Here is a 234457-nt window from a genome sequence, read left to right as displayed (position 1 = left end):
GGTGGTAATGTGTCCATTGCACCTTAGACCAGGGAACTGTGATGAGGTTGTATTACTTGTAGAAACAAGAAGTCTACTGCTACTGTTGATACTATAATGAATCGTGTAGAGCTACCAGATGTATACAGTACTGTGCAAATAAAAATACACAAGACAGTCACGAGCTTACAGTCAGGTCAAGATAAACAAATAAGAGGTTATAGCTTAAAATCAGTTCAGGGCTGACGAGGAGAACCAGAACCTTACCCTCCCCCCCTTTTCTATCAAGCTGTGTTAGGGTTTTTTTTATTGCAGACCGTTGCGGTAAAAGCTCCGACGCTCAGATAATTCTTATGAGCATCAGAGCTTTTCCTGCAGCAGTTTGCAATAAAAATCCCTAACACATCTTGATAAAAGGAGGCATTAGTTACCTAAATCAAGCAACAGTACCAGCTACCTTACTCAAAAGAGCAACATGCTGGTTTCACGACTTTCTGTTGTAGTTTTATTCCGTAATCTCTTGTCAATTTTGTCCAAAAACATATAATGTTTCCCTTTTGGTGAGAATAGAAACTAAGGCACCATTTATTACTGGTATAGCTGCACCCACTGGAAAATAAACCCCAACATTTTTCCCCAAAGGCCCCTCTTTAGCTGTTCATGTTGTGTTCAGCCGAAAAACAAAAGAAAAAACTGCAGGAATGGTGTCCAAGACGCCAAGTCGTTAATAAATGAACAGTTTGTATCCAAAAGGGTTGGTGAACCTGGACCCCACCCGGTCCGTGTTTCGAAGAAACCCTCCTTCCTCCGGGGTCCAAGAGTGTAGCAATTACTAGGAAACCTTGTGGATAACAACTGGAAACAAGAGTGTGCTGACCAAAGATGCATCATTAAGGAGCTTCTTAAGTTGGTCAGCACACTCTTGTTTCCAGTTGTTATCCACAAGGTTTCCTAGTAATTGCTACACTCTTGGACCCCGGAGGAAGGAGGGTTTCTTCGAAACACGGACCGGGTCGGGTCGGGTCCGGGTTCACCAACCCTTTTGGATACAAACTGTTCATTTATTAACGACTTGGCGTCTTGGACACCATTCCTGCAGTTTTTTCTTTTATTCTTCGAATCGACATATCGCTGCAGTTCTGTTGGATTCTTTGCTCACATTGTCTTCAGCTATATGAAGTTTTGCTCAGGCTTAGCAACCTCTGTTTTATGAGTTAACTCATAGTGAGGATAGTGGATAAGCTAAGCGACCATTTCTTAGAAGTGAAATCATTGTTCTTTACAGGTTTGATACTTTCAGTGAACCAACAGTGAAACATAATTTTGCAGGATCACATCGGTTCCTGCTAGTACAGAAGTAAACGAAAAATTAGGGGAATTTTTGTCATTTAGGGCTCCTTTTACTAAGGTGCGCTAACTAACCCCGTGCTACGCGCCAAAAACTAACACCAGCTCAATGGCATTGCCGTGCGTGTTAAAATCTCTAGCACAGCTTAGTAAAAGGAGCCCTTAGTTTCTTTAACTGACAGTTGAAATGCTTTTAAATTTTGTTTTGTCTGTTCTGTTAGTCTAAGTCAGTGGTTCCCAACCCTATCCCAGGCCATTCGGGTTTTCAGGCTAGCCCTAATGAATATGCATGGAGCAGATTTGCATGCCTGTCACTTCCAGGAACTTATCTAACTTTGTCTTGAATCCCGGGAAGGTGTTTTCCCCTATGACAGACTTCGGAAGAGCGTTCCAGTTTTCTACCACTCTGGGTGAAGAAGAACTTCCTTATGTTCATACGGAATCTATCCCCTTTCAATTTTAGAGAGTGCCCTCTCGCTTTCCCTACCTTGGAGAGGGTGAACAACCTGTCATTGTCTACTAAGTCTATTCCCTTCATTATCTTGAATGTTTCAATCATGTCCCCTCTCAATCTCCTCTTTTCAAGGGAGAAGATGCCCAGTTTCTCTTAATTGCTCACTGTAAGTCAACTCCTCCAGCCCCTTAACCATTTTAGTCACTCTTCTCTGGACCCTTTAGAGTAGTACTTGTTGGGTCCATTGTTACTGTTAAAACTGGAGAACAGCTGATTGATTTCTATATGCTGTTAACAAAATTGTGAGTTTTATGGAACTATGGAAAATTTCTTCATTAAAGCAGTTAATAAATCCCAATAAATAAATCAATCATCCCACTGTTTTGGAAGAAATTTGTGAGGAAATGAAGCACAACTTAGACTGGTATGTGGTTATTTGGAAGAAGAGTGAAATGCATGAAAATATAAGGAAAAACACTTTTTGTTCTTATACTCATGTAATTAGCAAGGGTCGGTATGGTTGTGTGATGTCACTCTGGGAAAACAAAAGGCCAGAAGTAAATAGGAATTAGAAATGCTCTGCCTATGTAGGTGTGCAGGAGCCTTCAGCAGTTACAAAAGCCACCCATGGAGTGATTTCCATGACATGTTATTGATGCATTGCTTTTTTAGATGATGGTAAAAACAGATGGATAGACGGACAAGAGAGGTGAGAGTGAACAATGCATTTTCGGGATGAACTAAGATATGGCCGGAGGGAGCATAATACTTGCTGTACATTCAGTCTAACGAGAAGATTTTCCAATATTGTCGGAACAATGTGTGAAAGTGATCTTGTGCATTTTAGACTGAAGTGAGGTGGGGCAGGAGAGGAGTATAACACCCACTACAGCTGAAGTCTGACGGGAAGATTTCCTGAACAAGGCTTGTCATCTTTGATACAGTTTCATAGGGGAGCAGAATAGAAGTGACTTTAAACATGAGTAAAGTGGCTCTTCCGGAATATGCAGTGCTGTAAACATTATGTGCAGCTGCTGACTGCACTAGCTATTGGGTTCCTCTTCTACTCGTGGTATGCTGCCTTTGAGACCCAGATTCCAGTGAAGGTTCCAAGCTGTAACAAAGCTGATATGTTTGAGCCAGATACAACATATTTCCTCTATATTACCAAAATCCGACCCTTCCTCTCTGAGCACAGTACCAAAACACTTATCCACACCATCATCACCTTGCTCTTAGACTACTGCAACTCGCCACTCCAGCCTTCCACTTGGCCATCTCGATCCCCTCCAATCTGTCCAGGATTTTGCTGCATGATTCATATTCCAGGAGAGCCACTTTACTCCTTTCAGAATACAATTCAAACTCCTCTTTCTGGACCTACAAATAAGAACTTAAGAATAGCCTTACTGGGTCAGACCAACGGTCCATCAAGCCCAATAGCCCGTTCTCACGGTAGCCAATCCAGGTCACTATTACCTGGCCAAAACCCAAAGTAGCAACATTCCATGCCCCTCACTATCTCTCTTCACTTATCTCCCCCTATGATCCCCACCCACCATGAGCTCTGCTCAGCTGGTAAGTCCCTTCTATCTGTGCCCTTCTCTTCATCTGCCAACTCCAGACTCTGTCCCTTTTGCCTTGCTGCACTATATGCCTGGAACAAACTGCCCGAATCCCTACGGCGGGCTCCGTCTCTGGCAGTGTTCAAGGCCCGTTTAAAAGCCCACCTCTTTGAGAGTGCTTTCAATTCCTGACACCTCTCACATTGGGTTCTACATGTCTGTGTATCCAAGTTAGATTGTAAGCTCTTCAGAGCAGGAACCATCTGTGTCAAAATGTACAGCGCTGTGTACACCTTTCAGCACTATATAAATGATAAGTAGTAGTAGCCATAGAAAGATGACAAGCAGTCTTTGAAAAATTTATGCACTGGACCTCCAGTTCCTTTCTAACCACTTAACTGGCACTCCAGCTGTATTACTTTCTGAAATTTGTGGGGCTAGCACCTTCCAAAAGACTATGGGACTGGCTGAATGGCACAGGCAGCCTGAGTGTTTCCATGCAGATTAGTGGGAACATTGATTATCCCAGGACAAGCAGGCAGCCTATTCTCAACAGTGGGTGACGTCACTGACGGAGCCCCGCAGCGGACAGCCTCAAAAGCAGACTTGCTTGAAGATCTTTGTAAGAGCTTCCGAGTGCTGCACTGCGCATGCGCGAGTGCCTTCCCGCTCGAGTTAGGGCGCGCATCTCCTGTGAGGAACCTCAGTTTAACGTTTTCCGTGGAGCCGAGAAGTCCTCTTCTTTTCAGCTCTGCAGCCTTCGTTGCCTTCTCTCACTGCGGCTTTTTATTATTTTTATTATTAAGTCGCTGTGCTCGTGTTTCCATTTGTCTCTTTTATAAAAAAAAAAGAACCAAAAACTTTTATTTGATTTTTCGTTCTTTCTTTCCGGTCAGTGGCCTTTCGGCCTAGGCCTGGCCGCTCACCTCGTTCGATACATCGGACTTTGTTTTTTCTATGTTCCGGCCTCTTACTGGGTTCAAAAAGTGTAGCCATGTGTAGGTTGACGAGTCTGTTGTGAGAATCTTCTAATGAGGGAGATTGTGGAACAGCAAACCTCTGGAAAGATTGGAAGAGAGCATCCACCAGTGGAGAGACTGCTTCAACAAAGGAGTTATTGTAATTTGTTGAGAAAGCAAGTCGGTAGCTTGTTGCCACTGAGATGCCAGGGTCCACAGAGGTATGCGAAGGTGAAGTCTGGCAAAAGGTGTCACGTGAACTGTAGAAGCCATGTGACTGAGCAGAACCATCATTTGTCTTGCTGAAATTGATGTGAGATGAGACACTTGATGGCAAAGGCGAATGAGGGTATCCCGACGTGGTGGAGGTAGAAATGCTCTGAGCTGGACAGTGTCTAGAGTGGCCCCAACGAATTGGAGAGACTTAGATGGGGTCAGCTGGGATTTTGGAAAGTTGACTTTGAACCCCAGACTTTGGAGGAACATAATAGTCTGTTGGGTCGCTGCAATAACCCCTTGTTGAGAGGGAGCTTTGATGAGCCAGTCATCCAGGTACAGAAAAACTTGAAGACTTTGGGTACATAGGGCTGCAGCCACCACCACCAGACACTTCGTGAAGACTCTGGGGAATGAGGCGAGTCCAAAAGGAACTCTGTATTGTAGATGAAGATTCCCCACCCGAAATCTTAAATACTTGCGAGAGGCTGGATGAATTGGGATATGAGTGTAAGCCTCTTTGAGATCCAGAGAGCATAGCCAATCTCCCTGATTCATCAGGGAATACAGAGTGGGTAAAATACACTTGTTCCTAAAGCATCTAGACAACTGATCCTCTCTTCTCTCTCCCCTCTATAGCGATTAACTTGTCCTTTTGATCTCTCTCTCCTCAACAATGAATTTCCTGTCCTATTAATTCTCTTTCTTCCTCCCCTCTTAAAGTCAATTCAATTTGTTACCTTTGCTTAATCTTCTGTAAACCGCATAGAACTTCACGGTATTGCGGTATATAAGCTGTTGTTATTATTATTATTATTCATGCTTTAAAGGCGAGGCTTACTATTGCCCATACGAGAAACAGGATTCTATGTGAGATCTTGATGCCATCTATTTTACCTGGCTCAGACACTCAGCTACCTGCACACACTGGCCAACGAGCCTGCGGTTGCTGCTTTGTCTGCAAACATGTGGTATGCATTGATTCCTTCACAGATCCACATACTAATAAAGGTTTCAATATACATCATTCATCCGATTGCAATGCCTATTACATCATAATTTGTCCATGTGATAAACTATTCTATCCAAACTGCTATCACAGTTTTTAGCACGGGAGCCAGTCCATTCATTCCCTTTTTTTATATTGTTTCCACTAAATGGAGCCATTGTATTTGAAATACTGTATCTTTTACTTTGCAGCCCATTCACATTCATTGTCTTTTTTTACTGTGTCCACCAGATGGCGATATTACTATTTCCTATCTGTTATACATAACATTTTTTTTCAGCAGTATTAGTTTATTTTAATTTTTTACTTTCTCGCCCACAAGCTGAATTTTTTTTTTTTTTTTTTGCTATGTATATGTGGGTGTTTACTGTATTGACTTGCGCTCACTATATATCCACATCACATTTTAGCATCTCCTGTTCATCATATGATTTGTTCTTTTCGGTTTTCGATATTTACTCCTCTTTTGGCATACGTTGTATTTTCTGGCCCTTCATTTGTGATAGACGTCACTTTGGGCACCTTTTATCAATCTGCGTTACAGGTTTTTAGCATGGACCAGCACAGTAAATGCTCCAGCGCTCATAGAATTCATGTGAGCAATGGAGCACTTACATCGCTGGTCCACACTAAAAAGCTCTGCACTGCTTACACATCACCGTCGCCTCCATGGGGATCTTCTCGCAGAGCTAGCACTTGAGCGCCACTGCCTTGATGTGCTGGTAGCGGTCCGCACAGCCCCCCGCTCGTCCAGGATCAGGCTGCTGTGGTACCGCGGGCAGGTGATGCACGAGTTGCGGGGCATGGGCAGCAGGGAGGTTGAGCGCGTGCAGCATGACCGCCGGGAAGACGCTGAGAGAGAAGCGTTTTAAAGGTGAGACACTGACTAGGGGGGAAGCGTGTCATTTGAGGAAGACAGCCGGGCACTCACCTAAATTAGCCGGGCAGAGCGCCCGGCTAAAAGACTCTAGGGAGAACACTGCATATGGCTTCTAGTTTCTGTGACTTCTGCTGCAATCAAGAAGCTCAGAAAGACAACAGGACCAGTTCTGATGTGGAATAGGAAGGGTGGAGATGAAAGGCCCCTATGGAATGCTGGTTTTGCACAGTGATCATTTGAAGTACTATTGTTAATGTCTCCAAATGGGCTAATACTGCCCCTGCTGAGAGAAATGAACCTCACTCCTAGGCCAGAGTATGTTGGAGATGATCTTTCATAAGTCCTGTTTCAATGAGGCAGTGCACTTGTATGTGATTTTTTTTTTTCCCCTGCAAACAAAGCAGATGTAGGAAAGATCTCCAGTAACAGTCAACGTATAGGCTTTAAGAAAGACAGGAGTCAGATTTGGAGTGGAGGCTTGTATACAAGAAAATTGAAGACTACCTGAGTGGGATAAAGACGAGCGAGCTGCAAGTGGCTGACCACTGCTGTGTATCACCTTGGCAGTGTGGACAAGAGTAAGCAGGCTGCATGGTCTATTGATCTATATCTGCCATTATAATTTAGTTAAATTATATTCTATATTGCTAAGATTAACAAAAGCAGAAACAGAAAGTCTAAAATTAAATAAGTTGCATGCAGATGATTATAGGTCAGCAATAAGCAGCTCATTTGCTAAGGTTTAAGGTATACTGATTTACCAAAACAGAGGAAGCTTTTAGAGTTAATGCTTTTTAATGAAACTGACGGCCTCTTTTACAAAGCCGTGCTAGCAGCTGCCGCACGGCAACAGTCCCGAAGCCCTTTAAATCTCTAGCGCAGCTTTGTAAAAGAGGCCGTGAGTGTTTGATTTAGATTATATGTTTAAAGAAATTTCTTTTGACTATGCGCAAAAAAAAAAAAAAAAAAGCAAGGGTTTTAGCGATCTGAAAAAACAGATAGATCTGGTAACTGTGTTATCGACAGATCTGCCTGCTTCAATTTTTTTGAAACAGCATAGATATTTTGTGTGTCACACACGCAAAATACCTGTTCAATAAAAAATGGAGAAACCCCCCTTCTGATGATGGGTCCTCCCTGATGACCCCTGATGAGCGTGGCACTGGAACCCCCCCCCCCCCACACACACACACACACACTAGTAAAAATCAGCAGGAGGGATGCCCATTCCCTCATGCCATGCTTCCCCCCCCCACATGAGAAAAAATGGCAGGAGGGATGCCCACTCCCTCCTGCCACCAAAGACCCATACCCACACCAGGCACTCCCCCCAAATATCCCCTTGCCTCCCCCTTCCCTTCTGCCACTAGAGGTCCCCTGAAACCACCACTCCCTCTGTACCTTTCAAGGAAGTTGAGAGTAGGAGGGGTGCTCTGTAACTCCTCTTTTGAGGCCCACCTGTCCAAAATGGCGGGCCTTCCCCTTTCATGGGATACAGAGAGAGGAGCCTAAGGCCCAAGGAGAAGGGCCTTTGGCATCTCAGCCAATCAGGGACTTGGGCCCCTTCCCATGCATTACATGATGCACCAGATAGGGGAAGGCCCGCCATTTTGGACAGGCGGGCCTCGGAGGAGGAGTGACAGAGCACCCCCTCCTGCTCCCAACTTCCTTGAAAAGTACGGAGGAGGGGTTTTTGGGGACCCCCTGTAGCAGGAGACAGTGGGCTTGATGTGGGCATTTTGAACTTGGATGTTTTTCTATTTGAAAATGGTCAAAAGAATTAGTCGTCCTAAGGGCCAAAACATCTAAATAGGTCTTTTTTTTTTTTTTTAAGTTTGGACATCTAACAGTTTTGAAAATGGACATTTTGCGGGATACATTCAAAGTCAGACTTAGACATACTTTTGAAAATGCCCCTCCACAACTTTTTTGAGATGCAGCGACCAGAACTGCACACAGTATTCGAGGTATGGCTGCACGATAGAGCAATACAAAGGTATAATAACATTTCCATCTTTGCTTTCCATTTTTTTCCTCATAATTCCTAGTATTCTATTTGCTTTCTTAGCCACCGCTGCACGCTGAGCTGATGACTACAATGCATCCTCAAAGATCTTTTTCTTGGGCGGTAACTCCTAATGTGGAACCCTGCATCACATAGCTATAGCCTATAATTTGGGTCCCTCTTTCCCACGTGCACTAATTCACACATTAAACGGCATCTGCCATTTTGACTCCCAGCCTCACAAGGTCCTCTTGTAATTTTTCACAATCCTCTTGTGATTGAACAACTTTGTGTCATCAGCAAATTTAATTATCTAACTAATTAGTCCTATCTCTAGATCATTGATGAATATATTACAAAGCAGAGGTCCCAGCACAGACCCCTTGGGGAACCTCACTATTTACCCTTCTCCAGGAGGCCTAACAGGCCCCAGGGCCGGGGTAAGTTTTAAAATCTCCCTTTGAAAAACATCCGCTTTGGCAGCTCTGCCTCCCTGACCTGAGACACAGAAGCAAGTCAGTTATCAAGAACATAACATAAATCTTTATATATATATATATATATATAGTGCATTTGCCTTTCGGTTCAAGGCGGTGTACAGGATAGTAAAACACATCAAGGAACAGGAATTCTCAACAAATTAGAATAATACAGTTTTACAAACGCATAAAAAACAATAAATGAAAAATTGAGGTTAGTGATGGAGTAAGATGATGAGTGAAAGTTGACTAGTCTAGGGTCATCAGGTTTGGGGAAGTGGTGAATTTTCAGAAGCTTTCTAAAATGCACGTATGATGTAGATCAGTGTTTTTCAACCTTTTTACACCTATGGACCGGCAGAAATAAAAAAATTATTCTGTGGACCGGCATCGGTCCGTGGACCGGCGGTTGAAGAACACTGGGCTAAGTCGTAGGCCAGACCGCGCCCTCCTCTACCCAATGTCCACACCAGACCCTGCCCCCATAATAGTATTAATTGCACCTTGCACATCCCTTGCCTCATCTGGAAGTCTTCCCTCTGACCTTGCAATGTCAGAGAGAAGGCTTCCGGTTCAGGCGCAGGACGCACGTAGGAGCCACTGCCCGTGGCTTTGTGCACTGAATCAGTTAGGAAGAGGGAGCTGGCTCGAAGATAACGCCGCATCGATCGCACCGTGGACCGGCGGTTGAAGAACACTGTTTTGGGCCTGATGCACGTGCTGGCCCTGTGGACCGGCAGGAAATTTCTGTGGACCGGCACTGGTCCATGGACCGGTGGTTGAAGAACATTGATGTAGATGACTCTATTCTGGATCTTCAGAAGGTGCTTGGTAGGATAAGAATTTGTAAGAACTATAGAGCATCAGGCTTCTGCCATTCTCAGATTGCTGCTGTGGATGAGGTTGAGGACAGAATGACATGGGGACAAATTTTTCCCCATCCCTGCGAGTTCTGTCCTCATCTGCACAAGCCTCAAAGGAAAAGATGTTGCCATTTTCTACCCGCCTTGCATTGGACTTTTCCTATTGTGACTCGCTTGCTGAGGGATGTGTGAAAGTAGTGGTCAGTGGGATCGCACAGGCAAGTGTACACTGTTGGCAGTCAGTACAGTCCCTTTGGGGCATATGCACTTCTCTTGTCCTTCTTTTGTTTTTTTTTCTGCTGTAATGACAGTCCCTTGTTCTTGCAGTTATGTCTTCTTTCTCATCTCTGTATTTTACCTCTTGAAAGCCATAAAGGCAGTTTTTCTGTCTGTGTTTCCTGCAAAATGTGTACTGGACAACGGCCACAATTTTTTGTCAGTAAAGGAGATTAAAGAGGTCTCCAACAGAAGATACTACTCCTCATAGTGCCAGACAAAAGCTTGGGCTCCGTAAGTATATGAATCAGATATCACACTTGCAAACTTACTCTGGGTTTCCACATGTGCTGAAGAGATTCTTACACTTCTTGAGAGTTTCAGCTGTAAAACATCCCCATGCCAGAGAACTTTGGGCTAGATTCACTAAGCAAACCAATCATGTACCGATCGGTTTGCGACCCTGACCCGATTCACTAACCTTTTGGCCGATCCTGTCCACACCCGATTCGATCCGTGCATGCAAATGAGGGAAATGTCATGCAAATCTAGGAAGGCAGCGATTCACCAACATTTTTCAGGCACACCGACTGGGCTGGCCGATCCTAAACCAAGCGACTGATGAGGACCAGTCACTCACTCCTTTCCTGCTCTCTCCTGCGCTGAAATACCAGCCCTGCAGCCCAGAAAAAACCCTACTCTCTGCCTCCCTCCCTGTTTCTCTGTGGGGAAAAGTGCCGCCCTGACTCTCCTGCTCTCTGCCGCCCTTCCCTTTAAAACCACGGGCTCACACTGCGGGAAAGAGCAGCAGAGAGCAGGAGAGTCAGGGCAGGTTTTGTGTTCTGGCTAGGGCATCTGCATGGGTCTGCTCCTTGCTAGCCCCGCCTTGCATTCAAGTTGCCTTGCTCTATCTTCTTCCCTTTTCTCCCCAGTCCACACTGAAGGCCAGCTCTCCGACCTGGGAACTAAGAGCCTCCTGTCCCGGAAACCTTCACGTCCTATACTGACAGCCTTGGATCTATCCTCCTCGATATCCCCCTTCCCCTCCCCCTCCCACGCATGTGCTGAGAGCCAATGCATGCACAGACCATCTACAGGAAAATAACATGGTCCGCACATGCGTCCCGATCGCTCTGCAGTGATTGTGGGGCGTGCCTCCGATTGCATTAATTTGCATGAGGAGGCTTGCTGAATCGATTGCCCAAGAAGACTTGGCCACGGATCGCCCAGGCTTTGTGAATCTAGCCCAAAGTGACATGATGAGCCTGGAGTGCCAGCTGGTTCATAAATATGATACTACCGAGGGACTAGACACTGGTGTCACCTCTTCCCCTCTCCTCACCCTATCTTGTGGTCTAGTTCAAAGCCCAGCCCAACTCATTAATAACTCTAGTGATTAAGGCCCAGATTCAGTAAAGATAGCGACTCAATCGCTATTGGCCGATTCTCTGGCCAATAGTCAAACAGCGATTGATTCACTATTAAGTTTGCATGCAAACTCACTGACTCAATCGCTCCGTGATTGGACACCGGACAGCAGTTTTGTGAATCGGTCAAACCGGTTGTGCGACAATCGTTACAGGATCGGTAAGTTTAGTGGATCTGGGCCTAAATCTTTTGCTAGCTTTGGAAAGGTAAATTAGTGGCCTGTGTAAAAAGTTGTGTTCACTAATACAGGAAAAGGATTTGTATGCTGCCTTTTTGCAGTTTACATACAGGTTACTTCAAACATTATCCCTGTCTGTCCCAATGGGCTCACAATCTTTCTAATGTACCTGGGCCAGTGGAGGATTAAGTGACTTGCCCAGGGTCGCAAGGAGCAGCGTGGGGTTTGAACCCACAATCTTAGGGTGGTGAGACTGGGCTGGCCGATCACAAACAAGCAACTGCTGAGGATGTTCACTGCTTTCCGACTGCCATCTCCTGCTCTTCCTGCTGTCTTTCCAGCTCTCTGCCCCCGACTCTCCTGCTCTCTGCTCCAAGCGCTGCTTTGGCCTTCCTCCGCAGAAAAAAGCCCCAACAACTGAGTGGCCCCCACTCAATTGTTCAGGGTTCCACAAACTGGCCCTGCACATGTGTGAGAGCCGGTTTCTAAGCGAGCGATCAGATGGGATTACAACTGCCCTCCCCCCAAAATCATTTGCATGGGCAATTGTTTGACCATCGATCACTGTTTAGAAATCAGCCCACAGCGACCATGTTTTGTGCATCTGGCCCTAAATTTGTTTTGCCATTGGGAAAGAGAATGACTGTTTTAATTGTAACAGCTCAATAATGATCACTCATAAAGGCTGCTAAGGGGTCTGGGCTTCCAATTTGGATGCTCCATGCAAGGTTTGGCATTGGAGAGTCCCTTGCTCCATCATGTACAAGATGTATCACCAAAGCTAAATGGTGACACTCCAGTACAGTAATGCTATTCCAAAAATAAATTCTTTATTGAATAAATGCTGCTTCAACACAAATATATGTGTGCTCTTTAAATACACAGTGCAGAACAAAGGTGAATCCCTTCTTCCGTCACTCTGGAGTTGAGCTCCCTCTGAACCTTTTCTGGGTTCCATGACTCCCAAGCCCCCCTACCTTCCCCAGCAAGGTTTTAGTGCAGGGGGAGCAACCACAGTCCTCAAGAGCCACAACTCAGTTAGGTTTTCATGATTTCCACAATGAACATGCATGAGATTGATTTGCATATATTGCTTCCATTGTATGCAACTAGATCTCATGCGTATTCATTGTGGAAATCCTGAAAACCTGACTTGAGGACCATGGGTGCCCTCCTGTGATTTAATATCTCCTTTGCACTCCTTTAGGAATCTACCTGATCAAGGACTGGGTGGGCGACCTTTTCCCTTTTCTCCACACAGCAGGCTTCCTCCGCTCTCTAGTCTTCCTGCTTACTAGAATCTTCCTCTGCTTTGCTCGGCAGAGTCTTCTGTACTGGACACTAGAGAAAGACAATGCCTTGTGTCTTCTCCAGCTCCAGCTTCATACAGGGGCAACGGATGGGGCTTCTCTTTCCCCTCTCTAGGGATCCATGGAGATTTCCCCGAGTCAAGAGCCCCCTGTTCCTTCCCTGCTTCCTCTATAAGGCATTGTTCCCTTGCCTCTGTCTGGTGTCCTCATTCTTGGCACCCTTTGACGTACTTCCCCCACAAGAGTGACCACAGTGATGCAGTCACAAGGAGGAGACTATCAGTGTAACTGGTAGAGGCCTTCCCTGCTCTCACTCCACTTTATTCTTATACTATCCATTGGGAGGTACATAGACTTGTTGTCTCTCATATAAACCATGCTTGTCACATGAGTCAATATATCTTACAGTTGGGTCCTTGAGCTAAGCCTCAAGTTACAATGAAGATGATTACCAACATGGAGATAATTATTGTCGTTTCTGGGATACACAGACTTAATAAACTTGAAACTTGAAATAGATTGGGGGGAAAAAAAGTTGTAACATGTATCATGATATAACAGGATGGGATGACGGTATGGTACAATTTGTTCAGTCTCTTTGTTTCATTCTTTCTCTGGTTTCATCCAAGGTGCAAGATGATCTCCAGTGATTCAGCTCACCTGAAGTCCAAGGACAGAAACCGAGAACAACACATTCATTTCCAAGCCAAAAGGAATGTATTCATATTGCTGTCCTTAATGAGCTCACCATAATAAACACAAGAAGAACAAAATGAACAGTTTTTGTTTTCAGAGGAATGAGGCAGGGGTATAGGAATGAAGCAGCAAGAAACAATGACAACATATAAAAGCATGTGATGAAATAAGGCAGAATTGGAGAAAGGATCCCCACTAAGCTATTGAAAATAAGGTGCCAGACTCCACCTGGGGTTTCCTTGTCACTAAACTCACTTGCAACTCATTCTGAGCAGAAGAGTCAAAATGACTCTAAATACAAAAGTTCCACAAAATATTCTTCTCTCATTATCTAGTATACCTTTTTATTCTTTCCAATTCAGCGCTTGCTAGAAATTATAGATAAGGGGTTGAAAATATCTGTCTTTCAAATTTAACAAGTAAATATTGTTTCATTCAATGTTAGAGGAATGACCTCACCTATTAATAATAATCTTTGAGCAAAGTAGCAAATCGTGCTTTGTACTGTTGAAACACTAGCCCCTGACGAAGCCTATTGAGGTGAAACGGAGGCCCCGTTACTTTTCAGCGGCGTTTACAAAGATAAGTGCTTTTTTTTAAAGTATAGGAAGTATCTTTGAATGATTAACTATGCAAGTTTAAATATTTAAAAACATATATTTATACAAAAAATTTTAAAATGCTAAAAATTTTAAAAAATGATATATATTGACTTGGTTTTGAGATATTGACCTGCAAGTATATCTAGCAGTCTACTGCCTGATATTCAGATCTCTGAGGCCCATTCCTAGTGTCAAATTGATCTTTTTGGTGCAGATCTCATAGGGTGTGTTTTGATTTTGGACTATTTATTTGAACTCCCTACATTGTATTTGTATTTTTGGATTTTCTACTAATATGATACACCCAATGGGCCTCATTCTATAAACAGTCCCTAACCACTAGACACTTAAGGCTAGATTCACTCACCTTCCCGATCATGTCCGATCCGTGGCAGGCTGACGAATTCTCAACGCGTCCTCATGCAAATGGGGGCGATCGTAGGCACTCTCCCCACCGACCGCACGGATCACTCTCCAGCGATCCTTACGCAAGCGCTGACCATCTCCTTTGCCTGAAGATAGTCTGTGCGAAGATAGAGTTTGAAACTTTTGTTGTTGTTATCACAGAACTGGAAACGTTCACGAGCCTGTGGTTTTAACCCGTGGGTTGAAAGCGGGGCTGCACCGCGGGTTAAACCATGGAGTCGGGGCAGAGAGCAGGAGAATCAGAATTGGGGTAGAGAGCAGGGGTTTTTAAACAAGCAACTGGTCCTCAACAGTCGCTTGTGTTTTTAATCGGGCAGCCCAGTCGGTGTTGCTGAAATTGTTTTGTGAACCGCGTCCTTCCTCCTCTGCATGCCATTCCCCCTATTTGCATGCACGGATCGGATCGGATTGGAGGATAATCGGCACAGAGGTTAGTGAATCGGGATGGAGGAAAATCGGGTCGGTACACCATCACAAACACGATCGGTGGGCTTAGTGAATCTAGCCCTTAGGTGACTATAACACAATCCTTCACTAAGCGTAAGGTTTTCCTTAGAAGTAAGATCATCACATGTGCCAGACTGTGCAGATGCTTCATTGCTTTTCAATTAATCATAGGTGATTCAACTATTTGGGGAGGCTAAAGTGGGTGGGGTTAGGTACATCCTGATTTTTTATACTTGCTGCTTAAGACTCATGAAGATCCCTTTGGATGGCCAATTGTGTCAGCCAGGGACTCATTGGAAAGAGTTTGTACATTTACCGAGACATGTTTGCAACCTTGTTTGAGGGAGGTAGAATGGTACGTTAAAGATACCACACACAAGAGCCTGTATTGCAATCAACTGATCACTTTTCATGTTTGCTTATTGTACACGAGCATTCCTCAGACAGAGGCGCTTGAGGTTCTGGTTCCATTTTGGGCAGATGTAACTTTGAGGCTACCTTTTTTTTACTTTGTTATCCATGGAAATAGATTATCAAGTATATGGTGGTGAAATATTTGTTGGGGGTTTTTTTTCTTTTCAGATCCCAGAATTACATTTTTTTTCTGGATTTTAAGAGGTTGAGTGTGCGGAATTCAGAAAGAAAAACTGAAATAAAGCTAAAGAAAGCTGAATATCATTTTGTTTTGCTACTTTCACTGGCAAAAACAATACAGTATTTGGATCTTTCTAGATTTATACCTGTATATACTGAACAAAATTTCATTTTTTGGGACAGGCCACATCTCTGCCCAGGTAAGCCTCTCTCCTTGTGCAGGCCGATTCTCCAGGGCCGGACACCAATTCCCAGCCTTTTCACGACCTGCCCCATCTGCTTCCCCACTTCATATAGAGCAGTGGTCTCAAACTCAAACCCTTTGCAGGGCCACATTTTCGATTTGTAGGTATTTGGAGGGCCGCATAAAAAATAGTTAATGTCTTATTAAAGAAATGAGGTAAAACTCTTTATAATTTATAAATCTTTCCTTTTGGCTAAGTCGTAATAATAATATTGTAATTTATAGCTAAAGAGACATATGATCAAAAAACTGTTTTATTTTACTTTTGTGATTATCATAAACATACCGAGGGCCTCAAAATAGTACCTGGCGGGCCGCATGTGGCCCCTGGGCCGCGAGTTTGAGACCACTAATATAGAGGGAGGGAGGGAGAGTGGAAGTCAGCTACTTTGGATGGCCATCTGGGATTGTGTGAATTTTGAAGTGTTAAAATGGAGTCATATTAGAGATAGGTTTGGTTTGGGAAGCAGTGTTGTGAATAATTCTGAAAGCACCTTTGGCTATTTGAGACCAGGCTCCTCTTTTCTCTGTAAAGCTTAGAACTGATACACCCAAACAGAAAAAGAGATCAGAGAAGCACGATTTTATAGCAATTTCCATTTCAAGAGTTCAGTGATCCTGTTATATAGTCATCTGAAGAATGTCACAGAAACAAAGAACATGACAGCAAATAAAGACTTTACAGGACATCCATGAAAATGAGGTGATGTAGAGCAGTGTTTTTCAACCTTTTTACACCTATGGACCGGCAGAAATAAAAGAATTATTCTGTGGACCGGCATCGGTCCATGGACCGGCAGTTGAAGAACACGGGGCTATGTCGTGGGCCAGACCCCGCCCAGCTCCACCCAATCTCCACCCCAGACCCCGCCCCCATAATAGTATTAATTGCACCTTGCACGTCCCGTGCCTCATCTGGAAGCCTTCCCTCTGACGTTGCAACGTCAGAGAGAAGGCTTCTGGTTCAGGCGCAGGATGCCCGTAGGAGCCACTGCCCGTGGCTTTGTGCACTGAATCAGTTAGGAAGAGGGAGCTGGCTCGAAGATAACGCCGCATCGATCGCACCGTGGACCGACGGTTGAAGAACACTGGGTTAAGTCGCCAGAAGCAGAGTCAGACGCTGCTACAGCTACCCACTTGGACAGGAATAAATATTACACCTCACTCCCTATCACTGTACAGTGCTGTGAACAATTACACACAATCCAAAACACTGCACTCGGACTGATCTACTCGCTAAGAACATTTGACCACGTCACCACGGCCTACCTAGACTCACACTGGTCACCAATACAAGAGCGAATTCAATTAAAATTATTCAAAGCGATAAATGGCTCAGCCCCCAATTACCTAAACAACCGCCTGAACCAAAATCTCGCCGCTAGACAAAGAAGATCTAAGATAGAGAATGACACGGTGAAAAAATTGGTCCCCGTCACCGCCCCGTCCCCGTCTCACCATCCTCTGCACCGCCCCGTCACCGTCATTCCCTTCACCGCCCCGTCACCGCCACTGCCACCCCATTCACCGCCCCGTCACCGCCACTGCAACCCCATTCACCGCCCCGTCACTGTCACCGCTGCATACATAAAAGCCTCAAACGGGTACGATTTTATATACTTTTCTAATATCTCCCCTATGTATCTGCCATTGCCCCCCCCCTGTGTCCATATACCATCCCCATGGCATGTCCCCTTTTTGTCTCTGTCCCTATGCCCCATGCACATAATTTCCCCTCTTTCTGTTACCTTCCTGTGTCCAGATTTCCCCTATCTTCCTCTTCCATACCAGTGTGTCTCTTCTTTTCAACCCCATCTAGCTTTTTTCCCTCTTTCTTCCCCCCCCCCCCCCCTGCTTCTAGCATCTGGCTCACCTGCCTGTCCTTCCCTTTCTTTCCTGCTGTGGGTTTTTCTTTCCGTTTTCATCACCTTGGCCCAGAATCCTTTTCCCTTTCACTCCCTCCTTACAGTCTGAGCCGGGAACACGGGTGATCGCACGGTCCTCGCAGCCCCCACCTGCCTGCCCAATCGATCCTAGTGTTTAGCCAGTTCTCTCCCTTCTCCTCACCTTAATTTGCAGGCTTTCTTTTTCAGCGACCTGCATGCTTTCCCAAAGAGCCGCACACGCGCGGCTGCTCAGTGTTCAATCTTCTGCTCTGCTGCAACTTCCTGTTTCCGGTTGCGTCAGAGCAGAAGATCGAAACTGAGCAGCAGCGGCTCTCTGATAGCGTGCGGGTCGCCGAAAAAGAAAATCTACACACTAAGGTGAGGAGAAGGGAGAGAGCTGGCTAAACACTAGAATCGATTGGGCAGGCGGGTGTGAGCTGCGGGGACCGCGCGATCCTTCATGCCTCACTGCGGGGACAAGACCCATTCACCGCCCCGCGGGCGGTGAATGGCCTTGTCCTCGTCGCCGCAGCGACTGCTAGTTTTCTTCCCCGTTTTCGGCGGTGACCCGCGGCTAAAATGCGGTGGCCGCGGGTAAACCACCACCGTGTCATTCTCTAATCTAAGACTCCATCTACCTACCCCCCACTCAAAGGCACCCAGCGTAAGAAGATGTTTGACCGTCTGCTAGCGACGCAAGCAGCGACATTGGACCACGCCATCTCCGACCTGCTGATGACAACAAGCGATTTCAAATCTTTTCGCAAAGAAATCAAAACCCATCTATTCAAAAAATTTATACAGATGTCATAACTCCAACCTGGATTCCCCTCAGTGTGACTCCCCCAGTTACCCTTCCCCTCAAAGCCCAAGCTTGTCAACTGCTTCCCTAACTGCATATATACTGAAACTGCACTATATCCTATCTGTACAGCATCCCGAATTGTATATCCACTGGAACAACCCAATCCTCCTTGCTGTATCCCATTCCCTAAACTATACTACACCATTCTTCTTGTAACTCCTCTGGAAATGTTCTTCTTGTAACTCTTCTGGAAAAGTCCAGAAGTCTCTTTTGTAATCCGCCCAGAACTGCAAGGTTGAGACGGAATAGAAATCAGGAATGTAATATAATGTAATGTAACACCTAGTTCAGCTCTATAAGTGATGAAGAGTATTATACAGCAGCATTTACAGAATATTTGTTACAATGTAAAAAGGAAGCAACTGTTGCAGGGCTACGAAAGTGTCTCAGAGGAATAAATTTCAGTTGTCTTAAATGCCTGTAGAACAGTGGTTCTTAACCTTGTTGGAGGTACTGAACCCCACCAGTTTCATATGCGTGTTCACCGAACCCTTCTTTATTGGAAAAATAAAATATGATTTTTACAAATTCAAAACATAGGTATACAGTGAGGGAAAAAATAATACCAATTTTGAAAACAAAAACTTCTCCTATATTTCGAATAATAATAACATAATAATGAAATTTACTGCAAATCAGTGTGACTTCTGCTGTTGATTGATAGATCAAGAAACCAAGTACACGATCAGTCTTGATCAAAATCACTGAATAACTGATAGATGATTGAACGTGACCAAAGCGCTATATGAGTCGGAGGTGTGTTTTGATCTCCGCCGAACCCGCAAGACTGACTCACCGAACCCCTGGGGTTCGGTCGAACCCAGGTTAAGAACCACTGCTGTAGAAAATGTACCATGCCCCTTTAACTGTCTTCTTGCCTCTGTTTTTTCACCTATATTTAGAATACGTTATTAAAAGTTGGCTTTCAAGAACTAAGTACTTTACACAATTGACTTTATTGAAGGTTTTTTGCACAAAGTACATAAGAGTTACATCGGAGAATTACATTCACGTCCCCGTGGGCAAGGTGCCGAGAAGAGGTCTTCAAAGCCCAAGCCTTCCACGGTGCACTATGGTTCACTAGGACTAATCACAGTCCAAACATTGGGGCAAACGCTAGTTCCTGGCCTTTGCAGTGCTCTCCAGCAGGGTAAGAGAAGGTCAGCGATATAGCCTTCTCCTCTGTTCTCTGTGCAGTTCAGGAATGGCACATAGCACAGGCTGCCTTGCGGCATTCAAGAAATCCAATTGTTTCATTTACAGGCAAAGGGAGGCCAATGAAAAATCCAGGGACAATTTCGATATGAAATTAAGAAGGTGGGACGCTATAGCCCTAACTGTAGCAATTGGATTGCCGAGTTCTCATCTTTGCAGCGTCACTGATTATGGACCGCTGCACATCACCCTGTCTGCCGTGGGAGTTGCAAGACATTTTCGCTGATGTCTGCGCTCCCTACGGTACCCTGAGCCAATCTGGGTTAGTGGCTTTTTTTTTCCAGAGTGCTCCCAGCACCCAAGGCTACCCCAGCCATGCATGAGATAGAAGCAGTGCACCAGTCACTGCGAGCCCATTCCATTCCTATCCACGCCCAACACTAGCTCTGCATCTTTGCTATGACAAGAGTCCCTTCCTGCACCACAGTTCTCCATATAAATTCTGGCACAAAAGACCCTCGTGTCTTATTAGTGCTTATGGACCACTTTGGAGCACTGGAGCAAAGTCAAGTTGTAGGAAAACAAACAATCACAACCAAAACACCTCTCAACACAAATACAGAAGACTTTCCACAACAGGACAGTATAAGCATGCTTTAGGTTGTGACAAAGCTCATGGCAGGGCTGGGGCAGGCTGGCAAGGTCGTCAGTTCTCCGAGCGGAATACACAGCTCCGGATCAGTGGCAGCAGTTTGCCTTCCTGATGAAGTTTGCGCGTGTCCGTTCCACCACCAATGCACCTCCCGTTCACAAAGACTCTCGGGACCTGTTAAGCAGGCAGAAATTGCAGCTGTTATTTCTTTGCACTTTGGGTTGAAGCAGAATTTATGTCCTCAAATGTGAATTGCAGGCCTAAGCACATGAGGAGCTACAGCCATCAATCACAGATCCACATGCTGAGCTTTCTGCTCTAGTTCGACTCGTACTGAACTCTTAGAATACAGGGTAAATATCTGGCATTCTAAAGTATGTATAGAATTCCTATGAGCATTGAAGCATTTACCTCGCCGGCCTGGCTAAGAACTCTAGTGCCATTTAGTAAAACCCAGCGTTTGTTGTTGGTTTTTTAATGTATAAATGAACAAACATATATAAATGTATGAAGAACAGAACTATCAGTAAGAAAAACAACAGTGTAAAGTGTCTCATTACTTATAAAACAGCAAATTTAAAGCACATTGATGCTCCATAAGTTCACTAACTAAAATAAAATGCATTTTTATTTACTTTAAACTTCTATCCTTGTGACTTAGGGGGGGGGGGGGGGCTCTTCCTAGTTCAAGAAACTATCGTGGAATAAAAATGATAATTCAAAAAGTGTTCTGTGCAGGTCAATGACATTCAAATGTCAGGCCCCAAAGCAAAGGTTTTATGAAGAGCCAATGGAGTGGGGAAGGGAAGGTTTTATCTCTCTCTCTCAAGATCTACAAGGATGGATGAAGGAAGGGAGGGAAGAAACCATTCCAAAGAGGGAGCAACAGTGCTGCTAGGAAACTGCCAGTGACCCATGACCCCTTCTTAGTTCCTCTTTCTCCTACCCTCCCTGCCATGGTTTGTTGTTTTTGCTTTTTTTTTTCAACTGCCTGCTAACTTCCCTTCCCAGATCCTTTCTCCCTTCCCTCCCTGGACCTTACAGAAACATAGGATATGCCAGCACATGAAGACCACACACCATATCCAGGAGCTGATGCACAAAGCCACGGGGAGCCCACATGACTTTCTGAGCAATGCAGAGAGGGGTTGAGTGTGGGTACTAGCTCATCCTGAAGACATGGGCACACACCACAAGGAGCTGCGGAAAAGTTCTCAGCCCAACCAACAAAGTTGGGACAGTCTCCATCGAGGGCTCTACGCTTAGTCCAGTGATTTTCCACTTTTTTCATTCCGTATTTTTCCAATGGAATGAAAAAAGTGGAAAATCATTGGACTAAGTGTATAGCTCTCGAAGGAGACTGCCCCAACTTTGTTGGTTGGGCTGAGAACTTTTCGTATATTAAACTACATGATAAAGAGACCATTAAACATTCCGCTGCAATTTATGGAAATGAATAGTGGCTGTAGACACAGATACAATCTAAAAAATTTTAAATTTTGTGCTGGATAGAAGGGTTGGTGAGTGGCACCCTTCCCTCCCTGACCCTCGTTCCTTACCCCCAGTAGCTTTCTGCACTGGTGGTGCCCAGTGGCCCTCTACCATTGACTGTAGAATGAAATTCCCTGGTGTCTAGGGCACCCTCTGACCTCATCCCTTTACCACTACTTGAAATAAATCAGGTCCCGGATGTCTAGTAGCACTTTCCACCTGATATGACCCCCCATTCCTTTGCCTCCAACTCAAAATAAAGCATTCCCTGATGCCTAGTGGACTCCCCACCTAGCTGGCCCCTCCTCCAGGTCAGACCTTAAAAAAGGCAGGAGCAATGCCCATCTTGTTGGTGGAGATTACCACATAAAGAAAAAAGTCAATTATATGGCAGACTAATCCCACAAGGTACAGCCTAGGATGCACTGTATGGAGTCAGTTGCTGCCATTTTCCAAGATGGCGGTGCTGAAGGGAGAAGCAAATGGGCATTACTCTATACAACCTGGAGAGGGTCAGGAACTCCTGGAACAGAGGTGGAGGTTGCCACTAGACACCAGGGAATAATCTGTTTTGCTGGGGGTAGGGAAAGGTGGGGTTGCCACTAGCCACCAAGGATTTCTTTTAAGTGGTGGATAGGAGGCCATGCAAGAGTGTACCATGAACATCAGGAGTTGCCACCAGACAATAGAAATCTGCCTGGAAGCGGTGAGTCGGGGCTACAGCAGCTGGAAAGCCTGAGCTGATATCTGTCCCGTCTGGACTTTTGCTGTTGGGATTATTTAAAATATGCTGAGGCAACAGAGCTGCTTCAAGAAATTGGACTTCGGTCAGACTTATTTGATTTTTTTTTCCAGTTTAAGAATTATTTTAAATTATATTCCATTGCTTTACCCCTATTGGTTTTATTTCATTAACTGAATTCCCTTCTATTCCTTTTTAACATATTACTTTAATTCATTTCAATATCATTTACATGGATGGTGCTCCTATCTATGAAATATTCTTCATGCTTCTCTCCTCTCCACTCCTTCCTGCCCTTCATAGTCTTCCCTACCCTCTTTTAACCCCTTCCTCTGTAATGTCGCCTAGAGCTTGTATAGGTATATGCAAAGCACAAATGGAAGAAATTAAATAAATAAATAAAAAAAATAAACTGGGGGTTCAAATTCAGGGAGGAAGGGAAGGAGGCTTTTTTTTTTTTTAATGTCACCCTTCCTGTCAGTGCATGAGCCAATCGCTACTCATACAATGATAGGTAGGGTGACATTTCACAATGAGTTACACAGTACTGCCGCAATTATAACACAGCAGTAATTTGCATGCTGGCTGATTACTGCATCCAGCAGTTTGTTGAGGGGAACCTTGCATTAGAAGCTGAGGGGTCAGCAGCTTAACCCTCTAATTGGCAGATGGTGAAAATGGCTGCTTTATGTAACTTGATGTTGAATGCAAGCAACAGTGCCAAGGAACTGGCATTTGGAGATGCAGATCTCCCATAAGAGCCATAGAAACTCATGTTGTTTCTGAGCAACAATGCCAAACAAAGGGTTAAGACATGCCTTTCTGCATCAACTCCCCAGCTGCCCATTCTTATCTTTCACTTCCTCAAAGAAGCTCAGTGCTTGCCCCATGCCTTCCTGAACTCCAAAGTTGTTTTCATGTCCTTCAGAAGAATTCTCTTCCAGGCACTCTCACCCTTTCTTTGAAAAAATATTTCCTTAGATTTCTCCCAAGTCTATTTACTTTTACCCTCACCCTATGATCCCTCATTTCAGAGCTTAAGCTCCAATGAAAGAGGCCCATCTCTTGTGCAGTTATACTTCGGAGGTATTTAAAGCTGCTGGTATTATGTAACATTTAATGAGTCAAAATGTTGTGTGATTGTGGCCCCGAGGTTCAAACCCAGCATGCACCCAAAAAGAGGGAGAAAAAGCCTCAGACTAATGTAGCAGTAGAGAACCGAAAGGTACAAATCAAAACTGCTTTTGATACTTTCACTCCCTCAAAGTCATCCGGAGGCACGTTCAAGGACTTAGCTGACCAAAAGACGACTTGAGCTCCAATGCTGTCACGTCTTGTCCAATCTTGCGCTGGAGCTCAAGTCGTCTTTTTGTCAGCTAAGTCCTTGAACGTGCCTCCGGAAGACTTTGTCCTTTTCGAAACCTGAGCTGTTCTGTGAGGGAGTGAAAGTATCAAAAGCAGTTTTGATTTGTACCTTTCGGTTCTCTACTGCTACGTTAGTCTGAGGCTTTTTCTCCCTCTTTTTGGGTGCATGCTGGGTTTGAACCTCGGGGCCACAATCACACAACATTTTGACTCATTAAATGTTACATAATACCAGCAGATAAGGCTCAGCTGAACTATACAGACAACTTCTAGCTTAGTACATCACAGCTGTCAGTGGTTCACGCTGCTCCAAGTCCCTTTCCATGTTTAAAATTAGATTATGACATGGACAATGGTAGGGGAGGGACATTAAGGTGGGCAGACTAGATGGGCCGTGGGCCCTTATCTGCCGTCTATTTCTATGTTTCTATGTTCAATGTGCTCAATCCCTGCTGCTCAGCCATTTTTACACTGGAGTTTAGTTTCTGAACACACAGTGGCCAGGAAGACTGTGCCATCTGACAGCAGCACTGCAGGAATAAATGCGATCACAGAGCCAGGTCTAGCATCCAGGTGACAGTTTTGCCCTCTACCTTCTTTCACTAAAGTTCCTAGTTTTTTGCTATTACAAGGTTCGCATGGCTTCAGTCTCAAGCATCAGGCAGAAAGACTACCAGTCTGCTTTCTTGCACAGTTTGGAAATGGCACTGTTTTTGTCCACAGACTGTACTGCCTGTGGCTCCTGGAAGGAAAAATAGTTCAAAGAAAGAACTGTGCAAGCAGTAACTCCTGCCAAATGTGCTGCAGGACTCCTGCCCACAAGATCTCTATTTAAGGAACAGGCCAGGTTCCTCAGTGCTTTTTGCAAGATTTTATCCACCGTGTTGGAGAGGCTGAAATGAAATACTTGGATGAAAGAAAGGCTATTTCCAAACTGTGCAGCCAACTGCCTAGTGGGCTTTGTGTCCCCTTTTTTTGCTATTCTTATCCCCAATCTCTACAGGTGGCACAGAGCTGGGACAGCCGCTCTATACTTACCGTGCCAGCTCCTGTCATGTGATGCAGGACAGCCTGCAGCTGCCTCCCATTCGCCTGGAGGTCCAACTCGACTGCAGTATAGTTCACATTTATGTCGTTAAACACATTCTTTGCCATAACGCAGAAGGGACAGGATGTCTTGGAGAAAATCACCACGCAGTTGTCAGAAATCGTTTCCTGTGTGTGCAGAACATAAGTTCACACTTCACAGTCAAGTTTATACTTGATATTCCACATTTATTTTAAAAAAATATATATATACCGCTTACAATTCTAAGCAGTTTGTGGTCAATACATCTTATCAGAGTTGTTCAAATTCAAATGAAACCCCTCTGCACTGTTCTATAGGAGCTGATCCCTGTGGGGTGTCCCAGAGTGGGAATCAGAAGAAAACCTGGTGAGGGAGGGGAGAGGAATGGAATGAATCAGCTACTTGGATTACACAATGAGGAACACATGGAAGGATAATTAACTGGTGTTTACACAGTTCCAGCTCTGTGCTAACAACCCATTACACCGACGGAGATAGCACCTTCTCCCCCACTCTTTCAGCATCATTACCACCATATCTTTTAAAAAAATGCAACACTTATAATCAGTTTAACACTTCATGCATCAAAAAGAATCACAGTAAGCGCCCTTTTTAATTCCTATGGATGAAATAGCTACTCTCACCACTGTCAGCTGGAATACCAGTAAGCCTTGGCAGAACACAATGACATAGCAGAGACAGACAAACTGACCGCATCCATTCTGTTAGCCCTGAAATGTGACCACATGTGAACTGAAGCTTGCTCTAAAGTCCATGTTAAAATCCTATGGGCCAGTAGTGCTGGTAAAATTTCCGATTTATAAAAGACGAGTGATGTTCTAAAAAGTTCCCATGCAAATGAGGTTCGTGGAAATCGCAGATCAGTTATTGGAGTAAGCGAGAAGTGCTGCATAGGGGGATGGGAGGGAGAGATGGAAAACTACTGCACAGGGGAATGGGAGGGAGGAATGGAATTCCCTTTTCCTGTGCAGAATCTCCCTACGCTAACCATCAGTATCAAATCTCGCCGTGTCACAGTATCAACAGCAATTCCCACAAGTTGCCTGCTGCTGACCCAGAAGTCTCTCAGCAGCAGAGGGGAAGACTTCTGGGTTAGCAGTAGGCAGCATGTGAGAGTCACTACTGATACCTTGACCCAAAGAAGCAAACCTTGGCGTACAGGGGGAAGGAAAGCTGGTGGCACAGAGGGAGGAGAGAGAGACATGCATGGTGATGGGAGAGGATGAAATTGCACATAATGGAGGGGAGGAAGGGAGTGATGGTGCATGGACAGGGATAGAGAGATTTGACTTAGGGCACAAGGAAGGGAGAGAGAGAGGTGTTGGACATGGGGGGTAGATGAGAGGGGGGAGAGAGAGATACACGGGAAGGGGAGATGGAGGGAGATGTTGGATCCAGGAGCAGAATGGAGTGTTGGAGAGATGCCTGGAAATGAGAGTGAGGGAAGATAGCAGAAGTGCTGGACTACGGGGGAGAGTGCAGCAGGGAAGAGATCCTGAAAATCTGGGGTGGATGGAACACCAAATATAACAGTTATCATGGGGGGTACATAAACCTTCTTCAGAAAGCAGGCAAAAATGGGGAGTGATTACAATATGTTATCATTTAAAAGGACTTTGGATTTGTGGATTAAAAAGTCTTAAATAAATTTTATCTGAACAAAAGAGGATTAAACCAAGTATGATGAGAAAGCCAAGCCAAGACATGGCTTACCTTGTGAGAAGGAAGGTGGAACAACAGAGACCTGGTAATCAAGAACGAATACCGATTGTATCCCAGACTGAAGTGATGCCATTCATGTACTAACCCATCGCCTGCCCATCTTCTAATGCTGCTCATGTCCAGCTCAGTGTAACTGGCAGCGAGGCTGAGGTGAATTTTTATCTTGTATGTATTTCTGATGATTTGTATTGTATTTTTTCTCTGATTTGTCCAGTACCTCTCATTGTAAACCACCTCAAACTTATGGCTTTGGTGGTATACAAGAATAAATTATTATTATTATTATTATTATTAATTGGCTCAGTCAACCGGCTCCTGATCTCCAAAAGTAGACATGGCATGTGCTTTGTGACAGCTCTCAAAAGCTTCCACTAACTAGGAGGCAAACATGTGCAGAACTATTCAACTTATACCCCACTTCTATCCCTTTCAACACAAAATACTTCCTTTTATATTGCACCCTGGTTGAACTAGTTATTTATTTTTATTTTTTTAATTGATGAATCGCTTAAATCTACATTCACAATTTCATCCATCATTTCAAACACAAACATTGTAAAATACAGCAAACAAACAAGTCAGTCTCCCCCACATAAATTTCCTTAATACAGAATTTTTAGTTCAAATCCTTCACTTACCTCAATAAGCTTCACCGCTGCAGGGTCTAACTGTTCTGAAGGGCTGGATGAGCTGCCTCCCATTCTGGACAAACAGAAAATAGATGCAACTGTTTAGGGGGTACAGTGTAGCTAGCAGATACAGGTGGGCTCTTGACAGAAATAAAAAGGGGGTGCGAAAGAGAAAAAAGTGCTAAATCTTGCAAATCTAGCTGGTGCAATGAAAATGGAGTGGCATGTTAAAAACAACACCAACACATATTTTGCAGGTAGGAGGAATCAATTTAAAATATAGGCTAAATTATCTCCCCCCCCCCCCTTTCAACAGCTCCAGTTTCAAACAATATCAACCATACAGAGAAAACGAAATTGGCTGCGTTCAACTGCGGGCTCCCTCTTGTGGTGAGAGGCCATACCTACAGCTGAGAAAACAGCTCAGGCCAGGACATCCCCAAATTTGTATCCAATATGATCCCATTTTAATGTTTAACGATTTACATGACTCCACCAAACAGCAAACCTTCACTACCCTCCCTTACATCCACTTCTGCAAAGCATGAAGGCAGCAGCAGCAGCAGGAGCCTTCCTGTTTGTGGCCTTAGCTCTCTGCATGGGTTTACAGCCTAACACAGGGATTAGTTTGAAACACAACCAAGCTAATTTTTCAAGATATCCACACTGAATTTGCATCCAATGGAGGCAGTGCATGCATATTCACTGTGGGTGTCCTGAAAACCTGACTGGCTTGGTCTGTCCCCAGGACCCTGTTTCTGTGACCCCCATCCACTGATCCCACTTCACCTGAAGGCAGATTAAATATCTTCTTTCTCTCCTCAGTGCCTCCTACTTGCAGTCTGAGCATAAAACCATTTAAAATCTGCTGGGATTTCTTCCTTGCACCCTGCTTTCTGGTCCTGGACTTTTGGCTGTATGGCACAGTTGAAATTATATTTTTTTTTGTACAGGACTCATGTTTTTCAGGTTTTTATTGGTCCACCCAGTCTGCCTAATAGGTTTTTCTTGATATTTCTGGCCCATCTGGTCCTTTTAAACTCGAATAAATCCAAAACCACGAAGCCAGTCTCACAAATAACTGCAAAACCAGAGTCATGATCAGCAGCACCAATGTTCTCCCTTCTGTCCTTCATCTCATACCATTCATAGAGGAGCACCTCATTCTCTCCCCAATAGCAGAACCCCTGGAGACCCGAAGCCTCCCCCCCCCCCCCCGAAGCCTCTCCCCAGCCCCGTTTCTTTCCCTCCCGGCCTCGCGTTACCTCCACGTCCGGAACCCGCCGACTCTTCTCCGAGCCCCGGATCGGCAGCTGAGCGCTGGCGCCGCCCTCGGGGGCAGGGACGTGAAGAGCTTCACACGCCTCCAGAGGAGGTTCTTAGGAGCGCTGGATCCGATCTGCTGGAACCTGCCCTGGTCCTAAAGCACCCACTATAGCCCTCCTTGTCACCCTGGCCAGGTCACTTGGCATGCCATTGCCCCAGGTACAAAATAGAGAATGACAGGGGGACACTGCCCCACTCCTGCAAGCTCTGTCTTCATCTGCACAAGCCTCAAACACTTTAAAATCATAAGGCTGAGCTTAAGCCAGGGGGTCTCAAAGGCCCTCCTTGAGGGCCGCAATCCAGTCGGGTTTTCAGGATTTCCATTTAAAGCAGTGCATGCACATAGATCTCATGCAGATTCATTGGGGGAATCCTGAAAACCCGACTGGATTGCGGCCCTCAAGGAGGGACTTTGAGACCCCTGGCTTAAACACGTATGATTTTAAAGTGTTTGAGGCTTGTGCAGATGAGGACGGAGTTTGCAGGAATGGGGCGGGGACAGGAAAAGAATTCACTGTGAAAATAAAGAAAGTAACACAGCGATTCACGACTAAAAAAAAACACAAACCGCGGTGAGAGAAGGCACGAAGCGACGAAGTTCAACACAGAGTGTCAAATACACTCTTCTCGGCTCCGCAGAAAACTGAGGACTGGGCGGGAAGGCACTCGCACATGTGCGGTGCGGCTGACTCGAAACTTCTACGTTTCTACAAGCAAGTCTGCTTGCGAGGCTGTCCGCGTCCAGGCTCCGTGGATGACGTCACCCATATGTTGAGAATAGACTGCCTGCTTGTCCTGGGATAACAGTTATTGCAGAAACTTGTATTGATGGCAAATGTGGCATTATCCAATTCATAAAAGTATTGAATATAAAAGATGGTTCATACGTGGTTGCTGGTGCTTGGAAATTAGTTAAAAATCAAACCCTAAAAATAATGTGTGCAACATTATTCTAAACAAATCAGAAAGACATGGAGAAGATGACGATACTTAGAAACATTGCAAAACATCACAAGTTTCGGGCGGCTCTGATTGTGATGTAGAGAATTTCAGGAAATGGATATGCAGTGACGCTAATGATCCAGGATATCAGATCTTAACAGATGATGAAATTGTGGGATCAGGAAGAAGAGGACTCAGAAAGTGATGATGATCAGCGGGTTCCTGCTGATGTGGGACCAACACATGCAGAAGCCTTTGAATGTTTTAAATACAGCAATGACTTGGCTAGAAAAGCAGGAAGAGATCAGTGTGACTCAGCTCCTTTGTCTCAAAAACCTACAGGATATTGCAGCAAAGAAATAAAAATCAGCACTGAAGCAATTAATATTTACATAGAAATAGAGTAGTATAATACTGCATTGTAGTTTGGTGTTTTCCCCTTTGTTGAAAATAAAAAATAATGCTCATAATTTAACAATCAGACTATATTCTCTGTTCAGTCAGTAGTATACGTACTACAAATACAGCACTGTACTGTAGTTTGGTACTTTTTCCCTTGTTTAAAATATTGTTGACAATAAAAAAATAATGTTCAACGCTCAGAACGTGTGCTCTGTTCAAAAAGGTACATCCAATCATCCGGATTTCCCTTTATCCTGACTACCCTCTGCCGAGGTTAGTCCAGCACATGCCGCTGTATTACTGCAAACTTTTTGATGCCGCAGCACATTAAACTCGGTGTCACGGCTGGAAGGCACCCGAGGGTGCGTGGATATTGAAGCGATGATGCCACGTGCGTGCATGATGTCATCATATTGACTGCCACGTATACGCTGCGGCCCTGAGCTTCTTTCTACGCCGGTAGGGTTACTGACAGAGGAGAGGTGTGGGGAGAGCAGGAGAGACGTCAGCGAGGAGCCAGCTGACAGCCTCTTGCCGCGAGAGGCACATCCTATAAGCCTCTCCTCCTCACCTGGAAACTGCCACAGCACAATTTACAATACACTGGCATAACGGATCATGCCAAGTAAGCCTTGGTCTGTATGTCAGTTTCAGGGACCTGTATTTGTTATGTGTGTTGCCTAGCTATTATTTAACCATAAAATGTCCATATCAAAATCTCTGCCGCCAGGTATTATTTTGAGGCCCTCGGTATGTTTATCGTAATCACAAAAGTAAAATAAAAGTTTCTTGATCATACGTGTCTTTAGCTATAATTTTTATTTATTTAATTTTCTATACCATTCTCCCAGAGGAGCTCAGAGCAATGGGGGGATTAAGTGACTTGCCCAAGGTCACAAGGAGAAGCGGGGGTTTGAACCCACAACCCCAGGGTGCTGAGGCTGTAGCTTTAACCACTGCACCATAAACAGTTTTACCTCATGTAAAATTGTAATTTCTTTAATAAAACATTAACTTTTTTTTTTCTTCTTCTTCTTCTTTCTGAGGCCCTCCAAGTACCTACAAATCCAAAATGTGGCTCTGCAAAGGGTTTGAGTTGGAGACCACTGGCCTGAAGAAATGGGGAAACATTGCTCTAAGCCCCTGCACGGTTAAGGAGTTTGCACTGGAGTCTGGCGAGAAGTCTGTCACTTTGCTTGTAGAGCCGCTGACAGACCTCATGTGTTATGACCGCACGGAGGGCCCCCAATTGCTATTCGCCGTTCGTCAGAACAGCAGGATGTTATGGAACTTCTTGAACCTTGAACTTTTGCTTAGGCCGTCCTCCCAAAGGAGCCCAGAACGGGTTACAAAGGTACATTCAGAGGTCCATCTTGCTCAGCGGTCCGCTCCCGCGGCGGCCCATCAGGCCTTGTGCCTGAACAGTGGTCCCTGATTAATTTTGTAACTTACCTCTAATCCCATCCCTATAATCTACCTTTACTCTTATCTGTACCCCTCAATCCCTTTGTCTTCCCAGTACCTATCCAAAGCTTCTTTGAACCCCTGTAGCGTGCTCCTGGTTATCACATCCTCTGGTAGCGCGTTCCATGTATCCACCACCCTCTGTGTGAAAAAGAACTTCCTGGCGTTTGTTCTAAACCTCTCCCCTTTCAATTTCTCTGAGTGCCCCCTTGTACTTATTGATCCCCTTAATTTGAAAAATCTGTCCCTGTCTATTTTTTCTATGCCCTTCATGATCTTGAAGGTTTCTATCATGTCTCATCTAAGTCTCCGCTTTTCCAGGGAGAAAAGCCCTAGCTTTTTCAGCCTTAGAAGAATTTGCGGCATTCGTAGACGATATTACATGGCATAGTATAGATTTAGGAACACACTATTCCCTTCCAAAAAATAGGCTGATGTTAGACCCAAAAGCCCATATGCCATCAGGGATAGGGAGCTCCGGTCCTCGAGAGCCATATTCCACTCGGGTTTTCAAGATTTCCCCCAATACATATGCATTGAAAGCAGTGCATGCAAATACATCTCATGCATATTCATTGGGGAAATCCTGAAAACACGACTGGAATATGGCTCTCGAGGACCGGAGTTCCCTACCCCTGCCCTAGATTCAAATGAAATTGAAATAATGACTTAGGACAGGGATCTCAAAGTCCCTCCTTGAGGGCTGCAATCCAGTCGGGTTTTCAGGATTTCCCCCAATACATATGCATTGAAAGCAGTGCATGCAAATACATCTCATGCATATTCATTGGGGAAATCCTGAAAACACGACTGGAATATGGCTCTCGAGGACCGGAGTTCCCTACCCCTGCCCTAGATTCAAATGAAATTGAAATAATGACTTAGGACAGGGATCTCAAAGTCCCTCCTTGAGGGCTGCAATCCAGTCGGGTTTTCAGGATTTCCCCCAATACATATGCATTGAAAGCAGTGCATGCAAATACATCTCATGCATATTCATTGGGGAAATCCTGAAAACACGACTGGAATATGGCTCTCGAGGACCGGAGTTCCCTACCCCTGATGGCGAATGGGCTTTTGGGTCTAGCATCAGCCTATTTTTTGTATAGATTTAGGACGGCATTTGCTGGATTAACAGTGTCGGGAGCGAGCAGCTGGAGTTCGTTCTTTTGTAGCCATGGAAACCCCTAACCTACCACGAGAACGAGGCTAAATTCCCTTTCTTTTTCCGGCTCCGGCTGAACCCGGTTGCTCTGCTGCCCCCTGGCGCTCGGAGGTCGCCCACGGCCCGTTTTTTTTTTTTTCCCTCTCAGGCGTTTGACGCGGGCAGCCCCGTGCGCGCGCGTTATAGCGCGTGGAGGGGGCGGGGGCCTCCAGGTCCTCGCTGGCCCGGATGTTCGGGCAAGATGGCGGACGTGCTGAGCGTTCTGCGTCAGTACAACATCCAGAAGAAGGAGATCGTGGTGAAGGGGGACGAGGTGATCTTCGGCGAGTTCTCCTGGCCCAAGAACGTCAAGACCAACTACGTGATTTGGGGGTGAGAGACCGGCCCTCCCCCTTCCCCTAAGAGCTGACTCTTGGAACCCGCGTAGAACTTCTGCCAAGGCGCTTAATCTGCAGAACGTCTTCACTTTGGGGTTCAAAGTTGCTTTTTTACAAAAAATAATTGAACCTGTGCTGTTCAGTTCACCCTCTCGTGCTGTCCCCCCCCCCCACCCCCCAAGGTGTTTTGCAGTTCTAGGAAGCTGGACAGGATATTTGTGGTCTAGTGCAGTGGTTCCCAACCCTGTCCTGGAGGAACACCAGGCCAATTGGGTTTTCAGGCTAGCCCTAATGAATATGCATGAAGCAAATTTGCATGCCTATCACTTCCATCCTATGCAAATCTCTCTCATGCATATTCATTAGGGCTAGCCTGAAAACCCAGTTGGCCTGGTGTTCCTCCAGGACAGGGTTGGGAATCACTGGTCTAGTGCAGTGGTGTCAAACTCAAAGCCTTTGCAGGGCCACATTTTGGATTTGTCGGTACTTGGAGGGCCTCAGAAAAAAAAAAATAGTGAAGGTCTTATGAAAGAAATGACAATTTTGCATGAGGTCAAACTTTCCTTTTGGCTAAGTCTTAATAATAACAATACTGTAATTTATAGCTAGAGAGACAGATGATCGAGAACTGTTTTATGCTACTTTTTGTGATTATGATAAACATTTACAAAATTGGCTAAAGCACAAGACAGGCGGAAGATCTCCGTTTCGCGCATACTAATTTTAGAAGAGCTTCATCAGGAAAAGTACCAGCAATAACACTATAAATGAAACAAAGCAATGCTTAAATTCCAATGTTTACAATAAATACTTATACTCGATACTTGCATTAATGAACGCTCTATGGCGGTACTTTGTATGAGCAAAATGGAGATTTTCCGTCTGTCTTGTGCTTTGGCCAATTTTGTAAGTATTTAGTGTGTTTCACAAGTTTATCTAAACATACCAAGGGCCTCAAAATAGTACCTGGTGGGCCACGAGTTTGAGACCACTGGTCCTAGTACAAGCTCTGTGCTATAACAAACGCTTTTGAACTCTGAAATTCGAGTATTCCTTGTTTGCATTTTGCTTTTCAAGGGATTTCATTTAGGTACAATAGGCATTTTCCCTGTTGGAGGATTTGTAGTCTGTACCTGAGGCAAAGGCAGGTTAAGTAACCAGGGTTCCCATGCTCTGAAGTTGCTGTTAAAAATCCTGTGAGCCATTGTAGTGGCAATAAATGTTCTGATCTCTAAAACAAGCTTTTCTCCAAATACCTGACTAGCTGACCCATTCAAATATACGATTGTGTTTAATGTTTATAATCTTTTGTAAACCGCATACAACTTTTTGGTAACTCGGTCTATAAATATAATGTTGTGTGTTATGTTCTGTTCTCCAAAAACTGTATGCAAATGAGGTCCACGGAATAGCATCAGATCAGTTGTTGGAGAAAGCGACTGACTTGTGCACAATAGTTCATGGAAAGAGATATAAAGGTGTGTCTGTGTCAGGAAAAGTTACTTTGTAGGCACGCAAATCATAGGTCTGCCTTATTGTAGTGCATCAGAGGTGCACATTATAAGTATCATGGGAAGGGCAGGGGATGGCAAACTACCAAAAAACCATGCACATGGTTTGGTGGTGGGTTTTAATTTTTTTTAACTTACATCATGCAATCTGCAGCCCCAGTTTTAACAAGCACACCTGAGATGCACTTTAACACATGTGTATAGCAAGATATATATATATATACATACACACATATACACTTTTATTGGTGCCCCCCCAACCATATAACAGTATGATGCATGCATCCTGTACTTTTTTTCTTTTTTAAATTTTCACCTCTCACGCAATCAGCAGCCCCAGACTTGCTGGTATATGCTTTTAACACATGCTGTTCAAAGCTACCAGCATCTCCAAATCTGCCACCAATTTTGGAGTGTTAAAAGTCAGCGTTTCATTTTGTGCATCACCGACAATGTCTGGGCATTGCCCAAAGGACTCATTTTAATATTAATGAGCTGCTTGTACTTTATTTCTACACTATTCTCGGAGGCTGCTATGGGGCACAGTAAAGACCGTGCAGAGCCATTTTGTACATCGGAAGCTAAAATGCTTGTACACTAAACCAGTTAGAACTGTTTTAGCAACGAATGTTAAAGGCATGATAAGTTTAGAGCATTAAGGCCTAGGAGAACTAATGAGATTTGCACGTTGGCCTGTCCTGTTGCTCTCATTACTAGACGGTCATTCCACATTAGTTAGAATTATTTTGACATTTTGTCCTTTGAATAATGCAATGTATGTTTGAAAAGTTATTAAACTTTTTGACATTGTCTGTGGGCTGGTGGGATTTGTTGGCTGCTGCTGATGTGCATTTAGAAAATTTCTCCTTTTTAAGTTTTTGGACCATCTTGTGTGCAGATTTAAGTAGGATATTTATCATCACTAAAAGGATTGCATGATACATTTTTATTGAAAAGCTGGTTTCCCGGTGGAGGAGACCAAAACTGTTAGAATTCAAGGAAGTATGGAGAAGATCAGAAAATCCCTAGTCACAAAGTGAAATGGTGTGGTGGCCATGTTAGTCCACTTTTCGAGGTAAAATATAGAAATAAAACAAAAACATAAGGGAATAAGGTTATACCTTTTTTGATTGGACTAACCTAATGCATTTTATGATAAGCTTTTGAAGGTAACCCTTCCTTGTGGAATCAGAGTACCATAAAATTACAATCCTATTAAGCAACTCCCAACATTTACTCCCCCATTTTACTAGCGGTTATTAGCACAGGGAACCATGCTGAATGCTCCCAACGTTTGTAATGTCCAACTTTCCCTGCCTAAATTTGGATGGGCTGCGGAGGGCTTCAATGGCTGGGAGGGTGTAGATGGGCTGGAGTAAGTCTTAACAGAGATTTCGGCAGTTGGAACCCAAGCACAGTACCGGGTGGAGTTTTGGATTCTTGCCCAGAAATAGCTAAGAAGAAAAAATTTAAATTGAATCAGGTTGGGCAGGCTGGATGGATCATTTGGGTCTTTATCTGCCGTCATCTACTATGTTACTATGTTACCGTTAAAAAATATACTATTTAATTTACTTATTGCTTATCTGCCATTTTGCTTGTTCTGTGTATGAAGTTGACAATGCAGCATTTACCTAGTTTTTCATTTAACTTTAGTCTATTATTACTTTTATAGAATGTGTTAGTTTGTATGTGATCTTTCCCGTTCTAATTTATTTCAAAACTTTACATTGTAAACTATTTTGACCTTTTGTTACTTAAAGCACTATATCAAATTCTTGGATAAACATAAACAAACTTTTTTCCCAAGGGTAAAAATGCCCTTGGGTATTAGTGGTAAGTATACAGTTGATTTTCTTAATGTTCACTGTAATTGTCTGTTCTTTGTGTGTGTGTTGGGTTTCTGCCTTAGTTTGAATGATGCCTTTTGGGCTAAGGTGCCATATGAGTCTTCATTTGCAATTACCAGGGTGACTTACCCTTTTTATAACCTTTGCTAGACTAGTTAGGTCTGTGAAAGTCTTTGGCCACTACAATTTACCCCGTTGGTCAGCAAATAACATTATCTAGTGGCTGAAAACATGCCTAGTTACCAGGCAGCCAGACAGCTTGGGAAGTAGATGCAGGGCCTAGAATAATTATTATGTGCCCGTACTTTCTCTGTCCCTAGTGGGATCATAATAGTAAGTTTCCTGCAGTGGTGTATGGCACTGCCATTGAGATGCCAGTCTAACACTTTATGGTATTTGAAAGCAGATGTGAGTATTGCTAGACTGTCTGTCTGATATTGTTAAAAATTACATTGCAGATTTTGTGTAATTATGTATGGTTGATCCCTAAGGAGTGAGATTTGAGGCTGAAAACTTGATATTGGAGGTGTGTGAGCATATATTAAATAGATGTATGAGGTTTATTAAGTAGAATATATATTATATATTAAGCAGATACGTGAGATGTACTAGTATGAGCTTTCTTCTGATGATTAACTTACTGTGCTGATTTTAGACTGCCCAGAACTGGAGATTTTATTTATTTAGTAGTCTTATATATTGTCCTTCCCAGCAGATTACGGGGTGGTTTTATAAAGTAACATAGGATACATAAAATTACAATATGCACGAAACAGTACAAAACAGTAAGCTACAAAGACACACAAATGCATGAAACAGTATGATACAAAGACACAGAATACAAAATAACCAGCTGATATGCTATATACAAAACAGATACAACATAAAAGCCAGAAATAATCCTAACATAGCTGTATAAAAGCTTTATCTTCAACTAGTCCAAATGTGTCACTAGAACTTTCATAAATATTGAATATTCCAATTGGAACATGATGCACAAAACAGTGATGGGTGTCTGGTTTCAAGGTTCAGACAAAACTTCTGTAATAGTGTTTTTAGGGGTGCATTCCTTTTCTGCAGGCTTTGACAGGAAAAAAAAGCCACAATGATTCATGTTAGGAAAAATCTTTGCAAAACATGCTGAATATATATATATATATATAATTTTTTTTTTTTTTTTTTTTAAGTTTTAAGGGCCTTGGCTTAGCAGTGTTTCTGGTGGTAGAAGATGTACCTTGCATTGTGGAAGGTACCTGGTTCAATACACTTCCCCCCTCCCGATTTGCGGTTTTAGGACTCGCGATTTCAGTTATTTGCGATTTCCTAAAACTGGAATCATACCCGCCTCCCGGACCTCCCTGGACCTTACCTGGTGTTCTAACAGTCTTTCGGGGCAGGAGTAATCTTCCTACACTCCTGCCCCATGCAGATCACTCATCCAAAATGGCTGACGTGAGTTTCCGTCATAGTCTCGAGAGACTATGTGAACTCACAGCAGCCATTTTGGATGAGTGATCTGCACGGGGCAGGAGCGTAGGAAGATCGCTCCTACCCCGAAAGACCGCTAGACCACCAGGTAAGGTCCGGGAAGGCGGGGGTGGGTCAGTCGGCCTAAAAGTTATTTGCAAATTTTCAATATTCGCGGGCCGGCTCTGTCCCTAATCCCCGTGAAAATTGAGGGAAGAGTGTATGTCTTTTGCTCCCTTGGTCAGCTGGAACAGGAGAAGCTGCCCTGTGGACTGTGGACTGTGGTGGGGGATGGAGTTTGAGGAAAACACAGCTAATATTTCAGGCTGACATTTTGTGGCCAGATACAGGGTTTCTGAAAAAGCTGTTGTGCATGGTGCACGTTACAATAATCAGACCAGGTATGAGTAGATGGATGTAAGTTAAGGAAAAATTACTAAATCACAAGTGATCTGTTGCCAGATTCCAGACTTAGTTTGAGTTGTGCTTAAGTACAAGGGAGCAAGAGGAAGCAGCCAGGGCAAATAAGACCTTGGTCTTAAGTCCTGCTGCACTTATTGATGAGGATTTTATTTGCCTGCTTTTTGGTAGCATTTTCTTGAAGTAGAAGAAAATGAAATCCTTGGGTAAAGCACACGAAGTGTCTTTGAAATACCTGAAACTTTAGTTCGCTCTTAACTCTTTAAGTTTCTGTATGCTTTGTGACATGGAATGGAATTGCTGGGTCCCAGTATATCAGAGGAGATATACTATTCAAAGCTATTTCTGGAGGTCAAACAGTTTGCTTAAGAAATTGCACAGTTTTGCCACAATATAGGGGGCATCTGGCTCTTTAACATGAGAACAACCTGCGTTGTTTAGGGGTGTTCTGTGAGTGTATTTAGGGGAGGGGTGATAACGTTAACATGTATCTTCAGCTGGAACTACTTTTGGAGTAAGGATGCAAATTGTTGAACCCTTCCTAGAGAAATAAAACCACCTGTTTTAGTGCAATTTCCATGGGTAAAATTACTGTTGGGGTTTGCAACAGTGTAGGCAGTTTGTCCCTTGCAATCAGATTTCGTAAGCGTTCTAATATACCTTGTCTCTGATTTGGAGCATGGATTTCTACAGAAAATATCTCCAATTGCAAACTCTTCATGCTGGAAATGGTCTGGGCCACTAAGGGGTCCTTTTACTAAGAAGCGCTAGTGCGTCTTAGCGCAAGCTAAAAATTAGCACACGCTAAATGCTTTCGCCTTAGTAAAAGGACCCCTAAGTTGGTATTCTGTGTAATTGTTATTGTGAAGCCTGATATTTGGAGCTTCTGGAGTTGCTTAATTCTGCAATCTTGACCTGGATGTGATAAGAGCACATTTCTTCTGCTCTTTCTCCACAGGATAGTGTGCACTTCCACTTCCTTATGGATTTTCAAAATTCTGCTCCCATTCTTTCTCAGTTTCATTATCATCACAGCATCAAGTATGAACTTTGTTCATCGTAACCTTTATTTATTTTTTTTTTGTCATCTTTCAGGACTGGGAAGGAGGGCCAGCCTCGGGAATACTACACTTTAGATTCCATCTTGTTCCTGCTGAATAATGTTCATCTTTCTCATCCTGTCTATGTCCGACGTGCTGCTGTAAGTACCTTACTTTGCTCTGAATGAATGCGGAGAGGTGTGTTTTGTATAGCTCCTTTGTTATCACAAGCACAAAGGTTTGCTTATGGCAGGTGTTCAGCCTTGCAGGCATAAGTTTTTGTGTTTGTTAAAACCCTCAACAGAGAGGATTAGGTCAGGATTTCTGACTTGATGATATGTCCTATCCTTTCTTCCATTTTGTGGCTTTTTACCAGATGGTCTTAGCACAAATGGAGTGTACAAGACCTTTAATTTTATAAATAGAAATGTGCCTTAGTTTTATGCAGGAGGAGGACACAGTTGTAATCTTTGCCATAAGATGTGCATTGAGAGACAAACTGAGACTGACTGGAATGTTGCTCCTTATAGTACAGTAGCATTAATGTGTTTAATTTATTTCACTTTTATTTAATACATTGGGGGATACTAGTCTACTTACTAAATTAAGGGCTTCCTGGGTAGGGCACACTTTCTCATGGAATTTCTAGCTGTAGTAGTTTCTGTAGGGGGAGAAGATGTACTAACTTTGCATGAGGAATTGACTTGCTTATGGTCTCTTGGCTAGTTCCTTCTCTCCAAGCTGGAAGCTGGGGTTTGGGGAGAAGAACTGCAAGCAAGAAACTTTTTGTCTTTGAATCCCTGGTACTACAACAATGTCTTCTTTCTCTGTTGCCACCGTTATTAGCTGCTTCTCATCCACTGATGTTTCTGCCACCACCAACTTCTTTTCCAGCATAGTGCAAAAATACTGCCACTGGCTGCCTTCCTTGATAGGGCCTGTAACAAGCCCTTTTCCCACTTCTCTGACCAATTTTGTTGCCATTGACCCTTCCTTCTGCTCTCAGTTATAGTCCTGCAGTTAATGACCATATCTGTCGTCGGATAAGGATGTCTACCAATGCTGCTGCTATCCCTCATCTTTGACTTTTTAATATTGCTGATAAAAGTCAGGGGTTCTCAACCCGGTACTCGGGACACACCTAGCCATTCAGGTTTTCAGATTACCCATAATGATTATGCATGAGAGAGATTGTCATTCCAGGGAAGGATGTGCAGGTGAATTTCTCATGCATATTCATTGTGGGGAGTCATAAAATCTTGCATATCTTGAAAGCCTGAGGATTGGGTTGAGAACCCTTGGTGGAGACTATTAGAGAATGACACTGAGAGAATTTGTCACCGTCCCTGTAGATAACAGCGGGAAACCATCCTGTGTCTTTCTTTAGTGTGTGGCACAGTGGTTAGAGCTACAACCTCAGCACTCTGAGGTTGTGGGTTTAAATCCCATGCTGCTCCTTGTGACCCTGGGCAAGTCGCTTAATCCCTCATTGCCCCAGTTACATTGGATGGAGTGTGAGCCCACCGGGACAGATAGGGAAAAATGCTTGAGTACCTGAATGTAAACCACTTAGACTATAAGTGGTATATAAATAGTTAAATTAAAAAAAAAAAATTCAACCTCAGTCCTTCTATACCAGCATTCTTCAATGCATGCTTGAGGGTTGGTGATTGTGCATATTCATACTCTGATTCTTCCCTCTCTCTGTAAAGAATGATATGGGGATGGTTTCCCATAGTTATCCACGGGAACGGTGACAAATTCTATCACCATGTCATTCTCTGCTCTCTATCTCCTGTCTGCCAGTGATGGTGCCATTGGCTGTCCTTCTAACCACTTGTGCTGCTGCTGCCATTCTGCCTCCTTCTAGCTATTGTTGCTGATTCTGTCATTTTCTCTTTTCTTCATAGTGAGTTTTTGGGTTTTTTTAAATTTCTTATACACCTATTGAATATCTAGGCAGAGTACAAAAAACCCTCGCAATGAATGCCTAGAATCATTCTTAATCAAAAACATAGCTTTCTAAAATACCAATCGGCTATGCACAATCATAAAATCTTCTTAAAATAGAAAGACTAATACCTACCTCGACATCAGTTTGATAAGAAAAACCAAAAACAATCTGTAGCAAAGCCCCAGACATACTTTGCTTATGTCTCAACCACTTAAGAAAATACCTGTAAAAAGAGGGTGTTCAATTGCTTTTTGAAGGTAGCCATCTGTCCAGAGTCTAAGGGGGTCTTTTACTAAGATTAGTGCATGTTATCTGCCACAGGGCCCTTAGGAAGAAAATGGGTGCTGTGGCAGGTAACATGCGTTAGTCTGTAATAAAAGACCCCCTAAGTTGACTGGACAATTTATTCCATTAAAGTTTAACTTATCGATTTAACAGAATGTCTGGTTTCCAAAAAATGAATCTACAAATGGTGGGTGTAGTCACACCTGTCAATATAAATCTTAAAAAATACAAGATAAATGGGAATATAATTTTGGCAAGGCCTTGCAAACTAAAAGTGAAATGTTAAACTTAATCCTACAAAAATAGGCAGGCAGTTAATGCACATAGATAAAGCGCTAAATGATCACACAGCAATGCCCCAGTAAGTAGCCTAGATGTGATCTAAAAAACACTAATACTAACATGAGAGAGCCATATCTAAATAGTATTGCAATAGTGTAACTAGAAGTAGATATCCAGGTTTCCACTGGATAAAGAAAGTACTGTGGTTTCATCAATGCATTGGTTGCTAAGTATGAAATAAATTTATCACTACCTACCTGTTAGTGGGACTTTTTCTTATGTTCACTTACCCCCTCTAAACGCTAATGTGTCCATAGACTAACGCACCTTAGTAAAAGAGGGCCTAAGTTACACTAAGGTCCATTGCAGGTCCCAAAAGTAAATCCTGTTTCTCATACCTCATTTTCAGGGTTAAATGTCTCTCCCATGTCTTCCTATTTTATGAACTTTTTTCTCTCCAGGAATTTGTCCAAACCTCTCTTGACCCCTGCAGCGTTAAGTCTTCATAACCGCATCTGGCAACAGCTTCCAGCTTAATTAAGCACCTGGGAAAATATAAATGCTAAGGTTTATTTTTCAAATTAATCTTTGTTTACCGTAATTGGTATCTTTGTTAACAGTTCCACCCCATTTATGATTCTATAAACTTGTATCCAGTGCAATAGGTGTGTGATTCTGGACAAGCGGATTATCTCCCCATGGACGTGAGCCATCTGCAGAAGGAATCCATACCGTGTTTTTGTTTTTTCCTATGCCCCTCTTACTTCACAGAGCTCTACTGCCATCTATAGTTCTTCCCTTTTGCACTGCGAGTGGAAGGAGTGTTTCTGTTGTCCCTTTTTCTTTACTATACTTAGTGTTGTTCAGTTCATATTTGGTATTTTCGATGCTCGGAGTTTACCAATCTCAGGGTCAGCATTGCCTCTGTGGAAAATCAGCAGACTGAGATCAGCAGCTGACAAGCCAATCCCTTGTTGTACCTGTTAGCCAGCTTCGGGACGTCCCTCACCTAAGCAGAGGTTTATGCGCAGGCTGTCAGGCATCTGTAGGAGGTTCTGCTCTGTTTTGATGACATGTGTTCAGTTTTCATGTGCGCACCTAGAAACTTTTGTGGAAGCAGATCATATGTATCTACAAATTTACTACTTCTGCTACGTATTTCTATTGCGCTATTAGACATAAGCAGCACTGTTTGTTTGTTTATTAAAAACTTTATATACTGCATAATAGCCAAAAAAGGATCCAAGCGGTTTACAATATATATATTACAAAGCAATTTAGAAAAGAACTCCATTCAAAAATAGACAAGGAAAGAGAGAGAAAAAAGAACTTACCCCCACCCCATATAACATAAAATTCTGTGACAATCAAATATCAATAATAAAAATTAACTAATTAATACAAATTAAAATATTCTTAAAAAAAAATCCATAAATACAGATTGCGCATCAAACCATAGAAGAGACAGTCTCTGTTCAAAATCTAGTCAAGACAAACATGTAAAAATACAAGAAGCTGGAAAATACTTGTATAAACACCTAGCTAAGCTTTTGTTACGCACACCCTTAATACTGAAGGTGTAACTTTACAGTGCTTTTCATGTGAGGGTTTCCCACAAGGGATGCCATTATTTTATTTACTACTTCCATCATTGAGGCTGGCTTTTTTTTTTTTTGATCATCAACCCTAGTTTTCTACCTGTCGGACACTGACACTTGAAGTGGACATTCATGCTGAAACATGGGTCTGTGCTGGGTCTTTGGGTTCAATTTGTTATCCTCTGAACATTGTCACTTTGTTCTGCCTTCTGGCTTTTACTTTTATTAAGCATCAAATGTTGGACTTTTGTTATCACGATCCAGTTAATTTTTTTATTTTATTGATGATCAAAGTATAACAACTTGTTAAGGAAATACAGAGTCATAATCCAACATATAGAAATCAAAATACAAGATTGAAAAGCAATTACATTCTTCATGTAAAACATTCCTTAACACTTTAAGATTAGTTTTTCCTTTCTATATTCATGTAGTTCCTGAAGTTTTGGATTTAGTTTTAATTACTCACCTTTCTCCAGATCGGAGCTCTAGGTGAGTCAATTTTTAGACAGCTGGGTGCTGTGCAGTGTGGAGTAGGTTGCTGCAGAGTTTGGGATGTCATGGGTGGTCCTTGCCAGTGTGACTGTAGAGTTGCCATATATGCAGGTGACTATGTAAGGAGCTTTTGTTCTGATGGAGATGCACCTATAACTCAAATACTTGTTTCTTCTCTGATCAGGAAAGCCGCTTTGTCCTTTCATGGGTTTCATGGCCTTCGTTCTCATGTAGTGTACACATATGGGAGCCCAAGCTGAGAGGGTGGGATTTTTGTTTTATGGTTGGGGGGAAGAGATTAATTATTTATGGATTTTTCTGCAGACTGAAAATATTCCTGTGGTAAGAAGACCTGATAGAAAAGATCTACTTTCATACCTAAATGGCGAAACATGTGAGTGTTTACTTGTGTTCTGAGTCTTTTTTTAGAAAAAGTTTGGGGCAATGTGCAATGTATGTCATAGCATCAGATAATAAGCATAATTTTTTTTTTTTTTTTTTTTTAAAAAGCATACTCAAATATAGATACAAATTTTCTTCTAAAAGTTATTTTGAGATGAAGCATTTTTTTTGCAGAGTTGAGTTGGCAGCATAAAGCGGTTTTTAGGATGATTTTTCTTTGATTGCACTCAGGTGGCCTCTGATTATTGCTGGGTCTGGGACAGTCAGATTCTAGTTCTAGACTTGATTTGTGTGGTAGAGATGTAAATGCCTTATGTAAAAAACAAACCAACCCAAAAAGCACCCTGCAAAATGTGGTTTTGATGTGGTAAATGTGTTTTAATAATTGTGGAAAAGCTACCACAGTCTGCTTACTCTTAATATACATATGTAGAGATGATACCACAGGGACACAACTGTCCTTTCTTTATTAAGGGATTTAAAAAATAACTTGATTTGGGATTAGCGTATATGTATAGCTCTGTGTTGTCACACCCTTTATTTGTCTAAACCAGTTGCCTTTTACATAGCAGCATAGTAAATGACGGATCTGAATGGTCCAACCAGTCTGCCCATTAGTTATATCCATTAAAAATACATGATTAAATTAACTTCTTTTTATTGATATTTCTGGATCATAGACTGTAAAGTCCACCTGGTATTGTCCTAGGTTCCAAATGTTGAAGTTGCCGTCCATGCTCACTCCAGCCTATCCAAACATCCTGTTTGCAGGATATCTACCATAAAGTCTGGCCAGTAACATCCTCATGTTCCAAGTTAGTGGAGATGCCATTGATGCCCTCCCCTGCCCATCCTACACCAAATTTTAAGGACACCATTACTAAAGTGGGAGAAAGTAACCAGACTTAACAGTAGCCCATGTTGATAACTCTCCCTTCCCTACTACTTTGGTTTTCCAAATATCCAAATTTATATTCAGCACTATAAAATTTTTTAAAATATGGGCAAATACTTCCAGTTATATTTTTGATTATGATATTTGTTTTTACCCTACCCTGGGTAAGGATAGGTTATAAATAAATACAAATAAAAATCAGTAGCTCGCATTTCCTCTCCTTCAATGCCCATTAAACAGAGAGTAAAGAAAACAGCATAAATAAGCTGATTTCCCATCTCATCCATAGTTCATTTTTCTTTCTTTGTTTTGAGGAAAGAACAGTGGTTTTAATTTGTCAGAATATTTTTTAATCATGAACATTTTTAGAAATGCTCTGTCCTGCACTGCATGTGTATGAGTCAGACTCCCACTCAATTTAGGGCATGGATCCTAGATCCATGTTTAGTCAGTCAATTAAGTGCTTATTATCTCCAGTAACATAGTGCCTAGTTGGCAGCAATTAGGCATTACAAAATAGCATGTTGTAACGTGTGCTTAAAATTCATTATCCAAAAAAGAAAAGGGAAAAAACAACCCCATGTGGGAAGTGTAATATCAAAAGAAGTGGGGAAGGGACACAATCAACCAACTATGAAAACAAACAATTTATTAATTAAAAATATAACACATAGAGCATATACAAAAAATATATACGTAGCAAGGCCTAAAAGTCTTTAAATTCTCTGTTTCTTGGACCCCAACACAGTCCGTGTTTCGGCTGAAATAGCCTTCCTCAGGGGTATGTTAGGAAGAGCCCAGTAGATGGCGCCAACGTAAAAGCAATTAAACCAAAGTCTAAAATGCCTTGCCTAAGACACGTGAAACCAATCAAGGATTCGCTGCAAGGAAACTGCTGAAGTCAAGTAACGCTGCTTAAAATTCATAGCACCCCACTCCAAAGAGGTGTGGGCATGGTTGGGGTCGGGGATATTCCCTGGATTTAGGAACTTCCATGACATTATTCTATAACATCATACCTAATCGCAGGCATAAATGTTTGCATCCAAAGTTAGGCATGAAATGAATACTAAATTAATATGTCATAAAGGCTAATATGGTTAGTTGATTCATTTCTTGGCCAGTACAAAGACCAGTATTTGAGCCAATAGGAATGCAGTTATAATGCCCAGTATGCTTTTCTTCTAAGACACCATTAAATTTCTAAAAGATGTTTCTTAAATTTGATATATTTATACTTGAAAGATCCCTTGATCTTGTGTATTCTAGACCTTCTTTGCCTTGTTTTAGTGTTGCTTGGTATTGTGATTTTACATCAGATTGCATTACATTCTGTGCAGATTATAATCGAAGAGGCTAAGTTTATCCTAGAAATTTAAATCATGAAAAAAAAAACCCCCACACGTGAAAGCTTAGCACATGTTTTCATGGTATTACTAAAAGACAAATAAAATTAACCAAATGTCTGATTTCCATTAGTAGTGAATAACACATTTCAGCTGCCTGGCATGGAAAGGACAATGTAAACATCTTGAATCTCTTTGAGTTTTGAAAATGTAAAAGTAATTGATTGCAAAAAGAACTATTCCTATAGTGGTGGGGTGTAATTAATAGTCTATAATATGTACCTTACAGAATCTTATAAATGGTTTATTAAAATGTATTATACCACCTAACTTTTCAGAACATGGCAGTTACTCTGTTTTTATTAAGGCCCCCTTTATGATGTTGTGTTAAGGGTTTGTTTGTTTTTTGTCGGCCACTGCGGTAGGAATTCAGTGAGTATCAGAGCTTTATCTTCCTAACATGCAATAAAAAAACCCTAGTGTGGCTTCATAAAAGGGAGGTGAGTTTATGATATAAACACACTACAGAAAAGAAAAGGGAGTCTACAAAACATATGTCGCTCTGCAATTAAGTTATCATCCATTTTCACTAGCCCACTAAACAAGAAGAACCCCTAAGAAAAGGGAAAAAGGGCCCAATTATAATAGTGGCAACTTCCTTCATATTATGGCTCACTAGTCCCCTTACACATCAGGCGAACTAGAAGCAACTAAATGGGATTTAGATAAATGCTGAGCGGACTACCTGACAACTAAACATTTACAAGGATAACATAGGCAAAACGTTGCTTCTAACTTCAATATTGATGGTTTCAGTAAAAAAAAATAAAAGGCAATTTGTAACAAAAGAAAGCCAGAAAAGAACTCCAATAATGTGGCTAGACCTGTCAATAAAATATTTTTTAACATGCATAATTTAAATGTTATTTTTGCCTCTATTGAAAACTCTTATGTTTATGTACCAAATATTGCTGTGTATTTGTTCTGTCCTGTAACTTTTATGCAAATATTAAGAACATTCTGAATAAACCATATTGCAGAAATCTTAGTTGTAATAACAAATGGCTGTACCGCTAATTTAGCTTAAACTGAATTAGTTGAACATATTTTTGAGTCCTTTTTGATTTTCTCAGGATCATGAGAGCTTTTTAATCAATAAATTTTCAAAGTGCAGTTAAAGTAATCCTGGCCTTTGTGAGATACTGACTATTCCATGGCTTTTCCTTTGTCCCCAAGAATAGTTTTCCCCCCCCCTTTATTTAGCTTTTGTGTTCTGTTATTTAATTGCAATTTTCTAATTCTCAGCAACATCTTCCAGCATTGACAGAAGTGCACCTCTAGAAATTGGTCTTCAGCGATCCACGCAAGGTAGGATTTAAACCTCCAGAGCACACAGTGTATAGCTAGAGATTTAACAGCCTCCTCTGCTGGTTTGGACAAGGGTATTAGTGTAAACTGTGTGTGTGTGGGGGGGGGGGTCCCTTGGTTACATGAACAGTCAGTTCTGGGCCAGCCGAGGGAGGAGGAGGTGGCGGCTTGGTGCGCAGTGGTTTGCTTTCTGCGCTTGTCTGTGATCTCTAGGGGAAGGGGAGAGCCAGTATCGTCTGCTCCCAGTGTACAATGGGTTGGGGGTGGGGATGGGCAGAGAAAGGTAAATATGGCATGCAGAGAGGTGGGCATTGGAAAGATAGAACAAGGGGGAAAAGAAAGATTACAGTGTCAATGGGATTTTTCAGAGGGGGGCAGAGAGAGTGCCACTATTGTGAGGAGGGATTGAGCTTGCAGGTGTGTTTATAGGAGGCTGCGGAAGAGATTCGATGATGCTGGGGAGAGAATGAGAAAGTATGGAAAGGAGCCTGGCAGGAGGAAGAATAAGAGGTTCCTGAGAGGGAGGAAGAATGAGGGTTTTGGCATTGCATGTATGAGAAGACTTTGAGGGCAGCATTAGGGGTCTTGCCGAGAGTTTGAGGGAGAGTGAACTGCAGTTGGAGTGAGAGATGGAACTAGGGAAGGCTGGAGCTTAAGGAGGGGAATGGAGGGAATGTCAGGCCTTAGGATGGGAGCATTCTGGGCAAAAATGGGGAATTGTGCAGAATTTTCAAAATTTTTGCACAAAATTCCCCCGGAGTAAAGAACTAAAATGGACTAGACACAAAAAATCAAAGTACTTGGTTTACAATAGTGTGTCTTAAACTGTGTTCCACGGTACAATGGTATGCCCCAAAGAGATTCCAGGTGTGCCATGAGAGATTCCAAAATTTTACTTTTATTTTAAAATTCCCTTCATAAATATACACTAGAATAGATGATATATACATTATGTACACAAGAGTCTGTCAATGTTATGAGCATCTGTCTGCGTAAGGATATAACCGCTTGGACAAGCATCATTGGTGATTGGTCCTTGAAAACTAATGGCATGTAATTTTAGTGTTATTTTTGATGCAGTAGTTATCCTAACTTGAGCAACAAATCAATCAAGGCTTTGTTACTGTTTGGCTCTTCTTATCTTTGCGAACTTGGATTTTCAGCTCTAACAGAAATTAAATTGAACAAGAGAGAACGGCTGCAGATGATGGATGATGAAATGCATGGTTGTCGACTATTGAGCCATGTTTTAGGTTAATTCTATCTACTTTAGTTTCACCGTTGTTATAATTGCCCAAAAATAGTTTAAAGAACTTTGAAGTAAACCTCAAATTTAATTTTTTGTTTTTGCAATTTTATAATTTCATTTATAATGTACCGTGAAAAACATTTGCTCTTGTTTAGTGTGCCAGAGCTAAAAAAGTTTGAGACACAATAGTTTACAACATGCTGATTGTAGAAAATGGGGGGGGGGGGGAGGAGTACCTGAAGAAAAAGCTGACAGGATAGGTAGTCGCTGGAGAAATGGAAAGGCAGTGGTGCAAGCTGAAAGCAGCCATTAATATGGTAACAGTTCTTTACGTAAGGAAAATAAGCAAAACAAGATAAAGGAAACTTATATGGGTCTCCAAAGAAGTGGCTGAAAAAATAAAGGCAAAAGAGGAATACAGACAAGATACCAGGCAAACCAAAGAGGGAAATGGCATGGAATGTTGTTTGGGTTTCTGGGCTTTATGGACAATTGGTCTGACCCACTAAGGCTGTTCTTATGCATTTTCTAAGATAAGAACCTTTTAATGCCTCCTCTCTTTCATTTTTTTTCAGTTAAAAGAGCTGCAGATGAAATACTAGCAGAAGCAAAGAAGCCAAGAATTGAGGTAATGCAAGTGACTGGCTTATATTTTGATAGAGGCTGAATTTTTTAAAAAAAATTTCTTTACATTGTTATAACTTAACCACAGCTGCTTAATTTAGAACAAATGGCAGCGGTGCAAACTTTAGTTGCTGATAAAAACTTATTTTCCTGTGGGTGGTCTTGCATGCCTTGGCCCACTCTGTTTCTTAGGAGTAATTGTATATTCATTTCTTTGTTCTTTCTTTTGTGAGGTGCCTCTTCTCCTCTTCCCTCTGTCCCTAGTAGCTCTATTTCTGTGTTGACGGAGGGGGTATGCACATGATATGAAAAGGTCTCTTCCCCCATTTCCCTTGTTGCATATATGCTTCACTGAATAGTATCTTCAGGAACCTAGATAACTTTCTTAAGTTTAAATTATTATTACTTAATTTATGCAGCCCATATCATCCATGTGAAAAATTGTCTCAACTGACTGACAAAATTTACTCGATTAGGTTCAGCAGACTGAACATAGCCAGGCTTGATTGCAGCCAGCCCTGTTGACTCTAAACCTCACCATGAGGGTGAAGTAGTCGCCACAAAGTCCTGTACAAGAACACTGCTATGATCAGAGGAAATTTCAGAAGAGATGAGGAGAAAAAATTATTAAAGTATATCCATTTAGAAAGGAATACGAAGTTCTGGGACATAGAACCAAATGGAGAAGACTTGGAGCAGTGGCTGGCTTGCCATAATGACTCCAAAGGTACAGCAATAACTCATCTGAAAATCACAAAACATCCTAGAAGAACATTCAAAGAACTCCAGGCCTCCCTAGCATCAGGTAAAACAGTGATCATGACTCCATCATAATAATAATAAAAAAGACAGAAACTGCTACCATCCAAGAGTAAGGCGATGATCCTCCTAAGCTTTTTGGACTAATGTTTTAAAGACGCAAGTCAAAATTTAAACTCTTTGGTCAACACAAGTTCATTATATCTGGCATAAAACAAATACGGCATTCTACAATAAGAACATCAAACATGCTGGTGATAATGTGATGGTGTGAGAATACTTTACTACAACAAGATCTGGAATACTTGTCATTATTGAAGAAACAGAAAATTCTTAAGGAGAATGTCTGGTCATCTCTATGAGCTGAAGCATAATTAGGTAATGCATCGAGACAATGATCTAAAGCAATTCTTAAACCTTGTCCTGGGGGACCCCTAGCCAGTCAGGTTTTCAAGATATCCCTCATGAATATGCACGACGCAGATTTGCATGCCTGCTACTTCCATTATATGCAAATCTGCCTCGTGCATATTCATGAGGGATATCTTGAAAAGCCAACTGTCTGGGGGTCCCGGGGTTAAGAACCACTGATCTAAAAATAACAAAAGTCTACTTCTGAATGGCTGAGGGGAATAAAATTTATTTTTGGATTGGTTCAGCCAAAGTTCTGGCTTGAACCCAAAAGAGATGCAATGACAGAACAGAAGAGAAACCTATAAATGTGTCTAAATTAAAGTGCGAGGGGACCATTTGTGTCTAAATTTAAAGCAGTTCCGCAAAGAAGAGAGGGCTAAGATTGCTTAACAGTGATGTGAAAGACTGATTACAAATTACAGGAAGTGATTGATTGCAATTATTGTAGCCAAACTTGGTACATTTGTTACTTTTTCACATGGACAATATGGGTGTTGGATATCTTTGCTCCTTAAATAAATGAAGCAATTTAAAGGTCAGAAATCATTTTATTGTAAGATATATCTGTATCTATATTTGCAATAATAGGGGAAATCCAGGAGGAAGAAACTCTCTCACATCACTGTATACAAAGTTTTATGTAAAATCCGTAGCGAACAGTTGACCAATAGATGTACATATCTCATACAACTGGTGTACTTTCCTTTAATGTTTTGATCACACCTCTGATTGGTCAAGTGATCCTTTTCTAGGATGAGTTCCTCTTAAATTTGGCCAGAATAGTAATGGGCTCTTCAACATTGAGCTCAAGCAACTTTGTGTTTTTAAGGATGTTTTAGAAGCCCTATAAACGCGGGATACAGAAGCTGCCATGCAGTAAAACTGAACACGCCAGGCTCCAGGTGTTCATGTTCTTGTTATGATTGGTAGTTGTTTTCAATTTACTTTGGGTTATGGGAAAAAAGTTTTTGGGAATTAATCTCCACCTATTGGTAGATGTGTGCTATCCCATTTGTTTCTGGATTCATCTGCTGCGTCTAAAGAAAATTAGCAGGTAAAATATAATTTTTCATTCTCTGCAGGAATGCAGAAGCTAGTTGAATGATAACAAATGCGTTGTCTTGCATGGGGACTATGTGGAAGAGTGATATGTTCAATTGCTCAGTTACTTCAATTAGAGCCGTTAAATGTATTATCCCAGGACAAGCAGGCAGCTATTCTTGACTGATGGGTGACGGCACCGACGGAGCCCCGGTACGGACAATTTTAGAGTGATCTCACTCTAAGAACTTTTAGAAAGTTCTAGCTCGGCCGCACCGCGCACGCGCGAGTGCCTTCCCGCCCGACAGAGGCGCGCGGTCCCTCAGTTTCTTAGTTTCCGCGGAGCTAAGAAGACGCGTTTTCAACGGCTGTTGAAATTTTTTTATAACTTGCCTTCCCGCTCGCGTAAACTTTTGACTTTATTACTTTCTTTTATTACTTTACTTTTATTTTGGTAAAAAAAAAAAAAAAAAAAAACTTCTTTTTTCTTCAATTTCGGTTTTTCCCCGGCGGGGCCTTCTGCCACCATCGAAGCCTCGGCCTTCGATTTGGCGGAAGCCGTTTTCCCTTTCATGCCCCCTCAACCGGGTTTTAAAAAGTGCCAGCGGTGTGCTAGGCCTATATCTCTCACGGACCCACACAACTGGTGCTTGCAGTGTTTGGGTCCTGAGCATCAGGCCTCTTCTTGCACCCGCTGTGCTACTTTAAAGAAAAGAACATTAAAAAATCGCTTAATTCAACAGCGTTTGTTATTCGGTGCCGAGATGTCCGACCCCGTTCCTTCGACTCCGGCTTCGGCACCGCTTCAGTCGGCACCCTCGTCTTCGACGCCGCGTGATTCCACACCGGCATCCCAACAGTCAGGTAAGCCGGCTAAGAAGCCTTCCCCGCTGGAACGTCTTCCGGCCTCGAGTGCAGTGAGCCCAGTCCTGCCGCCGGTTAGACGCCAGCGGAAGCGCTCCGCCCCTATTGAGGTGAGTCCCTCGACATCGGGCTCCTCATCTCCGGGGCGTAGAGCGGCACCGCAGGTACCGCAGAAGAAAAAAGCGGTACCGGTGCCATCCCTCGATGACCGCATTACGGCCATCCTTCATGTGCAGCTTAAGGAGCAATTAGAACGACTCCTTCCTGCTATAATGACACCGAACCTTCCGGTGCCAGTCCGCACCGAGCCATCGGTACCGGTTGTACATCAACCCGTGTCGGTACCGGTTGTCGAACCTGTCTTACCTGCTTCTACTGTCTCGGTACCGCTTCACCTAACTTCATCGGTATCGATGCCAGTCCTTGCACCGGAGCCGACAGCTCACCATCAATCGGTACAGACTTCGGCACCGGTGCGACCGATAACTTCGCCTGACTCGGTATCGATGAGGTCGGGTAAGTCGGTACGCAAAACCCGACACATGCAAACATCGACACCTGAGTCTCGGGACCATTCTTCCCATGTCAGAGACCCTGATCTGTGGGGGGACTCAGAGGAACCCTTTCTTTCTGAAGGAGAATGTTCCTCAGAGGAGGAGGATTCGGCTCTCCCTGACCCATCCTCCAAGCAGACCACTTCCTCTTTCTCCAATTTCTTGAAAGAGATGTGTGAGTCTTTGTCCATTCCTTTGGAGGCTGAATCCAAAAAGTCTAAAGCTTTTTTGGATGCCCTTGATTTTGATCAGCCTCCAAAGGAATTTTTGAAGCTTCCCCTTCATGACATCTTGAGGGAAACTTTCTATAAAAATTTAGAGACTCCTTTAACTGTTCCAGGGGCCCCACGTAAACTGGATTCTCTATACAAGGTAATTCCCATTCCTGGGTTCGACAAGCCTCAACTTCCACACGAATCCTTATTTGTCGAATCCACCCTTAAAAAGACTTCAGGAGCCAGTGTATATGCATCTGTCCCTCCTGGCAGAGAAGGAAGGGCCATGGATAAATTCGGTAAGAGGCTCTACCAAAACGCTATGTTAGCAAATAGAGCTAGTAATTATGCTTTTCATTTTTCTTTTTATTTAAAGCATCTCCTTACCACCATGGCTTCCTTCGAGAAGTATCTTCCTTCAAGAAAACATCCATCTTTTCACTCCTGCTTGTCGTCTCTATTCCAACTTCGTAAGTTTATGGTTAGGTCCATATATGACACCTTTGAACTTACATCCAGAGCGACAGCTATGTCGGTGGCTATGCGCCGTTTGGCCTGGCTTCGGGTATCCGAGCTTGATGTTAACCATCAAGATCGGTTAGCCAACGCCCCATGCCTAGGGGATGAGCTCTTTGGGGATTCCATGGACTCTACCACCCAAAAGCTCTCGGCTCATGAGACGCGCTGGGATACCCTGCTCAAGAATAAAAAGAAGCCTCCTCCACCGAGACCATACAGGCAGCAATCGGCTTATCAACGCCGTTTCACAGCCCGTCCATTGCCTACCACTGCTCAACAACCTCGACGTCAGAGGCAACAGCAACGTCAGCCTCCCCGACAGCAGCAACAGCAGCAACCTGCGAAACAACCTCCTCAGCAGAAGTCACAGCCCTTTTGACTTCATTCTCCGCAGTATAGCCAGTATCCCTGTTCCTGTTCTCCTGCCTCAACCAATAGGAGGTCGACTTTCTCTGTTCTTCAGCCGGTGGGAAGTAATCACTTCGGACCAATGGGTCCTCAACATCATCCGCCACGGCTACTCTCTCAACTTTCAGACTCTCCCACCTCAAAGCCTGCCAAAAGAGTCTGCTTTGAACAGTCCTCAATCAGCCCTCCTTATTCAGGAGGTCCAATCCCTCCTCCTTCTGAACGCTATAGAGGAAGTTCCTCTAGATCAAAAGGGGCAGGGATTCTACTCCCGTTACTTTCTAGTTCCCAAAAAGACAGGAGATCTCAGACCCATCCTGGACCTTCGCGATCTCAACATTCATCTAGTAAAAGAAAAATTCAAGATGCTTTCTTTAGCCATACTTTATCCCCTTCTAAATCAAAACGACTGGCTATGCTCCCTCGATCTCAAAGAGGCTTACACTCACATACCGATCAATGTAACCTCAAGACCATATCTCCGATTCATGATCAATCATTGTCATTACCAGTACAAGGTGCTGCCCTTCGGTCTTGCCTCATCTCCAAGGGTATTCACCAAATGTCTCATTGTGGTGGCGGCTTTTCTGCGCTCTCACCACCTGCAGGTATTTCCTTACCTGGACGATTGGTTGATCAAAGACACTTCTGCCCAAGCGGTCCTTCTGGCCACCAACCAAACCATCCAGTTTCTGCAACTTCTGGGATTCGAGATCAATCTACCCAAATCTCATATCATTCCCACTCAGAGACTTCAATTCATTGGAGCGATCCTGGACACACTCCTCATGAGAGCTTTCCTGCCATCCAATCGGCTTCAGACCCTTCAGTCTCTATGTCACCAGGTACTTCCTCTGCCGTCCATCTCAGCAAGACAAATGATGGTGCTCTTGGGACACATGGCATCCACAGTTCATGTCACACCTCATGCCCGTCTTCACCTGCGCACTCCTCAATGGACCCTTGCGACCCAGTGGTCCCAAGCGTCGGACTCTTGCTCACGACACATATCTGTGACATCATCTCTTCGTCAGTCTCTGCAATGGTGGTTGGTATCCTCAAATCTATCCAGAGGTCTTCTGTTCCATCAGCCTCCTCATCAACTAGTCATCACCACCGACGCCTCTCTGTACGCATGGGGAGCTCACTTGAACGAGTTCCAGACTCAGGGTCTTTGGTCAGCCCAGGAAAAGAAGCATCAAATCAATTTCCTGGAACTCAGAGCGATGTTTTACGCCCTCAAGGCCTTTCAACACCTTCTCTTTCCTCAGGTCCTTCTGTTGTGCACAGACAATCAGGTTGCGATGTACTACATCAACAAACAGGGTGGGACAGGCTCTCGCCTGTTATGCCAGGAAGCCCAGAAGATCTGGAATTGGGCCATAGATCATCATCTCTTCCTGAAAGCTATTTACATTCAGGGGAAACAGAATTCATTAGCGGACAAACTCAGCAGAATTCTCCAGCCTCACGAGTGGACACTCGACCCTGTAACTCTACAGTCTATCTTCACTCAATGGGGCACTCCTCAGATAGACCTCTTTGCAGCTCCTCACAATCACCAGCTGCCCCGTTTCTGCTCAAGACTTTACTCTCCACACCGTCTCACAGCAGATGCTTTTCTCCTCGACTGGACGAATCTGTTCCTGTACGCCTTCCCTCCTCTACCTCTCATGTTGAGAACCTTGTTCAAGCTCAAGAGGGAACGAGCCACCATGATTCTGATTGCTCCGAGGTGGCCCAGGCAACATTGGTTCTCCCTTCTACTTCAACTCAGTTCCAGGGAACCTTTTCTTCTTCCTCTGTTTCCTTCTCTGCTTACGCAACAGCAGGGAACCCTTCTGCATCCCAACCTCCAGTCTCTACACCTGATGGCTTGGTATCTCTCGGGCTGAACTCGACTGATACTCTTTTGTCTCAGCCCGTTCGTTCCATTCTGGATGCCTCCAGGAAACCAGCCACTCTACAATGTTACCATCAAAAGTGGACGAGGTTTTCTTCCTGGTGTCTTCTTCATCATCTTGATCCCACTTCCCTAGCGGTGGAGACGTTGTTGGATTATCTTCTTTCTTTGTCTGATTCTGGCCTGAAGTCCTCTTCCATCAGGGTCCACCTCAGTGCCATTGCAGCTTTTCATGAGCCAGTCCATGGAAAACTTCTTTCAGCTCATCCCCTGGTATCCAGGTTCATGCGTGGGCTTTTCAATGTGAAACCACCTCTTAAAGCCCCTCCGGTTATCTGGGATCTCAATGTGGTTCTTTCCGCTTTAATGAAACCTCCTTTTGAACCTTTAGCTACCTCTCCTTTCAAATTTCTCACTTGGAAGGTACTTTTTCTTATTGCCATTACCTCTGCCAGGAGGGTCAGTGAGCTTCATGCACTGGTTGCAGATCCACCTTTTACGGTTTTTCACCATGACAAGGTGGTTCTGCGTACACATCCAAAGTTTCTCCCCAAGGTTGTTTCTGAATTTCATCTCAACCAATCCATTGTTTTACCTGTTTTCTTTCCAAAACCTCATTCTCATTCTGGGGAACAAGCTCTGCATACTTTGGATTGTAAAAGGGCTCTTGCTTACTATCTGGAGCGTACGAAACCCCACAGATCAGTTCCCCAACTCTTTCTGTCCTTTGATCCGAATAAATTGGGACGTCCTGTTTCTAAACGTACGTTGTCTAATTGGCTTGCAGCGTGCATTTCATTCTGTTATGCTCAGACCGGACTGACACTGGAAGGTTCTGTCACAGCCCATAAAGTCAGAGCAATGGCAGCATCTGTAGCTTTCCTCCGTTCCACTCCTATTGAGGAAATCTGCAAGGCTGCTACTTGGTCCTCAGTTCACACTTTTACATCTCATTATTGTCTGGATACATTCTCCAGAAGGGATGGTCACTTCGGCCAATCTGTTTTGCAAAATTTGTTTTCCTAATGGCCAACCTTCCCTCCATCCCTCTTTTTGTTAGCTTGGAGGTCACCCATCAGTCAAGAATAGCTGCCTGCTTGTCCTGGGATAAAGCACAGTTACTTACCGTAACAGGTGTTATCCAGGGACAGCAGGCAGATATTCTTGCGTCCCACCCACCTCCCCGGGTTGGCTTCTTAGCTGGCTTATACTAACTGAGGGACCGCGCGCCTCTGTCGGGCGGGAAGGCACTCGCGCGTGCGCGGTGCGGCCGAGCTAGAACTTTCTAAAAGTTCTTAGAGTGAGATCACTCTAAAATTGTCCGTACCGGGGCTCCGTCGGTGCCGTCACCCATCAGTCAAGAATATCTGCCTGCTGTCCCTGGATAACACCTGTTACGGTAAGTAACTGTGCTTTTTGCCTTTACTTTTTGATTACTCTTGTACATTTCTGGTCTCTTGCATTGGTGTGTAGATGAGTGGGACACTGGTGACAAGTCCTAATTAACTGTAATGCACAATACCCTGCTACTGTATGTTAAAGCATAGAATGTACAGTCAAAATTATTCCACCAATATCTTGCGGTTCTAGGCGGATTACAAAAGGAAGAGATTCTGGTCATTTCCAGAAGATTACAGGGAAGCTATTGAATTAACTAATAGTTGAAGGAACCTTTGTAGAGCCAATAAACTAACATTGTATGAGGAATTGCCAAGCCTGATTTGTGTACATTTCCATTATTCTTTCAGGATGAAGAGTGTGTGCGGCGTGACAAGGAGCGCTTGGCTGCTCGACTGGAGAGCCATAAAGAGGGAATTGTACAGACGGAACAGATCAGGTAAATTTTAAAATTGTGCATATGCATTTTTAGGCTATTTTACTGGCAGTAAAAGGGGCCAAAATAGACTACGAGGAAAAAATAGCCAAGGAGGCAAAAAAATTCAAGCCGATCTTTCGATATATTAAGGGGAAACGACCCGCGAAGGAAGCGGTGGGGCCATTGGATGACCATGGAATAAAGGAGGACAAAGCCATCGCCGATAAACTGAACACATTTTTTGCATCTCTATTTACCGAAGAGGAATATACACAACATACCGGAAGTTGACAGGCTATACGCAGGAAACGAAGATGAGAAACTGACTGGGTTGATGGTCAGTCTAGAAGAGGTATTGATAGGCTTAAATATGATAAATCCCCTGGATTGGATGGCATCCATCTGAGGGTAATCAAGGAACTGAAAGAGGTTATAGCTGAACTGCTTCAACTAATAGCCAATCTGTCGATCAAATCAGGAAGGATACCTGGAAGACTGAAAAGTGGCGAATGCTACACTGATCTTCAAGAAAGGTTCAAGGGGAGATCCGGGAAACTACAGATCGGTGAGTCTGACCTCGGTACCAGGAAAGATGGTAGAGGCATTGATAAAAGACCACATCATCGACCACCTTGACGGACACAGTTTGATGAGGACCAGCCAGCACGGCTTCAGCAAAGGAAGATCTTGCTTGACGCACTTGCTGCAGTTCTTCGAGGGAGTTAACAGACAGATAGACAAGGGTGACCCGGTCGACATTGTTTATCTGGATTTTCAGAAGGTGTTAGACAAGGTCCTGCATGAACGACTACTTTGAAAAATTGCGAGCCATGGAATCGAGGGTGAAATACTCATGTAGATTAAAAACTGGTTGACGGATAGGAAACAGAGTGGGGGTAAATGGACAATACTCGGACTGGAAAAGCGTCGTGAGTGGAGTACCGCAGGGTTCGGTGCTTGGACCTGTGCTCTTCAACATTTATAAATGACCTGGAAATTGGGATGACAAGCGAGGTGATTAAATTTGCAGACAATACAAAGTTATTCAGAATAGTGAAGACACAGACCTGCAACATTGACATAAACACGCTCAAAAATTGGGCTGCGACATGGCAAATGAGGTTTAACGTGGATAAGTGTAAGAAGATGCATGTTGGTAACAAAAATCTTATACACGAATATAGGATGTCAGGTGCAGTACTTGAAGAGACCCCCCCAAGAAAGAGACTTGGGCATACTGGTCGACAAGTCGATGAAGCCTTCGGCACAATGCGCAGTAGGTGGCGAAAAGGGCGAACAGAATGCTAGGAATGATTAAGAAGGGAATCACGAACAGATTGGAGGAGGTTATCATGCTGCTGTACTGGGCCATGGTACGCTCCCCACCTGGAATACTGCATCCAGCACTGGTTAACATACTTGAAGAAGGACACAGTACTACTCGAAACGGTCCAGAGAAGAGCGACTAAATTGGTTTAGGGGCTGGAGGAGTTGCCGTACAGTGAGAAATTAGAGAATCTGGGCCTCTTCTCCCTTGAAAAGAGGAGACTGAGAGGGGACATGATCGAAACATTCAAGATAATGAAGAGAATAGATTAAGTAGATAAAGACAGGTTGTTCACTCTCTCCAAGGTAGAGAGAACAAGAGGACACTCTCTAAAGTTAAAAGGGGATAGATTCCGTACGAATGTAAGGAAGTTTTTCTTCACCCAGTGGTAGAAAATTGGAACGCTCTTCCTTAGGCTGTCGTAGGGGAAAACACCCTCCAGGGATTCAAGACAAAGTTAGACAAGTTCCTGCTGAACCGGAACGTACACAGGTAAGGCTAGTCTCAGTTAGGGCACTGGTCTTTGACCTAAGGGCCGCTGCGGGAGCGGACTGCTGGGCACGATGGACCACTGGTCTGACCCAGCAGCGGCATTCTTATGTTCTAAGCTTATACACTTTATATGTTAGAATCCTTTTTCTAAATGCCTGCAGAAGATGTAGACAACATTGAACCAAAGGACCTGGAGACTCTGAACTTGGTTCTTCTCAGTGTTTAAGCATGTTTTCCATTTGCTTAACTGACACCCTCTATTTCTAACAATTTATATTGTCAAGATCATATGAATTTTCAATAAATCTTAAAATAGATATAAAAACACACCTGTTTTGAAAAGCATTTTAAAAAAATATATGTGCTCGGATCCCGGTGCCTAAATATCGTGATATTGCACTGTGGTGGACTAGGATGACCGAAGAAACAGTTGGTCATTGCATCAAGAATAGATCAAGATAAGTTTGATAGTTTATTGGGACATTTGTATATAGTGTAGAACAGTATATTGCAAACTAAGGTGCAGCACATTAATCTTGTGGCTGGGGCTAGAGGGCGCCTGGAAAAGTGCAGATGTCCTGAGCCTTCTATTACCACCGGTGGAGGGTGCTGCAGAAGGTGAGGAGAGGCGTCGGCTGACTGAATATCAGGATGTAGCTTTCGCCCTGAGAGGCACGTCCTGTAAGCAGTCAGCTGGCGCCTCTCCTTGTCTGCATCTTGCGGCACACCTGGTGTAGAACAGCTGTGGACTGCATGTGCAGTGATGGGTTAGACGCTCACTTTTTTTTTTTTTTTTTTTGGTTTAGGCATCTTGATCTGAGCACATATTTTTAAAACAATTTTGTTTTTAAATATAATGTTTTCTATTTGAAGACTTATTGAAAATTCACGTGATCTGGGTGATATAAATTTGATGTATTTTGGGTAACATTATTTAGGGATAGTGGTTTAACTCTTTCTCCAAGGACAGGAAGGCAGCATATTCTCACACGTGGGAGACATAATCTACGGAACCAAGTGCATTGTCACCTTACATTTTTTAAGGCAGTCTTCATACTGCGTGTGTGCTGGTGCCTTCCCGCCTGAATTAGCTTGTGGGATCTTCAATTCTTTGTTTTCCGCTGAGCTGAGAAGCTGTGTCTTCAGTGCTTTCTCCTCAGCATTTCAAAACATTTTCAAGTTTTTGATGCCTTCCCATTATTTTTCTTCTTCATATATTGCTTCATTTTATCATGTTTCTTTTATCTTATCAACTTTGGTTTATTTTTGTTAACTTTTGTGTTTTTAACCCTTTTTTTCTCCCTCAGAGCATTGATCATTTTCGGTCTCTTTTTTACTTGAGCCCTGGACCATTGAGCCCTTTGAATTTGCATTGGCTGTTTTCCCCTCCATGTCAAAATTGGTATCAAGCAGCTTTTAAGAAATGCTCTTGATGCAATAGAACCATTTCAGGCTCCGATATGCATAACTGGTGTGTTCAGTGTCTAGGTCCTGAACATAGGGACGTTGACTATGTCATGTGCTTCCGCATGCAAAATTTCAGTTCTAGAATTTTTTTGTTACCGTGTTGGCATTGATGTTGAGCATGGCTGGGGACTCCAGCAGTGACTTTGGCACCAACTGCATTGACACGGCATTGGGAGCATCTAGTATCGGGATCCTTGTAGCATCATAACTCTACTTTATCATTGATGCTTTGGGCATTGAAAGTCATTGCATGTAGAGAATGACACGGGGACAAATTTTTCCCTGTCCCCACAGGAACTCATTTTCCTGTCCCTGCTAACTCTGTCCCCATCTGCAGAAGCCTCAAACACTTTAAAATCATAAGTGTTCGAGGCTTGGGCGGTTAAGGCAGAGCTTACAGGAATGGGACAACAACAAAACTCACAGGGATGGGGAAATTGAGTTCCTAGGGGGACAAATTTGTCCCCGTGTCATTCTCTAGTCGCATGTAAGAAAGCAAGGAATCACAAACTTTTCCCTTCCAGGCACCATGGTGTCCTCACAAACATATACACATAGTAAGCATCAATGCCTGGAAGATCATTATCCATCCATCTAGAAGATCTCTCTGTAGAGGTGTACCTCAGCATTGAGGAGTCCCATGCCACACCAACCAGTAAAGAAGACTGCTTCAGTGATGCTGTCTTCCAGTACTGGCACTGACTCTAGGAGGATATATGGGCTATGCTCAGACAGGAGTTTTCCAGGCTACTGCAGGCAGTTTCATAGATTTTAAAGGCTTCCATGCCAACCTCACCCAGCCCAAGGATGCATTGAAGCGTTGATTGAGGACAGGATTGTGTACTCGTTCTCTGTGTTGAGCATCAGAACCAACAAGGATCCACTCGATGCATCCATCATCCTCGAAGGAGGAATTATCCCTTTGTTTCACTTTGATGCATTCTCTTCTTGACACACACCCTGGATGTACCTAGAAAACGATATTTTGAACAATCTGACTCTGACATTCCTATCTACTCAAGTGAACATTTGCCAGACTATTCAGTGGAAGAGTCCTATGGTATATCCTCTGAAACCTTTCTTCCCCTTCAACTCCACATCTCCACCTGAGACTGATGAGGCAGGAGGAACCTTGTTTTGAACTCCTTGACTTTGAAACATCACCAAAAGAGTGCATTAAATTACCTTTATACAAAGTCATAAAGGACACTCTTTATTTAGCTCCTTGGAAAATACACAATGTACAGAATTCAGATATGTCTAGGATATGATAAGAGCTCAGCTTCAACACCATTCTCTAGTCGTGGAATCTGCCCTCAAGTTTTCACGCAGCTCACATTCATGTTCTTCTGCTTTCCCAGACAGAGGGGGCCAGAACATTGGACTCTTGTGTCAAGTGCATATTCCAGTCCTCAGTGCTTCTCACAAGACTATCAGTTTTACCTGTCCATCTATTTCAAATCTTTACCAACTGTCAGGCTTTGATCAATACCTTCCTCTAAATCAAATTTCAGCAGTTATAAGAACTTGTTCACTACTAGAAAGGTCATGGCTTAAAACAGATTTTGATGATTCTTCCAGAATATCTACAGTAGACATTATAATGCGTAGCCTAGCCCAATTTTAAGTTCAGACCTGGAAACTTCAGTTCAAAAATGTCTTTCCAATGTTCCCTGCAAGGGATATGTTTTTTGGGGGTTTTTTGCCCCCCCCCCCCTTCAAATTAAAGAGGCTGCAGATAAAATAAAAAAACCATACACATACTATGGCATTTTTATCCAAGGTTCAAACCTCTCAACCTTCAACATCCTTTAGGAGATATTCCACTTCTTCTAAATATTCATAAGAACATAAGAATAGCCTTACTGGGTAAGACTAATGGTCCATCAAGCCCAGTAGCCCGTTCTCATGGTGGCCAATTTAGGTCCCTAGTACTTGGCCAAAAACAAAATGTCTCTAGAATCAACTTTCTTCCTACTCTTCTAGGCCTTGTGTTCAACAGTCCTGCTTAAGACAATAAAAAACTTTAGTTTGATTTGGGAACATTTCTGGATGGATCTTACTCCGCACGCTCGGCGTAGACTCTTGAATTTGTGATCTAGATTGTATTTTTTTATTTCTCACATATGAGTACCATGCTTGGAGATAAGGGGGGGAGGGAGGGATGGGGTGGGGTGGGGTTTCTAATGTGCGTATACCACAGAAAATTGTTATATTTTGTGTGCTTTGTTTGCTTGCAATTTGATGTTCAATAAATATATTTCAACATAAGACAATTTAAAAAAACACAGAAATCTGTCCATGCAGCAGTCATCCATTTGACTTGCTTCTGGAGTGCATAGGCAACATTCATCTCGCTCTTCCTCCAAATCTTCCCATAAGTGGCATTTATTAATATTAGACTAATTAAATCAGACCAGTGGGCATGTCAAGTATTAGCTCGTTTATGCCCTATGCTTGTTAAAAACCTCCAAACCACCCACCAAAAGTTTCTCTTCAACTCCCTCTAGAAGACTCTCCTTCATCAAGAGCTCTTAGCCCTCTGACTAAATGCAATAGAACATATTCCTCTGCGGGAGAGAAAGAGAGAATGGTTCCTGCGGATGGGCAGACTAGATGGGCCATTTGGTCTTTATCTTCATCGTGTTTCTTTGTATCTATTCTATTTACCTTTATAGCAGCCGCTGCACATTGAGCTGAGGGTTTCAACTTATCCTGAACAATGATACCTAGATCCTTTTCCTGGGCAGTGACTCCTAACACAGAACCCAGCATCACATAGCTATAGTTCGGGTTCCTTTTACCCACATGCATCACTTTGCAGTAGCTCACATTAAACATCATCTGCCATTTTGATGCCCAGTCTTCCAGTCTCACAAGGTCCTCTTGCAATTTTTCCACGATTTTTCCTGCGATTTAACAACTTTGTGTCATCAGCAAATTTAATTATCTCACTATTTATTCCCATCTCTAGATCATTGATAAATGTTAAAAAGCAGTGGTCCCAGCACAGACTCCTGGGGAACCCCACTATTTACTCCTCCCCATTGAGAATATTAACCATATAAACCCACTCTTAGCACTCAAATGGCAGTTTGAGACATTGGTATTAGGTCTTAAAGCGTCAGCTGCGGCTTCCTTTGTGGTGTGGGCCTGCCATAAGCTGCCATGCAAGAATCCGGCCGCAGAGGGAGCAGGGACTTGTGTGGTACTGTCTGTGGTGGACTATGTGGCGGATGCTATTTATGACATGCTCGGGGTCATAAGTAATTTTTCAGCGTATTCAATCTCCACCCGCGGAATGCTCTGGATCAGGCAGTGGGTGGGAGATTCAGCTTCTAAAGCCATTTTGAGCAAGCTCCATTTTAAGGGGTAGATGTTTTTTGGGAAAGGACTGGACAACTTGATGACCAGCGTGATGGATTGTCATTGGACAGTAAGCCACAAGGAACCAGGAGTTCAGTTGTGGTTACTTTTGTGGCTACAGAAAACCACCTTATGGGTCTGCGGGAATTCTCAGGCAGCCGGTTCCTACGTGGAATCTCAACATTGTGTAACTGTCCCTTGCTGAAGTTCCTTATGAGCCTCTGTCAGGGGCATGTATCGTAGATCTAGCCATGAAGACAGTTTACTTAGTTGCGATCGCTTTGGTGAGGAGGGTGTTGGAACTGCAAGCATTATCTTGCAGAGAGCCTTTCTTCAGATTCATACACCGTGCTTTCCTTTCTACTGAAGGTAGTTTCAACATTTCATGTCAGCCAAGAAGTGTAGCTTCCTGCTTTTCAGCCCACAGGTGAGAAGAAACAGGACAAAATATTGAAGTGCCGGATGTCGGGAGAGTTATTCTGTGTTAGCATGAGGTAACAAATGAGTTCCACCTGTTGGATTACATATTTGTCTTGACCAATGCTAGCTGTCAAGGCAGATCATCCTCTAAAGCTGCTGTTTCCCGATGGATCCGCATGACTATTTCCTTAGCCTACATTGGCTGTGGACAGTAGCCATTATTTGCCGTGAAAGCTCACTCTCTAGCAGAAATGTGGTGTCTTCCTGATCAGAGTCCAAGGCAGTGTCGTCTGATGAAATTTGTAGGGCAGCCACATGGTCTACTCTTCATATCTTTTCATACCGTTGCAAAATTTTTCAAGTGAACATGGTGAGATAAATGGACAGGGCCTTTGGGTCTTCTCTGCTGGTTACACATCTGTCCTGCCCTAGACTCAAGGGATGGCTCTGGCATGTCCCATCCATAAAGAATCGTATTCTGCACAGAAAGGCAGGATGGATTAGGTTCTTACCTCAATTCTCTTTCCTGTAAAACAGAATACAATTCCTTATGCCTTGTCTATTATGCTGCTTGAGGCTTGTAGTCTTGGAAGAGTATCCAGCTGCTTAGCTTGTGGCAGCTAAGGAAGAGCAGCAGAGCTTTTTGAAGAGGCTGCATATTAGTACCAAAATACATAAACACATTTTGCCTTGCTAAGAGTTGTACAAGTGTTGGTGGCAGTAGCACACAGGTAGGTGAGTTTTTGCACCACTGTTCTTTGTTTCCCTGTTGGGCGACTGTTTATTAACTCTTAGTTACTATTGCAGAACAGATAGAACTTAATCTGGATGGTGAGTTCCCTGAGCCACCCTTTGTTTTCATTTCAAAACTAAGAAATTGAGGGATCCTATTACCAAAGCTTAGTGAGCGCTAATGGACGACATCACACACTAAATGCTGTATGTACTATTATATACTTATGGGCCACAAAGCACATAGTGCCTGCTAAGCTTTAGTAAAAAGGACCTCTTTTTTACAAGAAATTTATGGGGCTATTTTACTAAAGCTTAGCGTGCACTAATAGAATTAGCATGCACTAAATGCTAAGAAGCTCATAAACATAAAATGAGCTTCTTAGCACTTAGCTTCAGTTTAAGGGCTCCTAAGTTACTATGTTTCTATCATAGAGTAGGTAGTAAAAACAAATAGCCATTTAAGCTGACATGCCACATCTTAAATGGATAAGAGCAAAAAATTTTCACAATAGTCTTTATTAAAAAAAAATAAAAAAAAATCATTTTAGGCTTGTGGTCTTAAGGAATCAGATTCTGTAAAATAGCTCATTGGTGTTGTGTAGGGTTGCTTTGTTTGTGAGGAGTGTTGCACATTGAAGAAATTATGTGTAAGGGAAGGTTTTTTTTGCTGAAAGCATGATTTTTAGCTTGCATGTAAAACCTTTGGAGGAACTAGGGATAGGTCAACTCTGTTTCACATTTCAGATCTTTGTCAGAAGCCATGTCTGTGGAAAAAATTGCTGCCATCAAAGCTAAAATCATGGCCAAGAAAAGATCCACTATTAAGACTGACCTGGACGATGACATCACGGCCCTAAAGCAAAGAAGCTTTGTGGATGCTGAAGTGGATGTGACCCGGGATATCGTCAGCCGGGAGCGAGTGTGGAGGACGAGGACGACCATTCTGCAAAGCACAGGCAAAGTAAGAGCTTGTGGATTCCTGACGAGGGTCACTTTCGGGACAGTATTTAGTTGATGTTTGAATACGTCTGTCCACACTCGGTGATGTATATATCGAAAACAAGCCCTCAGTTAGGGATGCTTTTAATAATAATCATCATTAAAATAGTAACTTCTTTTACACAAAATAAAATTCCCCTTGCTAGCTGCTTGTTTATAGCAGACAAAGAAGTCTGCATGTCTCTGTTGTAAAAGGGGTGAGCTTTGGCTACGTAGGTCCTAAAGCGTGTTTAGTCTTAGCTCACCTATTTTTTATTTTTTTTTTCTTCAGTAGAAGTTGCATTAACTTGTGTCCCCAGAGGGTTTATCATTTAATTTTTGTGATGGGGCAATGGGGGGGTGAAGTAACTTGACCAAAATCACAAGAAGTATTCCTCACTTACTTACCTTCAAAATACATATGTGTAAAAAAAATAATTTTAAAAAACCCCTGCAAAAGTTGAAAAACATTGTACTTTGTGGTATGAAAGGGGGAGTCCATGGTCATTACACTCATCTGGTTATCCTCTGTGTTACCGTTGTCCTGGTCCTAAACTCCTTCCCTTACCCTTTTGAACTTGCATTGTCCACAAATATCTGGCCCATACATGTGCTAGCGTCCTCTGAGTTGCTCCTAAAACTAACTTTCCGTCTTGTACTGGGGTGTGTGGATTGCTGCTCTTTGTAATTGCTAGGGCTTTCACCAATTGTCGAGTGCTCTATTTCTCTTCCAGTTCCATAACAGCGGCACCTTGGCAGTGTAGCTCCTGAATGAGTGGCTCTTGACACAGAGGATGTCATAGAAGGACATAGATAATGAATTCCATACAGAGCATCTTTTGTTTGCTTTGTAAAGAGTATCTGTTTATTGGTTTTGATGATAGAAAATAAAATTTATGAAGTGTGCCATTCTGGTGAAAGCTCGACTCTTATCCATGTTAGATGCTTGTAAGAATGGCTGTTTTGACTTTACTTTTTTTGTTTGTTTGTTTTATATTTGGAATCCTGTTTGGATAATTTTTGGGTTGTGTTTGTACACTACTCTGGAAGGACTTATTACATGTCTTTAATGGTAAAAAGAAATAGGATAAGAGCATAAGACTTGCCGCTGCTGGGTCAGACCAGAGGTCCATCGTGCCCAGCAGTTTGCTCCCACAGCAGCCCTTAGGTCAAAGACCAGGGCCCTAACTGAGACTAGCCTTACCTGCGTACGTTCCGGTTCAGCAGGAAACATCTTTAACTTTGTGTTCTTCAATGTGATGATAGCAGGGTTCAGCTCTAAAATGATGTGAGGACATGTACACTAAAACTATTTCAGAGAGTTGCAGTAAGAAGCATAAAGAATCCATGACTTCTTCAGATTTTTTTGTTTACGTAGCTATCTTAATTTAGAGATCATTTCCCTTAACATATATAGTAGGAACATTAGTATTGCACTAAGCCAGAGGAGAGATCTATTGAGCCCAGCATCCTGTTTGTGATAGCGGCCAGTCTGATACCTGGTAAAATCTAGTAGATAGTAATTGAAAATCTGTTCTGTGGTGTCTGTTCCTGGGCATAAGTAGTACTTTAACTCTTTTTGGCAATTTTTTTTTATGGATCTGTTTCTAGAAAACTTGCTAGACCAGGGATGGACAGCCATAGTCCTTGGGGGCCACAACCCAGTTGGGTTTTCAAGATTTCTACAATGAATATGCACAAGATTTGCATACAGTGAAAGTCAATCTCGTGTCTATTCATTGTGGCCCTTGGGTGTTGGTTGCTGACCCCTGTGCTGGATTTTATTGACGCTTGGATTACATTACTTAAATATATTTTGTAAATACCTAAAGAGAGTTCATGGCAGATTACAATAAAATAATAAAGTACTGGTAACAGACCCAGTTAAACAAGAAATAGCAAATTACAAATGAGCTGTTACTAAAACATTTATGTAAAAAATAGCATAAACTACAGTAGTTATTATAGACTTCTTTAAAAAGATATAGTTTCAGTAGCTTCCTAAATTTCATATCATGTTCTACTCTTATTAATAGAGGAAAATCATTCTAAATAAAAGGCCTGATAAGAAAAAGTATTCCAATACTTTTAATAGACTTCGATGATAGCCAAATTTTTATCCGGTTTCTAAGGTAGAAATGCCCTAATCTTCCTCTCAACAAAGTGATAAGATCCATCATATATGAAGGAGCTAAACCATACAAAATTTTAAAAACTAAAACACCAAGTTTAAAATAAATTCTAACTATCGCTGGGAGCCAAAGCAAATGTACAATATAGGGAGTAATTTATTAAAATTGAAAATAGAGAACATCAATCTTAGATCGGTACAGTTCTTTATTGATGGGTTATATCTCACTGAGACTCAGACCAAAACTCTTGGTTGTAGTATATTAGCTGAGGCTCCCCCCTCCTAAACCAGTCTTTCTCAGTCTCCAAGCAGGTGAGAGAGAGAAATTAAGGCTCCCCCTTGTTAGGGCTGTTGGAATTTGTTTTAGGACTCCTGGTTCCCTTTGTGGTGCTGGATGGAGTTTGGATGGGTCCTGTTTGGAGATCCGTCCGACCTCGGGGGTGTCGAACCCGGCGGATATTGTGCTGGGTCCCTCCCCCCTTCCTCTATCTCCCCAAGTTTTGTAGAGGTTCCTCAGCTGGCAGCCTGGCCACCGATACCGGTCAGGCCTCCGGCTTTGAGAGCCAGTGGAGTCTGTTCTGAAACTTTCCTCAAAAAACAAATCCTGAGGCTGTGCCGATCTAAAGGGCTAGTTCCCTTTAAATTTGCTGTATTTTTCATCTCACTTTCTAGCTAGGCCATGTATTGCACAATGAGTACTTTGCAAGGGAAAAAGTGCTCATTGTGCTCCAGACGCGAGGTAAGCCTGTGCAAGCGCTGTACAGGCCGGAGCAGTTGGGGATCCTTGTCTGCATCAGGTGCCGACTGCCAGGGAAACCCACCTTAAGTGGGTAATTTTGGAGGGGCGGAGCCAGCTTTCAGAAAATCGCGAATAAGCAAATCTGCAGATACGGAGGGAGAAATCATGTCGCCTTGTTCTCCTATCCTCTCCGAAGAAATTGTTGCCCAGCTCATCATTGGTCCACTTAGAAGGGTATAAATGATGGTGTATCACTTGGTGTAAGTTGTAGGCTAGCCTGTACCCCTTCAAGTCTCATCCTCTCATTAATGTCTTAAGGCTCAGAATCTCTCGGTTCTGCAAAAGGTCTGCAGTGTGTGTGCTCTTCAAGTTTAGGGTTGCACAATTTTAAAATTTACCTGATCTGTTCCGTCTGCTCCTGGAGGACACGATATGGGGCTAGTAGTTTTGATTTCAGGCTGCAGATGGCAGAATTGCTCCATGTTCCAGAAGTGTCATTACAGCAAGGGAAGGAATCATGGCTTCTTTAGCTGAAAACAGGGTTTCTCTGCGGTTTACTCGTTTGAACTGAAGAAGGAAACAATTATTTTATTGGAGTTCTGTATCTTTATTTCCTGATTATCTTTATAAAAAGACTACAAGGTTTTTTTCTTTGGGATGATTTATATATCTCTTGTGAGAAGGATTTTCTACTGCTCAGGTGTTTGCTCAACCCCAACCCCCCCAGTATATAGATGGTCAGGCAAGATTTCTGTTGTGTGCAGCCATAGGAAGGTTCAGACACATTTCTGTATCATCATGTACAGGAAGCAGAATCTCCTCTCTTCTGGCTCAACAGTAAGGTCCTCTTTTACTAAACAGTGGTAGAGGTTTCTACCGCGGCCTGGGGTGCTAAATCCTCCAACGTCATAGAATTCCTCTGAGCATTTAGCGCTCCGGCCACGGTAGAAACCTCTGCTGCAGGTTAATAAGAGGGGGTAAGTGTGTTTTGTTTTTATGGCTCAAGGTGTTAATTGTATGTCATAAACTGTTCCAAGTAAAGTAAACTTTAGCTCTTAGTGATCATAACCTTTGAAAACAGATATATGGGTTATTTCAGCTGTAGTAATAATAAAAACAAAAACCATCTTCAGGGTAAATGTAAGCTTCCTGAAACAAGGGGAGTAGAAACACTTTTTTTTTTTTTAACACTTATCTGATTTTTAATCCTTCGCAGTGCCAGAGAGAGACCTTTTGAAGTACATGGGCTTTCTCACTAAGGTGTCCTTAAAACCACTGGTGGACCACCATGAATTTTCAATTTAAAATTTATTGTCGGAACTGTCAAACCATCTAAGTGGCGTACAAACTATAATTAATATAATAGCTGTCAGACTGGATTAGAGAGGGAAAGGGGAGGAAGTAAAATATTTTCTTCGAGGACATGAGCAGTCTCATCTAAGAGTTTGGTGCGGCTGCTATCTAGTGCTCTATAATTCTAAGAGGCTTTTGGCAGCAGCCTCACCACATGTGCAAGAGTGTCTTCATGCCCAGTGTGCCAGCAATGCCCAGCATGGAACCCTAGGTCTTTTTTTCCTTTAGAACTAGGAGTACTCTTTATTATGTTTTAACATCTTACAGAAAAATGCAACACACAAATATATTATAAAGATATGTAAACATACATTAGAAAAGTCTTAATGAAAAGCATGTCGTTATCTACCCATCCCTCCTTCCCATATGTCTGGCAGGTCAGTCACACACATTTCTTAACGAAACCCTCTAAAGGGCTCCAAACATCTTTAAATGATGCCATATTCACCGATCTTTCAGCTAAATTAGCTTCATATTTATAAAAGAGGCACACAGTTTCCCACCAAAAATGAAAATTTAACAACGTGAAATCCTTTCAGTTCTTAACTGTTGACTGTAGTGCCACTTCAGATAGTAGTATGAACAATTTATTTTTATTTACTGTCAAATAGGTTGTTGCTCCACATATTACCACTCCATATGAAAGAGGTATACGAACTTCCAATATATTTTGTATTCCACACCTCCTGCCAGAATCTTTGAACCAGTGGGCAGTAAAACAAAAGATGATCAAGTGTACCCACTTCTTTCTTGCAGCTCCAACATGCATTGGACTTGTTAGCATTTAATTTCTGTTTCTCCTCAGCACTTTTTCCCCTGCCTTTTTATATCTTACCTTTTTTATTTTTCTCATTTTTCTTCCTTCCTTTTTACTTTTTTTATGTGTGTGTTTTCAGCACTTTTTTCATGGCTGCTGAGGCCTTCTTAGACTGCAGCACTGAGCTCAGTTTGAGGTAAGCCCCTTTTTGGCATCATCACTGAGCATTTAATTTAGCAGCTGCTCTTTTTCACATACCACAGAAAACTTCCAGTGACTTTAAAAGATGTATGCATTGTAATCAGGTGATACCTAGCATTGACCTACACAATTGGTGTGTGGAGCACTTGGGGCCTGTCCATGGTCCATCTGTGTTCTCTGTTTTAAAATGCAGAAAAGAACACAGAAGGCACATTGGGTCTTCCCAGAGGGAACTTTCTGGATCCTCAAAGCCTAGTTCTTCATCATTGGAAGTTCGACTTTGATGGCTGTTAGGGCATCATCTGACACTGGGTGTGCACAGATGTGGAGGAGGTCTTCCCCCCCCAGCATTGGGCACTATCACTATTAGCAAGCCCTGGGACATTACTGGAATGGACCTGACATAGAGGACACAAATTGATTTTTTAAATTTTGTTTTTTTAATATATTTTATTATTTATAACCCTTTTTATCCAGGGTGGGGTGCAAGCAAGCATACATAGAAACATGAAGGCAGATAAAGGCTAAATGGCCCATCTATTCTGCCTATCCATAGTATCCACTATCATCTCCGCTCCCTAAGATATCCCACACACCTGTCCCATACTTTCTTGAACTTGGACACAGTCTATGTCTTCACCAGCTCTATTGGGAGACTATTCCATGCATCTAACACCCTTTTGGTAAAAAAAATATTTCCTTAGATTATTCCTGAGCTATCATCTAGCCCTCTCATTCCAAAGCTTCCTTTAAAATGAAAGATTTGCCTTATGCGCATTTCATGCCACGTATATCTTCCCTCTCCCGCCTTTCCTCCAAAGTGTACATATTGAGATGCTTAAGTCTGTCCCCATATGTCTTATGTTGAAGACCATTGACCATTTGGACCGACTCCATCCTCTTTCTATCTCTTTGAAGGTGCGGTCTCCAGAATTGTACACAATGCTTTAAATGAGGTCTTGCCAGAGTCTTATACAAGGGCATCAATACCTTCTTTTTCCAACTGGCCATATCTTTTCCTATGCACCCTGTATTCCAGGTGGAATTCTGCACTACTGTGCAGTGCAGGATTTGCACAGAATTCCCCAGGGATGCAGAATTACCCGAGGTCTGCACAGATGTTGGTGTCAGGTCAGCACAACATTTGTTAGTATATTTATTGGTATCATGAATCTTGTAAAATACTTGCTTTCTAAAATTTGCAATATGAAAACGTTTACACAAGGATCAGATTGTGTGTAGGAGGGAAAATACAGTCTCAGAAGCACCTTAAAAGCAAAATAACTCAAATTGGCTTGTGGAATGATTGCTAAAACACAAAACCAGTCTCCTTTAAATTAAGAGTGGGGAGTGGTCATATTTTATTAATCATATGTGTGTATTAGGTGGGATCTTGAGATATTAGCAGTCTTTCAAAGCTTTGCACAGGCAGTGGGGAAGCGAGTAGGTAATCACTGCACAGAGCGGCAGAACTAGCAAACCCAGTTCCCTCATCCTAGTCTTACCCCCTTGTCTACAAAGCCGTGCGGTAACGGCCCCGAAGCCCATAGAGATTTAAAGGGCTTAGGGGCTGTTGCCGCACGACAGCCGCGAGCACGGCTTTGTAGAAGAGAGGGTTAGTGCATGACTCTGGGCAAATTCCTTAATGAGTCTTTCAGCTTTGATGGCAAACTTTGTAGAAAGAAAACTTATTAAAAGAAAAAAAAAGTTAATGTATAAATTTTGGTACTTTTTATTAGCCTCTGAATATTTTTTCAACATTTTTTTTTTTTTTTCCTAGAATTTTTCCAAAAACATTTTCGCAATTCTTCAATCTGTGAAAGCCCGAGAAGAGGGGCGTGCGCCCGAGCAACGGCCAACACAAACTACAGCTCCAGCGGTAAGGACTCCCAAAAATATAGATCTGATCTCGATTTTGTCAGCAATTTTTAAATGGAAAATTTTGATTTAATAGTACAGTGCAACAAACTTTTGAATGGTGTTTGTGACTGCACAGCAGAGAAAGCAGTGGGAATGGACTATAAGCAATCCACAAGAGCCAGCGGTATGAGTCAAAGCCTTGTTTATTTTAATCCAGGACGTACAGTAACATGGACCCGGCACAGTATTGCGTTTCGGCAAACATAAGCGCCTGCATTAGGGGTCACTGATAGAAATACAAAAATAGAAACACGATCACATGGTCATAAAAATATAAATACATAAAGCAAATTACATTGAAAAGCAAAAAGTAAGGATGACAAATCACACCTGTAAATTGGAATTCACAAAGCAAAATGGCTTTAAACCAATGTAAGCGCCCGCATCAGGGGTCACTGGTATAAGTCACACCTGTAAATTGGAACTCACAAAGCAAAATGGCAATGTGGATTGCTCATTGTCCATTCCCACTGCTTTCTCTGCTGTTTGGTGTTTGTGGGACCTTGTCCTGTTGGACTCTTCTTGTGGGTTTTGACTGCACAACAGTGATCTTTTGCATAGCTGGGTGACTATTGGATAGATCAGGCCATCTGGTTTCAAGTTAAAATCATCCATTTATAGGAAGAACCACTGGCTGAAAATTCTTATTTTTTTTTTTACTTTCAAGGTAAGTTGTCAGGAGACCCTTATCATTTTTAGTTATGAATGTTGATGAGTTCTGTTAAGGCAGGGGTGTCTCCTGTCATCATCTTTCTTTATTTGGTAACGAAAATGTGAAAATTGATCTGTCTTGGGCCAAATATGTGCAGGTACATTTTCAGAATGCTTGATTTGGATAACGAAAATCAACCTGGCTTGTGTCCCTTGAAGACAGGAGGCATGTACGTTTTTGGAGAGCAAGTGCTCAGAAAAGTTGTGGATTTCTGCAACTTTCAGATTGCGGGTTGGGATTGAACATCTAGTATATGGAATTCTCCAGGGACTAACTAGAAAGAAGATTCTCAAAGGTATAAACCTAATCTTCCATTGCATCTCTTACTAGCACTCACTGGAAATCTATTTGGGGCAAAATCAATTTTGTTTTAGGGTCATATCATATGATATGATTCTATTTGGGACATCCATGAGGCCTAAAAGCATAATTGATGATAATAAAGATAGGCTTCTTCTTAGAATGACTGGAGTGACTAGAAATTGGAAAAATTGGGACCGTCGAAATTTCCCATTTTGGTGGGAAACACTTTGCGTATATTACCCGTATGAAAGAATGTTAGCAGAGCGATCAGGAGAAACTAAGAAATTTGAGGTCCATTGGATTCATTTGTCAAATACCTTAAGGTTTAATTAGTTAACTTACCAGATTCAATTTATCTTGACTACATCCAGGATGGGAGGGAGGGTTGGATAAATTGATGATTCATGATTAAACAAGTAAATAAGTGCTGTTTACTGAATATTGAAAGTTTAAATGTTGCACTTCTTATATGCTGTGTAAAATCAATAAAGAATTTAAAATAAATGTAGTTCTGACTTGAGTTTTGCATTGTCAGGGCTGAAGACATGAAAAACAAGACATGTTCTTCATATATTGTCAGACATACTAGACAGCTCAACCGTGTAAATCTGTTTCAGGATCCGGCTCTCCGAACGAAGCAGCCTATTCCAGCTGCCTACAATCGATATGATCAGGAAAGATTCAAAGCCACAGAAGGTAAGTGGAGTGATTTATTTTCTCTCCTGGAATACTTTGCAGTGAGAAAACTGTTAGTTTCTGTGTTAAAATTTAATTTTTAAGTTTTTGTCAGCAAAATAAAAAAAAGTTTTAACACCTTTCAAACAATCAGATTTTTATTATAAAATCTTTACATATTCAAATTAGAGGTATTTGTCTTCAATATAATGAATACTTTTGTGTCTTGAACTCCTTGACTTTTTCTCTTTTGATGAGTCTAAGCTACACAGAGTAGGGACTTACTTGCTTGTGCCTGGACAGTGCTTTGTTTTGTAGACTTCCATAAATGTTTAACAGTAGTAGTAGTAGTACTAATCTTGTATATTTGAGATGACCATTCTTAGAATACAGCTGTGCAATAAGTAAGTTATAATGCAGTGAGAGGAAGCTGTGCTGGTGGTTTTTGTTTTTGGTGTCCTTGCCTTGTTCCTCAAGTTTATTGAACATGTCCTTGAAAGGGCTGACAAGCATTCTAAATCGGGCTTTCTTAGCAAGGGCCACAAATGGGAATGTTGTTTATAGGATATTTGCTAAAAATATTCATTGGTGGGAGAGAGGGTTACTTGGAATACAAGCAAGAGAGATTCATCCCCATTTGCTGTACAGGCAGTCCCCGGGTTAAGATCGAGTTTAGTTTTCAAAATCGTTCTTAAATTGAATTTGTATTTAACTTGGGTCCTACTATTCTTCCTACCTTCTCCACCTCCTAGAGGCCCCACCTGCATCTCTTTCCATCCATCCTACTGTTCCTTCTTTACCACCATTTCCAACTCCTCTCCCACCATTGTGTCCAATAATTCTATCTCCCTCCCTGTGCCCAACAATTCTCCTTTCTTCTTTTCTCCATGTGCACAATCTCTCCTTCCCTTTTACTCAGACACCCAATTTTCCCTTTCTATTCCTTCCCCCACCCAGCATCTTTCCTTCACACTCTCCATTCTTCCATCCTATGGCCCAAGTTCATGCTTCACTCCATTCTGTGTCTCAAGTTCATGCTCCCTCCCTTCTTCCCTCCCAAATCTCCCTTCCTCTATTTTGTGTCTGATGGTCGTGCCTCCCTCCCACGGGTGTTTACCTTCTGGCTGGCTCCCTCCTTCCAGCCACAGTCACTTTCCAAAGCCTCGAGCAGCGGCTCCTACGCATGGCCTGCGGCTGACCTGGAAGCTTTCCTTCTGATGTCAGAGGAAACTTCAGAGGGAAGGCTTCTGGGCCATGAATAGGAGCTGCTGCCTACGGCTTTGTGAAGAGAAATGACTGTGGCTGAAGGAGGAGGAAGCCGTTCAGAAGAACGTGAACACCCACGGGAGGTAGGCACAATCTTCGGACACAGAATGGAGGGATGGGAGGGAGAGGGGCACTTTGGAACACTGAAGATAAACTAAACTAAACCTTAAGTTTATATACCGCATCCTCTCCATAAAGATAGAGCTTGGCACGGTTTACAGGAACTTTAATAATCCTCATTTAATTCATTAAAATATTTTGGAACAAATAAAACCCTGCTTTTGAAGCGAGCCCTACCCTAATGTATCTTCCCCCCTCCCTCTTACCTCCCTTTTATTTTTCTTGATGTATTTACTGACTTACCTTTTCTATCCTCCCCCTCATTTCATGTTCTTTCTCCCGTTTATTTATCTATTTTTAACATTAGATGTGATTTTTATTTATTTATTTTTATTGTAAACCGTTTAGATACCTGACTGATAAACGGTATATGAAAAATAGAGAAACTTGATGAAAGGAACTTGTCTACTTTGCAGTGCTCCTCCTGGACAGCCTGCACTTCATATCGGGGCTCAGTGACCAATGCAAAATGTTAGTGAATCAGTTGCTTGGCTATTTTGCATGGGGTTCTACAAATTTACATGTCCAAATTGGAAAATGGGCGATCGAGGGGAAAAACACCCGGTGGGCTGTTTTGTGAATCTGATCAGTTAGCATCGAGTGCGGGTTTAGCAACGATCGCTGACTTTAGTGAATCGGGGCCTTCGTGTGCCTTCTTTATGACAGAAGGTTTTCACCTATTTGAAATTCTCTGTGGAGTTTCCATTGACTATGTGGGTGACATATTTGGCTTGTGGCATATGCCTGGAATGCGCTTCCAGAGGAGGTTTCTAAAAGGGATTGGATGATTTCCTGAAGGAAAAGGGGATTGAAGGGTATAGTTAGATGGTTACTATACAGGATATTAAATGAATAGGGAATAAAATGTTTTAGGTAAAAGATCACTTACAGGTCATGGACCTGGGGGGCCGCCGCGGGTGCGGATTGCTAGGCGAGATGGACCCATGGTCTGACTCAGCAGAGGCGACTCTTATGTTCGTATGTTATTTGATTCCCAATCCTTTTCCTCTAAGGAACCCTAATGGTATTTTGCTTTATTATTTTAGCTCTGTCACAGTTGGATGTGATAAAGCAATGTAGCTACAGTATATTGAGACTGTTTATTTTTGAATTGCTGAACTGTTAACTTACAATCTTACAAAAGTTTCCAAACATGAACAAGAGAAAAAGTAAAGTGAATTTTTGTCAACAGCACAGTGCAGTGTTGCTTTGGGTAGGCAGATCAGATTATTTTCCCAGAGAGTGCTGCTACACAGGGTTCTTGTAGGATCGCTATCGGTGTAGAAAGTGCTAAGATGTCGATGCTTATCCAGCTCGGGGTTGTGCAAGGTTCTGGCTTCTGATTGCTGTCGCAAATGGCATTCGGGTCCCAAAGGGTAATGTATATAAATGATTGATGGTAGTACTGGAGGGGGTTGTTAATGAACCTTTCTGTAACAGTCCAGAAGTTTACATATCTAAATAAACTGACAGTAGATCACTCTTTTTATTTCCAGAAACGGAAGGCTTCAAAATTGATACTATGGGTACTTACCATGGGATGACTCTGAAGTCTGTGACAGTAAGTCCTGAAGATATTTCTCTGTGTGTGTTTTGCAGGAGATAGGATTTTATACATTTGATAGTATCGTAGCTTATTTCTCTACAATCGTTGAGTTCTTTGAAGAAATTGTGTATCTAGATGAGGAGAGAGTGATTGATAGGTGCTGTTCCAGGGAAATATGTCTGGATTGAAGCCAGAATTTTTTTTCTTCTCTGTATTTGCAACCAACATTTTTTTCTTTCATTGTATCATCACAGCAAATGATTGCTCAAATTTTAAGGGGGACTTGAAGTTGGTTGAATTTTAAGTGATTGGTGCAGGTTCTAAAATGACTCATCTGTTTTCTAGAATATACTTAAATCTATTTTGAGTTCTTTGGACATCCTTTAAAAACAGGTATGTGTGTTGTGTTGAGGGTTAGTTTCTCTTTGTCTGCTATCCATCCATGCACATGGACAGCTGACAAATACACAGAAGTAAACCAAAAGCTGCAACCTGAGAACAGAATGGAGAATTGGCTTTGTTGTTTGAATAAGAAGAAGACTAGCAGTAGCTCCCACCTCCACATGGGGGGCAGTAGCATGATATTAATATGTAAGGAACATTGGTGCATTTTCCTTTCTCAAGTTCTGCCCTTTTCTGGCTTTCATACCGTGGGGAGGGGGTGGTGGACCTAGGAGAGCAATGTGCACTGAAAGACACCTGCTTCTTAATACCATAGTGTTTCAGCTGCTTCAACCACTATTGGTTCCTGGACAGGCACAATTTTAGTGCTAGAGCCATATCCAAATTCAATTTCTGCAGAGGTCTTGACTTGCTCTGCTTCTTTTTCTTATTGTTTTGCTTAAAGTTCATCTTTTCAGTGGCTTCAGTACCTTGAGACCTCTTTCCGGTGGTCCCCTGTCTGAGGAAAGGATGCAGTCCCACAGAGCCAGACTGCTTCTTCACAGAGAAACTTTGGTGGATCTGTGGAGCCAGTTTGCTGTGTGCACCCTTCTTGGACTCTGGGAGTTACTTGACCACTGACCTTGTCACGGGTTTAAGTGCAATCTGTAAGCATCTGGATGAACAACACCCCTCCCGCCTCGGGTTTCAGGGCGCAGGCTGCATTTCTTGCCCCCAATCTCTTGGTGAGGATCTCCAGGAGCAGAGTCCAGCCAACTGGCAGACCAAAGATCTTCAAGTTGGTCCATTTGGAGCTATTCTGAGGCAGAACATCCCTTTTCTCCATGCAGCTGCTGTGTGAAAACGCTGACAGGTGAAGAGCCGCTACCAAGCTCCTCACTAATTGATTCCAAGAACCACGCAGACGTGCAATGTATTACCCAAAATCAGACAATATTTTATTTAAGCAGAATATGAAAATATAACAGCACAAAATGTATTTAGCAAACGATATTCTCTCAATTGGTATATATTGGAGGGATTGGTACAGGTAGATTCCAAGGCAAAAAAATATCTAGCTGTAAGTGATCATCCCTAGCTTACACAAAGGCATGCATCGATTTTTATAATCTTCTCTCATGGTTACACGTTGTACTTTTATGCCAATCAAAACTTGCTTTGTTATATTGCAAATTTGCTCCTATCTACCATATCCTATCATTTCCCGGTAACCATAGCTGCGCTTATCTATAAATGACCAATCTGTACACAATTCCACATTTTTTTTTGTTGTTTTGTCTCTTCCTTATTTGGTAAATTAAAATTGTTGTGTTTTGTGTTAGCTGGTGTCGGGTCCGGCCTAGGTAAAAAGTTCAGTTCATTCCTAAGACCTGACACCTATATCTTTACATACAGGCTTATTTTGCTGTGCTTCCAGGAAAGCGACTTGGGAGTACTGGTAAACAAGTCAATGAAGCTGTCTGTGCAATGTACAGCGGCGGCGAAAAGGGCAAACAGAATGCTAGGAATGATAAAGAAGGGGATCACGAACAGATTGGAGAAGGTTATCATGTCGCTGTACCGGGCCATGGTATGCCCCCACCTAGAATACTGCGTCCAGCACTGGTTGCCGTATGAGGAAGGACATTGTACTACTCAAAAGGGTCCAGAGAGAGCGACTAAAATGGTTCAGGAGCTGGAGGAGTTGCCGTACAGTGAGAGATTAGAGAAACTGGGCCTCTTCTCTCTTGAAAAGAGGAGACTGAGAGGGGACATGATCGAAACATTCAAGATAATGATGGGAATAGACTTAATAGATAAAAACAGGTTGTTCACCCTCTCCAAAATAGAGAGAACGAGAGGGCACTCTCTAAAGTTAAAAGGGGATAGATTCCATACAAACATAAGGAAGTTCTTCTTCACCCAGAGTGGTGGAAATCTGAATCGCTCTTCCGGAGGCTTTTATAGGGGAAAGCACTCTCCAGTGATTCAGGTCAAGGTTAGACAAGTTCCTGCTGAATCAAAATGTACGCAGGTAAGGCTAGTCTCAGTTAGGGCACTGGTCTTTGACTGCTGGGCACGATGGACCACTGGTCTGACCCAGCAGTGGCAATTCTTATGTTCTTATGTACAGAGATTATCGAAGGTAAAAACCTAATCTTCCATGAAAAATTATCCACATTATGTTTGCTTTTTATTTTTTTAATTGGTCAAATACTTTTGTTTTAAACCTAGTGGCCAATTGCATCTAATTCTGTGTGTGTGTTGTGGGGTGTTTTTTTTTTTTTTTAAATCCATGCAAATCATGTGGTACAAAATAGAATTGGGAGCAATGCCATTCTCTGGAGGAGGGGAGCATGGAAAGAAAAACTTGATAGTTTGCGGAAATAAGATTCTGACAATGCCTTAATTTTCAATTTGGCCATTTATCAAATTACACAGCTTGCCAACCCAGCTGTCAGCATAAATATCATGTATAGATTTTCTTAATTTTATTCTGAAGATGTGCATGGTTAACATTTTGATGAAGCATTAAAGTGGTTTTTTAGGTTGCAATATTTCTTTCTAAACTAGCAGAATAAATAATTTCAGCTTCTAAAGTTCCTATATAAAGATTTCCTACAAGACTAATTGGAGTATTTAGTTTCAGAGGCACACTTACAAGCAGTCTTACTCCCTCTTCTATCTGTTGCTTCTCTGAAGTTGCTCCTGAAGACCTAGGAGCAGTGTGACAAATAGCTGCTCATGCAGTGAGGGTTGCACAAGGGAGCAGTGGCATAGTAAGGGAGGGGAAGGGGGCGATCTGCCTCGGGCTCCATGTTGGTGGGGGCGCTGACACTCCTTCACCCCCTACTCCTTTTCCCATTCTTCCCTATAGGAATGTTACATAGTAAACACACACACTCAGTCTTAGCGTCGAGAGGAGGCGCTCCAAATGAATGGTCTCTCCCTCTTTTTATTGAGAATCATATCTCCATTAATTACTTAGTTAATGCTCTACAAGGTTATAATTTCCTAATGCATTTACAGTGAGGATTAAACCAAGGCAATACATTGTTTATCTATATCATGTGCGTCTCAAAGCTACTATCTCACGTGACATATGAATACATAATAACAGTTACAATAAAGTGATTCCCAAAGTGTACATTTCTGATATGTCTCAAATCTTACTATTTGAAAAAGGCTAAATGCTTCCTTAGAAATCTAAATCAATTAAACTGAAGTTATTTCTAAGGTGCTTTACTATTCTTCTTTCAAGTTAAATGACTGGTTGGACTGTTTGTTGATATGAGGTGGATGGCTGCGGTAGTGGGTAGACCCCTGACGAAACTCCAGTGAAACATGTCTGGTCTTACCGCATAGTCCGTATGAAAAGCAAGATTTCACCATTACTAAGTTAAGTGATAATAACACTATGTTAAGAAATGCATGACGTTTAAATTCTTAGAGACCGGTGAGGATTTCACTGCTTGTATCTCCCCGTGTTGACACCTTGGTGGGACGGAGGAGTGGTGGTTCTGAGGTCTCATGAAAAGACAAAAAAAGAAGTGTTTTCAAAATACTGTGAACATACAGTCCAACCAGTCATTGAACTTGAAAGAAGAATAGTAAAGCACCTTAGAAATAACTTCAGTTTAATCAAATCTTATTATGGCATGTGACAGTCCAAAGGTTATAATGCATGCTTCTTAAGCTCTCTTGATTAGCCTTGCTCAGGCAAAGTCTGATTGTTGCCCATATAAGGGATGCTTAAACAAGATAAGAGATAGGATAGGGATAAACCTGTGTCAGATTAATAAGTGGCAAGAGTTGGGGAGGGGGGAATGTCTCAGCCTTCTGCTCAAGGTGCAACCCTTGTCCTTGCTTAGAATGTATACGTGGAAGGAGGGAGAGGGAGAGGAAATGAGAAACAGGGCCTCAGAACCAAACCCAGGCCTAGATCCACACACAGGCTTAGATCCGACCTGGCCTGCGTTCAGAACCGCCTGTGTGCTAACCCTGCCTGTGTTCTGATGTCCTGGATCAGAACTTATCAGATCTCCATCCCTACACTTCCCACTCCTCCCCTCGTTATGTGTGAGACCCTCCCCCCCCCCCGTTTCCCTTCCCCATACCTCAAGTTTTTCACTGTTGCAAGCAACAACTGGAGGTACGGGGGGAAGAGTCCGTCACTTCCGGGTGCTGCGCATAGAGTCATGAGGAGCATGTTGAATTTGTTACTCGCTGCGGTGAACAACTAGAGGCACGGGGAAGGGAAGGTAGGGGTGGAGATGAGGGCAGTGGAGGGGCGCCTTCCTATCTGGCTACTCCACTGCAAGGGAGATGGGGGATGCACAATCCATACCTCATTCATGGTCTCCCCATTGGGGGAGTGGGTGACCTTGATTCTGGCTTGTCACTCTTGTTGCAACCAGTGGAGAGAATAGCATGAGATTTGCAGTGGATCCACTTTTGTAATTTCACAAGTTTGTATTGATTCGGTACTGCACAACAGAAAGCGAGTAGCCTTTTTAAAATGAGCTTTCTCAAGCTATTGATTTGTCTAGTTTAGGCTTAGATTTGTATTTTCTGCTTCACCCAGTGGCATAGCTGTGACTGAAAGGCCTTGGCAGGAAAATTACAGCGAGCCCATATAACACACTGTTCTGTTACATATACGTAGTAGCCCATACTTTAGCTGTTGATTCCCACTTCCCACAAAACTGCGTATTCATTGTAGATATGCTGAAAACCTGGCCTGCCAGTAGATCTCGAGGACCGGACTTGGGAAGCCCTGCCTTAGGGGCTCTGGATCCTGGAGAAGACCCGACTGGTGTGTGCTTGTGTAAAGTTGCAGCACTCCCTGACTTGAGGAATTGGAAGACAAGCTCCCTCCTTCCACTTCTTCTCCATGACTCTGCAGTACGCACACCCAATCTGCCATTTTTCCCTGGCATCAGGATTTGAGTTTTTTAGTCATAGAACAGTTTGACTATCCAGAAGGTCCCTTGCGGAATGCTCGGTTCATATCTCGTTTGTATCCTCTGGCACTGGAGTGTCAGCAGCTGCTGGGACAACCCAAGGTGGATTCCTTGGTGGCCCAGGTGATCCAGTGCACTTCGCTACCTAGTGACGAGGACGTTGGGTTAAAAAATATGCAGGATCGCCGGGTGAATGTGATCCTCGGGAAAATTTTTGAGACATCAAATTTAAGTGTCAAAGCTGCTGTGGCTATGTCATTTGTGGCCCGCGCCTGTTTGGCTCGGCTGCATATGCTCGAGACTGAGACCAGTAGATCCTCCTCAGCTTCTTATTACTGGGATGGACTTCTTGGCGGATGGCTTATGACCTTATGAGGGTAATGGCAAAGGTGTTGGCCTATTCAATATTGGCCTGACGAATGCTCTGGATTTGGCTGTGGGCTAGAGATTCCACCTCCAAGGCAACCCTGGCTCATTTTCCGTTTACCTGCCCAAATCTCGCAGACAAAAGCTGTTTGTGCAGATCAGCAAAGGGTTTGAGTTTGTGACCACTGGTCTAGAACAGGGGTCTCAAAGTCCCTCCTCGAGGGCCGCAATCCAGTTGGGTTTTAAGGATTTCCCCAAAGAATATGCATGAGATCTATGTGCATGCACTGCTTTCAATGCATATTCATTTGGGAAATCCTGAAAACCCGACTGGATTGCGGCCCTCGAGGAGGGACTTTGAGATCCCTGGTCTAGAATGTCTCACTTATTGCACTGGAAAAGGAGATTATATACTTACTCTGGTAAGATCTTTTCCAGTAGATAGGCGAGACATTCTAGACTCCCCGCCCTGTCCTTGTTGTGCCTGCTTTCAGATTTCAGAGTTCATTGTCACATTTCAGTCTCCTTCGCTGTTACCATCTTGTTTTGTGGAGACTGGTCAGCCCTTAGGGGCTGGGAGGTAGTTGAGCAATAAGTTCACCCTTTTCTGGGAGTAGTTCCTGAGCTCCTTTGAAGCGTATGTTGGTGGTTACAGGTGCAGTTTAGTTGTTTTGAGGAGAACAATGTTTAGCCTGTTACAGGTGCCTCTACTTCATGGATGCGAGTGTCCTTTCATGTTTGGGTACTGACTGACGGGAGGAGCTAAGCTAGCCTGTGAAGTACTCTAGAGGAGAAGTGGAAAACCTGGAATGGTTCTCTTCTACAGTCCATGTGGGTAAAGGGAAATAACCCTATGGTCTAGAGCAGGGGTGTCAAAGTCCCTCCTCGAAGGCCGCAATCAAGTCAGGTTTTCAGGATTTCCCCAATGAATATGCATGAGATCTATTAGTATATAATGAAAGCAGTGCATGCAAATAGATCTCATGCATATTCATTGGGGAAATCCTGAAAACCCGACTGGATTGCTGCCCTCGAGGAGGGACTTTGACACACACCTCTGGTCTAGAATGTCTCACCTAGCTACTGGAAAAGATCTTACTAGGGTAAGTACATAATCTCCTTACAAGCAATCAGTCTGTAATCAATTATTTGACCCATTCTCAAAGAATCTAATCCTAATGTTAGTAAAATCAGTGATTGATACTTAACTGCACATAGAACAGCACTAGCTTCCTTCTAGCACAACAGCATTGAACCTGCTGTAGTTCTTTGCCTACTCAGCTCAGTCTTGTTTCTCTGTTACTATTATTTCATTATTTATTTCCAATGTTGCTGCATGTTATCCTTTCAGCTATTGTCTTAGTCTCTTTGGGCTGACTTTGACCCTAGCTTGCTGTCACTATTCTTTTGGAACGGTGCCTTGGAAATAAGTTTTTCTCACCTCTGGTTGTATTGCTGATCCAACTGATTACACAGTGAAGTCACATTATTATGACCACCTGCTAATATCCAGAATAACCGCCTTTGGCAACCTGGTTAGCAGCCAGACACCGTGGGAATGACTTAATAAGATACAGGGTGGTTGCTAGAAGTATCTGGAGCTATACAGACTGCAGTGCGTCTGACAGTTGCTGATGAGTTCATAGTAGTGGATCCAGTCGTTGAACATGTTGATTGAGGTGGTCTCAAATGTGCTCAATTGACTTAAGGCCTGGTGAATTTGGAGGCCAGGGAAATAGATGGAAGTCTTGATCGTGGTCTGCCAACTACTCGCAAAAAGATCCCATTGGCCATAAGGAAAATCATCAACATGTACAGGTGTACTTGATTAGCAAAGATGGAGAGAGATCAATATCACTTGAGTGCTTTCCAGAGGTATCAAGGGACTCAGACTATACCAAGAAAACATTCCCCAGACCATAACACTGCTGCCACCAGCTTGTGTACGTCCAACAATGGTTGCTGGATGTTTGTTCTCTGCGGTTTCACAATTGACATGCCAACATCCATCCATTCAATGGAACTCAAAACATGACTCATTGGAGAAAGCAACCCTCTGGTTTAAGTCCAATGTCATTACTCCTGTGCAAATTGCAGCCATTTTTTTGTGATGAACCCTTTTGAGCTTGGGTGCAGTCATCAACTGTCTGCTTTGGAGCCCCATTTGCAACAGGGTTCGCTGCATAGTCATTTTGGACACACATCTGGAAGCCCCCTGGTTCATTTGGATGGTTAGTTTCTCTACGGTAGTATGCTGATCAACCTGCACAGCTGATGTTTATTTCTCGCATCAATGGCTCATGCTGCCCCACAGTTACCATGTCGGGTTATCGAAAAGGTTCTATTCGTCCACTCACGGTACGCTTTAACCACAGCAGCTCTTGGCCCGTCAGCCTATGATCATGCCTTTTTCAGTGTCTGATAAACTGCGCTTTTTACACCCATGACAGTCACGGTTGCTACATTGGCAACTTGCTGACGTTCCACCTTATATACCAACAAAGTCTGTGCGTGACATGTGCATTCATTTGTTGGCTGTTCGTCCTTGATGTCAAGAGGTAGGTGGTGGTCATAATTACATTATATTACATTAGGGACTTCTATTCCGCCTATACCTTGCAGTTCAAGGCGGATTACAAAAGAGCTAACTGGACTTGACTGTTTATAATGGAAGGCTGTCATTGGGGCCACTGAGATGGTGGATGTTGAGATACTTTGGTAATTTTAGAAGAATGGAAGTACAGTAAAACCTTGGATTGCAAGTAACTTGGTTTGCAAGTGTTTTGCAAGACAAGCAAAACATTTTATTAAATTTTAACTTGATATACAAGCACATACAGTATACACACATCACAACTGAGCCAATGGTTCTTTTCTAACACTGCAAGAGTGTTGTGACTTTTCTAAACGAGCAAAGTCTTGCAATACAAGTACATACAATATACACGCGTCACATCACAACTGAGCCGATGGTTCTCTCTCTGGCGCTGCAAGAGTGTAGTGACTGTTTTAAATGAGCGAGGTCTTGCAATACAAGTACGTATAGTATTTTGTATTAAAGTTTTTGGGTTGTGGAACAAATCATCTGAGTTTCCATTATTTCCTATGGGGAAGTTCGCTTTGATATACGAGTGCTTTGGATTACAAGCATGCTTCTGGAATGAATTATGCTCGCAAACCAAGGTTTGACTGTATCTGAAAAGCAAAGATCAAATGAATGCAGTCTTCAAATCCTCAATAACACAAACATGTAAGGCTTGCGGGGTTTTTTTTTTGTGTGTTTTAAATTATTTATAACAGGGTGCTTTTGTGGAATGTTGAAGATACATATTTTAAACCAATTTTATAAAAGCAACATAACTACCTATCTGCCATTTATAAAATTATACCCAGAACAAGCCCTATAGTGTACAAATTTAAACCAGCATCAAAGAAGGTATTATTTCTATGTTCTTTATGTATGTATACTTCGTTTTATAAAATTTGTACATTGCAATTATATCCCAGGAACACCTACACACAATCTGTGTAAAAGTGTATGCAGTCTTCACCAATTGCTTTCCTGTGCTGAAGTAATTTTCTAAGAGCCCTTTTCTTTGCTATAAAAGTCAAGTTTTTTCTGTTAGTTTATTTCCAATTTTGCTGCCGTAGTTTATCCTTTCAGCCTTTATCTTAGTCTCTTTGGGCCGTCTTTGACAGTGTTTTCTGTTTTTGTTAAGGCTGAATAGACTTCAAATAACCAAGGGATATACCAATAAAAATATAACTCAAATACAAAATAATTGGTAAATTGTTTTCTTCGTTGAACCACCACCAGAAAGAAGTTGCACTTCAGGTACAATCAATAAGTACACTCAAAAATTAAGTAAGGGGTTTCAGTACGGGCTCAATCATCCCCACGAGTAACCAAAAGCCCCAGGCAGGTATTCATAAGTGACTAGCACTTAGACGAAGGGCTAAATAAATCCTGCCCCGTACATCATAATACCCTCAATTTTGTAGACTTAACCTTGATGAATAAATATAAAGTGCAAACGTGCATCCGATGTGGGAACAAAGAAGAATGTAAGGGTGTTTAAACCCCCCCCCCAAAAAAAAAACACCAAACAAACAATGAAAATAAGAAAAACAAAATATCAAAAACATCCCCACATTCAAAACCACATACGTTCAAAAGTCCCAAAAAATCATATGAAAATGCAACGGACTGTTTCAACAATTCATATTAAAGTCCATCTCAAAATTCCATGATGTGTTTCCAGTTTAGTGAGTAAATAAGTTAATGAATAAATAAATGATTGAAGTAAATAGTTTGTCCAGCTGGGTTGGCTAGATTTATCAGTTCATGTATTGCAGTTCAAGTCAGTATTAAATTTCTGTTCGTAATCAAAAATAAATGGAAAACGAACGAAACGGAACACAGACAAAGATTACACTGTATCTCCGTTCAATGAAATCAAATAAATAACTTAGCTCAAGCAGCTGGAATCTCCGTGTCCTATGCACAATTCATATGAACGCTGTGTCTCCACTCGACAGGCCCTGTTTCGATATTCTTCGTCAGGAGGGAGAATTGAAAACAGCAGTAAATACTCTGGTCCAGGGGCAAAAAACGCGATATCGTTATACAGTAAAGCTCAATCACGCTGAAACTCACAACCCAACAGCGTGCTGGGAGGATTCTTTTAAAACAACCAATGACCTCACCCATAGCAACGCACAAAAACGTGATGACGTCACCCACAGCAACGCACCTAGACGTGATGATGTGTATCCCATAAGGTAATTGGAAAAATGAAAAAAAGCAAAATTACACAATTTAATATGATTGCGTTATGTAAAGCACTTACCCACACTTTCATTTAGACCCCGGGGAGAAAATGCTTTTAGATGGAAAATCCAAAAGTTTTCTCTTTGTAACAGGTAAGCGCTTCTGTCCCCACTAGAAGTACTGGGAAGTTGTTCCAGAACACCCCACTTCAAATGAGCAAAAGAATGATGATTTGTTAAGACTGTACATCGATTAAAATTTTTAATCACAAATTAATCATGATTAAAAATATTGACCCTGCGACTAATCACAAAATGTCCCTTCACATTTCCTCCTGTATAATGCAATATATACATAGCAGATGTAAATTCTCTAAACTGACATTTCAATTCAGTTGTCCCATATAATGGTGGTATATCAAATCTCATTACCTCACTTACTAAACTAAAAATAAAATAAATTATCTTACCTTTGTTGTCTGGTGATATTTACCTTTCTAATCATCTTCTACATATCTGGTTCTGCTTCCCTGTGCTCTGACTATTCATGTTTTCTTTTTTTTCTCCTCTTTACTCCCTGGCCTAAGTCCATTTTTCTGATCAAAGTTTTTTAGCTTACCTTTGTCTGGTGATATTTACCTTTCTAATCATCGGAATGGTGGAAGATAACTTCGGACCAGTGGGTTCTCAGGGAGGGCCTTCATCTGCAGTTTTTCAGTCTTCTGCCGGACTTCTTCCTGTCTTCACCGGTGGGAAACCCAGACAGAGCCAAGGTGCGAGACACGGTGCGCAGGTTGCTATATCTGGCGACCATAGAACCCATTCCAAGCAGAGACTTGACCTCTGGGAGATACTCAATATACTTCATTGTACCAACGAAAGACTCCGAAAATTGCAGGCCTATTCTGGACCTGAAGGCAGTGAACGCGTTCCTGCGGGTTCTGCGTTTCCGGATGGAAATGGTACATTATGTTGTGGCAGCGGAGGCACCAGGGGAGTTTTTGGGCTTCCTTGGATTTCATGGAAGGGTACCTCCACATCCCGATTTTTTTGTGGACCACAGGAGGTTCCTGAGATTTCTCATTCTAGAGAAGCACTTCCAGTTTGCGGTGCTGCCCTTCGCCTGGTATTGGCGCCCAGATCCTTCACTAAAGTCATGGTGTGGTATGTGCCCATCCGCGCTTCCTGGGGGTGCTAGTTCATCCTAGATGATTGGCTGATTAGAGTTCCCTTGCTGGAGGAATGCTGCAAGGCAGTTCTCCAGGTGGTGCAATTACTGAAAAGTCCTGGCTGGGTGATCAATCTCAAGAAGTCATCTTGAGCCGATGCAGGACTTGGAATACCTGGGAGTCCGGTTCCACATGGTCAGGAATCGGGCGTTCCTGCTGGAACCCAGGAAGCTCAAGCTCCCGAGTACCATTTGGGTCATGTTAGCGGTTTCAGCCCTGACGGTGTGGCAGTACTGCAAGTCTTGGGTCTCATGGTGGCGACCATAGATGTGATTCCATGGGCAAGAGCTCGCCTCCGTCCTCTCCAATTGTTCCTTCTGACTCTGTGGAATCCTCTACGGGATGCACTGGGAGTGAAGTTGCTTTGGGTGATGGTAGCGCGTAGCAGTATGCTGTGGTGGTTGAACCCGGTTACTCTGAACAGAAGCCTCCCTCTGCGAGTCTTGGACTGGGTGACCCTGATAACGGACATGAATCTCTGGTTGGGGAGCAGCTTGCATGTGTGTGCCGGTCCAGGGCTGGTGGATTGCGCTGGAGAGCAAATGATAGATCAATCGACGAACTATGAGTGATCCGTCTGGCGCTGCTGAGATTTGGAGGGTGTCTCCACTGAAAGGCCATTCGTGTGTTCTCAGCCAATGCGACGTCTTGTTGTCTGTCAACCGTAGGGGTTGGAGGCAGCTCTTTCCTGCTCTCCTGCAGCGTATGCCCCACACATTGCCGACCCTGAAGTCTTCCCTGACGTCAGAGGAAAGGCTTCGCGTCAGCCACGTGCAGGGCCCACTGCCCTGCGAAGAAGTGCAGCTCTGACATCGGGAGAGGCAGACTGTTTCGTGTTGTGTATTCAGATTCACATATCTGGTAAGGAATCATTGAAATGCATTTTTATTGGGCTATCCTTTAGACTTTGTCCTTTCAAGTTTATGGCACTTTCTCTGGATTTTTGCTTTCTTAGCCCGGATTCGTCTTCCAAACTTTCTCTTTTTTATGGAGAAATCTCCATCAGAGATCGGGTGGTCTCTGCTCCTATTTTATTTCTAGCCTAGCTGCTCTTATTCTAGCCGTTTTAAAATGATTTTTAACACTTACTATTTAATAACTACTTAGATATCACAATATACTAAATTTATATAATCATTTATATCAAATATTTTCTTTTTTTCTTTAAATAGTGCTCAGATCCACAACCTTAAGCGTTCAAGTGTATATAACAAAACACAGGCTGCCATCAGACCATCTTAGCACCTTATGTCTGTACCACCTTTTATCATTATAAATAAGCATATAAATAAAGACTTAAAGAACTTATCTTCTCTGGTAATTTTGCATTCGAAGGTCACGTGACAGGCAGCTCAGCGTTATAAAGTGCTCATGCATAATTTTAAGTCTTCCCTGGTCTGATGGCAGCCTGTGTTTTGTTATATACACTCGAACGCTTAAGGTTGTGGGTCTGAGCACTATTTAAAGAAAAAAAGGAAATATTTGATATAAATGATTATATAAATTTAGTATATTGTGATATCTAAGTAGTTATTTAGTATATTATCACAATTATAGGATTGCAATGTTCCCTATTTATTATTACCTTTTGGTTTTTAGCTTTGCAGTTACGGTTTTGTAATGTCCCTCCCTAGTCTTGGCAGCCGGCCATTGTCCCTCAGAGACGAGCCTCATTAATTAGCTCTTCCTGCTCATATTTAGGTCTTTGTTCTAGGCTGGCCTTAGTTTTATTGGACCCAATTCGATGGTAATACATACTGGCATAGTTGTTGTTTGATTTTCTGTTTGATTTTCCTTTTCATTCCATTTGGTATATAATAGGTACATATCCAGCAAATTTTTTTTTTTTAATCGCATGCGTGTAACAAAAACGTGAAAACTAGCAGAGACAAGGGTATTTTGTGTGTGTGTTTATTGACTTCGAACCATATGTATATCATAGTGTACTGTTATCTAGTTTTGAGGGGAAATCAGCATTCAAGGATTCTTTTTTTTTGTTGTTGTTGTGTGTAACGAAGTGCAGAATAGAAATGAGTTAACTGATGGGTCTGAAGTAATAGACAGTTAAATAAATACAATCTTTTATCTATCCTCTTATCCATTTCCTTGCCATCCTCTCCTCCCCCTTGGGGTTCTACCATTCTCAGCATCTTCCTTCCTCCACCCTTATAGCCAGACATCTCCCTATCTCTTCCTTGCTGCACTCTCCACTCTCTTCCCTCACTCCCATTTCCAGGCATCTCTCCATTACTCCATTCTGCTCCTGGATCCGTCTCGCTCCTTCCCTTCCACCTCCTGTGTGTATATCTCTCTCTTCTTTGTGCCTGTGTCAAATCTCTCTATCCTTCATGCACCATCTCTTCCTCCTCCATCATGTGCAATTTCATCCTCTCCATCACCATACATATATCCCTTCCCTCTCCCTGTGCCATCTTTCCTGCCTCTCACCCTCCCCTCCTCCTGTGCCACAAATTTTTCTTCCTCTTACCTTTTCACTCCCAGTGTGTCACCAGATTTTCTTCCTGAAGTTCCTTTCACCCCTTCCCTCCCCCTGTGCCACCAACTTTCTTTCTCTTCTTCCCTGTATTCTAGGTTTGCTTCTTTGGGTCACGGTATCAATTGTGATTCTCACATGCTGCCTGCCGTTAACCCAGAAGTCTTCCCTCTGTCATGGAGAGACTTCTGGGTCAGCGGCAGGCAGAGTGTGGGAATCACTGCCGATACCACTACATGGTTAAGATCAGGTTGTTCCTGGCCTGCCCGCTAGGGCTTCCCTCTGCTGCATCATCAGTGATGCAGAGGGAAGGCCCCAGCGAGCAGGCCAGGAGCAGCCTACTCACCGCTGCTTTTAGGAGGCCCAAAAATTGAGATCTCACAGAGGGATAGGAGGGGGTGGGGGTTCAATCGGCGGGTCGTGGCCCGCCACACACCCACCCTTCATTGCTGCCTCTGCTGCCCTCTAACGTTGAAACCCGGACAAATGAGGGTAAAATAGGAAAGCTGCCTAGATGCCTCGATAGTCTTTCTTTCTTTCTTTCTTTCTCTCTCTCTTTCTCTTTCTCTCTCTCTTTCTCTTTCTCTTTCTCTCTCTCTTTCTGTCTTTCTCTCTCTCTTTCTCTCTTCTTTTTCTTTTTCTTTCTTTTTCTCTCTCTCTTTCTCTCTCTCTCTCGGAGGGGACAGTTGTAGCAAAGGCAGAGAGACGGCTCTAAGCCAATGTTCTTTCAACGTCATCTTCTGCCTGACTTCACTTCTGATGGAGCGCACCGGAAGTGATATGCCAAGAATGTGAAGGAAGGTAGGCCTGACTGCGTTATTCCTGTTAAATTATTTTTTTAACATCATTAAACAATTAAATTAATTGTTCAGCCCTATTTAGAATAAATTTGTATGGCATGGTGCAACGATTATGTGCCTTTTCCTTTTTAAAATTGCACAGTATTGAAAATACATTTTTACTGCAGATCTATCACATAATATACCTATTTTTTAAGATTCTGTGCTGGAGAAAAATCACTTGCAATTTGCTCTATCAGCCAGTGAAACAACCCTATTTTTTGTAAGATTCTAGCTCTCTTTGACTGTGGGTGGGTGGTTAGTCAGCCATATGTTAGATCTCTTTCTGTAGCTTTCAGCAAGAAGTGGGTATGAAGTATTAGGAAAATTATCAGTGTGTAGGATGAGAATGTTATCTTGTATAGTACTGCCTGTAATTGCCTAATTCTTAGAAGGTTAAAATGCTTATTTCTTGTGCCCTCTACATTCAGAATCCCTACAAAATAACTTGAAACATAAGTTATTTTGAACTCAAATTTTGTATTGTTCTACAGATGAAAATCATTCTGTATTTTGAAGTGTTCAGGGATGCAATGTGTGTGATATTTATAAGCTACTCCTTATAAGATTTTTTTTCCCGGATAGAGGAGCTTAAAACAAGAAATTTGTGTCCTGTGGTTTACAGGATTTTATTTTATTCAGCACTAACCCCTGATGCATCCATGTGAAATGTATTTTTATGTGACCCACTCCCTGTCTATGCCCTAATGACCCAATTTCCTTATTTTGACCCTCGTAGGGATCCCACATGGGTATCCCATTTATTCTTAAAGTCTGGCATGCTGAGTCACGTTGAGTCAAAAGCACTCTCAAAGAGATGGGCTTTTAACTGGGCCTTGAACACTGCCAGAGACAAAACCCGCCGTACGGATTCGGGCAGCTTGTTCCAAGCATACAGTGCAGAAAGGACGGAGTCTGGAATTGGCAGCTGAAGAGAAGGGCACATATTCAGATTGGTTTATATTCAAGTATATACAGGAAATGCTAAAAATGCATACAGTGAGGAAAATTGAAACTGTAACTTCAATTTGTTTTATTGTAACCCATTTTTCTGGCTTTTTGAAGAAACAGTATATAATAATAAAATAATCTGCTCTGCCTTAGTAGCTTGATATCGGTCTAAATTAGAGAATGACATGGTGATTCGTTCCATGGTAAATTGCTGTAAAGCAACGGGAATGGGTAAAATTTTGAGCTGTTTACCATGGGTGTGGGCGTAAAGCTTTATACCGCTTCGCTCTATAAAAAGCTTTGCTCCTGTGGGGGGGAAAACTTTTGAGTATCACGACTTGCCACAAGAGCTTAACTCCCATGGCTTGGAACCATCTGCAGGTGCTGGGGTTGATAATGGTGACTATAGAGATTGTTCCATAGGCGAGAGCTCATCTACGTCCTTTCCATGATGCTCTATTGTCCCACTGGTCCCCACAAGCAGGTACTTTGCAGAGACTGCTGCCCTGGATTTCAGAAGCCTGTTAGTTTGTGTTGGAGTCACTGGAAAAAGGCTTGCCACTCCTCATATCCCCTTCGGATATGAGGAGCTTGGGCAGGGGTATTCGGTTGATATTTGTTACACTTAGGAGGTACTTGAAGTTGAGAAACACTGGCCTAGACTGCCTGATGGGAGCAACTGTTCAATACAAGAGCACCAGTGGCAGCTTATTAAAGGCCCACTGCTTCTGTTCTCATCTGATGTACACAGCATTTTTGTGCCCCTGCTTTTGCCTGAATTTTTCTTTCTAAAACTATAGAAATTCTATTCTTTGAGGAAAAGATGTGCAAGTTTTGACTATAAGGATAAGAACATAAGAATAGCCTTCCTGGGTCAGACCAATGGTCCATCAAGCCCAGTAGTCTGTTCTCACAGTGGCCAATCCAGGTCACTAGTACCTGGCCAAAACCCAAGGAGTAGCAACATTCCATACTACCAATCCAGGGCAAGCAATGGCTTCCCCCATGTCTTTTTCAATAACAGACTATAGACTTTTCCTCCAGGAACTTGTCCAAACATTTCTTCAAACCACTACTCTATCCGCTCTTACCACAACCTCTGCCAATGCATTCCAGAGCTTAACTATTCTCTGATTAAAAAATATTTCCTCCCTATTCCTTCAAGTATTTCCCTGTACCTTCGAATGTCCCCTAGTCTTTGTAATTTTTGACGGAGTAAAAAATTGATCAACTCAGGATTTTGTAGAGTTGAGTCATATCTCCCCTCAGCCATCTCTTTTCCAAGCTGAAGAGCCCTAATCTTTTTAGTCTTTCCTCATACAAGAGGAGTTCCATCCCCTTTATTGTCTTGGTCATTCTTCTTTGAACCTTTTCTAGTGCCACTATATCTTTCTTGAGATAAGAACACCAGAATTAAATACGATACTCCAGATAAGGTCGCACCATGCAGTGATACAGGTGCATTATAACATTCTTAGTCTTGTTAACCATCCCTTTTAAAAATAATTCCTAGCATCCTGTTTGCATTTTTGGCCATCATTACACATTGGGTGGAAGGTTTCATCGTATTGTCTAGTGACACCCAGGTCCTTTTATTGGGCGCTAACCCCCAAGGTTGACCCTAGCATCCGGTAACTTCCCAATGTGCATCCGGTATTCTTCCCAATGTGCATCACTTTGCATTTGTCCATATTAAATGTCATCTGTCATCTTCCAATTTCCTAAGGTCTGCCTGCAATTATTCACAGTCCGCATGAGTTTAAAAAATTTTAAATTTGCAGATGACACAAAACTATTCAATCACCTTACTCGTTCCAATTTCCAGATCATTTATAAATAAGTTAAATAGCACCGGTCCCAGTACAGAACCCTGCAGCACTCCAGTGTTTACCCTCCTCCATTGAGAAAAATGACCGTTTAGCCCTACGCTCTGTTTTCTATCCGATAACCAATTCCTAGCCCATAACTGAACTTTGCCACCTATCCCATAACTCTTTAATTTTCTCAGGAGCCTCTCATGAGGAACTTTGTCAAATGTTTTCTGAAAATCTAGATACACTATAGTAACATAGCATATAACATAATTTTATTTTTCTATACCGCCACAATCATACGACTTCTAGGCAGTTTACACCGAAGAGAACTGGACAATCAGCGATTTACAAAATCCAAATAGCAAAAGTACAACATATTTCTCAAGGATAGTCAGTATAAAATTATTAAATTTAATATGACTTCTATTTAGGAAATAAATCTATCAAACAATGCAGTCTTAATTTCTTTCCGCAAAGCGCCATAGGTCAACCTAGCTCCATTGATGTAGTTGCCTAACCAAGACTGCTGTTTACTTGCTTAAAACACTACATCAACCGGTTCACCTTTATCCACATGTTTATTCACACTTTTAAAGAAGTCAAGCAAATTGGTGAGGCAAGATCTCCATTGGCTGAACCCATGCTGACTCGGTCTCATTAAATCATGTTTGTCTACATGTTCCACAATTTTATTTTTTATAATATGTTTCCACCATTTTGCCTGGTACTGAAGTCTAGTTTACCAGTCTGTAATTTCCCGGATTTCCCCTGGAACCCTTTTTAAAAATTGGCGTAACATTAGCAACCCTCATCTTCAGGTACTACAGGTTATAGATCACTAACAGCAGGTCTTTAAAGGGATGTATACAGTCTTGTCCAGCTGATTTATCACTTTTTAACTTGTCGATTTGGCTTAGTACATCTTCCAGATTCATCGAGATTTCTTTCAGTTCCTCTGCATCATCACCCTTAAACAATTTCCGATTCAGGTAGTTCTTACATTTTCTACATCTTCCATAAAGACCGAAGCAAAGAATTCATTCAGTCTCTCTACTATGGTCTTATCCTTTCTGAGTGACCCTTTTACTCCTTGATCATCGGTCCTATGGATTCCTTTACAGGTTTTCTGCTTTTGATGTACCTAAAAAAATTGTTATGAGTTTTTCCTCTCTTACAAGTTTCTCTTCATATTCTTTCTTTATCAGTATTTATTACTTTTGCATGTTAACTGAAACACATATTCTGACCCTTAAAATGCAGTGCTGAAAGGTCTTGCTGCTTCCTCCTGTGCTTCTGAAAATATTGGGTACCAGAGCCTTGAGCCTCTGTATTGAAAAAGTCCTTAATGTTGTGCTACTTTCCTCCTTGCTGGTGTTCAGAGAATATTGGATGGTGAAGGCTGTGCAGCAGTGATTCCTACAAGATTTTTATAGCTGTAAACTAAAAGTGTGAAATCAGTTTTATAGGGTAGAACAAATTCTTCTTTCCATCTGGGTTTTTTGTTGTTGCCTTTTATGCATTCGTTCCCTTAGCAATCCTGTCTTATTTTAGGCTTTTCTTTCTTCTTCCTTTCCCTAGGTCAGCTGACTCCTTACCTCACCTTCCTTCATTTCTTTCCTCCCTCTCCTCCCAGTCTTTGTATCCTTTCCTTTCTCTTCCAGCTTTCATTGTCTCACTTCTCTTCATCTTTTTACCTCTCCTGCATACAAGAAAAGGAATGTTAGTCATAACCTCTGATATGGTTTTAATTTTATGTATTTAATTATGAATTTGGATTTAGTTGCACCTTTTTCAATAACAGCTCAAAGTGAGAGAGAACTCAGTTAACCAGGTATTTCCCTGATCCCAGAGGACTTAGGGTTAAGTGTCAATCACAAGGATCACCTGTGGGATATAAACAAGACTTCTCTGGTGGTCTACCCAGGGTTCTAACTAGGCAGCTGCTATTCTATTTGCAGGGAGTGCTTTTTGGTGGTGTGTTTGTTTGTGTGGTGTTTTTTTTTTTTTTTGAGGGGTTGGTGCAATAGATGTGGAAGAATAGTTTTGAAGTGGGGGCACATTGGGAGGTAATGGGATGGATCAGATGTAGGGAGTGGTAGAGCAAGTTTATGTTCAAGTATATGCGGTAAATGCTAAAAATGCATACAGTGAGGAAAACTGAAACTGTAGTTTTAGCAGATGGCAGTGGGGTGAGGCAGTTTGAAAGAAGCAATTTCCTAACAAAACGTGTTTCAACCCACGAGGGAAAAAGCAATATTAGATCTGGTCCTCACAAATGGGGAGAGTATCTCTAATGTTCGAGTGGGTGCCCACCTGGGAAATAGCGATCGTCAAATGGTTTAGTTTGATATAACAGCTAAAGTGGAGGGCGGCCACACAAAACTCAGTCCTAGATTTCAAACGTTCAGCCTTTAGTACAATGCATTCTGAGATTTTAAGTGTGCCGAGGCTCCGGCGCCTGTGTCAGCTGACTTCTCCTACCATCACGTATGCTGAGACTGACTTTTACGGTGCGTATCTGCCGGGACTCCTGCCTTCTTCTCTCCGCATCCCTGGACCAGCAGCGGCAGCTGTGTGTGCTTTTAACTTTGCCACACAGCTGCTGCTAGCAGTAGTTTAGCCACAGTTTTATCAGGCAGCCTTAAGGCCTTTGCTGGGTCGGCCCGCATCGCTTCATCGAAGCAGGCCGGCCTAGCAAAGGCCCTGAGGTTGCCTGATGAAACCACTGCTAACTATTACTAGCGGCAGCTGTGTGGCAAAGTTAAAAGCACACAATGAGCTGCCGCTAGGCTAGAGGAGAGGTATTGCTGGGGAGATAAGGGAAAAGGTGGTACTGCTGGACAGGGGGGGGGAGCAGGGAAGAGAGAAGTGGTACTGCTGGACAGAGGGGATGGGAGCAGGGAAGGGAGAAGTGGTACTGCTGGACAGGGGGGTAGGAGCAGGGAAAGGAGAAGTGGTACTGGTGGATGGGGAGCAAGGAAGGGAGAAGTAATACTGGACAGGGGAGGAGGGAAGGGAAAAAGGGGTTCTGCTGGACATGAGCAGGGAAGTGAGAAGAGATAATGCTGGACGAGGGAGGAGGGAAGGGAGAAGGAGGTACTGATGGACAGGGGGAGGAGTAAAGGGGTACTGCTGGACAGGAGGAGTTAATTGGAAGAGAGAATAGGTGCTGCTGGACCTGGCAGAAAGGAAAGGTGCCACATATTGGAGGGGAGGGTGAGATGGTGCATGGGGAGAGAGCATGTTGGGTTGAGGGGTGGGAAGGAGGGATGCCACTCGAGGGAAGAGGCAAGGACAGAGATAAAGTGTGCAGAAGCAGAAAGTGTTGGACTCATGGAGAGGGCGAGATGGATGGGGAGGACAGAAAGGAGGGAAGGAGAAATGTTACATTGGGGAAGGGGGAGAGGGCAGAGAGTGAAAAATTAGACTCATGGAAGGAGGGAGGGAGAGAGAGAGAGATGTCGGTTGGGGATGGGAAGAAGAACCAGAGGAGAAGCATGCGTGAGGAAGAGAGAAGGAAATATTGGACTGGTGATAAGGAGGGAGAAATGTTGGACTGGGAGGGGGCAAGGAAAGGAAGGGAGATGGACTGAAGGGGGCAGAAAGGAGGAAGGGAAAGAGAAATGTTACACTGGGGGGAAGGGAGATGAATAAAGGAAGGGAGAGATATCAGACCAGGGCAGGGAAGAAGGGGAACTTGGTAGCACTATAGAAATAGTAGTAGTAGTAGTAGAGAGAGATGCCAGATTATGGGAAGGAGAGGAGAGAGATGCCAGAAGTTACGAGAATGGAGTAGAAATGTGCCGTGCACAGAAGAAAGTTTTTATGAACAACTTGAAAAATTGAAGGTGGACAAAGCAATGGGACCGGTGGAATTCATCCCAGGATACTGAGGGAGCTTAGAGAGGTTCTGGCGGGTCCTATTAAAGATTGTTCAACAAATCTTTGGAGACAGGAATGATTCCTGGGGATTAGAGAGGAGCGAATGTGGTCCCTATTAGAGAATTACACCGGGACTGTTTACCCAATCAAAGGTATGCAAAGCAAAAAAATATGATGGTCTACTAGCCACCAGAGCAGCAAATCTGCTGATCACGACGCCCGACTAATTTGATAAATGATCCAACCAAACCATATTGACTATTCCCAGATCCCGATGCATACTATAGCTATCAATCTTGTAATCTCCCTGGGAATGCTCAGGCTAATTTCATGTTGTAAATTGCCTAGAATTGGGAGGTATTGGCGGGATAGAAGACATCAATGTAATGTAATATAAAGTGGAGCGGCTTATCTACCAGTTTTTAAACTTGTATAGGCATTTTTTGCGGTCTATACATGGGGGCGGCCTATATGTTTGGAAATATGGTAATGTGGAACAAAATCTATTCCAGAGTAAGGAAAACTGTAAAACCAGAGAGCATAATTTGAAGTTGAGAGGGTTGTAGACTCAAGAGTAATGTTAGGAAATACTTCTTTACGGAGAGGGTGGTTAATGCGTGGAATGCGCTCCCGAGGGAGGTAGTGGAGAAGAAACAGAGTTCAAACAAGCATGGGATCTCTAATCAGAAAATAATGGCATATATTGAAGTAACTAAAGCCAGTACTGGGCAGACTTGCACAGTCTGTGTCCCGGATATGGACATTCAGTTGAGGTTGGGCTGGGTAGGGCTTCAGTGACTGGAATGGTTAAGATGGGCTGGAGTGAGCTTTGACGGAGACTCCAGTAGATATAACCTAAACACACTACTGGGCAGGGCTCTGGGATTCTGGCCCAGAAATATCTAAAAAAAAGGACCATTTAAATTAATGATTAATTGATGGAGGGCAGATTGGATTGGCCATTTGGGTCTTTAGCTGCCGTCATTTACTATGTTACTATGCTATAGAAAGCAGACATGCTTCTACCATTTCTGAGAGGGGAGCTTTTCTCTGTGACTCCTTTTAATTCTACTGCTGTTTCATTTCTGCAGTGAACCTTGAATACATATGAGTGTTAATTAAATGTATTTTCTTAATCCAAATATATTATATGTTTTGTAAGTAACATTTTAATGTTGCCTGCCTTTTTTAATTTAAAGTACAGTAAAATCTTGGATTGCAAGTAACTTGGTCTGTAAGCGTTTTGCAAGACAAGCAAAACATTTGATTAAATTTTAACTTGATATACACACATCACAACCGAGCCGATGGTTCTTCTCTCTCTGATGCTGCGGGAGTATAGTGACTGTTCGAAATGAGCAATACAAGTACGTATAGTATTTTGTATTAAAGTTTTTGGGTTGTGGAACAAATCGTCTGAGTTTCCATTATTTCCTATGGGGAAATTCGCTTTGATAGAAGAGTTTTGGATTACAAGCAAGTTTTCAGAATGAATTATGCTTGCAAACCAAGGTTTCACAAGCGGGGGAGGGAGATAGTTGTGGGATAAAGGAATATTTATGCTTCTACAAGGCAGCTTGTGCTGTCTGCCTGCAAATGAAAAAGCATTGAGCAGTGTTAAATAAGAAATTCTCAAAGTATGACTAGGTCTAGTGGGGTGGGGAGAGTAATAGGTAAGATGTAATCTAAATGGAAATGAAAAGTTTGTATTTTGCAATTGCATTAATACATTTTTTTATAGGAAAAGAAATGGAGATGTCTTGGGTGCATAACTGTTTGCTTGATTTGTAGATCTAGCAAGAAGTTAGGAATTGGAGAGGTAGACACCTTTTTTTTTTTTTTTTTTCACAGTTCAGCCAAACTGACAGGATATTTGTTCTGTCTGTCACTTTTGCTTTGCTAGATTTAATGTACAGCTTCAAGGGGACTAAACAAAAAAGCAGTAATTCCACAACCAAATATCAAATACACAAAAAAGTGGAACGAAACAAAAATTAACTTTGTCAATTCAATTGCACTGATAGATCATAAATGGAAGAAGGCAAAACCTCATAACCACTTTCTTAAAATACCCTTGTTTATAATTTGGGGATAAAGTGTAACTTTTAATGAATAGGGTAGATGATGCTTTGCACTGCTGGTTTTGTGATCTGTACATATTCCTTATTTAAGAAATAACTTCTGAGGTACTTGCTAGCCACTCTGGTTTTCAGGATGTCTACAGACTTATTTCATATTTGATAAAATCGCTTTTTTCAAGGATTGCAAAGTGATGTACAATAAATAATTTTCAAATGAGGGAAACATATAGTGTAGGGATAGACAAACATACATTTCAGAGGGAAATCAGGGAAGAACTACAATTTGATATAGTAAAGAGAACAAATAAGGATAGAACAATAGGGGGTTATAATATATTAGATCAGTGCTTGCCTACTTCGATTGGGAATGTCAACTTAGTTTAAGGGACTCACTAATCAGTTAAAGAAAACTTTTTAGTTTTGATTTACATTTCTCAAGGTTCTTTTCTTCTCTTATCTGAGCAGGTAATAAGTTCCACGTTTGGGGGGCGGTGACAGAGAAGAGTTTAGTACGTTTCGTATTTATGGTTTGTAAGGATGGAACAGTAAATAGGTATTTATCCTCGGATCGTAAGGAGCGGAAAGGAGAATGATAACTTGATCTAGGAATAGCGGTGTGTTAACTTTTAGAACTTTAAATAAAATGAGCGCTTGTTTATAGGTTGTTTGGTGGTTGATAGGAAGCCAATGTGCGTTTTTTTTAATAATGGTATTACATGGTCAAATTTTCTTTTACCTGGTAATGATTTTTATTGCAGTATTTTGTATCAGTTGTTAATCGTCTTGTTTCTTTTTGTGTACTTCCTTTATACAGTGAATTACAATAATCCAGTTTTGAAATGATCAATGAATGAATTAAAATGTTTAGGGAGGGAGCATCCAAAAAGTTAGCTAAGGAGAGAGGTGTGAGAGTGCAAGAAATAGACATGAGAGAGATTAAAGGGTAGAACTACAAATTATGATGGAGGGGGCAAACACATTAGGGCTGCTGTGGTTTATCATCCACCCCCCCTTCGGGTGAGATCATGAATGAAAGAGGGACCATATGTTTTGAACCAGTCTAAAGTGGGAAGTAATCTTATTAAGGAGGGAAGAGTTCAAAGTTATGGGCCATGAACAGAAAATGTGCTCATATACTGTCATGCAGTATGATGGTGTAACTAGTTAATTAAGGTTGGCATATCTGAGTGCCCTAGCGGGAGAGTAGGGAATGAGGTATCAGGTGAGATGTAGCGGACAGAATTTTGAAAATTCAAGTATGTATATTTTATAGGTAATACGTTTCAGAATTTATTGATTTGATTTCTATCCCGTCCTCCCAGGAGCTCAGAATGGGTTACAAGCCAACATTCACAGAAGTTACTTTGGACAGTACATTTGGCAATACAATACTATACAATACAGTCACAAAAGGGCAAGGCTGAGTAGTACAGTAACTTGACATTCCTAGAGAATTTATGGAGGGGCATTACAGAAGATTGTACCAGGAAGTCGCCAGCTGGTAGTTGGCAGTGGAGAGAAATCAGAAGGAATTGTTTGCAGTTGGACCTTTAGTTGAAGAGAGAGGCCTTCACTGCTCTTCGGAAGATCATCAATGAGTTCTGTGATCTGATATGAGGTTAGAGTTGATTCCAAAGCTGTGAGATGAAGTGGCTGTAGGAGTGTTTGCGGGCAGTTTCCATAAGGAGAGATCTTCCTGGGAGGATGCACAGTTGTGTCTCTGCTTTAGAGCGGAGGGGGGGGTAGGAGCATATAGATGTAGCTTGAAGCTTATATAGGCTGGAGTGGTGGCATGGAACTTTTTATGTGCTATTAACAGTGCCTTGAATATTCAGCGTTTGTTGATCCAGTGTTCTGTGCGGAGTGCTGAGGAGATGGGGTCATGATAGTTGAGGTTGTATAGGAGGCGGATCACTGCGTTTTGGACTTGCTGGAGGCGCTTTAATTACTTTTTGGCTACTCCGTTAAGTATGGAGTTGCAGTAATTCATCCTGGAGAGAACATGGGCGTAGAGGAGTTGAGTTAGGTCCGTTTGGGAGATATAGGGTTTGATCCTTCTCAATTTGCGCAGGTAGTAGAAGGAAGTGGAAACCACCTGGGAGATATGGGTGGATAGGGACATACCTGGTCTGCTGCTGTTATGGAGGTGGATTCCCATGATGGTGTTGGGCGAGCATATTTGGCGTTTTTCATTCTGATCCATAAGAGTTCGGTCTTGGCAGCATTCAGCTGTAGTTTGTTGTTTGTCATCCAGTTTTTCATGTCGGAAAGGCAAAGTTGGAGGTTAGCAATTTGGACTGATCAGTTTGCACCTAGTAGGATGAGTAGTTGAATATCGTCTGCATAGGAATGGATTTTAAAGTTGTATTTTCGGGCTATATCGATGACTGGCCTGATGTACAGGTTAAATAGGAGGGGGGACAGCAGGTTACCTTGGGAACACTGTATTTGATAGGTTTAGGTTAAGACTTGTGCGGTCCTAGTAAGACTGTTTGAGTTCTCTGATGCAGGAAAGAGGTGAACCATTGGAGGGCAGTGTCCCTGATTCAAGGTCAGAAAGTCTGTGTAGTAGGAGCTGTCAAAGTCTAGTATGGTGTCAAAGGCAGCTCTTAGGTCTAGTAGCTGTCGTCAATTATGTCAAGGAGTACTGACTCCATGCTTTGGCCCGCACAGAAGCTGGATTTAGAAGGGGATAGGGCAGCTTATTTTTCTATGAAAGGTTGCAGAGGGTGAAGCATTATTCATTCTAGGAGTTTGGAGACAAATGGGAGGTTGGAGACCAGCTGGTAATTGCTTGGGTTGTTAGGGTCGAGGGTGGGTTTAACGCTTGCTAATTTCCAGCTGAGTGGCACTTCTCCGGTGGAGAGGGAGGAGTTTATGATGGGGAGAATGGATTCAGGCATGGTGTCTTCAGTGGATGGTAGGAGGCTAGATGGGCAAAGGTCAAGGATGGTGCTGGAGGGTCTGAGTTATCTTAGCATTTCAAGGACTTTTGCATGTGTGGCCGTGTGGAGTTGGGATAGTGTTAGTGGCTAATCGAATAGCAGTGGACAGTCTTTATTTAAGTGTAGGTTAAAACTGAAAGCTTTTTTAGAAATAAGGGTGTTTTTCTGCCTCTATTGCTTGTTTCTGCTGCACTTGTATAACATGTAGGCAATAATAAATCACTTGAGTCATTTGACTGTAATAGGAAAAAGTGAGGCAATGACTTAAAGAAGAAATAATGAAAATGTGCTGGTGGTCCCAGCTACTGTGTGCAAAACAAACATGACAGCATGTTTTCTCCCACTGCCAATTTAAAAACTGCCACTTTTATTTAGACTTTCATTTCCTTATCTTTATTTTGGCTACTGTCTTTAATGAAAGTCGGACATAATATGTTTGTTTTCAACATCTGTCACTACAATTAAGCCCTAACTGAAAGGGAGAGGGCATCTAGAAACTTCTTAGATGCAGGAAAAATTGACTTTGAGAGAAAAGGTGATGGATGTTTTTCAATTCAGGAGCACTTTGACTGGAATTCTGAAGGAAAACTGCTATTTAATTTCATCTGCATCTGGTGGTTGGGGATGGGGAGATATGATAAAACGGTTAAAGGATTCACTTGGTTGAAATGCTCTCATGTGTGAACCCCAATCAAGTGATCCTAAATCAATCAAAACTCCCCAAAAAGAATGGTACAGTTATTTTTTCTTCTTGGACCTTCAGATGGTATTAACCAGATTTGAAGCAATCAACAATTTACTGGGTCAAAGTCGCACCGTCATTGGTCATAGAAACATAGAAATTGATGGCAGATAAGGGCCACGGCCCATCCAGTCTGCTCACCCTAATGACCCTCCCCTGCCTTTACTTTGTGAATAGATCCCACGTGTCGATCCCATTTGGCCTTAAAATCAGGCACGCTGCTGGCCTCAATCACCTGAAGTGGAAGACCATTCCAGCGATCTACCACCCTTTCGGTGAAAAAGAATTTCCTGGTGTCACCGTGCAGTTTCCCGCATCTTATATCAACACAATAAGTCCCCATTCACATAATGTGTCAGTTCAATAAGTTCAAAATAATTAATTGAAAATATAACTTCACTTATCTGAATCTTATCTTCAATCATTCATTGATGAAGCGCATTTAGATCCACTTTCAGTCACTCATTGATAAATAAAATAAAATTCAGAGCCGCTTCCAAATGTTCAGAGATGCTTCCGACATTACATTATGTTTCACCAATAGAAGCTGTATTAGGGAAGCTCTTTCTGAAATGAAAATTATTCTAAACCATCTCCATCGTCCAGAAGCCTATAGACAACCTTCTGTTTTCATTCAGCAAACTCCTGCTACAGCTTGCTGTGATCAAACATTGCTCTGGTGTTTGACGTCATATTTAACCTCCTCCTCCACCAAGCTAATGCACTCAAAGCAAATTTACATACTTGAGTTTTTCACAAGAATTTGATAGGTGCAAACGTCTGAGGAACTGATTTCGTTTAGCCCTTTCCACTGGACTGCCAGGCGTGATCCATTGGAGCAGTGAGTGGCATGGTACTCACCATATTTCATCCAATTAAAGATCATAAAATCTGATGCAGCTAATATGGACTTAGGGCTAGTTTCACTAAGCAAACCGATCGTGTACCGATCAGTTTGCGATCCCTTTGTGACTCGATTTCCCTCTGACCCAATTCACTAACCTGTGTAGCAATCCCATCCCGATCCGTGCATGCAAATGAGGGGAATCGGCATGCAAAGCAGGAAGGACGCGATTCATTACACTTTTTTTCCTACACACCAACTGGCTGGCCGATCAAGAACAAACGACTGGTGAGGACCAGTTGCTTATGTAAAAAAATGCTTTGCCCTGACTCTTCTTTCTGATTCCCCTGCTCTCTTTGCCTACACCAACTCTCTCTAGCTCCCCCGACTCTTCCTGCTCTCTGTCTGCCCTGACTATATTGGCTCCCCCGACTCTCCTGCTCTCTGCCGCCCTTCCCCGCAGTGGGAATCTGTGGTTTTAAAATGCGGCTGCACTGTGGGGAAGGGCGGCAGAGAGCAGGAGAGTCAAAAATTTGCCTGCCCCCGCGGCCCGACTTCCCCCCCATACGTAAAAGTTGGGAGCAGGAAGGGTGCTCAGTCCCTCCTGCTCCATAGGCCTTGACTTCCCCCCCTGACTGGTCCACCGCACCCCCTCCCCATACCTTTAAAAATGTTGGGAGCAGGAGGGGTGCCCAGTCCCTCCTGCTCTTTAGGCCTCCAGTTATCTTCGGTAGCAGGAGTAAGGGCAAAGTCCTCCTGCTTCTGCCGGTCTGTGACGCAATACCAGCCTAAGGCCATGCTCCGGTGTATCATGTGATGCACAGGAAGGGGCCCAAGGCCCCGATTAGCTGAGGGGCCTGGGGTGCCTCAGCCAATCGGGGACTTCCTTAGGGAGGAGTCTAAGGAAGTCCTTGATTGGCTGAGGCACCCCTCCTGCTCCCAACATTTTTAAAGGTGAGGGGAGTGGGTCTGGCTGGACCGGGCCGACCACGGGTGGGCCAGTCAGGGGTTCGTTGAGCCAGTCGGGAGTGGGACATCACGTCGGGTCAATTTTTTTTTTTATTTTTTTTTTTAGTTCGGAGAGGGAGGGGGTTTTTTTTTTTAAAAGCCGGCATCAAAATTCCTTCTAACTGGTCCTAATGAAAAAATTACTGAAACAACTTTACTTTTAGACGGTCAATCTTATTCGATATCTCCTATGCTGATAATTTTAGGGGCTATTTTAGATCGGTCCTTATCCTTTAAGGCAGATTCTCTGGTTAAGATGTGTTTTATTGTCGTCTGGAAGCTGTGTATTGGGAAATATTTTGATTTTACATCATTTTACAATCCTGGTTCAATCTTCAATCCTTTCAATATTGGATTATTGTAATGTTATTTTTCAGGGATCGTATAAAATAACTACCACTAGCCGACTAAAAGTCATACAAAATACAGCTATTTGTTTGATTTTTAAACTGAAAAAACATGATCATATCAGTGTATATTATCAAAAGCTTCACTGGCTACCGTTTGAGGCTAGAGTGTTTGGATGCATTTGTTTTAAAGTTTTATTTGGCTTAGCACTGGCTTACCTTTGTTTCTCATTTTAGTTTGTTTTATTTTCTTTCAGCAAATGCATGTTGTTACAAAAAATTTTTGGATAGGAACTTAGCATTCCAAGCAGGATTAATAAATTCATGTTTGAATCTTCTTGTTTCTCCATTTCTTACTTACTATCAATTTTGAAAAGATCTTAAAACCCACTTATTTAAACAATGTAATATACATGATTGATTTTCATATTATCATGTAGTTATAATGTACTTTTTATCCATACTTATTTTAGTTTAGATTGTATTTTCCTTATTCATTAGTTTTAATGCTTGTATTGGTCACTTAGAATTATTATGTATGATGTTGTTATTATATTGTATGCCGAGTACCTACTGAGTAAACCGCTATGAACTTCTGGTTAGGCAGTATATAAAAATAAATTATTATTTATTATTATTATTATTATTAGAAGCCCTGACAGCAGTGACAGGAGACTCTAGCGATCCATGCATTCGGTTGGAGGCGTGCCTCCAATTGCACATGGATCGGAGGGTTAGTGAGTCTAGCCCTTAGTGGGTTTTGGAAATAAAACCCTCCAATTATTTCTGAAATATGCCTTCTAGCTTTGAAGCCCAGGTGCAAAATTTTCAATTAGCTAAAATAAAAGGGAGTGATAAGTAGGAGAGATTCAGCTCCTATCAGCACTTCCACCTAAAACATTTGCCCATAAGAAATCTGTATACTTCTGTCTCGCTGAGATTATGGACCCAGCAATTGTCATACAGTATCTAAAATGGTTTTAATAAAGAATACAGAGCCTCAACTGTTCTGTTCTTCATCTTTAATCTAAATATTTCTTTTCTAATTGCATGTTTGACATCCTCTTGAGACTCATTTTGAATTTTCTTGCTGCTTAGGGTGCAGGTATACCCATTTCCATAGCCTGCAGTCAGAAATGCAGTAATGCAGAAAGTACATTTGAGTTACTGTCCTCTGTTTCTCTAAATTATCTTCCCATAATGGATGCTATTTTTCCCCTCAAACAAGCTATAAGAACAGCAATACATTAAATTAATCAAAGATGATACTGTGGGAAATTGGTTTTGCCACTGATTCACAGGGTTAGATAATTGAGCTGAATTTTTGACTATAAAAATCAATGGCTGGCTGAACTATAGAGGCATGTCTCTAAAAAGCTTAGTGTTTGCTTTTAAGTGGTGGTACTAACTTATGACCTAAATTTTTGAGAGACTTTTAGGTGTCATTTTGTGCTTTTTGTTTTTCTGTTTTGCAGCACAACCACTAAAACTGAACTAGATTTTACTAAAATGAAATCCATTGTACTGGGGAGTGTGTGGTGCAGTGATTAGAGCTAAAGCCTCAGCACCCTGAGGTGGTGGGTTAAAATCCCCTGCTGCTCCTTGTGACCCTGGGCAAGTCACTTAATGCCCCATTGTACCAGGTACATTAGATAAAGTGTGAGTCTACCAGGACAGATAGGGGAAAAAGCTCAAGTACCTGCATGTAAACCACTTAGGCTATAAGTAGATGAAACCTGCTTCTCAAAATAATTCAGAAATTTTAACAGAGCTTAAATACATAAAAGTTGCCCTGTTGATTCAGATCAAGGATCCTTCTAGCTCAGTATGTATGATGTTTCCAACAGTGACCAGTTAGGTTTACAAGTACCTGGCAGAGTCCCAAAAATTGGCAACATTCAATGCTACTTAATCCCATGGATAGTTAGTGACTTCCCTAGGTCTACCTTAAAAACTGTTTATAGACTTGTTCTCTAGAAAGCTTCATACCTTTTAAATCCAGCTACATTAACTGCTTTTAGCCCTTGCTCCAGCAAAGAGTTCCATAACTTAACTATACATCACATGGAAAAAAAAAATATCCTATTTGTTGCAAAACCGTTATCTGTCCACTTTTGGTCTTGTCTTCCCTGAATACTCGTTTAAGTCCTCGATCTAATGGTCTCACAGACTTTGTTTCTAATGTATCTTAAGATTTTCTATGTGTTAGCTCTAAAGCAAGTTTCTTTCCAAATTCTCTTTTAGCCTTCTTTATCAGTGCCTTGTATTTGACATGCCACCAATGGAGAAAGTGTCACCGAGGTCTCGGTAGGCGATACGCTAGCCTCCAGTGACCACAACATGATACGGTTCAACCTCAGGAAAGGTTTCACAAAGTCAAGCTCATCTACCAAGGTCCTTAACTTTAAGGGCACTAACTTCAAAAGCATGGGAGATTTCGTCCAGAGGACGCTGCAAAACCAAGCTGAAACAGATAATGTAGAGGTGATGTGGTCAACTCTCAAATTAACCATACGAGAAGCAACCAACCGCTACGTCAAATCAGTAGGTAAATGGCGAAGAAACAATAGACCACAGAAAAGGGCGTTCATCTTCCACAAACAATCAGGGAAACAGGAATCCAAGGAAGACTATCTGGCCAAGTCTAAAGCGGTCAAAATGGCAGTCAGGGAGGCCAAACTCCGAATGGAGGAAGACCTTGCGAAAAACATCAAGAAGGGCAATAAATCCTTCTTCAGGTACATTAGTGACAGAAAAAGAAACACAGATGGGATAGTACGCCTTAGGAAACCTGACGGGAACTTTGTGGAGTCGGATTCTGAAAAAGCCAAACTGTTAAATGAATACTTCTGCTCGGTATTCACTTGCGAGGCGCCAGGATCCGGCCCTCAGCTGCCGACAAGGGAAAGCTCGGAAGACCCATTTCAAAATTTTGAGTTTACGCCCAGCAGTGTCTATGATGAGCTATCTAGACTCAAGGTGAACAAAGCCATGGGACCGGACAAGCTACACCTCAGGGTAATCAGGGAACTGAGTGACGTCCTGGCGGAACCGTTATCCGCGCTCTTCAATCTTTCCCTAAGTACAGGAAGAGTTCCGTTGGATTGGAAGACGGCTAACGTCATTCCGCTCCACAAAAAGGGAAGCAGGACAGAGGCTGAGAATTACAGACCGGTGAGTCTCACATTGATAGTAAGTAAATTTATGGAAACGCTAATCAAACGCCAATTGGATACTATCCTGAACGAGGAGAAACTATGGGATCTCCATCAACATGGTTTTACGAAGGGAAGGTCCTGCCAATCATATCTGATCAGCTTCTTTGACTGGGTAACAAGGAAGTTGGATACAGGGGAATCCCTGGACGTCGTGTACTTGGACTTCAGCAAAGCGTTTGATAGCGTCCCACACCGCAGGTTACTGAGCAAGATGGGTTCAATGGGACTAGGTGTAACATTAATCGCATGGGTTAGGGACTGGCTTAGGGATAGACGTCAGAGGGTAGTGGTTAACGGTACCCTCTCCGATACGACGGAGGTGATCAGCGGAGTGCCTCAGGGCTCGGTCTTGGCCCTATCCTATTTAACATCTTCGTAAGTGACTTGACTGAGGGGCTGCGACGTAAAATTACATTTTTCGCCGATGACGCCAAACTATGCAACATAGTAGGCACAAGCTCATCGGACGAAGGCACAGTGCCCGACAAAAGCTCAATGCCTGACAGTATGGCGCAGGACCTACTCCTGCTGGAGCATTGGTCAAAGACTTGGCAACTAAGTTTCAGTGCCAAAAAATGCAAGGTCATGCACCTTGGTGGCAAAAATCCATGCAGGACTTACACCCTAAATGGCGAGATCCTAGCAAGGACTGTAGGAGAACGCGACTTGGGCGTGATCATTAGCGAAGACATGAAGACTGCCAATCAGTTGGAGAAAGCTTCCTCCAGGGCTAGGCAAATCATGGGTTGTATCCGCAGAAGTTTCGTCAGCCATAAGCTCCAGGTTATTATGCCATTGTACAGATCCATGGTGAGACCCCATCTGGAATACTGTGTGCAGTTCTGGAGGCCACATTATCAAAAGGATGTGAGGAGAGTTGAGTCAGTTCAGCGAATAGCCACCAGAATGGTTTCAGGACTCAAGGATCTCCCGTATGAAGAACGGCTGGATAAGTTGCAGCTATACTCACTCGAAGAATGCAGAGAGAGGGGAGACATGATCGAGACGTTCAAATATGTCACGGGCCGTATCGAGGGGGAAGAAGATCTCTTTTTTTCTTAAAGGACCCACGGCGACAAGGGGGCATCCGTGGAAAATCAAGGGTGGGAAATTTCATGGCGATACCAGAAAATATTTCTTCACCGAAAGAGTGGTTGACCGTTGGAATAATCTTCCACAGCAGGTAATTGAGGCCAGCAGCGTGCCAGATTTTAAGAAAAGATGGGATTGGCATGTCGGATCTCTTCAAGGAGGTAGATAGGGGGTGGGTCTTTGGTGTGGGCAGACTGGATGGGCCGTGGCCCTTTTCTGCCATCATTTTTCTATGTTTCTATGTTCTTAAGCTTTTTTTCTGATACCTTCATTTGGAACTTTTTTCTATTTTTCTCAAATATATTATTTTAGCGCTAATATACTCTTCATCTTTTTTTTTATTTTTTTTTTTACATACTAGCTGCCATCTGGCCCTATTTTTGGTAAGGGGGGAGGGGGGCAATATTCAGACCATGGGAGGCTACCTCATATGGTTGGTGGCGATCCCAGATATTCAATGCTAGGGCTGTTTTTGGCCATCTGCATTGAATTTCTGGGACAAAGTTCACCACTATGTACTTAGCCAGCCAAGCCGAGATTTAGTAGCTGGCCTGCTAATGGCTAGTGGCCATTCAGGTGGGTCTATCTAACTATGGCATGTATCATAGCCAGTCACCAGGCTATCCACTGGCTCAAATATTCAACTATCTCCCACTGAATATCAGCAGTAAGTTGGCTATATGCTATTTGGCCAGCCAGGAGCCGTTCCTGGCTGGCCAATAGTACTGCATAACAGCTGAATGAAATATATGTGTTCTGGGTTTCCAAGATGGCATTTTTAAACCATTTTGCAGCTGCTTTTCTCAGGCGATTATTGTAATTGCCCTTGCAAAAGTTAAATTCTGTTGCAGTAGATTTTATTGTCATTGCTTCAGTTGTTCTCTTAAATATAATTGTGTTATGTTCGCCAAGTGGTCTTCAAGGATTGCTGCTGCAGCTCTGAAGCTATTTTTGCAAGTACTGATACATAGGAAGTATAGTAGTGCTGCCCAATTCGCCGATTTCGCATCGATTCACTTTTGTGAATCAATTCGTTGTCTAAGAAAATCTGACTCACTGACTTAGCGACCAATTTGCGGGAGCCAGTAATGATGCCTCTCAGTACCGAGCAACAGCACCAAATCGCGCTCTTGCTCGTGCCGCTCAGCAGCCGAAGAAACTTGCAGCAGATGGTTAGCAGCAGGGCAGGAACGTGGAAAGTTTGCTCATGCCCGCTGCGCCTCCACCGGGGATCAACAAGATGAGGTATGAAGCTGGGGCATGGAGTGGCCAGAGCCTGGGAGGAAGGGAGGGTGCAGAGTCTGAAGGGGGATGGGTGTAGAGTCTGACGAGAGGGAAGGAAGGAAGGGGACTGGTGCAATGCCTGAGAGGGAAGGGTGCTGGGTGCAGTGCCTGATGGGAGGGAGGGGGGCTGGTTGCAGAGCTTGGCAGGGAGGGGGCTGGGTGCAGAGCCTAAACATAAGTCTGACTACCCCATTCATCCTAGATAACATTCATCTAAACTTAGTAAAATCTTTGAAAATATTGGGCATCACTATTGATGTAAGGCTTTCTTACCATGAACATGTAAGCAACACCTTTAAATCTTGCTTTTAAAGGCTACGAATGATTCGCTCAATTTCTAAGTTTCTTGAACCAAAATCACTCAACACCATGGAGCAGGATCTGCTTTTGTTGGAACAATGGTCTAGTACTTGGCAACTAAACTTTAATGCCAAAAAATGTAAAGTGATGCATCTTGGGAGCGGAAACCCATGCAGAACATACACCTTAAATGGTGTGAACTTAGCGAGAACCTCTGCAGAAAGGGACTTGGGAGTTCTCATCCGGGAAGATATGAAAGCTGCCAATCAAGTGGAGAAAGCTTCAGCAAAGGCAAGACAAATGCTGGGTTGCATCAAAAGAAGCTTTATCAGCCGAAAGCCTGGAGTCATTCTACCGTTGTACAGATCCATGGTGAGACCTCACCTGGAGTACTTTGTCCAGTTTTGGAGGCCACATTATCAAAAGGATGTGAAGAGAATGGCCACTAGGATGGTCTCAGGACTTAGACATCCCATATGAGGAACGTCTGACCAAACTACGCTTATATTCGCTTGAGGAGCGTAGAGAAAGGGAGGACATGATAGAAACATTCAAATACATCACGGGTCGAATTGAGGTGGAGGAAGAAATATTTTTTCTTACAGGTCCCACGGTGACAAGAGGGCATCCGCTAAAACTGAAGGGGGGGAGATTCCATAGTGACACCAGGAAATACTTCTTCACTGAACGGGTGATTGATCGATGGAATAAACTTCCACGCCAGGTGGTCGAGGCCTTTAGTGTAGCTGACTTCAAAAGTCGATGGGACAAACAGGTGGGAGTGCTGCAGGATTATGCATGACAGAGGAGTACAGCAGGGAGGGAGGGTTCTTGAGTGGGCAGACTTGTTGGGCCGCCGGCCCTCTTCTGCCGTTATACTCTGTTTCTATGTTCACTCCTTGATAAAGATGGTGAAACTTTCAACCCCCCCCCTAAAAAAAGGCCCCAAAATGGGGGTTTCTGTTTATATTTGAGCCTCCTTTGGATGATGCTTTTTTCCTCCCCTCCCCACCTGATGACCAACAATGCTACTTTCTACCCCTCCAGATGCCCGGCACGGCTATCCTCCAACACCCCTTCTCATGACCGGCACTGCTATCTCTCCTCCCCTCCCGATGACCAGCACTGCTATCCCAACTGATGATCATTGCTATATCTCTCCCCCCCCCCACAGAATGACCGGCACACCTATCTCCCTCCCCCCGTTTCTCATTGACTGGCACGTCTATCCTCCACTACCTGCTCCCCCCTGTCCCAGACTGATATCGCACTTACAGTCCTAATGCTCCGGAAGCCAACGTCGACGCTCTGTGTTGGGTTGAAGGGTCTTGAGCGTCTGTGCATGCTCAAGATCTGTTGTCTCCCACCCTCTCCGGGATTCTTGAAGGGTGTCCAGCAATCCTTGAGCATACGCACACGCTCAAGGCCCTTCAGCCTGGCACAGAGCATCAGGACTGTAAGTCCAATATCTATCTGAGGCAGGGGGGGGGCAGGGCAAATCTTATGTTCTAAGATGGTGCCCTCCTCTGTACTCTCTTGCCATGGTCTACCCACATCTGAAGCAACTTCCTGTTTCCGTTTGGGTGGAAAGCAGCAAAGGTACGGTACAGGGGAGGCTACAGGCAGCAAGAGGAAGGAGATGTGGCACATGGATGGCAGGAAGGGGAAGAGAGGTTTGAGACGGAGGCAGAAAAATGGAAGAAAACTGAATATGAAAATCAGTGCCAAAGAAGGATGTAATAGAAAAAGTAAAGGAGAGGGAAAAACAGCAAATGGCATTAAGAAAGCCTTGGAAACATAGTTAAGACTAAAGATGGAACAAGATGACCAGAAAAATAAAATCTCCAGATAACAAAGGTAGGAAAATGTTTATTTTCAATTTAGTGATTGAAATACAGTATGTCAACTTTGAAAATCTACATCTGTTTTTATATTTTGGACTGTTCAGGAAGAAATGCAATTTCTTTCTATTTCTCTTGTGGTGTACTGTGTGCAGAGTCTGGCATATTATGGTTTGTATTTGCAAAATTTTATTTTATTTTTTCTGTTTTCTGCATGTGTGGCATACCCAAATTTCTAACCTCCTGGTTATATTTGAATCAACCTTTTTTCCTCCTTATTTGGGGGAAAAAGGTTACCTCGTTTTCTATTTGAATATATATGGTATGTATGTGTTATTTTTTTGATCAGGAGAGTTGGAAAGCTCAAATAGTTTGTTGCAGAGATAGAGGGGATTTTGAATTCAGTATCTTTGCTTTATCCCTTCCACTCTAATGTATAACTAGTGTAAGAATAAATCGCATGTAATTAAGATAGCAAGGTATTTTGTAGGGGCTTTTTGCTTGTGAGGTTCTGGAATTATTTATGGATTTCTCTGTTGACAAGCAGGATGAATTGGCTATTCAAATGGGGCGACATCACCCCACTTGTGTTTCTGATTTATCCTGTTGTCTGCAGAGAATCCCATTACTTTTAAGCAGTTATGCTTTCTCTACCTGTTCCTGCATAAGTAGGTATTTTTAGAAATGTGAGTCAGTGGTTGGAAAGAATTTGATTAATCCACTGCATTGTACTAGACTCTAGAATCTGACCCAGTAATAGAAGTTAGAAATCCCCTTTTGATCTATGTTCATTCTAAAATCAGTGCCAGGAAAACGCATTTTAGCAAGAGTAATTCTGATTTGAACAAAAGGATTCTGTTTAAGATTCTGATGGGGAACGAAAGCAGTTCTTGCATGGTTTGTATTGTGGTGTGGACATTTGTAAACAAGAGGGAAAGTGGGCACAGTTAAGAGGTTTTGTATATGAGGTGGTATTGATTTTCAGATAGCAGTAGAAGCTTTTGGCTTGTGTTTAATGCCACTGGGCCTTTTTCAATTGCAGCCAAGTGACTTGAGAATTTGAGAATGCACAAGTTGCATTTATCAGTAATGGTGTGATGGTGGTCTACATAACCTCTCGTTTGTTAGACTTAGATGGTACATCTTTTGTGAATGTGCATGCTTAGGCTTTTGCCAAAATTTGTTATGTTATGACTGATGAACAGAATCGTTCATTCTGGTCTGTTTCTCCTTTTACTACTTATTTCTGTTGCGCTACCACATGTACACAGCACTGTACATTAAACACGCAAGAGATGGTCCCTGCTTGAAAGAGCTTACAATCTAATTAGATGTGTAGCTACTTAGTATTTAAGAACAAGAACATTTTGTCTTTAGTTTTTCTTTGCATTCCTGAGCCAACAGATTTATTTTTCCCCCCCAAATTTAAAGTACTAGAACTTGCAAAGCTATTTTCTTAGGTAATAGCAGTTAAAGTAAAAAAGTTAGAATCTTTTTTTTCCAATCCAATTTGCATTTGGTTACTGCCAAGATCAATATATACAATTTTTGATTCTTTCCTTAGCTACATCCACTGGGTACAAATCTGTATAAATCAATATGCTTCTCTACCCGCTGTTGTTGGAGCCACATGTGATGCTTGAATACAGTGTGTATGATATGATTATAGTGTGATACCAAGGAAGATGACTTTTTAAAAGAAGGTTGGTATAGTCTTAAGATGTGGTCTTTGTATTCTTAGCATGCCTAGAGTTAATGAAATGGTACAAAATAATGTTATGAATAAATATAGTCATAAGCTGCTTTAATATTGTACTAGACTACTCATGATGGATGCAAAAGCTACCATTGAAGGAACTTTTGCATGTATATGAAATCCAAAAGTCCTGAGAGCACTAAAGGAACATGATAAAAGAAAAATTGTTTCTTACCATCATCTTTAAGAAAATTAATTTTCATAAGATAAAAGTGCTGTAAAATTCTAGTTTACTTGGGAATGTTAAATAGTTTGTTCCATGCTTAAAACACAATCAAAATGCATGTCCCATATTTGTTAGCTAAACTGGACTGTTGTAAGTGCTTAAGAGGCGATGCCTTAAAAGCTACCTGGCTAATGTCAGAATGCAGACCTCAAGCAGAAGACGGTCTCTACAATGACCACGTGGCTTGAGAAGGAATGTAGATTAGCAGAAAACAAAATTCCTAGGTATTGGGAAAGAAGGTTCACAGGGCCAGATTCCAGCCCTAAAGGAGTTCAAGAAAACTTTTCGCCTTAAAAAAAATCATGCTTCATATTTGATCAAATTTTGTGCTTTGGTCTCCTGTAATTGAGATGCAGAACAATCGTTAAGGCTGAATGGTGTTAAAATTGCAGACTTGTAGACATAGTGCGCTGGCAGTAGAAGCCGTGCCAGGGGATGATTTAGTGCCAGTATTCTTACCTGCTGTCAAGAGGAAAAGCACATCATGTGCTGTATATTTGCAGTTCTCTTTTCTCTACTTGTAATCTTTTGAGCCATCATTTGTGTTCCTCACTCTCACTGTGTCTGGCTCCGACGCCTCATTAGTGAAATTCTAAAAAGCATTACACCAGTGAGGCGCTGCTTGGGAGGATACTGGTTTGGGGTAACTATTTAGGTAAACGAGCGTGGATAGTAGATTTGAGGAGCCAGTTCCCATCAAGTTTCAGAAAGGAGACTATGATTTTGGCCTCATCTAAAGTAACCATGCCGTAGTGTTCTTAGAAAAGGTGAAATGTCATAACCTTTAATTTATCAGGGACTGTGTTCGGATAATAGCAATACAACCTTCGTAGGCATAGCTGAGGCCCCTGAAACTTTTTTCTACGACGTGTATGAGGTGTTCTGTCGGCTCCAAAATGAATGACAGTACTGTACAGATTTACATTCTTGTGTGCTGCGCAATTGTCTTCCAGTTCCGAGTGAAAGTACAATTACGTATTCACCAGTCATTTTAGTATCTGTGACCAAGTGATAGGAATGCTGAGAGACTCAAGTTCTGCATACAAAATCCTTCTTGGTGAAAAATACCTCATTTTAATACCTTTTTTTACTGTGTTGTGGTGGACAGTATAGGAAAAATTCCTGTTTGTGAATTTTCCTTATCTGGTCCTTGTAATTATTAATGGGGGAACACATTTTTGGGTTGTGACCCCAAATTATACAGCTGCATAAGGTATCTCAAATAACACAAGTAATCTGGGGATCAGATCATTTCTCTGATTCAAAAGAATAAGAGCATATGTACTCTGTATTTCAATTAACTTTTCTATTTTGTGCTGGGCTGTTGCTTTCTGTTCCTTTTTTGGTTACTATTCCACCAAAACAGGCCCTTACTAAAGCTACAGTGCTTTGTCTTAATTTTAGCCATCTGTGGGCTTCACCCCATATTTATCCTCTTCCTGTATAATCTAGATGACGCAGTGATCGTCTTCTGACTAAGAGCTAGAAATGGCATCTTCTGAAGTTATTGCCCCAGAAAGCTGCCACCACTGCAAAATCCGTCTTGGCTTGGCTGGCTCTTCTAGTTTAGGTCTCTGTGTAGAAATGTATCTAGAATTGTCCAAATGCATCATGAGAATACTTTATTTTTTTTTTAATTTAGTCACCAGCAGTTACATTAGAGAATTCTGTGAAATAATTTTTAATCATATTTAAGGAAACCTGATTAGTGAGATTGAAATGACTCAAGATCATGCAAAGCAAGTAGAAATGCCTTCATTATTGTAAAAACTTAGTTGTTTGTGACTAGTGACCTTAATTGAGCCGTTATAAAAATACATTTTGTTTGAAATGGGGGAAAAATATCCTCAGGAATATTTTATTGGCACATAAATAGCAGGTGTATCACCAAGGTGTGCATGCTGCTTACTGCACATCGTAACACACAATCTCTTTGTATACAGTTCACACCTTCTGAAATTATTCAACCTGCAGTAAATTTCTTTTTTACTGTACATGCTTTTTGGCGATATTTATACAAATTGTACATAATTTGAAAGTAAAATGGAAAATAGGACCATCTGGTGCGCTGCTTTTTTTTTCCTCAGTGCAGTTTACGATGGCGATACTTTCCAGCTTTTTCTTTTGCTGCATTGGCACAGGCATTGTGCTTATTTTGTTGTAAATGGTTCCAATATTTAATGAGCTCACTGGGTTGGAACTGATGGGAAGTAATTAGGTGACTGTATTTACAGCTGGAATATGAAACGCGCCAGTGATTAAAGACAAACTCATTGGGTGGGGGCACGGGGTCAATTCGCAGTTTGGCAAGACAGATGCCCACATATACATCCTCCAAGTGCAAGTGACGGATGCTAAGAGAGACTTTAAAGATCTTTTCCGCAAGATCCCCAGAAAACACGTAACCGGTCCCAGAGCAAAACACAGGGTAGCGCTCACTTGGATACAAATCTGGTGGCATGTACCACTTGCTATCCTTGTTTCGATTTGGTGCGTACCCTCTCATCAAGTACCCTGTGAAATAGTTGTGCCTGGGTGGTAAGTCTGGCTTCAGCAGCTTGTGTATCAAATACTCAGTATTAACAAACATGTCACTGTCTGTTTTCATGACATATGAGATGTGCGGACAGTAGGTAGTGACCCAGTTTATACCCATTAAAGTTTTAATAGTCAAATTGTAATAAGTGTCTAAATATTCTTGTTGAATAATATCATGATGTTGTCTGCTTTCGTCCAGAATGGCGCTCTGTAAATATTCATTTGACTTAACGTTTAAACCCAGCATAAAAACGCGAACAATTTGGATGCCAGATGCCAAGCTTTCATTTCCCCAAGTTTGACGAATAGCTTGTCTGGCTTCTGTTTGGCCTGGTTCTGCAGCTATGAGCAATATTAGAAAGGGATTTTTTTCCTTGCATTTCTCAGGTTCATTTATGATGTATTTAAAGTAAGAGCTTGGATGCCCAGTGCCCTTTTCATTGTAAATACTCCCATTGGCCCCGAGAGTGTTCCCTAATCCAGTGACCCCCTGTGGTGACAGCTCCGTGTTGTTGGTGTTAGTTGCTGCCTGAGGCCTAGGAGTTTGAGGGACTGCCTCCTTCCATATATTCCTCAGGGAGCTGTTGGTCTCACTTCTTGTTGACTTAAATCCTCGTATAGTGTAAGCCACAGGGTTTTCTTTGAATCCAGCTCGCACTGGCAGCCAGTCATGATGGTTACAGAACAAAAACATGGCAAAAAGAAATGCCAGCGACAGAAGCCCAATGAGGTGGATGCGAAACAGGGATCTCTTATTATTCCAAGCCATCTTAGCAAAGCAGTAGTGTCGTCTCCTCCACTGAAGCATGTTGTAGAGATTCAGAAATAATGTAAGACAATAGTGGTGCGGAGGGACCTTCCTGTTTTCCTCCTCTAATGGCTGCTATTTTTCAGTGACCATCATCTCCTCGTTTTCCCAGTTGTTAAAGCGGTGCTCGGCCAGTGCTTTCAAGAGAAAGGTGAAAGATGTTAATAAACGTGATTTTAATTCTTATTTGTAAATCAATTGAGAAATGAGTAATTTTTTCATGTTTATACAAAGGGCTCCTTTTAGTAAGGTACACTAGCGATTTTTTACCGTGCGCTGAAGATTAGCGCGTGCAAACCCTGCGCTAAATGAAAAATACTAACGCAAGCTCTATGGAGGCGTTAGCGTCTAGCACATGCGGCATTGTATCGCGTGCTAAAACTGCCACCGCACCTTAGTAAAAGGAGCCCAAAGTTTTCAAACCAGTTTGAAATTGGTATTTTTCTTTAACAAAAATGCATAAAAAACATGAACACACTTGTACTGATAGGAACTAAAGTGTTCTTCTATTTGAAATCCTAATTACCTGACCTCAAGAGATGGGAGTAAAAATTGATTTAGCAAAACCTCTTTTACAGTGAGGAAATGGTAAAAAAATTTTTTTGTAAAATCTCCCTAGGCTGCTAGTGATAGGTTCATATCTTATACATTTGTATACAAAACCAAAATGGCTTCTTCCTCTAGGTATGTTAGGAAGCATTTCTCTCTTTCCTTGTACCAGAGGGGGAAATTGCAATGCAGTGAGGAATATGACAGAGTTAAAGGTCTTTCTTGAACAGTGGGGCAGACTGTCCAAGGCTGCTTATAGGAAACTTCTATTATTCATGGGCCACAGGGTCATGATTGTCATTGGCTTCTTCCTGTGTTCAGAAGGTCAATGAGAAGAAGCACCTATCAAAATTAATTTTCTTGTTCCAATAAACTCACTGTAGAGGCATTCAGTAATAACAAATGAAGACTGCTACCGCCTTTACCGCTCCTGTCAAACGAGGGCAGTTTGCTAAGAGACTCAGGCATTTTTTTTGTAAGTGTGATTCTTTAACAGACTTTGCACACAAGCAAAATCTTGTGGTATACCAGGCTTAACTTTACTTCTTCTGCCTCATGTACTTTCTAGCGTCATGAGAATTCAGAAACTCAGTATGGGTACAGGCTTGTTTCTGAATTACTGGATATGTGGGACTTCTTTCAGTCTGTTGCATCTCTTTTGGGATGTGGCAGTTCTCCCTGTAAGGACTGACCGGGTGCTTGCAAATTTTTTGTGTGTGTGAGAGGCAACTATTTTTGAATGACTTTGCTAAGAGGGAACATAGGATGTTGCTGGTATATCATGTTTCATGAAGAGATTGGATGACCTTTCTACTAAGCAGTTTCTGAATCTTTAAGTTTCATTGAACTTCTCATGTAGACTGCATCCTATTTAAAGCAAAAAAAAAGCTTCCTGAACCAAGATGCTGTACAAGGAATTTCATGCAGGTTTGAGTTCGTATTCCATCTACTTGAAGTGATAAATAAAGGAGCCTTAGTGGGAACAACAGGATTTAAACCCTGGAAATGGAGGAGTGGCCTGGTTAGAACTAGGGAAACGGGGTGAAAATCCTGTGAGCTTAGCATGCTACTTCACCCGATATTAATAACTTAGGTTGTAAGCACTCTGGAAGGGTGAGAGACTTATTATATTGGAACTGGCACGCTACATGAGCATGAGAGTGGGAAGGAACGCAAGTTAAAAATTCAGATGCATAAATTGTTCTACCAAATGGACTATCTGTGAGATAATTCAACTATTGTCCTAGTTGTTAACTGAGGAAAAAAGTTAGAAATATGTAGCTAATTACCAGAATGAACCTGTAAAGATTTTTGGGGAAAGTGCTTGGAAGGGAAAAAGGATAATTAAAGCAGAGAGATGTGTGTGTTTATATAGAAAACAGAGCCACTCTGCCGCTTTGACACAGAAGCGAAGTAAAGTTGATGAAACGAAGGCCGAGGGAAGATGAGCAGGGAAAAAACATGTATGTGTGTGATTAGCCGCAAGACTCTTTTCGATTGACAGACACATCTTTGCCTAGAAAAGGGGTTTAAAGACAAAGTCGTTCTGTTAGAGCTTCCACTAGAAGGAGCAAGAAGTGAAGATTTGGCCTTTTTTTCTCTGGGATCCAGAGTTTCCTATTAAAAGCTAGTATTTTATGCATTGTCTTGCTTTTAAAAGGCTGTTATGAATGACCCATTTCTTATTGTTTGTTCTGTGGGTTGGGGATGGGGAAGCCAGGGTTAGTGTGGTGTGCTGAAGAAAGTATGTGGTTCTGGTTGATTTATCTTATTCTCTGTCAGTCTGCCAGTTTTCACTTTGAGGGTCCGGAAACATAAACAGTAAATCTACCTGCTGATGGTCCCTCATTCTTTCTTAGCTCGCAATAACTACACTGATTCAGTGTGCAAGGAAGCTTCTAGCAATGAGGCGTGTCAGTGAAAAATTTGCAGCTTCTTTTGCTTTTGCACTAGCCTTTCTCTAAAGTTTAAGGAGAACGACCAGAGTGGGTCAAGACCTCGGGTCCATGTAGTCTGGCGTTCTATTTCCTAACGAAAGCATGAATAGTAGGCTGGTCCCTCCCATTATACCCTTTCTTTAGCTGTTTTATTATAGACTCTTGAGAGAGAAATGTACTAGTGTGTGTATCGAATCAGGTTTGTTTCTTGTTCACTGATTCTTATATATATATATATACACTGCTTTCCTTGGCTTGTTTTCTGTGATGAATGAGCAATGCAAGCGTTCTCTCTGTGCACCGTTCTTCAATACGGCTCTTCCATCTGCCAGTTGTCTCACTGTAGACTTGAAGCTTGCAGTGGGATTGGAAAGGGCCCTAAAATAGGGCAACATCCTGTCAGATCCAGTCATGAGCTTTGGCAATATCTTGAGGCCTAAAAGGAGTCGGAGCTATAGCACCCTATCCAGTGTGATGTGTGTGACTCAGTATTTGTGGATTAATCGCTCATTGTTGGGTTGTGCTGGTGATGGGAGTTCGTGCCAGCTGCCCAACTCCAAATTAAGACTGAAGGGGGATGTTTGTGTATGGAGCATCTTTTCCTAGAAGAGAAAGGGAGAACTAATGGCCATGATTAAGAGGTCTGAAGCCCTAGGTTTCCCCACACCATGTAGCCAAAGAGTTTAAGGAGAAATCTCAGAATAAATAGCTCAGTTTGGCTTCCCTGGGATTTGAATATTGCTAACCAGGAAAGTGAAGTGAATCATGCTCCAGTGGGTCCTTTTTAATGATGAATGTTGTAATTTAGCAGGTTGAAAATTATTTCTTTTGTTCATATATAGAAGCAGTTTTTGCAAAATTTACTTAAGTGGAAAAAATTTTATTTGAAACATGCAAGGTATCAAAAAAGGTGGCAATGTATTCAGTTTGCTTATTAACAGTTGCGACCTGCAGGTTACTCCGGAGAGAATAAGAATAAGTGAACACTTTTCTTCTTCCTCTTCAAGAGGAGTGATAAACTGTCCTTCACTAGAGATTTAATTTTCCATATCCAATTGAAAGTAATTTTTTATATTACACAAAAAATAGAAAGGGACTTGTATGCATTTGGGAGGATAAGGGTTAGTGGGAAGGCAGTTGGTAGAGATTCAGATATTCATCATTTTTACTGAAGACTTTAATGGCCCTAATTTTTTTTCGCCCAGCTTTCAAACCTCTGGTAGCTTCTAGGGTTAGAGTAATATTCTCCTATTAAAGTGACTTATATTGGCAGGTGGGAGCGTTTCAGCTTTGGTAGGTGCATCAAGGCTTGATTTTTATACTATAGAATAGGGACATTTAAAGAAGGAATCCTCATTTGGATTGTATGTATCCCGAGTGAGCCCTTCTTGCTTATTTCTGCAGGAATCTCGTTAGGGCCTAACATCTCATCAAAGTGCTGACCTGCTTTAATAAGAAGCACATAATGGATCAGCCCTGTTAGCTTGGTATGTGGAATGTGGACTTCATAACATGTGGGAGTGAATGCTTTCCTCTTTCTAGAGGACGATAGACTAGGTTTAACTACAAATGCGCAAATCATTTACAGTGACCTGAAGATTGGTGATTAGAAAGCATCCTAGCGATGACCTTGTTACACATTTCAGTAAACCTGTACATCCTTCATCATTGTGCTGTCAAAGTTTTTATTGCAGGGCAGAGCTAAGGCATTAGATTTTCAGCTAAGCACTTTCACTCTTTGAGGCAGTTAAATTTCCTATATTGCTCACGAGTTTTCGTTCCCTGTCTAGTTTAACTGTAACGTTTTAAGAAAATTAGGTTACTGGACTGATTCTGCTCGAAAGGTGTACAGGGGTTATAGATCAGTATGATCTTGGGGAAAAAGTTTAAATTAAAGACGTTCCTGTATTAATCAGATAAGCAACCTCTAGTTGATCAAATGAGCACCATCTTGAGTGAAATTAAGCTACAAGGCTGCCTTTGTTGGGAGGTTTGTGCAGTCCAGCGCTGCTTGTGAAAGATGACGGGTTTGCAAATCTTTTGTTTTATTTGCTTTAAATTAAGAATGTTAGGAGAATCCCCCCTTAAGGCGCTATTTAAGTAATACAACTTGTCTGTCGGAGGCTTCTGGATCCTAGTTTAAAGGAAGGTTGCAGCCCATTTCTGCTGTTAATGAAATCTTTTCCATATTTCATACTTCAGTAGCTGCAAATCCTTTCCACCGGCCACACACTCCTCCCCCCTCCTTTTATGGGTTCAAGGAAAAGGCATCGGAAGCTTCCTAGTTGTATAGTGTAACAATAGCGGTAAAATAAAATGCTTGCTTCACTGGATATTGGGGGAAAATTCTCTGGTAATTGGGTGGTGCTGTTTTCTGCAGTGCTGGCTGTAAAAAAGGGAACCCCTCCTCTCTTCCAACTAAAATTCCTCCCCCCCCCCCCCCCCCCCCCACCATTAGGACACACAAGATTTTGACATACCTTCATCAGTCAGACCATTCATGGTGACAAGATTATGCCGGCTGAAAATAGTTTGAACCCGCCATCACTTCAGCACAGAGATGCTATCGAACATGCGCACATACCCTGGCAATCTGAACGCCCTGGAAAACATTTGCAGGGATCCGTCTGTCCATCTGTCTGCTTGTCGTTATTCTGCTTCCACCGCTCATGTGGGCACTGGCTTTCTCTCTTGCTATTATTTTTTTCCTCCCCAAAGACAAGCAGCACAGTTTCGACTTCCCATTCATAGAATGAGGCGTTTGTCTCTTGCTAACAATTGATGCATTGAAGCCTTTTTTATTTTTTTTTTCCTCCACTCTCTCTACGTCTGGTCTTTTCCTTGTTGGATAATGCACTGCTGTACCCTCTCCTCCATAGCTATGACTGAGATTCCACTGGCCAGGAATGGAAAGCGGCGGTCCAGCTGTGTTCCCTGTGAGACGGGGGATTTACCTCTCCTCCTTTGTTGCTAGGCAGTTGCTGTAAGGCTGTTTGTCGCTCTTGTTGGCAAGGGGGGGTTTTGGTCTACGAAACGCAGCCCCTCTTCAGCCGCAGCACAGGCAAGAAGCAGCTTAAATGTGGACTTTGACGGATGCTGCCTTCTGACAGAGCAGAATTTAACGTCACTGCTTGGCTGAATCCCACGTGATTGTTTGCATTCATTTCCACTAAATCGGAAGGCAACAGCAGAGTTTTATAGGGCTTGCTTCTAGCTGAAGCTGGTGTGGTAATGGGAGCACAAAATGAAAGTGGGATTTTTTATTCCCTGTAGTTTGTGCAAGTCTGCATGCTCCTTTTTTGTGTTTTTCTTTTAATTCTGCAGATCTGTTTGATAAACGTGTCAGTGATTCATATGGATGGCATAATAAACATGTTTTAGATTTATTTCATTAGTAATGTGTCAGATGTCTTCTTTTGTTGCATGAAGGGTGGAGGGTATCGTGCAGTTTTTGGCAGTTTTTTCTTTTATGCTTTGTGTTCTGTTTGGGGGGGGGGGAGGTGTACAGGGAATAAAGGAGGATGTGCCTGGTCATTTTGTCTACTTCTTAAGCTTCAGGTTCTCGGGGGAAGATTATCAAAACTAAAATGTGCCTTTAACATGCTCACTAAACCGGTGCATGTATTTTAGTGGCGGATTATCAAAATGGCTTACTGTGTTTTTTTCTGAGTTTTCTAGCAGTCTCTGATACTGCCTTGCAAATGTAGTACAATGAGGACTCCGAGCAGTTCTCTATAATTGCCAAGTGATTCCCTAACCTCGTGCCACATTTGCTGTCGGGTCTGAACTGTCATAGCCTCACTTTCTGATCAGTGCCTGATTGGCTCAAGCACTGACAGGAAAGTAAGGTCTGACAGCTCAGACCCCTCCACGCAAATTTAAAAAAAACAAACCCCCAAATTGAAGATCAGCAGGAGAGATGCCTACTCTCTCCCTCCGTGCTCACACAACCTCCGGACACCCATCCCTAGCAGCGGGAGAGATGACTACTTCCTTCTGCCATTCTCCACCCTCTTTCCCGTGCTCCCTTCCTACCTTATTCAGGAAGCTCAGCCGGAGGGACACCTACCCCACTCCAGCTAGCAGGTCCGCCTCTTACAAAATGGCAGACCTTCCCCTTCCTGGTACATCCTGGCATGTGCTGGTGAGGGACCTAAGGTTCTTATTGGCCCTGTTTGCTTAAGGCCCCTCCCCTGGGGGAGGATTGTGTAAGCGCGGTAGGAGAGAATGGGCATCTCTCCTGCTGCCATGGGCGGACATCCGGAGGTTGTGTGAGTGCAGTGGGAAAGAGTGGGCATCTCCTACTGTGATCTTCGATTTATTTTTTCTGGGTTTTTTTAATATACAGATGTATTCTGTGCAGTGCTGATACCACCAGTGACCCATCTCAAGTAAATTTAGTGAGCTTAAGTGAACATCTGCAAACTTCGTTTGCATTCGGGGTCTCTTGAGTGACTTCCCTTTTTAAAATTGTTACAATAGCGACCTCGGTAGCAGCTCGTCGGATTTTACCGTGAAGTTTTGAGAATCTTCCTCTCGGTGGTCTCCTCTATCATGATCTCATATGCAGCTCCTAATGGTACCACCCTTTTTTTTTCTTCTTCTTCTTCTTCCCTTTCAAGTGATCATGGTGATCTTTGACGGGCCTGTAGACATAGGCTCTCAATATGGCAGTAAAAAAGTACTACTAATGACCTACTGGACTGTTCCTCTGCCTTGCTTTGTTAAATCTTTGTAGCTTGTAAGAGATTCAGAATAACTGAAAATGCTTTTTTGCACCACTTTTGGAATGAAAATTAAGCATTTTGATCATAGACAGCAAGAAGAGTTATAGAATTTGATTTTCTTTTTTTGTGTGTGTGTTTGAATTGTTAGATTAGATTCCTGTATTGTTTTCTCTTCCTTTACCTTGTATTTTACTCTTTAAATCAATCGTTTCTGGTTCATACTATCAATATGGCATGATTGCTCTTTTATGATAGTCTCTCAGATGGAGAAAGGATATTATTATTCTTATTTGGCCTTTTTTGTATTTGCTAAACTGTGCCTACTTTGAGTCTCTGTTCTTTCTAAATTGATCCTTTTAGCCAGCATATTAAAAAAAAGAAAGAAATAGCAACATAGCAATGGCCACTGGTGTCAGTGTTGCCTTCTGAAATTTCCCTCCCAGGTGTCCTGCAAACCCAAAGCTTCCAAATTTAGCTACACTATTGCTTTGTTAGCATAAAGTAAGCTGTGTGATTGCTTTGCATGCTGAGTTGTGGTTGTATGTCATTCCGTATGCCTTGTAAATATATGGACCCTCATGAAGCACAGAAGCGTTGATCTAGATAGCATCTGACATCTGCATAAATCTTTGATCAGAGGTGTGTAAGTGCAGTAGTGATTTTACTTGTTCAGTGTTTCTCCACATTGCTAACAGTTGAGTGAGTAGGTTCCTGTTTTATCTCTTATGCCAATCTACGTCTTTGCAAACCAACTACTTACAGTAGACCACCTCTTGTACTAAATGTTTACAGGTAACTTGACCACAGGTCTGCTGGTGTTATCAGATAACTTATAAAAACGAGAGAAATCAGTTTATCCTATATTACCAAGTTCTATGCAGCCAGTTAGAGGTATAAAAGATGGAGATGCTGATGCCAGTGGACATCAAGCTTGTAAGTGTGCATCTTAAGGAGCTTGCCCCTTTATCGAGCAACATCGGAGGGGGAGAGGGGGTGATGATATTCAGAACAATTTAATTGGACTAGAGAGGCTCTGGTTCACTTAAATGCTGATTGGCATCTTAAAGGAGGGTTACTCCCTATGTTTCCTAAACAACCCTCCAGATAACCCACCAAAAGAGTCCTCTTTTGCATTTCAGCAGATCTCCCCCTCCTTCAAGAAATAAGGGTTCTTATGGAACTCAACACACTAGAACTTGTACCCCCATCTGAAAGAAATTAGGGGTTCTATTCCAGATATTTCCTTATTCTGAAGAAGATAGGAGGTCTCCAGCCAATTCTCGACCTCTGAGCTCTCAACAAATATTTAGTAAAGATGTTTTGAATGCTGTCCCTGGGAACCTTATACCCACTTCTTGACGATAGGTTGATCAAGGATTGCTCGCCTCAATGTGTCCACTTGGCTCTAACAGCTTTAGTAACCCTGGTGGAACTTCTAGGATTCAAAATCAATTATCCAAAGTCACATCTTAACTGACTGAAGTACTGGAATTCAGAAGAGCAATACTCGACACTCTTCATATGCAACCATTCCTACCTCTGCAGAGATGAGCAACACTACTTCATCTCTGTGCAAAAGTGTCTACTCTTCATGAAATCTTAGCACAACAGATGACGGCTTCTTTTAGGCCGATGGTGTTTACAGTACATGTAGTTCCCATTGCTCGACTTCACCTTGGGCCTGCTCAATAGAATCTAGTGTCCCAGTGGTCTCAGGCATCGGACCCACTTTCTCATTGGATCAGTGTCTCCTCACCTCTTCATCAGTCGTTCCAGTGGTGGTTACAACTATCACATCTTTCCAAAAAACTGCTAATCTGTGTACCTCCGCACCAGAAAGTGCTCACAACAGACGCATCCATGTATGCATGGATAGTGCAACTGGATGGTCTAAAGACTTGAGCTTGGTCTACTCAAGAACGGTCTCTTCACATCAATCTTCTCGAGCTTCGAGCCATTTGCAATGCCCTGACAACTTTTCAAGACCGGCTATCCAATCAAGCTTGACAGGCTTGTTAGAACGGACAATCAAGTAGCAATGTACTATATCAACAAGGGGGTACAGGATCTCTTTCCCTCTGTCAGGAAGCTCTTCTCATTTGGGACTGGGCCATCTCAAAGAACATATTCCTCCAAAGCATTCTATGTACAAAGCAAGCAAAATGTTCTAGCAGATAAGCTCAGCAGATTCCTAAAATCACTCTCAACTCAAAAGTTCTGTGTCGCTTTTTCTCACTTTGGGGGACTCCACAGATAAATCTATTTTGTGACTGCCAGCAACCACAAATTACCACAGTTTTGCTCCAGACAATTTTCCCCACATCGTCTGGAGGCAGATGCATTTCTTCTGAACTGGTCACACAACTTCCTGTATGTTTTCTACCACTTCCTCTGATTCTCAAAACCTTATTTAAACTCAAGAGAGAACCAGCCACCATTATCCTCATAGTTCCTTAGTGGCCCAGACAACCATGGTTTTCTCTCTTACTTCAGCTGTCAGTCAAGGATGCCATTCAATTAGAGATTCTGACCCAGAGTCATGGCTCCCAGCTGCATCCCAGTCTACTATTATTGCATATCACAGCTTGGTTCCTATCAACTTTGGATTAGAAGGCAACACTTTTTCTGCTCCAGTTCAAAACATTTTGGTGGTTTCTAGGAAGCCTTCTATGCAGCAGTGCTGTCATTTAAAATGGACTCGTTTTTCTTCATAGTATACTGTTCATCGTCTGGATCCTACAACCTCCCCGATTTCAGCAGTACTAGACTATCTTTTACATCTCTCAGATTCTGGCCTCAAAACCTCTTCTGAGTTCATCTCAATGCTATTGGTACTTTCAGGCTTTCCTAAATAGGAAACCTATGACTGCACATCCTATCATTTTCAGATTCATGAAAGGACTTTTAAATTCCAAACTTCCATTCGGACCATCTCCAGTTGTTTGGGATTTGAATGTGGTTCTCACTGCTATTATGAAGCCTACATTTGAACCTCTCTCATCTTGTACTTTCAAATATCTTACCTGGAAAACAGGTTTTTTTTTTTGTTTTTTTTTGGGTCTTTATTACTTTAACTCGATGAATTAGTGAACTCCAAACTTTAGTTATGGTTTTTCACCATGACAAAGTTGTTCTATGGACTCATCCAAAGTTCCTTCCAAAGGTAGTCATGAAATTTCATCTCAGTCAATTCATTGTGCTTCCTCTATTTTTTCCAAAGCCGCATTCTCACCCTGGAGAAACTGCTCTTCACACTCTGGACTGTAAACATGCTTTGGCTTACTATTTGCAGAGAACAAAGCAACACAGGTTGTCACATCAACTGTTCGTCTCTTTTGATCCTAACAGATTAGGTGTTCCTGTTACCAAACACACTATTTCCTCTTAGTTGGCAGCCTGTATCTCTTTTTGCTATGCTCAGACTGGGTTGCCGCTCAAGGACCATGTGACAGCACATAAAGTTCATTCCATGCCAGCCTCAGTGGCCTTCCTTAGATCCACTCCCATTATGGACATCTGCAAAGCTGCTACATGGTTCTCAATCCTTACCTTCACATCTCACTATTGTCTGGACACTCTTTCCAGACGAGGTGATAAACTCAGGTGGTGCTACAACATTTATTTTCTTCTTAAAGAAGCTCTCCCTCCATCCCTTTCAGATAAGCTAGGGAGTCCCACATGTGAGAATATGCTGCCTGCTTGTCCTAGGTAAAGCATAGTTACTTACTGTTATCTGGGGACAGCAGGCAGATATTCACATACCTGCCCACCTCCCCTGGTTGGCTAAGTAGCTTTTTTATGGAACTGAGGTACCTTGAGTTGATGTCGGGCGGGAAGACACTCGCGCATGTGTGGTGCGGACAATCCAGAAGCTTTGTTAAAGCTTTAAATATCCTACACTTTCAGCGTCCTTATCTTGCTCTGTGAATGACGTTGCCCACATGTGAGAATATCTGTCTTCTGTTCCTGGATAACACCTGTTTTGGTAAGTAACTGTGCTTTAGATTGTGCTGCAAACCATTCGTTCGCAGCTAATGTGGCATTCTCAGCGCTTGAAAACTTTCTTCCCTTGAGGTGTTTCTTGAATTTAGGAAAGAGGTAGTAGTTTGAAGGGGCCAAATTGGGTGAGTAGGCCAGATGTTTCAGAACGTTAAAGTGAAGATCGGCCATTTCTGCTTCATAATGGCCACCTTGTGAGGAGCAACATTGTCTTGAAGAAATAGACGGTTCAAAAATCCCACAGGATCACACCAAAATGGATTGCAAGTCAACAATTCGATCACACTTCTGGTCAGCATTGAGAAATTTGGGAACCTATTTGGCTGAGAACTTTCTCATGTTTAAAATCTTGTGAACAATATAGTTTATTGTTTATTGTTTAATTAGTTTCTTGATTAAACGCTTTATCGATTCTGCAAAGCGTTGTACAAAGCACTAGATAAAATAACATTGCAACAAACAGAATTACCATTAAAACAAACTTTTAAAAAATGAAAATACAAAACTGTTAGACGAACTACAACACGTACTAGGTTAAATAAGGACGCACTACTCATTCTTGGGATAGCTCCAGGTCTCTTATCTTTCTAGTGGATATTCTTTGATAGTCCAGAATCATGGAATAACTGGCATCCATGTTTTCTGGAATTACCATTTGAGTTGGTTGCCCAGACCATTCTTCGTCTTTCATGCTCCAATATCTTGTTTTAAACTCAACAACCCAGTTCTTGACTAAGGAGTAGGAAGGACACTTATGCCCTAATGTAACTGACATATCATTGTAAATTTGTTTGGCTAAATTCCCTTTTAGGAAAAGATATTTTATCACTGCTCGGCACTCTGTTGTGAAATATCCATTGTTTTGCACCATTTTCACTTAAGATATACAAAAAACAGTCAAACATAGTCGTCTCATTATCTATGCTGTTATCTATGCTGTTATTATCTTTTGGCTTGGCTGCATCTTTTGGCTTGGCTGCTGATTGTACTTCTCGTGACTGGTTCATTCAATAAAAATATTTTAAAAAAAAAAAAAAAGATATACAAAAAACAAAACCTGACCGGTAAGCCTCACTTCGGTGCCGGGCAAAATGGTAGAAACGATTATTTAAAATAAAATTGTGGAACATGTAGACAAACATGATTTAATGAGACGGAGTCAGCATGGGTTCAGCCACAGGAGATCTTGCCTCACAAATTTGCTTGACTTCTTTGAAGGTGTGAATAAACATGTAGATAAAGGTGAGCCGGTTGATATAGTGTATCTAGATTTTCAGAAAGCTTTTGATAAAATTCCTCATGAGAGGCTCCTGAGAAAATTGAAGTGTCATGGGATAGGTAGCAAAATTCAGTTGTGGATTAGGAATTGGTTATTGAATAGAAAACAGAGGGTAGGGTTAAATGGTAATCTTTCTCAATGGAGGAGAGTAAACAGTGGAGTGCCACAGGGGTCTGTACTGGGACTGGTGCTATTTAACTTATTTCTTAATGATCTAGAAATTGGAATGACGAATTAGGTGATTAAATTTGCAGATAACACTAATCTGTTCAAAGTTGTTGAAACGCATGCGGATTGTGAAAAATTGCAGGTGGACCTTAGGAAATTGGAAGACTGGGCATCCAAATGAGAGATGAAATTTAATGTGGACAAATGAAAAGTGATGCACATTGGGAAGAATAACCTGAATCACAGTTACCGGATGCTAGAGTCCAATTGGGGGCTAGCGCCCAAGAAAAAGATTTGGGTATCATTGTAGACAATACAATGAAACCTTCCTCCCAATGTGCGGCAGCAGCCAAAAAATAAACAGGATGCTGGAAATTATTAAAAAAGGGATGGTTAACAAGACTAAGAATGTCATAATGCCCTTGTATCGCTCCATGGTGTGACCTTACCTGGAGTATTGCATTCAATTCTGGTCTCCTTATCACAAGAAAGATATAGTGGTGCTAGAAAAGGTCCAAAGAAGAGCAACCAAGACGATAAAGGGGATGGAACTCCTCTCATATGAGGAAAGACTAAAAATATTAGGGCTCTTCAGCTTGGAAAAGAGACGGCTGAGGGGAGATATGATTGAAGTCTACAAACTCCTGAGTGGAGTAGAACTGGTCTGACCAGCAGCGGCAATTCTTATATTCTTAACCCGAATTCCAAGATATCGGAAGCTTTCTACTAATGGAATTTTCTTTCCAAAAATTTCAACTTCCAAATTGGGCTGTAAGTAATGTCCTGTGATCCAATAAGACACACATTTCTCAATACTGAGAACTAATCTATTGTCAGATAATCATTGAGCAATTGCTACAAGTCATTTCTTCACAGGATTCAAATCTAGGTGAATTGGATCAATTTTAGAAACTAACAAGATGTCATCAGTATAGCAATATGCTCAAAAATCCATCTCCTGCATCAGAGAAATTAATGATTGTAGGAAGATGTTAAATAATATAGGAGATAGAGCAGATTCTTTGGAAACTTCACAAGATAATTGATACTTTTTTGAGATAGATGTCTTCCCTTTTACTGAATGTTTTATTACGCAAAAATTATTCAAACCAGCTCAAGACATTAGATGATAACCCTATAGATTCTACCCTCCTCACCATTAGATCATGATCCACAAGATCAAAAGCAGTGGCTAAATCCAGTGCAACTGCAAAAGAGTAATATCCAACATCTGTTTCAATAAGAAACCAACAGAGCAATGTTTCAGAACTGTGCCCTGCACAAAATCATGTTTGTCTCGGATGAAGCACATTAGTTGAGTCAGAACAAATTGTTAGATTATTTTACCAGTAAGGCATAAGTTCTGATTTTATTGGTTTAATCACTGGCATACTAGCTGATCACCCGACATTGCCCGGATATCCCAATCTCAGCAGCAGGAGGCTGAACTTGGATTTAAACAGCATCGGGAGTGTCTCAGCGAGCCCAAAAACAATGGATTAGATACTTATCTTTCATATCCTGTAATCGCTGTTGTACTGTCTCTGAAGCTCTAGATATAGTAGCAGCTCTCTTTCATAGCATTGATTGCACTTGGCCAATTATATTACGTATCCTTAGAGGCATTGTTACACCATTGTTACAGCATTGTTACACCATCCCGTTGCGGAACCTGGGCTCCCTTCAATTATTCCGCAAACAACTGAAAACTTGGCTTTTCATCAAATTGTAACTCTATCTATCCTCCCCCCCTTTTTCTCCTCCCTTCTACACATAAGTTCATGTAAACCTTTTTCTTCTTCTCTACCTATTATTTAAGTTCTTGTAAACCATGTCAAGCTCCATACTCATGGAGATGATGCGGTATATAAACTTAAGGTTTAGATTAGATTAGCAATGACAGTATGGCACAGTGTGACATCATTCTCCAAGCTTCACACAATTGGTTAAAGCAATATCTATCTTTTTATGATTCTTTACATGTCACCCCCTTCCCACAGTATTTTTCACCAGATAGTAATTGATATGTATACCAAGTTTGGTTGAAATCTGTCCTTGTGTTTCAGAGTTATGCTGGAACATCCATACATACATATGATTTTTTTTTATATATATAGATAGATAAATAGAGTGGAACCTTGGTTTACGAGCATAACTCTAAACTTATTTCATAGGTTAAAAAGACATGTATATACTTCATGACCCAATACTACTCTCATGGGTAAAAATGGATAGACATGGGCTCTTACCACTCTTACTGATTATAATTAATCAAAGTTTAGATGCAGGGATCTATCCTGAGAGCTGGAGTATGCTCGTAAACCAAATTGCTCGTATATGAAAGCGAGTTTCCCAATAGGAAATAAGGGAAACTCACTTTGATTCGTTCAACCTCCTCCTTCCCCCCCTCCCACTGAGGCTACCGGCGCTGCTCCATTCCCCCCACGATCCGGCATCGCCCCTGCAAACTGGCATCCTCCCCCCGCTTGCGTCGCCCCCCCCCCCCCGAGCGCCGAAACGACATCCCTTACCCCGATTGGACACCAGCACCAATGCACAGGACATGCCGGTGCTGGTGCCCAAAGATCCTCCCTCTTCTGGGCTGGGTGGTGCGTCTGAGATCCTCCCTCTTGCCTGTGCTGGGCTGGACTGGGCCTTGAGCATTTGCGCATGCTCAAGGCCTTCAGGTCTTGCTCTCTCCGAGATTCTGAATCTGAGAATCTCGGATAGAGCGAGACCAGAAAGCTTTGAGCATGCACAAATGCTCAAAGCCCAGTCCAGCCCAGCACAGGCAAGAGGGAGGATCTCCGACACACTGCTCAGCCCAGCACAGAAGAGGGAGGATCTTTGGGCACCGGCATGTCCTGTGCACTGGTGCTGGTGCCGATGCCCAATCGGGGTAAGGGATGTCGTTTCGGTGCTCGGGGGGATGCTGGATCGCAGGGGGTGGCGCTCGTAAATCGAGTCAAACTCGGTTTCCAAGGCGCCGATTTTGCGAATGTTTTGCTTGTCTTGCAAAACACTCGCAAATCGGTGCACTCATAAACCGAGGTTTGACTGTAGATTGATTTCCAGCTCTCAGGATAGATCCCTGCATCTAAACTTTGATTAATTATAATCAGTAAGAGTGGTAAGAGCCCATGTCTATCCATTTTTACCCATGAGAGTAGTATTGGGTCATGAAGTATGTACATGTCTTTTTAACCTATGAAATAAGTTTAGATCATGAAGGGCATAGAGAGAGTAGAGAGGGACAGATTCTTCAAACTTTCAAAAAATAAAAGAACAAGAGGGCATTCAGAAAAGTTGAAAGGGGACAGATTCAGAACGAATGCTAGGAAGTTCTTCTTTACCCAGCGTGTGGTGGACACCTGGAATGCGCTTCCAGAGGGCGTGATAGGGCAGAGTACGGTACTGGGGTTCAAGAGGGAATTGGACAACTTTCTGCTGGAAAAGGGAATAGAGGGGTATAGATAGAGGATTACTGCACAGGTCCTGGACCTGTTGGGCCACCGCGTGAGCGGACTGCTGGGCACGATGGACCTCAGGTCTGACCCAGTAGAGGCATTTCTTATGTTCTTAGAAATAGTTGTTAATGTACAACTATTAAACTACCCAAATATAGGGTTATCAAATGTATAAAATTTGTATATATAGGTTTTTTGCTGTTTTAAAGTTATTAGCAATTTTTATTAACCAAAGGATTATCAATGTCAAAATTTTTCTTCTCTAAAATTATCATTCTTTTAATAGGAAGGTGCATCTGCTAGAAAGACTCAGACACCAGCAGCACAACCTGTTCCAAGGCCAGGTAAATCTTTTCAAACTATTATCAGAATTGTGGGAGGAGGAACAAACACATTGAGCTTTTGTTGGACACAGTACAATTTTATTTCTGTCAACCTTTTTATTTTTGTAGCAACAGATGAGCTGCTGTTTTATTTTTATTGTAAGCTGTTTTGGTATTTTATATGAAAAATTAGTCTAAGTCCGTTACATTAACGAGTGCTAGAATATATGTCTGTCTTTCTTTCTTTCTTTCTTTTTCTGTCTCTCTCCCTACCCCTGTCTCTTTCTTTCTGTCTTTCTCCCTCCCACTGTCTTTCTTTCTTTCTGTCTCTCTCCCTCGCCCCCTTTGTCTCTTTCTGTCTCCCTGTCCCTGTGTCTTTCTTCCTTTCTTTCTCCCTCCCTCCCGCTCTCTGTCTTTCTATCTGTCTCTCTCCCTGCCCCCTATACCGCAGCAGCATTCCCTCCCCCTCCATTTCCCTGTGCAGCAGCATTTCCCTCCCCCACCCCACTTCCCTGTGCAGCAGCAGCAGCATTTCCCCCTGCCCCCTTCCCTTCCCGCAGTCTGGCCGGCTCTCTTAGTCCCTTGCCGGAGTTATTTTTAATTTTAAAGGTGCCGCAGCATCTCCTCTCACGATCCTCGCCTGCATCAGAAGCCTTCTCCAACGCAGGTGCGGCTCATGAGAGGAGCCGCCGCAGCGGCTTTGAACTTAAAAATAAACTTCGGGCGTGGAGTGTAAGAGAGCCGGCCAGACCGCACAGTATTACCTTGGGGTCTGCAAGTGTGGGGCTGTTGCAAGCGCGCATGCGCACTCCTGCCGGCCACAGACCTATGGATCACGCAGGTAGGAGTGCGCGTGCGCTCTTAGCGTTTTATTATTATTATTATAGATGAGGTTTCAAGCATTTAATAAATGGAATGAAGTAAATTCCATTTAATTAGCTGTCATAGCAAAATGGAGGCAGATAAAGATCATTTGGCATATTGAGTCTGTCCATTCATGCCACCTACCATCCCTTCCTCTCCCTTAGGGGACAGCCTATTTTTGTGGGTCAGTTAGTATGGTTTTTCCCTTATATGTGGAGTGAAGGAGTGACTTAGTGGTAAGAGTTGCTGCCTCAACATGCTGAGGTTGCAGGTTCAATCCCAGTGCCATTCCTTCTAACCCTTGGTAAGTTACTTATCCTCTGTTTCCCCAGGTACCATAGCTAGATTGTGAGCCTGCCAGCACAGACAGGGAAAATAGTTAGAGTACCTGGATACTATTCAATGTAAACCACTTAGGATATAAGTGGTGCAGAAAAGATATACACCCAAACAGGAGATTCTACCTCCTCAAGGGTAGAACAAAAGAAAACAAAAGAGGACACCTGTGGTGCTCAATCTTTTTATTCACTCAAGATCATGGTCTCAAACTCAAACCTTTTGCAGGGCCACATTTTGGATTTGTAGGTACTTGGAGGGCCTCAGAAAAAAGTTAATGTCTTATTAAAGAAATGACAATTTGCATGAGGTAAAACTCTATAGTTTATAAATCTTTCCTAACATAGTAGATGACGACAGATAAAGACCCGAATGGTCCATCCAGTCTGCCCAACCTGATTCAATTTAAATTTTTTAATTTTTCCTTCTTAGCTATTTCTGGGCAAGAATCCAAAGCTCTACTCGGTACTGTGCTTGGGTTCCTACTGCCGAAATCTCTGATAAACCTACTCTAGCCCATCTATACCCTCCCAGCCATTGAAACCCTCCCCAGACCATCCTCCACCAAATGGCCATATACCGACACAGACCGTGCAAGTCTGCCCAGTACTGGCCTTAGTTTAATTTTTAATATTATTATGGATTGAAATTAAGATCACAGATCAAAATACAAATAGACCAATATGGAAGTTTGATAATACATTGCTTGCTGATCCAATATTTCGTGAAAATTTTCAAATAAAAATGAAAGATTTTTTTCAAATGAATGATAAAGATGAGATCTCTAGAGAAACATTATGGGATGCATTTAAAGCATCAATAAGGGGACAAATCATTTCTTATTCGGCTTATCTTAACAAACAAAATAGAAAACAATATGCTAATTTAGAAAAAGAAATTAAAAATTTAGAATTAAAACTAATAGAAAAATGGGAATATTCTATACAACAAGAACTATTAAAACTCAAAGGTAAATACAATGAAATATCATCAAAAATGATAAGGAAAGATTTATTTGCACAGCAGGCATTGTATTATGGAAACTCAAATAAGTCGGGAAGAATATTGGCAAATTATCTAAAAGTGAAAAAAAAGAAAACAAAAATAATTGCTATAAAAGATGAAAATGGTGAAACACTTACACAAATTGAACCAATCTTAAAACAATTTCTAAAATTCTATAAAACTCTTTATTCTTCCGAGACTTATTTAAATAAAGAAAAAGAATGTTTAGAATTCTTGAAATTATTAAAGGGTCCAAAAGTTCCTGAACATATAAAACGAAGTATGGAAGAACCAATATCACTAAAAGAATTAGAAACAGCTTTGAAATCCCTTAGAGTTGGATCCGCTCCAGGTGGGGATGGTTATACAGTTGAATTTTATAAAACATTTCAAAACTTTTTATTACCCTATTTATTAAATCTTTTTCAATATCAACTTAATAAAGGTTGTACAAATGGCACTATGGCTGAATCATTAACAATAGTTTTGCCAAAGCCAAATAAAGATCCCACTTTGATGTCGAACTATATACCAATTTCTTTAATAAATGTAGATGGAAAATTATTAGCAAAAATCCTTGCGTTAAGATTGGCTAAAGCTCTCCCACATATTATAAGTATGTCTCAAACAGGATTTGTTGCTCAAAGACATTCATCTCATAACACTAGACTAGCATTCCATATATTATACTTAACAAAGAAAATGAACGAGCCTACTTTTGCTGCTTCTTTAGATGCAGAAAAGGCTTTTGATAGAATAGAATGGACATTTATGTATCAAGCAATGGAATGGTTTGGTATAGGTCCTGGATTCACACAAATGATACAAACATTATATAGCTCCCCTTCTGCTAGATTATACATTAATAATATGTTTTCAGAAAAATTTAATCTACAAAGAGGAGTTAGACAAGGTTGTCCTTTGTCTCCTTTACTGTTTGATATAGTTTTAGAACCCTTAATATTAGCAATCCAACAAGTAAAGGAGATACAAGGTATAAATCATTCAGATAAAGAATATAAAATATCAGCTTATGCTGATGATTTACTATTATATTTGAAGAATCCAGAAACTACCATTCCATATCTACTTGAACTAATAGAAAAATTCGGAAAATTTTCAGGATATAAAATAAACTGGAATAAATCAGAAATACTTCCATTAAATATACATTGTACAAAAAGTTTATTTAATTCATTTTCTTTTGTTTGGAAGGAAGATGCTATTAAATACCTTGGAATTTGGATTACAAAAAATTTGGAAGATACAATGAAAATTAATGAAAAAAATTTATTACAAAAAGTGACAGAGATGTGTGAGCAATGGAACCCCTTACACTTATCATGGTGGGGAAGAATACAAACTGTTAAAATGATGATATTGCCTGTAGTTTGTTACCAAATGGGAATGATACCAGTTTTCTTCCAAAATTCTTTTTATAAAAAATTAAATAAGATATTAACAAAATTTATTTGGCTTGGGAAAAACCCCAGAATTGCATTAGTGTCATTGCAAAGACCAATTGCGGAGGGAGGGGTAAATTTTCCCAACTTTTATAGGTATCATCAAGCCTATATTTTACGTCAAGGTATGTATTGGATCCTCCCAGAACCCACTGTAAATATCCCAGATTGGTTTTGGCTAGAATGGAGACTTATGTTTCCATTACGTCTTAGTCATGTAGTTAGTGTCAAAATGCCAAGGCTATACAAAGAACATAAAATATTCATGGATACATGGAAAACTTTAAGATATATAAGTAATCTAACTCCTATTCCAATTAATAAATCAACAACTCAAACAATTTGGTTAAACCCCAAGATCAAAATAGGCGGTTTCAAAATAATCTGGAAAAACTGGATAATAGCAGGTATTCGTATTCTAGACGACATAATAAAAAATGGTAAAATGCTGGAGTTTTCACAATTGCAACATAAATTTGATCTTAATAAAACACAATATTTTAGATGGTTGCAATTGAAGCAATCCATTCAGGAAGGGTTCCCTGAATGGAAAAATCTTACTAATTATCACAGCTTGGAATTCTTGTGTTTCCAGATAAATTCAATAGGACATGAAGCTGCACAGTGGTATAAATTAATATCCGGATATATAAATAAAAAACCAAAAAATGGTCTTAGAGACATTTGGAGCATTGAGATAAAGCACCAAATTAGTGCATCTCAATGGCCACGACTTTGGTCTTGGAGGTTAAAATGTACGGTGTCAGCATCTATGAGACAAACTTGGTTTTTTCTTTTACATAGAGCTTTATGGACCCCTACACGTTTACATAGAATTGATAGCTCTAAATCTAATAGATGCTGGCACTGTCATGTTGAAATTGGGACATTAGACCATCTTCTATTCTTTTGTCCATTCATCTTAACATTCTGGAAATCAATTTGGCCTCAAATTAATAGGATGTTAGAAAACCCAGTAGCCTTGACATATGATACTATATTATTTGGAACAACAATGAGAACAAAAAGTCAAATAACATCAAATAATAACAAACTTTTATTTATTTTAACTGGAATAGCAATACAACAAATCACATTGAATTGGAAAAATCATGACAAATTGAATTACACTTTCTGGTGGAATTCTGTTTGTCATATATATAAAATGGAGCTTACCATAGCAACACAAAAAGGATATATTAATAAATTTCAAAAGATATGGAGACCATTAACAGAATTTTGTAATGAATGATTAAATTTTCCCAAGTTAAAATTGATTAGAAGGGAATGAAATGGGATTTTATTTTTGATTTTTACACACTATATCAATGTTGAATGAATTTACAATAAAGTTGTTTTTAAATATTATTGATTGATTGGGAGGGAGGGAGGGGGAATTCTACATTCAAAAGAAATTATATAAATTTAGATTTACTGCATAATATTATAAAAATTGTATAACATTAATTTTCTAAAAAAACTTAAACTTGATGATGATAAGTATGTATATCAAGTGTATGTATTTAAGTTATTTAATAAGTTTATATGAAACACTTGTTGTAACAAAAGAAAATGAATAAAGATTATATAAAAAAAAAAAAAAAAAAAAATTTTTAATATTATTTTCTGATTCTAGATCCTCTGGGTTCATCCCACACTTCTTTAAACTCAGTCACAGTTTTACTCTCCACCACCTCTCTCGGGAGCGCATTCCAGGCATCCACTACCCTCTCTGTAAAGTAGAATTTCCTAACATTGCTCTTGAATCTACCACCCCTCAACCTCAAATTATGTCCTCTGGTTTTACCATTTTTCTTTCTCTGGAAAAGATTATGTTCTACGTTAATACCCTTCAAGTATTTGAACGTCTGAATCATATCTCCCCTGTCTCTCCTTTCCTCTAGGGTATACATATTCAGGGCTTCTAGTCTCTCCTCATACGTCTTCTGGTGCAAGCCTCCTATCATTTTCGTCACCCTCCTCTGGACCGCTTCAAGTCTTCTTATGTCCTTCGCCAGATACGGTCTCCAAAACTGAACACAATACTCCAAGTGGGGCCTTACCAATGACCTGTACAGGGGCATCAACACCTTCTTCCTTCTACTGGCTACGCCTCTCTTTATACAGCCCATCATCCTTCTGGCAGCCTTATCACACTGTTTTTACACCTTTAGATCTTCGGACACTATCACCCCAAGGTCCCTCTTCCCGTCCGTGCATATCAGCTTCTCTCCTCCTAGCATATATGGTTCCTTCCGATTATTAATCCCCAAATGCATTACTCTGCATTTCTTTGCATTTAATTTTAGTTGCCAGGCATTAGACCATTCCTCTAACTTTTGCAGATCCTTTTTCATATTTTCCACTCCCTCTTTGGTGTCTACTCTGTTACAAATCTTGGTATCATCTGCAAAAAGGCACACTTTTCCTTCTAACCCTTCAGCAATGTCACTCACAAACATATTGAACAGAACTGGCCCCAGCACCGAACTCTGAGGGACTCCACTACTCACCTTTCCTTCCTCCGAGCAACTTCCATTAACCACCACCCTCTGGCGATTGTCCGACAGCCAGTTTCTAACCCAGTTCACCACTTTGGGTCCTAACTTCAGCCCTTCAAGTTTGGGAAATGCGTTAATGAAGTCATTGGGTTCAATCTAGCCATTTATTTCTGCATGAATTTAAACAACTAAAAAAAAAAAGATAACTATAGCTCATCCAGTCATACAAGAAACAGCTCTATAGCACCTCTAATAATGTTTTGATCACTAGGTTCCTCCTGAAGTCTCACTGAGGATATGAAATAGATGCGATCCCCACTTCCGCATAATTTATGGAGAGATGTTACTGAGCCTTAAAGGAGACCCGTGTGATTGCACTACAGCAAAATAATAAAGTAGCAGATAAAGATCAAAGTGAGAGCTAGGGCAAAGCAGTTTAGGTAAAGATGCAGTTAATAATTAGCAATATATTAAAAATATTTTATTTTTATTTGCTTATAATGTCATTTGAAAGCTGCTAGATGTTAATACAACTTTAATTTAATTCTTTATAGTGATTGTGGTGGTAGTGGGGAGGGACAACGCCTACGTCAACAGTAAAGTAAGGGTCATTAAATCCCTAGTATATATGACAGCCAGTGCCAATCATTTTTTTTAACAACCCCCTCCTCTATATAAAAATGATATTTTTAGTAATAATCCATGAGTCACACAACAAGGGTGCACCTAGGAAAAGGCAGCATCTTAAACACTGCAGTTAGCACTAGAACACCAACACACGCATTGTAAAACTAAAGCCAGATACTGCACAGTCAATTGATCCTGTACAGTCATTGCTAACAGAAAGCCATGTCCTTTTTATACACACAGAACACAGTTACACCCTCGCCCAATATGGAATAATCACAAACTAAAAATAGAAATACGTAGACAAAAGTTAAACTGAACCAAGAAACCAGACTGCATACAATGCAACACCACAGAAACAGTGACACATGTCCCCTATTACCGTATTTTCACGCATATAATGCGCGCGTTATACACGATTTTACAAACCGAGTATAACCATGCGCGTTATATTCGTGAGCGCGTTATCCCTTTTTTTTTTTTTTACATGGTTCTCCCCCTCCCCCACCGTGACGTCCGATTCACCCCGCAGGACCGCTCGCACCCCCACAGCCTCCCCCCCATCATGTAGAAGCTGCCTACCGTCGTCCTGCTGCTTCCTCTGCCGGCGGTCCTGCCCCTTCTCTTAGCCCTGCGTCTACGCTGCTTCCTCTTCCGGCGGTCCCGCCCTTTCTCTGACATCAGAGAGAGGGCGGGACCTCTGGAAGAGGAAGCAGCGTAGACGCAGGGCTAAGAGAAAGGGCAGGACCGCCGGCAGAGGAAGCAGCAGGACGACGGTAGGCAGCTTCTACATGATGGGGGGGTGGGGAGGCTGTGGGGGCGCGAGCGGTCCTTCGGGATGGGGGTGCGGGCGTGAGCGGTCCTTCGGGGTGGGGGTGCAAGCGGTCCTGCGGGGGGGGGGGTGAATCAGACGTCGGGGGGGGCATCAGGCTTTCAGGATGGGGACAGGACTTCAAGGGGGGAGAGGAGAGTCGGGTGGGCGAAAGGAGAGTCGGGCAGCGACGGGAGAGTCGGGGCAGCATGCGCGGTATAGGGGTGTGCGTGGTATATAAAAATTTATTTACATAAATTACAGTTTCCCGCGCGCTATACCCGTGTGCGCGTTTTACACGGGTGCGCGGTATATGAATGAAAATACGGTACTGTGCAAAATATAAAGACAGTAGATGTAAATTTGAAAAAACTGATATATAACAATCACCACTTTACAAATTAACAAACAGAAATAAAACAAATAATGAGAAATAAGAAAATACCATTTTATTGGACTAATCCATTTTTCAATTAGCTTTCAGAGGCCAAAACTTTCTTCAAGGCTGTACAGTATACAGCTGTTATGGTATCCTGTCCTACCTTTTGTCATTTCTGCTTTAATCATCTTCTCTTCACTCTCTTCTTTCTATTCAGCGTTTGTCCTCACTCCCTTCCATGCAACATCTATCAACTCTCTTTGCCCCTTCCACCCAGCCTCTGCCCCCTCGCTCTCAACCCCTTCCATCTACTGTCCACCCTCTCTGCCCTTCCTTTCCTACGACAGCCCATCCCTGGTGTTTCCATCTAGGGCAAGAACATGTACAGGAAAAAGATCCTTAAGGAACAACTTTGTTTGATACCAAAAAGAGACCCAAGAAAAGTATAATTAGTCACTCGTGTCCCCCAAAACACCACCAAAAAAATATATATTTTGTGCATGACATGCATAGTGACAACACACAAACCTAGAGGACTGGGTAAAACGAGGATCTTGCAGCCCCATGAACCTCGCGGATCTCTACCTCACATCCTTAAAAATTTGCTTACCTCAAGGGTGAGCGGGAACCATGAGGTCTGTGGGATCCTTATTTTACCCAGTCCCCAAACTTAGGAAAGTCTATGCATTGAGAGCAATTTTTTAAGCTATTTACCCAGATGCTGTTTCCAGAAAAGGAAGGTTTAAATCTATGGGAATACTTATTTTCTTGGATGACTTTTTCAAAGAGAAAGTGCTCAGTGCTCTTAGTTTCATGATGGATGTGGTGACCAGTTCTCAAAGAGAAAGCACCCACAAACTTTTTTCATTGGCCTGAAGTTTTGAAAAGAGCCCAGAGAAAACTCGATTTCTGTCATGGAACTACAACTCTACCTTCTTTCAGGACTTGGAAACAACAGCTGTGCACATAGCCCAGTTTGCACAATCATTAACTCATACCAACATCTGTGCACAATGCACAGCATGAAAATCCCTGCACTTCAAAATCATACCATCGTAGGAGCTTCAAGTAGCAGCTCTCATCTGATGATTTGCAAAGATTTTTCCCTGTATTGTAAGGGATAGGATTTTTTTTTTTACACACAAAAAAACACCTCTCTTCTGAGCTGCACACCTTAAGCACTGCAGTTCAAATAGCAAACAGCACTGGAACCCAGTGAGAAAACTCTCTTTGCTACCCATAGATGCATACAACTGATTAATAATGACTTGCCGTCCTGCCTCCTTTGGGGGTCGATGGGCATTTGCTGTGACTTAGGAAAGATCAGAGCAACTGACCCCCTTCCTTTGCCAGGAAATTCAAGTGGCAGAGGCACAACTCGGATTCTGCTCCCTCTCAAGAAAAAAATGAGGTTACAAACCGAGTAACAATCCAGGTGTGCGTGCCGGCTTCCCTCCCCCCCCCCCCCCTCGGGACGTAATTTCCGATTTCGGAGGGAAGAGAAGGGAAGCCGGCACGCACACCTTAGAGCTCCGAAGCATGAGTTCGCTACGGGCTAAGGCAGCTGCCTGTGAAATAAATACAAATCACTGCTGCGTCTCCAATAAATACAAATCACTGAGTTCGCGTCTCCAAGCCAGTGAGAGGTGTTTTGTTTGGTTTTTTTTATGTTGAGCGGCGGCGGCAGCAGCAGGATTTGCGATAGATGACAGCCAGGCGGTCATCTAAATTAGCCGGGCATAGCGCCTGGCTGAAAGGCCCTGGGGAGAATACTGAGGATATACACAACATACTGGAGGCAGACAGGCTATACGCAGGAAATGAAGATGGGAAACTGACAGGGTTGACGGTCAGTCTAGAAGAGGTATGCAGGCAGATTGATAGGCTTAAAAATGGTAAATCCCTGGGACCGGATGGCATCCATCCAAGGGTAATCAAGGAACTGAAAGGGGCTATAGCTGAACTGCTTCAACTAATAGCCAATCTGTCGATCAAATCGGGAAGGATTCCGGAAGACTGGAAGGTGGCTAATGTTATGCCGATCTTGAAGAAAGGTTCGAGGGGAGATACGGGAAACTACAGACCGGTGAGTCTGACCTCGGTACCGGCAAAGATGGTAGAGGACCGAGATTCTCAGAGAGAGCGAGACCAAAAGGCCTGGGAGAGGGTTGGGAAGGACAAATATGGGGGCTTGGGGGTGGAGTAGGAAAGGAGGAAAATAGAGATGCTGTACAGGTGGATTAGTGAGAACATAGTAACATAGTAGATGACAGCAGATAAAGACCCGAATGGTCCATCCAGTCTGCCCAACCTGATTCAATTTAAATTTTTACATTTTTTTTCTTAGCTATTTCTGGGCAAGAATCCAAAGCTCTGTACTGTGCTTGGGTTCCAACTTCCGAAATCTCCGTTAAAACCTACTCCAGCCCATCTACACCCTCCAAACGGCCATACAAAGAAAGAAATGCTGCCCAGTGGGGGAGGGAGAAAGAACGGAGAATTGTTGGACATAGGTGTTTGGCGTGAGATTGAAAGAGAGATGATGTATATGGGAAGAGGAAGAATTGTTGGACATGATAGTAGTGGAGAGGAGGGAGGGAGAAATGTTACACTGGGAGGGAGGAGAGATGACCCAAAGAAGGGAGAGAAGTCAGACCATTGGAATGGGAAGGAGAGAGATGCCAGGCCACAGAATGGAAGGGAAGGAGGGGAGAGAGAGATGCCAGACCACAGAAAGGAGAGGAGAGAGTTCTTTACCTGCCCTTCGCTGCAAGCTCTGTCTTCACCTGCACGTGCTTCAAACACTTTAAAATTATAAGTATCCGAGGCTTGTGCACTTAAGGCAGAGCTTACAGGAACGAGGAAGAGACAGCAACAAAAATTGCAGGTCCGGGGTGGAGAAATCGAGTTCCTGCAAGGAAAACTTTGTCCCCGTGCCATTCTCTAAGCCACTTCTGTTTTGCTCTCTAGAATCTTTCAGAAAGAGAGAGAACTTGGCTCCTTCCCATCTCGATTCTTTATTGTTTAAAAATGCCCTCCAAACTAAACAAATATGAAAGATAAACAAAAGTGTGTTGTCCATGTTATATTTTTAAACTTGTTTTGTTGGAATGGCAAGTTGCACGGCTGTTTTACTGCTTGTTCTAAAAGAAAGCAGTAGCCCGTATTCTCCAAGGGCAGCAAGAGAAGTAGTCGGGCAAAAACCTCTTCCCTTGGACTTGACTTTTTGAAGCTGAGGAATTTCCATGCATGCCTGTACAAGTTTTATAAGCTTTTAGCAGAGCTTTCCAGAACATTATGATGTTGGCACCAGAACCCAGTTCTATAATTACCAGAGAACATGTATTACGGGTAAGTAGCTTTCTTTATTTGGAATAGTAACATTAGTATATTGATAAATCATCTTGGGGTCAAGTAGTTCAATGTAGCTAACTTTTATGCTAACTCCCCGCTTTAAACAACCAATTTTCTGTGCGTTCTAAACACATTTCAAAGATCAAGATATGTCATGACTGTCAGCGCGCGAGTGTTATAATGGCGTTTTCAGATGTTTAAAAATGGTCAACATTCGGTGCATTTGTTGGCAGATGTGGCGGCAGAATGAGGAACTGAGAGAGACTGGAGTCTGGATTATAATCTTATGCCATTGCTTTTGTATCTGTTTAATTGGTTAAATGAAGTAGCCCATTTCATAAACATTAAATAAAAAGTGTACAAGTAGTTCATTAAAGAGCATTCAGCACTTTTAATGCCTTTAGCGATAATTTTTTTTATAGGTTTCAATATGGTCTTCAGACTTCACCCATTATTAATAAATGATATACAGTTGTAAAGTATTGAAATGCCAGAAGTTAACACACTTTTGACATTGTCAAATAGAGATAATTAGTGAGAGTTTCCTCTCCTCCTTATAACAGTAAGTTGGATGGTGAATATTTATGATATGGCTGCAGCCGTTTTCTGTGTAGCCATAAATAAACATGAAGCTGAATGTATCAGAAATCAATTAAGGAAACCTTTCATGCATGGAACCCGTGAACAGCCAGAAGTTGGGAAAACATTAGTGTACATCATCCAGGCTTCTCAAATTTGGTTTTTGGCAAGCTGTGTAAGGTGGAAATAATCTTGACCTGAGCATATTTCAAATTGCGTGCTTCAGAAATTTATACCTAAAGGCATGATTGATTGATGTGATTTTTGGACTGTGAAGATTTGCATAATTTAGCAGTCTGTTTACACAAGTACATTTTAGATTCCTATTATTTAAACTAGAAATCTGTGTATGCTCAAAGAGCCTGCTGTTATCTTATCTGATAAGTCAACTTGTTGATTTCCAACCATGTGGCTTGCTAAGGTCTGCTAGAATTAACTAAATCATGGAGAGAGAATATAAACATAAATAGGTTGTTTGCAATTGACTCTATGCAAATATCAAAATCCGAGTAGGGTCAGGGTATATTTATGATGTTAGATCTGGTTATTCTAGATGCTGAATTTTTACTTGGATTAAGAAAGATTTGGAATTAGACTGCTTGAGTAGGCCAGTTTGGTTAGTGTAGCTCAGTGGTTGCAAGAGTGGTTCCTGAAGTCCACCATTGCAGCCTTCAAACAGTTGGCTGAATTGTTCTTCAAAGCCTTTAAATGCACTTTGTTATAGTAACTGCAAACGATTTCTTAAGTATAATACTAGGTGTTTCATTTATGGAATTTGCTACCATTGACAATCCATGTGTTGTGGATGTAAGCGTCATACCAATTCATGAAGTCATTTCATGAGTCTCTTGAAGTAATGCTAGACTTAGTCATTATGGATTCTTTAGTGAAATGGCTAGAAAGTACAGTTTAAAAGTACATTTTTGTGTGTGTGTTCACTGCGTATGTATTTCCTGTTTTAATTCTATTAAGACTTCATTTCTAATGCAATGTATCTAATGTTCCTGAATGCTAGGGTCTTGTATCTGAATTAGCAAGTTACTTGCAGAAAACTGTTAATCATGTTTTCTACTCCATCTCCTTCCCAGGGAGCTGCTCCTGCCCTCTTAGTTTTTCTGCCAGCAAGTTGCTCAGAAGTGTTTTTGATCTGCTCTGCACTTCTATTATTTTCAGGTCTTTATTCTCGGTGTATGTTGGAGGCTTGGTGCCCAGAAGTTTCCATTTAGTGGGACCTCTGCCTGGAAGAAGATGCAGACTCGCACAGCAGAAGTCTGCTGCTAGCAATATCAGCCCTTAGGGACACCTAGCTAACCAGCCAGCCTGCTTTTATATTTTTTTGAGCTTGGAGGCCATCCCCTACGTAGCTGCTCCCACCCTTGATTTGGTCAGGAGCTTGAACGCAGGCTGTTTGACTCCTTTCCAGCTCGGCTGGGACTAACAGTGGGCTGGCTGTGTGGTCCTTCCCTACCCCCCCCCCCCCCACCCGCTTCTTTTGTGGCATGGTTTTCAGGGGGTTGAGGTTCAGTCTGATTGGCAACCAAAAGACTGGGTTCGTTCATCAACTCTGTGAGGCAGATTTCTCTTTCCTTGATCCAGTTAATATCTTATGCTCAAGCAGGCAGCCTATGGAGAAAATCGGTGGGAGGGAAAGTCCCTAAAAGTTAAATTTTTAGGGTTTCTGACCCCAGAGCTCAGGTCCCTCACCTCTAAAACACCTTTCCCTTCGATTGCTTTCCCTTTAAGGATGTTTCCTTGGGCTGTTTTTGGCAATATTTCTCTAGCTGCAGCCATCTTGGATTTTAAACACTTTTTTTTTCTTTTGCCTCCCATCTGCCTTAAACCTTGCTCTAAATCAACTGGGATGGACTCCTCAGGTATTTTTACCCCTATATCATGCCAGGTTTGCACTGGATGGCCGGCCACGTCCATATCTTGCGTATGATGGAGTGCTTGGGGGAGGGGGCAGGAGCCACAGGCTCAGCCTCCTTAGAGTCCTTCAAGGCTGGGGATCTGCAGGATTTGCATTCCCAGGGAAGAGACCCTCCCCAGGACAAGTGCAGTCATGGGGCCGCAGAGCCCAGGAGAACCAGCAAGGGTTCCCTGCAGGGGTTGGTGAGATCTCCAATATAAGGCTTCACCCTAGATTTTGTGTGAATGCTTATTTGAATTGTCGAGGGTCCTCTGTCTGTTAGCAGTACACCAATGGCAGCAGTTCAGGAGGTCTCCCCTCAGCAGGCACCCCACCAGACAAGGACACAGACCTGGACCAGGAAGGAGGTTGTCTGTCACTGACTGGGAGGATGGAAAGTCTGATTCCGTGCCATTTTTATCCCAAAATGAAATCTCTCTGGCAGAGTCTGCTTCCTTGCAGGGGGACAATGGTCAAGTGCTGGTAGCGACCATGGATCAGGGAGAAGACCCCAAAGTACTCTGGCTGTTCAAGGCCTCTGCGCTTTTGAAAGTTATTTCCATCTCACTGCAAGAGTTAAAGCTGGAAGTTCCTCCAGCTGCATATTCTCAATGCTCAGTTATGAGCAGTTCTGTGACTATGACTGCATTTTTCGATTGCATCTGGATGAAGCTGGTCACTGACCACTGGGATTCACCAGAGGGATCCCTTTGAGTGGCTAACACAATGGCCAAGCTGTATCCGATGGCGCCAGATTTACAACAGCTGTTGGTTTTTGCCATAGGTGGTTTCGCTAATGGTGCAGATCACTAAACAAACCTCTCTGTCTAGTGAAAGAGAGGTGATGTTAAAGGATACTCAGGACCGTAAAGTGAACTTGCTCCTCAAGTGGCAATTTGAAGCTTTGGCCCTAGGGATTAAGGCAGCAGCTACATCTTCCTTTGTGGTATGTGCTTGTCACACCCTCCTATCTCAGTCCTTAGACCTGAAGGCTGAGGAAGATCCCCCAAATTCTCCTTTCTGAGGTGAATTATATTTGTTCGTATTGGCGTTATGAGCAAGGTCTCGGCCTATGCTATTTTCGCCTGACAGATACAATAGCCTGGGTGTCCAGACAGACAATTTTTTTTTTGGCGGGGGAGGGAAATTTTAGACATATTTTTCAAGAATGGACATTTTCCCACTTCCGACTTTGGGTGTCTAGCGCTATACATCCCAATCGGACTTAGATGTATGTTTTGATTATGCCCCTCTGTGTTCACATCCCTCCCCCTGTGACCTTGCCTCTCCTGTCCAGCTTTTCCCCTTCTGTTCCCTTTCCCCTCCTGTACACCTCATCCCAGGGCAAGCATCTCTTTTTTTTTTCTCTCTCTGTTCATTTGTGGATTTAGGATCTTTCCCATTCTTCTCTCCTTATTTCTGCTCTTCCAGCTCCCCTCATTTTTCTCTTTTCCTCCCTCCTTGACTTCAGCCTCTCCAACTCTAGCTAATCTCTCATCTTCAGGCCATCTCCTTCCCTACCTGCCCTGTAGTAAGGCCCCCACCCCCGGAGATTTGGTACCTTCCATCCATGCTCCCCCCTATTCCCTTCCCCCTCTCTCTTTGTCACACACACCGTCGACAACATAGCCTTCACAACATGCTGCACCTGTCAGTGTCGGACCTTCCTCTCTGCTGGGTCCCACCTACTTTCTGTTTTCACAAAAGCAGGTCCTGGCAGAGAGGAAGGCCCGACACCAGCAAGAGCAGCTTGTTTTGAAGGCTGCCATTGTGGAGAAGTTTCTGGACCATGATGATGCTGGGCCTGCACTGAATCGGTGAGACTGGAATTCCCCCCCCCCCCTCCCCCGATCAAATTAATTTGAATTAATTCAACTGAAGTGATTTGGTGAATCAATTTGAATTAGGCAGATCTACTATATACGAGCTCTATACATGGTTAGTGCTGATTGCACAAGTTGGATGGTATATTATTAATTACTATGTTTGTTTCAGAGTAGAACAGTATTGTGATATTGGGTATTTTCCCCTTCTTTCAGTTATGTCTCTTATTACAGTTCTACTTGATTGCTTGTGTACAAAATGAGGGGGCAGGAGCAGCTCCATGGGAAGGAGGTGGAGTTGAAAACTTGATTGACAGCTTTCTGCAAGCAACTTGCTAGTTCAGATACAAGACCCTAGTGTTCAGGACCACTAGACACATCTACAAGAAAGATTACCGAGGTAAGAACCTAATCTTTCTTTTTATCTAACACTGAGGAAACGTTTTCCAATATTAGTTCCTGAAGCTTCTCTTTTTATCCCTCAGTTTCTCAAGCAAGACCTCCTCCCAACCAAAAGAAAGGTGAGTCATTTACAGGAACTTAAACATATTTTTCTCGTAATACTGGGAAATAAATTTTTCCTAATGTGGCATTTGATCAAGATTTCATTATTATAAAGGTGAGCTGTGCTCCTGGTTGCAGTGTTTTAGGAGACTATTCATTCTTCGTTCATATAAATGCTATATTTTTCATAATTTTATTCCTACAGGATCACGAACACCCATAATTATCATTCCTGCAGCTACCACCTCTTTAATAACTATGCTTAATTCAAAAGACCTTCTGCAAGATCTAAAGTAAGTAGTTGATTGATATATTCTTTTTTTTTTTTTTTAAACTGTCTTCAGATACGAAGGTGTAGTGAAAGCCTAGTAATTACCAACATTGCTGAAACCTACATTATTATCAAGTAACAACAATTAAAGTTTAATTTTGAGGACTGAATTTAAAGATTGTTGTAAGGAACAGTATTTTAGAATAAATGAAAGCATATATGTAGATTTCATAAAGAAAGGGGCTCTTTTGTGGCCTTCAGAAAGGTGAATGTTAAGAACAAAAACAACAGAATAAAATGTGAAGAATTTGAGGAGATTCTGAAAAGTTCTCACCCCAACCAAAAAGGGAATGATGTGGAGCCGTGAAACCTACAAGTTATTCCTCACCCTAAGTTCAACACACTTTACACATCATATTTGAAGTTTCTGTAACCCTTCCAAAAAATGTTTGGTCACTGAAATACTGTTCCACTGCTGCAGCCGCCTCCGAATCACTCAAAAATTGTTGCCCTTTCAAACTCTTTTTAAGGTTTGGAAACATAAAATAGTCAGATGGAGCAAGATCTGGTGTTTAGGGTGGATGGTCTATGCCACATGTGTCGAACAGAAGGCCCGCAGGCCAAATCTAGCCCACCTGGTAATTTTATGTGGCCCACGGCAGTGCTCCTTGCCTTGGAGTCATGGTCCCGGGAACTTCCCCTTCTCAGGGCCCGGCCCCAAAGCTCTGGGTGGTTCCAGTGGCCCAGCATGTCTTCCCTCTTCTTTCTGCGCCAGTCCGGTGTCGCCCTACCTTCTGTCGTGCTGAAAAATCTGCCGGCCTTGGCAGTGATTCAGCACCACTGCCTGCAACTCCCCTTCCTACTTTCCGTCTACCGTGGTCCACCTGTTCGGTGACAGGAAGTTCTGTCATTGGAAACAGACCATGGCAGACGGAAAGCAGGAAGGAGAGCCACAGGAAATATTGCTGAATCACTGCTGAGGCCGGCAGATTTTTCAGCATGACAGAAGATGAGGGCAGCATCAGACCAACGTGGAGAGAAGAGGTAGGACATGCTGAGCTGAAGAAGCCTCCTGGACTAACTGTTTTTTCTTTTGTTTTTTTCTTTTACAAAGGGGGGAGGGTATTAAAAGCAGAGAAGTTGGATCTGGGGATGGAAGGGAGGGAGAAATGTTAGGCCTGGGGGTGGAAGGGAGAGAGAGGTGCATTATCTTTCTTTCCTTCCGTCTCATTGTTCAGCATCAAGGAGGTAGGGAATAAGAACAGAAAAGAGGGAGCAAAATGTTGGACAATGAGAGAGGAGGAGATATGGTAATGGGAAGTAGATAGAAGGAAATAGGAGGCTGGAAAAGGAGTGAGATGGGAAATGGGAGAGCTAGGGATTGAGAGAAGATGGAGAATTGAGAGGTAGCTGAAAATTTAAAAAGAATGGTGAGAAAGAGGGCAAGATTTGAGTGGACAGAGACGAAAAAGTTAAGAAAGCTGAATAGGAAAAATCAATATGTTGGAGACGGTCAAAAGGAGGGAATGGAACAAGAGAGAAGAGGAGAAAAATGGACAACAGCCACTGGAAAGAGAATTAGTAAAAGATAGACAAAAAGCAGAAAGAGAAACTGGGACCAAGATGATGGAAAAACAAAATGACCAGACAACAAAAGGTAGAAAAAATAATTCTATTTTCCATTTTGTGATTACAATATGTCAGATTTGAAATGTGTATCCTGTCAGAGCTGGTGTTAGACAACAAGCGTGAACTAGGACCTAAAAGGAAAAGTCTCTTTTAAAAAAAAAATAAATTTATTTTGTTTATACTACAGAGCTGGTGTGGGGCTACAGAGGTTGTAACCCTATTCTTCTACTAAGACTTTGTGCTATATTCACAAAGCAAACCGATCGTGTACTGATCGGTTTGCGACCCCTTTGTGACCTGATTTTACTCGGGTCCGATTCACTTACCTCTCTGCTGACCACCATCCAATCTGCGCATGCAAATGAGGGGAACGGCATGCAGAGTAGGCAGGGACGTGATTCACTAACCAAAACCCTGCAACAACGACTGGGCTGGCTGATCACAAACGAGCGACTGCTGAGGACCAGTCGCTCAAGCCCTTTCTGACTGCCCTGCTTCTCTGCTATAAGCCCCAATGTCCTGCCTGCCCCGAATGAATCTCCTGCTCTCAGCCCGCCCTGCTCAGCCCCAATTCTCCTGCCTTTCTGTAGTCCTGCTCTTGCCACCCTGGTTGTTGCTGGCTCTTAAAAAGCCTCGGCTCTCTCACACGCTTCTCAGGGCATGTTCTCCTCCCGAGCTGAAACTTTTTTGTGAGCTCGTTTTATTCTCCCATGTCCCAGGCTAGCCTGCACTTCTCTGCAGTGCAGCCGCACTTTAAACCCATGGGTAAAAACCATGGGCTCGCACTCCGGGGAAGGGCAGGCTAGCCTGGGACACGGGAGAGTAAACGGGCTCTAGAAAAAAAATCTTCCCTCCTCTGCTTGCAGGCACCCAACCCCATTGCATGCTGGAGTGAGGAAACAGCAGTCCCCCTTGTCTTCTTGTAACCCACAGGAAGCTATTGTGTGTGCCTGAAGGTTATCCCAGTGTTTCCTATGTGCAAGTGGGGGGTGAACCTCGGCTACTAGATTGCAGCAAACCTGTTCGTGTTCAGAATCCCATGGAGAGCATGCGCAGACCATCTACAGGCAAACAAGATGTGTCAGGATCGCTCTTCTGCGATTCTTGGGGTCAGTAAGGGGCATTCGTCCGATTGGGCTAATTTGCATGGAGACTAATGGTGAATCAATCGGCCGGCCAGTGATCGCATAGGAACAGATACAGATCGGAAAGGTAAGGTGGGCTTAGTGAATCTAGCCCTAAGTATCTTTAAAAAAAAAAAAAAATTTGGCCTGCGACTTAGCCTGTTTTTTTAAATTTCGGCCCCTTATGTGATTAAGTTTGACACCCCTGGTCTATGCACTGAAACCCCAAATGCGTCAACATCCATCATTTTGCCAGCCTTGTGAGCAGGTGCATTTAGCTGGTTAAAAAAAAAAAAAAAAAGATTTGGACAAGTTCTGAAGGAAAAGTCCATAGTCTGCTATTAAGAACATAAGCATTGCCTCTGCCGGGTCAGACCATGGGTCCATCATGCCCAGCAGTCCGCTCCTGCGGCGGCCCCCCAGGTCCATGACCTGTAAGTGATCTTTTACTTAAAACATGTTGTTCCCTAACCATTAAATATCCTGTATAGTAACCCTCTAACTATACCCTTCAATCCCCTTTTCCTTCAGGAAATCATCCAATCCCATTTTGAAACCCACAGTCGTACTCTGCTCTACCACCTCCTCTGGAAGTGCATTCCAGGTGTCCACCACCCTCTGAGTGAAGAAGAACTTCCTAGCATTTGTTCTGAATCTGTCTCCTTTCAATTTTTTTGAATACCCTCTTGTTTTTTGTTGCCCCCGCTAGTCTGAAGAATCTGTCCCTCTCTACTTTCTCTATACCCTTCATGATCTTATAAGTTTCTATCATGTCCCCTCTAAGTCTCCGCTTTTCCAGGGAAAAGAGCCCCAGCTTCTCTAGCCTTTCAGCATATGAAAGGTTTTCCATGCCTATTATCATCCTTGTTGCTCTTCTCTGAACCCTCTCGAGTATCGCCATATCCTTCTTAAGGTACGGCGACCAGTATTGAACGCAGTATTCCAGATGCGGGCACACCATCACTCGATACAGTGGCAGGATAACCTCCTTCATTCTGGTAGTGATACCTTTTTGTTCGCCTTCTTTGAGGCCGCTCTGCATTATGCCGCCGGCTTCATTGTTTTATCCATCAGAACCCCCAAGTCCTTTTCTAGTTTGCCTTCCCCCAGTACCATCCCCCCATCGTGTAGTTATACATTGGGTTTCCTTTCCCTATGTGCAAGACTTTAAATTTCTCTACATTGAAGCTCATCTGCCATTTATTTGCCCACTCTCTCAGTTTGTTCAGGTCCCTTTGTAGTTCTTTGCATTCCTCCACAGTTCTAACCCTACTGGAGAGTTTTGTGTCGTCCGCGAATTTTATAACTTCGCACTTCGTCCCTGATTCCAGGTCATTAATGAATATATTGAACAGCAGCGGTCCCAGCACTGTCCCCTGCGGGACACCACTCGTGACCCCTTTCCAATCAGAGTAGTGTCCCTTAACTCCTACCCTTTGTTTCCTGTCTGCCAGCCAATTTCTGATCCATCTGTGCACGTCTCCCTCTACTCCGTGGTTTCACAGTTTCCTTAGTAGGCGCTCATGGTACCTTGTCGAAGGCTTTTTGAAGTCCAGATATACGATATCTATGGGGTCACCTTTGTCCAATTGTTCGCTTATCCCCTCAAAGAAGTGCAGTAGGTTCGTTTGGCATGATCTTCCTTTACATGTTCTTCTCGTCGGTCCTCACAAAAGAGGACACATCCAACGTGCCAGAACTGGAAAAAATCTTCAAGGGGGAAAAAGAGGAAAAATTATCATGCACGCAGGTAAACCTCGAAGACGTACTCAAACAGATAGATAGATTAAAAACTGACAAAGACGGAATCCACCCGAGAATACTGAAAGAGCTCAGAGACAAAACAGTGGAGTTACTGCAGCAGATCTGCAACCTATCCTTGAAAACAGGGATAATCCCAGAGGACTTTTTCCCCCTTGAAGATTTTTTCCAGTTCTGGCACGTTGGATGTGTCCTCTTTTGTGAAGACCGACGAGAAGAACATGTTTAGTCTTTCTGCCACCTCTTTTTCCTCCTTCACCACTCCCTTCCTATCTTCATCATCCAGAGGTCCCACCTCCTCCCTCGCCGGCTGTTTTCCTTTCACATATTGGAAGAATGGTTTAAAATTCTGTGTCTCCCTGGCAAGTCTCTCTTCATACTCTTTTATTGCTTTCCTGACCACGCGGTGACATTCTTTTTGATGCCTCCTGTGCTCTTTCCAATTTTCCTCGGTTTTATCCTTTTTCCACTTCAGGAATGATTTCTTCTTGTCTCCTATCACATTCTTAACGTCATTGGTTATCCATGCTGGGTCTTTTCTTTGAGACTTTTTTTACCCTTTTCTAAATCTGGGTATATACAGGTTTTGCGCTTCATTTACCGTGTCTTTGAATAAGGACCAGGCTTGCTCTACCGTCTGTGCTTTCCTGGAACTGTTCCTGAGTTTCTTCTTCACCATTTGTCTCATGGCATCATAGTTCCCTTTCTTGAAGTTAAACGTTGTTGCAATGGTTCTCTTCCCCATTGGCATTCCTATTTCCACTTTGAACTGGATCATGTTATGATCACTGTTTCCTAATGGTCCCACTACTTCCACTTCCTTGGCAGGTCCTTTCAGCCCGTTGAGGATTAAGTCCAGAACAGCTAGTTCCAAGAAGCAGTCCCGTACAGCCTCCAGGAACTCCGTTCCTTTGTACATTTTGAAACTCCAAGACTCCAGTCTATCCCGGAATAGTTGAAATCTCCCATAACTATGGTGTTTGCGTTTTTGCATTCCCGCCTCAATTTGGCTCCCAGTTCTGTATCCTTTGCTTCAGTTTGCCAGTGGGTGGTAGTACAGTCCCATCTTTATCTCGGCTCCCTTTCTTCCCGGTATTTTAACCCATAGTGACTCCAGTTGGTCATTTGACGCTGCTGCATCCACTCTGGTCGAGTGAATGGTGTCCTTTACTCCTCCACCCTTCTGATGTGTCCTTTCTCTTCAGTAGAGCTTGTACACTGGCAGTACTATGTCCCATTTGTTTTCCTCGTTCCACCATGTTTCCGTGATCGCTATGATGTCTAGGTTCTCATCTTTGGCCATGACTTCCAGTTCCCCCATTTTGTTCTTTAGGCTTCTTGCATTAGTGTACATGCAGTTCAAGTCTCGGTATTTTTTCCTCCTTGTTATTTTCCCTTGTGCTTCATTTTTCTTTCCGTCTCCTTCCTGTTCTGCAGCCTCCTGGTTATTGTCTCTCTTGTCATCCCCTTGTGGTACATTCTTATTGTCCTCCTTTTGTTCCTTCCCTTCATCTTGCTCCATTTTGTCTTCCCCTTGTAGTACACTCCTCCTATCCTCCTCTTGTTTGTTCTGGCTCCCTTGATTTTTCAGCTTCTGTTTTGTGCCATTTGTGTCTTCCCAGCACTTTCCCCACTCAGTATCTTCTCGGGATTCTGGCTTCCGAATCATTGACACCTGGTTGACTGTCGTCTTTCCCCTTCTTCCTAGTTTAAAGCTTGCTCTATTCCTCTCCTGATGTTGTTTGCTAGTAGTCTCGTTCCCGCCGTGCTCAGGTGTAGTCCATCTCTCCTGAAGAGCTTGTTCTTGCCCCAGAACGTTGTCCAGTTCCTCACAAAGTGAAATCCCTCTTCCTCACACCATCTCCTCATCCACGCATTTATTGATTGCAGCTCCGTCTGTCTCTTCACATCCGCCCTCGGTACTGGCAGGATCTCCGAGAACGCTATCTCTGAGTCCTCATCTTCAGCTTGAAACAGACATGGGGGAAGCCACTGCTTGCCCTGGATCAAGTTGCATGAAATGTTTATATAATTTGGTAGAGAAATAAGGGGGAGACTTTAACTCCTAGGGTTTTGCAAAATGGGCAATTTCCCTGTTTGTGTGTGTTTCCTCATTTAATACATGTTGACACTTGCCTTTCCTTATTATTGAATGTTGATCAATAATATACAGTCCATTATTTCTCATCCATCTTCACTTTTGATAACTGAGCCCTCATTTCAGGATATATATCCATTGTTGTGACTTTCATGCATGATGTATTTAACCCCGAACCAAAAGTGCTATTAAGCATTTCCAAACTTGGTGAGCTTTTTTGTATCATTATTATAGTTTATGGGTAATGTAAACGATGTGGTATTTGTTTAATATTCGTTTGTTCAACTGAGTATGAACGTTTTATTGAAGGTTTTAGGCGGATAATATTTTAAATAAATTTCCTCAGTAAAATAGTGGTTTTGTATCTAATCTATACATTAGGTGACGGGACAAAAGCGCGCCGACAATTCAGCGCAAGACTTCAGCGTGCCGCAGGAAAACCTTCTTTTAAAGGGCTCCGACGGAGGGCGGGGGTGGGGAACCTCCCTCCACTCTACTTAATAGGGATCGCGCTGCCGTGTTGGGGAGGGTGTAACACCCCCCCCCCCCCAATTATACTGAAAACTTAACTTTTTCCCTAAAAAATAGGGAAAAAGTTAAGCTTCCAGTATAATGTGGGGTTACAACCCCCAAGCCCCCCCCACCAGCGTGATCCCTTTTAAGTAAAGTGGGGGGTTCCCCACCAACACCCCCCGTCGGAGCCCTTTAAAAGAAGGTTTTCCTGCGGCGTGCTGAATTGTCGTCGCAAGTTTGTCTCGCACGCTTAAGACTGTGAACCTCACATTAGAATAATTATCTAAGACAGCTAAGCTTTATATGTGTAAAGGGTGACAAAAGTGATGGTAGTAAACTACCTGCTCTTTCTATTTTATTGGGAAGGGATCTAAGGGTTCCAGGTTCTTCAAGTAACTTCTCTATAATCTATGGAGAAGTGAGTTTTCATTTCTGCTTAAAATGGAACAAGATTATAGTTTGAATTTTCCTGCTGGATCCTATTGGTAGCTCATCTTTTGCACAGGCTATCACTAAACCTCCTACTGGATTCTCAGAGCCATTTTTACAAAGCATAAATTCCTACCCAGAAGCCAATCTGAATCACTACCCTGCCAAGAATGTTGAATGTGGATGCATTTTAGAACCTTACTATTCTGAAAGAAAACAGTATTCTTCTCTTGAACATTTAGAGCTTATGTAGAGCTGCCCAACCAGTGCTGTGTTCCAAGAATAGACCTGCAGCTGTGCACAACTTCTGTTTTTGACATTTGCATTTTTCTTTTTATACTACATCTAGGGTAGTTTCCACTGTCATAAATACCAATACTACTATGCACCTGGGTCATTTTCACAGGGGACTAAAATGTATTTATAGTACTTGTTTGCAAAACTAAGTAGAATATAGGCATACCATTCAAAAGGAGTGGGGGTTTGAGCTGAAGAGGACAGCCACAGAGTAGCTGCATAATGTGGGTGGAAAGGGTTTCCTTGCCTCTTTTGACGTCCTTTCTTTCTTGCCAGTAAGTAGAGCACAATCAGGCAAACAACTGACTGACATTTTTACAGGGAGCTAGTGTAAAATTTGTAGCACAAGTTGGCCTTCCTAATGCATCAAGTCGCAGTCACTCAGTTTTGTTTTATTCTCACTGCCAAAAATCTCCCCCCTATTTGTTTTCCAGTGTTGTCATTTCTTCAATACTAGTGGTGAAAAAACTGGAAGCATTTTTTTTGGTTTGACCTGTTATTTGATTCAAGCCTCATTTTGAGCCAGCAGTGAGATCATTTTTAGGGGCTGCCCTCCCTATACCATATTCTTGTACAATCCCATTCTATTTCTGAACAAGTGGGTAGTAAATCCCATCTCACAAGATCTCTTGTAGGAAACTTCATTTATATATTTTAATCCTCCCCTCTTACCTCAGGACTGCCTTCTGACTTCTAGTTGCCTTCCTCCTACAAGCAAGACAGTAGGAGCAACAAATTGCAGCTCTACACTCTTGAGGAACGTAGGGAGAGGGGAGACATGATCGAAACATTTAAGTACCTCACGGGACGTGTCGAAGTGGAAGATGATATTTTCTTTCTCAAGGGACCCTCGGCCACAAGAGGGCACCCGCTCAAACTCAGGGGCGGAAAATTTCATGGCGACACCAGAAAGTATTTCTTCACAGAGAGAGTGGTTGATCATTGGAACAAGCTTCCAGTGCAGGTGATCGAGGCAGACAGCGTGCCAGACTTTAAGAATAAATGGGATACCCATGTGGGATCCCTACGAGGGTCAAGATAAGGAAATTGGGTCATTAGGGCATAGACAGGGGGTGGGTAAGCAGAGTGGGCAGACTTGATGGGCTGTAGCCCTTTTCTGCCGTCATCTTCTATGTTTCTATGTTTCTAAAGGAGCTAATCTTTTCTGCCCATGGTTATATTTTTCTTTAACTTCATTATTTTTGCATATTCGTGTTTTCATTCTGCAGAGGTTCCCTGCAGGGACAGCTCTGGCTGCGGGAAATTTCAGACTTTACTGGCAAAATCTGTTTCCAGGGGGTTGGCTGCTTTGCAGTGCACCAACCTGAACAGCCTGCATTCACAGATCGAGGCTCAGGGACCATTCCCTTGGAAGCATTGCTCACCCCAGGATTGTCTGCTAGTGGGTTTGAGCAACCAATGCAGAAGTCGGTAGGAAGGAGTTACATGATCTAACTTCTTCAACCCAAAAATCAGCCTGACCGCCGTATTTTGCACCAGTTGTAATCGTTACATATTCTTCTGGGAAATTGCCAGATACGCGATATTACAGTAATCAAGTTGGCTCAGTATAAGGGATTGTACCAAAATTCTAAATGATGAAGCACTAAAATATGCTCTAATGGACCGAAGCTTCCAAAGAGTAAAAAATCCCTTTCTAACCAGAGTCCACCTGGTCTTTCATGGTTAGGCCCTGTTCCTGTAAGCTGTTTCAACTTCCATCTAGCAGCTTCCAGCACACAGCATGGCACAGTGAGTAACAGGCTGATAGCCTGTGAGATCAAAATTTTTTATTTTTTTTTTTGGCGGGGGTTAACCAGATTTGGATTTTAAGTGGTTTAGGATTTAGCCCTAGGTTCCCCCAACTCCAAAAATCCTAAAATCACTTTTATTGATTGATCTGAATTTCCAGAGCTGTTTTATTGTCAAAATGGCTTCTGCGGCGGCTCTCTTGTATTTTCCTGATTTGAATTAAAAGCTTTTATCTGCCTCAAAACACTGTTTTTGGAAGTAAACAGGTCAGATGGACTCCTCATTGCAGGATACCTCAGATTCATACCCCATTTATGACGGATGGCTGTTAGGCGAACATCTGTGTTCCATGTGTTGCGCAGCACGTGAGAGAGAGGGGAGGTGGCATCTGCTTTTGCTCCCCCTGCCCCTTAGCGGGGTTTTAACACTCAATCCATCCAAGGATTATCCAAAAAGTACAAAATTATGCCAGGGAGCAGCGCGAGTGTCCCCGGTGAAACGCAGCCATGATTCAGCACCTAAAGCCCACAAGAGCTCCAAGAAGGGTTCAGAGGAAGCGGCTGCCCCTCAAAGTCGAGCTTTTCCCCTGGAATTTATTAATATAATTTTCAAGCTTAGCTAGCCAATATAAATTTGCCAAATCCGCCTACCATGGTATTTCTGTTGTCTTCGGGATCCCATCTTCCATAGACATGTCTTCCATGGACATGGATCCCCAGCAGCAAGGCCATGTGCAGTTGGAGGACAATCTACAGATGGATGACTCAGGTGATCCAGATAATGATCTTTTGCCTTTGCTTTCTCAGACAGGCACTTCCACAATGGGGAATTTGACTGCAGTCACACATCTCCAAGATGCAGATCTGGGAGATTCTCCGGATCTTGTGGAGACTATTCAAACCTTCCACATTGATAGGGATTATTTCGGAAACCCTTCAGAAATTGAAATTGGATGCTAGCCAGTCATAAGAACTTACTAGGTTAGACCAATGGTCCATCTAGCCCAGTATCCTGTCTTTGCAGAGGCCAATCCAAGCCATAAGTACCTGGCAAAAACCCAAATAATAGCAGCATTCCATGCTACTGTCCCATGTCTCTCAACAGCAGACTATGGACTTTTCCTCCAGGAATTTGTCCAAACCTTTTTTAAAACCAGCTACTTTAATTGCTCTTACCACATCCTCTAGCAACATGTTCCAGAGCTTACCTATTCTCTGAGTGAAATTTTTTTTTTCCTTCTATTGGTTTTAAAAAGTATTACTCTGTAACTTTTGAGTGTCCCCTAGTCTTTGTAAATCTTGATGCAGTAAAAAAAATCGATCCACTTGTACCCATCCTACACTACTTAGGATTTTGTAGACAAGATTTGGGAAACAAGATTCTGGATCCTAAATGCTGTGATTGAAGAAGAGGAGTTGGATATAGTGGTGATCATAGAGATATGGTTCACAGAGAACCATGACTAGGATGTAGTTATCCCGGGTTATAATCTGTTCAGGAAAGACAGGGTAGGAAGAAAAGGAGGAGTAGTGTTATATGTTAAAGATCATATTAAAGCCACACAATTGCAGGACCTGCAGGGCAAGGAAGAGGCACTGTGGATGAATTTGGAAAGAGGGAATGGTGAATATATTTACATTGGTGTGATATACAGGCCTCCTTCACAGACGGAAGAAGTAGATGGAGATTTAATAGTAGACATTCAGAATATATCTAAAAAAGGGGAAGTCTTGCTAATAGGTGATTTTAACATGTTTAAAGGCTGTCTTTGTTGCTGACTCAAAATCTGTTATGAGAGTTTCAGGCACAAGCTCTTTTTCTAAGGTTTTGAAGAATTGAAAATAACCACCAATGTATAAACTGGCATTTATCAGACAAGGTGGCATAAACACATGGGTAAAAATCTGTGTTACAAACAATATGGATAGTAAAAAGCTGGCAGAATATTGTGAGAAATGTTTTAAATCCAACATCCAGATTTTGGCAGAACTTAAAAGATCAACATAGAATCGCTAGTATATATTAAGATGGGTTTTAAATTAGGATCATATGCATTATGAACAAATATTTTCAGTATGAAGAAAACAAGCAGTGCAAAGCGGTTTGCTATTTCACAGGAATCTGCAAGCCAACAGAGATCAGTTCAGCGCCTTTTTGAGCATCCAGGCTTCTATGTGCTGTTGACAATATCAACAGTGCAGATGCAAGTGCTGCTTCACTAAATGATGCCAATGCAGTACCGATTATGTTCCCAGGGTTACTATGACTTACCCAACCATCACTCCTTGATAGCATGATCTGATGGATGGTTATGGTCTCTCAGGCATATTTTCGAATCTGTCTTCTGAACCTTTCAGCCATCCTCGTCAATACTGAATAATATTCAAAAATCAAAAAGAAAAACACACTATCACAGTGGTGGTAACAAAGACAGAATAGTTCCAATATGACATATATGGGATGTCAGATTGACCATTAGAGTTATCTAACTCATCAGGTCTGCCAATTCTTCATTCATCCATCTTATCTTATTTTGCATAATATAATTTAAATGCTTAAAATAACTTAGTTTTTTTATATATATGAGTGATGTTATTTCATGTTTCCATTATATTTCTCCAGCGTTCAGATAACTCTCCCCTTTGCCAACGCGTTTCGCCACTCTTTATCAAGGCTGGGGATACTAGAGAAAACACAAAACGTATCAAGTTAGGATTTATGTCTACAACTAATCTAACATCAATATTTAAAAGGCAACATACCTGAATAAATTTACATTGCTGTCTATTGTGCCGTTGGCATCCAAAAGATGGCCGCGGCGTCCTTACACTCACTGAAATATCCTCCACCCCTGACATCATATCCGAAGAGTAAAATATCAGCTGAGCGGATCTACAAAGCAGACCCACTCAGAATTAAACTACGGGGAAAATTTTTATATATGTGTAATTGCTAATTAAGATCAACCTGGGCTAGCCAGTCTGATGTTTCATTAAGCCCCTCCGGAGCCATGGAGTTCAACATAAACATCCATCGGAGTTCTTTTAAATTAAGATTTCTTTCAACATTACCTCCCTCCCACCCTACAGTGATTGCATCTAATACTCTCCATTTAAGATCACATAAAGTGTGACCACAAAGCTTCCAGTGATGTACCAACGGGGAAGCTTCGTTATGGGTATGTACTCGGGACTTATGTTCAGTCAAACGTGTTTTATTGATCTCAAGGTACGTCCTACGTACAGTTTCGGACATGGACATTGAATAAGATATATTACCTGACTAGAGTTACAATTAGTCAATGCTCTAGAGCGATAGGCAACTCCTGTTACAGGGTGAATCCATATTTCACCAAACATGGTGAAGGGGCACCACTGACAGCGCCCACAGGGTAAATGACAGCCTTCAGCTCTAGGAGTAAAGTCCCTAAGGATACTATGGTTAACATATTCCCCTATATTTTTCTTTCTTTTATAAGAGAAAATCGGACGATTTTCAAGGGTAGGATTGGCTAACCTTGCTATATGCCAGTGTTTTACAATAATCTGAGTAATCTTATGAGCTAAGGTTGAGTAATGCTGAATGAAAGCAAATCCCTCATCGGAATTAGAGATCTTATTCTTCTCCTGTAGCAGCCATTCGCAGTGGGCATACTTTGCCCGGGTATATGCTCTTTTCACCACATCATGAGGATAGCCACGTTGGTAAAATCGCATCTTCATGATTTTGGCTTGAATTTGAAATTCATCTAAAGAGTGACAAATCCACCGCAAACGCAAAAATTGGCTAATAGGGAGACTTTGTCTAAGACCAATCGGATGAAAATGAAGCAGACTATTTCTGTCTGTATTTTTCCGATGTATAGTTGTCAATAGCCTCCCATGATCCTTGATAATTCTGATATCCAGAAAAGCAAGTTCTTGATGACCAATAGTAGCTGTAAATTGAATATCTTCTCAACAACATCATCAGGATTCATCAATAGTATGCGTCTTGCCTTATTTCAAACATGATGTTGTTGAGAAGATAGGAGCGTTGTACGAGAGATATTAGAAGCCCTTTAATGTGTTTTCTTAATTACTGGACCAGTAATTAAGAAAGCACATAAAAGGGCTTCTAATGTCTCTCGTACAACGCTCCTATCTTCTCAACAACATCATCAGGATTCATCAATAGTATGCGTCTTGCCTTATTCCAAACATGCTTTTCATATTAAACGTATCATCAAACACCATTGGAGTGTAATGCAGTATCACCCTGAATTTCAAGATCTTCCAAGATTCGCCTTTTCTAAGGGACCTAATTTGAGTCAGCAACTGGTACACTCCCAATACATACCTCCAGGAGTCTCCTTTGCAAATTATGGTCATCAATCATGTGGTCATTGTAAGTTCTGCCAGTACAGCATTCCCCTTTCAGAGCTTGCTCTCCCCAGTTGGGTGAAAAAGAGAGCCAATTTTCTGACATCTAACTGTGACACCCGGGAAGTAATATATATTATCCAGTGTCCCTGCTTGTTACTCTATATTGGACAGACTTCTCGCATCATTAAGTTGAGGATTGATGAACATCTTAGCAAAATTAGCACCAAAAAACTGGAAGCCCCCCTGGTTCAGCATTGGCTAGATAAACAGCACATCGTTGAAGATCTACGCTTCTCCGTTGTAGAAGCGCCCCACCTCCCGCAGGGTGATGACCTCTCCCGGGTCTTATGGGCTAAGGAACAACGGTTAATCCTCAAATTACACACATTACACCCTGATGGACTTAACAGTGAAATCAAATGGCAAGCCTTTCTTTAATATCTTTTCTTCATTTTTTCCTTTTTCATTTAGTCAGTCTTGTTTTCCTTTTTCGTTTTATTTTTATTTTTCCTTTCATTTTTAGCCTTATTTTTATTCTTTTTCCACTTTTTACTTTTTTCCTTTTTTTTGCGTCTTTTTTTCATTTTCCATTTTTCATCTCCCCTTCCTTTTTATTTTTATTTTTCACCTATTTGCATTTTTGCCCCCTTTTTTTCACTGCTCACTCCCCGTACTCTCATTATGTCAACCAATTTATTTGCACTCACCTTGTTGAGTTCTCGTTTAGTTCTTCTGTACCTAGTTTCCCCTGGTGGATTTTCCTCGGTATGGCTTCTTAATACACTTTCAGCCGGCAAGCTACATTCACAACGACGTATCAGTGCAGCACAGCTGATCTGAACGTAGTTCCGTTCCCCACGGCACTACGTCATTCTTTGTCCTTGATATTTAAACCCGGCGTTTGTTTGCCGCCATACTTTTGAATGATTAGAAGCGACTTTCTCAACTTATGGCAAGTACCCTTTCCTGTGTTGCTTTTTAAAGTTTGCTTATAGACATGTTGTTACATAAGTACATTGTACACATTTTTTAAAAACCTTGTTATTTATCTTTTATCACTACAGTACAATTCTCTCGTCTGTATCACTCAGCATTTTTTCTCTGGCATTTGAAGTTACTAACATCTCCTCTGGGTTCCTTGAAAAAGACCCTCGAAACATGGTCCATGTCAGGGACCTACTAACACACCTTTGAGTTAAGTAGGAATTGTTTTTCCTTTTATTGCCACTGAAAAACACATTTAATATTTAAAAAGTACTCCAATTTCACCTTTTGCATTATAGCCATACACAGTGATGGGACGGTGGGTTCGGTTATAGGAGCCACAGCTCCTGGTCGGATTACACATATCTGAGTGTATGTAAAAGTGCATAAATTTCATTATATTTGAAATTTGTTTGACTTTTATTTTTGACTTTCATTCTGAGAAGTCTTGTTTCCAATGTTATATTTTTTCCTGATTTTGACCTCTCAGCCCTGAATTCTTTAGAGCATTTTCCTCACCACTTATCATTTTTGACTGTTGCTTAAGTGACACACATTTAAGCTGTTGCACATAGGGAGGACAAACAGGGCAGCTTCCCTGTGCCCTTCTGCTCCAGGAGGCCCTCTCTTTCCCTTTTCCCCACCCAGTCTAAAGCCTCCCTCAACTTTTAAAATGTATTTTTGGATTCAAAGGGAGTTCGGCATGGCAGCAATTCTCTGGCACTGCCCATGGCTGCCTTGGCACTGTTCCTCTGCTGCTGTCCACCCCCTCTGATGCAACTTCCTGTTTCAATTTGAATGGATCATGGCAGAGGAATTGTGCTGAGGAGGCTGTGAACAGCATTGGAGAATTGCTGTTGTGCCGACAACCCTCTTCTGAATCCAAAAATACATTTTAAAAGGTGAGGAGGGGCTTTGGACTGAGGTTTGGAGAATGGATAGACATCCTGGCCCACAGGGTCCCCATGGAGCAGCTGATTTTAAAAATAAGGGAGAGAGTGCATCCAGCAGATGGAAGGACATTTTGTAGACCCGGGGATAGGAGGGTGGAGGAAGAGAGATGCTGAATGGGAGGGCCGTTGGGGCAACAAAAGGAGAGATTTTTGTTTATTTTACACTTACAGTACCGCCTTTTCTATTTCAAAACAGGTCAAGGCAGTTTGTACTAGACGAAAGGTGGGGAAATCAGGAAGTGGGCAAGGAGGAGAATTGTGAGCATGGGCCCTCCTTAATTTTTGTCTTGGACTTCAGGCATGACTAACACCAGTCCTGATTGCACATTAAACTGCATACCCTAAAGTGACCGTAAGTGGTCAAATTCCATACAGAACTTGCCTGTAATTTCTCTCTCACTGACAGAAGGCTTATCGCAGAAACACCACCATCAGAAATTCCTGAACATATATTTCAGGTAGGTACTCTTAATGTAGTACTGCCATAGATGTCAGCTTGTAGATCAGGGGTCCTCAAACCACGGGCCGAATATGGCCCTCCAAGGTCATCTACCTGGCTCCCGCTGCAGCTGTGTCCAGCATCATTACCGTCGGCTGGGGGGACACGGTTATTTGTGCTAGGGCCAAGGACATACTGAGCCACCATCACTATGCTGAGGCAGGCAGGTAGTAGCCAGGCCCAGAGCAGGCCCCCTACTCTCCCTCAATTACTAGCTGCCTACACAACAGCAGGCCAGCAATGCCGCCAATAAGCTCAGGCCAGCAGGCCAAAATCAGTCAGTTGCCCACACCCTGGGCCTGACCGAAGCCCCACTGCACCAACAAAAAGTGTACCCAGAAGCACAGGCCAGCAGCAGATGTGATAGCTATGCATGCCCATCCCAAGGAAACAATTATGTCAAGGAAAAGAAAAACTGACTCAGTGCAGGATATTCAAAGAACAGTAGACTAACAATTGCTTTTCATGTAGTACAAGAAGAGAGCTGTTTGTCTGGCATGCCAGGATTCAGTGGCTGTGTTCAAGGCATGCAATTTGCGTCGAAACTACGAAACACGACAAAGACAAATATGATTGTTTGGTCGGACAAGTGAGAAAAGACAAAATATTAAAACTGAAAAATGGATTGACAACTCAGCAAAATGCTTTTGTGAAGCAGAAGAAGCTAAATATTTCATCACTGTGAGCAAGTTTTCAAGTTGCCAAGCTAATAGTGTGCACTGACAGACCATTCGCAGAGGGAGAATTTGTTAAAGAATGTCTTTCTGTTGCCAAAGAGATGTGTCCAGAGAAGTCTGATTTATTTCATACAGTGAGTCTTTCAGAACCTACAATTACACAAAGGATTGAAGAAATAGGGAACAATTTGCATTAGCATTTGCAAAACTCCTTAAAAAAAACTTTGCAATTTTTTTGTTGGCACTCAACAAAACAATGATGATGATCGTGATTTTGCACAACTTCTAACTTTCATGTGTTGGAAAAATGATAATTACAGAGGAACTTGCTGCCTGCAGAGCATCAAAGGAACAACAGGAGAGGATATCTATGAAAAGGTTTGCCAAACTGTGAATGATTTGGAGCTGGACTGAGCTAAACTAGCAGGTGTGACAACTGATGGCGCTCCTAGCATGATAGGGTCTATGAAAGGAGTGGTTGCATGCATTAACCAAGAGATGGAGAAACAACCATTCATGTCCAATACCAATACACTGCCTCATCCACCAACAAGCGCTGTTGTAAATCACTGAAGTGGGACTCTGAAGTTGTGGTGTCCTGTGTAATCTTTGTTAGGCCTCATGCACTAAACCACAGACAGTTTCAGGAATTTCTGTCTGAGCTGAATGTTGCCTATGAAGATATTCTGTACCACACAGAAGTCCATTGGCTGAGTTGAGGGAGAGTTTCAAAACGTTTTATGACTGACTTCCACAAGTTTCTGCTTTCAAACAACAAAGTACCAGAGCTTAAAGATGCCTTCTGACAGATGTAACAGAGCTACTCAACGGTTTCAATGTGCAACTTCAAGGAAAGGGGAAGCATTTGAAGTAAAATTGGACCTACTCATTAAACAAGTGAAGGGGGAAAACTTCTGCCATCTCCCCGCAACTCAAAAGCTGTTGGCTGAGAAACCAACAGTTGCATTCCCAAACAAAAAAAATCTGTGTGGATTCACTGGAAATATTGCAAAGGGAGCATCAAATAAGATTTAAAGAACTTTATCTCCATGAACAGGACATACAGTTTTTCCGGAACCCATTTTCTGTTGACATTGAAATTGTTGATCCGATTTACCAAATGGAGCTTGAAAAGCCGGCTATTATGGCCTCCACTCATAGACCACTCAACTCTCTTCATGCTGGTTCAGATAATATGAATTTAATAATTAAACAGCAATAGCTTACACGAACAAATCATACAGCATACAGAGTAATAGAGCATACACCAGGCTGGCTAGACTGATGGAGAACTTCGGATCAGTTCTGAAACCATGGTCCAAGGAGCTTTCTTTTATATGATTCTGACAGCTCTGGCCCACATTGGTGCATGTTACATTTCACATTTTCATTGGTTAATCATATTCATTATCTCACTTATTAATCTATTGATTGGTTAACATTTCTGAGTGATACTGTGTGTCACGCCTTTCCTCTAAGTCTATTCTAAGGGTTCAGTGCTGGGGCCAATCCTCTTCAATATGTTTGTGAGTGACATTGCTGAAGGGTTAGAAGGAAAAGTGTGCCTTTTTGCAGATGATACCAAGATTTGTAACAGAGTAGACACCGAAGAGGGAGTGGAAAATATGAAAAAGGATCTGCAAAAGTTAGAGAAATGGTCTAATGCCTGGCAACTAAAATTCAATGCAAAGAAATGCAGAGTAATGCATTTGGGGATTAATAAATCGGAAGGAACCGTATATGCTGGGAGGTGAGAAACTGATATGCACGGATGGGGAGAGGGACCTTGGGGTGATAGTGTCCGAAGATCTAAAGGCGAAAAAACAGTGTGACAAGGCAGTGGCTGCTGCCAGAAGTATGCTGGGCTGTATAAAGAGAGGCGTAGCCAGTAGAAGGAAGAAGGTGTTGATGCCCCTGTACAGGTCATTGGTAAGGCCCCACTTGGAGTATTGTGTTCAGTTTTGGAGACCGTATCTGGTGAAGGACATAAGAAGACTTGAAGCGGTCCAGAGGAGGGCGATGAAAATGATAGGAGGCTTGCACCAGAAGATGTATGAGGAGAGACTGGAAGCCCTGAATATGTATACCCTAGAGGAAAGGAGGGACAGGGGAGATATGATTCAGACATTCAAATACTTGAAGGGTATTAACGTAGAACAAAATCTTTTCCAGAGAAAGGAAAATGGTAAAACCAGAGGACATAATTTGAGGTTGAGGGATGGTAGATTCAAAGGCAATGTTAGGAAATTCTACTTTATGGAGAGGGTAGTGGATGCCTGGGATGCGCTCCCGAGAGAGGTGGTGGAGAGTAAAACTGTGACTGAGTTCAAAGAAGCATGGGATGAACACAGAGGATCTAGAATCAGGAAATAATATTAAATATTGAACTAGGCCAGTTACTGGGCAGACTTGCACGGTCTGTGTCTGTATATGGCCATTTGGTGGAGGATGGTCTGGGGAGGGCTTCAATGGCTGGGAGGGTATAGATGGGCTGGAGTAGGTTTTAATGGAGATTTTGGCAGTAGGAACCCAAGCACAGTACCGGGTAGAGCTTTGGATTCTTGCCCAGAAATAGCTAAAAAGAAAACATTTAAATTGAATCAGGTTGGGCAGACTGGATGGACCATTCTGGTCTTTATCTGCTATCATCTACTATGTTACTATTTCCCCATAAATTTCCTGTTAATATACCAAGTTCCTCTTTTGAACACATAGGCCTAACAGCTTTCAACTCTGTGGTTAACTCTCTTAAGTTTTTACATCCTTATTCTTGTGAAACATCCCGTCAACATCTTAGTGAAGCTTTCCATCGGCATCCTTATTCTTATGAAACTTCTGGTAGCTGCTGGCCCTGCTAACTGAGGGGCAGGATCCCTTTTTCACTAGAATTGTTTTTCTTTCCAGCTGTGCCTTCTGTTTGACCTTGCTCTTCTCATGAAAGCAGAAGTGTGTCTTTCAGAGCTGACAGTTTTTAGCCATTTTACTTTTCCAGCAACCATTTTAGGTTTTAGCTGTATTGGCCTGTTTCTGCTATATTGGGGAATTCTTAGGGGTCTTCACCTGGGCTTTTCCTATACAGGACTTCTCTTCCGTTCCTCAAGCTGGCCAAGCTACAGAATTGTGACTCTGAATGACGCATTCAAGTTGAGTAGCCTTACTAATTTCTATGCATCTCTCCCCTTTGAGACGCATCTTAATCTCATGAACCATGCACTCAAAAGGGCAACCATCTTTGGCAGCATCTATGTATGTGAACAGACTTTTTTCCGAATGAAACATCTGAAATCGCCAACCAGATCTGATACACACTTGCATCACTTGTTATGACTGGCAGTGACAAACATTGGACCAGACATTGACTATCTCATCAGCCAAAAGCAGACCCATGTTTCCCATTGAAATACAGTGGTACCTCGGTTTACGAGTGCACCGGTTTGCGAGTGTTTTGCAAGATGAGCAAAGCATTTGCAAAATCGGCACCTCGGAAACCGAGTGTGCCTCGATTTACGAGCGGCGCCCCCCTCGCGATCCGGCACCCCCTCCCCCTTGTGATCCGGCACTCCTCCGCCACGATCTGAAGTCCCCCAGACCCACCTGAACAGGCTTCTTACTTCCGCTTCGGCACCGGCATGTCCTGTGCGTTGGTGCCGGTGCCCGAAGATCGGTCTCTTCTTTGCTGGGCTTTGAGCATCTGTGCATGCTCAAGGCTTGCGAGTTCACGCTCTCTCCGAGTATCCGAGAATCTCAGAAAGAGCGTGAACTCCCAGGCCTTGAGCATGCGCAGATGCTCAAGGCCCAGCAAAGAAGAGGAGGCCGATCTTCAGGCACCGGCACCAACGCACAGGACGTGCCGGTGCCGAGGCCGAGATGGAAGTTAGAAGCCTGTTCGGGTGGGTCTGGGAGACTTCAGATCGGGGGGGGGGTGCCGAATTGCGACGGGGGGTGGGTGCCGGATCGCGGGGGGGGGGGGGGAGGATGCCGGATCACGTGGGGGGGACCTTTGGGGGGAGTGGTGCTGGATCACGCGGGGGAGGGGTGGATAGAGCAGCGCCGCTGGCCTCAGGGGATGGGGTGGGTGGGACCGAATCAAGCGAGTTTCCCTTAGTTTCTATGGGGAAACTCACTTTGATATACGAGTATTTTGGTTTATGAGCATGCTTCTGGAACGAATTATGCTCGTAAACCAAGGTACCACTGTACTGGTAAGTTTATGTTGGTTAAAATTGTTCTTCATTTTAAATATTGTATTATTGTTCCTTTTTTTTTTGCACTACAAATATGTGCAGTTTGCATGGGAATTGTTCATGGTTTTTTTTGAGGGTTGTGGTTTTTTTTCCAAACTATATTCCAGACCCCAACAGTCTGAGGGAATGTGAACCAGCCCCCTGCTTAAAAAGTTTGAGGACCCCTGCTTTAGATCATGTCTTAGCATGTAGTGATAGCTTTGGAGCAGTGTAAGAATTATCCATGTGTTGCATGATCATTGAAGATCATTTAAGCCTATTATTTTATGCTAAAGGGATCCAGTGTGTTAGAATTTACTGGTGTAATAAAATACTGCAACTAACAATACATATTTTACCAGTTGAATATGTGCATGCTCTACTTTATAAACAGATGTTTCTAAGCAAAGAAACTTTGTGACAGTTTTAGAAGAGAATAGTGTCCCTAGTGCAATAGTGAAAGTACCCACAGATTTGTCCCAGTACATGCATTTGGTCTTCAAAAGCTGTCCTGCTCAGGACTGTGTCAGAAATGATCTCTTGCAGAACATAAATAAATGGATTTTCCATTGCTGATAACAAACAAGTTTGAAGAAATATTTTCTCTAGTTTGTTTTAAATCTACTACTTAGTAGTTTCATCGCATGTTCCCTAGTCCTAGTATTTTTGGAAAGAGTGAACAAGTGATTCACATCTACCCTTTCCACTCCACTCATTATTTTATAGACCTCTATCTTATCACCCCTGAGCCGTCTCTTCTCCAAGCGAAAGAGCCCTAGCCGCTTTTGCCTCTCCTCATAGGAAAGTTGTCCCATCCCTTTTATCATTTTTGTCACCCGCCACCAGTATTCGAGGAGTGGCCGTATTATAGAACAATACAAGGGCATTATAACATTTTCATCTTTATTTTCCATTCCTTTCCTTTCCTGAGGGTTTCAACATATCTTCAACAATGACACCTAGATCCTTTTCCTGGGCAGTGACTCCTAACACAGAACCCAGCATCACACAGCTATAGTTCTGGTTCCTGCACCTGCTCACATTAAATGTCATCTGCCACTTTGACACCCAGTCTTCCAGTCTCATAAGGTCCTCTTGCAATTTTTCACAATCCTCTTGAGATTTAACAACTTTAAATAATGTTGTGTCATCAAGTTTAATTATCCCACTAGTTATTCCCCATCTCTAGATCATTGATAAATATTTTATAAAGCATTGGTCACAGCACAGACCCCTAATAAACCCCACTATTTACCCTTCTTCATTGAGACTATTGATCATTTAAGCCTTCAACCAGTTCTCAGTCCATAAAATGGCATTACCTCCTATCCCATGACTTTCTAATTTCCTCAGAAGTCTTTCATGAGGTACTTTTGTCAAAAGTCTTTTGAAAATCCAAATACACAGTATCAACCGGTTCACCTTTATCCACATGTTCATTCACCCCTTCAAAGAAATGCAGTAGATTGGTGAGGCAAGATTTCCCTTGACTAAAAAACCATTTTGGCTTTCTCTCATTAATCTATGCTTACATATGTGCTGTCATTTTGTTGTTTATAATAGTCTTTACCATTTTGCCCAGTACCGGCATCAGACTCACCGGTCTATAATTTCCTGCATCACCTCTGGAACCCTTTTTAAAAATCGGCATCACGTTAGCCACCCTCCAATCTTCTGGTACTATGCTGTTTTTTAAAGAAAAATTACTAATAATTGCTCTGCAAGTTCATTTTTCAATTCTATCAGCACTCTGGGATGTCAAATTGACCCATTACATCATCCAGTGTTAGAGATTTGTATGTGTTTCTCTGATTCATCAGAATTGAATACAATTTCTGGCACCGGTATCTCCCTCATATCTTGCTCAGTGAAGACCAAAGCAAGAATTCGTTTAGTTTCTCCACTATTTCCTTGTCTTCCCTTAGAGCCCCTTTTATCCCTCGGTCATCTAGCGGTCCAGCCGATTATCTTCCCAGCTTCTTGCTTTTAGTATACCTAACAAAGTTTTTACTATGTGTTTTTGCTTCCAGCACATTCTTCTTTTTGAGGTCTTTCTGCACCTTCCTTATCAGTGCCTTGCATTTCACTTGACATTCCTTGTGTTTTACAACCATTTTCAATCAGATCCTTCTTCCCCTTTCTGAAGGATTCTCCTTTAGCTCTAATAGCTTCCTTCACCTCACTCGTTAACCATGCCGGCTCCCATTTGGTCTTCCTTCCTCCTTTTTTAATACATGGAATATATCTATTCTGGGCTTCCAGGATGGAATTTTTAAATAACATCCACACCTGATGCATATTTTTAATCTTTGCAGCTGCATCTTTAAGTTTCTTTTTTACCGTTCTCTACATGTTATAAGTCTCCTTTTTTTAAAGTTGAGTGCTGTTTAGCTCCATCATATAATTTTGAGGATGCTTCCTCAGTCAGTTTGTGCTTCTTTCCTTCCTAGGGCATGAGCAGCAGTTTAAGGGCAAATTAATTTACTTTCAGCATGAGTTGTGGAAATTAACAGCAGCAATAAGATGAGGTGAGACCTAGGGAAAGACTTGGGCAAGAAGAACCTTGAAAACTAATGGGAACTGGCTGGGCTGGAAAAAGAGAGGGAAATTGATGGGGAATAGGCTGAGGGGAGAGACATTGGTGGAGCTTTTGATCCCCTAAACCTTTTGTATGTTTGTATGCACTCAAAAAGATTGGGAAACCCCTATGCTAGTAGTTTATCTGAGCAGTCTTTCCATCTTTTTTTTTTTCTAGCTACCCTATACCTTTGTCTATCACCTCACAATATCTGGTCCATGTACCAGTCACATTACACTGTTGCCCCCAAACCTGTCAGCTCATGGCACCAGGATCCCACATCAGTTATACTTGTTTTAAAAGCAGATGAATAAGAAAAGAAGCAAGGTTAAAAAAGAAAAGACATGAACCAAATACAGTTTAATCAATCCACCAGAACTGAAAACTCCTGGACCAGTTGATTGAACACACAGACACTGAAGTCCATTAAACTCCTTATGGAGTTAAATTTAACAAACTAAAATTTTATTTCCTCAAAAGTCTCTTATCCATGTGGGTCATTTGCTAGTATTTATGAATGTAAAATTTCCTGTCTTATTTTAGGTTTGTGCCATCGGATGAAAAGAAAAAGCAAGGCTGCCAACGAGAGAATGAAACATTAATCCAGAGAAGAAAGGACCAGATACAGCCTGGAGGCACGACAGTCAGTGTTACAGTCCCTTACCGTGTAGTAGACCAGCCTTTGAAGCTTCTTCCTCCAGATTGGTATGATCTAGTCTCTCAATTTGGAACCTGGTTTATGTGGCTCAGTCATCACTGTGGTCAGTCATCACCCGGACAGTTCCCACCCACCAATTCCCACCTGGACAATTTACCATCTAAGTCGATTCCCACCAGAACATTCCTTCCCCCCACCCCCAAACAGTTCCCTTCCAGTATTACCAGTACTGCTATGGATATGACATCACTGTGTGCATCCCCCGTGTGTTAGTTTTAGGGGAGACTCCAAATATGTGCAGCCTCCAAGGGTTAGGGGGAGACCTAGACTGTTAGAGTAAGGTGTTTTGGGTTTTTTTGTGGAATGGGTGTGGTTTTGTTTATTATTGGGTATATGTCTGGTCATGGAGGGGGACCTGTCCAGTGGGAATTACCTAGGAGGTAAATTTTCCAGGTGACTGGTAGATGGAACTTGTCCAGGTGGTTACTAACCTAGAGCCGTGTATACAGATATAACTAGTTCTATTCCTAATCAGTTTGGGGATGTGTTTATTTTTTTGACATGATCAAACATCACACTTGATAAAATAAGGCTTAAATTAAAGCTGAAATATAGACTTGATTTTAGCCCTATATAGACTGTTCTGAATATAAAGCTTATGTTGGAAATTAAAATAGCAAATCTTACTTCAGTGATTCTATACTAGACTTGGCAGTCCAATATTTTAGGAGGATGTGGTTAATGGTAGCCACCTATGAGAAATTGCTCTATGGTTCATTATGTAACGATTGGATTCTTTTGATGGAGCTTGGTTCTGAATATCGGTTTGCATGTTTTCTTCTTTGCGGAAGGAAGATGTTCCTGAAGTCTCACATTGTTAAACAAAACAAAAACTGATTCTTTGATTTTGTGGTAAATAGTGTGGTATTACACTGAGCATCAAGCTTAGCATTCTGGATATTTTACCTGCTTTGCTCATTACATAATTCATTATGGAAACGTAATAGAAAAATACATTGTGAGATCTATTTTCTCTATTGAAAACAGTCAGAATAAAAATTGTTAATTTTGTGATAGTGAGTATAATTGTTTGCAACATTTTGTCACTCTTGGTCAATGGTACATTTTCATGAATCCTTACCTAAGTCCATGAGGTCCACAACCCAGCCTGGTTTGTTCAGGATTTTCACATGCTGACAGGCATCTATAAGGGGCTCAGCGGTGTCCTTTAGGGTGCCAGCTGCATTTCATCTCTCTCTTTCATGTCCACGGGGGTTGGAGGCTCTGATGCTTGTCATATAGGCAGAGAAGGAAGATTCAGCGCTGGAGAAACGGGCCATTTAAGGCAGTGATTTCTTCTCCCAGATCCAGCTACTTTTGGAGTTGAGGTAGGCTGCAGCACATTTTTAGCACAGGTAACAGTGAGTAAGGCTATTACAGCCTATGAGGAAAGTCAAGGGGAGTTTTTAAAACCTTTTTTTTTGTTTGTTTGTTTGTTTTTTAAGGTTTCTGCCATTTCCCTTAGGTATCTCTACCTCCAAAACTCTAAAATCGCTGTTTTGTTTTTTGGGGGTGGTTTGTTTGGGGGGGGGGGGCGGGTGTTTTGGTTTTTTTAAAATTTTTGTTAGAGCATATAGAGCCTTTTTTTTTTTTTTTTCCACCAAAATGCCGCTATGGTGGCCATCTTGGATTTCCTGCTTTTTAAAAAGTTCTCCAGAAACGTCAAATCATCTCGTTTTGCCTCAAAATTGGTAGGAATTGAGTTCTCGGGCTTCTTTACCCCTAATTTATGCCAGGTTTGCATTGGATGGGTGTCCAAAAAACACCCTTGCGCCACGTGTCGCACAGTACATGAAGGTGGGGGGAACGATTGGCTTAGCCTTCCCTTTGCTCTAGGGTTGAGAAATGATTGCCGGGGTCTGTTGGTTGGGAGTAAACCCCTTCCAGAGCCCCAGATAGGCGGTCATTCTAAACACAGGGTGCGGAGGCCATGGAGCCCAAGAGACAGAAGCTGGAGTCATCTAAAGGAGACTTTGCACTGCCTAACCCATTTTCTCTGGGATTTGTCAATCTAATGTGGAGAGCCTTTCTGGATGGCCAAAATCCCCAAGGGCACCTGGCAACGCACAAAGTGTCCGAGGGACTTAGAGGATGAGGGGTCTATTTATATGCTCTTACTGTTGCAGAGCTAGCCCTACCTTTCGGGAGATGCAGGGTCACATACATGTGCACTAGATACAGTGAAGGCCCTAAGTCAAGGAGATGACTGTTCAGACCCTCAGCTCTGTTAGAGCTTATCACTGACTCTGTGGGAGTTGAACTTGGACTCCCTGCAGGTCCCCTCTGCTCCCTGCTCTATATTGAGCAGAGTGTGAGCCCCTGATTTCCTGACATTATAGAGCACTGGGATGCTCCTGAAGGGTCCCTTGAAGTAGCCAAGACAATAGCTCGGCTGCCTTTGATGACACAGGAATATCAGTAGCAGATATGCAGTCCTAGGAACTCGAAGGTAGAGTTAAACATCCTCTTCCGACTTACTCCTTGACCGCTATGTGGTCTTGAATTAAGGAAGATGTGTGAAGTTCTTTCTCTGTAGCACTGTAGTAGAGGGAGTTGCAGTAGTTGGGGTAGTAAGACAGCTTGTGACACTTTCCGAAAGCTGCTTTAGGACAGGGTTGTTTCTGATTGATCTTAGTTACCTCAATCGGAAGAAAAACTTTTTTTTTTTGCCAGAGAAGCAATCTGGTTTTTGAAGGTTAAGGAGGAATCTAGTGTAACTCCTAGCACCTTTTTGGAGTTAGTTATCGAGAGAGCCTCGCCTGTAGGTATTACTAGTTCCTTACAAGATAGCAGACTCTGGTCGCCGAACCAGAGCACCCTGTTTTTTTGTTTGTTTATTTTGGCACTCAGGCTCTCAATGACAGCTTTTATGAAGTGCAGTGTGTTTTCCAGTGATTCTTTAGCTGCGCAAAGCATGAAAATGTCATCTGCGTAGAAGATGTGTGAGGAAATGGGAAGCTATTGCCCACTGCTCTTAGGTAGATGTTGAACAGGGAGGGTGAGAGCGGGGAGCCTTGTGGGACCCCACAGGAGGACATCCTGCTTTGGGATCTTTGGCCACCTTTCCAGACCTCATAAGACCTGTTTTGCAAGAACTGTGAGAACCAGCTGAGGACTGTTCCCTGTATACCCAGTTCATTTAGACTGAATGGTCCACTGTATCAAAGGCGGCTGAGATGTCAAACTACCTCAGGACTGACCGTTTGCTTTTGCTCAGGTAACCATGCCATGAATGGATTGTATCTCCAAATGAAGAACAAAACACCCAATCTTTCTCAAACTTGCTCTTGTAAAGACATGCTGTGGATGGTGCAAATGTCGCACCCATGGCTACATCAGAAAGTTGAATATACAAATTCTCTGAAAAATAACAAAAATTATTTTGATCCTCAATCTAGGATTCAATCTGTTCATTTCAGGGAAGTTGTACTGGACACTTTTTCTAGTAAATCATACTATGCTGACACTTATGTGTTGTTGTTTTGTCTGGTCATAATAACTATTCAGCATGAACAAAACCTTTGCCATATGCTTGATACTGGGCTTGTGTGTCCTTCGGTCAGACCGAAGGACCATCAAGCCCAGTATCAAGCATATGGCAAAGGTTTTATTGATGCTGAATAAAGTTATTATGACCAGAAAAAAACAACACATAAGTTTCAGCATACTAGGACTTAATCTGTGTGACCATATTTTCTTCGCCAGGATCCAAGCCCAAATCTTAGCCTGCTTATATGATAACATTGCCTGGATGTTCCATTGCCATCTGAAACCAAAAATGACAAGACAGAGCTGCTTTGGTTTCACTTTTTTTTAATTAAATTTTAACATTAAATGAAAAAGAACAAACAAATTGGGCAATACAAAGTCAAATAGCCACATAATATAATCAAGCATTGACAAATAATTCAGTGTGGGTCGATGAGATCTAGCCCATCAGCCTGCATTCAAACATTTTGTGTGTGTATCCTCAAGGAGATAGGCATTTCCAAATATATTTTCTTCATCTTGAAAAGTGCCTTGTTCTTCAAGCATGAAGCTCTTCCTCCCATGCACTTCCCTCTTCTATCATGAGCTTCGGGCAAGAGGCAAAGATCATCAGAAAAAAAGTGAGGGCCACCCCAGTTTGGTGTGATGACAAATGGAGCTTAAAATTGGCAGGTGATTTGTGAAGGGACAGAGAAGTCTAGAAAGATGAAAAATATGGTAGTAACCATGTATTGTTGAAAAGGCTTCTGTTAGCGCAGTAATAAGAGGCACCAGAAGTACAGAAGTCATTAATGTGCTGTAGAGGTGACATTAAAAAGAGAAATTATACTAATGCACAAGGTTAGACTCTCAGGAGTGTTGACAGCAGATTCTGTAGCGTGAATAGTTATGAGGCTTGTCTTCCTAGAAGATTTACAGCTATTTTATGCTCATGATCTATAGCTTGTCTTTTTCCTTTTACAGGGATCGTGTGGTAGCAGTATTCGTGCAAGGCCCTGCCTGGCAGTTCAAGGGTTGGCCATGGCTGTTGCCCGATGGATCACCAGTTGATATCTTTGCAAAAAGTAAGTTTTATGGACAGCTATGGTGTGGGCATTATTTTTGTTCTGTAAAGGGTGGAACAGTTGAAGATGTTGATATTTTGAATTCTTGCAGGAAATTATTTTGTATCTGCTTTTAATGCTATTTCTCTTGACAAAAAGCACATGAATCCTGACAAATGGTTCCTTTTCCAAACCTGCAAGGAAATGCAGAAGGCATCATCTATTTTTTCAGCTCCACCTTCTTGTGTCACTGGACAATGCCCCATTTCCCCAGTTTTTCCCTTTTGCAAGTGAATTAAGAAGGTGTCTTTTCATATGCTGTATGTATTTTCACCATGGCTCATTTCAAGAATAGCAACCCATCGAGGGCTAGTAATCTTTGTAGTTCTGGTTTGGTCACATTGGCCCTGATACGCAGATCTAGTGCTGCTTCAATGACGAGTCTCAAACTCTCGCTCAATCCAACGCTGCTTTTGCAGGGGCCAAGACCTCTTTTTCAACCACCTTATTATATTGCCGGTAACTTTCACGGCTGCTTCTTTTGAAGTCTGACTCAAATACAAATAATTGTAAACGATGACAAGAAGGATCAGCTCACAGAGCAGGTGACGTTTACTGATGGAAGCTTTGCAAAGTTAATTAAGTCCAGTGGTGAAAAGAAAAATCTAAGATTAAAATTTTAATCGCAGTTAAGAGTATATTTGGTTTTGTTCCCACTACAGTTCTTTGTGACTCTGGGCAAATCAGTAAACCTGTCATTTCCCAGAGTCAGAAGGAGCTGCAGTGGGAATAAAAATAAATATCACACCTTTAATTTCTTGATTAATCACAATTACAAATTTTAATCAAAATGCTTCCCTAAGTAAATGTTAATGAAAGGATAAGAAATACAAATCAACAAATTAAAGAACCTAAAACAGAATGAAGCAGTCTTAAAGTTTTCATAGTTTCCATAGACTTGTGAAGGGAGCCTTACATCTTCTCCCTCCAGTGTGTGACAGCCTTTTCTGTCTGGGAACTTTAATCTGGTCCTTGTGAAGGCCCCATGTGAGCCTTTGGAGGAGGCATCCCTGATATGACGGTTGAGAGAGTTTTCTTAATGGCTGTGACATCAGTGAGAAGCCCTTTCCTCGCATCTCAGGCTAGCGTCTCTTTTCGAACGGTTCTTTCTTCCGGTCTTGTCCCGTTTTCATTTGAACCAGGAGGTTCGACTCCCAGCCTTCACATCTACAGGAATGAAGAAAACAGAGTGTTGAAAGTTCTAGCTTTGCAACAAATTTTGACTTGTTACTTGGAGGTGACCAATGAGTTCTGTCTATCTGATCACCTCATCATACTTACAAAGCAGCATATAGGGGGAGACCAGCATCTAAAGTGACCATATCCAGGTGAATCAGGATGGCCATATCCTCCACCTATATTAGAAGTGGAAAGCAGTCTCCAGTGGCACTCTACTTGCAGTGTTGCGTCAATTTGGGCAGGGTCTAGAGCAGACTCACCTGCAGGGATTTGCAGAGCATCCACTTGGTCTAATCTCCACATGTTCACTAAATTTTACAATGGGAATGTGGCAGCCGTGCTACTTTGGGTCCTCAGTACTTGGCAGCAGACTCATCTGTCCCACTGTAGGAACTGGGGACTGTCCTGATACGTTCCACTGGTAAAGACTACCAGTCCTATTGCACAAGAAGGAAAGATTAGGTTCTTATTTTGCAAATCTTCTTTTTTGTAAACAGGAATGGTAGTCTTGACATCCACCCTGTCTGATGTATACTAGCCTGCTTACTTAAATATCTTGTTTCACTCACCTTCCCAGTAGGATCAGGTATGAAGAAGAATTCACTTATAATTGCAATAGAAATATTGGTGCAGATGGCACATAAGTAGATGGTTCCTTTTATTGCCACATTGTTTAGTTCAGTTGTGGTTTATCAGCATTGTTTAATGTTTGCATTTAGAGCAGAACAGACTTATGTAGTTTCAGGGAGTTTCTTTGCACCCCTCTCTTATGTTTTAATTCTAAGACTTGCTAGAAGCTTTGGTACCAACTGAGGGAGTGGAGCTCATCCCAGAGTGATGGAAAGTGGAACATGAAAACAAACAGTGGGGTCTCTACAACCCTTGCAACTGATGAGGGTTTAACCCACTGGTCAAGACTACCATTCCTGTTTACAAGAAAGAAGTTTAGGAAGGTAAAAGCCTGATGTTTCCTTAAACCCAGCTGTGTTAACTGCTTTCATCACATTCCCTGACAAAAAAAGTTCCACAGATTTAAACAAGACTCACCAACTCAGTAAGGCCATTCCAGGCTTATCTAAAATGTTATAAACATAGAAGCATGATGGCAGATAAAGGCCAAATGACGCATCCTGTCATCCTCCTCTCCATAAGAGATCCCACATACCTGTCCCACACTTTCTTGAATTCAGACAGTTATGTCTCCACCACTAAACTAAACTAAACTAAGCCTTAAGTTTATATACCGCATCATCTCCACGCAAGCGGAGCTCGACACGGTTTACACCACCTCAACCGAGAGCCTATTCCTTGCATCTACTATCCTTTCTGTAAAAAAAGGTATTTTCTTAGATTACTCCAGAGCCTATCACCTTTTAACTTCATCCTATGCCCTCATTCCGGAGCTTCCTTTCCAAACGAAAGAGTCTCATGCGCATTTATGCCATGTAGGTATTTAAATGCCTCTATCATATCTCCCCTCTCCTGCCTTTCCTCCAAAATAAACATATTGAGATCTTTAAGTCTGTCCCCATACGCCTTATGACGAAGACCACTGACCATTTTAGTAGCCTTCCTCTGTACTGACTCGATCTCCAGAATTGTATAGAGTATTCTTAATGAGGTCTCACCAGAGTCTTATACAGGGGTATCAATACTTCCTTTTTCCTACTGGCCATACCTTTCCCTATTTACCCTGCACAGAGAGTGTGGAGCCTTGGAGCTAGCACTTGATGGTGAAAAGAGTTGTAGAGAACAATAAGAAGAAAGGTAGCATTGTACTGGAAAGGGACTGCTTCAAATGCATTTAATAAGGTAGCCACCATAGAGCTCAGTTGTACTACGAATGAAGTCTATCATGTTCCTGTAGATGAGTTATTGCTCTACATTAGTAAGTAGCTTTTCATTCACATTACTTCCTAATAGCCTGAAACTACTTTCACAATTTAATACTTGGGTTCATTTGCTTATCTAGATTAATTTTTAACAGATTAATTCCCTACCATTTTTAGATTTAATTAAAGTATTTCTAAGGTGGTGGTTCTGTCATAACTTTTAAGTGCATGTGGATTTTAGGAAGAATATATTGAACATGAAATTTCTTTCAGTAAAAAGTATATTTAAAACTCCTATATTTTAGGAAAGGCAAAAACAAGCTTGTTTATGTTGGTAATGATCTTATCTGGTAGCACTAAGGTTCTTTTATATTGTATCTTATGCCAGTATTATATTTTGAGCCAGTGAGGTAACATGAATTATGAGCAATTTGTGTTCATGTTATGATTCTTAATGTTTGAATAAGAGTAAGGAGTCTTTTTCTTTAAGATGCTATGGATATAACCTTGTTAAATAGGATAAAATCTTTTGTGGTTTCATATTAAGTAACCTGACCTTCTTTCATTTCTTTGGTTAATACTGTATGTAGTTTTCTCAGTTGTTTTGAATGCTCTGATGATAGACATCAGAGGCTACCCAATATGTGCTTATAGCATAGTTATAAAGATTTGACCTAGAAATTAGCTTTGAGACCTGTAATTATAGGTCCTGATTTTGGGATCCTTACTTGAGATTATTATTATTATTATATACTTGTATACCGCCATACCCAAGGAGTTCTAGGCGGTTCACATCAATTAATTAGTTTTCCTTCTTCATTCCTCGGCCCCTCCCCAAACATTTAATGCTGTTCTATATGCAGTGTTTCTTAAAATAAGAAGGTACTGTGAAAGAATTTTAAAGTGATTTCTCATCTTTGCACTTATTTAATAGCTCTTTGGGACCTAACACAGTGCACCTTACAACAAAACGAGAGTAGCAACTTTTTCAATCTTTTAAATTTTTCTTTAGATCTTCCATAAACAGTTTGTGACTTAAATGTTTATTAGTGCATTAGGTGTGTCATTCTTGACAGACAAGTATTCTCCCCATGCTCATGTGCCATGCAGAAGAAATCCACTTCAGATTTTCAACACCACTTCCATCACCAGAGGACTCTGCTACCCCCCTTCAGTTTTTCCTTTCGCATGCGAGCTGGAAGGAGTTTTTCTGATTTGCTCTATTTCTTTCTTGTTTTGTGTAGACTTTGTTTTTTTTTTTCAAAGTTTTTGGCGGCGTTTGGTGCTCAGAGCTCCCCAGAAACAGACTGAGATATGCAGTTGACAGGCAAATCCTTCTTATACCTGTTGGCCAGCCTGCAGAAACTTTTGTGGAGCTTGGGACCATGCTGAATCGTTCTCTCCACCTTTCACTTTTGGTGCCTCTCCTCCTCTCTGCCGCAGTGGCATAGGAAGGGGGACCAGAGGTATGAATTACCCTCCTCCCCCCGGGTGCCATCTTGCAGGGGGGTGTCTCTCCCCCCCCCCCACCCACCCACCCCCACATCTCTTGAAAAGTTATTCTTGTGACACCAGATTGGCCATGAAGACCTTGGTATGCAGATCTAGTGTCTTCAGAGGGGTGCAAGTCTCAGACTGCTGGTACAGCCGGTCCTCCTTTTTTCGGGGGGGGAGGGGGGGTCAGTGGTCATAAAAGATCCAAATTCCTTTGCTCTTAAGGCATGTCTCTTCAGCACGTGCTATTAGTGTACAAAAGATACTCAAAGCCAAAAAGCCTACGATCTCTGTTCTAAGGCATGAGAAACATTTCATCACTTATGAGTTAAGGAGAAGGTGGAGCCATTCTCTGCTCTGATCTCAGGGCTGTTAGCTTTCCTCCAAGCTGGCCTTGACGAGAGTTTTACAGTGACATCTCTCAGAGTCCAAGTGGCGGGACTGTCTTATCTCAGGGCTTGAGAACATAAAGGTTCCTTGGCGTGTCATCTGGACATAGCTAGATTGCTAAAGGGGGCGCTACGGGTCAAACCACTGGTAAAAACACCCGTTTCCATCATGGAACCTTAATGTGGTTTTGCAAGGCCTCAGTCAGACTCCCTAAGAGCTGCTTAAGGAAGTGACCTTGATGGATTTTATAATGAATTCCGACACTGACCATCTTTTGGTGTTCACTAGTCAGACTTGGTGCGGCATAGCTGCATCAGGCCACAATTTCCAAATGGATCCTCGGGGCCATTTCATCAGCATATATTGCCTTTGGAAAACAGTCACCAGTCTCTATGAGGAGATTTGTAGGGGAGCACCCTGGTCCACTCTATATATGTTTTCTAAGTTTTACAGAGAGGGCGTGGCAGCAAGGAAGGTTTCAGCTTTTGGGTTCTCAGTGTTACAAGTCAGTGCAGAGGTCCCGCCCTAAATTTCTGGAACTACTTTTGTACTTCTCGTTCGCCCAGAATTACATCTATTGCACTAGAAAGAGAGATTAGATTCTTACCTTGCTAATATCTTTTCTAATAGGTAGGTGGGTCATTCTGGAGTCCCGCTCTGTTTTCTCCTGTGCCTTTCTACTGTCTCAATCAGAAAGTTTGACTTCAAACTGAAATAGAGTTATAGTTTAGGGAGTTTCCCCGTACCCCTCCTTTGCATGTCTTTCTACTGTATATAGGGCTATTGCCTGCTTAAGGGGGCAGCAGAGCCCTCTGGTGAGGGAAGTGGTGTTGAAAAGCTGGTGTGGATTCCTTCTGCATGGCTTGCCAGCATGGGGAGAATACCCATCCGTCCAGAATGACACACCTATCTACTAGAAAAGATATTAGCAAGGTAAGAACCTAATCTCTCTTTAATTGCCCAGACTCTTGTCCTCTCAAAATTAGTATAAAAATGAATTTGGTTTCCGTCTTGCCCTTAAGTAGCTAATTCTTTACTCCACTAGAGCCCTTGATGATAAGAGTAAACAAAACTCAGGATTCCTGTCTTGTCAAAGCTGTATGGAAGACATACCTGTAGTTTCTGTTGCTGGTCATTACACAAACTGCTGAAATGAATTCTTTGTTAAATATAAGCATCAAACCATTCAGAGTGAGAGGTTGTTTGGCCTAGCATTCCTCCTTTTTAACATATATGTTTGTAATATTACATACATTTTTTTTTTGCAGTCAAAGCTTTTCACCTCAAGTACGATGAAGTGCGTCTGGATCCAAATGTACAGAAATGGGATGTAACGTTGTTGGAGCTAAGCTACCATAAACGGCACTTAGATAGACCAGTCTTTTTACGTTTCTGGGAAACCCTGGACAGGTAACATTTCAACTGAACAAGCCATATTAACCTCTCGCTACCTATTGGGGTTATTGGCGTTATTCTTTGTATGCTGAGTAGAGTGGAATGGAGTGGAGTAAGCTAATGTTTAATGTAGTGGCCTGAGAACCAGGGGAACTGCAGCTCCTTGTAACTCTAAACAAGTTATTAAACCCTCTCTTGCCCTAGGTACAAAATAAGTGCCAATATGTAAACCACTTTGATTTGTAATTAGAGAAAGGCAGTCCATCAAATCTTATCCCCCTTTGGAGGAAATTATTCTTCACCATAAACAACTCTCTGGTCTGCTTGAAAGGATTAGAAAAATTGAGCCTCAAAAGAAAGAAATGTGGGAACAGCAGCTCTTTTGTGCTAGATTGTTTCCTACATTTTGGTAAATGGCTTCAGATTCATGGTATAGAGCCATGGCAAAGCATAGATGATTGTTGAGCTGTTTGTGCTGAAAGGCAGTTTTAAATGACGCTAGCATGGAGAATATTGAAAATAGGTGTCTTGTCAGTTTAGGATGATCATTTTAATAGAAATATTCTGAAATAAATTATAGAGCATCTAGGTTTTTGGAAGCTGTTAGGGACTGAGAAGTGCTTTCTATGCTGACTTGTTGCTGTGGCTAATGTGTGGCGCTCAATTGACTCGGTGCTTCTCACCTTTATAAGCTGCGCCACTCCTATAGTTTTCATATAGAGACTCCTGATAGGGCTGAAACACGTACATGCCGAGCCTTAAAGCAACAGCACCTATTGGTCATCTTCACTGTGTTTGTGCGAGGGATATTAAATAAGCCAAATTAGCAGTTCTGCTTACGTAGTAAGAGCAGCTGCCAGAGTGTACCAAACTAAACTAAACTAAGCCTTAGGTTTATATACCGCATCTTCTCCACTGAAGTGGAGCTCGACACAGTTTACAGAGTTTAAAAAATATGGGAGGAGAGAAGAGAAAGAGTTTACAAAGCATAAAAAGAGGGGATGTAATCAGGAGAAGAGATTATTATATGCTAGAGAAAAGCCAGGTTTTCAGTTGTTTTCGGAATAGTTGGAGGGAGTCCAGGTTCCGCAGCGGGACAGTGAGGTCGTTCCAGAGGCCGGTGATTTTGGAGAGGAGAGATCCTACCCAGTGTACCTGCGTGGAGGATGCCGTGTAGAGAGGGGAAGGATAGTTTATGTCTGTGGGCAGATCTGGTGGTAGTTGGTGTTGGGGCGAGGAAGGATAGAGGGATTAGGGGCGGAAGCATGCCGTGAATGATCTTGAAAGCCAGGCAGGAGCATTTGAAATGAATTCTGGAAAGTACTGGGAGCCAGTGAAGATTGATAAGTAGAGGGGAGACGTGGTCATATTTGCGTTTAGCAAAAATCAGCTTAGCCGCAGTGTTCTGGATAAGCTGGAGTCTGCGAAGACTTTTTTTCGTTAGGCCTAAGTAGATGGCGTTACAATAATCGAGTTTGGATAGGATGATGGATTGTACAAGGACGGTGAAATGCTTTTGGTGAAAATAGGATCTAACTTTCCTCAGCATGTGGAGGCTGAAAAAACAAGATTTTGCCAGGGAATTCAGGTGATCGTTGAGGGAAAGGGAGGAGTCGATAGTGATGCCGAGGACCTTGCTTGAGAACTCAAGGTGTAGAGCAGGGCCTGTGGGTAGGGTGAAGAGGGCGGGCAGGTGAGCTAATTTTGGGCCGAGCCAGAGTAATTTTGTTTTTGATTCATTTAATTTCATCCGTACTGAGAGGGACCAGGCGTGAAGTCTCATTATGCATGATGTGATGTTCTCTTGGAGCTAGCTGATAACTTTCGGATCCAGTTGTCTGCCTTGTCACAGGCGTTATTGCTGTTCTGTTTCAGTGACACAAATTTGGTTATCTGTTTATTCCAGAGCAATATGGCATGTTCATGAAATTATTATTTTAAAATGTGGCTGTGAAATTTTTAGCCGTAAAAAAAATCAGGGAAAATAAGCATTTTATAACTTGTCCCAACATGTGAAAATACGGTGCAGTTTAATAAATCTGCAAACAAGATTATGTATAGTCTCAAAAGGCCGTATGTTACACCATATTTTTATTGGTCCTTTTTAAAATGTACCACGGAGTGTTAACTTTTATTGAAGTCATGTTTTGATGCCACTGTAAACATCTGGGTGTTAACTAGTTTTGATTTATATTGTAAAAATTGGAAGTGAGATATTTATATTGGACTAACCTAGTATATTTGTGACTGGATTTTAGAGCCCTACTTCCTTCATCAAATAAGTAGAAATGAATCACAAGATAGTGTTGCCCAAATATACAAGTGAATTGTGGCTAGCATTATCACACTGGACTAATGGTGGTAGTCTTCAAATCTGTAAAGTATTATAACTTAGAGAGGGGGGGGAGAGATCAACAGAATTTAGAGCTACAGAGGACTGTCCAATATGGGTGAGGAAATCAGGTCTCATACATTTCTGATTCCATGCTGACTTAATGTTGGGATAGAAATCTCATACAAACAAATAAATATATGCCTCAGTTGTGTCTTTGATAATATCATATACCAGGATTGTCTAAATTATTTTCATATTAAGGCCTCATATTCCATAATATAGTAGCCATTCAAACATCCCCATATTTTTTTTTTTTTTGTAACATCGTTGAATCGGCTCCAATAATCGTTTCCCTCGACCCTGAAGAAAGTTTCCTTGTGTGAAACATGCATGTCGGGAGAGGTGAAGACCGGACGGGATCACTATAAGCTAAAACTAAGTGACAGTCTGATGGCTTTTAAAAAAATGTAGTAAAAAATTTAGTCAAAAGAATTGGATAAAAAACTAATAAAAATAATAAAGGCTGGACCGACGAAGAGTATTATAGTCAGAGGTCTATACCCTGATGATGGTCTGAAGGTCCATACATAAAAACATACAAAAAAAATAATGTGGGGATGTTTGAATGTCTACTATATTATGGAATGTGAGGCCTTAATATGAAAATAATTTAGACAATCCTGGTATATGAGATGGGATAGAAATCTCAACATTCATTAAAAAGAAATCTATCTACAGAAGGGGACTAACATGGCCATCGTCTATTGACACTGATTATCATTTTTTGCTTACTTTTTCTGTTTCTGGCCCAGGTACATGATAAAGCACAAATCCCACTTGAGATTCTGAATCCCTATTTTCCGTTGCTGCTGCTGCTTGCTTCCCAGGAGCTTGGACTATGCAGTGGAGAAAGCTGCTCTACAACCCTTGCAAAACTTGGAGTTGCCAGGGACTGTATATGTTGAACTTTCCAAATGAAGAATGGACGTGTGTGAAGCCTTTTCCTGGGTTCTTCCAGAATCTACTCCTCGCAATGAGATGGATACTTTAATATTATTGACAAGCAATGGGAGGGGGTTGCTTACTATTTTTTTTAATAAGTTTAGCTAATAGTCTACAATTCAAATTGTATATTTTGATAGCAGTTTTCCCTTTCCCAAGATGTTTACTTTGTTATAGTTTTAAACTGTGTTTGCGTCCTCATTAGGAGGCAGTTCTTCAGTGCAAATTACATAAGTAGACATAGATGTTACAGAGCAGACGTTACCGAGCTGTCCAAATCACATGCATCTAACTAACTATAGTCCTGCTTTTTCTTTATTTTGGTGCTGGAAGGTAATGGCTGAGAATGGTGTTACATATTAAGTGAGTCTGATAAGTAACCTTGTAGAGTAAAAATCAAGAGCCAGTGTTTAGTTGCCTAGTTCCAGCCGATCTAGCAATTTTGCTAGAACTCCGTAGAGGGCAAGCCAACTTTAACCATGCCAATTTTGAGTTAATCTCAAATCCAAAGAGTGTATGTAGATATGTACAATACTACATATCTAGATGACTTTTTTTGAACATTCTATACGTTATTATGTAGATAAAATAATGGAACAGAGTTCTCCCTCCGGTTTTTCTCTGGTACACAGAGATGGGGCTCTTTCCTTTTCTCAAGACTAAAGGGTTTTTTAAATGTTTTTTGTTTTTTTTGTTTGTGTGTATGTGCTTTTTTCAGTTAAGCTGTATTATGGGCTCTTTCTTGACCTTTTTATAACTTCATCACTGTTCTGGCCTAATTAATTTTAAATTTGTCCGTAGAGGAAGTATTCATACAACCCGTATGTCTGTCTTGGGTGTCAGTTCCCAGATTCCAGCAGTTAGTCCCAGTGTAGTTAGTCAAGGAGAAAACACAACTGCTAATGCCAGAAGACAACACACAGAAAGCAAGAGAAATAGTGCTATGATCTGTGGGAAGCACATTTTATGTTTTTGTTTTTTTTTACTGTAAATTATATGCTAGAGAAATGAGCATGAAATAGGAAGGGAAATCTTTCAGGCCAGGGGAAAATCCTTGACAATATTTCTGCTTTTGGAGCATCTATATTTTGTTCTCTATAATTTACATTGGAGGTCATTGATAAGTAAAAAAGAAAAAAAAAATTCCCTCTGTGGTTTGCTTTAAGTTCCTTTTAAAGATTTTTCTGATAAAGTTGAGTTGGAATGTGCAATTTGCTTAAAACGTTTTCTGTACTGTTACCACTGTATTTTTCTCATTCAAATTAGGAATACATATATGAAAACAGCGTTTTGCGGATCAAGAAATAGGAATGTTCAAATTGCAGTGAGCACAAAGTTTCTCAAATTAGTGTTTCCTTACCCTATGATTGAAATTAAAAAAAATATTTTAATTAGAAAATGTACATCATTTGGAAATGGCCTGCCAAACAAGCCAGCGTTGACAAAGCAGCAACACAGTACTCCGGGTTTATGTGATGATTCAAATTTTTAGATAATCTAAATTAATCTCAATAATCTGCCAATGCCTCTGGGCCCCTTTTACTAAGGTGCGTTAGGGCCTTAATACGCGGAATAGCTCGTGCAAAATTGACACGCGTGCTAGACCTTCAACACCAGCATTGAGCTGGCGTTATTCTAGAAGTGTACCGCGCGGTTTAGCGTGTGGTAATTTTGTGTGTGCGCTAAAAACGCTAATGCATCTTAGTAAAAGGAGCCCTCTGTTCAGTAAATAAATAGAAAGAGGACAGAATCAGCTAAGTCTGAGGGAATATAATTAAATTAGAAATCTGTTCTCTTCATTGGTGTCAGAATATGGTTAACACTTATAAAGCATAGAACCAGGGAATGTGGAGTTGACGCCATGTCTCTGAAAATACTACCTTTGTTAGCCTTAAAAAATAGCTATTGTGGTGCTTATGTTGTTTTCTGATGTAAAATAGTTTGTAGTTTGTTGTTTATATTCTGCTTTTATTCAAATTAAGGTGGAACTGATATATTTCTAAGTATGAACAACCTACTCGGTTACTTTTCAGAAACTTCAAATAATTTTTGTTTTCTTTAAAAAAAGAAAGAGAAAGCAGAAAGAAGCATGGTTTTAATTGAAGATTAAATTATTAGAAAAAAGAGCGCAAAGTGTTCTCAGCTCTGAGAAGCTAGAGGGGTAGACACTGCTTCAGGGATATGGGAGTGACCCCTGTGTGGCTTAGAAAGTACAGGTAAGTAACTTAGCTCATCCTGACTTCTTTGTGACTCTGTACAGTGCTGCATAAGTCTGGTAGCACTGTAGAGATAATTAATAATAGTAGTATTCTGCAGGTAGCACCTGCCTTACTCTGCCAATGTCTCCCCAGAGATGGATCACTTATCTGTCTGATGTGATCACGTTACATAGGATTTTGTAGTGCACTCGTGAGTTTCAGCTGTTGTGCTGCATATGGTACCAGTAGCATAGGATGGTGAAGAAAGGAGGTTCTGTAGACCAAACTTTAAACTTCTAAATGCAGAGGATTGACGTATGGAACCTCTAAATTGGAATTCTTAGAAATGGTTTCTAGTTCCTTCATGTACAGGATTCCAGGAACAGGCTGAGCTCCCACTTTTCAGTTTGTAGATGAGATAATAGTGCTAAATGGAAGACTTTTTATTTGGAACCAGACATCTTAATGGGGGAAGAGTGCAGCTTTACCATAGGGATGGGCAACACCTTTTCTAGAATGAAATCTGCCTTTTTGTTTTTAGTACTTTCTTAAAGTAGATCCTAGGGAAATGGTGATTGTCACCGAGAAGTGTGTGGTTTTGAATGATGTCTCTAAAATATAGTGTGAAAGCAGGAAAGAGAGCATCCTGATGAGCAGAATATGGAAAAATCTTAGGGAGGTGAAGTCAATTTAAACACCAAGCAGGCAAATATGAATTGACTCTTATTGTACTGAAACATATAAAAATAAGCCAAAAATATATTTGCACAGAAAGTAAGGTAAATACAGGGCTGGATTTTTGGCTAGGTCGTACCCTGCCTCCAAGGAAATAGGAAGCTGCATAGAAGAGGCGGGGTGCGTCCTAGTAAAAGTCAAGAGTCTGTATATAGGAATAGCTGGGCTTCCACTATCTGCAGCGATCCAGGATGGTGAGAGAACTGAATGGGAGCGATGGTGCCAGCTTGGGGACAGAAGGAGTGAGGGTCGGTTGGGGATAAAAAAGGATGCTCCTGCTCCTAAAGATAGAAGAGGGATTGATGCTGGTCTTGATGATTGGGGGAATGAGACAGAAGGGTGTTTCTGAATTGGGAGAGATGCTGTGCTGCTGGTCCTGGGGACAGGAGAGGTAAGGGTACTGTTGACTCTGTGAGCAGGATGAGAGGGAGAGGTACTGTTGATCTTGGGGACAGGAGAGGGAAGGATGATGGCCGGATTTGGGGGGGGGGGCGCAAGAGGGAGGGAGTGCTACTAGAACTGGAGAGAAGAGTGGGGTGCTGCTGGACCTGGAGAGCAGAATGAGAGGTACTGTTGAAGAAGAAGAGGGAAAGGTGCTGCTGGATCTGGGTGGAGGGAACTGAGACAGAGAGGTGCTGCTGGGTTGAGGGAGGGAGAGGGAGATGTGCTGCTAGATCTATGGGGAGGGGAGAAGGGGGAAGAGGTGCTGGGGGCTGGAGAAGGGCTATTGGGGTTGTAGACGGGTATAGTGGGTTTTGGGAGGGCTTATCATTACCTATAAGGGAGTTGAGATGTTTATCCAGCATCCTTTTTGTGAGGTTCACAGCAGTGCCCTGTAAGGTGCCCCACTGCTCTGTTGACATGTCAGGATGGCCAGTCCATTACAAGTTTGGCTCCTCCCATGTCTAAATGGTCTTGTTCTGGGCATTTGGGACTTGAAAAAAATTTTGGACAAAAATGTGGTATAAACCGCACCGCCCATCCTGTATTCCTGTATAAGATTTTTGTTACCAACATGCATCACCTTACACTTCTCCACGTTAAACCTCATTTGCCATGTCAGGGCTCATTTCTTGAGCATGTTTGTCAGGTTGCAGGTCTTCTCAATCCTCCTGCGTCTTCACTATTCTGAATAATTTCGTATCATCTGCAAATTTAATTACTTCACTCGTTGTACCAATTTCCAGGTTGTTTATAAATATGTTGAAGAGCACGGGTTCAAGCACCGAACCCTGCAGCGCTCCACTCGTGTCGCTTTTCCAGTCCGAGTATTGTCCATTTATCCCCACTCTCTGTTTCCTATCCGCCAGCCAGTTTTTAATCCACGTGAGTATTTCACCCTCACTTCCATAGCTCGCAATTTTTCGAAGTAGTCGTTCATGCGGATCCTTGTCAAACAAATCCAGATATACAATGTCACCGGGTCACCCTTGTCTATCTTCCTGTTTACTCCCTCGAAGTGCAGCAAATGTGTGTGTATATAAGTGTGCAGTTTGTGTATATGCTGATATTAATGCACACAGTGGATGCATAAATGTTATTACCCAGTTTATAGAATTACCCTTTTCATAACAAAGAAATGTTCCCTATCAAGCACACATCTTTGCTTTATAGTGATTATGAGACAAACTATCCCAGCTAAATAGGCATACCTAATCTTTGCACGTTTCTCTTTTTATGTAGAAAATCCCTTAACATTTTGGGTCTGAAAAATAACATGAGCTATCAGAGGGGGGAAAACCCTTGCTTTTGATCATAGTTATGAATGATTCTAATTTAACTGGGTCATCTGCTGAAACATAAGCATTTGTAAGTAAGAACAAAAATACATTTTGTGTACAACAGAAGAATTTAGATTGGAGAGGGTTATTGCTTGGCTATAAATTATAATAGATATCGTTGAAACTAGTGGAATGTGGTTAACCAAACAATGTGATGCAAGCCTATGAAAGATACCAAAATGACATATCTGATTGGTGGCGGGTGGGGATATATCACTGTAAGTTAAGGATGGAAAAGTAAAATAGAATTCTAGTGCCATGTGTCTAGTGCAGTGGTTCCCAACCCTGTCCTGGAGGAACACCAGGCCAATTGGGTTTTCAGGCTAGCCCTAATGAATATGCATGAAGCAAATTTGCATGCCTATCACTTCCATCATATGCAAATCTCTCTCATGCATATTCATTAGGGCTAGCCTGAAAACCCGATTGGCCTGGTGTTCCTCCAGGACAGGGTTGGGAATCACTGGTCTAGTGGTCCTGAACACTAGGGCTTTGTATCTGAACTAGCAAATTGCTTGCAGAAGTGTCAATCATGTTTTCACTCCACCTCCTTCCTAGGGAGCTGCTCCTGCCCCTTTAGTTTGTTTTCTGTAAGCAAGTTTCTCAGTATTTTTGATCTGCTCTAAGGTTTTATTATTTTGGGGTATATTTTCTCAATGTTCTTTGGAGGCTCGGTACCCGGGGTTCCCACTTGGTGAGACCTCTGCCTGGAAGAAGACACAGATTCGCACGGTGGAAGTCTGCTCCTAGCAGGACCAGCCCTTGGGGACACCTAGCCAGCCAGCCTGATTTTATATTTTTTTGAGCTCAGGGGCTGTCTCCTGTGTAGCTGTTTGCATCCCTGATCTAGCCAGGAGCTTGAGCACAGGCTGTTTTGATTCCTTCCCGGCCTGGCCAGGATTAACATTAGGCCAGCTGCATTATATTCACCCCTTTTGTGGAGCAGTTTTCCAGGGTTGAGATTATCTGACCTCAGTCCGACTAGCAGCCCCAAGACAAGGTATGACCTGCGCATCTGAGAGGCAGAGCTCTTATTCCTTGATTCCAGCTGAAATTCTATGCTGAAACAGGCATGCATTACATGGCACAGTGAGTAAGACTATTGAAGTCTATGGGGAAAATCGGGAAAGTTGCTTGATTGTTTCTACCCCCAGAACCCAGGTCTCCCACTTCCAAAACCCCTTTGTGATTTTTATTTTCATTCAGGTTGGTCTTCACGGGTCATTAGTGGCACGATTTTTCTGGCGGCGGCCATCTTGGATTAAAAAAATCTCTTTTTCTTTTGCCTCAATCCTGCTTCTTAACGCCTCAATTTTACTCAAAATTGGCTGGGATGAACTCTTTACCCCTATATCATGCCAGGCTTGCGTACAATGCAGTGCGTAGTGGAGAGGGGCAAGAGCCTCGGGCTCAGCCTCCTAGGAGTCTTCCAGGGTTGGGGATCTGCAGGAGGCACAGCCCAAGGGGAAGAGACCCTTCCCAGGATCTTCTGAATCAGTAGTGGCCAAGCACAGTTGCTTTGGGGGCTGCAGAGCCTAGGAGGACCAGCAGGAGGGTCCCTGCTGGAGTCAGCAGGGCCCCCAGTAAAAGGCTTCTTCCCAGATTTTGTGAGCCTTATGTGGAAATGCTTATTCAAACTGCCAAGGGTCCTCAGCATCTGTTAGCAGTGCACCTATTGTAACGGTGCAGAGTTCTTCTCCTCGACAGGTGCACCGACCAGACGAGGATGCAGACCTGGACCAGAAGATTGTCTGTCACAGACTGGAAGGATGGCAAGTCTGCTTCCGTGCAGGAAGACAGCAGTCAAGATGTGGTGACCCTGGATCAGGGGAAAGACCCCACAGTATGACGCCTGTTCAGGGCCTCAACACGTTCAAGCGCTATTTCCACCTCACTGCAAGGGTTAAAGCTGGAAGTCTCACCAGCTTCTTCTCATTGCTCAGTTATGAGCAGTTCTGTGGCTCTGATTGTGGGTTTTTTTTCTCTCATCTGGCCATCACTAAGCTGGTCACTGACCACTGGGAGTAGCCAGAGGGTCCCCTTCAAGTGGCTAAAGCTATGGCTAAGCTGTATCCGATGGCACCAGATTCCAGCAGCTGTTCAGCTGCAAGTGGATTCACTGGTGGTGCGATTTACTAATCAAACCTCCCTGTCTAGTGAAGGAGGGATGACGATAAAGGATCCTCAGGACCACAAAGTGGACTTGCTCCTCAAATATCAATTTGAAGTTTTGGCCCTAGGGATTAAGGTGGCAGCCATGTCTTCCTCTATCATGATCTTATCACATTTGCCTGTCTCAGGCCTCAGACCCAAGAGATGAGGAAGTTCCCCAAATGTTCCTCTCTGGGGTGATTTATATTGTGGATGTTCTGTATGATCTTAGAGTTATGAGCAAGGTCTCGACCTAGGCTATCTCCACCCAACGGATCAGACAGTGGGCAGGAGAGGCTACTTCTAAAGCTATGCTAAGCAGGCTTCCCTTTCCGGGGCAGATGCTCTTTGGCAAGGGCCTAAATGGCCTGATGGCCCCAAGTCCTTACTGGGCAGCAGACTGTATGGCCCAGAGTTTGAATTGGGCCAATTTTTGAGACTCCCGAAGATTTCATTCGTATTTAGGAGGCCAAATGACGCAGAGACCCTTTCAGGTATTGCGGAAAGAGATTCAATGGAGACAGGAGATAGCAAGCCTTGAGCTTTCATCCCTCACCAGCAACTAAGAAAACACAGTGATGCCAGGCCTGAAGCCAAGCTTCCCCTGATAGGGGGCAGATTCTCTGCCTTTTGCAGACAACTGGGTGCTAGATGTTTTCCAAAAGGTAGAAATTAGAGTTCCGTGTCCCCCAGCCAGAGAGCCCTCAAAGTTCGGACTACAATGAAGAGGCTGCCTTTGGGCCATAGAGTCAGTCCCGGATGCATTCTTGGGCTCGGGCAGAGGCCAAAGAGAGGCTCAGATGACTGCAGACCAATTCTAGACCTCGTCAGTCAGTGCGGCTCTTAAGATACCACACTTCCGCATGGAAGCTAGTCATAGCGACCGTGGCGCCAAGGAAATTTCTCACCTCCCTCGATCTGACTGAGGCCTGTATTCACATTCCCATTTTCCCAGCCCACAGGAGCTAGAAGGATGCTTAGGTGCATAGGGAGAGGAATTGACAGTAGGAAAAAAGAGGTATTGATGCCCCTGTATAAGATTCTGCTGAGACCTCATTTAGAATATTCTGTGCAATTTAGGAGACTGCACTTTCAAAAAATTTTATAAACAGGGTGGAGTTGGTCCAAAGGAAAGTTACTAAAATGGTCAGTAGTCTACATCGTAAGGCATACAGGGACAGACTCAAAAGATCTCAAAATGTATACTTTGGAGGAAAGGTGGGAGAGGGGAGATATGATAGAGACTTTAAATACCTATGTAGCATAAATACGCCTGAGGTGAGTCTTTCAATTGAAAGGAAACTCAAGAGTGAATGCACATGGGATGAAGCTGAGGTGATAAGCCCAGGAGGAATCTAAGGAAATACATTTTTTTACAGAAACGGTAGAAGAGTCTCCCAGTAGAGGTGGTGGAAACAGAGACTGTGTCTGAATTCAAGAGGGCCTGGGATAGGCACGTAGGATCTGTCAGAGAGAAAAAGAGATGATGGGCAGACTAGATGGGCCATTTGGCTTTTATCTGCCGTCATGTTTCTATGTTTCCTTGTAAAATGATTTTTTTGAATTCATTTTATAATTGGAAAAAGTAGAAAGTTCTCTAATTCTGATCAACAATAAAGAGTATGGATTTTTAAGGTTCAGTGATTAAAACAAAAACTCAGCATCTCCCCTGCATATACTAGCACAGTACATCCTCTTCTTGTATCAAAATCTCAGCATCACCTAAGACCTGATTTCATAGTTTTAAAACACAAAAGGGATTCTTGCTTACCGGTAGGTCCTTATTAGAAAGTGAAATTGTCTGCTTTGTTAACACAAATGCAGTGTAGGTCTGGGGGTTGGGAACACAAAACTCATACCATTTCTATAAACTTGTTTCCGAGCAACTGAGCCGAGGAAGACAGAACTAGTAGGAACTGATAAAAAAAAATGTTAAAACACAACACATGTTAAAAGAAACCAGCCCAGCTGTCATCAAATCTAGTCCAATAGTCCAGGAGCAGTTGTAATGAAATCACTAGCCCAATGTCTTTCAGCATGACCAGATGCATCAGGGGCTTCAAGGCAATTTACATAGGACTGGACAGCTGGGTCAAATGATATAAATGAGAGCCTAGGAGCAAAGAATACAATGATAAATCAAGTGCCAGACCAAACAAAAAGAGAAAAGGGAAAACAAATAGAACAGCGGAAGGCCAAGTTCCATCCTCAAGCTCTCTAATTGTAAAGATAACAAGAAAGAAATAAACCACAAATAAATGAATATAATCGATACACATCATGCAGTTCCACTTTTTGAAAATATAGCAAAAGAAAAGGTACATTAGGTAGACTGTGAGTCCACTGTGACAGACGGGGAAAAATGCTTCAGTACCTGAATAAATTAATGTAAACCATTCTGAGGTCCCTTGGGAGATGCTTCTAAGGAGTACTTTTTCCCTCTTGTCTTGATAAATTGGTCACATATATACTCATGTGGATTAAAAACTGGTTGGCGGAGAGCGGGGGTAAATGGACAATACTCGGACTGGAAAAGCGGGGTTCAACATATTTATAAATGACCTGGAAATTGGGATGACGAGTGAGGTGATTAAATTTGCAGACGATACGAAGTTATTCAGAGTAGTGAAGACACAGAAGGATTGCAAAGAACTGCAACGTGACATAAACACGCTCGAGGAATGGGCCGCGACATGGCAAATGAGGTTTAATATGGATAAGTGTAAGCTGATGCATGTTGGTAACAAAAATCTTATACACAAATAAAGGATGTCCGGTGCAGTACTCGGAGAGACCCCCCAGGAAAGAGACTTGGGAGTACTGGTAGACAAGTCAATGAAGCCATCTGCGCAATGTGTGGCGGCGGTGAAAAGGGTGAACAGAATGCTAGGAATGATTAAGAAGGGGATCTCAAACAGATCGGAGAAGGTTATCATGCCACTGTACCGGGCCATGATACGCCCACACCTGGAATACTGCGTCCAGCACTGGTCGCCATACATGAACAAGGACATGGTACTATTTGAAAGGGTCCAGAGAAGAGAGACTAAAATGGTTAAGGGGCTGGAGGAGTTGCCGTACAGTGAGAGATTAGAGAAACTGGGCCTCTTCTCCCTTGAAAAGAGGAGACTGAGACGGGACATGTTCAAAACATTCCAGATAATGAAAGGAATAGACTTAGTAGATAAAGGCAGGTTGTTCACCCTCTTCAAGGTAGCGAGAACGAGAGGGCACTCTCTAAAGTTAAAAGGGGATAGATTCCGTACAAACATAAGGAAGTTCTTCTTCACCCAGAGAGTGGTAGAAAACTGGAACGCTCTTCCGGAGGTTGTTATAGGGGAAAACACCCTCCAGGGATTCAAGACAAAGTTAGACAAGTTCCTGCTGAACCAGAATGTACGCAGGTAAGGCTAGTCTAAGGGCCGCCATGTGAACGGACTGTTGGACACGATGGACCACTGGTCTGACCCAGCAGTGGCAATTCTTATGTTTTTAAAGTTGGGGAGCTAAAGATAAAGGGGACTGTGCTCTGGAAGGAAAGCAGGAATGAAGGTAGAGGAGGAGTAGAGAGCAGGGGCTCTCAGATTGATGAGCAGGGAACAAAAAAGTAGAGCTCCCAGTCTGTGTAGGGAGAATGAGGACATCCAGATTGGGTAGAGTATGGTTGTGAAGCAGGCCCTCAAGAGTGAATTTTTTTCATAAGAATAGCCTTACTGTGTCAGGGGGGACAAGCCCAGGACAAATACCAGGAAGTTCTGTTTCACGCAGCCAGTGGTGGACATCTGGAACGCTCTCCCGGTGGAGGTTGCTGTGGAATCCATCGTTCTAGGATTTAAGGGCAAGTTAGATGCACATCTCCTTGAAAGATGCATAGAAGGATACGGGTGACTAAGTTTTCACCAGGTTACACCTGGCTGGGCCTCCACGTGAGTGGATCGCCGGACTTGATGGACCTAAGGTCTGATCCGGAGATGGCAGTTCTCATGTTCTTATGTTATGTTCTTATGGTCCATCAAGTCTAGTAGCCCATTCTCATGGTGGCCAATCCAGGTCACTAGTACCTGGCCAAAACCCAAGGAGTAGCAATATTCCATGCTACCAATACAGGGTAAGCAGTGGCTTCCCAGTGTCTTAATAACAGACTATGGATTTTTCCTCCAGGAACTTGTCCAAACCTTTCTTAAAACTCTTACCACATCCTCTGGCAACGTGTTTCAGAGCTTAACTATTCTCTGAGTGAAAAAAAAATTCCTCCTATTGGTTTTAAAAGTATTTCCCTGTAACTTCATTGAGTGTCCCCTAGTCTTTGTAATTTTGGATGGAGTGAAAAATCGATCCACTTGTACCCGTTCTACTCCACTCTGGATTTTGTAGACTTCAATCCTAACTCCCCTCAGCCGTTTCTTTTCCAAGCTGAAGAGCCCTATCCGTTTTAGTCTTTTAGTTTTAATTACTTGCTTTTTCCAAATTGGAGCTCAAGGAAAGTCAGATAGACAAGTTATTTTTTTCTGTCAAACTGGGTTTATAATCTAAATTTTATCAAGTTAGGTGAGATACCAGAAGACTCGGAACTTGAGCAAGGTTATGACTAAACTGAGGATTTTTGCATTTTTTTTACAGTATGCCTGGCAGTGGAAGGAGTTTGTGTTACAATTACTGAAATGAGACCAGGTGTTACTATCGATTTCTACTATGTTTGTTTATTAATTTATATTCTTCCTTTATTCAAGGCAGATAACAAAAAATTTACATGCATAATAAAAAACATTCAAAAACATTATATACAAACCAGCAAAATATAAAGAAATCCAAGTGGTGAAACTTCAATTAGGGGTCATTTTAACCGTTTCTTAAATACACACAAGTTCGTCTGGTTACAGGGAGTCTGTTTATTATCCACTATTACTGAATACTGGTCATAGCGGCTTAGAATAGAAAGAAAATAGAACTAGAAAATTGAACTCCAATGAAAAGACAAAAGAGCAATCATGCAGCAGAATTGAAGAGTCCTCACCCCAGCGGTTGGGATAATGCAGCTTCACTGGCGCCATTGCAAAGATGTGGTCTTTTAAATTTAGGGAAAGATTGTTTGGATCTAAGGTGGAGTGGCAGATTATTCCAGAGGTAAGGAGATTAAAAAAACAAAAGATCAGGTAGATTCTAGAGAATGATACGGTGACAAAATTCATCACCATTCCCGTCCCGCGGATAACCGCGGGAAACCATCTTCATGTCATTCTTTAAAGAGAGAGGGAAGAATCAGAGTATAATTGGGCACAACCACTGACCCAGTAGCTTTGCTTTGAAGAATGCTGGTGTAGAAGGACCGAGGTTGAAATAGACACTAGAAAATGACATGGGATTATTTCTCGCGGTTATCCGCGGGGACGGGAACGGTGATGAATTTTGTCACCGTGTCATTCTCTAGTAGATTCATAAGGGACTTTTTTAGGAAAAAGAACTAAATGGTGTGAATCTATGAACGTAATGAATGGGAACAGTGAGAGCCATATTTTTCTGACTGAACAAAAAAAAGTGGAAAATCACTGGACTAAGGGCCTCTTCTACTAAACCGCGCTAACGGTTTTAGCGCGGGGATCTGCGCTGAATGACCTGCGCTGCTCCCGATGCTTATAAGAACTCTATGAGCGTCGGGAGCAGCATGGGCCACTCAGCGCGGCTCCCCACGCTAAAACCGCTAGCGCAGTTTAGTAGAAGAGGGGGTAAATGTATAGCCCTCAATGGACACTGCCCCGACTTTGTTGGTTGGACTGAGAACTTTTCAGCAGCCCCTCTTATGATGGGGAATCAGCATGAAGAACCTTATGTATAAGCTATAAGACTTTAAACCAGTGTATCCAAATGAGTAATGGTGTAATATGATCAGATTGTTTTGACTTACAAAGAGTACAACTGCCCAGACAAGCATCATTCTTTGATGTGATTGGTCCTTGAAAACTAATGGCAAGTAACTTTATTTTTATTTTTTTATGCAGTCATTATCCTAATTTGAGCAACAAAGCAATCAAGGCTTTGTTACCGTTTGGATCTTCTTATCTTTGTGAACTTGGATTTTCAGCTCTGACAGAATGATGAAATGTGTATTTGCTTGTCAACTATCGAGCCCCATTGTGAGTTAATTTGCACTCAAAAATAAGCATATCCATCACATCGATTAGCAATTCTATTCTATCTACTTAACCCTTCCCCCCCCCTTTTTTTTTTTTTTTTACAAAACCGTGAAAGCGGTTTTTAGTGCAGGCCAGCACGTGGAATGCTCTGCGCTATTCCCGACATGTTTATAATTTCTTTTATGATTTGGTTTTAATTCTCAATTAGGCATTTCTTAATACAGCAACTAAATGACTTTTTTTTCGTGTTTCTATCCTTGTATCATGATTATTTGGCGTTCTTTTCCCTTTTTAATTGATGTACACCGCACTGATGTTATAATGAAGAGCGGTATATAAATACAAAATAAACACAAAAACATTAACACTCAGAGTTCCTTGGAGCGTCTGGAGTAGCGCACCGACCGCTAAAAACCGCTTCTGCGGTTCTGTCAAAGGGGGGGAGGGGTTAGTTTCACCCTTGTTACAATTACCCATATATAGCTTAAAGAACTTTAAATAACTCAAATTTAATTTTTTGTTGGTTTTCCAATTTTATAATTTCAATTATAATGTGCTGCAAAAAACATTTGCTCTGTTTAGTGTGCCAGAGCTGCATAACGTTTGAGAGGCACTGCCTTACCTGTTGCAGGAGTTGGTTGCTATTCCCAGCAGCTGGAACTTGGGCTTTTTGCTCCTGTCACTCTGCATGCGTGTGTTTGAGGTCCGTCCCTTACATTGTGAAAACACCATAGTGTAGTTTAGACTGTTTTGTTCTGTCCGTGTGTTTCATGCTATTGTGAAAGCAAAGGACCTGTTAAGACTTACTCCAGCCCATCTACACCCTCCCAGCCATTGAAGCCCTCCCCAGCCCATCCTCCACCAAACGGCCATACACAGACACAGACCGTGCAAGTCTGCCCAGTAACTGGCCTAGTTCAATATTTAATATTATTTTCTGATTCTATTAAATATTGAACTAGGCCAGTACTGGGTAGACTTGCACGGTCTGTGTCTGTGTATGGCCGTTTGGTGGAGGATGGGCTGGGGAGGGCTTCAATGGCTGGGAGGGTGTAGATGGGCTGGAGTAAGTCTTAACAGAGATTTCGGCAGTTGGAACCCAAACACAGTACCGGGTAAAGCTTTGGATTCTTGCCCAGAAATAGCTAAGAAGAAAAAAAAAAAAAATATTTAAATTGAATCAGACTGGATGGACCATTTGGGTCTTTATCTGCCGTCATCTACTATGTTACTATGTTAAATGCATGAGTGTTCCCTGACAATACAGAATAGAAACAGTCATTCTGAAAGCAAGGCTTTGAAACTAAATTTATAGGATATATCAGGTCTGGAGACTTGAAAGTGCTTTTTAGATCAAGAAAACAGAAGTGTTGAAAAAATGACCTTTATCTAGTACTGAGCTGAAACCATCTGTGAATTCAAGAGGAGCCGAGCTACAGTAGCAGAACACAAAAAAAGGAGGTAGTGGGGCAGAGGAAGGATAAGGATCAATTAGCTGGTTGCCCTTTAGGTGTTTGTAGACTTGACATTTTCTTAAAATTATTTTCAGTGTACTTTGGAGGGCTGGGGCTTGCATGGTCGATAGTGTTTCTAGACTTGAAAAGATCTAACGATTTTAACTCTTCCTAATTCTCACAGCATCCTAGGAGACCTATAGTAATAAAGACACATGAGGGATAGCTAGGATGGATTTAGGGAAAAGATTGCTTATTGTGTGCCATGTCTAAACTCAATCTTTCTTTCCTGGCATTGTCCCCTTTAGGGTCTGGGATGATCATGTCATAGATTGTGCCCCTTCATCTCTGGTAGTGATCTCATTGCTCACTATGGCACTAATAGTGCCTGATAGCCTTTAGTGATATCACTATAGATGAGAGGCTTAAGAGATGGAAAGGCATTTTCAAAAATCAGCAAAAGCTGACAATCATTTTTTGTGTGCATTTCCAAGGGTTAATTTTTAAAAAAAATATTTATTTATTATTTTAGTATTTATATCTAGGGTTACCATATGGCTCCAGAAAAAGGAGGACGGATAGAGATGTCAGGGTTTTACTTCTGCTGAAAGCAATGGAAGTAAAACCCAGATGTCTCAATCCATCTTCCTTTTTCTGGAGCCATATGGTAACTCTATATATACCACTTAAAGCAGGGGTGTCCAATGTCGGTCCTCGAGGGCCGCAATCCAGTCGGGTTTTCAGGATTTCCCCAATGAATATGCATTGAAAGCAGTGCATGCACATAGATCTCATGCATATTCATTGGGGAAATCCTGAAAACCCGACTGGATTGCGGCCCTCGAGGACCGACATTGGACACCCCTGACTTAAAGCAATACTTTACCAATGGCTCTTGATCCTTTGAACAATCTGATAATATCTTCAAAGACTTTGCTCAGCTATTCCATGCATGTTTTTTTCTGTATCCAAAATCAGCTCAAAAAACAAAACCCTGCGGTCTATTGTAGCCAATATTGTCCAAACAAATCTAAATAGAAGTTTGCTAGCGGTCTTCGTCCCTTGAGGGGAATGTGAGGGATAGAATCCAATCCATCAGTATGAGCCCTTCGAAAGTAAACGAGGGATTATGGACTCGGGCAGTAGCTCATAGGTGACCAGTACCAGACATAAGTCTAAATAAGAATTGGCCCATACATCACTTAGTCCTTTTCAGTATAACCACTATAACTAGTGTAATATAAATATTGAATAAATACCTTTTTAATATTACCATCAAGGGAGAAGGCAAAATGAAAAATAATAAAGAAAAAAATAGAAAAAAAATCATCAATAAACTCCCCAAATCGTTAGTGTATGAGGTCCTTAAAGTGCAAGTGCTCTAAAAAAAATTCATGCCGAAAATCTTCAGTGTTATATAAAATTCCTGCTAAAGTTTGTTAATGTCTCTTAATAAGCTGAAAGCATAACTAAATGCACAAAAAGAGTGAAAGTTCATGCTGAAGAAGATGAAGAAAAAATTAGAATTAGAAAAGCTCTTAAATACTATAAAAGTTTGCAATCAATAAAATTATAATTCATAGGTTCAATTGAGAATAGTGTCCTAAATTGACAGTTCATAGCACCACTCTGTATTGTGAAAAATTCAGCAAAAACTATTAAGCACCAAAAGCTGAATCTTATGGAGAACATAGGCTGCCCTGGAGAAATTAGCATCGCCACTCGACAAAGCATCATTTCGCCACCTTCGTCGGGAGGGGAGATTATCAGAGAGCAAGCTTTCAAAAATAAGGCGATATAGTTGCTTTACATCTGTCATCGCCGTCCCTCAAAGTGTAATGGAATCCAAAAATCGCTTCTCTCGGTGTCCTGTGGCTGATGTGTACCTCAGTGGTAGGCACAAGTTCCCTTATCTCTGCAGTTGAATTGGCCTCTTGTGAATTTTCTACCCCCAAAAGTAGTGTGCATGTTTTATGGGACTATATCAGCAGCACTGATTAAAAATAACACTACTAACAAAATGTTATTTTATTTTTTGTTCCTGGATAATAAACTTTGCTTTTGTGACCAGGACATTGATATTTTGAGATTTATCTTTTTTTGCAGAACATTCCAGATTGATTCCAAGCTGAGTAAACTTAGGGACCCTTTTACTAATGTGCGGTAGGTTATTGCCACAGGCATACAATACTGCAGGTGTGCTACACTTGCTGTTGCGATAACAGATTTACCTGCGGCAATTCAGGCGGTAAGGTTTTCTGCAGCTGTGGGCAGAGATGGGCAGAGGAAGGATGTGTATTGGGCGTGTATACCCACAATGTACTGGCAGTAAGGGCTTTTCAGATGTACTGTTACTGCAGCGTGTGGGCAAAAATCTGCCTCAGCAGACATGCCTATGAACCATGGTAATTTCTGAATTGCTGTAGGCCAAAATTGGTGGTAGGTGCCTGCTGCGTTAATTTTGGCCATAGACATTAATAAAACAGCCCCTTAGAGCAGTGTTTTTCAACCTTTTTACACCCGTGGACTGGCAGAAATAAAAGAATTATTTTGTGGACCGGCAAACTACTAGAACTAAAATTTAAAAACCCTATTTCCACCCCATCTCCATGAGCTCGGTCACCTCAGTAACTATAGAAAATAGACAAATGTAGTGCAAAATATAGACAGCAGATATAAATTCTCAAAACTGACACGTTTTGATCACTAAATTGAAAATAAAATCATTTTTCCTACCTTTGCTGTCTGGTGATTTCATGAGTCTCAGGTTGCGTTTCCTTCTGTCTGTTTATCCTTTCTCTCATTTCTTTCTTTCTGCACTCAGGCCCAAGAATTGTCCCTTTCTATTCCCTCCCTCTTTCCTTCCTATGTCCTTAGTGCCCCCAGTGCCTTCTTTCTATGTCCCTCTCACTGCCTTCCACACTTTGTCCCATCCCCACCCCCGAAGCCAGTCTGTCTACCTCTCTCCCTCCCTGGCCAAAGCCAGCCTGCTTGCCTGCCTACCTCCTTCCCTCCCTGTCGCGCGAAAAAAAAAAAAGCCTCCCTCCTTCTTTTCCCCTGCTTTTACCGCCCTGCTGCTGCTGCTGCTAAAGCCAACAGGAAGTCTTCTTTCTGACATCGGAGAGGACATTTTGGGCCAGCCAGGCAGCGATTGTCTGGCCCAGAACGTCCTCTCCGATGTCAGAAAGAAAACTTCCTGTTGGCTTTAGCAGCAGCAGGGCAGTAAAAGCAGGGGAAAAGAAGTAGGGAGGCTTTATTTTTTTCTTGCGCGACAGGTAGGGACAGGAAATGATCACCTGTCCCGTTGTCCCCGAGCACAGCTTCGGAACAACGGGACAGGAGGTCTGAAAACGGGACCTATGGTCACCTTAATCTTGCCGGCCCTGCGTGAACCGGCAGAAATTTCTTGCAGACCGGCACCAGTCTGCGGACCAGCAGTTGAAGAACAGTGCCTTAGAGTAACCTTAGAAAGAGAACAGCTGTCTTCAGAAGAGAGCAGCAAGTCAGAAAGTGAGGGAGACATAGATCTAGTTTACAACATCAGTGGTGCAGTTGATGAAAGAAACCCAAACTATCCAAACCAAAAAGAGCTCAATGATTAGATTAGAGATCTTGGTATCACCAAGTCCAGTGCCAAGCTTTTGATGTCTAGGATCAAGTAGTAGAACTTGTTAGATAAAAGTGTGGAAGTCACAGATCAGAGGAAACATCACCAAGCTTTCCAAAAATACTAGGACTAGGGGTCATGTGATGAAGCTACTAAGTAGTAAATTTAAAACAAACCGGAGAAAATATTTGTTCACACAACGTGTAATTAAACTCTGGAATTCGTTGCCAGAGAATGTGGTGAAATCAATTAGCTTAGTGGGGGTTTAAAAAAAGTTTGGATAATTTCCTAAAAGAGAAGTCCAGAGGCCATTATTGAGATGGTTTGGGGAAATTCACTGCTTATTCCTAGGATAAGCAGCATGAAATCTGTTTTGCTCCTTGGGATCTAGCATATTTGGGACATGGATTGGCCACCGTTGGAAACAGGATACTGGGCTTGATGGACCTTCGACCGGTCCCAGTATGGCAATTCTTATGTAATTATGAAAATTCTATGTTTTCACGTTTTAAATAGGTAAACTGCAAAATTTGACTATCCTGGTCACAAAAGCAAAGTTTTATGGAAATTACAGACATTTTCTATGCTTTTTAGGCATGAGCAATTAGGAATACCAATCGGGTTATATAGTACTAGTCTTTAAGCCCGTTACATTAACGGGTGCTAGAATAGATGTGTCTGTCTGTGTTTCTTTATCTCTCTCTCCTTGGCCGCTGTCTGTATCCTTCTGTCTCCCCCCCCCCCCCCCCCGAGCAAAGCTGTCTGCCCCAGGACACACCTCCCCCCCAAAGCAGCCCCCTTTCCCTCTCCCTAACTGTCTCTCCATGGCCCTCTTCTGTCTTCTCCCCCCCCCCCCGCTGAGCAAAGCTGTCTGTCCCCAGCACACCTCCCCCCCAAAGTAGTCCCCTTTCCCTCTCCCTATCTCTCCATGGCCCCTTCTGTCTCCTCCCAGAGCAAAGCTGTCCCCAGCACACCTCCCCCCCAAAGCAGCCCCCTTTCCCTCTCCCTAACTGTCTCTCCATGGCCCTCTTCTGTCTTCTCCCCCCCTCGCTGAGCAAAGCTGTCTGTCCCCAGCACACCTCCCCCCCAAAGTAGTCCCCTTTCCCTCTCCCTATCTCTCCATGACCCCTTCTGTCTCCTCCCAGAGCAAAGCTGTCCCCAGCACACCTCCCCCCCCAAAGCAGCCCCCTTTCCCTCTCCCTATCCATGGCCCCTTCTGTCTCCCCCCAGCACACCCCTCCCCCCAAAGCAGCCCCCTTTCCCTCTCCCCCTGGCTCCTGGTATTGATCCCCTTCTTACCCTCCCCTCCATCCCGGCGTCTTCTGGCCTGCTCCTCTTCAAAGCAGCCTGTGATCGTGGTGGCCGGCTTTAGCGAACCTCGCAGGCTGCTCTCCAACTCGGTAGCACTTTCCTCTGACGCGATCCTGTGCATCAGAGGGAGGGTGCTACTGAGGTTGGAGAGTGGCCTGCAAGGTTCTTTAAAGCCAGCCATGATTGCAGGCTGCTCTGAAGAGGATCAGCGGCGGCGGCGAGTGAGGTGACACGGCGAGGACGCGGGCAGGCAGCGAGTGAGAGGCAGCGGTGAGTGAGGGTGGGCGGTGACGCACTGAGGCAGGGAGAGAGCACAGTCGCACGCCTTCAGCCCCCGCATGCGCCATGAGGTTAGAATGTTGCCACAAGCACACCTCACGGCGCCACACCGCACAAATTTTCGAGAGCGCATGCGCGCTCTAGCATTTTATTATATATGATAATGGGTACTGTGGATGAAAGCACAACAATGTATCAATGGATGGCTTGGGTGACTTGGTTAGCAAGCACAATAACTGGAATACCTCAGAACTAAACCACAACTAGACTAAGAGAAACAAGGTAGAGAACGTTTGAGTCAAACAGCGAAATACACCTAGGTGTGCAATGCATATAAGCGGAATTGACTGCTGTTGCCAGGGAGCTAAGGTAATGGAATAGACTTGAATGAGCAATAATGAAATGATAATTTATTACTTCTGCAGACAATTTAATAAAAGTATAGCTTTAAAAACAAATCATTTTAAAGCTGTGAAAAGAGGAGATGCTCATAGAGCTGACAATTTGGGAGATTGCTCTGTGGATGAGATGTCTGAAGAATGTGGCCTGGAAGTCTCATCTCTGGATAATGCTTACATTGTTAAAATAAAAGCTCTCATCTTTATTCAGTCAAGAAGCCCTGCTGCCACAAAAGAACAAATCCTACATCCCGCACCGATGCTTGGCTGCAGAGTTTGAGGTAGATTGGTACTTGATTTGTTCATCCAAAGATAATTTAATAAATGTGCAGGAGGTGTGCAGTATGGCTGGCCAGTCCTTTGCTTAATGAAACATGGGAAATTAATTTAGAGTGAATGACTCCCAAGCCATGATTATATATTTTTTTTACTTGCTATATATTTTGCTCAGCCAGCTGTGTGAGCATAAGTTTTTAAAATTTCTTTTCCTTATGAAAATGTGTTTTTTGTAGCTGTGTATAAGGCAAGCCGAAGGGTATGCTAGTGATGCTCTATGTGTGTTTTGGTGGCATAGGTTGTGGTAGGTGGAATTTATGCTGATATAGAGTCAGATATGAATGGCAAGGGATGGAGAGGGCCTTTCATTTGCATTTTATACGTGTGGTGATACGTATTTTGGATTGCAGTCCAAAAGGCAGTTTTCAGTCTGGATTATTGGAGAACAGACCTCATTGGATTCTAAATTACAGCCACACTAAAGGAGAAAATGATAATCAAAATGCTTGGATAGGGACCCATGACTTTATATCACAATTCTAAGATTGTTGCAGTAATATTGGTTCACTTGGTGTGCTTCCAGGGACAGAGTTATCTGAGGATGCAGCAGGCCACAGACTCCATTACAAGAGCTCATATTCTGTTATCTAAAAAATATGGCTCAGTGCATTAAAATAGGAGTTGTTTCACTAAACTGCATTAAGCACTATAATGTATGCTTAATATGGGGGTGGGGGGGGGGAAGGCTTACTGCAAAATGTGTTAAAGCATTTGGGGGTGATTTTCCTGTCAGCACACATTCATTGTGCACTGTTTATTCTTTAAAATTTTTCAGGAGGTGGTGTGTTGTGGCAGGGAACGGGAATAGGCATGGAAGCATTAACCCGCTAGCGTGTTTGCCTTAGGGTGTACTAATGGATAACACAGACAATGCAGGAGAATTTTGGGCCTTCTAAATTAGAGGCAACAAGGGGGGGGGGGGACTCTGTAAATGTTGTCTATATAGATATTCGTCTATCTCTTGTCATTCACACTTAGGCGCCTATTACAGAATTGCAGCTAACTTAAAACTTAGCTGCCTGTAATATGGACCAGGGTTTTATAGGCCTACGTTATAGGCACCTGCCCTTTAGAGAATCACACCTTTGCCCCTAACCACACCTACTTCCACCCCATACTTCCAGATACTCCACTGGTTGCCGGTGGAATCCAGAATACTCTTCAAGTTCGCCTGCATCAGCTACAAAGCTGTCTTTGGGATGCTACCAACTTACCTCGCCTCTCAATTCATCCTCAACAGCTCTAATAAGAACTCTCGCAGAATAAATCTCTTTAATTACCTATCCCTGAAATCATGTCATTACAAGAAGTTCCTTGACAGAATGTTTTCATTCCAGGCAGCCAAACTGAACACATGGCTCGAGGCCACTTCATACGCTGACTTCAGAAAATCTCTAATCCCAATTCATGCCCAATCCCCCTCAGCTATCCTCTTCCCAATCCCCAAATCTCTAGACCTTAGACTAACTCATGTTTTTCCCATTTTGTAATGATATTCCAACCCAAATTGTTTTCCCCTTGTATCTTAATCTTTGACTATATACATCCTTTAGATTCAAACCAACTTGGTTCTCTTCCATTTGTCATTGTATGCCAGTTCGACTTGTTTTTTCCTTACATCTCATTCTCCGACTGTATGTATCTTGTTGTAAACCGCTTTGAACTTATGGTATAGCGGTATATAAGAAATAAAATTATTATTATTAAGTGTCATACGCACTATTTAGGCATACTGTCACTGGATGATCTCTCTAGTCACTTTGAGGTAATCTCTTACCATATGCTGGACACTCGTGAAAAGGCTTACTAGGTAGCATTCATTCATTCTCCTCTCCTCTTTTTCCCCCAGTCAGGAACAGTTCCGGTTAAATAAGGTCTGGCTGGCTGACTGCTAATATTCAATGGGAGATAATTGGCTATCTCCACTAAGTATTCGTGGTGAGCAACTACAACTTAGTCAACTATATTGCGTGATAACCACCAATATTGAGCTTTGTCCAGCCAAGTTTAGCAGCCAAATTGGGCTGTGCAAATAGCAGGCCTATCTTTGGTCACTATTAACTGGCCAGCACGGAATACACTGACTTAGCCAGATAACACTAGCCTACCCCCCTCCCCCCTACCACCTGGATATTCAATGCTGGCCACTAGAAATGGTCCAGTCTTGAATACTGTAGCGTGGCCATCCCTTGGGGTGCAACAGGGTTCGGCCTTCAGCCACAATATAGGCCCGGCGTGCTTCCCCAAATAGGAGGAAGTCCCTGTACAGGTGGGCTTACCACAAGCAGTAAAAGTCAAAATGGTAATAAGGTGTACACAAGTAAGCTTTCATTAAGTTAATTTATTTTCCAAACAGGAAAGTTCAGAAAATCAAATAAGAACATAAGAATTGCCGCTGCTGGGTCAGACCAGAGGTCCATCGTGCCCTGCAGTCCGCTCCCGCGGCAGCCCTTAGGTCAAAGACCAGTGCCCTAACTGAGACTAGCCCTACCTGCATACGTTCCGGTTCAGCAGGAACTTGTCTAACTTTGTCTTGAATCTCTGAAGCCTCCGGAAGAGCGTTCCAGTTTTCTACCACTCTCCTTACGTTTGTACAGAATCTATCCCCTTTCAACTTTAGAGAGTGCCCTCTCGTTCTCCCTACCTTGGAGAGGGTGAACAACCTGCCTTTATCTGCTAAGTCTATTCCCTTCAGTATTTTGAATGTTTCGATCATGTCCCCTCTCAATCTCCTCTGTTTGAGGGAGAAAAGGCCCAGTTTCTCTAATCTCTCACTGTATGGCAACTCCTCCAGCTGAGCAGGCCAATCATAGAGTCCTTACCCCAAAGTCCTGGTAAGTTCAAATTGCTTTCCAAAAAAAAGCAATCCCAAACAGAAAAAAAACCGAGAGACTCTCAGTCCAGTTTCTACAGTCCATAATCCAATCACCACAAAAATTAACAGGTTAGCTTCTAGTTACCACAAAGCCCCTCTCCTCTGACTAGGTTAGGAGAGTGAGATTGGTGAGTCTGCCAAAATTGACATCTTGAAAAGCACTTTCAAAATGCCTTCCACAAGACCCACTCCACAGATGGGCAAACTCAAGCCCCAATCTCTATAGGTCCTGCCTCCCACGGTCTGAATATTGGCCCCCATGTTTTTGATGTAAGTACACTTAGCTCTGCAATTTTTACAAAAGCTCTTTTCCACACATAAGACCTGTTTTATATGCAGAAAAGCCTTTACAAATTTACCCTTGAATGTTTCTGAACAAAGGCTTGCAGTGTGAACTTATTTTATTTGTAAATGAAATCTAGTCAAAAAAGTATAGTTGCAGTGCGGAGATAAATGATTATATGGTTGGACCCAGAGAATAAGTGGGTTGATATATAAATGCCACAATTGTAGTTCATTGTATGATGGTATCATATTCATGTAAGAGTTTTGTGTTTAAAGGTATACAGCTCTTACCGATTAGCAGAGTTTCTATTATTTGATTTATTTGAATTACCTCCTTTTTGAACTTGAATAAATTGTGTTATCTAGTTTTGCAACATTTTCATCTTATCCTTAAATTGGCATTCACCATTTTAATTATTGCCAGATCTTTTCCCTGTAAATATCTCTCCCATTCCACCTGAAAGCATAGTGACTGACCTAAGTCTCATTCCTGGAACAAAATGTAGGTCTGAGCTCCCAGTCCTCCTATTCTTGGGCCTACCATGTCATTTCTGACAAAATGTCCTTATAATAGAAATAGTCTCATCACCCACTTCCTGACCTGCTCAATGTGAAACTTGTTATCAAAGTAGCCTAGGAAAGAGGGAGCACTGAAAAATTGTGAAATCCAAACTATTAACAGGAAGTTCAGATTTCTGATCTCTTCCCCCTTCCTGCCAGCTGAATTCAAATATAATATGCACAAAATATGAAGCATAAGGCATTCCTGGGTGCCTGAAGAATCTCTAATAAATACTGCTTCACTATAGCAATGGTAGATGTCAAGGGCAACTTGCAAATGTTCACACATTTAAAAATTCAGTTGCCTAATCTGATTTTCCACTGTCAGTCTTGTAGTGTGCACATCTTTATTCTGAACGAGTGCCACATTCTTTGATCTCGATAGCTACTCAAAATAGTAACTTTTTATGGCATCCCATCTCCTTATCAGGCAACCCCGTTTGGGTCTGAAGTTAAGCAAAAGACTCATTAATACTGTCCATCCGCTCTGACAAAGATTTCTCTGTTTTGCCAATTGCTTCCTCCAACTCTAGATTTGATAAAGCTGAAGTTCCACCTACTGTACCCTCTAAACTGAGTGGAATCCTTCGGCTGCATTGCTGCCAGTAGGAAGTGACGCTTCAATATTGTGTTTTAAATCACTAGAGATACTAAGGCCTGGATTCTCAAAAAGCCACCGAAGGTTAGTTGCCGAGAGGCGACTAACTTAAGGGTTTTAATTGATTCTAAAAGGCGCGATAATTGGTTAAAACCCATTCAACCTAATTAGGCTATGCTAGGTGGCCTCCTGGACCAGAGCATAGGTCCATGGCACCTAGCATCACCTAGTGATGTCAAAGCCCGGAAACGGGCAAGTGTAGGGGCAGTGTAGGCGATGCTAGCTGTGCTTCAGGAAGGATCCTAGATGCCGGAAATGTAGGCCTGAAAACCCTGGTGCCTAGGGTCCTTGGGAGCCGTGATTCTGCATGTGCGGTGGGCGCCCATTTTGTAGGTGCCTGCCGCGGCCGATGCCGTTTACAGACTCCAGGCCTAGGTTCCACGAAGTCCTGCAGAGCTTGCCTGTCCCTCACTATTGAAAATTTGGTGGTGAAACAGCACCCCCATCCACCTCTCCTCCCACTGGCAGAGCTGTAAGACTCCTGCTCAGCTTAGAGCAGGGGTGTCAAAGTCCGTCCTCGAGGGCCGCAATCCAGTCGGGTTTTCAGGATTTCCCCAATGAATATGCTTGAGTTCTATTAGCATACAATGAAATCAGTGCATGCAAATAGATCTCATGCACATTAAATGGAGAAATCCTGAAAACCCGACTGGATTGCGGCCCTCGAGGAGGGACTTTGACACCCCTTGCTTAGAGGAACAGTGGGTCCACCTAAGGCGGCAGCAGATATTCCTGCTGTTCTCCTACCTGCAGGGCTGAATCTCTGCACTAGCCTATTGAATGTAGGCCCAGGGGCCCAAAGGTCTAAATAGGACCTTTATCATTAGTAAGGTGGATTTTGCACAGGACCTACTTGTACAATTGGTGGTTGTGTAATGTGATAGATCTACTTATAAGCCCTGATATTTACCATTTATTAATGCTCAGGTCAATACCTTATAATGCTAACTTAATGTTATATGAGTATTTGGATACGATAGTAACATAGTAGATGATGGCGGATAAAGACCGGTATGGTCCACCTTACAAGATAAACTCATAAGGTATGATGTAATACTACATAAGCATACTTGATTTGTCCTTGTCGTTTTCAGGGCACAGACCGAAGAAGTCTGCCTTGCACTGACTTTGCTTCTCAATTTAGTCACTACTAAGCTTGTTTAATTCCATGCCTAACACAAGGAACACAATATATATTGTGTGATGAATAGTAAAACTATGTTCTTGACAGTTGTGGCCGGGGGACCCACAAACTTGTGATCCATCCCTGCCTAGCAGTCAAGGTTTGCGGTGCTGGGCTTACTCATGAGCCAGGAGAAGGGAGACAATTGGCTCAACATTAAAGACTCCCTTACCTCTTTCCTTTTAGTTTTATGCAATGTATCCTCCTCATCTACCCTTACATAGCATGTTATGTCTATTGTTTATGTAAGTCTAATATTTATTTATTTGACTATAACAGTATATAATACATAGAGTATTCTAAAGCAAATAAGCTCTTATATTTTTAATTTTTTTCTTATAATTTCTGTATAACTGTAAACCGTTTTGTATTTTAAAGTGGTATATCAAAACCAAATAAACTTGAGATACCGGAACTGTCCGAGAATGGAGATCTGCAGCTGCTGTGGTCCTGCTGCCAGCGCTTGGACCTGAAATGCGTTCTGTCTCGGTCTGAGTAGCACACGTCTCAGCTGGTGTCTTAATTCTGGGTCTCTGCAGAGTCTCGCATTGTGAGAGTCTAAACCAGGGATTTCAAAGTTCCTCCTTGAGGGCCGCAATCCAGTTGGGTTTTCAGGATTTCCCCAATGAATATGCATTGAAAGCAGTGCATGCACATAGATCTCATGCAGATTCATTAGGAAAATCCTGAAAACCCGACTGGATTGCGGCCCTCAAGGAGGGACTTTGATATCCCCAACGAAGACCTGAGCATTGTCAAGTGACACAGGCTCTCCACTATCGCATGCTTCTACTGCAAAACTCTCCCCCAGCTGTAGGAATCACAGGAGCTCAGTCTGCTGTCCACAAGAAGAAGGAATCTCAGTTGTAATAGGCAAGGTTCAATTCTTGCCTATGCACTTTCCTATCAGGTAATGCACCTCCACAGCAGGCTTCCTAAGCTCACCACTCCGTGTCAGCTCCTGAAACTGTCTTGCTCCTCCCCGTCTAATGTTCTTTTGTATTAAATAACAGCAAATTCTGAGTGGGAGAGGCCACTGTTGTATGCCCTGTAAGTTTAACTCTGTTCTGCTTTGTGAAGCAGGAAATGTGGGATCTGAATGCATGATGATAGCAGTCACTTAATATCCCATTGCTAACATGAAAGGTTCTTTGCCACTGACACCGCTGTGGGAGACGGCTAGGCACTGGCATTTTACATGGAAGGTGATTTGTAGTTGATTACGGAGGGCAGAGTAGGCCTGTGTCTGAATGTTAATGAAGGCAGTTTGTACCTGCAAAGGCCAGAGTTGCTTTTCATAACTGATGGCTGAGCTAAATGGTCATTGGTAGTCATAGTTTATGCTGTGGCTGATTATAGCTAAGAATAAACACAGGTTCCCTGCAAGGATTGCGTCTTTCCAGCGTCATCCGGCTATTGCATGGGAGGAGGGAGACGAGAGAGCAGCTCAGTCTTTCCTCTGAGATTTGAAGGCAAACTATTAATCTGCTCCACTGCATTTAAAATGAATCTTTTATGCTCTGAAATAAATGAGGGTTAATGTCTTCTGAACCAGTTCAAATTCAAGTCCTGTTTTGCAAACATTTCCTGCTGATTTAATGGGCCACTCAGCTTTGAGCTGGTTCAAATCAGAATTTTTAAAATCTACTTTTATTTTATCCCATTAATGGGAGTGTTCAGAGTGAAGTAGGGACAATTATGATCTACTATAGAAAATTCTGGATAGTCTATTCAAGGTGTAAGTGGGCCGGATTTATCCATGTTGCACTGAGTCACGTCCTCAATTGTTTGGATTTCTCAGGACAGCCATTGGCTTCTTCTCTGCCTGATTCTGATCAGCCCAAGATGCCTTTAATTTTTCAAATGCAATCATGTATTTTTTAATGAGTAGAACTTATGGGCAGGTCTTTATCTGCCGTCATTTACTATGGGATCCTTTTACTAAGGCGTGCTACCCATTGTCGTGCACGCTAAATATTAGTACAGACTAAAACGCTAACGCGTCCATAGACTATAATGGACGTGTTAGCGTTTAGCGTGCCTATGTTACTACTATGTTAAATATTTTAACTTATAGACCATTTTTACGGATAAAACCACCTTAAAGCAGTGTACAGCGCGCACAATAATTAAAAGTAAAATCACAAATGTAACAACTAAAATAATATGCAATTGTCTTACTATAATTTGAGTATTTAAATGTTATCTGCTTTGTACCCAGTAGAGAACAGCAGGCTCTCAAGTGTGTGTTAGAAATGGGTCTCCTCTCTAGTTTAATGATGCCATATCTCATGCTCTCAACCTCTGCTTCTCTCTTCCCTTCTCGTTTGCCCATTTCCCTTATCTACTCTGTAGTCCCTCCGAAGAGATGGGAGGGAGGGCGGAGTGAGGAAGGTAAGAGGTGAGAAGCAGGGGCTAGATTGGTGAAATCTGAATCGATCTCAATCAATATAAAGATATCGTCTGCATAGGTGAACAGGATTTCCCAAGCTGACAACTTATAAAGGTTCAATGTAGTCATATAGAAATTGAACAGGGTTGGGAGAGCAGAGAACCCTGAGGGACCCCGCAAGGGGGCCGCCAGGATTTTGAGATGTCACTTTTAATGTTAACTGAATAGGAATGAGACAATAAGAATTTGGAAAACCAGTTGAGAACAGCCTGGTCTGAGTGGAGGCTTACTCTAATGGTTAGTGCAATGGGCTGAGAACCTGGGGAAGTGGATTCACTTCCCACTGCAGCTCCTTATGACCCTAGGCAAGTCACTCGACTCTCCACTACCCCAGAAACAAACTCAACAGCCAACAGAGATTGTGAGTCCACTTGAGACAGAAAAAGTACCTACATATAATAAAGCACATGTAAACTGCTTTGGTTGCGTTCACAGAAAAGTGGTATATTGTGAGAAACCAAGCCCTCGTGCTGGTTTTGCACCTAGAGCTGCCAAGAAGATCCTGTGCAGAAGAGCTGACCAACTTGAGACTGACCTCACTTGTCCTTATTCAAGTTTAAAGTTTTATTTTAGTTTGATGAATCGCTTATTTAGTTTTACTAAGCAAGATACAACATTAATAAAAATATAAGCATATATTTAGACATACCATTTAAAATTTAAAATAGTTGGTTTAGACAAATAGACTTACAGACCAATCAATACACAAGGAACAGTGGTAATCTGGATCAGGTTGGTTATGAAACGCAGCATTTGCACCCTGTTAGTTCACCAGATAGGGCTGCTAAAGCCAAGGTGGCTGTGCATGTAAGATTAAGGCAAAGCAGATGGGGGAAGTCTGCAGTGAAACCAAAGCCCATCCCCCTCTGCAGGCTGAAGGGGAGTGGCTTTGGGCTGCAGGAGGAGGTGGCAGGATGAAGTCGGGCAGGAGCCTTGGAGAAAGCAGACAGACTCTGAGATGCTAGATTGGCCCATGCAGAGTAGAAGCAAGTTGCCCTACTTCCAACTTTCATGCTCCAGAAGATTTTATGGAGATGGAAATCCAGGAAGCCTGCTTTACTTCAGAGGACCAAGCAGAGTTTATGGAACTTAACTGAGTGAGTAGCTGTGAGACAGCTGGTGGTTTTTGGTTTTGTTTTTTTCTTTCCTTTCAAAGTTTGCTTTGTGTGTTGGTGGCTATTCTTTCTGGCTAAGCAGTAATTACCTGGTTTCTTTTGCAAGCTGCTAACTGTATGCTTAGCTTGAGCCAAAAGGCATTGAAACTCACTGTGTTTGCTGTGGGGGAGAAGCAATCGCAGAATCGCGTTCAGCTGTGCTGCCTATGCTACAGTGGCCAGAGAGTGAGGCAGAGCTTCCCTGCTGTTTGGTGCCTCAGAGAAAGTGCAAACTGTCTGCTGCTGGGGATTAGAATATTCTGATATGCTCTGAATGCTTGTTTTCTGACAAGCAAGTGCAGGTGTTTGTTTTTTCTCTTTCAAACTACGTTTGCTTCTAACTCCCTGCAATCAGGACTGAGGTCTATGCCTTCATGCAAGGAGTTTGAATCATTATTGTAGTGCTGGACTTGAGCTGCGTTTGAACTTGAAGCTCCTAGCATTCTTGGTACTGTGTGCCCGGAGCCTATGTTTTCCTTTTGACTTTATTTTGAAAACTGATTTCTTCTGTGAAAAGCTAAAGACCATTCTTGACTTTGAGAGATTCTGCTTGAGTGTTGTATTTGGATGATTGAAGCCAATTCTTACCTTTGCTCCCAGGCCTAGGTGGTTACCTAGGGCCAAGTAGAAGACCTGAAGATACTCCTGGTGGTAGGGGAAAGACCAGATCATAGTTTTTGTCACTTTGCAACTCCGCTCTGAGGAGTGTTGGTGACAATATCAAATTAATGACGGTCCCCTTGCATGTTCAGATGTCTGATTGAATCTCTTGGACCCCACTCCCCCTTTTTAATATAAAACAGTAGTGTGGTTTTTAGTGCTGGCCACAGCGGTAACAGCTCCAACACTCATAAAATTCAATGAGCATCAGAGCTCTCACCGCTGCAATCGGTGCTAAAAATGCTGGGGTGGTTTATAAAATGGGGTGGGGGGGGGGATTTTTGCTCCCTGCAGCTGGATGGGTCTGGGCAGTGAGGACATTTACACCTCCTTTTACAAAACTGTAGCACAGTTTTTCAACATAGAAACATGACGCCAGATAAAGGCCAAATGGCCCATCTAGTCTGCCCATCCACAGTAAGCATTATCTCTTTCTCTCTCTGAGAGATCCCACGTGCCTATCCCAGGCCCTCTTGAATTCAAACACAGTCTCTGTTTCCGCCATCTCTTCTGGGAGACCGTTTCACGCATCAACCACCCTTTCTGGGGAAAAAAGTATTTCCTCAGATTACTCCGGAGACTATCACAACTTAACTTCATCCTAAGCCCTCTCAATGCAGAGTTTCCTTTCAAATGAAAGAGACTCGACTCATGCACATTTATATTAGGTAGGTATTTAAACGCTTCTATCATATCTCCTCTCTCCCGCCTTTCCTCCAAAATATACAGATTGTCTGTCCCCATACGCCTTATCACGAAGACCACGTACCATTTTAGTAGCCTTCCTCTGGACCGACTCAATCCTTTTTACATCTTTTTGAAGGTGCGGCCTCCAGAATTGTACACAATATTCTAAATGAGGTCTCACCAAAGTCTTATGCAGGCTTTGGCAGTAATAACTCTGACGTTCATAGAATTTATATGATTTTATTAAAGAGGGGGGGTGTTAGTATGTGTGCCATGAGGACAGAACAAATTCAAAAGTATGAGGGGAAACACATTATTTACTAAGATCAGGCAGTTTTTACAACCTTTCCTAGTCTGATTTTGGCCACAGTAATGCTGTTTTGGCTTGACTCAGAGGCATAGTAAGGGGAGGAGCGGTCAGCCCCAGGCACCCCTTCTCCTCTCTTCCCCCTGCCTCTTCCCATTCCTCCCCCCTCGCCACATGTGCCACCATGAGGAACCACTTCAACCTGTTCCTTGTGACTGTGTCAGTTCTCCTGCAGATGTCACTTCTGGGTGCTTTGCATAGGAAGTGATGTCAGAGGGAGAGCCAATGGGGTCGCATGAAGCGTGTTGACATTGCAGTGGTGAAGAACTAGAGGTAAGGGGCTTGGGGAAGGAGCAGGGGGCGGAGAAGAGGGTAGCACCTATCACCCTTGCTATGCCACTGTTTTACCTGGCGTCAGGGTTTGCTGTCACAGTGTCTTTTAACACAAGCTATGAATAGTTAAACAAAAGGGCTGTGGTTCTGCTGGTGAATAAGTGACCTGCAGCTTCACCTCACTCGTTTGACCCTAAAACATCATTGTGGATCAATCTACTATGAAGGTTCTGGGTATAATATTGGACCAGGGCTTGACTATGAAGGACCAGGTGGACTCTTTGGTTAGAAAGGGTTTCTTTTTTTTAAAATCAGGTTTTCTATAACATTATCAAGTATCCACTTGTACAGAAAAGTTGAGTTGAGTAAATAAACAAATATACATTATAATAATATGAGACAAACATAATAAAGAAATTAAAGCTTAACTTCAACTCAAGTCCTCAATACAGAGATCCAAGAAATAGATTCAACGAGTTATTATGAAAAAAGAAACGTGAAACAGTCAACTGAAGGAAATATCCAAATGAAACAACGAGCATTCATACTGTCTTAGCTCTCAGGCGAAGGTTGTCAATTGGGAAGGATCATAAAAGACATATCACATGGGTGACGAAGAAAAAAAGTTGCCCCTAAAGAAGTAACACCCGGTTTTAAAGTCAGAAATTCCTGTTGATGTTTTTGTGCGTCTCATGCCAGGTCTGGAAACATTTGCATTTTATATCCAAGAAATTCTTTTAATTAACTTTCCCAGAGTCGCAACAACAACTCCTAGAGATATGTTAAAACGTTATTTGACAGAGGTCTTAGAAATTTCAGAAGAATTGTCGCCACCATTTACCCAGGTTTACTATTTATCTATACGGAGAGAAGAACAACAAGAAGGGGAAAAATTACAAGATCAACAGCCCTCCAATATTACGTTCAGACAGGGACATGGCAGTGCCAGCAATGCTTCTCCTTACAGTAGCATTAGCACCATATAAAAACTGGTTGCTTAGACTTTTCTTTACTCTTTGGAAGCTTCAGTCCATTAGAGCGTATTTTGATTTTGGTACAATCTCGTATTAAGCCAACTTGATTACTGCAATATTGCCGCTTTGGCAATTTTCCCAGAGGAATATACAATTGGGAATAGTGCAAAATGCGGCGGTCAGGCTAATTTTTAGGTTGAAGAAATATGATCACGTAACACCTTCCTATCGAGTGCTGCACTGATTACCGATGGAGGCACGTTTTTGTCTTAAAGTTTTATTTGGTTTAGCTCTTAAATACGGCTTGAAGAAATATGATCATGCCACAGCCTTTTATTGTGAACTGCACTGGAAGCTCAGATGTTGTTTAAGCTGGGCTTTACCATTAAAGAGCCCAGCTTAAACAACATCTACTTGCTTAATAGATTCTCTTCAGCTTCCTACAGACACAGTAGAGAAACCCACCCCCTGTGTAGCTTTCCTTCTGTCCAGGGCTGCAAAAGTAAGAAATTCCTCAATCATACATTAGCGTCTCAAGCAGCTCTCCATGACAAAGAATTTCAAACATTACTGCTCACAGCTTATTCTTACAAACATTTTAGAACAGTGTTTTTCAACCTGTTTACACCTATGGACCGGCAGAAATAAAAGAATTATTCTGTGGACCGGCATCGGTCCGTGGACAGGCGGTTGAAGAACACTGGGCTAAGTCGTACGCCAGACCCCGCCCATCTCTACCCAATCTCTACCCCATACCCCGCCCCCATAATAGTACTAATTGCACCTTGCACGTCCCTTGCCTCATCTGGGAGCCTTCCCTCTGACGTTGCAACATCAGAGAGAAGGCTTCCGGTTCAGGCGCAGGATGCACGTAGGAGCCACTGCCCGTGGCTTTGTGCACTGAATCAGTTAGGAAGAGGGCGCTGGCTCGAAGATAACACCGCATCGATCGCACCGTGGACTGGCGGTTGAAGAACACTGTTTTGGGCCTGATGCACGTGCTGGCCCTGTGGACCGGCAGGAAATTTCTGTGGACCGGCACTGGTCCATGGACCGGTGGTTGAAGAACACTGTTTTAGAATACAATTGAAGACCTATCTTTTTGTCTAACCATTTGACTAACTCATTCTATTCCATGCATTATGTTAATTATTAGTAATCTTTTGTAAACCGCGTTGAACTTGTGGTTATGCGGTTAACAAGCACTATGTTATGTTATATAACTGAGCTTTTCTCTTTTGCAACCAACAAACATAAGAGAAGCTCACACCTAAACTTAAACATCATCAGTATCTTTTTTTCATATCAGGCAGCATTATGGGGCAAAGATCTAGAACAATTGTTTCTGCTTACTGATACTTATGGAGAATTTAGGAGACATCTAAAAACATATCTGTTTCTGAAGTACTTAGGTAGCTGATTTGTAAAAATTTTTATGTAATACTCAGATCTTTTTAGGGTTTTTGGTTATTGGCTTCTAACTTTTTAGTTTTACTCAATTTTATTGAATTTGTAATTATTGTAAACCGCATAGAACTTTACGGTTTTGCCGTTTCAAGTTTATGTCTCAAATGCTTCCTTATACAAGAAACTTTTTAAAGAGCTTTTGAACTTTTCTAATGAGTAAGTTTATTCCACAGCTGGGGTGCTATAACTAAAAAAATAGTAAATCTTCTGGTACCTATTACTTTTAAGGAAGGGATAGTCAGTAAATGCTGTTCTGTTGATCTAAGGGTCCTAAATGGAGAATATGGTATCAGAAGACAATCCAGAAATATTGGTGCGACAGTTTGTCAGATTTTAAAGGTTATCAGTGCGATTTTATAAGTTATTCTATGCGAGATTGGTAACCAGTGTGCTTTTTGTAGAAGAGGTGTGACATGATCATATTTTTTTTGAATTAGTAAGAATTTTTATTGCTGTATTTTGTATATATACTCTTATTTCTTTCTGGGTTATACCATAATACAATAATCAAGCCTAGAAATGATTAAAGAATGAATAAACTGTTTATTATTATATGACCTCTTCATTGGTATATCTGTCCCATGTTATATAACTTCTTTTTCACTGAGTCACTTTTTCAGCATAGATTCTTTCGGTGTGAGAACAAATGAAACCTGAAATGTTCTGATAACGTAGAGTACTTCCACTAGAATCCGTCCTTGGTTGCCCAACAATGCACTTTCTCCAGGGTAATAATATTCTTCATGAGAGATGAATTCAAATATGGCCAAACATTCAGAGCAAGAACAGCAGTTCTGGTCCTTGATTTTTTTTTTTTTGCTTTCGTTAGTTGGTTAAGTGCCAAGTCCTTAGAAAAAGATAAAGCGATGCTTATTTTACCTCTTGACAAAAATGTTCCTTTTTGGCACTTTGAGCTTCTGCTTTGTTCACCTGCTAGACCTACCACTTTGATTTTTTTTTTCAGTACAATCTTCTGTTTAATATCTGAATCGATAAGATTACAGCTTGTGAACATCACGTGAGACAGAGGGAACAGAGTACTGAACTGATATGTCCTAAAACATTTGTCCCCTTGAAACAAGCTCATTGTAAGGCTTGAAATAAGGCAACCTGAGGGATGTTTAATGGATCACAAGAATCTTGAGGCCATTGTCTTCAATCATGTTTAATTTTTTTGTAACTATATTACTAGCAGTAATCCATTTTTGTTAAAAAATATCCTGTTTCTGTGGTCAGCCTGTACCTCCCAGTAGAAACCTAAGGTCTATGAACTTGTGTAATAGGTTAAAATGAAACTTGTCAAAAGAAGCAACATAGAAACAGGATGGCAGATAAAAGCCAAATGGCCCATCCAGTCTGTCCACCACAGATCCCCTGTGCCTATCCCATGCTTTCTTGAATTCAGACAGTCTCTGTCTCTACCACTTCTTCCGGAAGACTGTTCCACGCATCTACCACCCTTTTTGTAAAAAAACTATTTCCTTAGATTACTCCTGAGCCTATCACCTCTTAACCTCATCCTATGCCCTCTCATTCTAGAGCAGGGGTGTCAAAGTCCCTCCTCGAGGGCCACAATCCAGTCAGGTTTTCCCCAATGAATACGCACGAGATCTATTTGTATGCACTGCTTTCATTGTATGCTAATAGATCTCATGCATATTCAATGGGGAAATCCTGAAAACCCGACTGGATTACGGCTCTCGAGGAGGGACTTTGACACCCCTGTTCTAGAGTTTCCTTTCAAATGAAAGAGACTCAAGTCATGCGCATTTACGCCACATAGGTATTAAAACATCTCTATCGTGTCATCTTAAAAGATTCCTCGAACGAACCTTCTCTTTTCAAGCGGCCAAACTAAATTCATGGCTCGCCCAAATTATACTTGACGCCTCTACATACCTCCACTTTAGAAAAAAGCTCAAAACTCTACTTTTCAATGGACCAAATCCTTAATGCTCCCCACTTCCGCCTTAACGTTCCCCTTCTCCACATTAGAAAACAGATCAAAATCTCTTCTTTGCAACAGATCAAATCCTTAACCCTCCCCTCCCCCTCCTCAACGCTTCCTACCTCTTCCTTACTTTTTCCCCACCCTTCCAAGATTTTGCTCCCCCCTCTCATCTAATATGCTTTGTTCCCCCTTCTCATAAATCCAATTGTATTCTCTTACAGTACATACTGTATATGCTCTGTATTAGCCCTTCCCTCACCTAAATTGTCAATGTAAACCAGTTTTGACCTTTCGATTGCCTTGCTATGTTCTTCTTTTCTCAATCGCACTGTATGTAATTCATCTATTTATTGTGAACCACCTAGAACTCCCTGGGTATGGTGGTATACAAAAAAATAAATTATTATTATTATCATATCTCCCCTCTCCCACCTTTCCTCTGTTGATCCAAGTGCTGATTTAGGATACTTTTTGGACATCTCTTTTTTTGATTATGGGTCCCCAAGTCACTATAGCATTTCAAGAGGTTGTAATGATTAGTGCTGTGCTGTTTCCTGCAGTTACTGAAGGAAAAGCAGGTTGTGTTTGCTTGTTAACAAAACTGCAAGCATCTGGAGAGTACTGTATATAGAGGTGTATTTATTTATCAGTTACAGCATAGGGACCGTAGTGCTGCATAGAAGGAAAGCTCTGTTATACTATAGAAGCTGGCTCTTGGTACAGTGACTACAGTTACATGCAATTAATTACTTTCCAGAGCATCTAAATTGCTTGATTACTTGGGGAGTCTGCAGATAATTGGATTGAACAGTTGATTACCTATGCTAAAAATATTTACTCTTGTCGACGTAGACATAAGCAGTTTTTCAACCTCTCTTTCTGCAAACATCAAATTGGTTACAAAGAATGGCATATAACATTTTTATTTATTAAAATTTGATTGCCTGCAATTCCATTTTACGACCGAAGATGCTTACAATACATAAAAAATGTCTGCTAATGTAGTCCTCTCATTATATCTCTGCCTCATTAATGCTTTTGTTATGCCACTTTTGTACCACTAACTATCACGTTGGAGATGCTATTTGGATTACTACATGCAGGGCCCCTGGTTCTTCCATTTAATAACTGTCCCTAGAATTGCAAGTTCTATAGCCTCTCTCTTGGGTAAACAGGCAGGAGGCTACCCTCGCTGAGCCTCCAAAAGGTGAAGGCCCTGCTGGGAAAAATAACGATCAGAAGGGCAAAGCTCCCAAAATTCTCAATAAGGCCACACTCCAGCCACTGTTCATTTGGTACTTAAGCCAATGTTCAAACATGTACCAACAGAAAACTAGCATTAGGCCAGAAATCAAAGTTTACCTATTCTGGTAAGTAGCCCGGCAGTCCCTCTGACTGCCCTGCCAGGTCAGTACATGGCTGGCAATACCCTTGCTTCAAGGTAAGTCCAGGAATTTAACTTGCTGGTTTTTTCAATGAAGAAACGCCCCCATCAAAATAGAAAACACAGTTCGTTGAGTCTGGAAAACTTTTCACTATCAAACTCACTCTGCCTGCCTAAATGTAGTCAGGCTCCCCTACCCACTCTAATAAGTTGGGGGATGGAGAATTGCTGAATTCACTTTAAAGAAGTAGCCTTTTAGGCCCCGCACTCCCAACCCTTTGGATCTCATGTGGATTCTACCTCACAATCCTTGTAAGTTTCAAAACAGGGGGGGGGGGGGGAGTCCTACAGACAGCACAGACAAGTGCTCTCAAAGTCCAGCAGTGGTAACAGCCTTTGTGTTTTCTTGGAAAAACAACAGAGTCTTTTTCAGGCAGGGCTGCTTCCCTGACAATTGTCCTTGCAAACTTTCAAAATAGCTAGGAACAAAACCCGCCAGCAAAACACAGTTCTTTCCACAACACAAACACAAAGCAGTGTCAGCTTCTTTACTCCAGCCAAAAGTTAAATTACGATCCAACGTAATCCCCAGGATTTTCAGATCTGACACTATCCCAAAGCTTTGGCCCTTCAGTTGGATGTTAGTTTCTTGAATTTTTTCATTAGGACTTGCCAGAAAAAAACCTTTGTTTTTTCAGGATTAAGCTTCAGCCTGACCTCTAGCATCCATAGTTCTACCTTTTCCAAAATGTTAGAAATTTGGGTAATATAGAGATGTCATCTGCATAAATATAAAACATCACTTGTACACTTTGAAGTAGAAGTGCCAAGGACACTAAATAAACGTTAAAACAACGTAGGAGATAAAGGGGAACCCTGTGGTACTCCACATGAATTCATCCATGAGGAAGAATATTTATCTTCAGAAAACATTTTATATGTTCTTTGTTCTAGGAACCCTCTAAATGGCGGGCCCTCCCCTCCCCAGTGTATCCTGAGGCTCTGATTGGCCCAGGTTGTTTAAGGCCCCTACTATGGTAGATGCTTTAAGTGTCTGGGCCAGGATTCTGCAAGCTCCGTTATCTTGTAGCAAAACCCCAAAGCCTCTAGAAGTCTCATGAGATCTAGAGACAGGGAATGCTGAATGAGGCTGAGTGAGATGTTGCTGTCTGGCAGGGAAAGCAATATGCTTTCCCGTACCATACCCTGCAATGGATATAGCTTAGGCATAGGCTGCAAGGTCTTTTATACAAATCCATTTATCAGGCTGTGCAATAAGAGACAAGCCTATTTTAAACTCAGCTGTACTACTAGTCTTGACCATATACTCTGTGTGCAAAAAGAAAAAAAAATATTTGTGAACTTATTTTAGGTCTGTTAGCATTACTGTACTTTTATGGAGTTTCTCTAGTCAGTATTCACCAGTACTGATCCAGAAAAGAGCAGATCATACTTGGATAAATGCCCCTCAAAGGAGCCAGTTCTGGATTTTCAGTGGCATTAGCTGGAAAATGTCACTCTGAATTACCACTGATCACCCAAGTTTCCAAGTTTATTTGATATACCGTCTATCATAAGAACAGTCTTACTGGATCAGACCAATGGTCCGTCAAGCCCTGTAGCCCGTTCTCACGGTGGCCAATCCAGGTTCCTAATACCTGGTTAAAACCCAAGGAGTAGCAACATTCCATGTTACTGATCCAAGGCAAGCAGTGGCTTCTCCCATGTCTTTCTCAATAACATTCTATGGACTTTTCCTCCAGGAATTTATCCAAACCTTTCTTAAAACCTGCTACTCTATCCGCCTTTACCACAACCTCTGACAATGCGTTCCAGAGCTTAGCTATTCTCTGAGTGAAAAAAATATTTCCTCCTATTGGTTTTAAAAGTATTTCCCTGTAACTTCATTGAGTGTCCCCTAAAAACGATGACGGTTAAAATTAAGTATAAGGAGGGAATTACAAGACAGGAGGGTTAAGGACCCAAGGGAATAAAAAATACATCGAGATAACAATAAATATAAAAGGGAATAAGATGGAAGGGAAAGTACAGGAGGGAAGGGGGTTGCTTCTAAGGAAGCGTTTTGTTGTTCTTTGATGAAAGGTGCTCTTGATTGGAAGGAGAGGAGAACTCAGGTGTTGAAGGCATCTTTAAAGAGGAAAGTTTTGATTTTAGATCAGAATTTTTCCAGAGAGGATTCTAGTTTGATGTGAAGGGGAAGGGCGTTCCAAAGTGTAGGTGCTGTGACTGAAAAGATGGACTTTCGGGTGGAATCGTAAAAGATTTCGCAAGTGGAAGGGATTATTAATAAATTCTGCTTGTTGGAGCATAGCGCTTTGGTAGACGAGTAAGGGATTAAATGTGTACAGTATCGATTAAAGCTGGAATAGTAGAATGTTTTTTGTTTTGTAAGTGAGAAGAAGAATTTTGAAGGTGATGCAGTGCAACACAGGAAGCCAATGGGTGTCGTGAAGGAGGGGAGTAACATGGTCATTTCTGTAGGGAGCTCAAGATAATGTATGTGTATGTAATTTGTAAACCACATAGCCAATATGCGGTATATAAATTTTTAAATAAATAAATACTTTTTTGCATTGTATATTAATTTAACTGATGTGTTTTGTAGGATTTGCAATTGTTAAATTTCTTTCTATTATGCCTTGGTATATTGAGTTGCAGTAGTCGATATGAGACATTAGTAAAGAATGGATGAAGATGCTTATAGAGAGTGTGTGTGTGGGGGGGGAGGGTGTCAAGTGCTATTTGTTGAATGCCATGGTGGTCTGAGGTGGAACCAGGAGTTACCCATTTAGGCACATATTCTATAAACGGTGCCTTAACTTAGGCACTGGTCGGCACCCTAGTTGCACCTAAGTTAAGAGGAAAACACTGTTTAAAAGTGCTTTTAAAAGACATTTCAAGGCACCTAAAAAAACTGGTGCTGGAATCGTATCTCCAGATGCCAAATGTCACTGTAGGCGTGGATAACACTGGACGTGGTGTTAGGCACAATTCACGTCAAAGGTAGGCGCTGGGAATGTAGGCCTTGAAAAACCTGGCCTACATTTCTGGTGCCTCCCTTTCCTAAAAGCACGATTCTCTAAACAGCGCCATCATATGATTGACATGTGATTGGTTGCCACTGAAAACTGCGCCGTTTAGAGAATCCGGTTAGTTTGCTAACCTTTCAATTATCTGTATAAAGTTAGGACAGAAAGAAGGTTGTCCTAACTTTATCTGGAAAGTTTTCCGGGTACTGATCTGAATCTTTTCAGAACTTGGATGAACACAGGCAGCCATTTTCTCCTGGATTCTATATTTGGCACCCAGATCTGCTTGCTTTTAACTATCAATAATTATTATTGAAGTTAATTGGCACTCGTAAGTTGTGCGCTATTCTATAACGCATAGTACATAACTCAAAAGGGGACATGTCGGGGGTATTCTAAAAAGTTGCATGTGTAGTCATAGAATATGACCTTGGTGCACCTAAGTTGGGCGCCAGCATTTTTACCGGATTTCAACAGGCATTAATCTGGCATCTAACCCCCCTCCCCCCCTTACAAAACCACAATAGTGTTTTTTTTTAGTGCAAGCCGGCATACTGAATGCTCTGCGCTGCTCCCGATGCTCATAGGATCTCTGAGTGTCGGGAACAGCGCACAGCATTCAGCATGCTGGCCTGCGCTACAAACCGGTATCGTGGTTTTGTAAAAGGTGGTGGGAAGGGAGGTAAGTTAGATGTGGGAATTTTTTCTAGTACCACAACTTGATT

At 42.2% G+C, this 234457-nt stretch overlaps 3 protein-coding genes across 3 annotated transcripts; 1 reads left to right on the top strand and 2 right to left on the bottom strand.

Moving 5' to 3' along the window:
- Nucleotides 1-20124: 20124 nt before the first annotated feature.
- On the bottom strand, nucleotides 20125-28886 carry GLRX2 (glutaredoxin 2). The gene is made up of 4 exons (XM_033959976.1): nucleotides 28760-28886; nucleotides 27504-27567; nucleotides 25092-25268; nucleotides 20125-20629 (listed from the first exon to the last, which is right to left on the bottom strand). The coding sequence occupies exons 2-4, from the start codon at nucleotides 27564-27566 to the stop codon at nucleotides 20510-20512; spliced, it is 360 nt and encodes a 119-aa protein (XP_033815867.1). The 5' UTR covers nucleotide 27567; nucleotides 28760-28886; the 3' UTR covers nucleotides 20125-20509.
- Nucleotides 28887-32998: 4112 nt separating this feature from the next.
- On the top strand, nucleotides 32999-193667 carry CDC73 (cell division cycle 73). Its single transcript, XM_033960855.1, has 17 exons — nucleotides 32999-33165; nucleotides 39514-39619; nucleotides 44397-44466; nucleotides 48021-48083; nucleotides 49908-49960; nucleotides 58382-58470; nucleotides 67001-67217; nucleotides 74196-74294; nucleotides 75968-76046; nucleotides 78908-78972; nucleotides 138090-138147; nucleotides 154263-154298; nucleotides 154487-154574; nucleotides 178977-179138; nucleotides 183604-183704; nucleotides 189907-190048; nucleotides 193181-193667. The coding sequence occupies exons 1-17, from the start codon at nucleotides 33035-33037 to the stop codon at nucleotides 193215-193217; spliced, it is 1596 nt and encodes a 531-aa protein (XP_033816746.1). The 5' UTR covers nucleotides 32999-33034; the 3' UTR covers nucleotides 193218-193667.
- Nucleotides 119937-127249, bottom strand: B3GALT2 (beta-1,3-galactosyltransferase 2). The gene is made up of 2 exons (XM_033960856.1): nucleotides 126644-127249; nucleotides 119937-121814 (listed from the first exon to the last, which is right to left on the bottom strand). The coding sequence occupies exon 2, from the start codon at nucleotides 121675-121677 to the stop codon at nucleotides 120415-120417; it is 1263 nt and encodes a 420-aa protein (XP_033816747.1). The 5' UTR covers nucleotides 121678-121814; nucleotides 126644-127249; the 3' UTR covers nucleotides 119937-120414.
- Nucleotides 193668-234457: the final 40790 nt, after the last annotated feature.

This window comes from Geotrypetes seraphini, chromosome 10 (assembly GCF_902459505.1).
Source record: "Geotrypetes seraphini chromosome 10, aGeoSer1.1, whole genome shotgun sequence".
Lineage (NCBI taxonomy): Eukaryota > Metazoa > Chordata > Amphibia > Gymnophiona > Dermophiidae > Geotrypetes > Geotrypetes seraphini.
This window is presented reverse-complemented; position numbering and strand designations above follow the sequence as displayed.

Excerpts from the sequence above, each read along its gene's own strand:
- GLRX2 (XM_033959976.1), bottom strand. The coding sequence starts at position 27,566 with ATGGGAGGCAGCTCATCCAGCCCTTCAGAACAGTTAGACCCTGCAGCG. Across the intron at positions 25,269-27,503 it reads CAGCGGTGAAGCTTATTGAG|GAAACGATTTCTGACAACTG; the intron begins GTAAGTGAAGGA and ends CTGCACACACAG. Across the intron at positions 20,630-25,091 it reads ACATGACAGGAGCTGGCACG|GTCCCGAGAGTCTTTGTGAA; the intron begins GTAAGTATAGAG and ends CCTGCTTAACAG.
- CDC73 (XM_033960855.1), top strand. The coding sequence starts at position 33,035 with ATGGCGGACGTGCTGAGCGTTCTGCGTCAGTACAACATCCAGAAGAAG. Across the intron at positions 76,047-78,907 it reads AAGATTCAAAGCCACAGAAG|AAACGGAAGGCTTCAAAATT; the intron begins GTAAGTGGAGTG and ends TTTTATTTCCAG. Across the intron at positions 179,139-183,603 it reads AAGCTTCTTCCTCCAGATTG|GGATCGTGTGGTAGCAGTAT; the intron begins GTATGATCTAGT and ends TTCCTTTTACAG.
- B3GALT2 (XM_033960856.1), bottom strand. The coding sequence starts at position 121,677 with ATGCTTCAGTGGAGGAGACGACACTACTGCTTTGCTAAGATGGCTTGG.